The sequence below is a fragment of the Rhopalosiphum padi genome, chromosome 1 (assembly GCF_020882245.1).
Source record: "Rhopalosiphum padi isolate XX-2018 chromosome 1, ASM2088224v1, whole genome shotgun sequence".
Classification (NCBI taxonomy): Eukaryota; Metazoa; Arthropoda; class Insecta; order Hemiptera; family Aphididae; genus Rhopalosiphum; species Rhopalosiphum padi.
In genome coordinates, this window is record NC_083597.1 from 25905670 (window position 1) to 26152479 (window position 246810).

General features: G+C 28.5%; 11 protein-coding genes across 22 annotated transcripts; 5 read left to right on the top strand and 6 right to left on the bottom strand.

The window, feature by feature from the left end:
* The first annotated feature begins 4861 nt into the window (after nucleotides 1-4861).
* Nucleotides 4862-240155, top strand: LOC132917984 (transcription termination factor 3, mitochondrial). Of its 3 annotated transcripts, none has more exons than XM_060979012.1 (3): nucleotides 237206-237361; nucleotides 237706-237823; nucleotides 238966-240155. In XM_060979012.1, the coding sequence occupies exon 3, from the start codon at nucleotides 239085-239087 to the stop codon at nucleotides 240105-240107; it is 1023 nt and encodes a 340-aa protein (XP_060834995.1). In that variant the 5' UTR covers nucleotides 237206-237361; nucleotides 237706-237823; nucleotides 238966-239084; the 3' UTR covers nucleotides 240108-240155. The 3 variants fall into 3 exon arrangements, with proteins under 3 accessions (XP_060834996.1, XP_060834995.1, XP_060834994.1); XM_060979011.1 differs by having other exon boundaries at nucleotides 237706-237819; XM_060979013.1 differs by lacking the exons at nucleotides 237206-237361; nucleotides 237706-237823 and adding an exon at nucleotides 4862-4872.
* On the top strand, nucleotides 35513-36392 carry LOC132917456 (uncharacterized). Its single transcript, XM_060978205.1, has 4 exons — nucleotides 35513-35791; nucleotides 35867-35981; nucleotides 36048-36204; nucleotides 36276-36392. The coding sequence occupies exons 1-4, from the start codon at nucleotides 35513-35515 to the stop codon at nucleotides 36364-36366; spliced, it is 642 nt and encodes a 213-aa protein (XP_060834188.1). The 3' UTR covers nucleotides 36367-36392.
* Nucleotides 36228-41602, bottom strand: LOC132917455 (U3 small nucleolar RNA-associated protein 6 homolog). The gene is made up of 9 exons (XM_060978204.1): nucleotides 41331-41602; nucleotides 41093-41210; nucleotides 40886-41026; nucleotides 39269-39512; nucleotides 38989-39154; nucleotides 37527-37628; nucleotides 37255-37450; nucleotides 36694-37183; nucleotides 36228-36607 (listed from the first exon to the last, which is right to left on the bottom strand). The coding sequence occupies exons 1-9, from the start codon at nucleotides 41414-41416 to the stop codon at nucleotides 36441-36443; spliced, it is 1710 nt and encodes a 569-aa protein (XP_060834187.1). The 5' UTR covers nucleotides 41417-41602; the 3' UTR covers nucleotides 36228-36440.
* On the bottom strand, nucleotides 50827-52870 carry LOC132925208 (uncharacterized). Its single transcript, XM_060989624.1, has 4 exons — nucleotides 52859-52870; nucleotides 52370-52525; nucleotides 52178-52279; nucleotides 50827-51030 (listed from the first exon to the last, which is right to left on the bottom strand). The coding sequence occupies exons 1-4, from the start codon at nucleotides 52868-52870 to the stop codon at nucleotides 50827-50829; spliced, it is 474 nt and encodes a 157-aa protein (XP_060845607.1).
* LOC132932343 (protein giant-lens) lies at nucleotides 78617-104840 on the top strand. The gene is made up of 4 exons (XM_060998665.1): nucleotides 78617-79513; nucleotides 100143-100319; nucleotides 101719-101925; nucleotides 103752-104840. Exons 1-4 carry the CDS (start codon nucleotides 79193-79195, stop codon nucleotides 103968-103970), a joined length of 924 nt encoding a protein of 307 aa, XP_060854648.1. The 5' UTR covers nucleotides 78617-79192; the 3' UTR covers nucleotides 103971-104840.
* On the bottom strand, nucleotides 120468-124977 carry LOC132918041 (uncharacterized). The gene is made up of 6 exons (XM_060979095.1): nucleotides 124204-124977; nucleotides 123756-123837; nucleotides 122262-122361; nucleotides 122072-122188; nucleotides 121176-121334; nucleotides 120468-120539 (listed from the first exon to the last, which is right to left on the bottom strand). The coding sequence occupies exons 1-6, from the start codon at nucleotides 124955-124957 to the stop codon at nucleotides 120468-120470; spliced, it is 1284 nt and encodes a 427-aa protein (XP_060835078.1). The 5' UTR covers nucleotides 124958-124977.
* On the top strand, nucleotides 146582-181833 carry LOC132932049 (uncharacterized). Its single transcript, XM_060998239.1, has 7 exons — nucleotides 146582-146976; nucleotides 160381-160584; nucleotides 171467-171574; nucleotides 172267-172407; nucleotides 179510-179660; nucleotides 180766-180981; nucleotides 181467-181833. Exons 2-7 carry the CDS (start codon nucleotides 160453-160455, stop codon nucleotides 181556-181558), a joined length of 840 nt encoding a protein of 279 aa, XP_060854222.1. The 5' UTR covers nucleotides 146582-146976; nucleotides 160381-160452; the 3' UTR covers nucleotides 181559-181833.
* On the bottom strand, nucleotides 181905-188238 carry LOC132932048 (A-kinase anchor protein 17A-like). Of its 3 annotated transcripts, XM_060998237.1 has the most exons (8): nucleotides 187959-188238; nucleotides 187840-187899; nucleotides 186394-186617; nucleotides 185685-186320; nucleotides 183661-183868; nucleotides 183534-183596; nucleotides 183382-183466; nucleotides 181905-182867 (listed from the first exon to the last, which is right to left on the bottom strand). In XM_060998237.1, the coding sequence occupies exons 2-8, from the start codon at nucleotides 187852-187854 to the stop codon at nucleotides 182311-182313; spliced, it is 1788 nt and encodes a 595-aa protein (XP_060854220.1). In that variant the 5' UTR covers nucleotides 187855-187899; nucleotides 187959-188238; the 3' UTR covers nucleotides 181905-182310. The 3 variants fall into 3 exon arrangements, with proteins under 3 accessions (XP_060854220.1, XP_060854221.1, XP_060854219.1); XM_060998238.1 differs by lacking the exon at nucleotides 187840-187899; XM_060998236.1 differs by having other exon boundaries at nucleotides 187840-188238.
* Nucleotides 194327-222155, top strand: LOC132917715 (uncharacterized). 7 transcript variants are annotated; one of them, XM_060978588.1, is made up of 5 exons: nucleotides 203904-204294; nucleotides 204493-204613; nucleotides 205703-205859; nucleotides 208176-208428; nucleotides 222038-222155. In XM_060978588.1, exons 3-4 carry the CDS (start codon nucleotides 205718-205720, stop codon nucleotides 208421-208423), a joined length of 390 nt encoding a protein of 129 aa, XP_060834571.1. In that variant the 5' UTR covers nucleotides 203904-204294; nucleotides 204493-204613; nucleotides 205703-205717; the 3' UTR covers nucleotides 208424-208428; nucleotides 222038-222155. The 7 variants fall into 7 exon arrangements, with proteins under 7 accessions (XP_060834576.1, XP_060834572.1, XP_060834571.1 ...); XM_060978587.1 differs by having other exon boundaries at nucleotides 203904-204084; nucleotides 204168-204613; XM_060978593.1 differs by lacking the exons at nucleotides 203904-204294; nucleotides 204493-204613 and adding an exon at nucleotides 194327-194447.
* Nucleotides 224130-229672, bottom strand: LOC132932174 (protein ROP-like). Of its 2 annotated transcripts, none has more exons than XM_060998417.1 (10): nucleotides 229490-229672; nucleotides 229249-229398; nucleotides 229016-229171; nucleotides 228226-228329; nucleotides 227740-228104; nucleotides 227567-227668; nucleotides 227032-227494; nucleotides 226768-226955; nucleotides 226306-226460; nucleotides 224130-226223 (listed from the first exon to the last, which is right to left on the bottom strand). In XM_060998417.1, the coding sequence occupies exons 1-10, from the start codon at nucleotides 229515-229517 to the stop codon at nucleotides 226162-226164; spliced, it is 1773 nt and encodes a 590-aa protein (XP_060854400.1). In that variant the 5' UTR covers nucleotides 229518-229672; the 3' UTR covers nucleotides 224130-226161. The 2 variants fall into 2 exon arrangements, with proteins under 2 accessions (XP_060854400.1, XP_060854399.1); XM_060998416.1 differs by lacking the exon at nucleotides 228226-228329 and adding an exon at nucleotides 228738-228841.
* Nucleotides 230971-233059, bottom strand: LOC132917879 (N-glycosylase/DNA lyase). The gene is made up of 5 exons (XM_060978853.1): nucleotides 232688-233059; nucleotides 232214-232513; nucleotides 231884-232157; nucleotides 231404-231598; nucleotides 230971-231192 (listed from the first exon to the last, which is right to left on the bottom strand). Exons 1-5 carry the CDS (start codon nucleotides 232756-232758, stop codon nucleotides 231094-231096), a joined length of 939 nt encoding a protein of 312 aa, XP_060834836.1. The 5' UTR covers nucleotides 232759-233059; the 3' UTR covers nucleotides 230971-231093.
* Nucleotides 240156-246810: the final 6655 nt, after the last annotated feature.

Below are 246810 nucleotides of genomic sequence, written 5' to 3' on the forward strand. Positions count from 1 at the left end.
AGATCACCGCTTCCCGGCAAGTACACAATGGAGTTCGATGAATGTGTAGGAATTCCAATTTTAAGGTTACAATTCGGTTGTAACTGTATTATATATATATACACATAGATTATAGAAGCTAATTAATTCTGGAGGGAAGTCATCGATTTTTTTTTCTTTACCCGGATGCTTAATAATTTAATATGTTATATGCAGTTAACCACAGTTATCTACAATACTTTAGATACGTTCACGTGTACGCGTACCTATACGTTAAACGCTCACGTTCGCCTCGTTATATTGGTTCACGTAATCACGTCGGTATAATATATTTGGTATTAAATGGCTCTAAAATCCGATGATAACCGATATCATTTTGTATGCATATTTTGTTATATTGTTATATATTTTATATGACACGAAATTGTTGAACTATATAGAAAGGAATTCGATAACAAAATTTTAAATTAGGTATAACGAAAACGCCAACGCGTTGTCAACAAACTTTGTATAGTTGAAATTTGATGACGCCCAACAAGTTAAACCATGGTAAGTTAATTATAATAACTTCGATTTAAAATTATGATGATAATTGACACAATCTATAATGACTTTATTATCGCCAAATTAACGACGGTTATGGTTATTGGTACTAAACAGGCCAAACACCACTTCCTGGCGTTTGCAACGTTTTCTATAAGTCTATAACGTTTGGTAAACGATCAGAATGATATTTTTTTCGTTATAAAGTATTGTAAACGTTTTTCGCTATCGGATTCGCTCTGGATCCAACAACACGGTAATATGGTTTATCGTGAGGGAATAACGTATACATACACTGGTAAACCAAAAGCTTACCACGAAAAACCTATTAATTACAGCAAAGTGTTTTTATGCACGTGAACGTGTTGTAGTGCCTACCTACCTTAACCGTTATAATATTATTATCAACATCGATATTATCATCAATATATCCACTATACCACTCGTCGTCGTCATCGTAAGTGTATATGTGTGTGTGTGTGTGAAACAGGGGTGCAGGGTAGATATTATTTATATTGTTTTGTTTTCATGATGGCCCGGCCTACATTTATATTACTATTATTTATAATATATATGCATGCGGCACGAGTGAACATATTATGACGCGAGAGACAATACGCGCCGAGTCACAGAAGGACTACCTAGTAATAATTAATGACAAATCGTCGGAGACTCGCAGAGGGGTAGCGAGTGGGGGTGTGGCTCTCGCGTGTACCTAAATATTTGTACATTATATTCGTCGAGTTCGATTCAATCGTATTATATATACACTATATTATAATATTATCCAGTTATATATGCATGCGGAAAACGCAAACACGGCAGTGCCCGACAACGACGACGCAACCATTGTAATTATTATTATCGTCTGTGCAAGTTTAATCGTGCTCGCGAGACCGGTGAATAATTTATTGTACGCGAGCGCGGACCGGGCGGCGATGACGGCGGCCTCGCGGGCAACGCGATCATTCGCCTAGAGGTCGCACACCCGGCAGAGTATATTCGTAAATAATAATAATAATAGTAATAGTAATACGAATAATATAATATAATATAGTGAGCCCGAGGCGCGCGCGTATCTATTGTTATTGTGTTATTTTCTACTTTTTTCTCCATTTTCATCCCCCTATCGTCCAGCGTCAATCATGTTCGCCATCCGACGTCCTTTATTTACATTTTTTTTTCGTATCTCTCGACTAGCGGTGCAGCTTTACAATAGATTCAAGTCGTTCGTAGCGCATACACTATATATTATATAATATTATACAATATTAATTTAAAAAATAGACAAACATAATTAAAATGTACCCTGCACTGTATACACAATTTGTATTGTAATATTATCATGTTTTCAATAAATATAATAACGTAAGCCATAATCGTATTGCATTATAATTTGGTACAACTTGGAAGAGATACTATTAGTTAGTGTACCTAAAAAACTTGCGGTGCTGTGATTTAATAAGAATGGGAGGCGGCTAAAACAAATTCCTATTACTTTCTATAGAATAAATATATCGTTTTCCCGATATTATAAAGATATACTATATATACTATAATGAATATATATATAATGACAACGTATAATTTTTCGCTTTAATACGATTTATTCTTAAGCAAACAGAACCTTTTAAAAGGCCTTAAGGTGTGTTTGTTTTCAATTAGATATAAAACTTTCGATTAAAGCGAGGTTTTAAAAATACGTTGTATACTTACTATAATGTAATATATTATAAAGTCTGCCACAGTGCCACAGTAGGTTTATGTATATAAAATGGAAACCAATAATAAATTGATATTAAAAAAAACATATACAATATACACATCAAGTCACTTGAACGGCTTTTTATCATTAGAAAACATTTTAGTAGGTAATTACCAACAAAAATAGATATTTTTTTTTATCGATATTTTGTATAATATACAAACAATACATTTTGTTTACTATTATAAATTATATTATATCACTTAGCTGAAATGAAATATGATGTAAAAATAAATATAATTCCACATATCATGCTATAGTTGTCAAATGTCAATATGTATGAACATAAGTATATTACATACATAACTATATTATACTATACATACAATTCTATTATACCAAGTTTCAGGTATGAAAAAACTATTGTTAAACTTGATAGTTGTTTTTACAATATAACTATATAATTTTGATTATTTAATTACTTAAATAGTAGTACATTCTATCATTTATTCCTTCACTCATATTTTATTTTTTATTGCGATAATCACACTGTGTTTGACCAACAAGGTGACAATAACCCACTTGAAAATTAATATTCATTCATCATTGTATAAACTGCATTTAATATTTTTGGAAGGCCACGTTATAAATTCTAGAAGTTTTCGGTGGACATCAACATTGATGTATATAATGTTAAACCAAAGACAGTATAAATATATTATTACAATTTAAAAATAAAAACTTAATTTAATTCACCATAAAATTAAATTCTCCGTGTCCAGTCAAATAAAATTAGCCTATTATTTGCTAATGCTTCTGGTATATGAACTATTAGTGTAAATTACCGTCTTTAACCATCGATTCGTCGATTACATTAAAATATCTACTGTGTACAAAACTTCTGATCTCTAACGTTAACTACTACTAACATTAAATTATAAATAATTTAGTGATTAAAATTATTGAAAACGAAGTACAACGAATTTAATAAAATTAAAAATATAATAGGCAATAGCATTAGAAGAATCTAAATATTATGATCTTATCACTATTTCAAATATAATATGGTGTAGTTTTATGCTATAATACCAAAAAAAAAAATAAAATAGTGATGGGCCTTTATAGTTTATTACTATGTATATAGCTTAATATTAAACCTACATTGTACTAAGATTTTTTTCTACATGCAGTACATTTTAATAAATCAATAAGCAATACTCGAAACTACTTTAAAATATAAATATTTCTATATATTCACTGGTATATTATATTTTGTAGAAATTTTAAAAATTCTTGTCAAATTTTAATTAAAAAAAATATGAACTTACTTGGTACAAATAATCATAGAATCGATCGTATACAATTTTCTATTAGTTTTAGGTTATAAATGTAATTTAACATAATTATATTTTATTGATACTTTTATAGCCTATTTTTTCCTTGTAAATCACTACATGAGGACCGAACGGTTTTCACATTGCTTAGCCCCAGCCCTCAGATACTATTATAGCCTATAACAGGCGTACCCATTACCCAACCTCTTTAAATTTGCGGGCCACATTCAAAATTTATATTTATACTGCGGGCCGTATATACTTCACGGTTTTATTTTGTTCGTTTTGATAAAATATATAATAGATATAATATTATCTTTGTTTAATGATGATGAAAAAATTGTAAGATATTTTGTAATTTTAAAAGCTTATTAAAATAACATTTTTTTTAAACTATAATATTTAATTATTAATTTTATAAAAAAATGTCTAATTTTTATTAAATAGTTACGAGCTAGTAGGAATACTTTTGCGGGCCGCGGGTTGGGCACGCTTGGTTTAGATTCTAAACTATAATGGATTCTACATTTTAATTATGTACCTATTTAGTATTTATGTTGTCCGAGTAATAATTAATTGTGTTTTAGAAAATCGATTCCGTATACGCAGAGAAGAAATGTATTAAATATTTGTAAAGAGGATTTTCGGTTTCCACTTGGCTTAGTCACAATCCAGGCTGGTCGTCGCCATTGTTTTAATCATTTGCAGTTTGAATTCACTTAAAATACCTGTCATCGTTGTTTTTCTTACCACCACCTCTTTTGCACCACGATATAGTTCTCTCTCTCTCTCTGTCACTATCACTGTTTCTGTCATTCATTCATCGGTTGACTATATAATTTCTCGTGTACTTGAATCGAGGGTTCAAAAAAAGTAGGTAGTAATTACAAAAAAAAAAGATACAGAGCGGGGAGAGGAAAAACAGTCTGAATGTTTCTACATGAGGTATTCAGGACTCAGCCGTAAAGGGTACGCGGGGGGACTTAAGTTCTTTAGTCAATGAGCGAACCAGATAATCTAGCTGTAGTCATGGAAACACCAATTTAGCTTTAACGTTTTTATTAACAAACGATCACCCCTTTCACGAGGTCCACGAGCCCGGGAGAAGGGAATTTTCATTTAACTCGAAGAAAAAATTGAATCCACATCCACCGGACCGTGAAATTGAATTTCACAATTTTCGTTAAAAAAACCAACGCACCCGAGAGAAGAAAAAACACTCGAAAAACAACCTAACCAAAAAACGCCAACAAATCGACTTTGCGCGCGAATAGAATAAACCGATTTAATTTAATACCCGGTGTAATAAAAGTTGCTGATTTCATTGTAACCACTCGCGCCTCCACCACTATACCACCGCACGCACATATTAAATTTTATTGTTGTACATTATTCAATATAATTTTATATCGACGTCGTAGTAACGTATGCGTATTATCATTATTATCATATATGTGTGTGTGTTGTCGTTTACTATTTAGTACGAACAAAAATCCGAACATCTCTCTTGGCTAGGCCGCACGCGATTACTGCAGGCGGCCGAGGATTATTTTACGTCGGGCTTAGGGATTAAGGGTGTTTTTACCGCAAGGGTTACGCATTCATTACGTGTATTTCTGCACACTGCGAGGACATCGCCGACTGATCACGCGTGCATAAAATATGTACCTATATAATATGCTGTATAGATACATTAATGTGTACTTATATTAATGACGAACACACGTTGATCATTATTCGTTACATTATAATATAATAGATTTTACGGTACACGCGGATGGTGATGCAGTGTTCTCACTTTGTCTTTCGCCATATAGGCATTCACGTCGACGGGCGATGAAAACTATTTTAACCGACAGCAATAATATATTGTAATAGCTGTGTGTTTACATAAATACATCAAATTTGACGAAAAGATTCTATTATATTACTATGCCTAATCGTATTATAGATTTCATACGGTTTGATATAGAGTGTAGATGAATAATTCGTCTGATAAACTATCGATTTACGATTTTACAAATGACGATTAACGTATTAGAATAAAATAATATTTTGGGATAGAGGACGCAAATCGGTTTTTAAGCATTTTTTGTAATGTTTAATTTTTCTAAACCTGATTATGATACTGGAAATACTGTAGGAAATTCGGGCGTTCTATACACTGTTCACAAATTTTTGGGCAATATAAATAGTAATTTTTTTTTTTAATTTTTAGATCAACTGATTTATTGCAGACAGTGTGAACTTTGAAGCAAATATTTAAAAATGTTATAGATAAACGTATTCCTGCATATAAATTAAACTGCTGAATTAATTTAAAACTTTATTGAAATTACACACGATGAATCACTAATAAAATATGAACTGTCAAAGTAAAAAAGATTGTAAAAGTATAGTCGATAATAATTCTTACATATTCTATATCTTTATTCTTTATTTTTATTATCATGAAATTTCCAAATGTCTAGTATATAAAGTGTTAGTCTGTTACTTTAATTTCGGTTCATATAGTAGTCAACAGCCTACACTGATTACCCGATCATGTTATACATATAACTGAAGGTACCTACCGCAATTAAATATATTGTGTACAATAAAGAATTGTTTTATATCATAAACTATAAGTGCTACGTCCCACGTTGCTAGACGACTTTGTATACCAAAATGTTATGGAATCAATCCAATTTGCATTAAATAATAAAATGTAAAATTATTTTCTTATGAAAAATTGAATTAAACATTAATTTATATAATATAATACTTATAAAATCATTTTTTTTTAGCTTTCATAATTTATATTCTTAGCCTATATTGGATATTCCATATAATATATATTGCATTTTATGAAATTCCTAGTTTTCTACTTTATTCGTAATTTATGTATGTTATTTAGTATTTACGTAGTATTATTTATTGGTACAAAATAAATAAATAAATATGTATATCATGCAAATTTGCTTAACAGGCCGAAAAAAATCATTGCTATGTCTTTATTGTTTGTGTCGTTGCGAATTAAATGAACGACAATATTGTTATTCACTCGAGTTGTATATGCTATGAATATGGGACGGTAGATTTATTCGTAAATCGAGTAGTTTATTCTAAATACACGAGAGTTCTATATGCAATTTAAATATTTAATGTATACCAGTAGGTATCATGTATGTATGTTGTATTGTGTTTTTGGAAACACACACCCTTGACCGTGCATGTGTGGTGGGTAAGATCTCATACTTATACTAAAATACTTATTTCGTTTCCAAAGTAAAACTTTCCAGTGTTATAATCATTTTCCGCCTAAATTGAAAACTGGTAACGCTTCTGTGATCAAATGTATATAATACGTGATCGCAGTTCGCCAAAAAACGCATTATCCCATCAATAACCCAGCGCGTGCACTTTATATTCCCCTAAGACGACTAAACAGCCAAAACTAAATTTATCGATTCGATAAAAGTTCGACTTTGAAAGAATTGATTTTGAACGAAAACCAGCCATTAAGCGCTGTGATCATACTTTTTAAGAAATAAAACGACTTTATTGAAAATATATTACGCTGACCACCGTGGACAATAATATATTACAATATAGGTAATGAATGTAATGACTGTACAGTGCATAGACTACGGTTGACGACCGTCAATAAATATTACAACAATATTGCTATAATATGATATAATATACCAATAGCGAAAGTGACGAAGGCGTCTTATTGGAAATAAAAATATTATTATTTGATATTGCATCGTATGGTTTTGATTTGACATTGTTGTAAATGTATCTATTGGACATAAATATCGTGTCGAGCCCCTCGGTTGATAACGAGCAGTGGCCGTTGTATTATAATGCGATAAATAAGCGGGAGCCGAGAACGGTACCCGGGGGACCAAATTACCAATTTCGGATCGTTATAAACACACCTACCTCCGTATACACTCACAGCAATATTATTTATTATTTCCACTTGCCAGTACAGATTTAAGGGTGTTAATCGTATATTATTTTTGAGAAAAATAAATATACAGCGCTGAAAGAAAACATGCGTTTGGTTATTTTTTTTCACAGTAATTCTGTCAGATTGCAATGACATTGTTTTCGGCGAATCCGAATCCAAACAAATCGTGGCTTACTCGAATAAAAAAAAAAAATAAAAACAATAATATTTTCAAGGGGTGGTTTTTTGTTGTTGTTCGGTTAGTTTTTACTTTTTAGTATATTTTTTTAAAATAAATTAATCATAATAACAAACATTATATACTCGCACACACGAAAACATATCGATGAAACGTATTTCTATAGCATACGAGTAGTTAATGATATTAATATATAAATGAAATCCAAGATATTATCGATGTAATTATATATTATACGTACGTTAAAAATAATCATTTTCAAGTAATCAACAGACACTGTTCAGTATATAAATGTATATACGCATTATACACACATATACGTATATACAGACGGCACGCATACTGTTAAATCCCCGTGACGTATTTGGGGAAACGGACAACGTCCCGAGGGACTGGCCATGTGACACAGATGTTCGTTTTAATTGTAGCGTTCCGTAAGAGAGAAAACCGGTGAAGGACAAAAAAAAGGGTGATGGGAATTACAAAAAGCTCCTTATTCGCAATACTTAAAAGAAGTTGATTACATTCAAACTGCGCACCACGATTCCCAAAACATCGATTGACCAAAAGTTTTAATCGTTGTTTTATTTAAATATCAAATTCATTATATTATTATTATTTTGTTTAAAATTCGTACAGGATAGGCGTGGTATTATACTCGTGTGATTTAAAGTCTCAAGCGAGAAAAAAAAAGACATTTATTGCTAATTTGCGGGTAAACACAATTTTTATGCACTTAAACTTTTATGGAAATCGACAATAATAATAATTCAAGATGTTTGTTTGGAAAACTCGCGTTTTAAATTCAGGAAAGAGATTTTAGATAGGTATACAAGTACAGTACACAGCATGCGGCAAGTATATACACGTTTATGTAAACAGTACCTACATGCATTTTTATATACATTTTTCAAGTCAAAGTTTGTGTTTTTGAAAACAATTATTATTTACAATAATATTATGGTCGTTCAAAGTTTACATCACAACTATATATATATATGTAGAGTGTAACGTGCAAGCTTTATATTGAGTCTGTTTTGAAATTGAAATGTCATAATATTTCGGGGTCTTACTGCAACAGGTGTTTTTATTCTGAAAATAAGTGACTGTGTCAAAATTCTATAATATATAATAGTTAGTAGGTACTAGGTACCTACCCTTTTACATGTACAACTCCATATTTACTATACGATAGTAATACCTATATAATAATATTTTAGTATGTCATAATTGTATAATACAGTATGTATAATGTATATGAATAAGTATACAGGTCCCCTAAATTTGAACATCATTTATAAATAATTAGAAGGGTGGAATTTTCAGTAAAATATAATAATAGATACTTCTTTCGGCCTTGCGCGGAAACGCGAAAGTATTTAGTCTTTGGACACTTAATCGGCGGAAGTCAGGCCTTATCATAGTGACGATCGCGGAACAGTCTCATTCGTGTTTAAATAAGTATATACAATTTATAGTAATAATATTTGAATTTAAATAAATGCATTGCAGGACATTTTATCACTATATGACAATATATTGTAAATTGTATTCAAAAGCTCGCGCGTTAAACGTATTTTATTTATACACGTTGGTTGGCCGGGCGCGTACATTATTAAAGGTTGTTATAAAGGTCCGTGTAAACATCCGATGAAAAACCTATGCGCACAGTCGTTAACAATTAATGCATTAATGGCCTTTGCGCGCCGAAAGGGCGGTGGCAAATACGCGCTCGCACACAATTATGACGAGGTGGCGGCGGGGTCGGGGATTAAATTGATTGTTTTGGCAAGTCAATTACACAAAAGGCTATAATATATTCGTGCCGCCACCGCTTACACAGCGACGAGACGCTCATCGCTCGCGTATTATTACATTATATTATTATTATTATTATTATATGTACATCATTGAAAGGGTCCCTCGTCGGCTTTATATATATATATATATCATATAATATTCGCGTATTATACACACACATAATCGTATATATTATAATAATTGTATATGTGTTTTCAACCCTTTCACTCGGTAAAATTCACTATATACTTCCCGGAAGTTTCCCGTTTATATATAATAGATACCCGAGAGTTCTTTTCCAACACCATTTACGCCACTCCACTACGGGTTAGGCGGTGGTATCGTCGTGATAGCTATATTATTATTTATTATTATATATTTATATGCATTATAATATTACGGGGAAAATCAAATCGACGGGTTCAGATTTTTTTTTTGAGGGTTAATACATGAATCCAAAAATAATTTTAGTTTTTACCACATTATACCAGTTTTACTTTTGTTCAATAATGAACATTTCTAATAAAAATATGGAATTAGGTATGTATATAATGGTACATCATCATAAACGCACCCCAATAAACGAAGTGTGTTAATTGCATATCTATATAATGTAATAATGTACAATATAAATATTCTAATTGTCAGTGTATAAAATAAATTTTATAGAACACCGAGCTATATTCGAATATAGATGAAAATCGAGTAAAATTAATTGTGGGTGGGGACAAAAATAAAAATAAAATAAGTACGTTCATAAGATTAAAAAAAAATTCCACTCCCCCTCAATTTCCACCGGAGTATACGAAGTCGTATTGTTACAAGTCCGCAATCGCAATTAATTATAATATTGTACTAATAAGTATAATAATGTTATATACGATATCGTTTATGGTAACCAACTAATATCCCTACGCCAAATGCGTGCCGGTCCGACCCACAAATACTCGATGATTTCGGGTGCGTAATCTCGGGATCTTTTTAACTAACCGATTGGAAACAAGTGCACGCGTGTCTGTTTGAAGAGGGTGAAAACTCGACGGCAGCTTAACTGTGTACAACGTGTAATGCACTCGCATACAACAATAACGCGTGATGTGGTGTATTTACCGTGTGTTCTATGTATTATGTGTGTGTTGGTGTAATATCGAGTCTATTGAAAAAGGTCTCAAATTTTCGATTACTGCCCCTTACTAGTCGTCGGACAACAGAAATAATCTCCATTGTGAGTGCGGTTAAACAAAAGTCGATTTGCTAATGCATCGACGAAGTAATAAGTATTAACTATACTATATATACACTCTTAATATAGTTACAATCGGTACTTACATATATAGGAATAAAGCACGGTGGATAATTGTCATTTATTAACTATGGCGTCCAATTATTTATTATAGTCTGTCAAAATAACGATATCTATTATCATATCATTCGTATGTGTCTACTTATAATATTGTATATGTATGTGTTTTTCGTTTAGGTACTATATTTAAGTAATAATATGCTCAATGTGTGGAAAAATATCATTTTTTGTGTATCCATATTTTTTTTAACTGTATAATGGATTACTTTAATAAGATTTCGACATTATAAAAATAAGTAAAACTGTTTATTTGGAAAGTTTACTTTGTCATTGAACACCCAATATATACTCAAGAAGGATGAACAAATATTTAGTATTAATATCGTACGGTCTTTTATAACTAGATTAGTTATTCGATATGTTGAGATTAGGTTTTGTAAATGTAAAGGATTATGTATAGATAATATAGCAAGTGGATACTATACTTTGTACCAAGCAGTACCTAAGGGGGTAAAAAAAGTAGATGTATAGTAAACACTTTATAAGCAAAAGGGATCATAAAATATAATAGGTGATAAGTAGGTATTCTAACATTGCAAACATTTGATAAAAAATTTAAAAAATATTTTTGGCTATGGCACTGGTACCCAGCATGCCAGACACGAAATTTCTTATTTAAGAGTAAATTTATATTACTTAAGTAATTATATTTCATTACTATCGATTCAATTTTATTAATATAAGCGCATTGAAGTATTAAATATTTTAGTTTAAGGCATTATTGTATCGCCAATGCGACCACCTGTGTATCAATAGTATCTGCATTCACTGCACTAGAATAAGGGGAGAATGTATGATAGTTTTTTATTAGGAACCACACGCGTAGTGCGTGGAAATAAATAAAAGCTACAATTGACATTTTTTAAAAGTAATTTGTATTACTCGTCTATTTTGGAGTATTGTGGTTGAAATTATAAGTTCGTTATGTTCAGTCTTGCACGCTCCAATAATCGTATTAAATAACAATAACTGTACGCTTCTTGCAACAAATAATATTGTGGTTGAGTAAATCTAATAACGGTAAATTTATTCAATTTTTTATTATGTTTCTCAATTGAGTTATTCATTATGAATAATAAAAGAGTGAAATTAAAAAAAATATTGTTATTGGCAGTTCATTTTTTATGTTTTTAATATAATCTGTAAACTCCTTCGTTTAAAACTTGAAAGTAGAAAGTTATGAATCTGTATATATTTAATTTATGATTTGAATCTTTAGATAACGTTACTATAAGATCTACTGAACTTATAATACTTACTACAGATTATAGATTTTTTTTGGGGGAAAAAAAAGAATTAACCATTTTATAGTACATTATTAGATATACCTATTTATTTGATAGATAAGTTTAATTTAATTAATATACATAGGTATAAAAAAATATTTGAATATATAGTATTTTAATGTTATAATTATTAATATAAGTAAATAATACCAATAATACTTACATAATGTCATAATGATATGATGCAGTGGCGGCTACAGTTAATTTTCCACGTGTATCAAAATTACTAAAATCTGTGGACACCCTATCATCCACCGACAAAAGTAATTTATAACTTTATAAGTAATTACCAAAATCATGTGTATCTGTTGACTAATTTAAATATTTTATTGAATGCAATTATCAATATTGTCTACTGTGATACTAGTCTACATTAGTAGAAATAGGTAATTCCCTAGTTATGGCTGTAAATTTATAGAAAAAATATTTTATTTTTACAACATTGCTTATATTTTCAACTGTTACTGCCTAGCCATTGACGATGTCGTCTACTTATATTATATTAGGCCTTATAGGCAATAATTATGTTGTATAGGCATTTACGTTATTATCTAAATTACGGTAATATAAAGTGACATATTTATAATTATTAAAAACATTTTATTAGTTTAAATTAAAAATGCTTTATTATGTCTTAAAAAATTATCAGCTTTATTTGATTTTCTGCAATTTAATATTATTGATTAGTGATTACGTTACACTAATATTTAGCATGCGTATAAACATAGCGGAGTACAATATATTCTATCCAGAGTTAGAAGTTTGTTTCGAAAAAAATACCTAGTCATCTGTTGATTACAATGTACAATTAGTAGTCATCTACTATCTAAAGTGAAATGGAAACAAAAAAATATGACAGCATAATATTCTTTAATGTATTATTTTATTTTATTTATTTAACGGGCTAACCCTTTGAAATAACATGAGTTCATATAGGTGTCTATATACGGCAACGGTATACTCGAATTTCCGATGATTGAGTTCTTTAAAGTATACAAAGTGACACTTTAATTTACACTTAATGTATTACCTACAAAAAATCGAATTTATTCAAACCTTCATTTATGGCAATTGAAACTTTTTAATATTTTCTTTTATTGAAATTTTAAAACTATGCTATCCAACTCGAACGCGTATGAATATTATGTTGGTCATCCGACCGTTTACTGCTGCAGTTAAAGTACACCTTTCTTTCTTTTTTCGCCACTTATTGCTCCTTCTATTATCGGGAGTCACTTTTTCATAGAAATTCCACAAAGGACATATTTTATAATACATAACCTGTGGACCGTATCGTTTGGTTTGTGTGTTTAAGGTAATCATGTAATGGCCGTGTGCGCGTTCTTTGTTTAGCCAACGCAAACACGAATTTCCCTTTATTATTGTTATTACAAAAGACGGACAATCGATCAAGGACAAAGCAGGGCCCCGAGTATGTCATTATTGTTATTATCGTATTATTTAATATTTATCCAGTGAACTGGCACCTCGTCGCGTATATTGTTTTCCAACATTAATCCAAATTAATGTTACCCTTTCGTAGAGGTAACAACACAGCAATAATGCAATTAAAGGGTATGTACTTGCGACGATACATATTTATATATAACGCGCGGTGTGTTCGGGGTTGAGTGGAGACACCCAGATCGTATTTGTAGGTGGTCGACGAAAGTGTAACGATATAATATTACATCATAATATCATTATTTCTTGTGCATTAGATTTAAGATTTATTTTAATACATTAAAATATGGTTTTATTAATACTTCATCGTTGACAAGAATCGAAATCTGTCTAAGACTAGTAACCACCTTATGACGAAAGAAACGAATACACCAACTATAATATTATCGTTATTATTCATCTATATGACTATATAAAGTATTTAATTTATAATACTTATAAATTTTATATACGACGCGTATTTGTACTTTTGCCATGCGTATATTGCCATCAATTATCATACTGGTGAGTGATGACTGATGACTGATGAGACATATTAAGTGGCAAACTACACAAAAAAGCGTCTTGAGGACGATTTTTTTTTTCGCCACTAAAATAATAAAAATTTCAAATTATACCCTTTGTCACTAAAATACTGCTGTAAGCCCACAAATTGTTTACGCCCCTAGACGTATAGATTCAGGGCAACAGGTAAGATTTTTGTATTTTATACAATCAATGAAATTGTAGTGTATGCTATACGATGTATTTGTTTAGTTTTTAAGTAGGCCTCGAATATCTAGAGCAAAGGTTTTGTAGTCTTAAGTTTACAATTACTGTTATCTGATATAGTATTTGAGACTTTAATAGATCTTCAATTTTTCTTTATTACAGTAGTAAATAATAAATTGTTTACCAAATTATAAGCTATTTATTAATCTGAAATGAATACTTATGGATTTTAAATAGTTGATGTATAAAACATCTTCATGTAGCGACTATATGACAGACATATTTATGAAAATCACCTCTGAGTTTTGACAGTGTAAAAACATACATTGAGATAATAGCCAATAACTATACAATATAGTATTACTTACAATTAATTCAGCGAGAATATAGATTTTCGAACTCGAGGAACTTTCTATAGTGAAAAATAAAAATATCAATAACTATATTGCAATAGAAGAAGTTACCTTATACCCACATCGTATGCGTTATAATAATCATCATCACGCGAATATGCGCGATACACATACGATTTTATGATGTGTATAATACTCCGAATACTCGTACTATATTTCGCACATAATATACATGATATAATATCAGTGCAGCAGCAGCAGCAGCAGCGGACGAGTGGGTAATAATATGGAAAAACTATAAAGAACAGTGTACAACCGGATAAACGCACGCGTAGCGCGTGCCACCCGAAAACAGGAAAATCTCCGCCGTCCGGCCGTAACGATTTATTATATATTATTATCATAATAACAAACACGGCGGAATAACGACGCGAACTCGCGCTCTTTCCCTTCCGGTTCTTCGCCACTATCGTCGAGGCGCATTCGATCAGCCGTGATATTGGGCTTGCTGCATGTATTACACATCACGCGCGTATTGTACACCTATACATATAAATAAACTACAATGTATATATACCTCGTGTGTGTGTACACGCACACGTTAATGGCCAATAACGGACGTGGACCGGGTCCGTAATAAACGCGCCGGCAATGCGAGTATGACGCGGATGTTCGCGTGTATATATATGTGTAAGCAGGGGCGGTGGGTTGGTGGGCGGGTTGGATACTCGGGGGAACGATATAACCGCCGACGCGACCCTCTCGCGCGTCCTTCTTCTTCTTCTTCTTGCCGCGCCGCCGCGATGTTTCCTGCGAAAAAAATAAACCAACTTTTCAATTGATTGTAGTTGTTTATCGCGTAACGAGCGCCGGCGGGAACGACGAATTTGGCGTGTTTTTTCCCCTCCCCTTTGCCCTATCCCATTCCTATCCTTTTCGTCCTCGTACGCCGTATAGTCTCTCATACCGTTAAATTAAGGTTATTATTTATACTGCACCTAAACGCGTATATATATATATATATATTCTCTACGCCCGACCCACGTGCGGCGCCGTGCAACTTATATATATTACACACACATTGCACACACACACACACACACACACACACACACACACACACACATATATGACGCGTACTCGTTTCAAGTAGAGTTTGTGCAGGATAACAGCTGCTACATTATATGGTATTATAAACGGACGTATAACGGATACGTTTAGTGTCTTCGGCCCGGCGGTAATCCGATAAAAAAATTGCACTTGTTTTTTATGCACCGCGGACGCCGCTATTTATAGCGTGTATAGGTAGGTACGCACACTCGTAATAAATCTCGTCATGCCACTCGGTATATGTGGCGACCAACCCTATTACTATTGCTACAATATATGTAACTATATAGGTATAGGCATTCCATCTACACCATTGAAAACGAGGTAAATACTCTACCTATAAGTATTAGCGAATATAACATATTTTCTCTCGTCGGTTATTTATTCAGCTATTTTAATTTTAAAACTAATTGTAAGTACCTAGTATAATCCTATATGTATAGATATTGTAAAACAGTCAATAACGTTTATAAAATACGTATTATATAAAGCTACCTATATATAATACGGGCACTTTAATATTGACATTTATCGAAAAACTCTATGATGATATTTTGTCTATAATTTTAATAATATATAAGCATTCATATCATATTCATCATTTAACATTTTACCTTAATATTAAGACTGGATTGCTATTGAAATCTTAAATTTAGTGTTTTTACTTAATGAGTGTGTAAGAAAAGAATAACGAATTTGTTTCTCTCAATAGTTATAATATAAACATGAAAATTAGTTCCAATAATAAACTATTAGTTGATAATAATCATAGCAATATTACTACTTTCATTAGTTAAAAGTATTGAGTTGTATTAATAACGTTATTAATTATTATATTAATACTAATTCATTAAATTTAATGAATTCGTATAAAATCAGCATAGCAAATTTTTAGGTGTGTATAGAAGTAAAACATAATTTGATTAATGGTACAATGAAATCAATTCAACCGGTTTTTTTTAGTGTAGTAAGTATAGTAAAATAATATATTGTATAATATAGGCTGTAGCTATAATCACTACACTACGTAAGTTGTCACTAAACTGCTGCAGAGAAAATGGTACAGAACTAATGCGCGAGGGATGTATCAACAAAAATAAATTATTAGTAAATTGTGCAGTGATTATGCAACAAGAAACATCAAAGTTTAGCCCTACATTAATAAAGGTGACACTCAATTGAATGAACAGTAACAAAATACTAATCATTTACTTTTTTTTAAAGGTCATATTTTAAAGACTTGTTAGATTTAAAATAATATTGTTTAAAAATAATGCAGAAAATATATTTTGATTTAATCCGGGATTAGGGTTTACCTATAGCTTTATTGGTTGTGTTTATTTGAGTGTAATGATAGCTTTATTGAACGCAAAAACATAAAGGAAAAAATATCTAAAAATGTTTATGTAGCTAAAATCTATCAGTAATGACAATATGATATGATTTGCATACCAATGTTATATAAGTACATATTGTTATATTCAATACTCATATTTTAGGGTTCTACATATTCTGGCATTAAAATGATACGAGAATATTCGGATAAAATATTGATATTAACATTTTAAACAGTCTCTTGAATTTAAAAATAACATAAACTTAGTCTAAAAATTAAGAATTTTTAAAATTGTTAACATGACTTTTTACTAAAAAAAAATTCAATTACCGAACCCCCATAAATGAATTGGTTAGGTATATGGTCTATAGCAGGGGTGGCCAACTTTAATAGACTTGCGATCAACATCCAAGATTTTCTAGGTTATCACGATCGACCAAAAAAAAAAAAAAAGTTGTCAATAAAAAAAAAAATATGTTTATTATATATGCGTGTTACACTTCTTTTATTCGATATCTATGTATAATCTCGTTTTTCATAGTTATTTATTGCATTTTCTAAGTATAATTTTTATATTCGTTGATATAAAGATATACAAATTTACAGAAAAAATTCAAAAATTCAAGAAAATACGAAAGGGAGTCGCGATCGACTGGTTGGCCACCCCTGGTCTATAGTACTAGTACATACTGTATAAACGTATAACAATAGCAGTAAGTATACCAATGTATTTATTATTCGATTGCGTCCGTCCTTGTTACTCGTTAGGTAGGTGCTTGTCTTTTACATAAAAGAAAAATCCGATTTTACACAGTTGTAATATATTATAGTTTTTAAGATTTATATTGAAATAAAATCGATTATCGCGGCTCGTTATATTATAACAATTAAAAAAGTATAACATGGCAACGAATAACGGAATTCGCATTATGTTAACGGATAATGTTGTTAAGTTAATAACAATATAAAAACTTGAAATTTACAAATCATATGATAAATATTTATATTATTAATATTCGAACTTTGACGTCTTCGTCCTTATATTTGTCGACAAAATTCATAGACTTCTTACTTTTTTAATCAATTTTGAAATTATGTAAAAATATCGAGATTTTACTTTCGAAAATGAATGCGATAAAAGCGTTCTTCGTTGTTTTGACGTGCATTTCGATCGGACATCGTTGTTTCACAGCTAAAGTAAATATTCGTAAATGTAAATTGACCCATTCCGGAATCGAGTATCGGGGCAATGTGTTTATCACTAAGTTCAAGTCGTTGTGTCGACCATGGCATTCGATTGGAGTAAGAATATAATATATACATACATATAAATTTTAGACGATTTGATATTTTGTCCTTTTATACATATAAGGTAATAGGTATACTCTCAAAATGTGACTTTGCTAATAATAACGATTATGAATAAATTACATATTAAACTATAATATTACTATAATAAAGTTATGTCCAGTACCTTTGCTCACATATCAGTAGTTTTGTTATGATTAAATAAACGTATATTATATTGTATATTATGTATATTCAAGACTATTATTGGTAAATAATATAGTTATTATAAGTACATCATGGATATGAATGTGTGTCTATTATTTTTTCATATGGAAAACTTAAGTAAATAAATATTAAAAACTTTTTTCATTATTATAAATATTATTTGTGCATTGCAAGATTTTAATTCATTATAATTCTATAAACAACGTTTTTATTTTGAGAGTTAGACAAAACCATTGAATATTCGTGAGCACGCCACATAGTGTTATTCATAAGAAAAACATGGTTTTTCGGATTCTTGTTTTCCTCTTAGGCTTTATTTTATGATTAATGATCATTCTAGAAAAATTTTTTTGTGGGATTGCAGTCTTTTAATTGGAATTAGAAGATTTTCTCCGCTCTTTTTGTGTCACTAATTAATAATTAATAATTGGCCTTACAATATTTCGGTACAAGTGTGTAACTTGTAGTTATTTAATGACATTTTAAGTGCTTACTGCTCGCCATTAAATTTTACAATTGCAGATATTCACAATATTTCATTCCACTTGTAACATAATTTTTCTTTATCGGTATTTTTTAGTAAAGTTGCATTATTCAGCGACAAATTTACATAACCATTCTTTAATTGAGTTTTATTTTAGTTATTTTCGTATTTATATAATGTATTATTAGTTATTACATAGTACGGATAATGATAATATACTTTTAATATAAAAATTACTTATCATTTATCACTAATATCACTTATGTTAATGATAAAATTATTCTGTCAAAATATAAAAATATCAATTTATAATAATTATTAATTATATTGATATATATATATTTTAAATATTTAAAAATAAAAACTTAAACAAAATTGATATCAACATAACTATATGTAACATATATCTTTTATTTAAAGTTATTATAGTAAAAATCGTAACGCATTACACTATGAGGTTACTTGAAAATGATGTAATTGATTACAAATAATTACAAGTTACAAATATTACTTGGTTACGTAAATTTTATAATTGTTACATAGCATAATAATATATGTAACTGATTACTGCTTAACCCTGTAGCCTATATCATGCCTACGCAGGTATAAATAATAATTAAATGTTTATTACTCGATATTATAATATGGTGACGTGTCAATATCAATCGTAGATCGAGTCTGATTCAAATTTCGCAGACGGATCTAGAGTGTCGGCCAAGAATTTTTGTCGCAACCCTAACGGAACCCGAGATGATCTTTGGTGCTACACTTACAACGTGGATAATCCAGTGGAATTATGTGCCGTGCCTTTGTGTTATGCAAAAAGTAAAATACGATGCCACGTTGGTATCATTTTTTAAATTGAGTTTTATAAATTATTGTAATTTTCATGAAAATAAGGCTTACGTATTCTACGCAGTCTATGATTTAATCGGTTTAAATAAAATATTAATACAACACTGACTGCTTTAATTTCTGAATATTTTCACTATTTTCAGTGTGTTTTTAGAACAAAAAATACAGTGGAATGTAAAAATTATAATGTAAATTATATGTTTTTTACATACCTAATTGTGCGTTATGTCTTTTGTTGCCCACTTGAATTTGTACGATCGATTCGAAAATCATGCCAATTTTTGCAAATTAACTGTAAACAATCGCAAATTTATTTTTAAAATGAAGAAACAAGTCATTAAAATATTATAAGTCAAAAACTGTTACAGGAGAAAAATTCCACGCAGTCACTTGACTTGTAAAATTTCCTTTAAAAATATATTGATAAACAAATTTTAAAAATCAATTTGCAATTATTTTGCAATATATTAGCATACTTTTCAAATCGATGGACTATCGGAGGGAGGAAACTTCATGGGCATTTAAACGTTTACAGTTTTGAATGCGATCTTAATATATTTTGTACATAATATTATTATAATCCATACAGAGTGCCGGTTGACTGGCCCGGGTGTGGAGTACGGTGGTAACGCAAACGTGACCAAGTCCGGTTATGCGTGTTCCAAGTGGTCGGATGTGGAAGACTCGTCCGTGGCTGATTCGAAGTTCCCGGATGGTGGCCGATCGGCAGCTGGGAATCGGTGTCGGAATCCAACGGGCGACCCAGGTGGCCCGTGGTGTTACACGTTCGTGGATAGGGTTACAGTTTCGGACTATTGCGATACTCCCGGTTGCGATGACGGCGTTTGCCACTGGACGTTCATTAACGGCGGTTGGTCGTCAGGCCATGGACATTACACTACGATGCCGATCTCAAAGGATGACGACGGCGGCGGCGATGGCGGTCTTGCGAGTTTCGAGCTCAAAACTTGGCATCCGGCAATGGTCCGGACGGATCAACCCTTGTTCCGGGTGTCGCTGACCGCGTACCCGACCGGTTCATCAGGTGACGCGTTTGAAGTGCCGATTCCGATCGACGTGTTCGCCAGGTCCGGAACTGCCGAAATCGCTCGTATGGACGTATCGTGGCGGAATGGATTTGTTGTACTTTCGGCCGGCATTCCAAGTGCTTCCAGAGAGGTGTCCAACCTCGAACTAAACGCCACTCTATCACCGGTGGTATATTTAAGTTTCACCGGTGACTACTCGGCAGCCGGTCCGGTGGCCGTACGATTTGCGCATTGTGATTTGCGAACGGCTGGTATTTACCTTTTTACATTTGTCTTATCGTTCCATATCTATCGCCACAATAGTGGATCCATAACAACTGTTTCTTACTTTTATTAACTATTTTTATTTTTATTTTTTATTTAAATTAATATCAACAGATTAATGGGCCTCACTGAGAAAAAAACTCGTGTGGAGGCCCATGGGTTATCTTAGATTACAAATAATTATTAATGTTTTAAGGTACATGTTACATTTTTAAAATACAGATAATGAGTTTTTCATAAATAAATCACATTAAATCACTAAAATAAGTGGTGAATTAGAATGTTACATACAATTTTTAGTTTTACACACATATTCATATCGTAACCAGTGGTTAATTTTTTTTTTGAATATGGGTAACGGTAATATAACCATATCATTGGGCATCAAGTTAAGTATCTGTTTGCCCAAAAAATAATAAACTTTTCGGCAACTAGTTTTAGAGGGCCAATCTAAGGAAAAATTACTAGCTGCATACCTGGTGTTCACCCCATGGTTTATAGAATCCAATTGATTATGTTTTCTCAGATATATGGTGATTGTTTTTAGGTATAAGAGTTCTATATTGAGGACATTAAAGTCTTCGAATAGTTTTTCGGTTGGAAATCTCCAATTTTTTTTGTATGCGACCCTGAGTATAGTGTTTTGGCATTTCTGGAGCGTTAGAAGGGCGTTGTTGTAGGCACCACCCCATCCGATTATGCCATACGATATTATTGACTCGAATAGTGTTAGGTATATAGTTCTGATGTCTTTGAAAGGCAATATTTCACGTAATTCTTTCATTATGTATATCATTTTTTTTAGTTTATTTGTGACGGATGTAATCTGGTTTATCCATTTCATATCAGAGCACATTTCTATGCCTAAATACTTACAGTTTTTGACAATACTAACCGAGTTACAATCACAGCTATCTAATGTATTACAGTTCGATTCGTGGATTTTTATATTGTGTATGGGTGGTAAAGTTTGCTCAGACAGTGAGTGGAGTAAGATGGTTGATTTATTGAGATTTAGAAATAAACTGTTATCGCTCAACCAATTATGGATAGATTTAAGATCGACTTCAATGTTTTTTAATACTTCATTCCAAGAGCTACCAACACAGATCAGTACGGTGTCGTCTGCATAACACACTATTTTGCTATTTAACTTAAGTAATTTTATATCGTTTAAATGGATGTTAAAGAGAACCGGAGATAGTGTAGTACCTTGAGGTACTCCGCATTTTATAGTATTTTCATTAGAAATAGTACTGTTTATTTTTACCCTCTGTTTTCTGTTTTCTAGATAGGATTTAATGAGAGACAAGGCCGATCCAGTTATGCCTATGTTCTGAGTTTTATTTAGAAGTTTATAGTGATCCACTGTATCGAAGGCTTTAGCCAGATCTAAATAAATTGTAGCACATTTTTTTTTTTCATCGAGTGCAGTATAGATAAGTTTTGTGACATTAGCTATTGCTTGGTCCGTGCTTCTATGAGGTCTAAAACCGAATTGATATTCAAAAAGAAGGTTATTTGATTCTAAGTAGAATATAAATTTTTTTTTTAGAATTTTTTCAAATGTTTTAGCTATGTTTGAGATAACTGATATCGGACGAAAGTTTTCGAGAGCTGAGATAGGACCTTTCTTATGTATGGGGGTTATTATAGCTACTTTAAAGGCATCTGGTACTTTATTTTGTGATATGCATAGATTAAAAATATGACTTAATGGTTTACAAAATGTTAAACTATGTTTTTTTAGTAAATCGGAGGATATCTTATCAAGACCGGGTGAAGATCCGTTTTTTAATTTAGAGATAGCTTCAAAAATTTCAGTATGAGTGATTGGGTCGAATTTATTAAAGCAAACTTTGTTTTGTGAATTGTTGTCGAAGTTTGTAGTGCAATTATAGGTATTTTTACGGTTTTTTAGTGACGTAATTAAATCGGTAGCTACATTTGTAAAATACTTATTAAATTTTTCAGCCAGAATATATTCGGGGTTTTCATCAGTATAATCATTTTTGTTTTTAGAGTTATTTAATAATTCTTTAAGGTTACTTGATTTCTTATTTTTTGCTAAGATATTGTTAATAGTCTGCCATTTAAGTTTTGTGTTATTTCCAGATTTTAATAATTCTGATTTATAGTAAAGGATCTTTGCATTTTTTATTATTTTTGTAATTTTGTTTCTAAATTTTACGTAGTAATCTTTTAATTTTAAATTAAGGGGGTGTTTCTTAACTTGTAAATGGAGACGGTCTCTTTGTCTTATTGAGTTAATAATCGCGGTAGTGGCCCATGGTTTCAGTTTTTTGGTTTTTGAGGGGATGGATATTTCAGCCGAGGCTTGGTTTTTTAGGTTATTTAAAGTGCTAGTGAAATATTCAGTGGCTTTATTTACATCAGTGAATTCAAGTAATTCTGACCAATTGTGATTTTCAATTGAGTTTGATAGTTTTTGATTATCAGTTTTTAATATTTTAAGTGGATTTGGCATATTATTTCTTTTATCTAATATATTGCCTAAGCTAAGTATTGTCGGGTAGTGGTCCGTAATGTTAGAGAGTACAATTATTGGTACTATGTTAGCATGGGACTTTGTTTTAATAAAAATATGATCTATACAGGTATTTGAAATTGGTCTAGTGATGGTATCGATAAGCGATGCAAAACCGAACTGTGCCATTGCTAGTAGGTACTCTTCTCGCATTTTAGAATGCTTGATCAAATCAATATTTAAGTCACCTAATAACATTTTGTAACTAGCTGTTTTTAAAGTGGAATTTAAAAGTAGTATATCATTAAGCTCGAGTAGCGTTACGTCTGTATTACTATTGGGTGATCTATAAATCGCGTAAATCAGGAAATCAATATTTGACATCTTAAAAGAAATCTCTAGTGCTGTTAATGCTTGTGTATTGGTTTCGGTAACAATGATATTACTTAATGTGTCCTTTAGGTAAACTACAACACCATCATTTTGATTTTTATTGTTTGTGGTGGAGTATGTTGTATAGCCGTTTATTGCGAAGTTATTAATTGATATGTTATCTAAACCTAGCCATGCTTCAGTTAAAACGATCACTTCAAATTTGGTTTCAATGTTATCAAGAATAATACATAGTTCATCGAAGTGTTTTTTAATACTACAGATATTTGTTGTCAATATATTGAGTGAGTTTTGTTTGTATACAAAGGTATCCAGACTATCAAAAGAGCAACTAACCGAGTTCACGTTATTTACTCTTTCGTGAACAAATGCGTAATTAGTGTTATCATTCATTATAATATGGTGTAGGGTATAATATACAATTTGTTATTTATAACGTAAAACTGATCGTAGAGCCAATTATTGTTATGGAAACGCAGATAGCGATATCGTTCAAATAATGATTTGAGAGAAAGTAATATAAGCTGGCTAAATGTAATTTGTAATTCTGGAATCGATATGAATATGGTGTTAACAGATAAATCCATTAAAGCTAATATTAAATAATAATAGTTGATAAATTGTTTAACATTAAAATAGCGATTATAAAAGGTTTGATACATGGTAATAATGATAGGTAATTTAGTGAGATAAGAGCAAATTATATGGTATGTTATGAGTATTAGAGTTACAATTTGAGGAGAAAGATATATATAGTAAATCAGTAATAAATATGTAGGATTAGTATTTACGAATTTTTGTTGTAGGAGTTTAAATCTTCATATTGTCCTTTGATGTTTTGAATTGTGTCCTCGCTGTCGACACGTATTATCTTATCTGTTTCGTTTTTGCGTAAGAAGATTATGGCGTTTTTTGTCCACACAAATTGAAAGTTAAGCTGTTTTTTTAGGTCTCTGGCTTCTTTGAATAATTTATTTCCCTTGGTTGTTAAGTTTTCTCTAATATATATGGGTACATCCGGTTGGATGTCAATATATTTACTAGAGAAATTCCTAAATATTTGTCGAGCTTTGAGAAAATCAACTTTAAGTTGGTGGTTACTAAAGCTGACTAGGATTCTTCTAGGGCGCGTATTATTATGGTTAAAACCAATTCTATGACAATCATTAATCATAGAGTCATTTATGTTTACGCTTAGCTGTTTACCAATATTTTTAATAAGTATTGCGCAGTTTTCATTTTTATTTTCGGGGACACCATCAATGATAATGTCGTTGGCGATTTGGCGACGTTCTATGGATTCAATCTGTTTTTCCAATTGAGATATGTGTGTTTTCAGTGCTTGGTTTTCTGTGATAATTTTATCAATAGCGTTGAATTTAGTATTCAGAATTTCAAAATTTTTGGCTGTATCGTCCTTGTGATTTTGAAAGCAATCCCTGAGTTGTAAAATAATTTCTTTGATCTCATGTAGTTCGTTACTTTCTATGTTGGTTGGATTTTCGAGTCTAAAAGAGGCTCTTTTGGCGCTAGCGCATTTGCTGCATCGCCATATGTTATTGGCTTCTTTTAAGTAGTCGATATCCTCTTTAGTGAGTTGTTGGCATTTTGCGTGCCATGTTAAGTCACAATCATTGCATTGTATGGAGGATGCTTTAGTAATATTAACGGAACATTTATTGCATATGGGCATCTTAAATAGACGGAGAAAGAATAAAATAAATATAAAGTACGTAAAAACAAATGATATATCGATATACACTGGAGTATAGGTAATAAATATAGAAAAAGCGATAAGCGACCAACGAAAAATGCAACACGACCGTAGAGGCCAACGAACAGCAGATAACTGGTATAGATTAACACCGGTAATCAGTGATGATGAGTAGCGAGTAAACTAAACGTTTCTATTTAAATTAAACGATAATTGTCATTTTCGACATGCCTTAGGCCCGTTTCACATGGGCGCGTATCATACGTGACGTATCGTACGCGCGCGTTTTTAGCTTACATTGATTGGGTTCATACGCGCCATACCGGCGAGGAAAACGCGCCATCGTCGGAGTGGCGCGTATGTATGTAACTGAAATCGCGCGCGTACAATACGTCGCGTATGATACGCGCTCATGTGAAACGGGCCTTAAAAATGTATACCTTTTAAGTTACGTTTCGCTTTGAACGGTAAATCTTCTATAGATTCGCCACTGAGTGTACCGCACTGCCACGTGCATAATATATTATATGAGACTTAGAATGCATTCCGCGAGCACACTGCACACAATACACATGGTGCATATTTTTGCGGAGTGCATCTTCATTTTGGTTTTGTAGGACAGGAAGAGCACGTGACCAATAGTCAAGACGCCTACAGGATATTCCCGTTGAAGAAATCCGTCGTTTCTACTTCCGAGTTGTCGTTTTCCGTCCGGGCTGTGATATCGGCGGCCGTCACGTATTACACCGCACCAACCAGGCAAACGCCACGTCTAGTAGTTAGTCATGATTTATTATTATAGTAAAATTACTCTTAATTATTTATTATATACTTTCAAGTTATAATTCAATGCATCGACCAACTTTCGCAACATTAAATTATAATTTACATCTATTTTTCTATTTATAATAAAGGTAATTTGATGGTATACCATAATATCTAAATTTCTAATTTAAAATGAATTTTTGTCTGTCGTTGTCTGTACAGTGTTTATACATTCTAAAGTCTATACTGTAAAGTAAATAATATAATAGTTTAACGATAAATTATAAGATCAACTGTTTTAGATTCTGAGCGGAGTGATGAATGTATCGATTTAACAATGATAATAATAGTGGTTTTCTTTTTGTGTTTGAAAACACTTTTCGGAGTAGTAAACATACTTCTTTACTACTACTTTTTTTTAATGCATTTAGAATTCAAACTTAAACGAAATAACTTATTTAAATAATAAATGATAATGTTAATTATTATTTTATAATTTAACAACATATTAACACACACAATGACATTTTTAATTTATCTTAATATATTATTATATATTTATTATTTATACTACGAATTTATTTTTACTGTTTTACATTATTTGAAAAAAGAAAGATGTTAATAAACTTTAAGTTATATAAGTTGATATACTATGTATATGGTATAAATATGTTATTATAATAATTAAATACCAATAAATTTTTAGTAATAATATAATAAATGCTATATTTTTATAAAAAATTATATCAACCTATTGTGATTTGTAATACCCACTAAAATTAAAATAAATAACTTAAATAGCTATATCAAAAAATATATCACGAAATATACTTAGTAATATAGGTTGAGACCGTTTCTACTCAGAATAATTTTTGGTATACAATATGATATAAAATTGAATTCGAATTTAACACATCTGTAATATAAGTATAGTTACCCACTCGACACCTAATGTACCTACAGCAAAGCGGCACCCATTTACCTACCATTTTTTAATTTATTTTTTTTATCTCAGATGGAGTTTGCAGCTCGACCTGTACAGGAAATAAAAATAATTTTTATTGAAAAATCGAATGGCGAAAAACAAATGATTTTTAATCAGACGTACGAAATGGATGTAATATCTTATTGGAGATGGCATCAATATGAGATTACGTATTTAATTTATAATATTATATATTTTTTACATTTTTATAAATCTGAATTTTATAGAATATTTTTTTATTAAAAAAGAATTGATAAATCATTATAATATTATACCACTTTAAACAATTAAATGTATACATAAGTTACCAAAATAATTATAGGCCTAGTTTATCAATTACTATACAGTAAACTTTCATATAATACCAACTTGCAACTCGACCACTAATTTCACAAATCCACTTCGACTAGCCAATTCGAATTTGTCCTTCGAACTTCGAATGACCGATATCATGTATATTTATTAATCAGTTATAATTATACCACTTAGAAAAATACAAAAGTACAGCCAAGTTTGGGTTTTTGCACATTAACTAATTTTTTTTTTTTTTTGTATTACTAATATTTTTATTGAAGCGTTAATGGTTTAACTAAATTATAACGTAGGTTTATTGTATAAAGACTTTTGTTCATAGAATTGTGGACAAAACATTACAAATACAAGCTACAGGCGAACGTAAAAAGAATCCGACGATCATGTTAAAGATAACGGACACCAAATTGAGATTTTTCCATTGGTTTACCATCGGATCAAAAACCGTCGCGCACTGGACGCTGTATTGCAGTGGTCCAGAATGTAGGCATATAACATGTGGCTTTATAAACATTTTGATAACCTGCGATTTTTAATGGGAATTAGGTATTATATATACTAATTTGATTCACTGGTCGATAATAGACTATACTTCATAATTTTAAATAATTCAAAATTTGTCGTTATCACTCATCATGATTCTTTGAGACATGTAAAGCGTAAAGAGTATCGATATCGTTTAAAAACAAATAATATAACAAAATAAATATTAAGAACGCCTAGCTATTACATTATATTTAACTAATTAATTTCAAATCGATAGTTTCATCAATATGTGGCTACTTTCAGCATCTAAACAAAACAGAAATTTTACATATTTTCTTTATTAAATATATACTATTATTAATCATTTATACAGATTAAATGATTAATTTAAAGCATATGACGTTTTACATTTCTATGATATTATGTTAAACAGTAATAATTTTTATACGTTTAGTTTTTATTGTTATGAACTAATAAACTATGCCTATTAATAGATATCTATTAGGTGATCTTATAAGTCCAATTTTATAGATGATCTCCATTTCAAATACAAAATATTTTTAATATTTATATTATAGTTAGGAATTTGTGGTACGATAAATATTACGGGTGAGCTAACTAAAATGTTCTTTGAATTTATGTCTTAAAAATGTCTTTTTATTGGATATTATTTCTTCTTATTCTCCCCCCTCGATAAATCTATCAGCATAAATAATTTTACTTGTTGTAGTTTACCCGCTTCCTGAGGCGACGTTGCCCGAGTGCGTGATATCGGAAACGAGTGAAAACTATCGCGGAACTCAGTGGATCACCGAAAACGGAGATCCATGCGTCCCTTGGAACGTTTCGTCGGTGCGTAAAGTGAGTTAGCAGAAATTCGACTCGAATAAAACGGGCTAATAGAATATATAGAATAAGCAATAACCTAATCGTTGAAATAAAAACGTTATTTTTATCGGTAAGTTGGTTAAGGAGAGAACATTGATAGATCGGAGTTACGTAAAAGCCAAAAACTATTGCCGAAATCCGACTAAAGATCCGAACGGTCCGTATTGTTACGTGTTCGTCGATGGTCGGGAGAACGCGGCAGTCGAAAAACGATCGTGTCGCGTCCGAAAATGTCGAAATACAAGTGAGTGCTTGGCGAACGTAGCGTAAAAAAAAAATTCGGCAAGATAATTCATACCATCAGGTTTGGTCTATCAAGTTGGGCAATAAAAAACTGGTCGTTGTTTTGCTGACTTGTATCATTTTTTCTAAAAGAATGAATACCTCTATAATATTAATAATACAATTGGTACACGGATTATATAAATAGATACCTATATTAACTGCGTTCGATAGGCTTACTAACTACAAAATTTCAAAAATTCAAAAACAGTACACGTCAACGTAAATCAAAAATACATGTTTTTAGACGCAATACAAATTTCAAAAAAATGTTTGATACAATTGATACAATATATAAGCATATAACATTATAGTAACCACCAGCTGTAGATATTAGGTATCTGCATTGATCAGATAATAACATAATAGTATGATATAGCATAATTATATATGTCCGGGGTCACCAGATGGTGACTCGTGGAGAATGAACTTTATCTGGTCCATACACAGATAAGAAATTTATCTTTAAAATTATATGTTTTGACGGTGAATAAAAATAAATAAATAGTATCCCGCAATATATAGTACCGATCCCGTGTATTATAGCATCCCGCATTATAAGGAATATCTTTTATAAAAAAAAAATCTGCGTATTCACGGACGGGGGGGGGAGGTATTGACAAAATTATTTCATATAAAATTCGGTGGCAAATTATTTTTTTCCCCAATTTTAAATTTCCATTAATTTTAGTTTTATTTCATGTCATTGCCTTAATTTTTATTGGATAAACATGTACATTACATTTTTATGGCCCCGAAACTTTTGAAATCCATAAAGCGGCCATCTAAAAATATTAGTTTTATACAATACCTACCTATACTCTATAGGCTATATGTATTGTGTTTTTGCAATTCTTACTTTTGCATAGTGTTCACGCGAACTTTTTGCAATTATAGAAAACATATTATAAAATAATACAAATTATACATAACATAACAATTCTGTATTGTCATGACTCCCCTAACCTATAAATTCCGATAAGTAATCGCAGCAGAAATGCAGAATCCTCATCAAATAGTATTATATCGTATTGACGCTTTGTGGGTATTTACAGGATGCAGCGTGGCCGGGATCGCGACAGACTACGTTGGAAAGCTTAACAAAACCGTGTCCAACCGCACATGCTTGAAATGGGTAAGTGGATAGTCTGGATATTTTATAAAAGGTATTTAGTCGAATTGCGTAGACTATAATCTATAATACTACAATATTATTCCAATATCTATTATAAACTTTAATTCGGTCCTACGACATTCTTCTGTTTTGTATTTAACTTTAGTTCGCCAGTTCACGTTTCAAACCAATCTGTTGCGCTTATTATTTCAATAAATTAGGCTATATTTATTTTGTAATATTGTTAGTAAACCGTGTAAAGACACGTGTAAACTACGAAAAATCAAATAATATATTATAAATAAATAACAATTATTAAAGCACTGCAAACGAGTGGGAAAGGGGTACTACTAGTTAGGTTCGCCCGGTAACTCATAGACGGCGTAGTTAACGCGTTTACCTATTTCCGCGGTTACCGCGTTCTCGTCGCAGGCGTCGCACACGGGTGCGGGTTACGCGTTTCCGGACGGGTCGGCGTCGGCGGCGTCCAACTACTGCCGAAACCCGACCAGAGAACCGACGGGCGCCTGGTGTCGTGTCGGCGGCACCGCCGAAACAGACTCGTGCGACGTGCCCGGGTGTTCGGACGACGGCGGCGATTCCGACACGCTGCTGATCGGCGGCGACAGCGTTCACTGGGTGCACGTGTTGCCGGATTGGAGGGGTCAGCCGGGCCTGCGGATGCGGCTCAAGCGGTGGGCGCCGGGCGTCTACGAGGGCGCGTCGCTACGCTTCCGCCGATCCGGCCACCCGTCGTCGTACGATCTGGTCCAAGTGGGTGCGGACGGCGACGAAAAGATCAAGTTGTACCGGTTGATGAGTCGGAACGAAGAACCACGCCTGGCCACAGCGGCCGCCGACGACGAGGTCGTATACCCGCATCTGTTGATGGCCAGCCGGTGGACGGAGTTGCTTTTCCGATTGGGCGACGACGACCGCGGTGAAGACGGCCTGCAGTCCAGCACGACGGTGACGATGAGCACGACTGCCGGCGGAGAGATATTCAGTTGGACACTCAGCAACAGCACCGGCGGCAGCGGTGGACGCATCGCTTTCGTAGGACTGTCCGCGATAACCGGCCGCGGTTACGTGGCCACTCGATTTCCGACCGAAGAAGGTTCGTTTACGTTCATTATAGGTAGGCGTATAGGCATTACCAAAACGTATAACGTGTAAAAAACTGAAAATTATCGTTTCGATAATATGGTAATTAATAATATAATAATAATTAGTATTAATTATATACGTTCGTAAAATTAAAAACTGTGAGATGTAAAATTAAGTAAAAAAAAAATACAACAATTGCTTGGTTTGTATTGCAATACACGTGGCTATATGTCTATGTATAACAGAACCATTTAAACATTATATAATAATTATAATATTATAATATATTATTGTTATATCGAATTTTAAAAATTCGTAAAATATCGAATAAGTGTACTTACGTATAATAGGTATAATACTTATATGTTTTTTTTTCACTTAACCACAATGCCCATAATATTATTTCGTCATAGATTGTCTCATTCATAGTTCCGAGTCTCAGAATTTTTCCATTTTCTTACCGATAAACGTCCGGTCGAACAGAAGCCTGACGAGTGCCAAGCCCGAAATCGTTTTCCGTGTAAAACATACTGGTAAGTACTTATCGTAATTATCATAATTTAATTAATATTATGTTCGATTTAATTTTAATCGTTCGTCAATTAAATATCTATACTCTATACTTGGATTTTTATATTTTTATAACAGCGCAGCGTGTTGAAAAAAGCAATTAATTTTTTAATTATTAATTTTACAGTGAAACGCTGACCAAACAAAATCGATCACAATTTTTATTTTATATGCAGGCACGCAGCGATAACAAAGTTCAGTACCTACTACCTATATATTCCTACTGTGTGTATAAAATACACAACTATATAAACTAATTTTTTTGTGGAAACTGTTTTGGCTAGTTTTGGTGGCTATATTTAAAAGAATATGGGGAGCTAACACACGTTATGCTTAACTTACTTTAACGTACGTCCAGCCAGAAACACCCATTTAAACATTTTACATTTTTTTTTTAGTATGGAATTGCATGAATTTATCCATTGTGATATCTACTGTAATGATGGAAATATCATTTTATGAGACTTCCAGAGACTAGGACTAAAAGTATTTTATATTTTAATTTAATTTAATGTTTTGGCAAAAAAGTTAAAAATATAACTTTTTATTTAATTATTTTCAAAAAATTGGAGATTGTAGAGCTTATTTTTTTGAAATGTTGACGTTTCAACATTTTATTTTCATTAATCTCGTGATTTTGAATTTTTTTTTTAGTTTTGATAAAAAATGTGAATTGTTTAATACCATACAAGTGCCAGACGCCAGTGATCAAATATATGTGACCCGCGGGCTCGTACCCGTATAATAATACAAAAATATTCTCAAAACTAAAATAATATTAAAAACCACGATGCTATTGAAAATGAAATGTTGAAATTTTCAGAAAAATAAACTCTATAAAATCTTTCTTCGATTAATTAAAAAATTAAATGAAAAATTATCAAAACATTAAATTAAATTTAAATATGAAAATGAATTACTTGTAGTCCTTGTCCCTGGGAGTCTTAAAAAAAAAATCATAATTATGATATCGATATCTCCACATTTGATGATCGCAATTGGTAAATCCTCATGGGACATTATATATAAAAAAAATGTTATGCCAAAATGTAGCAGGTCATTATTACGAACTTTTACAACTATCGCCGGAATTCGTGCGTGTTATATTGACAAACATTGCTGCTCTTTCCAGCAAATATAATTTGTTTAAAAATGGGTGATGCTGTCGAGACTCACGTATCTACCCAGAGCCGAATTTTCATTTAGCAGTTATATAGTTAGGCATTTGCCTAGGGGCCTTTGCCCTTTACCTTCCCAAGGCACAAACCCCCGACCTGTTCAGCATTGTATCGTCTGTATCTACCGTATAGACTTTAATAAAAGCATATATATATATATATTACCTATTTAGATTTACAATGTATTATAACATATACAGTTGTATGCTTTGTTTGTGGTAGGTGTGACATGCATCGCGTTAATGAGCAGGAAACTAAGCGAAATGCACGTGCTGGAAATCGACGGTGATCGGGCGGTATTGTGGAATGAAAGCAAACGATCGAAAAAATCGCTCGGAGATTACGAGTCCAAAACTGGTGCAATTTTCACGGCCGGCAATTGGACTAGACTTCTTTTGAGGTTGGGTTTGATTATTACCCATTAATCATTTGGTCTCGTGTCTTGGACAGTACTAAATCACCATATTACGGGAGAAAGGTTTTTTAAATATTATAATACGAGGAAAACAATTATTTATTCACTCCCTCCTCCCCTTGGTAAATCTTTCTGGGGACAAGTACCTCCTCCCCTCGTAATACATACGCCACTATAATATACATCAATATCAATTTGATCGGTTGAATTATCGTGCAGTTGGAACGAGAGCGTATTGCGAATGGACTGCGGCGGCAATCACGGGCGGCATTGGGCCGTGGGCCGGGAACGGCCACTGCTGGTTCGTTACTTTTCGGTGGCCAACCGGGGCGGCGGTCGAACCGAATGGACGGTGAACTGCGACGAGCCGTGGAGGCGACTGCCGGACGTGGACGGCCCTCCGAGAGACGGTGGCTGGGGTGAGTGGGGTGAGTGGGAGCGGTGCACGAAATCATGCGGCGGTGGGACGGGAGTGCGGAGCAGGCGGTGTGACAGTCCCAGGCCAAACGTGTCGGGCAGGCCGTGCCCCGGGCCGGCCACGGCGGCCGGCGCGTGCAACGAACACGAGTGCGGACAGGTGTCCGGCAAGACGGCGGCCGCAGTGCGACGGTTGTTGGCCAGCCGGACGCACAACGCGGCGGCCACTGTTGGCGACCGGTTGACGATATTGTGCGACCCGACGACGGTGGACGCCATCCGGGCCGATTCGCCGCGCGCCCGGTTTAGTTGGCTGCGAAACGGCAAAATCGTGACGTCGACGATCGCAGACGACAAAACCGACAGATGTGCTTTGGGTAAAAGACATTAATAACAGACCTTCGGGTACTATCGTTATTGTCATTATCTGTGAATCGTATGGCGTACCGTAAGGGGTCTATTCGTTTTTCACTGAAATTCGTTTTCGGTATAAATATTATCTCTGACTACATGCCACGTATCTAATTTTGTGCCTGAACAATATTTTAAAGATTTTCACACAGCGTCCTTTTGAGCTGCGTCTGACGTTCAGACTTCAGAGTAAGCAGCACCAGACACCAGTTGATATTGAAATTCGTATCTGGAAATAAACGTGCATTGCACATGCTGTTTTAAATTGTATATTATAGTTCATTCCCTGAATTCGTGGTCAAGTAGGCAATTCAACGTACGTGCATACACTTTAATAAGACCGTTACAAGTGGATCTGTTTTAAAATAAATAAATTTACAAGAAAAACAATACATTTCAAAAAAATATATCTAGACAATCGTACATTTATACGACAAAGAATAATTTAATTTATTAATGGTAAAAACAGGTAATTACTAATAAATTTTGTACCCCCCTCCCGCAAAAAAATAAAAAATTTTTAAATACGTGACTGGGTAGGTAGGTAGGTAGCTCTTCTATACGACTATACCACATACAATGCAAATTAAAATTAGATAATGTTAATGTGACACAAAACATATTAACAAAGATGTGTTAAGACTTAAGGTGTTAGAAATGTGGTTTATACTTTTACACATATGTTTAGCGACTTAGCGTAATGATTTTTTGTACGTCCATTGCAGTCATAAGGTCGTGCACAATTCATGATTCAGGAGTATATGCATTTGTAGCAGAGCCACCAAAATCTGAAAGAATCGTGTTGAAACTGTTTGCAGTGGCTATTTATGACAAACCTATATCCGTGTACATTGGAGATGTAGTAAGAGTGCAATGTAATGCAGCTACACTTAGTTATTTTTTTAACAGGTTGTCACAAGAATGGCTTGTAAACGATAGTTATGTGATTAAAAATTATGGAATTAATTCCCTTGCATCGGTATTACTACATAGACACATAGTACATACAATAACATAACAAAATCAAAAAAATTTATTTTCATTTAATTTATAGATTGATGTAGATACAATAACTATTGAAAATATACATTTTCAAGGCATTTGGCAATGTGTTGTCAAGAGCACTGAACTTAATAGTACCTGGGTCACTAATGCAATGGAAATTAAGGGTTTGTAAAATCTACTTTATAATAATTGTCTATCAATAAATACAAGCTGTTATTTAAAATTTAAAGTGATTGGACTATCAACCAGATGGACCCAAATAATGCAAGATCCTATCATAAAAATATTATTCCGAAATCGTTCACCAACAACGATCATTTTGATTTGTACAATACTAATTTCAACTTTATGTATTGGCACTTGGTGCTGTGCTTATACATTTAACAGGTAATGAAGTATAAATAAAAACGTAAAGATAATAAAATATATTTGTTGAAAATTAAAATGTAAATTTTCAGATGGCACAAACAAATAACAAATAAAAGTTCCAAAGGAATACAAATTAAAGATTATGGAATTCATAAGAGAGTTCCATATCAACATTTATAAAAATTGTTATTTGAATTGTCTTCAAATCATTATCATATATAAAAATTGTCATTAATGTAAATATTCTTTAATTATCATATTTTACAAATTATATTAAATGTAGAAGCTTTTGATGCATATTCTTCCACAAATTGATCAGACTCCTCATTATTCAAAGTTGTTAACGCTTGATGATATGTATTGGAAACAAGTTTTGGTGACCCATATTTCAGTTCAAAGTAAATTCGTTCCATCCACAAATCTATAGAAAAAGTAATAATAATAATAATATTCATTCAAATACAATAACAATAATAAAACAAGAACAACTAGATAGTGAGAACTAACCGATATCAGTTTTACCAAACTGCATGCACGCTAATGTAAAATGCTGCCTGATTTTTTTGATGTCTACTGTCTGTTGTTCAGTTTCTATAGTAACTAAAGTCTTGCACAGACTTGCATCACAACTGCTGCTCATGATCAATTTGTTGTATGCATTTCGAACATCATTCAACGACTTGTTTTTGTTTAACCACAACAAATACTCATTTCCAAGTTTTTGTACAATTTCTTTAGAACAAACAGATTTATCTCCAAATATCATATAGAAAATATCACTTATTAGTGGTTTATTTGAAAAATGTTCAACAATTGTAAGCCATAAATCAGGAGAAATTTTATTAGCGTTTTGTTTAAATAACTCGTAAGCAATTAGTTCATCTGTATCAGTCAATTTATTTTTTATATTAATTTCTAAGATACTTGTGTCATTTGGATATGCTTCAAGGGCCCAATCTAAAATTTCCATGGTCATAGAACTTTTTGACTTATTTATCTAAAAAAAAAAGATGAAGAAATAGTAAAAAATATGAAAAGTATCATAAAAACATAATTTAAATATCTTACCCATTCAATATAATGTTTTGGTTTTAATTTATTTTTCTTGTGAGCATTATACATAGATTGTCTCAGTAAATTTCTTTTATAAACTTCTGTATTTTTGGTATCAGATGTTATTTTTAATATAGTGGTTAAATACTTGTCCCACATCTCGTCCGTATCAATTACTGATAAAGCAGCATTGTATCTATCAAGGCATTTTCTAAAAAAAAATATATACACAAATAAAAATGAAAATAAATATATTACACTTTAATGATTTATAAATAATTTCATACGTAATTCTGAATTTTTCTGTACTGCTAGTACTGTTCAATAGTTCATTTGTAGCTAAAGTATCCCAATAATTTGGATCCGTGTCAAATGTAGTCAACATAAAACTGTGAGAAAATACAATAATACAAACATTTTATTTTTGTCTGAGAAGGATATCACACACACACGTGTTGTCTCCGTTTTTCAATTATACAACACACGAAATTGATTTTCATTAAAATCAATTATGTGTTTTTACATTTAATATAATAGTGAATTATATATTATTAAAATTGTAAGTAAGAATATTTTTTTGCATTTACCCCTTGGTTTTTACAATATTTAAATTAAGATCTGTTCAAAGGATGTAATATATAACAGTATATTAGTATAAAAATGCTCAACTTGCTTAAAATTTAAAATATCTTAAAAAATTGCACGCCGACACAGAAATTGTTAGGGTAGATAATAGGTTTTAATGAGGATATTAATGTCTTAATGTCAACACCACTAAATTGGTTCTGCTGAACATAAATTTACATGTTGTATTTATAAGACAGAGACAACACATTTAGTGTACCTAGTATTCACTTAAACATATTAATTTATTTATTCAGACAGCTGTTATTCAAATAACAATACAAATTAAATAACAATTGTTTAAAACCATATGTATTAACTATTAATAACAACAATATAATGTTCTTACATCATTGTTTTATATATTTTTTTATATATTTATGGAAATTAAACATTATATAATACAGAATGGGCAACAAATTTAGGAATGTCCCTGAGTAGACCATAAGTGCCATAATATAAGGTTTGTACTTTCGTGATAAATTATTCATAACTCTTAAATCCATATTTTGAAATTGTCTTATTAATTATTTTTAACTTTTTGTAAAAATGTTTTGTTGGCAACAAAATACAAACATCATTATGTGAAACTAGATAGGTAAGAATTTCAAGATTCTATTTTTGAATTTCAAAAATCTTGTTCAGAAATATGCAAAAAAAAAAATTGACCAGTATCTTCAAACTATTCGTAAAGATAACTGACAAAAATATGAAATTGCATAGAAATCCGCACTCTAATTATAACTAATTGAAATTCATAATAAACAAATACTAATAGTTTAAACATTAAAAAAAGCTAAAGTAGAACATTATATTAATACTTCCTAGGTAACTTATTTTGTTATTTATCATGACAATTATATCTAAACTTTGTCTAGTAACAAAACATGGCATAGCTTGACAAAATTCGGGTTTTCTGTGCATCCCCACACAACATCCTGCCAAAGTACAACCAGTCATGGCAATAGGGTATCATGCGAGTTTACACGATCGGTGTGTTCTCTTATTAGGAAAAGTAAACCTAGTTTGAAGGGTTTAACAACAAAATAATATTAAGCTTAAAAATTAATATAATGTTAATGCTTAAATTAATAAAGTTATTTTAATAACAGATGAAATTATTACTTTTTGATTTCTTTTGACAAATTTAATGCAAAATTATATTGAGTGGCTGCTTCATACATTTTAAAGTAAAGATCAGTATCATTTTTCACATTTTCTACGGCCGATTCAAAAACTACTTTGGCTACAGATCCATTTAATGCAGGATCCTCGAGGTTTAACTCCTTTCCTGTTATAGAAAATAGTTATTATTGTTATTACAATTATAATAAATATATATTATACACACATTTTATTGAAGTAATTAATTAAAAATACTATAGTGCATTTAACTAGATATTACCTGATTTTAACAATTTTTGAATAAGTGTTTCTGAATAAGCAAGTTCACATTTAAAGGCTTCAAAATATAATTTTGATGAATTCTTATGTGCATGTAATCCGTCAGTATACATTTCTCTTGCCTTTTGGATACTTTTTAAATCTTCAAATTCTTGTCTTATAGCAAACACATACAGTGAATCTGAAATGTGACCATGTAATAACAAGGCACTGTTTAAAACTGTCCGTAACAATGTTAATCGTTTCTAAAAAATAGAAAATAAAATGTTTCAAGTTAATTACAATTACATATTAATTATTCAAGGGTACTTATCGGTTATCGCGACTACCTAGCGAGACATATTGAATGATGGTTATTATTAGCATTGCTGTGGGGATTTCTTGTAGACAAGTAATATGACATTTTACTTGCTATTTTCCAACGCAGTTAGTGTTAGATCATTGTCGTGTGTCGTGTCATATTATTACAATGCAAATCTGGGATTTACCATCAAACGAACAAGATGCCGTGGCTTTTTTACAAAAACATGGTGTTTTACCTAAAAGACGACTATGTGGGTCTGGTCACGAAGCTAAATTGTACTTCGGAAAACAAATATTTTGGAAATGCAATATTAAATTGTGCCAAAAAAAGGTAAACATGCGTGTCGGTAATTGGTTTGTTGGCAGTTGCATTTCATTTTTATGCGCTTTACGATTTATATATTGTTGGGCAGAAGAAATGACTTCTTTAAAATGGTGTCAAACACAGTTAAATATGTGTTATGATACTACTGTGGACTGGAATAATTATATGCGAGAAATATGTGTTTTAAGCCTAAAAAGTCGTTAAGTGAAAATTGGTGGTCCAGGAAAAATAGTAGAAATCGACGAGTCTTTACAAAACGTAAAAATAATGCTGGTATAGTTTTACCTCAACAATGGATTTTTGGAGGCATTTGTCGGGAAACGACGGAATGTTTTTTAGTTGAAGTCAAAGATCGGTCTGCGTCTACACTGCTACAAGCAATAAAAGATAATATAAACCAAGGTACAACTATTTATTCTGATTGTTGGCATGGTTATAAAAAAGATGAACTACAGAATGCTGGGTTTCAGCATTTAACCGTTAACCACACTTATAATTTTGTGGATCCTCAAACTGGTGTTCACACACAGAATATCGAAAGGTTATGGGGATCCTCTAAATGGCGCAACAAAAAACATAGAGGCACTGCTCGTCAACATTTGGATAGTTATTTGGTTGAATTCATGTGACGTCAAAAGCATGAAAGTCCATTTATAGGAATTTTAAATTGTATGTCTGAGCATTTTCCTCCTAGAGTGAATTATTAATTATTTCTAGTTTTATACAATTTTTCCATTTTATAATAGTTTTTTTTATAATTTTAACGGTAGTCGCGATAACCGATTAGTACCTATTCAAGTAACAAGAAGTATTGTAGATTGATTTATTAAATATCCTCGTTATTATCAAGATAGATGTGAATGAATATTGTTAATTATAGTGTACAGTTTAATAGAATTTTAAATTTAATCATAGAACCGTTAGATATTTATATTTTTTATAGGCAATGTAAACAATAATAATAACTAAATAAAAAATGTTTTTACTCACGCATTTCAATAGGAATTTTATGTATTCTTTCCAGAGAGATACATCATCTTTAAAATATTTAAGAGAAGCACGATAAAGGTCAATGATTCGGTTATTATGCTGATTTATAAGTTTAAGTGTTTCAGTACTTGTTGAACCCATCTAATATAACAAATCACATTACAATAAAAAATGGACAGTAAAATGTTAAAATTATTTGGTTATTACTTTTTGAACTTTCTTAATGACGGTTTTCAAAAATGTTATGTAAATAGTAAAATCTGACTTTTGTTTGTTTCGACGCATCAATCTGTACTCATATTTTTCTCGTTGATTCAATATATTTCTGTAGACAAAGCAAGATAACATAAGTATATATACAATTTACATTCATAATATTTAATATTCATTAAATAATTGTAAATATTTAATTGGCATTAAAGTTTTAAAAAATATTTCTATTTACTTCACAACAGATTTTTTAAAGTGACTATTAAGTACTGGAACTTCAATAATCAATTCCTCTTTGCGTCGTTGTACAAATTCTGCCATTTTGAGATAATAGTTCTGAATATATAAACTATATTCACTTCTTACAAATAATATAATTAAATACAATTTCAAATTTTAAAACGAATCAATCATACTTAAGTAAATTTTAAATTTCAAATTTTAAAACAATTATAATAATATACACTAGCCCGTGACCAACGTACTATTAGTAACTATACCTATCACAAATTCACAACATTCAAAACTCGGTCGCACAATCACACACTGCACGTTTATGTTCCATAACCTCAAATAATTGATATTACTATCGGCTTGTCAGCTAATCTAAAACAATATTGCGCCCGACTTTTTTTTTTAAATCTTTACAAATTAAAGTAAAATAATAATATGCCGGTTGGCTGGAAAAAGGAAACAGTGGTGTGATCATCGTAGAAATAATTAACGGAAGTGCTGAAAAAAAATTCAACGTCCATCCCATAACAAGAAAATAAAAATCGAGTGTTTACTCACTATATTTACATTGATTAAATATACATTAAGTATATTTTGTGTTAGGTAGGTATTCGTATACTTTTTTGTATTTTAAATACTTTTAAAATAGGCATTTGTCGACCAATATATTTTTGAAATACTTAAAAATACTTTTTATTTTTATTCTAAAATACTAAATACTTTTTTCATTCTATTGTTTTACTCCAAAGTCCAAATTCCAATTACCAATGTCGGACCATCCCGAAATTTGTTTTCAGTTACGGCCCTATGACAAATACTGTATAACAGTATAAGTACTTATGACTATCTAATATCTTGTACCTATTAATGTATTATATTTATTAACTCAAATATTTATGAATAAGTTTAAGTACCTTATACCTATCTATTTGCAAATAATGTAATTATATATTAATTATTAATAAAAATAAATATTTTAATATTTAATTTATTGAACTAAAAAAAAGTATTTGTTTAAGTATTTTGAATACTTTTAAAAAGTATTTGTATGTATATTCATATACTTTTAAAAATATGTACTTGAATATGTATTACAATACAAATGACAGTATGACACTAAGTAATTAAATACGTATTCTGAATACATTTGGAAAGTATTCTTAACAAGACTAGATACCTATCCCAATTTCATTTTCCCGTAGGCCGTGGCTAATATTAAAAAATGGCATTATTATATTAGGTACCTTATGCAAAAGATGGATAGATAATAAGAAATAAGAACTATTCGGCAACTTTAGGTGTAACTAATATGTATACATGTGCAATATGCAATTAACTATCAGGTTAAATAATCGGAAATAAAAGGCATAATATTTATCGAGAGAAAATATTATATTGATTGAGATAATACAATATGAAGATAACGATAAGTAAATATTACTGAATATTGTAAATCATTTAGTCATAGTGTGCTTCTAAAAAGTTTAGCAAAACTAGTATTTATAATCAATGATAATAAGTATAGTAAATTAAGAATTTTTCAACACTTTTGATTGAATCTAAAATTTTCCTATGAGCCCAGGCCTAGGGGGCCCCTATCATACGCCACTACTGTTGGTGGTAAACTGTAAGGTAAAAAGGTATTAAAAAAAATTTAAGTACATTTAATAATTTTAAGAAAAAAACAGTGACATGGTAAGTATAATTACGTAGGTAATTTTAAACTGGGAACCGGAACCTACATCATTTATAGGTACTCAGTTATTACGAACTGATGAAATTGAAATAGAATTTTTACATCGAAAGTTACATTTTTAATAATTATAATATGTTATAACCCTTATACAAATTGAAATCGTATAATTTGTTGTAATGTATAATTTGTTGCCTATTTTGTCTCCTTAAAAAACATTATTTTTGATCTAAACTGCAGTAATAAATTTACTGAGTATTTCAGTATTGTAGTAATAAAATTCGTTAATTTATTTGGAATTTTTTATAATTTTTAAATAATTAGTTATAACTTATAATTTTTATAAATTTTAAAGATAGTAACAAATTTATCGTCTTTTTCGTTTTCTAATAACTTTTATGGGTTAAACTTCAGGATTTGATCCGAAAAAAATGATATGCCATCATACAACGATTAAATACTACACACATAAATAGCTAACAGGTAATATTATTAAGATTTGATGACTGTGATATCTCATCAAAAATGTGGGCAAAATTTTCATTCATTTCAGAACGAAGTACTAATTATTGAGAATTGTTTGACGGATTACTTAACTCAAAATTGTATTCCATTCACCCAAGGCCCAAATCTATAATAATTAATTCAAAAAGAATTCTATTGTAAAACGTATAGAAAACAAATAAGCATATGATGTAATTTGAAATTAAGAAAAGCAGTTGAAAAGGAAAAGTTAATTAGTTAAAAAATAAAAAATAAATAAATGACTGTCAAATTGTAAGTTTACATTTTGTGAGAATTTTTTTTGGAAGTGTATAATTACTACATTACTTTTAGATTCTGAGCGATGCAATAAATGTATTAATTTTACTATTATATTACGTGTTTTTTTCATTTTTTGTGTCTATCATCATTGATGACCCTAACCTTTTGAGCAGTAAAAATTTTTTAATTTTCAATTTTAAAGGTAATTTACTAATTTCTGGTTGCAAACTGGATCTATTTGGTACTTTAGTGGTGGTGAGGATGATCAAAAATGGAATTATTTTTAAAATCGCTGGGAAAGATAAACCAAAATGAAAACAGGAAATATTTTGAGAAATAAATTGTTGAGAAAATATATTTCTTTATTGTGTTAAAAAAAAACGATAAGCTGTTATAGCTTGAAATTTTCACTAAATGTTTAAATTATAATTTACTATAGCCTATAGGTACGTGGTGTAATATTCAAAATAAGGTGACTTTTTTTTTGTGCTATTTATAGACAGTTTAAATGTTAGATAAAATGTATCAACATCACTAATAAAATGTACAAACTGAAAGTATATTGTAGTAAAAAAATTATAAAATCTTAAATTTTTATAACTAAGGTTTAAATAATCATATGAACTAAATGTTCATACCTACTAGCACCCAAAAACCTGAAAAATATACAAAAATAATTATTTTTTATAGATATTTTAAGTTAAAATTCGGACGAAATTATATATTTTAACGTTGAATAACGATATTATAATTATTTTATTATAATTCAAAAACATTATTCATGGACACTTAACACGCTTAAAACTTTAAGGTATATTATAATGAATTATATTATTTACAATGACATTTTAAAATGCGCATAGATTAATTTATTTTAATATATTACTTATTTATAGCTTTATGTTAATTACAGATAGTATTGACTCAAAAGATAATAACAATAATATAATATTGTATGAAAATGTGTTATTTTAATAATGAAGAACTATATTTTATTTACTGATGTTATAATAAATGCATTGTTTTCGGAAAAAATTAAATCAACTTTCCATAATACCCATTACCCATTGTAAAATAAATTACTTTAATAGCAATATAAATAAACATATCGTGAAATACACTTTTAGTGATGTAGGTTAACATACCACTTTTGTTCAGAATCGTTATTCGTATACAATGATATATCATTAAATTCAAATTTAACATATCCATTACAGTGAACCACTGTACTATACACCTACTAGTCCTACTGTACAGTACAGCGAAATCCACTTCCCAACCTATTTTATTACTATTTATTTTTATTAACTTCGACTTATTTGATTTTTGTCAAGACTATTATAGTGATATTATAGGACTAGTATATTACTTTTAAGTTACACTTACTTGTGTATAGACTGACAACACATTTACCCGAGGCTGTGGGTGAGTTGCAGCCTGACGTGTTGTTTGCGATGTTGAAGATCTGTAAACTCCGGCCTAATAATATTTTAGCTGTAGGGTAGGCCCGAGTAATTATCATTAACTATGTACCAGTACGGCAGTACCTATACGTCATATACATTATACCGATGGTCTACATTAGCCATCCTAACATATAAACCTAACTTCGTAATTTGTTGATGTGTTAATAGAAGTTCAATCTGAAATTCTGAAACATACATAAAATACAAAAGTAAAGGTGTAAATAAAAAGAAAATACGTGAACAAGAAGCGTTAATTAAAGAACATATGACGAAGCTCGACGACCTAAATAAAATAGAGAATTTTGATTTAAATCATCGAGTTTTAAGTTTTTGACAAAACAATAATTTAAAAAAATCGACAAAACTATTATTTTATTTATACGAATGCTTTTGTTTTTCTAGAACATTATTAATATTTATTGTATTCTAAAAAAAAAAAACAATATTATTTATATTATTAGTTATTACTAGCTGAATAATCTGGCTTCACTCGTGTGTTAAATAATCGATTCGTATATAAATTGGTTTTTTATTATAATTAAACTTTTTAAAGCCTAGCCACGTAATACATAATATGTTTTATAATTTAACTTAATTTATGAAATTTATAACTGAAATGACAAATAAAATTAAATAAAAAAAAGTGATTTACTTGTAGGCTCATTTGGTACACCATTGTGAAAAAAAAATCGTTAAACTATTTAAATAACACGCTAAAAAACTCTTTCTTCCCTCAGGTAAAAAATAATGAAAAATTGGGCGACGTGGTGATATTTAGGAAAGCATTTGGAACTACTCTGTGGAAAAAATTGGAAAAAAATTAAATAGTGTCATCACAAAATTGGAACATAAAAAACGCCTGTTCTTCTTTTATATATATATATATAAGGATTATTAATTTGATTTGAATATTTATTGAAATTTCGGAAAATACTTAATCTTAACAATTTATTTAGTAAATTACTTTAAATAATTTTTTCAATATATATTTTAATATGATGTGTTTTTACTATATAGTATATATATGTAATGTATATTATATTATTACATGTGTGGCCGCAACTCGTATATGTACCTCTAATAAATCCTATCGTTCTTATAAAAAGCCCGGGCCGCGGCATTCGTACTTTATTTAGCGATTGGGCCGCAATTCACCAACACCAATTTAACTATATCTAGGTTTTCTCAACATTCTTAAGTATCTAAAATTGGAAAAAAAAATTGTAGTAAATAGTAATTCGTATTTACAATAATTTTCCAATTTATTATAGTTTTTTATTTTAATGCAATTTAATTGAAACCAATTCGTATGTTACCCATAGACCACCGGAAAAAATTCGTGCCTATTCAGTATTCTTACGTGCAAGTCTACAGCTCTACAGGTACCCGAGTAGTCACTAGGGTACCAATTTGATAGTTGGAATCAACTCGCGCGTTGGTGTCCCTTTTATTGTTGTACTTTTTACATTGAATATTCCGCAGGTCAATATTATTTGTATGCGTGTTCACATTGCATACAATAACGGATTTGAGTTTGTAATCTCCAATTTTATCTCATAAAATCGTATTTATAGTCTCTACAGAACGAATACATATATTATGTATAACATAATGCGACTTGGCATTTTTTTCTCCAACAACAAAGCCCGCTTAAATGTACCTATACGAGTATACTGTATAATAAATAATGTGTATAAGCATACACGTTCTTCGTATGAAATAATGTTCTGAACTATAATACATAAGATTGAAAATAGACATTTTTTTCACCAATATCCGTCCGGATGTTGTATAATGTATACCTGGACACGTTATTCGTGTACCTAAGGATCATCATCCGTAGAAATCGGCATTCAATTGTGAGTATTATATGGTGGGCATTTTTGAAATCACCCTTAATTCTCGGCTGTGGTGCCATCGTATTGTGTATATTCTATTATTGCGTAACATCGCCCCCGTACTGGGTACCTGCTGATGCAGTCAATATAAATGTAGCCATGATCCTACATCAATGGATCCAATTATTACGCAATGACTCGGCCAGAGATCGTTTCTCGACCTTTTCGTCCCGACGTAATAATAATAGGATATTATATTATATCACATATATTATATTATTTATATTGCACTGATGAATAGACGGATTATACTTTGCGTACACGAGGCGAGGTGTAACATATATATTTATTTTATAAATACATGTATCAATGGGTCATCCTAAAGTCGAAATTAAATGAACAGCCATAATATATATAAATGTCTACCTCTAAATTCAGTGAATTCAATGACATTCTATCGTAGAAAATGTACTGTTATAGCTTGTATAGTAGGCACTATATCATTCAAATAATCGAAATGTTCTTAATACAGTCACGAAATGGATCATTAAGCCATACGTTATACCAAAACAGAAAACGATTTATCCAATGCAGTAAAAGTTTTAATCAAAAATATTTTATACAGTCAGTATTAATGGACATTTATCAAAGACAAACGGATAGTCAACACTGATAAAACTTATACGATAGGTACTTACATACAAAGATGTATTCGTACATAACGGTGGATGTCTAATTGCCATTGGTTAAACGTACAATCGTAATTATTTGTAATATGACTTATCACTAAAGATCATAAAAATTGCCGACCAAGCGTCTTATTTATGACATATTTTTGATTTTTATAAATTTGACATTTTAACTTATTTAAAAAATATATTTGCAATTTTTAAGTTAAAATACATTTGACGTTTTTCAGAATGTTATTTTTTACCCTTGTCGTGTTTTACTATGTTATTTTCACATGATATAATATACATTTTTTTCGTGATTTTTTTGGTGTATATGTAGTTGGTTATTTATTGATAATTGATATTATATTTAAATTCAACAACTTATAGGTACTTCCTTAAATAATAATATTAATATATCTTGTCGAATGAACTAGGGACAGGGTAATATGTTGATTTGCTACTGTTACATATTAATATATTATATCAAATATAAATTATATCATAATAGTATAATACAACTAATTGAAATAAAGCTCTATCACATTATTTTTACGATACGAAGAAAATTATATTTAAAATCAGAAACTGAAGAATATATTATGCTAAGGGTTGATATGATCATCCCCATATATGTATATATATTATATATATTATATATGTTGTACAGTATTAAGTAAATATTTTAGAACACACCAATAACGTCCAACAAATATAATAACGTGACTAAACCTGAGTAGTCTTACTTTGTACATAGTAAGTATACGTACCTATACAAGGGTGATCTACTGATAAATTATGCGTGTGAAAAGTTTGATCGTCACGGTTTTTGGTTAGATAAGATAAGATGCAGGAAGTGGCCATTTATAACAATAGGGTTATCCAAACCTAACTTGGCTAAAATTTTTCATACATGATACACCTAACCAACCATGATGTTCACCACTATTTTTGCTTTGATAATTTATTTATAGAAATTTAGATAAATGGCATTATTAAATTTAATATATTTAAAAAAATAAACACTTAAATATTTAAATGTCGTAAACCATTTGAGAATAGTTCTGTAGTAATACAATATACTTATTTTAAATGAAAACCAATATTTTTAATGAACAATTTTAAAAGAAAATCCACGCAAAGTCCATACACTAAAAATTGATAGTTACGTACTTACCTATTTTTTTTATAAGCGGCCGGTCCGAAAACTATACGGACTTGAACTGGTAAAAAGAATCAGATTCGACTGCAAGGTCAATAGCCGCAGACGAAGCAGATGTAAGTTCAATTTGATAAAACTCGCTGATGAGGTATAATGGACGACGCGCAGTATATGAGTCATACGACTTGACATTCTTGTACGGAATAACTTTGTAACTTCAATGTTCTCACAGACTGCACAGGACATTGAAATTAGTCAATCATTGACGTCATGTGCAAAAAAATAGCCATACAATTTATTGTGATATTAACTGGAGTATAGCAAATACGATTATATAGCCCTATAGTGTAACGCGCGAGACTAAACCGTGAAAAATGACGCTCCTACTGCTACAGCTACTTCTCCTAAAAATAAATAAATATTTATTTAAATGTATATATAGCAATGAAAATTGTCGTTATGTACATATTTATTTTTCAATAAGAATAAAAAAAACCAATATTAAACCCTGTGCATAAAAATAGAAATACTAATTGCGAAACCTTTGGTTGGGAAGGTCTGCATTCTTGCAAAGTTCTTAAGGAATTAAAAATAGTTGTAGGTTGAAAACAGCAGTTGCAGTAAATCTATAACTATTTAAATTAAGAAACCATATTCTCTCCATCCTGCTACGATGTAAATATTACCTAAAAATAAAAAATAAAAATTTTATAATTAATATATATATATATATACATATTTACTTTATGTAGAAAAATACTTTTAAATACTGAAAACAATAAATAAGCCTACGTATTTTCCAAACTTTATCAGGTAGTTATTTGGGACACGGGAATGTACGATTATAAAAACTGATTTGAACATCATAGCAAAAAAAAATATTTGTATAATTGTATGTTTTGTTTTGTTGTATAGAGAGTATAGATATTTTTATAGATAAAAACTATAAATGCATGGAAAACCAGTGTAAAGTTTAGAGATAAAGGTAGTATGATACTATGATGTATATATATATTATACGATGTTTATAATTAATTTATATTATAAGATGTAGATAGTTAAAGACCCGGTTTATGGTGAAGGTTGTTACAATTTTTTTTTTTACAAAACGTCAAATGCATAGATTAACAGAATTGATAACAGACAAACCCTTAATATTAAGAATATAATAAGCTGGAATATAGTTAGTAGATATAATATTTTATTTTAAAGATTAAAGATAGATGATAGATGGGTACTTACTACGTGTTTACACACATTATATTTATAAGATATTAAATAAGTAACTCTAATAAATATTTAATTTAATTTATTAAACATTTAAATAATATCATATATTTTTATTTTATTAATAAAGATAAAAAAACGGCATTTTACTTTCAGATATTAAAATATTTCTTAAAAAATAAATTTTCTTTGTAATTTATTTATTAAACAAATCAAAGTTTTTATAACAATGATATTAGCTTAACTAGACTATATTATACGACTATACAAGTATATATAAACTAAACGTAATTATAAATAATGTTTAACATCATAACACAGCTATCTAGTGCCTTAGATATAGATAGCAACTATAATTGAATAATAGTTTTAATAAAATCGTATACCATGTATAATACATATATTTATGGTAGTGCTCAATATCTGATTTAACAAATCATATTTATTTGATGGTTGCTAAAAAAGTAATTCGCATCGTTAATGTCAATAATAAATGTGTGCAAAATGCAAACAATTGAAAATCAAATATTATTTATTGTTTCACATCAACCGATACGGACAATAAACATAAAAAGAGTATAATTAGCACAAAGCGTATGATTGGCACTAAAACCAACCATCGTCATATTCATCTGAATAATAATTATTTTTAATTGTATTTTCGTTTAAGGCATGTTAAATAAATGGCACAATTTGCCTAACATCTACAGTAGAAACAGATAATATAGTCTGATTGAACGGCGAATTGAAGTTTATGGGCATTCCAGAGGGATTGTGCACTGTCCAGAGTTTTGCATTGTTTTTTAGTATTTTTCCACTTGATTTCCAATAGCACATGTATCCATTAGTAATTAATAGATTGAAGGTTAACATTATTATCTAAAATATAATTAAAATTAAATTATTAAAACAAAATATATAGGTATATATTTATACGTATACTTATATTTACTATATGTGCAGTGATAGGAAAAAAAAAAATATAAATATATATATATAAAAGAAAAGGGGGAATGTAGGTAATCGCTCTGCTGTACAATATGTGCCAAGTGTACCTCACCATTGAGTAATTAACTGTAAAGTTATATTATTTTAAATGATACCATATGTCCATATGTAAAAAATGCTAATGTAAACATTTGGTGAGAATTTCAAGTTTTTACGGTTTATTCGTTTTTGAATCAGATACAACAAATTAAGAAAATCGTTTGATGATAAATCGTTATTATTAACGTGTACCTATAAATATCCAATTTCGTAAAAATTTAAACTTCACACGCTAATAAAATATTTTTTGTGGATTTATGCTCAACGTTTCATATAATTCCTGTAAGAAAAATATAAATGAGACTTTTGATTCAATTTTTAAATATTAGGTATAAATATTAAAATGTTTATGAATTTCATTAACTTAAGTTAACTTCAAATTTTTATAAAAAAATATTGTGACTGTTTAATATGATTTTTTTTAATTGATATATGAAAAACTTATGAGAAATTATGTATTATTTTTTTACACAAAACAAAAATTGGAAAATTGAAAAAAAAAATATTAAAAAAAAATAAATAAATAAATTGTAAATCCAATATATTTATCGCTTCAAAATCATCATTATATTTGAAAAATGAAATCACCCCGCATTTAGTTAGACCATAAGAAACCTATATTTGTTGTATTTATAATTTTAAAATTTGTAAGATCGCAATTTGGAAATTTACTACTTTTAATCGCATGGGATTTAATACAAGGATGGATACAGTGATCCATGGGGAGATGGGGCAATTTGTTAGTTATAAACTAAAAAAAAGGTCATCATCTTATTAAAAAAAAACTTTGTTGGAATATATGATACTCTTTTTGTGAACGGGGGGGGAGGGCAATTCGCCCTTGATTTAATAGATCTCAGTGTAATTTTTGTTCTATATAATGAGAGTTTTTACTTATTTTTAAACTAAAATATCTATACTAAGCATCTATATGCCTAATTTAATTTTTAACCAAAATAAACATTAATAATGAACTAACTTTAAGTATTTCGATTTTATTAACGTTGTCGTAGGTATCGTCGAAATATGACACAAACTGATGTTTGAATAGTTCGACATCGTTCAGTACTGTTTTCAATTTCTATACATATATAAATTAAATTTTTTTATATAATTGTACATGTTCAATCTGAAATTATTTACAATCGGTTTTACATTACTATTTTATTACTTTTTTAGAACTATGAAATTTTTCGTTTAATATTTTGTTTTTCTCGATCAACTTTGTAGCTTTTAAAGCATTTATTTTATCAGACAATATATCATCTACCATTAAAGTTTTGCATAATAACTTGTAGTATTCGTCTTCCTTTTCTTTTTCTAATCTCTGGAAATTAGTTCAATTTATTACTTATTATTTGAATAGTTTTTATATACTTATATAGTTATATGTAAACAACTGTCAATGGAAATATAATTTATAACAATTTGATACTTTTAATAATAGTGTAGTTTTTTTGTAGGTACCATTTTCGTTGATAATTTTCATTTGTTTCCCAATAAAATCAGTTTTGTCATCTTTTTCCGCTATCAATAAAAATTAAAGATATGTACAGATCGTTTAAAATTTTTTATAATTATAGTAGTAAAATGTGGATAAAGTGGGATAGTCTAAAACAGTACTTTTATAAATTAATCATTTACATATTGTTATACATACATTTAAATCCATAGTATACTTTCATTCGTATATTTTATAACTCACTTATTAATCTTTGTATTTCTTCAAATTGAATATTAATCTTTGATGCCAGTTTTATATTACTGTAAAGTTTATATTTGAATTCGTCTTCGTATTCTTTTTTGGTTTTATCAATATTATTAATTTCACTCAATAACTTTTTTTTAGTCGAAACTAAAAATTATTAAATATTAGTTTTAGCCTAAAATTGTTTGTGTGTTATGCTTTGGTCAACTTTGTTTTTGTATTTTTGTGTTTAATCTATTAAGACTGATTTTTAATTCCACATTTTCTTTTCTTTTTTTATCAATTATTTTTGAAATTGTCAATGTTTTTAAATTCAAACTTTTTATTGACCTCATGATTTCGGATAATGACATTTAATCTACAATAATGACTTATGTTTTTAATTAATTTTAGAAAAATAAAAATAAATATTATTATACATAATATTATATAGTCTTATAATTTAACACCTCAAGACTTGTCACTGAAAATCTTATGTCGATTTGCTTTTCTTGTTCGTAAATTGTAAATGTAAAAAGTACATAATAATTAAACATAAAATATAAAAATAATTTCATAAAACAATTATTATCATAATATAAATTTTAATTTAATAGATTGAAAAAACAAATATTGGTATGGGAGAATGTTTATCGGACAAAGCGATAAAATGAAATGAATCCATATGAATATAATCATAATATACCTAGCAACACAAAATTATATAAACAATTTCAGGGTTTTCATGGAATAAAAATAGTTTTTATTCTAGAATATTGACATTACTAAATAGGTTATTCCCCAACGGCTTTAAAATTCAAATGATATAATATTAAAAAAATATAAAATAATTTTTAAAAATTTAATTATAAAAAATTTAGATTACTGTTATATTTATAAATAAATATAAATATAAATATTATTTTAACTATTTATTTATGTTACTATTTTATTTAATTATAAAATAGCTGTATGACCTGACTGCCCGGGGAAAAAATTAACAAATATAAAATATGGGATTATATTGGTGTATCTCGGTTTTATAGAACGGGCTACGGGCTACGAGTATTACAATTCACGTGCAAATAATTTGCCGCAAATAAGTGTCGGTGTACTTACCTCGTTTTATGAACTATTTCGAACGAGATGATATTCCGAATGTTTTGGATTGAAGAAAGCATTCGGTATATTTTCGAACATAGTTAAAGATAATAGGTACTCTGAATTTTCCTAATATAGTTATGACATTTTTGAAAAAAAAAACAGTCAAATAGTTTTTGAGACGATAAGCTACAATATTATACAAACAGTAACCAATATTACAAACTTATATACCTATAGATAACTAAAACTATTAGACTTATATTAACCTATAATGGTTATTTTATGTATATAAGCCACAAGGAATATGCGTTCAAAATTTGGTGTCAATTGTTTCAATAGTTTCCAAGTCTATATTAGCTTTATTAAACACACATTTAATTTATAAAAATTATTCATATTATAAATTTTTGTGAGATAGATATATGAATGACTTAACATTTTGTGTATTGTAATATAACGTACAATATTTTTATTTTCATTGAATAAAATGCATTTATATATTATTATATACTTACTAGTTATTACTCTTATTTAATTTAACTAGTTTTATTTTGATAATTATTTTCAATACCTAAGTATACTCGTATATTTAAAATTAATTACGCATAGGAATGGAATATTAAGTCGTAAAGAATCTCCTAGTAAGACTGGTAAGAGTTTCTTAAATTTTGTAAAGAAGTCTGCAAAATCAATCGATGAACAATGTCGGAAAATGTAAAAACTAGTTGGTATAGGTAATAAAAATATTTAAAACTTATTTTTTTTCTTTTTAAGAAATGAATTATTGTGCATTCAACACGAAGATGATAGATGGATGGTCAATTTCACATTGATTATTGACGATTATCATCGTCATAAGTTTTAATAAAATAAAAAGATTCATGTATAATATTTTACCGAGTGTATTTAAGATTTTTGAAAATAATTTATCTATTTTAGCCTTTAAACACATACATGACAACTATAAAAAAAGCTAACCTAACTTGTTGTTATTTTTATTTGTCTGGCTATACATTTATACATAATAGGTACACACCTTATATTATATTATTATAAGATTTGATTATATTCGTATTGTATTATTATGGTGCCGAACTAGGGGTGCGTACCCGTCAAAAAAACTGTCAATTTTTTTTCATGTTTGTTGAATATACCATATATACTTTCTCGAAACTCAAAAAGAATCATTTTTATAGGTAGTTATATTGAATGCAGGCGTATCGAAAATACGTGCCTCCTTATATATTTATGATGGCCCATTTACAAAGCTGAAAACCTTTCATATGGGTTGGGTTGTTGTGGACCTGTGGTCTATGGGTATATTCGCTATAATAACAATAACCAACAATACATACCTAATACTTATACATTCTATAATCTATGTACACATGACGTATGTCTTTTGTATCTGCTGTCACGTTTTGGAGCAGATAATTTGATCCAATTTGGAGTAAAGTTAAGGGATGTTTTTAGTAGGTAATAATAATTTGATCCACATAAAAATTTGTGGTTTTCTTAATACTTGAGAAAAACTAATAAGAAGTAGTGAAAAACAGGAATTTTTAAATATCATTTTTTTGACAAAATCTATTTTTTTTGTTGTTTTTATAATTCAAAGAAGAGTATATATATATATACATAATAATATGTATATAGTATTTTGGTTCTTTTTAAGTTAATTTATTTATATTTATAGATACTTGAAATTTTTAGTATTTTAGTTTCTTAAGTTAAAAAACTTGATTAGATAATATAAACACGTCATAAATTATTCATAAAGAAGTTTAAAATATCAAAAATTAAAGCACATTTTTTTTATGCGTAAAAAAATACATTAATAAAAACCATCAGAATCTTGACAATTTGGAAACTACTTGATTGTCGTAAATTCATTAAATTCAATGAAATTGTAATTTAAAGTTTCTAATAGTACGTTATTTTTATATTAATTTAAAAATATCAACTAACACACTTTTTCATATGCGTTTTATTTTTTCAGATTTAACAAAAATAATTACAACTTTTTTAAATTCATTGATTTTAGTTATTTTATTATAATTTAAAAAATTTAGATTGTAAATATTTGAATTTTTTATTTTTATTATATTTTGTACACAATGAAATTTAAAAAATATTTAGACGATTTTTAAACTAAACATACTAATATGAACCTATTCATACTATTCTGCGGTACGTCATCAGTATCGACTTCTATGAGTTATAACTTTTATGTTTTTTTACGAAAATTAGTTCAACCTACATTGAAAACACTATTATTAATGTAAACATAATATAATAACACATAAACTATCTTTCAGATATGTCTACAAATAGATACTGATAAATATTCAATGAACCACTGGTCTCCTTTTCATTCTTATGCAGAATCGTTTTTTCGTATTATACACAAACTTATCATTATAAATTTAATTTTAAAGTAACTATTAGCTGTCTTATGGCTTACTCAACGTTGAAATATCGTATAATAAAAATCTACTACACGTCTACACATCGAGCCTTCCGATTTATTGTCACAATATTCGTTTTCATTTCCCTGCTACAATGTAGGTAGGTACACGTTGCAAACAATGATTACGCATACTGCTTGACGACTGTATTAATGTTTAATAGTACACACACACACACACATATAAATATATATATATATATATATATATATATATATATACAACTGTTTTTTTGTGGTGCAATGTTGTCACATGGCAATATAATATTTACGTATTACAAGTATAATACCAAATAAGTATAATTGTTTTCTCCATATTATTTTACAGCCAGTAAATACTAAGTAGCATAATATTGTATAACAGCTAGTAAAGGTAAACACACTTATAATTCTTATCTCCCATAATGTCTCGCCGTACGTTAAATTTCACCAAATCGTGTATCTTGTCTGCACACTGACAATACATAATAGTTAAATATAAACGCACCAAAAGCCGTAAAAAATTTGTATTTGTATTGTATTCTAAATCTTGACGCGCAAGAATCAAAATTTAACGTTCTAAAATGTATAATAATATTATAGTGCGCTGTGGTCTGTAAAAACGGATCACCGTATCTCGTGCAGAGAACAGTAGGTAAACGAGTAGGAATTGAAGCTCGGCGGACATTTATTTTATTAGATGTAGTCAATACTTCCTGAAATATTGTCGATATGATATCATATTAATATTAACTGCCAGAAATATACAATTAAACACCATATTATATAGTATATATACATTGATCTAGAATCTAACGGTTACAATGTACACGGGCAGATCATATAATAATTGGTATTACAGCTTAGGTACATACTTATATTATACTCATGTGAATTTGATGAATGATGTACATTTGTATTCGAATAATATGAAAGCAAAGTGAAATAAATATATTATGTTTACGTTTTAGTACTAGATGGTTTTATATTATAGTTTAAATTTGCCTAAAGTTGCTAAAAACATAAAATATCATTGTATATTTCGTATTCATTTTGGTTTGACGGATAGAGGAACTTATCAAATTCTACTCCTCTTTTAACGGCCTCGCCTAATTTTAAACAAATAGGTGAAAATTATAAAACAATATAAATGGTGCTCACCAACAATTATCACATAATTACACCCCTATATTTATTCAAATTATGTTTTTTTTTGAAAATTTTAAGTATACCTAAGTGCCATATTTTTAAATACTAAGGATTTTTAAACCACCTAAGTGAGGTTCTGTGGCAATGCCTGCGACTTATTTTTTAAAAATTACCTTTTTTCTAATGAATTATTAAATAGATGATTTATCTGAAAATATTGATGTATCTAGATCGAAATTTGAGCTTGTCATTCTTGAATTAATTAATTTTGTATACTAAGGATAATAGATAAAGGTCCATGATAACAGCCAATAGGTATGGAAGTTATGGGGGCTATCTCGTTATAATGAATTGAACACTTGAGTCCCTAATTAATATTAATCAATCAACATTTTATAATTTTTAAAAATAGTCGGGAGTATAATAATTAAAAGGTAAATGTTATATCCAAAATTACATCTGTTTTATATTTTTGTAAACCACTTTCAAGGACTATTTTCGTTAGTTTATCGATTAATAACTTAAACAATACTTGTTAGAATCTTGATATACATACATCAATATTAAAAAAAATTACATGCTAACAATCTATAGTAAAAATAAATTGAAAAAAGTGTTTGTATGATCACAAAACACTCTTAAACTGTATAACAAATTTAAATAATAAAAAACATAGTTATAACTTATAACACATCTTTATAAATTCTAAAAATCAGAATTTGATTAAAATTACAAAATATTACGTTGAAGTTAAGTAAAATAAAATGGTCAGAATATATTTTATTATACATATTATTATGATCGAGTTATAATATTTATAATGTAACAACTTAGCAACCACACTAACTTATTATATTTTAAATTATATATATTATTAGTATGGTCAACATAAAAAAAAATGGTAAAAATATAGTATTATATTATACTATATTAATATATTACAATAACATAATAATATTATATGTACCCCTATACCAACCTTAAATACGGGTAACCGTCGAAATCTCAAAGAAACGTAGATGGCTAAGGAATAATAAAATTATTACTATTCAGTAAGTACATTAACAGTTAGCATTTAGTAGTGATAAAAGCCTTTTCATTTATTTATAAAATACGGTAATCCAATACGTGCGCAGGATACCACAAACGACATTTTATTGTTCGTTCTTCTGATTTCTTCGTCACGGCCAACTGGTCAGTTTTTTAAAATTAAAACTCAAATTAGTCATTACACATCCAATTTCAAATCGATAAACCAGTTTCTTCACGATCCTTCAGAATCCATAAAAGTGCCAGGGAAAATTATTTTGTTTGCATACTATGTAAATTGTGCATGATTTGAGTTACATTTAATATAATTTTGATACTTTTAAGTTTTGAGTTATAATGCACGTAAGAAACTTATATTATTATCCCATCCTGTAATGAAATGAACGAAGTATTAAAAATAGTGAATTTTGAAACATAATAAATAAGATTTGAGTGTTTAATAAATATCTACTAATACATTATTATTTTATTTACCAACATCATAATAACATTATTCATAACACAATATAATAAACTTATGATATAATTATTATAAAAGTTATACTAAAATCAATACTTATTGTATGAACTCCTTATAATATTTTGAATTAAAATATTTTAAATATTTAAACAATAAAAGTGTACAAATTTTATAATTATGATAATTAATTTGTCCTTATATGTTATAGTGTTATATGGTATAATGCGCATTCCTAATTTTTCACGGGTTATTAATTTTCTAATAAGTGTAGCTAATGATTAACATTAATGGAATTTGAAAAAAAAATAGTGGCCCATTATTTATCATTCGGCTTAAATAACATCGATGAGTAATAGGAAGTACTTGGAAGTATGTGATAGAGTTAAACAAATCTAAAAATTAATCAATTTTATAACTTATCTGCTTACTCATAAAAAATCCAACTAATTATATTTTATTGTTCTAGGATTTTAAACGAAAATATTTAATCAAATTGTAATTATAGTAGACGCTGTTTTATAATATTCGTGTTCAATAAAAAAAATAATAAATTACTGCTGGTTTCCTAACCTATTTTATTATTAATATCTATAATAAATATATGTATGAAATATTAGGCATATCAATTAGTTCTTAGTCTTGGTTAGACAATGTTAATTGAATATGAGTTAAAAGCATTAAATATATTTACATACAACTGGTTTGTATTGCCAACCCTCTAAGTCTTAATATTTAAATGTATACTTCCATTTTCTGGAATCCTAGGAAACGTAATATTTAAAACGTACTAAATTTTTAGAATTCTATAGCCTATTGGTAGAATGCCAAATTTTAAAATCCCCAAATTGAGACACCAAACATGATTTTTTTTATGTTATGCTTATATGAAAATAAATATATATTCTTTTTTTATTTAAATATTTATTAACTAATACAAAGATACATTAATACGTTATTATTTATTAATTATCGGTAGTATTTTATAGACATTATAGTTATTCAATATTTTAGTAGTTAAGTATAAATAATATAATTTTTATAGTTGTTTATATACTAGATACTTTTCACTTGAATGAATTTTTTCGTAAGATTCATTACAAGTTAAACTAACATTTATTTTACAGACCAGTTTCTATTAACCAGGACAAACTGAATCATAGACCCTGCCACCCTGGACATTGGGACATACTGTTAAAGCTAGGGCGAATGACAAGCCTACCTATTGGTATAGCAATTTGGAGTCCAAATTTTGGACACTAGTGAATAGTGTACCCGAATTGACAGTACCTAGATATTTAATCTAGTATCGGATTCGATACACACATACACACACATACACACTTGCTTATATATACATGCCTACTCACCAAAAAAAGTACACGAATAGAGTAATCTTTGAGAATTCGATTGTAATCATTAATAATACTATTACTGAGACATTATTAGGTGTTATTACAAAAACTAAATTGGTGTTATTTCTATAAGTTAATAAGATATTCAAGTAAATTTTAGTATCAATTATAGTTATAGTTGGCTGCTTATAACATTTTTTCATAATCCACTAGTTGTCGGCGTTGTATAATTTAGCAGCCCGTCATTTTATTAATGTTAGCTAATCACTATGATTAAATATTGTAGTTCTAGTACTTTTTTTTAAATAGCACGCTATTTCAATGAGATATTTTTTAGTTGCTTTTGTTATTTACAAGTGTAATATAATTTATATTTCAGAATAACAATATAAGTGAAAATCTAAACACAATCATGAAAAAATTATTCTAATTAATATAAATATTGGTTATTATAATGTTGTCAATAATATATTTTATTATTTATTATTATACGTTTCTATTGAGTGCAAAAATAAAAATTACTTAAATGTAATCATATTATTCATATTTAATAAGTTTACACCAATTAAAAAAATGTTGAAATATTTGAACACATACGGTATAATTGTTTATTGAATTAAACTTAAATACGTTTACAATATTATATAAAATTATAAAAAAATATATACATTTTAAGAACTCCATATTTCATAATTTTTAAATGTATGTTTTAACTCGTTAAAATATTTTAAAATATATATTATTATAAATTATAAATTAATAATTATAATTATGATTTTATGTATGACGACATTCTTAAAAAAAAATCCGAAGATCGAAAAGCTAGTCTGATTAAAATGTAATCCATTTTTTAGTATGCATCTGGCATCTGTATATTTTGTGTCGATAAATAAATCTAAATTTTATTTATTTTAAATTACCATATCATAAATAAATCATTTAACATTTTTCATGTTAGATTTTATAACGTTTTTTTTAAATAGAAATGTTACGTTCGTGGATATATTTAAATGGAATAAGTACATTAATGGTACCCAATAAAATGGATATTATATAATATTACTCGTACTTATATTATTTAGAAGACACTATACTTGTATACTTGCATTAGATACTATATTTTACTGGGTTCTATTTAATGTTTATTTTTCAACGGTGTCTAAAAGTAATAGGTCCATCAATGGTGAATAGAGAAATCTCTCTCGCAGTTAACAAATAAATATTCGTCCATTAATTTACTCTTATTTAAATATGTGCATTTTTTTTATCATTGCCGTATTTATAACGATTTTATTATTGCGTGTTTTTTTTGTTATTACTTTTTATTGTACTTTTTTTAATTGTTTCGGATGGTATATAAGATATAACGCAAATGGAACTGTGTCCGACAGATTCTGAACTGGAGTCTGAAACACTGACTTTTACAGTGTCTAGACTCTAGAGTCGCCAGTGAAATCCCTTGGTCAACAGACACGTTAATTGGTCATAGTTCGATTATAGAAGATGTCATGTTTAACTGTTTAAGCCTATCGTTTTAATACCACCCGGGATGCACCAAGCATTAAAGCAAAACCATCCCCGTTGCAAAGACGTCTCCAAAAATATGACATAGATGATCTCCCTTATAGATGGATACATTGAATACTTCGCTAGATATGACGTGGATTAACATTTAATCATACATTATATTTGTTATATTTAAATACATTGAATCTAATAGGTATTTAAACTTTAAAGCATAGACAACTATTTTTTTAGTGATGATGGATATTATTATCGACATGTGACAATAATATTTTACTGTCCTCCAATAACCACGATCGGAGAAATATACTTATGTGATATTAAATAAATCGTCGGTTACTGTTTAGTATTTTAATACCTATACTCTTAATAATTTTGTTTTGAAAACTAATATAGAAACATTAACATTTAGAAATATATTAAATTGTTGCTAATGGGTTATCTGGGCAAAATGTTTAAGTTATAGAATATATAGGTAGTTGTGTAGACAATAGATGTTAAAGTTTTAAATTAAAACAATTCTCTATTTAAATAATTGTAATTCTACTGTCGCCTTCAACACAAAATAAAAAATGTGTTTTTAATGTTTGATTTATAGTTGATGTTTATCTGAAGTAAACATTTTTAACAAGTTGATCGTTGCCTATGATTTCTCGGGGCATTAATACCAAATTTCTTGGATTTGATCCAGAAATTACCGATTGATGCGTGGTGGCACGCCGCCCGCACTATATGCGTAGGTACTATAATAGTATATATAGGTAGTAGCTAGGTTTCGTCGATTGTTTGCTCGTACGTTTTTTAATCGTTATCGTATGCTCACGGGCCGTTCAACGCAGGTACTTACAAAAATTTGACGACGTATAGAAATTGTATTAAATCCGTACGTTATGTTTTTATTTGTGAACGCGTGTCGCAGCCACACCTAAAATGGCAGTGAAAAAAAAATAAATGAAAAATAATATTAAATGTTTTAAATTTAATTTACTTCACTTTAAAAGGTTGTACATTTTCATATATATATATTTCTAATTAGAAATTCATTGATAGAAACCACTTTTACTCTATAAAACATACTTACTTAATAATTTCTTGAAATTTCGGGGTGGGAGTGAACTCCTTAAACAGCTTCTTGCATACGCATCTGAAGATTCTTACTGCCATACATTTACCTGGAGATACAAGCTTAACTGCATTAATACGTATTAAAAAGTAGAACTAAATTGAGGCTAAATTTATTTAGATTATGTTTGAGTTAACTTACATTTATGATATAATATGTCCAAGTCTCGCTTACTATATTTGCATCGAGCATTCTAAACAACTACAGTACTTATTAAAATATGCTCAAAACATTAAACATGCAATTATTGTTTTTATATCCACTACAGTAATTCAGTGTCATGTCCAGATCAAAATTTACTCGAAGCTCATCAAATTAAAATAAAGATTTTTAAACAAATTTTCAAATAGGTATATTTTGATAGTTGCAGACATGCAACTGCAATCAAAAGATTCGTCTCTATTATTATAATATTTTATAAAATGAGTACAGATATGTACAAAATGCTAAAATGGTCTCAACCCGTGGTCACCATGATACAGTTAATTTAGTGATGAACATATATTTTGAGTTCCCCGCAAATATTATGTGATGGTAAGCAATTATTTACATTATAATAAAACACGTATCGAAAATAATTTATAATGTTTTGCTAATGTCATATAAATACGGAAATTTAAACGGTTTGATAAATTTTGTGCCTATAGTATATTATTATATCTAGGTGAGGTATTTTAATAAATCGCATTACTACATTAAATATGAAAAGAAATATATTAGGTATTCGAATTAAATTTAAAAAAAAAACAATAAAAATTAATATTTCCCATTCACACTCTAAAAAATATATTTATTTAACCATAACGATGATAATAATAAACGATGAACACAACACGTCTGCTAAAGGCGTGAGCGTGAAGATTGATAAAAATCTATTCATAATGCGTTCGAGTTTCCAATGAATAGTCGCGAAACTCAAATGGCACAATAGGTATATTATATCAATGAAGTTTCGAGGACTATTTCATGGCATACGTAATAATATATACGATTTTGGTGAGTATCTTATATTGTTGGTGCTATTAAAAAACCTACGATAGCTACGTCTCTACAAAGTATCAGTTCGGCAATGACATAATAATATTTTGATTTTAGAAACTTTGAATGTTGAATTATATTTTAGAGGTGGTCAACATTATTTTATCTATGTGTTGAGTATACAATTTAGTGGATAATGGGTGAGGGTTCGGCATAATCCAGTTTTAGCATGTTTGGTCTCTTTTGTTAATAAAAAAATCTGAAGTTGAAAGTGTTTTAGTATAAACCTAACCTTTTGGATCGACTTAATGGGAACATTAAAAAACTTATTAGCAGTCACGAAGAGCGACGGTGATTGAAACCCGAAGACCAGTTGTACCATATGAACAGTATTGTGATATTACTAGGTTAACAATAAACATGACGTACATTATTGTTAAAGACTAAAGACTTTTATGGTAGTATTTTGATATAGAATTTAATAGCTACAGTGTAGAAGGTAATAATTAATAAAATAATAATAATAATTTTAATTACCTATACTATAATAGATAATATATTATAGTATACTTGAGAACGAATTTATTAAAAAAAAAATAATAGATTATAACTTACAACGTAATCGATTTTAAATAAATATAGTAACTACGACACACAGGTACGATTAAAATATATATGCTCACGACAACGCCATACGCTTTTATTAGATCGATGAGCAAAAAACAAAATGTCCTGTGGAAAATACGTCATTTACCAAAAGTATGACAATATTTAATATTTGTACATACGTTCACCTAGATTTTTCCTCTAAAGACTTTTCTCAGAAAATAGACGTTTCCGTAGCGTATCGCTCGTTTTATCTGCAGCATCCGCCCGATGCTACCGTCCCACTTTTCACTGATTTGTGCCCCAATAAAAAAAACGATAGTTATTAAAAAATGGTATTAAAATATATCATTATTATTTAGTTACAACGGCTTGGGCGAACAACTATTGTCTTTAGTGTGTCTATATAAGTAGTTCTGTTAGAAATTCGAAACAAAACTCGTAAAACATATTAATATAATATTATTATAAGTCACCGCGTACAATAATACAATATTATATTATAGTATATTATACATTTTACTCGACCCGGGCGTCCCTTATTCGCGGGCTCGGGATACGGCGCCCCCGGAGCAACTGACCACCGAGTTCACCCTCCCCCGCCACCCACCACCGTCCCAAATACGCCGCCGAGTGTAGAATGTCACAAGTTCCCACGTGTATATCATAATGCGACATATGACACGGGACGCGAAAACTTGAGTGATGCGGACGGACGCGCAATCCATACCTCGGCGCTTATATATCTATACACACGCGCGTATAATGTACGACGCGCTATATATATATAGGACGATACGATGCTGAGCTCGGAGATCGCGGCCAGGAGATTAACGCGCGAGCCTATACACACACACACACACACACGCAGTTATCGCCGTGATTAAGGGTTGTGTGTGTGTGTGTGTGTGTGTGCAGATGGTGTGTGTCCGATTTAATTACGGGGCGGAGGCCATCTGGTGTGGCGGCGGGTAACGAGAAGGGCGAACGATATATAGAGTGTGTGTGTGTGTGTGTGTGTGTGTATTGTATATATAATATATAATATACGCGGCGGCGATGAGCGACGAGCACCGAGGCGGCGGCGGTGAGTGCGAGAGAAGCGTGGGAAAAGCGGGCAGGTGGTGAGAAGAAGAAGAAGAAGAAAAAACCCATCTCTTCTTCCTCCCGTATATATTATATACATATATAGTAGCTGTAGTAATAATAATAATAATAATAATAATATTATATAGTACGACGACGGGTCTCGGGCGACCGCCACCAGCTTCCTCTCCACGCTATAAACACGCAGTGATTCGGATTGCGTAAGACGGGAGCCTTCCGCCTCGTGTATATACGTATATAGTATATATATATATATTTATATAGTTTACACGCATATAGAAACGCGCACCTGTGCAGCCACCTCCACCACAGCCTCCGCCACCACTACTAATACTCAGTTATATTATACATACGAATAGTGTGTGTGTGTGTGTGTGTGTATGAGCGTATACGCGTGAACTGTGAAGGGTTAGGTGCAACACACACACACACACACACACACACGTATATACTATATAGCTGTCGCTGCACCGTCTCGCACATGTCCGCAACGCTTATAATATGTATCACACGCGTTCGAAATGAAAAAAAAAATGGTTTTTACTTTTTTCTCGACGTTATTTGACGCGTATACGCACTGCATAATATTATAATATATAATATACGTATATTATTATGACGTCGGGGACACCGCCGTCGGTTCGCATTTTAAAAACCCTGCGAGAGTATACGAATTGTGTGTGCGTACTTTGCGTGTGGAAAATCTATACATAATATCATCGGTTATATTAAAATATTGTCGCGTCTGCCGATCTCGTTTTTATTTCTTAAGCTTTTCCACGCTGCACGATGAAAGAGATATAAATCATTTCGTCTTGTAGCCTAGATAAATGAATACGGTTTACAGGGCATAACGCATCAGGTAGATCCGGCTTATGACATTTTTTTTTTATCTCACAGATGCGACTGGTAAAAAAATTAAATATTCTCCCACGCCACCGTATCATCAATGATGCAGGTTTCGCGCACTTGCCGCCCAGCCGGTTGAGTATAGAGCGACGATTTTCGTTTTCGATAGAAATCGTATTCATAACAAGATTTCCGGCCACCGATCGGGGTGGTACCTATATGTGCGTAACATAATATATTTATATACATATTATTAAATATCGATGAAAGATATAAATAATTTATACATATTATATTTAACCCGATCCCTGGTGACCTAATTCGAACACTATATATTATTATGTATTCATGTACGTATATTCATAATATTTTATTAAAATAACGTGCGCGTGAAACTGCTACACCGACGACGTACACCCGTTTTTGTTGTGTATTATTATTATTATCATCATCATCATTATTTTCAAAGAGACTACAACGCGCGTACCTATATACATAATAATATGTACCTATACACGCCTATATAATATATGAACTACAGTTGTGTACGCTCGTCTCTCTGTATAATGTATATTATTACAATGTATAATTATTATTGTAATATACCTATATATACATATATATTATATGTATATTGAATTGAAAACCGTTAAGAAAAGACCCAAAAAGACGCGCACGCACCTTTGTTGTTGTTGTGTATTTATATTTCTCGTGCTTCGCCGTACAATAAAGACGCATTATTATTCGGGTTTTTCTTCACTTCTAATCTTTCTCCTCCTCGTCAAAGTTCTTTCGAAATGTCCGTTTCCGAATTGCCACAGCGGAAATAATACATACAAAATATAAACAATAATACGCGGTGGTTCGTGACGATGAAAAAATTAACAGAGACGAAATAAATCTAATTACAATACTACCATTATTTCATTTTTGTTGTTTATACGCAAGATATATATTGTATGTATAATATATATACTATATATATTTTTTCATCAGATACACCGAGCACAACTGGACAACTATAGGGTCCATAGGTACTACACATTTAAATGGTCTATGATATTTATGGTTTTTTTTTGTATATATTATTAACGTCTCTAATAAGTTTCTCGACAACCCTATTTTTTAAATAGGGGTTTCAATCTAATATACTCAAACAAAACTGGAAACGATTAATAACTCGAAAATATTTGCTAATTATTACTATTTGGAGTGCTATAAAACACCTAAAATGTACAATTCCGGTTAAACAGTAGCTTGTTCATATCGCTGTCGAAATTGTATTATATCAAACACAAATAGCTTATTTACTTTTTAAACTGGATACATTTTTTATGTAGTATAATTACTGTGGATTATCGATGTAACAATAAGAATAACAAATATGCTCGGGTTGTGTGTTGACAAGAAATAATAATCGGATGATGTTTAAAACAAGTAAATAATAAAACCCGATTGTCCAGAATAAAAACTTAGATCTCATCACCACCCCCGTTTGAGTGAATGTCGTCCAGTAGGTTAGAAATATCCCATTTATAAACAATATTTGTAATATTACATATTTAATATGGAAACTGCTCGATTATTGTTACTTATAAATTTTATTCCATTAACAATGACAAAACTGCGGGGTTTTCGAGTCTTCAAAAACGCCCAAAAACTATCCGAAACCTGTAAAAACATAAAACATTATTCATTAAAGTTTGAGTTAATAACAATTATTAAAAACGAAATAATAAATAATTTATAGTGATTCCTAACCGTGCAGTTATAATATATTATATACGTACATATGATCGTACACGCAGCATATTATAATATAATTCGAGAAGTACGCCTACCTAATTATCATATAAATTCAAAACTCACACTCGAGACAGTGATGATTTTCAAACTAAGGCACAATACAACACGGTAATAATATTGTTATTATCATTATATATACCATGGTTTTAATAAACATCCGGTCTCTGCAAGTGGCCTTCTCAAAACGGCGGCGCGTACACATATCCAATAATCTGCGTCTGAATTGTTCATAATATATATAATATATATACACACTAGCAGCCTATATGGATGTATAGTCTAAATAATATATATATACGCGGCGGTACACACACACACACACTCACATACATATATATAGATATATAGATATTATATTATATACACTTCGTGCGAATCGTGTTCAGTACTATATGTTTTGACGACATTGTTGAATTTTAACGGACGGACGCCGTTCTCAAGAACTTCTCATTGGAGCGAAAACAAAACGCTTTTCTTCGGGGCATCTTCTTTTATTCGCGGCATATACACACGCAGCCACGCAGGTATAGGTATTATATATGTATATATAATAATTTTACCTGACACAGACATATTATTATATTATTATTATCTCTATCCACCGGCTCGTATTTATATATTATATTGTCGTGAATATAAGAAATGTCGTTTTGTCTGTCCGCATCATCGTTTCTCGGAAACTAATAAAATCTTTCGCTCGACGACGTAAAAAAGATTCTGCACGCCGAGCGGTGATCTGCCACGCTGCAGGTATGACTATTATAGACTATAAACGTACACATTATATATTATATTATATATTTATAAGTGAAGTATACCTGTAAGGAAATCCTTTCGCGCGAATTCTAATCGGACAATAATACATATATAATAACGATACCGCGGCCATTTGTACATAAATATAATATATAGGTAGGTATATTATATTGTAACGCATTTTCTGTTACACTGTTCTCATCTGGTATTTCTGCTCGTTTAAATGATCGGGTTGTGGCTGCCGAGCTTTTTTCGATATCGACGAGGGCTAGGAGATGGTTCTGCAGTTGTACACAGCTCAGCCGTTGATTAAATGGTGCACCGGTTACCGCGTACTCGTACTCGTATGATAACAGTGACTATTCCGTATTCAACTAGTAACAACTACACATATTACAATTTAAAATACATTTTTTGTTTAATTCTTAACTAATACTCGACTCAATTTATTAATTAGTAATTACATTATTATTATTGTTGTTGTTGCAACAATATATATATATATATATTGTATACATTTATGATATTATTTTGTGCACCTGTTTCCATTCGTTTTTGTACGACATGTTCTATACTATAAACGTGCATTATGATGTATATCGTATATATGATATAATTATATATTATATTATTATATGTAAGTGTATACAGTTATGTTGCAGGACAACACACATGTGATATGGTCATGTCGTGCTACACCTATATATCGTTCAACGATTGGCTGAATGCGTAATATATTGTTTTGACTATCCATAACATTGTTGTAATATTTATTTGTCACGTGTTGCATGATAATTAATAACAATGAATATTATTATGTAGATACTAATTAAATAATGTCATCATGAATCATTAATAAGCCTTAATTACGCAAATAATATACCTACGCTGCAGTAACGTTAGTAACTACAACATGTTTTCCAAGCTTATAGATAATTGTCCTATAAATAATACAATTGTTTTCGAAAAACTCTTTTATAATATGATATATTATATTATAATGTAATAATTATGGTACTATATAGTACCATATTATGAAGTATATGTAGTCCACGAAGTATTTGAAATTGTCGCTATCATATAAGTACCATTACGCATTTACGCATCGGTGACTTACAACACATATTTTTATATTATTTTAGTGACAACAACCGTTACGTATTATATATAATTGTACAGCTTAGATTGTTCTCGATTAGGACTATATTTAATATGCAAGTATTTAGTATGCAATATGTAACAAAAACAGAACTAAAAATTCAAATATTTAACTATTTAAAATTAAATATAAGACTGATGGTATGTGGATGACGACGAAATTCACTGTGAATTTTTCGTAGAACTTTAGAGTAGATTTTATATATTAGACTACGACTACACGCGTGAATAAGAAATTATTTTAGAAGAGGGTGAGTTAGTAGTTACGAACTTCAGTGTGTGAAAATTATAAAAACTACCAACTGGTCTAGTGATGGTCTGATTATATATTGTAACAAATACTCCATTCGTATTTTAACTCTTCTATCAGGTACGTACACATAAAACAAATTACGAAGGGGGGAAATCATAAGTCATAAATATCATAAATTATAAATTAAAATGTATAATTTATAACTAAAAAACGTGTCCGAATTACAAAATTATTTTTTTTTTAAAGTTGTACCCCACAAACAACCCTGCATATATACATCATGCCTGCCATATGTCCATATACATCGATATTAAAGAGTTACCTATAGGCTATAACTATATGCAACCAAATTGAGAAATATACACAAAGTAATATATAGTTTGAGCATATAAAAGTCTGAGTTTTTTGTCTAACGTCAAATTACAAAAAAAAAAAGAAATATACGACGCACGTGGACCTAATCCACTGGACTACATCATATTTTTCGGCTACACGTCATATATATATATATTATGCGTCTATAATTCTATATACTACGCGTATACGTATATTCGACAAGACGACAAGACGACAAGACGAGCAATTTCTCGGGCCACAACACCAATATATTAATTTTACGACTTTGAAAAAATGTGTATACACGCACATATTTTAATCCGTTCTCCGACTGTACTTGAACGGATATATATATATACAAGACATATATACCTAACAGATGTTTGACAGGAGTAATAAAACTCCGATTTATAAACGGATAACGACGTGCGGAGGAACCCATTTTGGGAGTCGTATCGTGTACATATATATAAATATATATATACATCACACATACACAAAATTCATTTCGGTTAATGGGCAGATTTTGACGAGGGTTAACATTTTTTTTTCGTTCTCGTACGCGCGTTATATTTTATTTTCCTAATAATAATAAAATAGTAATAATAATAATAATAATAATAATAATTAGTATATCCTACAGGCTACAGCTATATAATACCGAATATATATATATATATATATTATACACATCATGCGCCGCACGCATGCAGTTGTTAACTCTTACGCTTTTAAGTATCACTTAAACCTTTTCCCCCGCTCGGTGCAGTATATATTATAGGTACGCATTATATGGGTGTGTTTTGTGTACCCCGCTGCACTGCAGGGAGAGATTACGCCGGGCGCGCACCTGTTGCTGCCGCTCACGAAAAACAACACATATATTATAATTTATAATATATATATAGGTACGTATTTTACAGTAATATATGCCAATTACTATTATATATATCGTATATATAATTTATCATAAAATTATCATTTTAAGTCGCGTCCGATCGATATCGAGATTTTACGCGCGATAATATTATAGTCAACACGATCTTATAATATGGTTCGCGCGCACATCTACACCGTCAAGTATATACCTATTATGTGTCTATGTGTCACTATATATGCTATATACACAGGAATCGTATCCGAAGGCAGACGAAATATTTAAATCAACTGTGCGGGGTGCATTTCAATAATATAATATCATATTTTAATATAATGTGGTGTACGTCGTACGTATATTATACGCGTTATAATATACACTCGATATTTTCTCCAGAACCGTAACGCGATCCGTCGATCGGTCGTGGGGTTAATAACGAGGTTATTGAGCTGTTTTACGTTTCACGTGTGTCAAAAATCTCAATTTTCCAAACACCGGTTTGCCCGATTTTTTCTCCTCTCCGCACGAGACGTATCGCGTGTACTCGTTACGCACATAATATACGTGTGTATATATAATATTTGGTCGTCTCCGTCTTCATAATCTGCACTCTGTAGCGGACGCAACGCGTTACTACGCGTTCGAGCACCAACATGTAACATGTATCATTATTATTATGTTTTCTATAATTGAGTTTGGATAGGTTCGACCGTGAAAGTGCGTTATTTACATTGTTATGTACGCGTCTGGTATGCGCGCATGTTCTCTGTACCTGTACAATATATATATATATACGTACATCCGTCCTTGCACTCGTAAATATGTAATAATAATAATAATAATAAAAAACGTAACACTTGGTACGGTTCAAGGTGTCGGGATCTTTTTTCTTTTCTATTTATTTATTTTTAATGTTCAATCGAGTTTCCCGTCCAAGGTTAATGCGATTTTTCTGTATATAATATACGATGATGATTTCTAAGTCGCCCGATCTCGGCACCTCATAATAGATAGATAGATATAGGTCTACACGCATCTATACAATATACCACTCGACCTAACTATATGTAAAAAAAAAAAAATAAACGTAAGTAGTTCACATAATAGTATACCTACCTAATAAATATTACATACATTTTATATTTAGGTTTAAGCATATATACGGACGTTACGTGCGAGTTTCTTCCGATAGGATCGTATCAGATATCGAGTGTTCCCGAGATACATATACACACGCCGTTTAGGATTGCCCACAAAATTGATTAATATGTGCAGTAATACACAATATATACATTTTTTTTTAAATAATAGTTTATTGTAATGAGAATAACATGGCATAAAATAATATTATCTATATACAACAATCGGTTGTTCGCTGCGCGTAGATAAACTGTATAGTATACGCGTATACCTTTATCAAGGCGCTCTATGCAGAACTAGACATTTGTAAGAGGCTATGCTGAAATATTTTAAAATTGCCCCACTCTCTTACCAAAAAAATATTAGCAATTCAAATTTGTTTATTTTTTAATCTTATAAAAGAGCTTATACTTATATTTATAGTAAAATATAATACATATTCTTTTGTTGCAATAATTATCTACTTCTTATGAGCAATGCTTGTGGTGGAGGTAGAGGATCATCAGTGAGCATCAAGTATAAGTAAGAACAAAAAAAGTAAATTTAGGAATAATATCATCAAAAAATAACAAATAATATGCATGAAGTAAAATACTAATACTAATTAGGCTAATTAGCTGATTGCAGAATTAATTATTATTGATGACAGAAAAAAAAAGACAAATAATTTAATATATTTCGTTAAAATTTGTATTAAAATGAATCAATTGATGTGAATAACATAGGTACAAATATATGCCATAAGCGCATTATATTTACACGTATACACATTAGTACATTACGTTTTATACTTTAAAAACACCGCAGCTCATCTGTATAGTTACACCGACCGTGTAATTATTATTATTTTCATTTTTTTCTTTCATTTTTCATTCCCCCCGACTCGGCAATTAGCTCGCTGCCGCCCACTCGGCCACGGTAGTTATCGTCGTGATAATATTCACAAACATGCCGCGCACTGCTGTATATATGTATATTGGTACCTCGTGCAGTGGGTGGGTAGTGGGTAGGTCACCTCGCAGTGCATATAGGATAATACACGCGGCAAGTACCTGTATAGTATGGTAAAACTGTGTGCCGCTGCGTGTCAGAGATAAACGCGACGTATAATAATAATTAATAATTATAATACGACCGCGAACGATATTATATTACGATGACGATTGCGCGACGACTGAAGCGAAAAAAATCATAATAATATCGTCCGGCCGGAAGACCGCGTATGATGTGTGCGCGGCGTCGTTATCAATTTATCGCGAATTATGTTGTGCAGATGTATTCGATGCATTTAAAGTACATTTAAACATCATCATATAATACAATAGGTATCGTATATACTACGCTGCGTTCAGCAGTTTCTGACAAGTGCTGCGTTCACAATTTTTACAATATCCACGAAGGCACGAGGTAATAGGTACTCTTATCTGAGAACAATTTCAAATAATATCCAGTAACTGAATAATTCGATTAGAAATTTTAGTTTATTTTACAATATTATAACAATTTAATTTAAAATAATAGTATAACAATCGACAACTACAACCTGCAGTGGAGTGACGAAAGGATAAATCGAGAGGCGGTAACCTCTGAGTTTTGTAAAGGATAGGTGATAAATTATGGGTAATAATAGTCAGTATTGACTAGTATTTTTAGTAATTATTACATCAGGTAGTTAAAAATATGACAGTACTTATATCTAATGCTTTTACCAGGTTTTTAGGCGGGTGGAACATTAGACTATATCCATTGAACAGTTTTAAGTTCATCACGCCACTGAGTCTATGAATATACTATATTGAAATATTGTATAGTGCTACATCGTTGTCGCCTCGTCGGGTTAATCGATTTCTCGATTCAATTCGTATTGTTTTATAAGAAGTTTATTTTGCGCTCCCGATCCCGTCGATCTCCAATCGTATGTTTTAGTCGCGACTTGATTGTACATTGCTATATATATTGGTATTCGCAGAATCGTCTCAAAATTGTTTAGGTCCAGGGTCAATGATTTTAGCAATTGTAGCATCCTAATCATATGTATTATTATCTGACTAACTCACGAACCCATCTGGAACTTTTTAGTTTCCCCCTCTGTATGACCGTATGGCCCTTGATATTCGACATATATACTGTGCACAATATAATACATAGAACTTTCTGTGGAATAATCGTAATTTAAAACGGAACGAACGTTGATATTAATTTCCAGACGTGTGAAACGGTCATAAATATCATTATACTATTTTATAAAGGCGCATAGGTAGGTACGAATAATTTATTATGCGCCCATTGCGCCCGTTATCGCATATGTACCATATAAGCCGTGTACAGAACATTCAAAACGCTCGTGTAATGTGTTGTTTCACTTTTAAATTATACGTCTACGCAATTCAATATGAACGCATTCTGTTTGAATCGATTGATTTCTAAGATTAATAAAATATATTAAAAAAATTATCTACGCGGGCATGCCTACATAGTAGTTCGGCCGATTAGCAATCGCTCTGTGTGTAATAATTAGTACGTACATAATAGTAAACGCAATTAATCAATCTGGTACAGGTTGATATAACCATAGTAAATATATATATATATATAAATGTGTGTAACTGAAAATCATATACATTATAATATTATGTGTAGACGACCGATACCACTGAATGATATAGGTACATATAGCTATACGCTCGTACCAGTCGTACCTATACATATATAGAATATAACAATATGATTTACAGCATAATAAATTAAAAACGGTTTTCTATCGGCGTCCACCTAAATATATACATTAAAATATTATATAATTGTATTATACATTTCACGTCATGACAAGTATGACGGGCGTCAGTACATAATACGGGACGTAATACATTTTTATGACCGAACTGAGAGATCTCGCAACGATAAAGTCTCGACTTAGACGACGTACGAAAAATGTTCGTTTATTTCAACTCTGGCACAGTAAAATTCTATTAATTAGGTACAGTATTCTCGTATTATCAAATATATAGAACGAGTAAATGACTATTAAACAGCAATTATAAGAACTTTTTTTTACTTATTCCAATAAATTATCTTTTCTGACACAATTACGTTAAATCCATATTTAACGCTAGACGTATTATTAAACGAGTTAAAAGTTAACTTTAATTTAAAAATTGAAACTGATATTATTTATCACTCTCAAATCATAGAATTGCTTTTTTACACTGGGAAGTGACGTATTTAAGGTTATATTATGGAGGGAGAGTGTTTAACCTTTAAGTAATATATTCTTACCCAAACTCATAAGTCATAACACTGATAGAGTGATAGATCAATCCGAACTTCACGAATAAACTGTACAAAATGTATGTATATCATAAAATATTGTAGAAAAAAATAAAAATATAAGCAAAAAGTCGATGATTTAAGCGGTTATTATCATTTTTATAAAATTTGAAAGTAGTATAGTGTCTATTGTAAGAATATTCTTAGTAACTTTTTAAAGATTATTTTAAGCTCTCGTTTATCTTTGTTGGTAACATTTTCAAATAGTCACTCGTGCTATATTATAATAAATTGTAATACTTATATTATATCATCATTAATTTGTCAATACGATGCATATGTCATTCTCATTATGATAAGAAAAACATTTCTTTCACAGATATATAATGTTCTGTCAACTTACAATAAAATACAATATCATCCCTCCGGAGCGTTGATTATTGAGCCGTGGATTCAATTCTTTGAGGCTCCTCCATCCACACCTCTGGAATCCTCAAGTGGTTAACGATACGACTATACGAGTTATCTAACGAGTCTTAACGAGTCTAGCGACTATCATAATGCATATTTTTGCTGTACTACAGTTTCTGGATTTTTTACATCAATCTCACAACTATCGTATAATTCACTTGTGCTGGATATACTTGGTCTCAGGCCGTCTTATTTGGCTACGGTAATATTAGTTTTTCTGAAAATTTAACTTTTTTCCTTTGTCAGCTGTAATGTATACGACATTGTATCGATGCAATAAATTTTAAATTTCTGTCTCTTCTCTTAGTTTCCGATAGGCTCTACACAGCCGTTCCGCACCAATTGCACGCTTTCCTACAATCGACCTATTTTCAAAATGAAACTAAAACTAATCTTTCCAAATTCGTGTTTCGTGCAATCGTGGTTGACGTGTTGTTTTCGTATTATTTTTTACAATCCACTTATAATTATAATAATAATAAATAGGCGTTCGAAAAAAGGTGTCGATTCGGAGGACGAAATAATCCTTCCACACACACACACACACACACGCACGCATACACAAATCATGACGTTCAACAGGTCGTCGGCATCGCCGTCGGTGCGTGTCGGAGTCGAGAAGAGACATTATACGGTGCGTGTGCGCGCGTACCGTGCCTTGCCCAGTGTGGAAATAATAACGACATCGAAACTTATACCGCTCAAACTAAACACATTCAATTCGGGGAGACGACAAAGTCATGATATTGCGGTGAGTGTGTGTGTCGAAACAGTATATAATTTCATTTCAGTCACACTCGGGTGTTGGATTTCATTTTTGTACATATATACGTATATATCTATAGTAAATACCTCAGACGGTGGACGGATGGCCGGGCGGATTGGGTTGGACTGGACTGGACTTCATTGGGGTGGGACGGGATGTGCCGGGAGGTGTAGGCTTGGTGGCTTTGCGAGGAGGAGACGCGAGAAATTCTCGCCATACATATTATTATGTGTATATATAAATTACCAAGCGTACATGTCATTGATGTCGTGGCGGTGGTGCTGATGTTTGGAAGGGGCGTAAAACGAGAAGGCGACGAGGATGAGGAGAAAAAAAAATATTAAAACAACAACAACAACAACAACGACGACGACCTAATGTTGTATAATCTCGCAATAGTAATGGATTTTATGCGTAGTAACCGGAGTTCCGTTTCGGTTTAGGCGTGCGGTTGCCGGCGGTCAAAGACGAAGGTGGACCGCCGCACCTGTGTATAAAACACACCGCCACCGCCGCCGCCACCTCCTGCTGCCGCGGTGCTGTTGCTTCTGCAGCTCGGTGCTCCTGCTGCCCGTCCCTCCTCCGCCGCCGTAGCAGCAACGACGAATGCGCGCGCGGAGCGACGGCGGGCGAACAGTGCGACCTCGCCGGTAATTAGTGGACCGGGCAGGATGTGGTCGGAGTCTGGACTCGAGGACCAGGTGCGCGCCGTCAACCGACCCGCGCCGTTCACCCGCCCTCCAATCTTAGTCGTTGCTGTCGTCGTCGTCGTCGTCGGCCGCCGCCGCCGCCTCATTCACCCGTCACTCGACCCCGCGCGCGCACCATCTTCACCCCTCCCCCCCGCCCGTACAGGTCCCGCAAAGCGCGCCGCCCCACCACCACCACGGTCGCTACACCACGCGTCTGTCCGTCCGGTGGCCCGTTCATTCATAAAAACATCCCTACTACTATGCTCCATCCGGATAGGCTGCGGCGGTGCGTGCGTGTCGGAGGCCTCTCCACTCCACACACACGCACACACGTACACACGCGTACACATACACATGTACACACTCACAAACACACACATACACACGGGTTCTCGCTCGCGCGCGCGCGCGCCGCCGCCGCCACACGCGCACATGAGCGCTTGGGTTTCTTGAATGGGGAAAACGCGCGCGGCAACTGCAACAGCAGCAGCAGACGACGACGACGACGACACACACACAGACACACCGACCGCGATCGTCAACGGTCACACACGCGCTTTGGTGTCAGACACGAGTCAGCCGCTCCGCGTCGATCTTTTCTACACACACGTAATTATAGTAATATTATTATTAATATTGTGCGCGATATCGTTTCGCTGTTATTTTTCCGCGACGTCTTTCACGGATGCGTCTTGTGCGTTATCGCGATTTTAACGAAAAGTACACAATAAATTCGTGATTTTCAGTTAATTTTTTTTGGGTGCGTTTTTTTTCGCGCGTTTTGCCGACGCGTTTCATTCGGATTTCAAAATACAATACATTAGACATCTTTCGCCGCGTACGAAATATGCAAAAGATTTGAAAAAAAAAACAACCGTAATAATAATACTGTGTAATATATTATTTGTATACACGTACGTATATAAAATATATATACGGAACACGCGCGCGCACGACGACAAGTGCTCATCGCCGACGGACGTTTACCGGTCGTTTGGGTTCGCGTGAAAATCGTTTTGGGGGGCCGGTGATGCGTGATGGTCGGACCACGCGTGGTAACGGTGATGTTTCGCATGGCGGTTGCGTTGACGTTGGTAGCGACTGCGGTGGCGGCCGCAGAAGCGTTGGAGTCCGTGGAGTCCGGCGTCGCGGCCATGGAGTTCACGATTAACGGCAGCAACAACAACATCGAAAACAGCAGCAGCAACAACAACAACGGCAGCGAGAGCAGCCACGACGACCGGCGGCCAACGACCGGGTTACTCGCGACCGTCGACCAACAACCACCGCAGCAACAGCCGCAGCCCAGGAGGTTCAGACACGAAGCGTCCGCTGTCAGAGTCTTGTACCAGACCGGGGTTAGTATTTTTTTGAATTTTTCAATTGAAATACGCGAATCACGATATTAAATCGGTATATAATAATTATTATAAAAGTATCGTTTACGATATATGTGATAACATTTTAAGCACCACTGGTGTGCAGCCTCAGTAGCGCGCCATAATAATATTAATAATAATAATATATGTATAGCGGCTAACGTGTGTGTGTGTGTGTTCGTGCTAAGACCCGCGGGCCGCAATCGCGGCCAACTAGGCGCCTTTATAACTTTGTCGCGGACAGGCGCCACCATATATATGTGTGTGTGTGTGTATATATATAAAATATATACGCGGCCGAGCAGCCATAGTAGAGATTGTATAGACCGATACGTAAATGCGCGTGTGTGTATGTTTTTTCTTTCTATTATTATTATTATTATTATTATTATTATTGTGCGTATCTACCTGTATATATACATATAACGTATACACGATGTAAACCAGATTGGTGGTAGGCAGTTTGAATAGGAAGCTGGTTTGACCGGATCGCTCTGTAGTGTGTGTTAGTGTACGTACGTGTTTGTGTGTATAAGATATATAACATTAATATAATATATTATTATTATTATTATTATTATTATTATTGTGGTCTCGACGAGGGTTCCCCCGGGACCTCCTCAGATAACGAATGCAAATTTCGTCGGAATAGTATTTAATATTTCCCGGCGGCGGCGTGCGTGAGCGAGCGAAGGCGCGACGACGGTGGCGGCGACTTGACGCGCCGTTCGTTATTCGGTTCTTATAAATACATCCTTCGCCCGCGGTTCCGGCTCCGATAATAATATTATTATTAGGTATATATTATACATACATAACTTGTCGTAAATAATAATATTAATAATTTGTTTAGTAACGAAAAAATAGTACATTATACGGTATATAAATTTAAATAATAATAAATACAAATAAACATTTTTTTAACATAAATAACTAATAAGCATATTGTTTGTGGACCGGGAATTTATAGATTTGTGTAATTTTAATTAAGTATATAACATACTTATAGTTTTATTAGAATGTATTACTAAACTATACATTTTACAATATTTTATAATCTAATGATTTTATAAACGATTTAAATAATTATAAATTATAAAAATTCTATAAGTATATTCTACTTATCAGTTTAAGAGTAGTTACTCCAGGTAATGCAGGTACATATTTATATACATTACAATATGTACGTAGTTGTTATTATAATACATACGTATATAATATATTTATATGTTCTGACTGTCGAGGAACTCGTGCGCGTATAAATGTGATAAATATATATAATATACGCTATACGTATACGAATTAAGCGGCCGTTGGCCTATACGTATACGTTATAATAATATAATACCTTTTTAGAATTTACCCCCCGACGATCCGTCGACGACATGTCGTAGGGTATTGCTCTCGAAGGTCCAACACGTGAGTATATTATAATATAACATGTATATAGGTGAATTCAATTATTATATATATGTATATACTATAATATATATATATATATATATATTACTGTCATGAATAGGAGGGCCTATAGGTATCGATAATTTTAATGATTCAAAAATTAGTACAAGGACCTCAACTGTTAAGCACATACTTTTAATATCATGTTACTGATGCTATGGATCGATTACAATGAAGTTGTAAAGTAGGTATGTTTATCTACTCGGGGAACCAAAATTATAATTTCAGGGTGAATAAAAATAATGTTTTATATTATACCCTTACATACTATATATTATAATCAAGATTTCTCAATGAAAACTGTATTTCAAAATTATCAACAAATTTCAGGAGGAAGTTAGAAATAGAATAACGATATTTATAATAATATATGGTAGCTATGCGTGGGTGAAGACGTATTCGTTAAGCGACTTTGGGTACTTAACTAAATTATAATCATTTAATATTATAAATACCCCAAAGTACTACGTAATTTCAAACTGCTGCAGTGATCAATAATGAAAATCGTTTTTAAAACAATTGTCCCATATACGTGTCATTTATACGCAGCGACATATAGTATTTGACCGTTGCACTATACATAGTCGTCCCGTCATTATATTTGGTCGTGACTCGTGGTTGCGGCCTGGTCATTAGACATTAATGAATGATGACGGCGTAGTACGATGGAATTTTTTTATATTTTTAATTTGTTAACCTAATTGAATTACCGTTAATAAGGCGCCGGGCGTCTCATCTTATTCCTTGTTCGCAATCCTGCCGTTACAATAAAGGCATGGCCAGATAAGGCCTGTTATAGTTCACATTCTAAAATCAACGTTAATGATTGTTAAAATATACGATTTGTAAAAATAACTTTATTTTTTCCTCACATTGTATACTTTTTAAAACTTTTAAATGTTACTCGTGTGTCATTTATTTACCTCAAAAGATTTAGTTTTTATTGAATTAACAAATATTTAAGTTTACCTATAAATACATACATTTTGAGTTATTCAAAACACATTCGCGTTTTTATATATAAACTACCAATATATATATATGCAGGTAAATTGTATAGTTGACGACCCTATTATTATACTGTTTTTCAGTGGTCAACCAGCCTGCTGTCACTTATATATAAATCTAACCGAACTATAAAGTCTACGTTTACGGGTGTTTAATTTCTCATTTTAAATTATAATAAATACATAAAAATTTTAAAATATTTTAACATAACTCCAAAAGACATTTTAATGTAATAAAATTAATGTAAATGTGATTTCTAGTCCATATAAATAGTTTTCGATCGGATATTACTTTTTTTCTAGATAATCATTTCGGGACATATAACAATAATCTTTATAACATAATAAATAATAACTGTAATGTGTACAGTATAGCGTTGGCACAATATGAATAAAATAATTACATTTTTTTTTTTACGAACCTAGTAAAAATAAAACTACGTTGCATTCTTTGCATTCTTACCTATAATTTATCTATAACTAGCATTAAATATATGCTATAATCTAACTAAAACAATATACCTAAATTATTAAATTATATAATATTATGATTAATATTTTTTTTAAAGCATTCACTTCATGTTCTTATATATATTAATTTACTTTTTTATTTTTGTGTTATTTATTTTCCAAGACACACATGTTGCGTATACATTTAATTTATTTAAAAACCACTATTAAACTATGATTCAGTTAAAGACGTTAATGAACAGTGAACACACTTAAGAACAGTCTAAGACTGTAATATAGTTTAATAATCGAATACAAATTTTAAATAAGAGTAAAAATATGTTATAAATACTTATATTTTGACATGAATTCATAAGTATTTTTTTTTATGTAAACGTATATACATATTTAAATATATATTAATTAATTTAAAACTATAAGTATTATAAAAAGAAGAAATATTTATAATTATAATTTTTATTTTAAACGATTAAAAAAAAAATAAGTAGTCTTTATAATATAATAATATTTATACCTATACAAATATTAATTGTTAAACGTTTAATGCATTTTAAATTATCGCATACTGTACCTACCCAAGTTATACATACCAGTTTTACGTATCCACGTACAACGTACTCATATGGTTTGGGATTTATTATTATGTATATCGTATACATCATCTGCAGTTATAAATTTCTTACAGAATCGCAATCGGAATTCGAACATAAACTTTCACATCTACATATAAAATATAAATACACCGCAACGGGTACTACTCGGGTACATTATATATTATATTATACACGCGTTTGAAAATACATTAGTGTGGAATTTCCTTGAAAAACTTCGCAAATATGTACCTACATAATACACGTCTAATATATACGAGTATTATAGTGTGACATGCAATGGTGGCAGCATGTGGGCCGGCCAAATCAATATTGTACAACCGAAAGCCGTTAAACTCGTTGCTGGTCATTATAATATCATTATAATAATATTGTATGATAAATAATTACTGCATACAAATGTAATAGAAATAGATTTTAATTTTCACACCACGCAAACGCCATAAAATTTCCACCCCAGTGTAAAACTTTTACGCCGGCTGCCACCGAGTTGTGCAATATCAACGTATATAATAATAAATAATAATAATAATAATTGTACTACTGCCATAACCACCTGTGCGTTTGCGATGTTATAAATTGTAATACTGTCGATGTGCGGCATTTATTATTTCGCAGTGTCATCGACCAGACGAAATTTTACACCTAAATGGCGACAAGTATAATCGACATGTATATATATTATTTTATATACGATATAAACGTCCGAGTTTCACAACGTTTCAGTTACCTATGTATACTACCTAGTGTATTATATCTAGTGTAAACTTCCTGGTGTGAATTCGACAGGTAATTTTTTTTCTGTTTGTTCCGATTTCGTCGGCATTTATATATATATATATATATACTCGCGCACTTCCTGTCCGAGTGGTAAACGAATTTTCTCTCGAGTCTCTTATAACGCGTAATATGTACATGTATATAATATTATACTCTATTATGTATTCGGTACGCGACATGAACCACCCGCCGAACCGGCCGTCGCCGCCACCGCAGCAGCTACTGTGCGCCGCAATGATTATTATTCTTAGGGACGACGACGGGGTGGCGGGGGCGCTGCGCGTTTGTCCTAATAATGCGGTGCGCGTATAGCTACTGGTTTTCGTCCGAGGGGGTGTAAAAAACCGAAAAAAAGAATAAAAGCATCGGAGGACACAAAAAAAAAAAAAATAATAATAATAATAAATTCTTTGTAATATTATTATAAAAAACACGGAAATTATATCTACCCATGAGATCGGTGCCACGGTGTGTTTTTTGCACCGACTCGGTGCGGTCACTGTTTATTTGATATTTATAATAAATACATACAAAACTGTACTCCGATGTAATATAATAATATCGTGCACACGCACAGCTCCATATTTACGGCAGTGTGTATAGGTACCTAAAGCAAGACGACGCACTACGATAATATTATACACTGCGTCATAATTGTATTTATATATATAGTAATAATATATTGATATTATTATACATACCTACGTCTTACATATATAGTTTCCCATTTTATCGGGAGAAAGAAAAACCCCGTTCCGGTTAATTTACCGGCCAAATCTGGTAGAACGGAAGCAGACGAAAAAATATCGTTAAATAATAATAATAACAATAATATATATATATAAAAAAAAATAATAACATAAGAAAAATAAAACGAAAAATGTAATAAGTTTTTTTTCCGTTGTTCATCCGATGGGCACACATACATTTCGTCCAGTACGGCGTCGTCGTAAGGAATGCGGTTCTAGGATAGGCGTGCGCGATAAGGAACATCCGGTCCTGCGGATAGGGTCAATGGGTTTTTTGTGTATAAGGACGAGCCATGGTCGTGTTGTACACATTTATTTATTATAATATATATATATATATATATATAAATGTATTATATTATATTATATTATGTTCGTTTGTATATTATGTACGCATACATGTGTGTGTATGTGTGTGTCTGCAGTTGGCGACTGCGTTTTTGATCCACGCTTCCGGTACGGGGGGGATCCATTACACAAAAGGATAAATGTCCTTTTCGGCGGAAAGGTCAGCCGAACAAATATAATAGTATTATACTATATATATATATATACATTATATTTATAGCGCGCTTGTCGTACATTATAATACATACTATAATACTTACATCTTATACACGATACCGCACCCACGCCCCCGGGGATTCTTATAGCATCGTATGTGTACACATGCATATCCGCTACTAATACGACCGTCTTATATCCTTCTATATCTCGGAATTTTGACGTCCGAAACATCGTTTTTATCATTTGTCATGTGCGATTATCAGAACCAATTTCTCGCTTTTGTTGGTGACTTTTTTTCATCGTTCGTTTAACAAAAAAAAAAAAAAAACATTTTTATGTCACATGAATGCAAATAGGAGTTCCTTTTATGCATGCATCATGTATCAGCTATATTATAATATAATACGTGAATGCAAACTAATATTTTTATAGATATATGATTTCTTAAGTTTTTGATCGTGATCGATGAAAATGAAACTCAGCTATGTTACGGTTATTAGATATAGAACTAGATTATTACGAATAGTAATAATATATAGTTATTGCTAACTTTTCACATTTTCCAAGCTATGAATATGTATACTCAGATTTTTGTTGGCTTGAAAGTCCATATAGTGTGTATAAGCTGAAATAAAACAACAATCATTTAAAATTTCAATAATACTATGAAATACATATAAACGTATAAGTGTATAACCTTAGCATAATATATGCATATGTATGCCGTATACGTATATATATAGTCATATAGATTATAGGCACTATGAAAAGAAATTATTCAATTACGTTGTTGTTTAAAGTTTTATTTTATATTATACGATTGGGTTGAATTTTGTACATTACATTTATGCTAATAACATTTTCGAACATTAAATTAAAACAAGTACGGAACTTCGAGGAAGCGTTAATGAAAACAGTATTTTATTTTTGCTATAACACACCATTTAGATGTTTGAGATATTTCTCTTCTCTTCAAAATCAAGTTCTCTATTTTGAACTGGTTTTGTTCATCTAGCAATTCGAAATAAATACCAACGTGTACATATACCTCATAACCACAAGCTACGAAATACAATATAATCAAACAAAATGTCCAACCTTACATTCCATCAGTCGTGTGTATGTGGTTAACTTTGGATTGTGTTTTTTTTTTCAGACTCATCACTATAATAATTGTGTGTATATATTTTGTATATACTTTTTTTTCATTAACATTTTTTGAATACTATGTAGTATGTATACTCTATACATAATGTATAATAATATATAATACTGCAGAGCGAATATGGTATATACCGTCCCGATGTTTTATAGTGCCCAGCCAATACGATCGCTTCTGTGTAATGATTTTTAACGTTCTTCTCGAGGTAAATCAACAGGTGCGCGAATCTGGAGTAATATATAATGCATAGTGCATACCATATATATACAGACCTAGCATAAAAAAAATACCTATATATGTATACGGATAATAATATAATACACAAGCGCGTTCGAATCACAATAATAATAATAATAATAATAATAATAAAAAGTATATATATTTTTATTATCACTGTAGCAGTCTAAAGAAGACGAAGAATAATATAATAGTTAATTTCAAATACTTTTTCTTTTTTATTTGGCCGACGGTCGTATATGTATATAGGTATAAAATATATACCTATGTATAGAGGGAGTGATATTGATTTACGAGTAGATTTGAATAACAACGTGTCCGTGCCCCCTCACCTCGGGGGGGCAAGACTATGTATATATATATTTATATATACAACGAAGGATCGTGTGATTATCTTCTCGCACAAAAGGAACACGCCAGACCATCGGAATGCAACGTGTTCGATAATACTGTTGTTTTTCCCTCCTTTTTCATTCCTTGGCACCCTAAAACAAAGCGAATTATATATACACGCATACACGCACGCACGCACACACACAAACTCAGATATTTATGTACAATATATATATATATTATATACGTACACATATATACATAATATAATATACTCATCGTAGTCATAAACATTCACCAACGGTCCTTTGTTGCGGGTTATAATAATTATATGTAGTGGGCCCTTCTCCTCTTTGTGTCCTCAACGTGTCTGTGTAACGAAAAAGAATAAATAAAAACCCATTATGTGTCTATTCATCACGGATGTGTCCTTGAGCAAGGGCATTTGACGATTTTTCTTCGAAGAGAGAGAAATGCCATATAATTTGAAGACGCGTATATTATACAATAGGTACTACGGGCGACGCACTGTCTGCTGCCTGATGAGGTGATGTCGCGTAGGTACTGCAACAGCTACAACATTGATAGGGTGGCAAAAATTAATACCATTCAACACGCTCTAAGTAAATACGACAATAAATAAATAATAATATCGATACGCATGTATAGATTACCACGTGGTACTACTAAAGTGTATAAGTTCTATTCCAACCATAATTGATTAATAAAGCTAAATATCCCACATGTGTGTTGTGGGAGAGAAAGGGTACAGGGAATGTGATGAGTTTCGTAAAAATAATAATTAATTATTATAATTTATAATAATAATGGCAATTCCAATACAATATAATAATCAATACTTTGTAGTACATTGCAATCAATTTATAAAAGAATACGGATAACTAATAACTATATAAGATATCGTGCGTGACATGCTTATTGAAAAAAAATCTTGTTGTTTGTTCTACATAAAAAAATTGTCTAATTGATTTTGATTAATAAAACGACTGCGTTCTCCATAGCTGGCGCAAACAATAATCTTATGTGGACTTGTTGATCATAGACAGTATTACCCTCAACCCTACACCGCAAAATGTAATAAATTAGCATATTAATCAGCTTTTGGTTATACAATTTAATTTTAGTTAAGTATCAATTAATTTCTAGAGTGTACTTCGATCCCTCCACCTCGATACTATAAACTTTTTGAATGATTATTCAAAATATTATATCAATGTAGAATATACAATAATAAACTCAACTATATTGGTTATCGGTTATGATAGGACTTAACAACTATATTAAAAATAATTACCAATTATATTATAAAGCTTATATATTATATCCATTTTATACTTGGCTTACTTTTTAAACACACGACTCGCGACGCTTAGTTGTAGTAGTGCAGTAGTATAGTAGTCCATAACAACCTATATACATGTTGGACTGCGTCACGTCAACAACCATAGTAGTAGTGCACCACCTTGCACACCTGTGGCCTGCACTCTGCAAATTGTATGGATCAACATATAAATGTATATAGTATGTAAAGATTTCATAGTAAGATACTAAATTTTAGAATACGATAGTTGCATACAAGTTTTATAAAAATGTTTCTGTAAAATATATAAAATTATGAATAGAATTATGTGAAAGTGTATACTCGTATGTATGTAACTGCAATGAATTATAATAATTATTACGTCTCTCTCTTAAAGAGTTTAATTTGTAAGTACTATTGATATATAAATTTAACCATTGCAATATATTTTATAAAGCAATGTTAGAAACGTCATATACATATATATAAATGTAGTAAATAATAAAAATTGATGAATGTTACTAACATTTGCGATACAACTGATATAAGTGTGTATATATGTATATATAAAACGTACAATTAAAATTTCTAATAATAAACAAAATTTTAACGAAAGGTATTCATACCATATTTTTTATTTATACCATTTACGTGTCAAGACGTGTCCTGTGGTGATACAAACATTTTTTTAAATTAAAACTACCTGTTTTTACTGTAAATTATTAAGCAAGATTTTTATTTAAATCCTGATGAACATATTATAAATAAAAATTCAAACGAGTATAGTTTCTGAGTTATTAAAATTTAAATAGTATTTATAATAGGTATAGATGATGGAACATGTTACATGGTCATAATAATTTAAAAATAATAGTAGGTAATAATTACTACCAAATTCTTAAAATTTTATAATTTATAAAAAAAAATTATTGTATAATAACAATATATAAGTACTAAAATGAAATGCATATCAGAAGTATTTAATCTAAGAATATTAAGAACCAATAATTATCTTTATTTTATAAAATTTAATAACTCAAAACCTTAAAAACATATTTCCCGTATAAAATGTATAACAAAGTTATTCTCATTATAAATATATAAATATTTTTTTGATTTTAATAATACTTTTATAAAACTAAATGTTTTAAGTCAAATTTTATTGAAGTCTTCCCAAACATTTTCTCTCTTTCTATTCCGAAAACTTATCAATAATATCGTTGAAACTCAGGATTGCTGAGTAAAAAAATTAAATTATAAATATAACTAATTTTCTTTGCCTATTGTCGGAGGGCCCTTTTTCGAATTGACCCAGTGCAAATATCTCAAATGTCCTTGACTAAATATGGCCTTATATCCATATATCGCATGTATAATGTACATATAAAAGTGTATAGTATACAATAATTTACGCGATAAGACGCCAAGTTTATAGAATCGTGATGTAGTCATATGTATATGATCCGTTATTACGGTATAACCGAATTACAATAAATACAATTTAAACATAATATTACGCTCTCGAGAAGAATATTTGCTGTCAGCGATCGAGACAAAGTTCGTCTACCGCAATTTAGGAACCGGCTCTGATGTAATTTCTTACTTCGCGTGTTATAAACACTTTAATCGTGTTTAGTGGTAAGAAATATATATAAAAAAAAAATGGTTTGTTATTACAATTAGAGGGGTAAAAGAGGGTGGACTGCAAATAAAGGATATATTGTTATTACCTATTAAACAGTACAGGGTAGACATAAGGTGTGCCATAATATAATGTATATAATAAATAGCGTTCGGTCGTCCCGGCGCGGCCGATCGGACGTCGTCTTTCGCGATAGGCGCGTCGTATGAATTGCGCACGCACAGCGGTCGAGGCGGACGGCGCGCCGAGCGTGGCGAAACGCGTTCCTCCGACGATGGCGAAGACGGGGGAATATACATATAGACATATTATATATATATATATATATATATATATGCAGGTACGCCGTTTTTCTTGGTTCACGACCGGCGCCAAGCGCGGTTATCCGACGTTATTATTATTATTACGCGGACGTGCCCCGCACGGCGCGGCGTCAGTGCAGACGACGGCGAGTGAGTGCAGGCGACTGCGATATATGTGTGTAGTGGCGACGGACCTCGATTACGCGGCGGCACGGCGGCGGCGACCGTGCAGTATATACATATATAATATATATAATATATATATATATATCTTAACGTGCGATCGAGTGGCGCCCAAATCGCGTCTGAAACCTGTCATTTCCCGTACACGGGGGCGTATATTCCGGTCGCCGTCTCCGCGACGACGACGACGACAGCCCTTCATATTAATATACCTATACGTGTATTATATATGTGTGTAGACAAACGCGCGCGTTTAATAATGTACGGAAAACACGAAATTGTACCGATTTATTATGTAGGTATGCGTAATGCGTTATGTGTGCGTTCGACGCATTATTAAACGTCCGATACGTCAAAATTTTTTTACACGAAAGCATTTCATGGCATTCCGGCTCTTTTTTTCGTATCGCATTCTTGATATTCTCTACGCGGTCGTCGTACGTTCTCTCTCGCCGTTAGAAAACTCGTCAGATTCTCCTACATATATATATATATATATATACTTCCCTATTCTATTACACGCTCGCTGCAATGTAATACGTATCTACATAGCTGCAGTGTATCATATAGTACGTTTCAAAATCACTGTAGGTATACACTGTATATATAATATACATATATATGCTATGTGCAATATGCGTCGCGAACCGTTCAACCCGTTACTTGGTTTGGGCGAGATCTGCACACCCTTCGTTGACTTAAGAATTGAATGTTCGATAGAGTTTTATTTGGTATAATATATAATATGGGTTATAAACGCGCATAATTATTATATTATATTACATGGACAACGATGAATGACTTCACTGCTGCAAGTATGATATGTTAATAATATTTCGATCGGTAAAATAACGGCGAGCCACGTCTGTCGTGTTGCATTCACTGCCTAAATATATTTATGTACGTATAGGTGATACACGTCGACTTTGAAAAAAGGACGCGTTGAAAAACTAGGTTACCGCGGTGTGCATAATACAATGTATATAATATTATATTATATATACACTTGCCACGATCTGTGCCGGGGAGCGATTATATTATATACACGCGCAAGTAACCCCGACAGACAGCTGCAGCGCACCTATATAGCCGGCGGATAAGGACAATCGGTGCACATTCAGTGGCGGCGGACCCTACATACATCATACATATACATATTATACTTACACATATATCATATTCATGTTTGTGCGTGTGTATGAGTGAGTAGAATCACTGCGCGCATATTATTATATTATATATAATATAGGTACATATATACATTCGGCGAGTTCCTCTTCTTCCTTTCCGCGCCATTGTCGCCGTCCCGTTGAATGGCACGCAGTAGTTGTTTTTATTTCGATTGTTTACCGCGAAAAAAAGAGAGAAAAATTCTCCCACGATCGTCGTCGCGCATACAACCGCCGGCGGGTGGCCCCACGTGTTGTGGTTGGGGGTGGTGCGCACTTCCTCGTATCGTTGTCGTATGCAAATAATAATAATCGTTTTCTTTACGGCGAATACGTACACGTGCACAATTATTATATTATTCTGCACAACATCGGTCTGCAGAGGATCATTCGATCAAAATAATTTCCATGATATATACCTATACGGCTATACATATTTCATTTTATTATATTTATATACATTGATATTGATTTTCATCATTTTACGGGGTATGAATACGAGTTGAACTTAAAAAATATATATAAGCCCGTTGTATACCTACTGCCATGCATAAATTTCGCAATGATAATATACTATAATATCCCCATCGATTCATATAACACACGATTTCGATAACATATTATATTTATTCGCGCGAAAACAAACCGAATACTAAACCGGTGCATGCTTATATATACTGTTTGTGTGTATACGACTATACTACTTATATATATATATATATATAAGTTGTCAATCGCCGAGGCGGGCAACAGGTGATTGATGGGTCGCCGCGTCATCGTCATCTCGTCGCGAGCGCGCACGCGGCAAGAGGAAACAGGTGAAGCGGTGTGTCCGACCGTGACGTCGCGTTTCCGGTTATAATTTTTTTGGCGCGCATCGAACGCCGCACACACGCGCGCGCTCACGGAATATAACAATAATAATAATAATATGTACCGCGGCGGCTGTGTGTATAATGGACGGACGTACTCAGCCGTCGTGCAAGCCGGGAGAGCAGAGGAAAACCAGTTCCGAACGCGCGCACGGAAACCCTTCGCCGCCCCGCGAGAAGACGGAACCGGTCGCACGGCATGGATCTCGGGTGGCGGCGGCGCGCGCTTGTCGACCGTTCGTTCCGTGAATGGAATGTCACGTGCGATCCGCTGCGTGCGCGGGCTCTCACAGCGTCTCCGACGTCGCCGCGTGGACCGTGCGGTGGCGATCTCTCTCGTTCGCCTGAGAGCGGTGGCAGCGGCGATTACCCCTACCAAAACGCATCCTCCCTCTGCCAACGACCCACCCCGGCCCGCCCGCGCAGTCTGTTCTAAACAGAATAAAAATAATAATAAATAAAAAAAAAACAAGAATGAAATATATAAAAACCATGTACCCGCCCCGCCACGTCCCGCCCGACGGCTGGAAACCACTACGCTCCCCTAACCCATTCACTACCCCCCCCCACCCTCCCACAAAAACGTCGTGCCCATTCACGATCGCCGACCGATCTTTTTACGCCGCGCCGTCGTCGCATCAATGAAAATCGACTGCGATCGGCGGCGGCGGCAACGACGATTCAATAAAAAAAAACACGCTCGCGCGTGCGCGTTTTTTTACTTCTTCCTGTCGCACGGCGGTCGTTACAGTACATTGTTGCGTATCGTATATATATATATACTATATAAAATATGTATTGAATCATTATTATATATAAGGTATATATGAATGTACATACTCATTTCGTTTTTTTTTTTTACCTCATAGTCTTTGACATTTTTCAACGTTTCTCTGAGTTTTCTGTCGTAACCACCATCTGGTCAATTATTATATTTATATACAAGTGTGTGTATGTGTGTGTGAGTGTTTGTATGAAGTTATTTTTATTATTATTTTTTAGATTGTTTTTTTTTTCGAATTTTATCAACTAGATGGACGGTTTCAAACACGATAATGATAGTTTTTTTATATTTCATATATACTATTACTTACATATTATAGCCTTCTGCGGGATTGCTCCGTGTTAATCTTGTTTTGAATTCTTTGTTTTGACGTCCGAGTAAGAGTATAAAACTGTTTATTAAACATAAAAAGTTTCTACTCGTAGAAACATAAGATTTTGTAAATTATACAGTTTTTGATAATATATTTTATTATATTGCTGTGGAGTCTTTGGACGATTTGTTACAGTCCATAACTATTTATTGTAGCATCAGAAGATCTGGATTAAAATTCAATTTTCGAATTTTTAAATTATTGCCAGTACCTTCAATAGTTTAAAATCAAAATATTACAAAATTATGTTAATTTAATAAAAGTATAATTTAAATTTAAAACCCAAATATATTAACATAATTATGATTATTCACATACAAATATACAATACAATTAGGTATTATATGTATTAACTTTATTAAATGCTGCTTTGATGCAGCTGCGATGTGCACCTAATTAAAAAAAAATATAGCTACAATAATTTAATAATACATCCAATATCCATAAAAAGAATTTAAGAACATTATATATATTAGTACAAATTGTACAATCAAAATGTATATCTCATACAATAAAATATGTCAAGCATTAAAACCCTAAGCATTTACATAAAATAATAAAATATTCTATCATTAATTATACATTTTATATGAATGATACCCGGGAAACATAATACACCGAAAACGTTCATTTTATCTAACCAAAATGTCCTGACTCTGTTGTATTATATTATGTATTACAAGTTTCACAACAATATAAACTTATATTATATGTCCAGTGTATTTCCTGTAGCAACAGATGTTGTATACTCGGAAAGCCGCGTGATATGCGTATTCACAAATGTTATAATACATTATTATAAATTACATGTTCAGTGTCAGTGACGTAGTAACGATGTGAGGGGTGGTGGGTCACAGAAGGGGGTGTTATTGTATTACTTCATTAGTCATTACACACTCTTCCAGAAACTTTATTCAGAGTATATAAACTATTACGTAGAATATTGAAATAATACATTATTATATTTTATATATAACGATATAGTTTGTAAATCGTACGTAACTCTTTGGCATTTTTGCATATTTTATTACGTTAGTTTATAATAAATTAAATGTACTAAGTTTTTCGACAAAAAATCTCAAAACTCCGAAGAAGAAATCAACTACACTCATAATTTAACACAATACCGCATTATGATAAATATATACTTGCGGTATCGCGCGTTATGTGTATACCTTTAGTTATACACGATTGTGTTTATGTTTGTTTGCTAATACATTATATTTATATAGGTATATAGTTATATCTGGAAAAACCGATAGGTAGTAATATCTACAAGAGTAGTTCTTGTACAGATGTATAATATATTATATTATGATGATGTATGTGTATACATTCATGCCATACACTCATATGTAATTTAGTTATTATTAATATTATAAGACGCTTATTGTGTAGTGTGTACTGTAGTCTGCAGAGAAGTATTGAATAGGGTGATAGTATCTTCCTCTTAAAAATTAGATTAAATTTACCTTTTTTCAAATAATTCTATTATTCTATAATTATTTATATGATGGTTCAATGGTTGCAATCTTACATTGTAAAAAGTGTTTGCCGGTAATAGAATTTCACATATATAACAATTCCTTTATAAATATAGTATATTATACCTGCTGATAGGTAAATAATAAACATATTTTTTTAAATCCACCCCTCCCCTTGAACAACCTCTTGATTTGCTAATGGTTGCAGTGTACTCAGATAAAAATATCATAAATTACTATAAATATAAATATAAATTACAATAATGTATAATTTCATATTATACACAAAATACACTGTTATGTTAAATTCGTGTACATTTTTGTATAATAAAATACGAACGTTATGAAGTCCCAGCGCGATGCACGTGCGTACATAAATATAATAAAAAAATTATTTAAAATACATTATATTACATTATAATGTATATTATATCGTGTGTGCGTTTTTTGCGCAACCGATTTGTTTGCGTCTTACGCCGCAGATGTGTCGAATACTTGAGTCGATGCCAACAGGGCCGGTACGATCAATTTTTTTTTAAGGGGGCGGATTAGGTAAAAAATAGTGCCAAATCAATTTTTAATCACCAAATAACGATGCAAACATATACATTTATAAATATATACATATAATATAGTAATAATATATATTATCATGTCACCATCACCGTGTGCAAATGTCGCGTGGGACGATGGAGATTTCGATGTCGAAAAAAAAACGTTACTATAAATGAATAGCGTACATTTCGCAGTTTCGCACAGAAATGTGCATGTGCAATAACAACAAAACACAATGACGTAACACGTTTTGACACTAAATACGACGTCATATAATTATAATATTATTATTTCTATCAATATTTTTTTCATTTAATTGCGACGGAACCGGAATAAGTATTATACGTGACCCCCGTGCAGAGGAGTTCATATTAGACACGTGTATAGACAGCATTATAATAATATGGCGGCTCGCGGTTTCTCGTTAAATATTATTATTATAGGGTTTGACGTGAATCAGTCAGTATATTATCACTGCAGTCTGCAGTTAATTTCTGTTCTTGTAAACTACACGGAATAGGAAGTAAGATTTTTTTTCCTTTAAACAATCCAAATCCGTAAAAATACGATTTTCGGGTAAAGAGAAAGCCTAATTTAAAATTCTTCAAGTATATTCTATAACGTATATAGATAAAGTAATCACCCCATACACGCTTACGAGAATTTATCTTATATATGCGGTGAGACAATTATTTTTGTGATAACGCGAGCAAAACAATAATAACAACGCCTGATTTGTGTTCGGTTATAATTTACATTTTACAATATAAAACTTTTAAATTTTAATAATAAACAATGTGTCAAATAGTGGTAATACTATAATTATTATTGTTTTATGGTAAAGACGTATTTGGTGCAGATGTCCGTTTAAATAATACGCAATTTCTAAATAAACGCGTGCCACCATTGTTTTCCGGTGACAAACGCATATAATTTGAGTCACATATTAATCATAATACATATTAAATTATATCATCTGTATATTGTAATATTTTAATCGTTAAAAAGAGTACGTGTGGTTTTTTTATCTGTATTATCATTTTAACACGGCGTCATAGAAATACATAATATAGTAAACTATATACAACGTAAAAATAACACGAGAAAACAATAAAATAAATACAATCCTTTTACTACAGAATTATTATTATGTATGTTCTTTTAAAATAGAACAAAAAAATAAAAATAATAACAATTACAAATGATTTGTATATATAATCTACATTGTACATATTATATTGCACACACATAATGCACATTATATAACACACAGCGATTGATATATACCTATATATTATTTTTTATTTATGAGAATATATTATAAATTATAGAATTATACTATAACATCGTTTTATTCGCACATACTAAAAATATATGATAAATCACAAATACAATATTGTATTATTATGATTATGTAAATAAGTACTGTTATTGTCTATATTATAATATAATGCTACAATCATTACCTATTTACTATATAAACGCACACGGCAAACATTTTTTAAATGAAATTTAAATTCAGATTTTCTCCACCCCATGTACTCGTCCTCGTGATATCGTTCCATTATAGTATATTGAAAATCCACATGGCCTATTATTCTCTATGAATACACACTACAAACATATGTTTAAATAAACAGCTAATACTTGAAGATACCATTCATATATTTTATCAATGTTTAAATATTTTCAAATATAAATATAGTAAGTTTTATTCTGATTAATATACAATTATTAATTATTATTATACAATCCTGCATATCATGTTGGAATGGAGCTCAGCCGATGTACATTTTATAATCTTGTAGCTTTGTATGATATGTTTAATTATGAATATTTAATATGTCTATCAACGTTGAATGTTTGCGAAAAGACGAGATTTTAGCAGATCTTAGAACATTGCCATCAAGTACATCTTACTATTGAGTATAGATAGTTTAACAATACATATAATATATAATACATACAATAGTATAAAATAGTATAAATACTATATAGTATATAATACTCAATACGGTATTAGGTTTGAGACTACAAGACTTATAAAGAAAACAAATATATATATATATATATTTATTATAAATGTATATATAATATATATACGATGTAAGTATCTACTTTCAATGACAACTTGTTTGTCGTTACCGTTTTGCTTGTTAATAAACATTAAAATATAAATATGTAAATATAGTATTTAGACGTCGTATAGATATATTTTTGACGTATAAATTGTTTTAGTAACTTTACTTAAGTAAATCTTTTTTTTTTTTGGTGTAAACAAATATATACCGCTCATAATTTCTTGAAAATATATCAAGTTTTCTTTAATTTCTGTATCAAATAGGCGCTATATTTACCACAAAAAATGACTTACTAACTGATTTACATCAACTTGTTTTTGTACCATTAAATTACACGACGTGCAGTGAGAGACAGTGAGACATTAAACCTCGAGTGGTATCTTCTTCGTTATCCAAACGACTAAAACCCACGAACGTTCGTTACGAGTTGGGGATTATGAATCAATAAATTATTTTCAGTGTATTATACAAATGGACAAATCTTTTTCACGACAGAGCGATGTTCATCAATCGCAAATAGTTATAATAATATACTCAGATATTTATCTATATATATATCCCTGCGGTTTGGTTAAGAATCAGACTGGAACTTAAAATTTTTAAATAATATATATATATATCAAAACTTTAATCTAAAGTAAATACGCATGGTATATAATAAGCAAGTAATAAATATTAAATGGGTACCGTAATCCGTAGTATACTATTATATTATAGGCAATAGGATAGCCTATAGTAATAAGGTAGTAGTATACCTACAAGGCTACAACAATCTACAATAGTCGATATTGACCACGATACTGATCGGTAATCTCGACTTTTGCTACTATCGGTTACGGATATTAAATATTTTTATAAAAAGATACCTAATAATAATTTTAAATAAATGGCCTAAAATGCAATGGGTCACTACAAAATAAAAAATATTGTATATATGCAATCACGTTGATGTGTGCTGTAGCTTTTAGTAAATAGTATAGTTCTATATTTTATGAAAAAACTAACATTCATTAGTATTATCAAATACACGTGTATAAAATGTTATCATAAACAATAGGTCGTTTTAAACAATACCTAACCTTACTATATGTATCTTGTGAACGACAATCGTATTTCTTAGCACACGTTTTGACATGTTGACATGTTGTAATAGAATAAAATATCTATTGGGGTAGTGTAACCGCCTTGCTTGTAGACTAAATAGGCACCTAAGTTTATCAAGAAATACAAAGAATTACGACGTGGTTATATACATATCATATTCTGATAGTCGTGACGACATTGAAAATAATGACCTACTTAAAAAAAAAAAATGCATTAAGTCATCTTATTTTTTATCTCGTATAAAAAATACATTCTAAATAAATTCATATAGTACTTGATAGTTGCAGTATTATCCATATTATTTACGTCAGTAGTAATATCAATTCATTTCAATAAAAATTAATAAATATACACAATATAGTATAATATATGTATGTCCGTATGTAATGTATATATATATATAACTGCAATTGTAATGCGTAGCAAATTATTATGACACAACATAATATATACATATATATATATATATAAACGATTTCATGTGTAAATGAATCTATTTGTGATAAATAACAAACAGATTGCATTAATATTAATAATTATACTGTGTAAGCGATATTATATAATTCACACGTGACGGTAAATACTAAATAGTGTAATAAATTACTCGACTTGTTTGACGTTTAATATTGCGATCGAATGGGATTTGACTAAAACTTTTTTTTCTATTTTATCTTAAGTTCTTATAGTCGATACAATATGTAGAATATAGATGTATAGCATTTGGTATCTGTATTTGTACAATAAACATGTTAAAGTAATATTTGTTTTGAATTAAATCAAATTATTTAAAAAAAAATTAATTAAACACGAATATTTTGCTTCGATCATATTATCAGCCGATGGTCAATATAAGACTGCAATAAATTATATATTATTTATTAATGCCTATATAATTGGATTGTCAAAACAGTCGAAATCACTAATATAACTATAAAACCAAAATAAATTATCAACTATTGGCCGCACCGAATTAAATCGCTCATATTATAATTTTACAATACATTATTACATATACGTATGCCTTTACTATTTAATATTTTATTATAATAATAATATGGTTCATTAATGATTTCTATTTATTTCGGTGCCAACGCGCGCGTATTTTAACATAACATGGACACACATAATAATATAATATAATGTATTGCAGTATATACCTGTATACGAATTAATACAATTTCATAAGACATTTCTCCAAATGAAGTGGGTGCGACCCTACGCTCGAGCACGCGCTCGTATCATAATAATATTGTTATGATACTGGTTTACTGTAATTTTATTTTCATCGTTGTGTACTATCATTATCGTCGTCGTCGATATTGATTTATATATTATATTCATATACTAATACATTATATAGGTACGCGTTTCGTAAGTTGACATGCGTGTAATAATCGCATCTGTGTTTTTATTATTTCAGAGTTCTGAGGAAGAGTTGCCGGTGTGCGAAAAGTGGGCGGTGTGCAGCAAGGTGGACATGTATCAATGGCCGTGGGTGGAGAGGCAGTGCAGGTGTCCACCGGGCGTGCCGCCGTGCTCGCAAATGCTGTCGCCGGCTGACGGGCACACCATCACCGACAAAACGAGGCAGTTCAAGGTAAAGAAAAAGAAAAAGAAACACAAAAATATGAAAATCCTCCGTGGTTGGGCCTAACGCGCCGAAAGCGCCTTGTACGCCGCGATATCGTACAATATATTGTATAATATAACTAATATTATTGTTATATTATGCATGTATATATAGTATATTCACACACTGCATTATACTAACGAATAAAACCCGTCAGAAGTATCATTCCGTTTGATCGATCGTTTCGATTTCGATAAAATTTCAAAAAAAAAAAAATAATATGTATGCACGTCCCTACCTGTTTTTGTTATCAGCACACAATGACTTCAGTTAACCATTCGTGCGTTTTAATCCACGCGTATGTGAACCCTCAACTGTGAATAATATTATATGTGCAAGATAATTCGCCCCAAGCATAGTCACCTTCACCCATTTCATCCATCAATAATGCATTTATTCAAATTTTAATTTTTAGAATTTTAAAGTATACGACGTTAAAATTACAATTTAAAGTCCATATTTTTATATAATTTTAGGTACTTAATGTTATTTTTTTCTAACTATATTTGTTTCTAAATTGTTAATAATGTATATTTTTTAACATTTTGATGAATCCAAATAAACAATTTAAATTGTAATATTTGAGTTAATAAGTATTGTTTTTATGTGGTAAATATGGTATTTAAGTGAGTATACTTACAAATTTCAAAAATCAGAATTTGAATAAATTAATTATTTAAGGACAAAATAGGGGTAAGCAATATAAAAATAATAATATTGTAATAACCACTCTGCTATAGTAGGCATAATAGGCATAGTTTATATATGGCATAATATTATCTACGAATTACAGGCTTTATAAATAGATACACATCCATTTTTTTTATCCCCTTCGATACTAATTTTTTCTGCATTTATCTAATACACACAGAACACAGAAATGTGGTCGCAATCTTTGCCAAATGTTTAGATTGATCTAGTGAAGTGATAATAAATCTGAAAACAGATTTGATTTTGTCGAAAAATCTACTTGACATCTACTTTTACACATTTTTTATTTTATCACCTTAAATCCAAAAAAAAGTTATATTAAAAAAGTAAAAATTAAAAATTGTCATATTTCAAATTTTGAAGAAGTTCTAAGTAAAAAAAACAGAAATGCGAGAAAGTCGATCTCAAAGTAGACTTAACAACAAATTAAAATCTGTTTTCAAATTTCTTATCGCTTCACTAGATCAATCGGCACGTTTGTCAAAAAATACGTTTTAATTTCTATGTTCTATGTGTGTTAGACAAAGACAAAGACTGGAACGATCTGTATCAAATTCTCTCAACGTATTTACGTATATATCTGAATTATTAGGTATATATTATACAATTGTACCTACTCTAAAACAATATTAATAATATTTTAATTTCTGTACAGCTATGCGAACCCATCAAGATGTTACCCAAATGTCGTTACTTTCGCGACATGGCGTGGACACTCCGAAGCGAGGGTAACGGTACGCTGCAGACGGTTCACTGTCACTGTCCCAAAGGTTCGGTTGCCTACTTACTGAAGCGGCAAGCGTACCAGACCGAGTCCAAACAGATCGGCTATCAGTATTCGTTCGCGTGCTCCCCACAAAGCGTAAGTGCTAGTGATTTATACTATAATTATTACGTGTTAAACCCATTGAAGAGTCCAGTTAAGAATCGATTTTTAAGATGCTTTCAAGAGGCATTGTACTATTGTAGACTATCCTAATTTCCCGAACATGTGAATTAACCCTCCCGATCAGTAGTTGGTATGGTTAGGCTAGGTAACGTTTTTTAGTTTATTTTCAATAAAATATTTATTTTTCATTTCCATATTTTGTTTAAAATGATACCGTATACATAATAATAGTCCTTTTTCACAGGGTTGTGTAATGTTCATAAATTGTATGAGATTTATGCCGAGTCACAAAGACAATCACTAAATATTTTATGAATCAATAATAATGAGTCAATGGTTTTAAGGAACTATTATTATTATGATCTAGTAGCTTATAATTGGTCTATTAAATTAATACATTTTTAATGCAACCTGACCAAAACTCAAATCCTAAATTCATCTATGATGGCTAATACCTATATTATAAATGAGCTTTTGTCGAAGTTTGTCGACAATATTGAGTTAGCCGTATGGTTCACGTATAATGCAATCCATCTCGCATAACAGTAAGGTAGAATGCTATACTCAATTTTTTAGTTCACATGTGCACTTAGCTTTGTTTAAGTTGAATAAGTGTATATAAGCTCCCAGAGTAGTGTTTTACTATGCAAAGCGTACTGGTACTTGCCGGAAAAGCTATATTTATTCGACCCACGGATATTCCATATTAAAAAATATTTCAATATTGTCGTTATATAGTAATAAATAATAATACGCCTTTAGAGCATTACAAAAGATTTTTTTTTATCGAAGGGGAGAATGTCGTTGTTTCATCGAGTGGTCGCTAGTACTCGTGCGGGGACTACATAAAATAATGTAAATATACTATTAATTATTATACAAGAGCGTTATTGATACGAGCCCGCGTGAACGAATATAATATTATCGTTTGTTCTATAGTGTATTCTGTCTGAGCTACAAAACAAAAATAAAAATAATTTAATGGCGTCTAATTTAACTCTCGCAAAGGATCCGGGACTATTGAATCGATGACATGGCGTCATACAAAATTATATAGTCATAAACAAAATCAGTGACTAGGGGACGACGATGATAATGTGAAATAATAATTTAACGCTGTATTAAATTTTCAAAATATTCGCGTAATAAGTATCATTAATTATTATGTCAGTAGGCGGAACTTGTTTTAATGCTTACATCTAGCGTAAATAGATAGTATACCTTTAGTACATTAAATGTTTAGTCAATACCTACTACAATCCAAGGCTCAGCGCATTAAGTGTATAATACTCGTATTTTATAAATGAACATTTTCATTCGTGCAGTATTAATATTATTTTTGTATACGGTATAATATAAAAAATAAGTGGCGTATTTAGGGGGAAAGAGTTTCAGAGGCACAGAATCGTCCTAAAACCAAAAAAATGATTAGCTTATTAAATATACTAAAATACATACTTAGATAATATTATGTAGTTTATAGTTAGGTATACTAAAAATAATATGCAATACCTATCAGCAACAGCCAAAAAGTATAATATAATAAATGTTTATAGTTTAGTGATTCGGCAGAAAAACAATTTAGTTGTGCAAAACTATGCAAAACGTTTTAGTTAGATTTGAAAAATCATTAAAATTATTTTAGTTAATTTTATTCAAACTTACGTAACGTCTTTTCTGTACATAACAATATAATCCTGTGGTTTTTTAACACTGTAATCCCGTGCAAACGTTTTGAATATTATTTTTATTTTTCCGTGATACGTCTTATAATCTGGAATTGCTTTTTCGATTTGCAGAGGCTCCGATGCCAGCGGAAAGAACCTTGTCGGCTATTCACGGTGCGAAAGCGTCAGGAAATGGTGGACGAGGTCAACACTAACACGTTGTGTCAGTGTCCGCCGGAACATGCGTGCCCGTCTCATCACACAGATGCAGGAGTGATACAGAGCAAGAACTATTCGGAAGAGAACATCCGAACTTACAGCGGATATTGTATGCAACCGTCGACCAACTAAACCATTCATGTACCCTCGCTCATGCCCTTCCGCCCGTTAACTATCCAAATACTTGGACAGTGACCGACAAAGGGTCGTTTTTTAAATTATTTTGATTAATTCGTCTATATTTTTTTCATTACGACGATATTATTATTATATATATATATTATATATATTTTTATTATTCTTAAAATTTTTTCCCGGCGGACAAAACGAAATTATACGGAATATCTCTTGGCGATTTTAACTAAGTATTCGATTTCCGGGAGTTATTTTTTTATATTTTTTCTTTGTTTTGTTGTAATAAATCAAAAAAGAAGAGCATTTTTTTCCTACAGAAATTACAAATTATTTATATTTTATTCAACTAAATTATTTTTATACCAAAATCATTATGATAAATATTAACATTAATAATATATGTTTTATCGTGTAAATATTTTACTACATCGATAATGGTTTATTATTATTCTTTTTTTTTTTATACGATGTTCTTGTTATTTAAATGTTTAGAATGTTTTTCTTTTAGACTTTATTAGGACTATTATTATTATTATTATTATTATTTTTTTTTTTTTAATGAAAAACATCATTATTTTTACCTTTATTGTAATCTTGTGTAAATAATTATTATTATTTTATAATTTGAGTGAGTTGTACAATACATTTATTTCTTGTGAAATTTTAAAGACGTTGATTTTCAAAAAAAAAAAAAAAACTATTTATATTAAAACTTACAAGCACATATCAAGTTTATACCTAATGTTGATATACTTTTTATATGTATAAATATTAAATTCGTCATAAATATTGTCCATTTTTTTACAACATCAGACAACAAAATACAAAATATATAACATAATATTATGTTGTGTAGTATCATTTAAATTGTGTTATTTTTTTAAGACTATTATGTATTTCCTTCTATATTATACCACCGCTGAATTTATTAAATGGTAATGTACACGGGTGTTGTCATTTACAAACTAAACTATAAATACAAACTATTTATATTAAAAAAAAATAATAGTTTTATATTGTCTTAATATTATAGTGAGTTTTTTAAAACCTAAAATAATTGCTTATATTTCATGATAATATTTATGTATACAATTTGAATATGTTTGACAATAATATACTACTACATCAAAATAATTCTATATACAATAAGTTTTATTTGTCATTCACTTTAATAAAAAAAAATTAATAAATAATAAGAATAATAATCTATAAAAATTGTGAATAATTCGAGATTAAAATTATACAATTAAATCATCTATAGAATGCAGAAGAGATGCGTTCATAGAGTTTATACACTTAATAGTTAATACTAAAAATATATGTATAGCTTTTATTATATCTAGTTATGTATACAATTTATATATTAAATTCATCCAGACATTACAATATATAGGAACCATTTATATCAAACTAGGTAGGTCCTAGTTTTAATTCCAAAACAGTTAAACGCAGTATTTGTTGAATCCATAAAATTTAAGAGTAAAGTGTCTCAGAAACAAGCATGTTAAAGATATAATATCTGAACCGACTAATTTTTATATTCATAGTCAAAACTTGGTTCATAGAAAAATGTCCACGCCTTGTAAAATAGTCAAATTTTGATAATTTATTTTTATTTGAAAGATAATAATATTATACATGTTGCATTGTACTTTAATTGAAAAAAACTCTATTTTATTTAGAATATTATTAAGTCGTAATAAAATCTGAATAATTACAAATTGTTGTATATTTTAATTGTATTTTTCTGGAGTTATTTAATAATTAAGTTTAAAAATATGAATTCAATGCGACATAAATAAATAATCTCAAATAATTCATAAAAAAAAAAAGAAGATCAAATTCGACTATTCTCGCGTGTGATCATACTTCGTAAAAAAACATTTTTGGTTAACATAGAAGAATGGTTTGATAAACTTTGAGTTAATTTTTCCATACAGCCTGCTGTACTTCTGTACGGCACCAAGCCACGTAACTAAATTTCCTAGATATTTGCTTTTTAAAAAATTACCGGTTTCTATACCTTTAAACTCAATAATGTTTAATTTTAATGCAAGCCATACTGTTGTATTTATTGTGTTGTATGTTTTTTTAAGTTAAATACGATATTAATTGTACCTAACCACTATCCAGTCATATGAAATATAGTAATTAATAGTTTTTTTTAATGTAGATAAGTTATAAAAAAGGGAAAAAATACAATTAAAAATTAGTACATGAATTAATAGAAAAACCTATTAATTACCCAATAATTATAAAAAATTCATAACTCTGATGGTTTCGAATAAAGCATATTAAGTTAAAGATTTTCAAAATATTTTTTTCATAACATTTTTATTTTGTTACATAAATTATTTTATACTGAGCACGGTTAGCTAATTAACTCACTTTGTACAAAGCTTACATTTTTACACATATAACTGATTTTTGTAATGATTAGTATTTGAAAAATTGTCCTGATGAAGTGATAACATTGCTACGCGACTCTATCCAACGCCGGATAGTGACAAGCTGACAAAACTGACAACTGAATAGTGATTGATGGTAAATTGGAGTATTAATTGCTAAGATAGATTTTACATTCGATAAATCATGAATGATATCAACACAACAGTTGAAACTTAAAGTATGTATGACAAAAACATTTGACTAATTAAATATTATTCATTTTGTCGGAATAGGCTATTTATTAAGGAGCAAAGTGTAGACAATTTCTAGATACAACAGACCTTCCGGGGAAACTAAATCAAAATGTTTCAACGATTAAAAATGATTTAACAGGAAAACCGATCTTGTATAATAGTTTGATTTTTAGTTTTGAGGAAAACATTATTCAGGTCACATTAGTCTTCGATTTTTTATTTAACTTTAAATAACACCAGACAAATACTCAATTATTTGTGAATATTTAGTTGTTTATTATAACTTCAAAAATAGAGTTAATAAAATTGGAGCCCAATGTAACCTGATAAAATAATCATATTTTAAATAAAAAATAAACTATAATCTGACTAATTTATGAGGTGTAAGAGTTTGTTTTTTTTATTAATAATGCATTACCTCTGATATCGCGCTAGTTTATATTGTTGTGCCGTAAATGTATGTGTAAACGCAATACATTTTACCTAACCATATAATAATATGCTGTTTTTATACAGCATAAAATATTATGCAAATAGTATAATAAATAATATTCAATCATAACATTATGTCAGAAGTTTTTTTTTTATTTAACTTACATTTTTAAACATCTTAATATTGTAGTTGGTTTTTTTTTAATTTTTTTTAATTTTTTTATTAATCAATAATAAAAAAATAATAACAACTGACTTTTTTAAATATTAAAATATTAAAAGCTTTGGACAAAACATAATGAATTTCTATATATCATGGGATTGAATACACATTTAGTACATCAAATATGATAAACATAGGTTATAGTAGTATATGTTTACCAAATATAATATATATACAGTAGTTAAAGACAATATAATCTATTTATAACAACAAACAACTCACTAGGAATGCAATTTTTAGACTTTTTTTCTTTTTGACAATTTGATGAAGAATTATCAGTTTTGTTATTATCGACTTGTAAGATCATGTGTCCTGTGGTTGTAATTTTTACAAGCGATAACATTGTGTCATATAATAAAATCTTTATATGAAATGCTGACTCAATATCAAATTTAAAACGCATTAAGCGATTTAGTTTTATTTTAGGCAGATTAAAAAAAAAACAGGTGTTAATTCACATTCACTCTCTCAAATAAAGCGTCTGCTTAAGCACATAATAATATTATTGCAAATCATATTATACGTATAACATTTTACTAACTGTATCAATTTTGACGGATTATTTTTAAGGCAGTTTACATGAAGGCTTGTAAGTGTAGTAAATTATCAATAATGAGTATATGAATGTGTGTTCTACAATAATATTATTAACTATATGTTTTACACCAGCAGGTTTTAACTTATTTAATAAAGTTCAAATCCAAATTAAAAACTGTAAATCTTATGTTAAAATTAAATATAAAAACCTATTAAAATACGTGGTTAATATTAATCACCTAAAAACTACTTTTAGTTTTTATATTGTATGTATAATGCGAATCTGATAGTATGATAATTAGTTGTTTGATGTTTCTATTTGTACCATTGTATTACCGTGTATTATATCATATTTAAATATTTTATTAATCGTTATTATATCTATTAATTATTTTTATGTTTTGGTCAAACTTAAAATGTTCTTACTTCTTACTCTGTTAAAAAAAAAACAACTTAAAGATGTTGAAATTTATTAATAAATACTATTATTTCATTGATAAGAGAATAACTTTAGTGGTGATTTTCGCCATAATATTGTATTTTTTAATGCAACGTTACTCAAACTAAGGGTCGCAAGTCAATTTTTGATGGGTCACAAGAATTTTTTTTATTATATAATTTCTAAGATATTTCTATTATTGTATACTAAATAAATATAAATACATAAATTATAACTTATAAGGTGCTATTATCAACCATAGCAGAAAACAATCATATACATCTCATTATAAAAATACATATTTTGTAAAAATTATTTTCATTATAAACACATAAACTTTATATTATAAAGTAGGTAGTAGGCAAATTTTGATTTTTTAAGATTACTTATTGATCCTGTAAAAGTATAATCATATCGGCCGTGATAGATTTTCAGTGGGAAATTCGAGTCGTGGTCTTAGTACCTGTCAATTACTCCCAACTACGATGATAAGTTTAAATCAGTGTAGGTCTCTTATCATTGAAACTCCCTCACACACGATGTCGTCGGTAGGTTAATTCGATAATAAATAGGTCTGTTTGGTGCTAAAAAACGTTCTGTATATAATCTCCTAAATAGGATCTACGGCACCTATGATAAAAAAGTCTTATTTAGGTTAACCAATTCAGTTTATAAATTCCGTTTGTTTATCATTTTATTTTTAGAAAAAACGCTGGCGAATACGATAAAACATTTTTTCTTCGACGTCCTATAGACTATTATGGTGATATGTATTTTTCATAGACTAGACAATCTGGACGGTGGAACGCAATAGACTGCAATAATGCAGAGAACCGTTTTCCATTATCCACTAACAAATATACCAACATGTATAAAAAGTCAAAGTTATAAAAACTGTATAGGTATTTTGTTGCTATGGTTTAGAATACAATATAAACGATCGATTTGCCGTCAACTTAACGTACATAATTTTTTTATATAACTAAAATTATTTCGCTTAACCCATTTTATACTAATATACTAATATACATACCTTATATCTTATATATTAGCCTATGAAATAGGCACACACAAGCTTTATTATTATATTATAATTTATAAATGTTATTTCAATAGTAATTGTATATAAGTACGTATAAAAACATCAAATAGGTACCTACCTAAGAAACGAGAGTAAACAGTAGGTTGATAGACTTTGTGAAATCATTTTTGATTAGGTATCGTTAATTTATTAATAGTCAATCATAAATCAGATTTTATAAAATTGTATTTTTAATACGTGATTGCTAAAGTCAGAAATTGTGGCATTGATATTCGTATGTAAAAATAATAATTATAATGCAATACTTTTGATGTGTTAGCTATGAGTATAAATCAGTTATCTATTACGATTGGCTGTGGCTTGAACTGTGAAATATTTAACTTTTTTGTAAGATATACCAATTATGTAACAAATTATTAATTTGTAAATTACGTACCTAACGTAAATACTTGAAATCATAAGTAATCGTCTTTGTATAATGTAAAAATCATCTTCAAGAATCCATTACCCGTTTGAAACATGTAAAACTGCTTAAATATTTTATAAAACGAACAAAACTAAAAAAAATCTTTAAATTAAACATTTAAAAATTCTTCGTTTAAACATTCTTTCGGAAATAGTTATTCATAATCTCTGTTTCTTCAATCACTTCTGTAGACTGGTAATAGTTCTATTCTTTTGAATACAGAGTATTATTTAAGTTGGTACGCTGTTATTATTATTTTTTATAATTTATAAATGTCGTGAGCGCTTAGACTTGAGCCTTATTAAACTGCACTCTCCGCTCTCCGGTGTTTTCACTGATCCATCGGCCTGTCTCCATTAAAGTCCTACGTCAAGCACTCAAGCGTGACGAGAAAAGAGTATAAAAGTATATTAGGGAAAATCATTGAAGATTATATTATTATTATAATTTTTATTATGTCGTAAGTATTGTTTTGTTTTATACAGGCTTTCGTTTACAATATATGTAAATATCCATCAACTTCTGCCATTTCTTGCAGTCTGCTGTTTGTGACAAATAATCGAATAAGAACCTACATCTTCCAAAGTAAAAATTTAAAAAAGCATTAAAAAAATTATAAAATTCAAGTTTTTTAAAATGAAAACCTAAATATAAATTCAATAATTTAGAAAGTTGAATGTATTACTATATAAAATATCTGTATATTGTATGCATAGCTCAGTCTTGTGTCACGATGAGAAATTTAATTTTATAAATATTAAGTATAATATATTACCTTATAGTCCTTCTATAAGCTAAAGATATACAATTTCATATTATAATGTTACACTTTTAGCAGATTAATTTTATATATGCACAATTTAAAATGCGAATATTACTTACCTATCAGAGAATTCTTTAAAAAAATGTAAGTAATTTTAAAAAACTATTGACATGAAATAAAAAAAAATATAATTAAAATTATAAATAATTACAATAATTTATCGACTTGGGATAAGTAAATAGATATGAAGTAATAAATTGTGTTTATAAAACTAGCGAAATGTTATTATTTAATATTTTAATTATTATTATCGTAGTAAATAGTAATATATATTAACTGTAATAATATTAATGTTAATTTTCATTTTAAAATTGAATTAGAATTATGTTACAGTGTTTGATTTACCTAATTTTGCTAGCTACTTATAGCAATTAAGTAAAAATCTTAAATTGTATTTTTTAAATGATACACATCAGTTGGTATTTATTATTTGTTTTTATTAAGTATAAATATCGGTCAATAATAATTTATGTACGTGATATTATAACCACAAAATTTTCTTTTTTTGCACTTACTCGTGTGGGTATAGTAGACTCGTAAAACTGTGACCAAACTTCTGTGGTCAAATTATTTTCCTAGCAGAACGTAGGTAGATATTTTTAATATTGTGTTAAATATGATACGTGAAAACACTCGTTCGTGCGCAAAATGTATCACATGAAACTGGTACCTATAATAATGATATTAAATTAATAATTAATAATAATTTCGAGCACAAAATGTGTTCAAAACGAGGTAAGTCATGAAAAACTAAACGAAAAACATTTTTGTTAATTAATAAATAAATAATCACTTTTACCATTGTAGAGGAACTATTATTTATTATTTACTAGTTATAATAATATATAGACTATATAGTTTGCAATGTTTGCCATCTTTAAATAATTGTTGAAAAATAATTTATAGAACAACGCTAAATATTTAAAGAAATAGCATTTCATTTTATTTCTATGAAGCGTAATAATCAATAAGTAATATAATGATCACCAATCAGTGATTTGTGTATCATACAAAATATCAAATTGTCATAACACAGTAGACTGGAACACAGCGAAGACAGCATAATTATCTTTAAACTTACCTACTTAAAAGGCTAAAGAGATTACAGGAAAATATAATTCGATTATTAAAACTAAACCAAATACATTGTTGAACTAAGTACGATATTAGTATAACTTAAAAAATCACAGTATCGACAAGGGTTTTTGGGCAAACTTAAATAATAATGTTTCTCAAACAACAAGATTTGGAACTAATATTATCCATATATCTTTAGGCACTCCATAGCAATAATTGTACATAATTCTTAGGAAATCAAACGATCACAATATATCTATTCTATATCCATAGTAAAATATTTTTGTCGATTCAATGATATGATTTTAGTTCCGTATGCAAGAGTACATTCTTAAAAATGTACGACAGTAAATTTGTGTTCAACAGTTTAAATTTAAAATACCTTAAATAATAGAGTGAATTGACCTATTATCAAATTTAAAGGCAAAACATTATCTGTGTTTTGTATGATATTTAAATTTTTAAGCAAGTTATTAGTACTTATGTACAATATTACAAATTCAAAATTTTCGTATAATTCCCTTAAAATGTATAAATCGTATATATGCCGTATAAAAATACAGATAATATTCCTACCTTTAAGTTTGAATTGGTCAATCCGGTTTATTATTAGGTTACTGTACAAAATTGAATCTGTTAAATTCAAATTTATTAATTATATATTTTTAAGACGTAAAAATGTATTAAGTGGATATGACGTTCTCTTTATCAAAAATATTATTTTGCACGTGATACCATGATAGTGTGATATCTATACGCGTTTTATATTTAGTTATAAATGATATTATTATATTTACAAGTACAACTGTCGTATAGCGGCGGTAATTGTCCTGTAATATAGAGGCGAATATATTTTTTTTTTCTGTGAACACATAATTTTTTAGAGACGAACACGTCACCAAAATGTTTAGTATTGCTTCCGTGAATATGGGCCATAACAATAATATGTAATATTTCATGTACACATTTCGAATGGCGTACACTGTTCTATTACAATAAATACCATAAAGCACTGTACGTTAAATATATATAATTTTCCTATGTGTAACACGTTATACACATGTACCGTATCGCGGTATCGCGTGTCTTCACTCGTCATAGAATATCATAACGACGACATCCAGTTATATCATTTTTCACACGAGTATTTCGGGCGGATGAAAACAAACATAAAAAATCTAAATACTTCAATAACTGCAGGTTTTTCGCATATCGCGTAGCGAAGCTATACGTGTATATAGGAACATATTATGAATCTATTATAATACCTATTGGTTTTCAGGAAAGATAAAAATGTTTTAATATAGAAAAGTGTTGAATATATAGGCATTCTATATAATCCCTTTTACTATTTGGTAAAGTATTAAATTGTATTTTTATTTTAAATTATTATTTTTATAGGGATTCTATAGTTCTATACTATTATTTAAAATGCCAATGCTATTATGTTAGGTAAAGTATAAAGATTTGAATCGTGTTTAATCCAATAAAATATTTAATTATATTACTTACATATATTTATTGCAGCTAGCATACAGTTGATACAATGATACATAACATTTTTAACTGCATAAAATATTGTTTTTTCGCAAAATATTATTTTTTTCGACATTTTGTCTTGCATGTGCAATTTACAAACATTTGTCTAGTTTCTGCAAACTTTTGGATTGCAATTGTCCGTAAAAACAAATATATTTTTTATTAATAGATACTTCGAAAATTGTTACTAAATTTTCTTTGTGAATTGAGTTCTATTAAGGCTTGAATAAACAGTTTTAAAAGTCTTTCTATAGTAGGTATCTGGGCGATAATATACCCATTGACTGTTGCCTGAAATATAATATTAAACTGATCATAAATAATAAAATATGAATGACTCAATTACTATAAATGTATTATTTTATGTTTACTTCTGTAACAACAGCTAAAAAATGTCGATCATCTCCGTGATTTTTCTCTAGATCGGATACTGAAAAACTCGTACTGTAGCACCAACTTCTGCCATTTCAAATTTTTTATCTGACCATGTTTGTATAATGTATAATTTTATATCAATTTTATTTGAGGTTCAGTATTCTGCGGAATTCATATAATCATTATTCATTATATATCTTCGTATACCTTTCCTACTAATAAATAGTTGATGTTCTATAAAAGACCTATAGGTATCTTATAAAATTCCTTTAACATATATACGAATTAATCATTATATGCAAAATCTATTATTAATTAATATGTGTCATTGGAATTGACATTAAAGAATAATCATGTATCAATATTATATTATAGTCGTCCGCGGTTCGGTTTTGAACGAAGCTTTGTTCTTAGACCATTTTTCTTGTTATTACAATACTACTTATTTATTAGTTTTAGTCTTATTAGTTGTTAATATTGTTAGATAAAAGAAAAATGTATTATATATAATATGTATAAATAATTATTTTTTTTAGTATCATTGTACCATAATGACAAGTACAATATTATTTTTTAAATAATCAACTATACTTATAATTATAATGTATTGAATTAATTAATGAAGAAATCTCAAATATTTTCGTGGAAACATGAATGTTTTGCTACGATTTTTTGAAATGAATTACCCATAACTTGAATATGATTGTGTAAAATATTATTTTAAGTCACGTTACATTATAATATATTAATAGGCAATAATATCTTTCATACATTATGCAATATAATATTATATTGACTTCTACCTTTTTTTAAGTTAATATGATAATATATTATTTAACTGTTAAAAAAATTAAATCAGTTTTTTAAAATTACATACAACGTAGTTCAAACAGTGATTGTGTAACTGTATTTGTGTAACTTGTTTATTAATGTTTTTGTATAATAATTAAATATTTTTTTAAAAATATAATTTAAACTATTTCTCCTTAATGCCTTACTGCTGTAGTGGTTCAGTTAATATAACAACTTAATTTAATGGTGTAAGATTTTTAATCATATCAAGTAATATTTATTTATTTATTTAAAATCATTGTATGTACCTATATTAATATAAAAATAATAAACTATCTAGGTAATTCATTGTAACTATAGTTACTTATAGACTACAGTTATGTATAAGTATAATCAATATGGTTTAAACTAAATATATTATTATAATGGATGGATACTTTCACTAGGTAGTTAAGTTAATAAGATTATTAGAAAATTAACTAACTATATATAGTTGAGTATACTCAAGTCAATACGTCAAAAATATAAATAACTACAGTAAAACTTTCATATAACGAACTTCCATTTTACGAAATTTTCTGTTTAACAAAATATTTTTAAGAACTATGACCTTCATTTTTAAATAAAATGTAATTCTATTTAACGAATTCCTCCATGTTGCCAATTTTTTTTGTTGCTTATTCGTTGTATGGAAGTTTTATTGTATTTAATTAGTTAATGTCAACCTTTGTGTGTATGATGATTATGGTTACGCATATATAAAATAGGGAATTATAATCATTATAAGACCTAAAACGGCTAGAATCTACTCGTACCAATATCAAATGTTTCTCTTTTTTGAATAAAAATATATATTTATATAATATTATACATAATAAAAAAAATCATAAGTGAGAACTTTCATGACTTATAATTCTGTATAATCGTGACAAAAAGTTGTAATTTCAAAAATAAGTTTGTCATAAAGAATTGAACGAGAAGCTAAAAAATTTTCATTTCAAAAACTCTAAGTATTTTATCGTGAATTCCGCAAATTTGACATACTCTATTGGAGAACCACAATAACAATGTATACACCATACAATATACCTAATAATACAACATATAGTTTGTATAATAGTATATATATATATAATAGCCTAACGTACATCCTAATTTTAAAAAATATATTTTACGTGGAATTTTTGGAGAATGTTTATTGTCTTGAAACAATAGTTTTTACACGAGAAAGTAAAATAATATAATATAGTGAATTCGTGTACCAACATATATATATATATATCTTAATATGTATAACTATAAAGTGTATAACACTATAATATATAAACGTTTATTTCGTTAACTCGATGCGTGGGAGGTGGTGAGGGTGCGAGGAGGCAAGCACGTCCCCGTCGGTGCTCTGTGTCACCTACTCACCTCTCTTCCATTCGTTCGACGAGGAAAAAATAGAACACGTCACGCACACTTGAATCGCTATCGTAGGTATATAGTATATACCTTTTTGATATGTATTTAATATACTATCTATATGCAATATTATAAATAATGAAATTCGACCATACACGAAGACGACACCGCCATATGCCTAAGACAGTTATACGCTGTGTGTAAAAGCGCGCAGTAAATCTGCAAGAGACGTTGTAGGTATAGAATGACGTATCATATTATTATCCGATGTTCATCAAGTCGCGTGTTTACTATATTATACGATACCGCGACGTGCTCATCGGTATAAAACACAAGTACCACGATAATAATATATATAATATTACAATAATTATTATCCCCTGTCGTCCGCGGACCATTTAACCTGTCGCCTAGCGGCAACAACTAGACGCAATCGTTACAATATTATATATTATTATTTATTATTGTTATTCTATATTATTATTCTAGATATTATTGCCTGTTTCGCGTGTACAATAACGGCATGACCACCACAACTTACTGCCGTCGTTTTATATTCGTCCGATACAATTAATTAATCGACTTACGCGAGTGTACCATTATAATATATGAATATGTAAATGTATAGAGTTGATTGAATACATTGAACCGGAGTAGGACGAACCAACATACAAGTATATGTTATATAGTCTTAATCTCTTTTGGGCGATTGATATTTTTATTTTCAGTCTTACACACCCGCGTAGTTCCTCAGATAGCTTCAATATCCAATGCGGAAATTAAACTTCACACAGACATAAGTACTATTTTGAATTAAAATGAAACACATGGATAATTCGTATAATCACGGTAATCCGTGACCTACTCAATGGCGAGGTTTATTTGAAACCTACGAAACAGTAGAGCGAATCACCAATTTTCTTTCTATTTGATATTCCAACGTCATTCAAACATGTCTTTTTAAATTCATGGGTACAAGTCCAACAGCAGAAAAAAATTTCAAGTCCATTCAATATGGTAGCTCCACTTTAAAATTGTTTAAAAAATATAAACTTTTGACAATGCCAAAAAAATAAGAGGTATTTTAGTATTTAATCGGTAACCTCTCGCTTATTCTATACACATATTTTTGTATTAATTTTATATTGATGAATCATCAATGATGATATACTATAGTATAATGTCATAGTGTCAACTTAGTGGATATGCTGATATGCACAATAAGAGGCACGTGAAAGTTGAATGTTGAAGTTATAATTTATGTCAATCTAATGAATTTATTGCGGTTTAATTTTTCTCAAACATAATTTATAGTTTTGTCACGATAGTAATTATTCGACAAAATCTGTTGCTAAAACTAGAGTTAAAAAACATCAAGAAAATAAATACAAATTACAACTCATATTAAACAGAAGATGAGCTGATTTTTATCTATACATGATAAGATACATATAGTAAATTAGTAAATAGTTAATACCATCCGAACTTGGTTGACAAAAAATGTATTGCGTTTTTATGAGGAACTAAACGATAATAGTAAGTATACAAATGGTAAATGTGACATTTTCATTGTGAATAAGCAGTTTATACACATTAAACTATTTTCGTCATCACAATGTTTGATTATACATTATTTTTTTTGTGGTCTCAGACATACTAATAACCAAGTGTTAAGATATATCTTAGTAACAAATTACACTTATACTTTTAAAAAAATGTTTTAACCTTTTATACTTTGTTGTTGAATACAATATAACTATTTACAAGTTCAATATTATTTATGATGTTATACACATATTATAGTTATCTATTGATATCTGTGATTTTCTAAAATACTTCTTCGACATCTTATCCATGGACCGTGGACCACGGTATACACCTTCGCAATATTATATACAGATCAGGTTTTATATGTATGTATAATGTATAATAATATAGTCTCTGACAGTCTGACCAATATTATATTATTTATAAATAGTTATGTAAATATATTGCCGCACGCGACTGGCTGACCGGATGTACAACGATATTTAGGTAATATATTATATGATCAAGAATTATAATTATTATATTTTATGTTATGGTCCTACAATAGAAGACTAATCAATATACTATATTGTTCGTTCTTTTTTTCTGTCTCTCGTTGCGGTGGCAATGATATTGATGATAATGATGATGATGATGAAGACCACTGTTTTCGGTGAAAACTCGCCAGAGCAGCAGCAGCACGTACATACACATCATCATTATTATTATTATTGTGTGGTTAAATAGGTACATAATTTTATAGTATTTTAACCTACACGAGAAGAAAGTTAGCAGAACTATATTATAAACCGCGGCGCGAGGATTATAGAACTATAGGTATTATAGGTACCTAAGTGGTTAAGTATATATATCGGCAGAGACGCGTACCTATAGACTACGTTTTCCCTCTTTGGCCTCTTCTGTGACGCTATTAAAATAACATTATTATTCGAGTGCTCTAAAAAATGTATGGTATAGTTATGTGTGTATGTATTTAAGACGGGAACGACGATTTCCGTCGTTAAGCTCTCGGAACAAGTGTGGCAATTTTCACGGATCACTAACACTTTTGTCAACGTACACACACTAGCGTGTTTATAACATTCGGATAATATGTCGTCCACCATGTGTATTATTATAATTTATTTATAATATTATTTTGTAGTAAGATGTTTACATATGATATGCAATAAGAGTGTACGCACGAAAAAAAGTCATTTAGTAGGTTAGTATATCTACATTCTACATATTAAGGCATATAAATCTATTTTACTAACTATGTGTAATATGTAGGTATAATGTGTTTATTCCTGTTATTATAACATAAATTGTGATATAAAGTTATGATTATGATTTAAAGCTGCTTATTTGAAATTATTCATAAGCATATCTCAGTTAGTACTTGTATCGTTTTCTCTTCGGTTTAACGTAAATTCGATTGTATCTCGTCTATCTCATATTCTCATTTATATCCACAAAGAAATCAAAATGCATTTGAGACATTGTATATTAATATATTATTCACCTGTAAATAATGTTAATAATTATCTTTTCAATTCGACATGTGATATATTTAATATATTTTAAATAGAAATACATTAGATTATTTTCATTGCAGTGTATAAAATAGAAGATTTTTGTCACTTATCGATATGGCTATACAATTTTCGAGAGTTACAATCAAAGAGCAATATTATTACATTTTCTTAAATGTGAAAACTTAGGGAAATTCTTCATTGTCGATATTTCACTAATATTATAATAAAATAAGTATAGCATTAAACATAATGTGTTTTATTATTATTATTATATTCTATACGTACTCTTAGAAAAATCAAGAATAAAATGAATAATACTATTATACTCTCTCCGACTTTATAAACATTACTTTAATTTGTTGGCACAGTAAAAACGAAAGACAACAATAATATATTACCTTATACTACTATGATAATAACAATATACTATAAGTGCTGTCTGTGGATAATATAATATAAATACGAGTAACAATAATAATCCATATTTGTAGCGAATCGCTACTATCGATGTATGCAGTATATACTGCATCATATTATACCTATAGAGTGTAGAATGTAATAAATCCATCAACAACATGGACTGCAATCAAAATGTTTTGATGCGTATTTAAAAATATGTCATAGGTATGCAAACATTTGTATGTTCGTTCATCTGAGTATAGTTCAATCATAATATGCATTTTCATATTATTAATCTTGTCTTAGAGACGAGTGTGATACCTTAAGTAAATAAATAGGCACTCCATATTATGATTTATATTTATGACAGTGTTTTTTAAATGTACTTATACATAGTTATAAAATTTCTCATAAAGCGGTAATCTACCGGTGTACTGAATGTTCACGGTTGTTATTGATACTTTGGGTCAGTGTACTAATTCTTTAAAGGTTTTTTTTTAATAAGAAAAACATTTTTATTTTTATTTTAGAGAATCTATAAATGCTGGTATTTAAATGCCACTCTTTTGACAAATATAGTCTTGATATTATATTATTTTGAAATTGATGTACGAGGCTTGTACACGTGTATATTATTGTTTTCGATACATGAAATTTTCTTGCATGTACTTCCTTTTTATTTCCTTGTTTTTTAATTGTTAATTGATTTTTTTTTTTTATGTTTTCTGGGTAGTGTATAAAATAGGTACCTATCTATTCAACATAATTTGCCAATAATACTGCGGACACATCCGGGCTATGAGAAATATAAAAATTAAAAACGGGACGCACTCAGAATATCCCCACTACCTACATGTAATTTATTCACATAAATTGCTCCAGATTATCTATTATCTATTTTCTATTTTGTACAAGCCCACATCCTGAGCTTATTAGAGTAAAAATTAATTTACACGTTCCAACTTTCAATTTTTAATGTTACATGCATATTCTTATATTGTTCCATTTGTACAGCTAAAAAATAAATTATATTTTCCAAATGGTACAACGAATATTCATAATTTATCAATATTTATATTATTTTCTATCAATATTTTACTGCTATATGTATATACTTGATTTAGATTAAGTTATGTAACTAAACTGTTTTTTAATTTCGTAGCTTATCAATTTACTTCACTATATTAATAACTATGTACTACGTTGCATGTTCAAAGAAAATATTTTTTTTTTTTTTTATAAATTATCTTTTATCTTCAATTGAGAATTGACTAAAACCGAAAAAATTGAATAACACAAATTGATCACCTGGAAAAAAGTGAATATTGTTAGTAATCATAAAATAAGTAATAGCAAATATAGGTACATAACTAGTAACTAAATAAAATAATACATTTTACATTATATTCAATAAATCAAGTATTAGTAGAAATAAGAGGTAAGATACAAAAATATTAGTATTATAAATTATAATAGCATAATTATATACAAACAATGTATATTATTTGAAATTTTAACATTATGTTATTATACGAAGTCAGTAGGTAGTCCGATAATTTACAATCACAATCGGGGACCATAAATAAATTGATTTATAGTTAAATCATTTAAAAATTGTTCTAGAATATTTGAGACTTATTATTATTTATTAAGAATGATTTTATCATGTGGGTACTGAAAAAATTATGAAATTGGACGATTTTGGAAATGATTAATAAAATTATGATAATTAGATATTGGAAATCTTAATGTTTTTAAAAAGCTATCTGATGTTGTAACTTTCAAAATTGCACGAATAAATATTAATATTCAAGAAGAAAGAAGATATTCAACCATACAAAATAATTATTTTTAAATATCTATAATTGTATACAATAGTTAACAATTAAACATAATTTTAAACTATTAATTAGGTAAGTAATATTATAAATATATTACACATACACTAGAAAATAGTTCTAAGTCGATAATCAATTCAGCCGTTAATTTCATGTTTAATTTGTTGGCATCATGCATTTTCATTGCCAATAAAAGTGACTTTTTAAATTGTATATCCATATGTGTCCAGTTACTGGAGTAGAGAGCCAAGTTCATTACGGTTTTCTAGATAAAAAATATATAAATGAGAAAACCGCTTAGAAACTTATAAGTTATAATGAACAAATAAAAAATATTATTAAATACCTACTATAGTATTTATAATTTACTATAGACTACGTTTACTGTTAAAACTTTAATTGTTCAAAAATTATTAGTATATTATACATTAATATTAATCTCCCGTTTTTATTTTTCTGAGATTGGTATAGGTGCTTTAAAATTATCTAATATAATTCTTTAACATAATATGTTAAATATAACATAATCCTTTCAATCAATATCCTCCAAAAATAACCTATGCTCTGTGGTATGTTAGTAAGCTAACCCCTCAAAAATTCCATTATTGAATATTCTTGAATAAGCATCTAAAAATTATACATGATTGCATTACGAAAAAAGAACAACATCGTCATTCAAAACTGTTGATACCAATCTATTCTCTTTTAAACATACAAATATAACCAGCCATCTAAAAATACAATGGTCCAAAAACCATATAATTTAACTATAATAATAAATAAATTATATAGGTATTATAAAATAATAATTTAAAATTATCATAATAATGCAATAAATAAATAAAAATAAATTGAACTTAGATCAATTTCATGTTATTATCATTATTATAAATTTACAATTATTGAATTATATAATATAATCTTAGTATTTTACTTGTACCTATAATTAATTATAATAAAAATAGTACATATACAATCAATTATCAAGAGTAAATAATTTACCTGATTATTTAGATTGCCAAATACGAGACATGTATAATATATTTGAAAGAAAAATATAGGAAAACTCCATATTTTTACCGATTGTATTGACGTTAGTAACATGCCATTAAAATAAATCTAAAAAAAAAAAATTAATAATGAAGGCATACGTTGTGTAAATACAATAACTCATATAGGTTTATTAAATTACCCAAGTTATCATAAATGAAATAAATATGATTATAAATGAAGCCATAGTTAATTGAGGAAGAATAACTGGACGAACAATCTTATAAAAATCATTCATTTTCCTATTAAAAAATATAAGACAATTATTTAGGACATAATTATTTTAATATAAGATAAGGATAACTAGCAGTTTATTGAAATATAAAATAAAGAATTTTATGTCAGTCATTAAAAAGTATCAGCTATATAAAATACATAGAGATGGAGAATTCATAAAAAAATATTGGTATATTTACCAATTAAGAAGACACTACTCCCGTATGTGTTGTCTCCTTCTTACACATGTAAAACATAGCAAAAAAGCTGTTTTGCGCGGGATATAACCACTCAAACTGTAGTGATAGTTAAGATTTCAAATATAGTTGAAAACATTATCTGTGAAATATCGTTTTTATTTTTTTAATATCACTTATACGAAAAAATGACTTATTGTTTCAAAATCCATTATTTCTGAACTTGAATAACATTTTTATAGTTAGGTACGATATCTAAATAAAAAAACGATATTTTACAGCCAAAGTTCCCTTTTTTTGGGATGAAAATTTCGTTTCGTAGTTCTTACTATAGCATAGCCTTCTCGGTTCTTACCCACGCAAAAAAGTTTTTGCTATGTTTTACATTTGTAAGACAGCACAAGCGGGTGTAGCGTCCTCTAAAGTGGTAAAAATGGTAGAACAGCTAAATCTTAGAGCCATAGATTCTATTAGTAAATACGATTTTTTTATTTCTATTTGTGTATACAAGTAAAATTTAGTTTTTTCTTATAATAGTAACAATAAAGAATTACAATTTTTTCTGTATTAGCACAATTTATGAATATTTAATTATCCATGATACAATAAATAAATTATCAACATTAAATACATTAATTCCTTTATTTATTATCTTTTTTTTTTTTTTTTTGTTAAAATAACAAATAATAATAACAAACTATATAAACTATAACAAGTAGGATAAATTATAATATCACAAATCACAACAAGTTCTTTTAGCAGTTTACCTACAAATAGAATATAATATAATTAGTACAATAATTATTTTATTATTATCAGTTGATAAAAACGATATCTCTTTACAATTCTAGGAAGGCGTTTTTGAATGTATTTGATTAGAGAGGCCACACAACATTTTTTTTTTTGGTATAAATTTACTTGGTAAATTTACAGCACACATCTTTAAGAACACAGTTGCTACAAGTAGTACAAGCTCACAATTAAACATTTTACTTATAGTGAATACAAATAATAGCTAATTATTTATAGATATATTAAAATTAAAATTACAACTATAAATATAATTTATAGTTATGAGTGTTTGTAATAATTATTAGTAATTTTAATTGTGTGTATTATATCACTCGAAAATATCTAGATATAATAATGTTCATTTAAATTTTGTTACAATGTTATTATACTTAAATAACGCTTAAAATATATTTATATGTAAAACATATTACCCCAACACTTTTTGATGATGCTTAATAATCAATTTCAAATCTTTTAAATATTCATTATTTGTACTATCTGATTCAATTGCACCTGAAGTAATACATACATTTTAGCATTTCTTCAAAAAATATACATTCATAAATGTTTTTATACACTAATAGGCAATAGCATATAAATTATAATTATGTTTTAAGTAAGCATAGGTATATTAAAACTTAATGAAATACACGAATAAATAATAATAAATGCAATTTAAAATAGTTATAGTTGATGTATTAATTAGTTTTAGAAATAAAAAACAATTATTACTGTGCACTACAAATTTTAATATGTTAATTTGATTTCTGCATTGTTTAGACATATTTGCAGCTACCTATGGTTAAACGAAAAAAACCACTACGAACTAATATAGACAGTTTAGGCTATTTAGGGCATATGTATGTAATATAAACTTACCATTGAAATAGACCTTTGGTGTCGTACAACGATTGTGCCCCAGTCTTTTATAAGCAGCAACGATGCATTTCATTTGATACGTTATTGCGATACACGACGTGATCATGAACGTATCGAAAAGTACCATGAATATTACAAAACATATCCCAAGTATCCATTCGATTAGGTGAAAGATGAGATGCCATTCGTTGTACGTCTCGCTGGACACAAAAAAATACATATTGTACACGCTTAAGTGGTAGTTGCTGATCGATTCGTCGCGATTCTTTATTTCAACCGATTTACCGACGACGAAAAACGGCAGCAGCGTCCACAACAAAAGCAGGAAATGACAGCTTAAGGCCAAAAAACCTGTAAATTTCAACAATATGTTGCGAGACATTCGAAAGAAACGGGCTGAATCGGGATCCGTTATGGCGCTGGACAAGAAATCAAAGCGCGTCACGTCCAGAAATCGTCGAATGTTATCCGAGTGGCGGACAACCGTAAAAGCTTTAAAGCACCCAAACGGAAAGTTGGTGAATATGATGGATTGAATAATGAACTGTATCACATCATTTGACCAGTGGTAAAGACCGAACGGACACATTGATATTATAACTCCCGTATACGCGATCATGACCATTACTGCAATATGAAAAACGTTATGGCCTCCGAGTTTGACGCTCTTCGGATCGATGATGTAGAATAGACCAGAGCATTTGGCCATTACCAAGCTCATGATACAGTCCCCGTCTTCTAACAAATTCAGCATTTCACACGACGATATTATTAAATTACGTACAACTCTGTTAAGACAATCAAACATAATTCAACACAAATATCATATATATATATATATTTTAAAATTGTACAGTTTACAGCACATATATCTATATAATATGTTCTTTATCTTAAATCAATATAAGTCTCCGACAAGCGACGAGTCAGCGAATAATCTTTAAATTATTATGTGTGTATAATGTGTAATAATCAAGAAGCCATAAGAAGCCAATTTTAAACATACTATTGTTTATTCTTTATTGTGTCCCTTTACTTTTCGTTATCTCTAGACTAGATTATTATATAAATTTTACTATATAATTATTTATACTTTTATATCTTTTTAAATATTTTATGAAATAATTAAAATATTATTATAAATTTGCTTAAACCCAATTAATAATATGATGATTAATATTTAGTCATAAACCTAATCCTATTTTTAAATACTTTTAAAGTTACAAATTAATAACGTTGTTACTAATACAATGATAATAATAAAAAAACATTGTTCAACATTTTTTTTTAATTATTTTGTCTAAAATAAAATATAATCAGTACAATTCTAATTTATTACGTCATTTAAAAACGTATCTTAATTATTTTCAATATTATACACAAGTATTGATGACTATAATAAATTAATAATAAATATTAATAAGAATAGTACGTACCTTATAAATAAAGTGATATTTTTTTAGTTTTTACGCACACATAATGTATTCCAGCACAAAATCATTAAAATTAAACAATTTTAAACAAGAACTACTTCATCCAATATCTGTTCAATAATACAAATAAATATTATGTTCTCAAAAGTTTTATAGTTTAACTGAATACCTATTGAATTTATACATAAATAAATCATATACTATTATAAAAATGTAATAAAAAGTTGTAAAACTTTTTCATACTTTTATACTTAATTCCAATATAACAAAAAATACAGTGAAATAAAATAAGATAGTTTGATAGATGTCAATGTCAAAACAATTATATTTCATTTATATTTTATTATAGGTATTATATTTAGATTATAGTATATAATGTCTAGAAACTTTTTAACCTATAAAATCTAAATAAATCACATTAATTATTAACGGAGTATTCTGCAGTCACTATTTATATTTGTTATTTCGTTAAAAATACATCAGCGAATTGTAATAAAAAAAATCATTGATTGTAACTTATATATTGTAAATACATACAATACTACCTCATGATATAGAACTGTACATATTACCATGCTTTGCCTATTTACGTAGGGATTTCTATTTTTAAAAATGTATTATTATTTGATTTCGAATTTCAAAATGTTTGATTTAAGAAAAGGAATAAATAAACATTGTAAATAATCACCTTAAAAACGAAAAACACAATATATAATCATAAATTTAGTAACCTATAATATTCTTATTATATAATGATTATATTATAACATTAAATATTTACGAGTATTCTATATTATGCATGTGTATATAATATTATGTACAGCAATTTAGTATTTTTATCATTTTTTTTTTATAGTTTTATTGGTAACGAAGAACGCAGTAGTTTCTCAGAACTACGAACTATTATTTTATGTTATAATAACGGTCTTTTTTTCAACAATAAGTGAGGTATATTCATCTACAAAATTTAACTTGGTTATTTGAAAATAATAATTGAAAAAAAAATGAATATTTCTCCAAATAAAAAAAAATAATAACTTCACATATACTGAAAAGTGAATTAGTGAGAACATATTTTTTTTATAAAATAATATATTAAAATTATACCTATAACAACTACATGCCAAACATATTATTATTAATCATTATAAGATTTATAAATGATACATATATCAACTCTTTAACAGCACTTATATCTCTTAAAATACTACACTCGACAGTCAACACCTACACTACTCAGTACTTTGTACATTCGATTAGCCAATAAGGTATATAATTATTTACATTCACAATATTCATTATTATGATTACGACTTTTATACGAAATACGATTATTAGTTTTGGAACTAAATAACCTATTTAACCCAAAACCCTAAACTGGGTCACCCTTTAATTCTAAATAAGTAAATCTAAAATATCATATAATATTTTTGAAATATATTTTCTATAATTATAATATAATATATGATTTTATTATATTAATGACCAAACATTTTTAATTATTAGTCACTATTAAGGTTGAGAAGTTATAGAAATTGCATATTATGTCTTTTATTTATAGCTAGGTAAGCTAAAAATTTGTTCTATAACCTGTGAATTCATGTTTGTAGTTTTTTTATTGCATATTTTTCATATTTTGTTATTTTTTTTAAGAATAACATAATGATTATTTTTCATGCATATAAATTTATTTTTAGTAAATCTGTATTTATTTTTAATACAATTTATCCCATAAAACAATAATTGAAGTCAAAACCTGTAGTTTCATATAAATGTGAATGATTGTTTTCAATGAAATAATTGACTGTATATAATTTGAAGGTATGAAAAAAAGTAATAATTAAAACTGAATGTTATAATATTTCCACAAATAAATATACTTTTAAGATTTATAGAAGTTTTTTCCCGTTGTAAAAATATTTATTCGGACAATCGTCGTCATTTAGGCGTTGAAAATGTTCAAGGTCCAATAAATGTAATAAATTGAATTTATTTACATAGATGTATTCATTTTTTGATTGTAAGATAATTTAATAAATAATAATAGTAGTTAAGTAAAAATAGTAAATAATTAAAAGTATAATAATACAGAGCAATCTTTATGTATATTTTTGTTTTCTTTCTGCATGTAAATTTTATCTCCTATAACTTTATCCTTAATCATTATACTTTATTCTCAAAAGCGCCAAATGCCCAGATACATAGGTTATAAATAGTTATGTAGACAATTCATTGGTATTCTATATTATGATTGGGAATTAATAACAGTTAACACATATGTAATACATTATGCACTCATCAAAAATATAATTAAAGAGTGCCTGAATATATAAAACCATACTATAAGTCCTACAATCCTAAAGTCTATAACTGCGGTTCTTTAGGATCTTTGGCCTTTTAAAAAATGGCAGCGCTAAATGCGAAAACTTGGAACAATTTTCTACTTAAAACGTTTATAACTAATTTTTAGTTAAATTTTTAAGTATTTTTTTATTATTTTTATATGTATCTAAAGTTGTATGTATAATCTTACAAATATTACATCATAAATATAAACCTAGTTGGAAAAAATAAATTTACTTATATCGACATAAATCCTCTACTATAGGCGGTCACATTCAATTCCAACAACGGCGTTGTAAAAACCTAACAATTAAAAATGAAAAAAACCGCATAATAGCTAAACTGCAATAATATAATAACATTATATATTATAATTAACTACATTACTGTATACTGTGAGAAAAATTCTAATATATTAACCGTTGTTATTCTGACGATGAAACACACAATAAAGCTATTATAAGTCATCACACATCAACAAACGGCTGCAACATTATCAAATAGGTATATATATTATGTATGAATGTCGAATTGCGGTGAAGATCTTGACAATAATATAATACAATCGTCGAGTTGGTGTACGTATAACTGTTGCACCGACCGCTACCGGTGGCTGCACGAGCACAGAAACAGCCGGCGATAGACATTTAACAGTGAAAAAGACCGCAAATTACGTCGTTTGTCCCAATGTGTCGACCGTGGAAAATGTTAATTGAAAAAAACACAACACTGAAAGGCTATATGGTTTTTTTGGACGTTAACAAAATTGAATACAGACACACACACATATATAGACACTGCATAAGAAACTGCAATAGTAAATAATGCATAACAGGATTTTTTTTTAATTTTTTGACTATGACACAGTCATCAGACAAATGCCGACTGAAACTTCATCTAACATGTATACATTATTCTCTGTATAATAATGTTAATAACAATATAATATCGATTTGGGTGTAATGAGACAAGACCTAAACACGTTCTAAGCGAGCGGTTTAACTGTAAATACGATGAAAAATAACAATGAATTTATTATGTGCACGTCCTGTCGCCAGTGCAAATAATTATTCACAAAAGTATAAATTCTTCGATTCTGTACATTAAACATATCCTGGTACTTCATTTTATTAATTATATTGTTATAAACACTTCTATACATTGGTGACTATACAGCAAACAGAGAAACACGATATTTGGTATACATATACATTATACACTATAGGCAATAATAATAAATATACAATAGGTATGATTGGCTAAACTAATATACCTATTTACAAATATAGGTAAGTAATGTACAAGGTATATCAGTAACTAATAAACAAAATTCGGCCTCATGGGATATTTAAAGAATTTTATTACGTTATCTACATGTTTAAAGTTGTACATTTTAATGAATGATGATAATTGATAATATCTTTAATGTTTAACCCACAGTAATAGTGTCCGTTTAGACAAGAAAAAATATAAAAATTAATTGCAATAAATGATGATTTGAAACCTTTATAAAATCAAATAAATGCGTCAAAAACCCCATAATACACTTTTTTTCTATAAAATATATTTATGTATTCTGTTTTGTTCATTGTAAATATATTTCATAATCTGCAGTAAGCTAAATATTTTATATTAAACGAAAGTGATATGTTAAATAGGTGATTATTTGGACTTCATTAATAGAACTTTATGGCATTATGTGTGTGTATTTAGTCAACTAGAAAACCACCGTTCCATTTTTTATCTAGTCGTCTTCCTGGATCACCTAGAATGACGAGAGCAAATAGTTCAGAGAAGAAATAATTGCAATAGTAATGGAGATTGGATTGAAGTTATCTATAGAACATTTTAGTTACATTATGTAGAATTTGAATTAAGAAGTCTTTGTGCAGAGTGTGATTTGAAACATAAAAGGGTGCTTTAGCAATTTGACAAAGACATTGGGCTGAAACATTTGGATTTTATTTATATTCGAAGGTTGGGCTGAACAACAGAGAATTATATTCCGTAAGTCTATATCGGTTCTAAAAGAAGAGTTATATTTTTCAAGATTCTAGACTTAAGACTCCTGAATACTAAATATCAATTAGAATTCGCAACTTTCGCTTATTGTAAAACAATTATTTAGAGATAGTTTACACACATAAATAAAAGTATAAGGAAATTGATTGTCTGTTATGCGTATGTATACATTATACCCAAATCAATGAGTATACATTAATTAGTATTTACACCTACATAAAAAAATCACATCGTCATACAATCACTATAGGTTCTTCTCAGAACTCTGTAATTACCTATTTATCTTATCAAAATTGTGTTCAACAAACGTTATTTAAAATCAAAACCTTATAAAAAAAATTTTCAAATGTACACCTATATAATAGCTATATATTGTAATCGGTATTCTAGTTAATCGGTGAGTCGGAAAAATGTTTTAACCACTAATACATTCTTATATACCGTGTGGGTTTTTGAATACGGCGAAATAAATTAACCGTTACTGTGAAGGCGACATTATCATCGTTTTTATTTATTTCTTTGACTAACCCGTTAGTCACTAGTATAAACTATACACTAATTGCATACAAAATGTTTACAAAATTTACATGAAAATAGTGTTCCATGATGTACTGATGTACCTACATAGACTAGGTACATATGTTATGCACCGTGCATGTAAGACGCACAATAAAAACATCGTAATTTTGAGTGAGAACAATTTAAATGGTAACAATTTTGGTTCAAGACTATAGTTTATAATGTACACTTTTGTGTACATGCATACATATTATTATGATGTTATATAGCGACATACATAAGTAGTCTCACTAGTCACTACGCGCTTCTCAATATACGTATTTTTAATTAATAAATTTAAATTAAAAATAAATATGTTTATTCTTTCATATTAATTCATAAAATAATTAAATAGTAGCCAATTTCAGGTGAGTTAGATATTTCTAAAATTAATATAATTTAAATACATATTTTATAATAGTAAATCCTCGTATGTATAGTTATAATAATTTTTATTATACACATGCATTTTAAAGTTCAAATAAAATTGTATAGTAGGTGATATTTAATGTGATAGTTAAGGTGATAAAACATGTTCTGCCGAGTGCAACAAGCTTTTAAAAGTTAACGATGTGGAAAATCACTGCTTATGCAGTATAAAATACTATTTTATCTAATGTAACTCTTTAGGAGCAGTAAAATGAATGTTTTAATCATCAACTTTGAAGTTAATTTATTGATATTTGGGAGAGGGCGCGATTTTCATTTGGACAAATTTATCATAGTGCGTCTGGGTGAGTAGTTTTAAAAAATTGTAGTGTGTTTGGAGACGTTTTTTAATATCTTATTATACGTTTGGGCAGTATTTTATCAATCCATTTTTCCTTTCATTATGACATACTCCATATGAATGTCATGGATATAATTAAAAATGTATGTTTTTCTTGAAATAGTTATTAGTTATTTAATTAGTTTATTTTTTGCGTTATTTAATATTAAGTTTTAAAAATGTATTTTTTTTTTATTGTTTTCTTAAAATTTTACATTTTTACCCCTTTTCGTTTTGTGTAATTTAAAATTTTAATTTCACCTGACATATCTGACTTGTCTCAACTTTTTTTCAAAAATTCTTATTTATCTAATTTAATTTTTCATTAAATAATGTAAATATTTTTTTTCTGGTTTTCTGACCATAGTACCAACCAAGCGTTTCATAACCGGTGGACATGGAAAGGGACAGGTCGATAAAAAAGTCATCAAGACTCTTAAAACGTATAGCACCATCACAGTCGATATATTTTTTTTGAACACGTCTCCTCTGTACTATACTCGTTCAAACACAGTATAAGGAGCTCACTAGTCACTCAAACACATTATTTATGTATTATTTTGTTAAACAAAATAGTTCATCTAAACTCATTACACTCAGTTTCTGGTAATACGTTAAAACCAATAAATATTTTAGTGAAGGAAAGAGGGGAGGGTATCCTCTCTAAAAGTAGATTTTAGTCATTTTCAAAATATATGTGAAAAACAAAATGTTTGAAACCTAACAAATAAGTTATAGCCAATACTAATATTTCTAATATTTATTTATTTATATTTTATCTAATGTTTATCTAATTGTATTAATATTTAATAGTATTATTATTCATCCTTCTCTTTGATTGCGATAATCTCGACTACAAATTTGAATATGACGCCAACGTGTTTGCCGTAAGTATATAGATTTTGGATTTATTTATTCGATCAAACTTTTAGTATACCAAGGTAAAAGACAAACTTAATTTTAAATGCATTTGGACAACAGAATACTATTTTTCAATAAGACTGCGAACGCATTCAGACTATGAAAAAAGTAAAAATTAAAAACGGGACACATTCGGGATATTCTCATAAATCCAAATTCATTAAAAACATTTAGATTACAGAACATAAGGTTAATTTAACGTAATTAATAAAATCATTGAAATCAAATACACTCTTTAGTAAAAAATCAGATAGAAAGTTAGAAATATTAGGCATTAGTAGGAAAAGCTATAGGTATACGGACAATAAATAATAAACGACGCGAAAAAGTTGTTTTTTTATACTTCGTTAATAAAATTGTTATATTTTCATCGCGCTTATTTCAGGACTCCAATTATTTAACTAAAATTATTCACTGACCTAAATACACTGTCGAGATCATCCATCAAACGTCTATCAAACGTTTTTTTTGTTGTATAAGACATGGGAAAAATAAAACGTGATGGCGCTTCTGACAAGCCACGCAAGCAGTATTATGGAAACCATAATATTTCTTCTTCGTGTATTATTTCCACTGGCTCCACTTCATCTTGTCGTCTACTACATTAAACTTACAACAATATAATTTATTATTGTATTTGAAGTTCGACAACTCCGTTCATAAGCGATACCTAAAATTCGTGTACGAATAAATTATTGCTGCCGATGAATATATATATGCATATTACGTATAATATACGTTTAGAGTTATTAAAAATAAAAAATAAAAAAAAAAATATGATAACAAAATGAACAGTATCTATATATATACTTATATCTTTTTGCTTCTGAATTCAATGGGAATTCGTCACACGCATCCGTCTAAAAACGGTACACAATTTGATTAGTTAGAACCGTGCCCGTGCATGTATATTAAAGCAAAAAATAAAGTAACAAGTGTAGTGGGCAGTATTGATGGACGTCCATTAAAAATGTTTACGAATTCACAGTCGTAAAATCTCTTATTCTTATTACTATTGAATGTAAAAACTTAAAACATACGTCTATCTATATATGCACATTGTACAGCTATAACTGTGTCTATTTTATATTTGTGTCTAGTCGAAACTATTACTAATGTGAAATGTACACATATTTTCGTAAGAGATACGTCGTCCTTAAAGGATGTTTTTTTATTCAAAATATTAAAATTATATAATATTATATATTGTGTAGGTAAATATTAGTATATTACATATTGAACAGCCTAGTACGTTTTCTTTTATTCGGTAAGGCTGTTCAAATCCAATAATACCTATTTCATTATTTAATTTAGGTGTTTGTATGGATATTTTGATATTTACTGACCAATTCATTATTCTGTCATACATAATAATATACAATAATATAATTAATTATTTTTTGAAATAAATCGAAGGCAATTTTAATATATAATGAAAGTTTGAAACTTTCAAACTAAAATAGTAAAATAAATAATATTAACTATTATTATTCATGTAAAAAGTTCTGAATAGACTATAACTATATAATTTGCTTTAAAATTTATCATAGAAATAGTTAATTACATATAATATTTTTTGTGTAATTGATAGTTGAGGTACGAGAGAAAAAAATAAATCAGAATTCTGCCATTCGTTAAACACTAAAAATAATGCAAATCAACGAAATTATATACATTTTTAGTTACATTACTTGAAAACTGGTTTAAACTTTTTATATTCCGTTTTACTTTTCTTTTAGGAGCAGGAACATCTTGGATGATTCATCACGTATGTATACGCAATAGTTGCATGTCCATTATATGTATATTATTGTCGTCTGCGGCAGTATTCGTCAGCCGTAGTATTTCGGCGCGAGTCTCATATTATAACAATCGACTCGTTCACGATCTGTGAAAATCGGATAAACGCAATCGCCAGTTAATCAATTATTATTATTTCGTTTCGGGGTGACAACCGTCCTCCGTCTGCACGATGTATGGTCGTCTAGCTATTATATTGTTTAAGATATTATATTGGCAATGCGCATCCAGGTCATGGTAAAGCCAATTCTTTTCACGCGTTACAATACAAAATTCCACCATACGTCCGTGCATAGATGACCCGGAAACTTTACATTGATTTTGTTCTCTATATTTAAACGCGTACTACAATAAACTATATAAAAATATAATAATACATTATACGAGTAATATCGCAAACAAATGTCCGAAATCAATAATAATATAATACATAATATTATAAAGAGCTTCGCTGAAAACGCCTCTCTGTCCTCTTTACCGCCAATGTAAAAAAACGGTTTCATAAAATGATTTTTTCTATTTAATCTTTATGTAAATTATGGGTACCCCTGTAGTGATAATAACAAAACACGATCCGATAAACTAAGCGCTATTTCCAACAAACTGAAACTAATTATTATTACCTCTAAGGCTACATTATTAAACGTTTCTATACATAAACACACAACTTTTTGAGACATTGAACGCAATAACACTATTAAGTACCTATATACCTACTATTGATGACTTTGATTTAATTTTTCAACTACCATCTAAGTTAAAATACACTACCTAAGTACCTACCTATACCACTACTAGTGCGAGTACATACTCTCATCACGCGCTGAATAAATTGATCTCCGTAAGCAGGTAAAAGTTTGTAATTATCGAAAATAACATTTTATATAGATATAATATACTTATTTCATATTATGCGACAGCATCATTACATGCTTGTTTATATCCACATTGTTATAAGAAAATTTATACCTATTTAAGTGATCGTAAAATTCAATAAACCACATTTAGTACCTATATACATTAAATTTATATGATGGCATTTTACTGGTTAAAAAATAAACTGAAACTATCAATAAAAAATTAGTAGGTATATATCCACAGATTTCAAACCATTTTAACGCCAACATATAAATTTAGGTATTTGTCTACTATTTGATAACTAATTGAACAAGCTTTTCTCTTATTAAATAAAAGAACTAAATATAATATAATAATAGCTCTTTCTCAAGACACAACCAAATAAACTTTCAAAACAATTTAGTTGTTAATTATTATTATTTATAAAAGTCAATATTTATTGTAGAATAATGTAGATGATGTGTATTTAATTAAAAAATTATATTTTATAACATACTGTATTAATATATTATGTCTTAAAAAATGTATTATGTTTTAGTTTTAAATGTGTAAGACTAATGCCTCGATCCCACGTATATATATATATATTGAAGAAGAAGAAGAAATACAAGATAAATTACTATAACCTCAACCTACTAAGACTCTCAGGTGTAGTTATCCGTCTACGATTTAATAAAACGTAGAGTGGCAATGTAGTACACAAAACACCAAATATAAAATACACGACTAAAGTAAAATTGCATTTAAAATTGCTTATCTCATTTCAATATGATCCAGTCAAGCTTATTTGAACACAATAATGTTTTTTTTTTATAACAATTTTATATATCTTACATAAATTATATATAAATGGGTGCACGTATTTTCAGCTAAGCAGGGATGTATAATAACATGTATGTTGAGTTTTTGTTTAAGTTTGATTAATATAGTCTTAACTATTACTAATTTTACTATATACTAATATTGTAACTGTTTAATTTTTATTATACTGAATAATTATTAGGAAAAAAATTCAACGAAAAGAAATATACACTTTTAAACCATTTTGCTTTGAATTTGTACATGAGACTGTAGAAGGTTATAATAAGTACTTGTATAAGTATATAATATATTATACTGAAGTCAATAAGTAATTGTATATCATCTACCTAATAACAATAGCATAATATTTCCGGAAATAAATCTATCAATTGTCCTAATATGTATTACAAAATACATTTTATCTATATTCTACTTACATGGGGCTAATATTAGTAGAGCAAGATGGCATGTGCTGCAACTGCAGTGCTTTCATATACGATGCAACATATCTTTCCCCGTGACTATTCCGGCACTGATGCTTGTTCAAGTTGTTCGCACTAATTGTTTGTAAAACTGTATTATGAATAATTGGGATCACACACTATTGACCTATGATATTTTCTATTGTTTAATATCAATGCATAATAAACATTTAATTTTCAATTTAAATTTTGCTCGCTGATCGCAGATCAAACGGAAGAGATCGCCTTAATTATGTTTGTAATAATAATAATAATTAACGGCCTAATAGCCAAATGTAGTCCATTTTCTAACACTTTGTCTCTATAGGTCATCTACCTCCGGTCCTGGTTTCCCACATAAAATATAGTTTATCGATGGTTATCGCGTTACACACGTACGAACAGCGTGCCATTTCTTCCGTCGATATCCTTACATGGGTCTCGCTGGATTCGTAAATAATAGCGTGCGGGATCAGATGCGGGCGGCAGAGCGTGGACATGATTATAATATAGACGTATGTAAGGAATGTGTGTATGGTACCCTGCAGCCGGTATTTGGTTAGGTTATTTTAATGGATTTTAAGTAGAAAAAAATATTCAACATAAAACAAACATCATCAAATTAAAAAAAATTTTCCGATTAGTCGAAAAAATATATTAGTTAATTTAACCCACGAAATTCTATTATGGAGCCTTTGCCAAAACCCCATTTCTTAAAATGCAGTTAATTAATTTTATCTTAATTATATTACCCTACATTATTTTTGATTTTTGTAAAAAGCATTATTTACAGATTTTACAAATACGTTCTAAATTAGAAACAAAAACAAATTAAGTTAACTTAATGAACGATCACGTGATTGGCAACAGATTATAGTAAATTGTGAAGAATGTGTAAATGTAATATTATATGTTATATACTATTTTATGTTGGTTGCTAGTGCAAGCATTAATATAATTATTATATCATCTATATGACATTGCGGATATATGGTACGTACCTACAATGTATTATATATTGACGATCGAAACAGTTTTCGCGAATCGAAGAATATATTATGATATAAATTATGTAGACCGAAAAAACATATTGTGGTGGCGTTCCACTAGAGTTTTGCCCGATCTTCTAATTTTCTACTATTCACCAAGACACCAGCATCACCTGCCACCGCGGTTGTGGTATATACCTACGAACAAAATAATACACATATATATATAATAAATAATAGCGAAATCATATCGTCTCGTCGATGTTTATGTATATTGTATATAGACATATAGTTATAAACTTATAAACCTATAATATACACATCGCGCGCGTCCAATAATCCAATTAATCGCGCGCCGCGGTGACCGCTGCCGCCACCGAAAAATATTATTATCAACAGCCGGAACGGATACGCGTCATCATTTCTGAAGAATTCACACACACGCAGGAACGCGGTACGGAAACGTTTGAGGCTGGGGATCGACAAGAAATAAAAAAAAAAATCCGAGAGGTAACAAAATTTGATCGATTTCAGTTTTTATATTTATATTATATGCGAAATATTATTATATTATGCGTATTACGATGTATAACACGCGTATAAAAATGCGGAGAAAGTATAACGCGCGGGTAAATCAATGTAGACCGCAATACTGCATTGTGTGCCGCGTATATACATTTATAGTAGGTGGATGTGGGCGGTGTGGTCGCAAAGAACGTGCTAATGTGGTCCTCATGCATTTTTCATCTAGATTTTTTATTTCCTTTGCCGGTTGACCGGTTGTTTCTTTCGCGTTTAAGTAATTTATTTTCGTTTTTTTTTTCTCGACACCCGTGAGTCTTCTTTTAATCGATGATTGTTTATTTATCGGTCTCGAGTCTTGACTATACACATAGACTACTAGAGTAGATTTAATAATAAATTAAAAAACATAGTATAAATTTAGCAAATCATTATAATTATCGTTATTATAATATTATTATATAGTAATTCTTAGTTATACTTAGACAGCGAGCTCATAATACGCGCATCTCTTTTGCTACACGTATGCAAATGTACTAACTACTATAACATATAAGTATTAACTCTGAAAATTCACGATATTGTGAGGTAACTTTACCTATATAACTATATATATAGTTAAACGAGATTCAAGTAAGCAAGGACAAATTATTTCACAAATATAATAATAACATTGATCTTTTTATTTTATTTAAATAAACGTATTTTTATGTTTGTGTAATATTTTGTATATAATTAAAAAAAAATGTGTTCTGCAGATATAAAAAAAAATTTAAGATTCTGTTTGTCTCACCCTTTGGTGTGAGAAAGACAAAACTAATGCAGTTTATTTTTATCTATTATTTTAGATTTTTATATATTTTATTTAAGTATTATTAGAATAATGCAATTTAATTTTTAAGTACTTTGAAGTAAAAATTTTAACATCTAAGTAAAGAGTTTTCATTTCACCGTATTAATTAGGTACAGGAAGTGAATTATAAGGTGTTTCGTTTTTTCGTCTTACCCCACAATCCCCTCTTATAAACGAGTTATAAATTATAATATTATATACATATTATAACTACACGATCTACCTATACTTTCTGCAGCATGGTAAACTGCCACGGTAAGACGAGATCAAGCACTATGATAATATATCGAACCGACTAGACGTTTCCAATTACCGCATCGACAACTCTATCGGACGACTATGTATATGCGTTACACCTGCACGCCCCTTTGGCGATTTTCAACGCGAATTTCGTCGTGTAACTGACAATAAATAACAGTCGTTAAATTTGCGCGTGATATTTTGGTTGAGGTGTCGTGATTGACGACCGAGATGTGCGATTATTTATTATGGTGCATGATGAGAACCAAATTTGTACACCATATTTTAAATTCGAGAAAGTGCCGATTATATTATATACAACTGCTCAACGTACCTATTTGATCCATATAAAAATGTTATCAAAATAAATATTGAGCAAATATAGATAATATAACATACTTACTTAAAAGCTAAAAATGTAAAAAGCAACTTAATTTTATATTTTTATCATGCAAAATTATATAAAATATGCAATATTTAAATATAACGGAATGAAATGTATCAAGCGGTTAGTGTAAGTACCTATAAAAAAACATTATGGATTATTCTTTTACCGGATATGTTCTGCTTCAGTAACTTTTTTCCACATGTGTAATTTCTAAAATATAAACGATAAGATATTATTTAAATAACTAACTAAACTGTATACTATTTATTTATATAATTGTAAGTTTTTATTATTTTTGATCTTTTTTAGTATAACATTGTTACACTCTCTATCTCTAACTCAAGCTATGCTTAAAAGAAATAGATAAAAAAAAAAAAAAAATTATTATACTAATATTTATTCTTAAATGTCTATTTGAATTTAATGATCCAATTTTAAGATGGATAATACAGGATATAATCAATAGGTACCTACAGTTGTAAAAATTGTTAAATCGAAACAAAAATGAAAAATAAAATACAATATGTATTAAATTATGAAAATTAAATATGAAAAATAATGCTCATAAATATAATAATACATTTAATAATTATTATTTTGAAAAATTAGTTGAAAATATAGCAAACATATATAGAAAGATAGAATATCAATTAATAGAACTATTATAATAATTATAACTATTATAAATGGTATTTATAAATACTAGTAATAATAATAACGGTGAAAACTACGGCAATGGACATAAATTAGAGTATAAATATTTCTCTATAGCATTTCATCAAATTTTTTATAAATTATTCCAAATTTCAGATTACATTTTAAAACAATAATTATGTACCTATTTAGTAAATTTGAGTTTTAAAAAAAGGACATTTCTATAAATATCTAAAAAATCGTTAGTTTCTCCAGAATATTTAAGAGTCAAAATATTGTTTTATTTCGTTAGTTCCAGAAATAGTTAAAATAATAAAAAAATTATCAAAAATTTAACTCAATAAATGTATTATAAATAATAATGGCACAAATGAAAGAAAATGTTGGTTTTAATACATATTGATAATCAAGATGCTATATCGTTTATATTTGCTAATATAATTTACAATTACCTTGATAAAATGTAAAAGAATATATTTAGATATTACAACAGCATTCTACTCAGTTTTATATAAAATATTTTTGAGTAAATTAAAAAAAAAATAGTTTATAAAACTTTCTGGTTTTGGTTTAAATTTTATCTCTGTAATAAGCTATAGGTTATTAAATGAAAATATTAGTGAATTCAAGAGAACAAGTGTTAACAATATTAGCATTGATAATATTGTTAGGTAGATAATGGAAAATTATAATTAAGCTGGTCAGAGGATAGTGGTTAAATACGCTAGAATATTCACTTCATACTCGTTTAATAATTCTGCTCAACATTTAAATTTTTCAGGTGAATAATTTTTGTTTCATTTTATTAGAATATTGAATATACTTCAATAAATAATATATATTTATATTAGAATTACACAACATAAGCTTAAGCTATCCAAATACCTATTACTATTATCTATTTTGTCATTAACATTACGTTATATTAATCAAGTGGAAACAAACTAAAAACATATTATGCATAACTATAATGAATGAAATAAATTTAAATATTTACGAAGTTCCATGAATACACAACAAGTGTCTTTCAATTGAACAAAAAGGTATTTCTTTCTAGTTACATTTGATCTGTGTTTGGCTGATGAGTGATGACATCATTGAATTGAGTATTTAGTGGCTGTATGTTATTGAAACGTTGGTCAAGTCTGCCCATTGTCACTGTGTCAAATTTTTCGTTATTTTATTATCATGTACTTTTTTGTCTAAAGAAGACGATTTTTAATTATATTGTGTACAGGAACAATCGAACATGGTCCTCTGAAACAAACGTCGTCCTAGTTTTGCAATTCCACTACGACTACTATGTCCATTCACAACGGTAATAAAAATTATTGTCCTTTTTTACTTACTAAATATGAAGTTGTTATTATTTTTATGGACACGTTACACTTAACGCCTCAGTAATTTTAGGTTTTTTTTTGTTTTTTAACATTATTTTTAACTTAAATCCGATGTACATGTTATTATTTTTTAAATATGAAATGAAATGATATTTCAGAATATGGTCCATGAATTGCAACAAATAAAAAAACGTATCATCTTGGTCTAGACTTTTTTACGATGAATACAGACCGCGTAGGCGGTAATGTGTACGTGTCGATAAAAACGGCGTTATTAATACTATATCTATACGCATAATATATAATAAACGCTAGTAAAGTTCCGTATTTTATCCATTTTTTTCTGTTGTCAGTGATAAAATATATTTTACATTTTATGTGCATTCCGTTAAATCGAACAAACCGTTATTAGGATAAAAACAAATATACTTCAGCATTGGAATGGACTCATCTGGGCATCTAATGGAGCACGCATAGGCCACCTCGTCGCAACCAAAACTAGTCAACCTCGTTTATTGAAAAATTAACGGAGCTAATTATAATAAAAACTAATAAGTTCGTTAAACTCGCTGGTTTACGGTTTCAAATGTGGTGAGTGATGACATAACAGAATAAAATATTCACGAGAATAAAATATAATTGCGATCGCGGCGATCGATGACGAGTTTCAATCACCGTTCACTCGGTTATAGGCCAGATGACAAGTAGCACGCACACATCGCAAATTACAATAATGGACTCGCGACTCAAGTTCACACGTTTTACTCCCAATACATCATTTTTAAAATATTAAAATGCGAAAACCCCACATGTTGTATATTACAATAGAGCCAGTAATATATATTTTAATATTTATATGCATTGAGATACGAACTATACATAGACGAAAAGTCAAAACCAATTCATCGTCTATATGGACTATAAAATGAATAACAAGGATAGGTATTTAGAGCAAAATTACGAGCAGTGGTGAAATTGAACATATTAGAGATATTGAAGCCTCTTATATTTTCAGTTAATCCACAAATGGCATAAATTATAAGGGACAAGGGTTGTATAATATGATTGCATCCCATGAAATATATCGATAATACATATTTGTTTACGCACAGTATACAATTTTTACACGTAAAAGACACTCGTTTGCGAACAACGAAAAACGTAAAAACCCGTTAATACAAATTTTGACCTGAAAATTTGCGTATAACTCATTCACAATTTAAATTAATATTATAATTTGCAGTACTTAACAGCTAACGCAATATAATAATACAATTTATCTAAAATATCTCGGTAAGATATATTATGACGTATTAATTAAATCGAGTATAATCAAGTTACTTATCATTTTTTCCCGTAATAAATGGCTACATTTTGTGTTATTTTACAAAGTTTAGTTAAACGTGTGATGTTACGATTCACGCGTTGCCTGAAAAAGTGAAAAGAAAAATGTTTGGAAAAATCTTGTAAGGCATTTTTTAAACACGATAATTCTCTTTGTAAGTTTTTTTTTTTAGTTTTTGTAGACTTTTGCTATAGTTGATATATGCAAACGAGTTCACATTTAGGTAATTTAAATACAAGTATTAAAAATTCATATGCGTAATCAAGTTGTATATTAGCACGTAAACTGGTATCGCCAAATATCAGTGTTGATCTTTTAAACAATATGTTTAGTGGAAACATTAACATTTTTAAGTGACAACATCAATTTTAATTTCATATTTTTATCGAAATTCAGACGACTAGCTTATGATTTATAAGTATTCAAAGTTTGGGTAAGCAGAGTAATAGCACAACATTTTACGGAGTGTAATGGTACGATGAATGATGATACTTCGCAAAATGTTGTGTTATTACTATGCTTACCTAAACTTTGAATACTTATAAATCATAAGCTAGCCGTCTGAATTTCGATAAAAATATGATATATATAATTAAAATTGATGTTGTCACTTAAAAAACAAAAAAAAATAACGATAAAAAAATATTTTTAAAAATGTTAATAGATTTCTAAATAATGAGTGTTATTTGATAAAAGAATCGCCCTATATAAAAAATAATATTTGGCCCAATTCACCTCTAAAATACAACCTCGTATTAGTGAAATTGAAGTCTAATCAATTATTTAATAACTTATTATTTAAGCAAACGCAAAAGCAATTAGAAAGAGAAAAAAATGTATAAATATATAAGATAAGGATAACAAAATAGTACACATTACAAAGAATTAGTATTTTATGCTGTAAAAGCCAGGAGGATTAAAGTCATTATAAAGATAAAGTTAATAATTTGCTTTACAAAATTAAAATATCAAAATAAAAGGTAAAATTACATTTCGTGTTGTGAATTTATTATTTTGATTAGATATTAATATTTTATATGATAATAATTTAAAATATTGAGAGAAATTTATTTAAAATATTTACTACTACTTTAGTAAAATATCTACCAGATTTAGTGTTTCAATTGTTGGGATAATTAAAATATTATATAAAAAAAACTATATAAGTACGTAGCTTACATGCAATATTCAGTTATTGTATTATGGTTTATAGGATTGTCGGTTTTGAAAATTGTATGTATTTATTTTATACATATTAGGAAACCCTAATGTTTATTTTGACATCTATCAAGCTTTAAATAGTGTAATGAAAAAGTATTAAAAGGTAAACACTTCTATTTCGTGGAGAGCAATCGTGTTACCTTTTTTTCGTGTAAAAAGGTAAAACAAACGCAATCGTGTAACAGCCTAATTTAAAACTAGTAATCCTAATTAACTCCTTTAAGTTATGCCTACGCTTACAAATTTAAAATAAATAATATTATAAACAGTATTTTTGTTTACAGGTAGTGGTAACAGCATTTATAATTATGTATATTATATAGGACTGGTTAATTAAATTATATAATTATAAATAAATTTTGTTTAAGACATTTTTATGATTTTTCTGGAGTATTCTTTTACGACTAATTCCACCATAAATACCTACTATAATCAGTGAAGAATAAAAATTAAGAGGACCTAGGTGGTTTAAATTAAAATCAAATATTTCCAAGTATTTAGATTAATTGTTTTATTTATATACTAATTATACGTACTCTATGTCTCTATACTAATTAAGAACCCCCCTTTTTTTAATTGAGTCATTTTAACTTAAATAAAATAATTAAAATATAGTTTTATAATATATTATTTAGTTTTTTATTATAAATTATATGCTGTTTTTACTTGTTTCATTTTTTTCTCTTATAAAATAATTATAATTTAAGACATTTAAGGAACAATTTAAATATTCTTGACAAATTTATAAAACTATATACCTATAAATAATTGAGTACCTGTGTATTACCTTATTTTATCCAAATACTGAGACTACTTTAAAAATAAATTTCCTATAACTTGTTCAATTATAAAACATTATACTATGAGTGGTCGTTCACGTTATTACGAATGTTTACAATAATTAAAATTTATCATTATTAAATTACTAAATTTTAAATTATAAAATAAACTTTATGTACTAAGAATAATCATTTGATCATAGATTATTTAAAAACCCATCCACTGCAACTTGCAAATGTTTAAATGTATTTAATTATAATAAAATTTACTTAAATTTTCATATTATTAGTGTTTTATAATTTAAAGCAATATGAGAATATTATATATTTTATAAGCTACATTAAAATATTTTATGGAGATTTATATTTGGTTAAAAAATTATTGACATAAATATAATGTACTCACCATTTTTATTTTCAAAAATTAATTCGTGTAAATATGTAAATATGTGTGAACAAGTACTGATTTATTAGGTTGGATTTTTCGTCTATTGAAAACTAACAAAATTAGTAGGTATGCGTATGCAGACAACAATTATAAAAACGATCATGAAAAAAAGGTAGCCAAGTGGGTATATATTATCACTTAGTATATTTTATATGTTGTTTTTTTTATGTAACTATTAAAGTCATTAATTAAAATAACTAATAGTATTCTAATTCTATGAATAATAATGAAATGTAGACTACTGGTTATATAAAAAAAAATATTAGAAAATTGGTGACCTCAAACTTTTTAAGTATTAAAAAAAATGATTTTCATACAAGTGCGTAAAACAGTATTTGTATATTTGTCTTCTAATTTCTATAGTTGATTAATGTCTTTATTACTCTTAACACGACTTAAAAACGTTAGAACTAGGAGTCAGGTGGAGGGAAGCTGCAGAGGACAGAGACAGATGGAAAGATTTGTATTTAGCGGTATGGTCTTAAAGGCCGAAACTAAAAAAGAAGAAGAAGATTACTCTTATGCTTCAGCAATTAGCTATTACGAACTGTATTTAACTAAGTAAAGATTGAATTTGATAAGTTTTTTAAAGTAATCATAGTTACAATTTTACAAAACAATTATTTCAATAAGAATATTGAATTTACGTAAAAATTCCCGTTTTTCCTAAATTTTTTGTTGGTCTTTTTCGATTAAAAATAAAGTACTAGGAATTTATAACTTTGAACTCTCTTAAGTACAAACTGGTCCAATTTTCTATTCAAAACCATTCTTAACGTAAAAATTGAAGCATTTTATCAACTTCTATTATATAATGTATACAGAGTACAGACACATAAAAAACACATAAATGTAAAATCAATACATTCATCACTCCGCTAAGAATTTGAAAAATAAAATAATGATATTATCTTTTTAAAATCCATTTTATTTCTAAACAGTCGATTATACTTTTATTTCTCAATTTCGTATCGGAAAATGAATCAAAAATGATGTATCTTTCGACAGACAACTTTTTTATAAAGTTTATAATGAATAATATTTATCATTATGAAGTTCAAAAAAAGATTTATTGTAAAGAAATTAAAAAACAAATATGATATTATACACTGTACTATATGACTTAACCACTTTATGTATATAATATACATAAACAGCGACGATAATAATGTAAAGAATTTTGATTTCCAATAACCATCCGACCATCGTATCGATTTGAAATCGTGTGACACGATTCTTTACCACATACTCGAATTCGGTTCAATTAATTCCTCCAATATATATATATATATATGTATATACATCAATATACACACATACGTTAAAATTATATTATTTGACCCAAATAACATATTATATTATATTCAAATTTAAAGGTACCTATATATTATCCACATAGTAATATTATTATTGTCATCGTCGGCGGTGAAGATATGAAAAAAAAATTTCTCCATCCGTCCATAGCTATGGCGGTACACATCGTTAAATTAATATTTATAAAAAGTACTGTAAAAAAAGGTTTGCGGCGCTCACCGCCGATATCATTATACACTCGGAAAACTACAGTGTGTCGATGCGTATTGCGCGGGTGGGGAGGGTCCGTGCGACGACGTTGTTGTAGTGCTTGCCTGGACGATTGTACATTGGCACAGTCGTCCGGTAACGATATCACGTGGAACAATTGCGCGGGAGTTCCGATATACTTGGCCGTAGTTGTTATTACAATTAGTACATACCTGTTTATATTATAGTCCTTCGTCGTCGTCTATACAGTGTATACGCGGTTTTTATTTTTCGTCTTTTGCTCTACGTACTCTGTTAATACAAGCAAGTAAAACAAATCATAATATAGAATTTAATTTTGTTTTTAAATATTTTCCGTAACACAATATAATACATATACGTAAAAACATCAGAGGCAGCCAACAATCGGATTGTTTTAATTCAGTTTTATACTAGATTAATACATTACTGATTACATCGGGCACTTGGATCGCTTCGGTATATTATACACACCGCGCACGAACAGTAAGTACATACGAATTATTGATAATATTGTGCTGTGGTGTATTATTACATATTTAACTTCATCACCCACCATTCAAGTCTAATTCGCATCAATACTTTCCGTTATAATAAGTCATGCGCTGAAATTACACTACACCATAATAATATTTAAAACAACTAACATATCTATTATAAAAGCTTATAATAATATATATCAATAAATAATTTTTCTTCCTTCGGTATGTGATTAGGTAAGATAATTAATTAATTATAAATCAAAAACATAAATAATTTTTTTTTTATGACTTAGTATTAGTTTCTGTATTTAATACATATTTAATATTATTTTTATTCTAGTATCTCCTATTCACCTATTTATAATATATCATCTTATTCAATATTGTCAGTCGTTATTATTCCGTTTTTCATGTTAATATATACATCATATTATTATAGAAACCTTTTCACGAGATTCCAGTTCTTAGATACTATTCATTAATAATTAAGAAACCCAATTATAATTGGTTTTAAAAAGTATATAAGAGTACACTTTTTATTTTTTTTTATAGTTTGAATATCATCAGTATCTACTTATCTAAATTATTTTAAATAGTTGCACGTATAGTTTTTTTTGGCCATTAAAATTACGAGGTGTATTATTTTATTATTTTACAATAATAATAATTAATAATACGTTCCACATAGTATTATGTATTATGTATTATATATAAATCCTTATGCTGCGTAAATATCATTTTAGTTTATGATATAAATATATTTACAAGTAGGCCATTTTTTATGATTATATTAAGTACTCGAAAACTTTCTGTTGTTAAATTGCACATAAAATTCGTGAAAGCAGATGCTTGATTATTTTTCTCCCACATAGAACATAAATCTTAAAAGAATCTTTTTTCAATCTTTGTATAACAAATGTATCATTTCGAATTGGAAATTCAATTACACATTTATACAATACAATGCTATAGTCGAGTATTGGGTTAACTACCTCAGGGGCACTACATTATATACAAATGAGCATCATATTTAACTGCGAGTAGTAAATCGTATTTAGTTTTTATTGTCAAGCATAAGTCGATTAAGTCGTAAAATTGCCCCTAAGCCCATTAACAGTTTCCAACTATACATTTGCAATATATATTTTCATAATAGGTGCCTCTAATAATCAAATGTTAACAATACTTTAGTATACAATATTATTAAGTAGAAGTATAATTTAATTTACCGTTAAAAATTATAAAATCTATTTATAAATATTTTTACGACTACTATGTACTTATTTAATAATATGTACTAATTAAGTATATGTATATTGTATACTTTTTTATTTAAATTTTAAACACTTAAAACACCCATGTAATGAATATACTGTAATAATACTAATACAATATTATTTAAATATTATATATATTTATATATATTATACAAATAAACAACTGTACACGCTGCAGGAAATCGGTAAAACGGCAGAAAAGCAAAAGCATATTAGCGTGAAAATATATACAAAAAATGTAATCTAATTATTATGCTCGTCGTCCACACGTAAAAAGAATGAAAATTACACAGTTTATCGTTTTAAAAACTAGCGTATTTTAAATACAAGCCACCGACATTGAATTCCTGAAAACACAACGAGCCTATGTTATTACTATACATATACACAGACACACAGTATACACACTAAGTAGGTTAAATGAAAAACACAATGTTTTTACTCGCTGAATTGGAATCGTTACGAAGTAGGTTGTCCGCGGCATTGCGGCAGTAGTAAAATACACACAATAATAGTAATTTAATTAAATCGTTTGCTGATCGTTGTCATTTTACACTATAGTTTTTTGGTAGAAACATCGATTGTCTTGTCTAGATCAATGGTCCCTTATTTCAACATGTTCCACAGCCATACAGTTTAATGATAAGATATATATACCGCTCCAAAAATGCCAAAACACTATACTCAGGGTCGCAAACAAAAAAAATTGGAGATATCCAACCGAAAAGCTTTACGAAGACTTTAATGTCCTCAATATAGAACTCTTATACCTAAAAACAATCACCATATATCTGAAAAAACACAATCAGTTAGATTCTATAAACCATGGGGTCAACACCAGATATGCAGCTAGTAAATTTTCCCTAGATTGGCCCTCAAAAACTAGTTGCCGAAAAGTTTACTATTTTTTGGGAACGCAGATAGCTAACTTAATGCCCAATGATATGGTTAATTTACCACTACCCATATTCAAAAAAAAAATTAACCACTGGCTAAGATATGAATATGTGTGTAAAACATAAAATTGTATGTAACATATACTAATTTAACGCTTATAATAGTTACTGGAATTATTTATGTGATTTATTTATGAAAAACTCCTTACTTGTCTCTTAAAAATGTAACATGTACCTTAAAACAATAAGAATTATTTGTAATCTAAGATAACTCATGGGCCTCCACACGAGTTTTCCTCAGTGAGACCCATTAATCTTTCGATATTAATTTAAATAAAAAATAAAAATAAAAATATATACGGTTATACATAATATGATGTTGTGACAGTACTTTACTACCATTGTACCAATATATATTATGTACTTTTTGCATGTTATAGTACGTTAATTATTATATTATATACATCCAATAAGCAGTTAGTATTTCTTGAGGTTAGACGTAAAATATGGAATGCAAAAAAAAAAAAAAAATTATTATGCATTTAATATTGCAGATCAAACGGCAAAATAGAAGTTGAACGACATAGGTATCGCACAATCTGTGCCAGCAACGGTTTTGGCTTTCGAACACGCTATCGATGTAGATATCCCAACGTCGATTCACAATAAAATGGGATACTATATAGGTTTTTGATTTTACTGACCTGAGCAAACGCTGTAGGGTTAGGTATTCTACAAACATTACATTTTGCGTGTACGTGAACGTTTCATATAGATAATAGTTCTAAAGCCTTTAACTAATAGCCGGAAGTGTTCATAACTTGGTTTAAAGCTTGTGACAACGACGTGTCGTTTCATGGCAAATGGGTTAATAAACCGTTCGCAAACCCGAAATGTTAGTCTCTTTACACAACAAATAATAGTCAAACGACGACAACGGTGGCGTAGGAAGCGGTCACGGCAAATCGCGTGTAAACGTAGCATTCGTCCGCCACCAGAATAATTGTTACGCAGTTAATACAATAATACCTACCTAACAAGAATGTTTTCGTTTCGTCCTTTATAGTGTCAAAATTTACCAAGTAAGAATATGAATATTTTTCAAGTAACTACGAGAGAGTTCCAAATTTTTATATATCTATGCGTTTATTACGTTTGTGTAAAATAGATGTTATTATTATTATATAGTGATCGTCCGACGAATAAAAAACGTTCCATCCGTGTAGTGTATATGCCGCTTCGACCGACATTCAAATTCGAGAAAATCCTGAGCACGTACGACCGATTTTGTAATTAATTTCTAACAAGTGTATTAGTGTATATACCTACTGTATATATATATACCTTGGTTTGTATTTTGTTTTGGCAACCGCGATGACGGTAGTGGTGGTGATGGTGGTCAGAAATAACAGGGAAATTTCTCGAAAAAAAAATATGATCCTCGCACTGGGTCAATGTCGTAAAATGTAGTTGGTTCATATTATGTTTATATTATATATTAGTATTACGTATTTTATTGATATACCTACTTAACTATTTGTTACTTTTGGATTTTTTTTTTATAAGTAGTTATATAGGTACAGTAAAAATAGAATGTTTTTTATCCATATTATTGAAATCTGTTTGAGACAATAAATAATAAAATCATAGTCAGTTGTATATGTATTATATACATAATTTTTATGTTTAAACATAATACTGTTAGCCGAACATGGAATAGATATTTATCAAGATTCACATTTGTAATACTAAGTATAATTGATGTATGCGTGTATATATTATAGTGTTTTGTACACACGTTCCGCTTTAAATCCTCTTACAATAATGACCGATGGGCGACAAATGATATAAAAGAAAAGTACCGTTCAATAATTCTTATACGAAAGATTTAATTCTTCGTATTTTTCCTAGTATAAAAATATTTCGAACCCTATATTAAAATTTGAATTCTTGGAAGCAATCGTGTAATACATACAAATATTATATTAGGTATGTATTTATACGTCGACGTTTTACACACGCATTATAAAAGTTATATAGTTAATTTCAACTGCCGGACATTCAAATTTTATCGTCGTTCAAGATATAACAAAATAAACGAATTTATTAAATTTAGTTATACAAAGCAATTAAAAGTTTTTTTTTTTAGAAATGAAAACGTACATACAGTATCAAGTTTATTTTTCAAAGATATTACACTTGTGTTTCTTACACAGTTACACGTCATCATTATAATGTACGAGTGCGAAATAAATAATAAATTTGCATAGAAAAACAAATCGAACAGAATACGCAATATCATTACGTATATAATATCCTATAAGAAAGCTGCATATCTTAGAGTATATTTGCGTGAAAATAAATGTTGACTAATAGGTATGCCACGTTTCAATCCTGTGCGAATTAAGGTGTACCCTACATATATTTATAAATATTTATTTTTGCGGCAAAAAAACCATGCCCGATAATGCGTTTGACAAACAAAGTAAAAAACCCGCATATAAAAAAGATAAACCAACAATGATATTTTAATTGACATGCGTAATAGCGTATTGTTAAGATAGAGAATCTTACTATAACTATAACACTATTACACTCAAATTGTATAATAAAAAATAATAGTGTACTCAAGAACTTACTGATATGTTTAAAGTCCAAGATTCATTCCCAGATCATCATATTGACACTATCAAAATTACATCGAAATAAATAAATAATATTAATTAGTTATTTGATAACTGTAAATATAAGTCCTTAATGGCTTAATTAGACGTATATTTTAATAAGTTTAGACTTGCCAATTTACTAATTTTAGATATTTTAATTTTCAATCTTCTTTTCCTGAAAAACCATATTTATATATATATTGTATACGCAATGCATATTATGCATATAAAGCAGTAAATATTGTGGACTTATAAATTATATTAAAAAAAAAAAAAAACATTGACATTTACATCAAAATAATGGCAGCAATTATTTTTAAACTCTTCAATTATATGCGTATATTGTAAACACCTATACTGATATTAATATTAGCACGATAGATCGATGAAAGTTTGAACATTTAAGTAGTCCATTCAAAGTTCATAATATCATCATGTCGACAATTTCAGAAAAATAAATTGATAATTCAATATTTGTTAATTTAAGTGTTTAACTATATTTTTAGTAATCCTACTACTTCAATAAGAAAAAAAATATTTATCGATATAAGGCTGCGGTAATTGTGTTTATATTAACCCTCAGCTCCTCAAGCTTCAGTGTCCAGTATGTACCTATACCTCATGGTGCAGCTTAAAAATGATGATCGTACCTAACATCAATAAAATATATATAATAAAAAAAATGCATACCCATTATTATTGCGAGTAATCGATGTTTGAAAAACAAAAAAAAATCGAGAAAAAAAAGAACTTATTGGGTTTACAGTTACGCGATTCGCCGAAACAGCGTAAATACGCGCGCGTGCAATCAATTAACGTCACGCGTGCGATGAGAGTGGAAATTTTATCGGACGCATCGCGGGCGCGCGCGCGGTCTAATAATTACTATATTATAGACGGCAGTGGCGGATCTACCCGACATAATAGGAAGGGCGGTGTTTGTCTATAGGTACAAATAAGAGGGTTAGGGCCATGGTATTTACTTTAGGCTTACATACAACGTATACAACTTTTTTTTTTAAGAATGGGGGGGAGCAATCGCCTCCCCCCTGGGTTTGCCATATTACGGTGTAATGTCATCATCATCATAATGACGGTCTCAGGCGTGACACATATATTATAATATAATAATTTTATCTTGTTGTGCAAATCGACAAAAACGATACGCACGTCGAATACGATCCTTATCGTTGCCCCGGTCGCTCGTCATCGCACTGCAATACATAATATTATAATAATATACATCGCCATACTATTAACGTCATCATCGCTACAACTAAGATGTATAAAAATAATGCGCGGAGCACGACATTATGTCGTCACAGTCCGTTGGGTAGCCACCGGTTGTTTTTCGCACACGTGGTATATACGTATATATATAGGTATCTATGTTTAACACCGTGGTTTGTTTGTTTTTGTACTTGGCAAACCTAGTTACGAGTAAACAAGAACAAAAATATCTTACCGTTACGGACACGAGTTTTTTCAAACCATCTTCCACTGTTACAATAATATATGCAAGGAATCGATCCTCCTAATCCAATCTTGAATAAATAAAGACAATATTTTATAGTTCATCTGCAGAAATCGGTAAATGGGATCTATTTAGCCAATCAACTAGCTCTTCTCCTAGAATCTAGATTAAAAACAAAAAGATAATTCAGCTATTAAAATTTATTAAAACATGCAAACCCTCAATTAGTCAATATGGAGCTGTTATAAATTTATAATATACCAAGTGATATTTAAAAACTGTATGAGACTGTCTCAAAACTTTTTCTAAAATTCAAATCATACAAGTCTACCAATTGCATATTTTTTAATTTTATATTTTTGTTTTATGAGATATAATTAAATAAATTTATAATTCAATTAGAAAAAATAATTGTAATTACAAATATTGAGGTTTAATCGTTTTATACGTTACTATAAAACTAAATTTCATGAAATCCAAAGAAAAGGCTCTATACAGTTCACCTATACACCTTTACATCTAAACAATTTTATTGTCATGTATGCCTATAATATTGTAAGTACCTATATATACACTAATATACTGCTGCAGATTGCAATCGGGCTTGTTGCACCGCGACTGAAATAATAAACGACGACCGGTAGGTCGGACGTGATGTTCTTGTAGCAGTTAACGTGCATAAAACGTTGTGCCGTTTGGAACGGATCGCACGATACACATGCGAAGCTAAGCTAATACTGGCAGCGTATGAACTCCGAATCTGATTCGATTTTCACACACTCTTTAATCTAATAATAATAATAATATTATATCATAAAGTATATATTCCTATAATTCCTTCAACTGTTATAGGTATACCTGTTTTTTCAGCCACAGTTTATTGTATCAAAAGTGAACATATATCTTGTATTTCAAATACTTAAAAAAAATAATGTGGTAATTGCTAATATTATAAAATCAATCAATACTATTTTCTATTTCTACATATTACAGATATAGTACTCCTATATAGTAAATACATACTATACATGCATATTGCATATGATTCAAACATTTCAAACAATACCCAATTACCATTTACTCATGTCTCGTATGTTTATATATTGTTTACTAAATATAGTGTATATAATATAATAGAATACCATAAACGCCATACTTATAGAATATACTGATAGAGTTATAAATAATGGTACTTACCCTGAGGAGCTGAGGCCTAGATGCCTATAGTATACCAAAGATAGAAAATCATATTTTTTTTACAAAATAAAAAATAGAATTTAAATAATTATAAACAATTTACAGGGATAAATATTATAATATTAAAGAATTCAGAATATATTAGATATTTAGATACGAGACCATTGCTCAAGATTTTTAAATCGATCAGTGATCAGTGATGACTGATGGTTATAACTTATAACTTTATAAGAAAATCAAAGTTAAAAAAATAAAACTGTAAGAAAATGTATTTAGTATACACAAAATATCAAATTTTAATTTCAGAAGAAAATATATTTAAGTGATTAAATATATAATTTAAAATATAAAATAATGAAAAAAATAAGAAGTAGGTACTTAGAGTTAAAATAATAATCAATTTCCTTTTTGTAATCTCCTTATGTTGGCTTGGTTCTTTTTATATTCGTTTATATTTTACATTATGATATTTATTTAAAATGTAGTCAGTAGACGTTATTTAAATTATAACACAACCAATATGAATGAGTTTAATATATTATGAATGTTAGTTTAATACTAAATGAAAATATAAAATAATTATTACGTGATGCTTTTTTTTAATATAATATAATTTTATACAATTTTTTTTTTATCCAATGATTGTTTAATTTAATCTTTAATAATTTACTTAAAAAGTAAAACTCAATATGTTAAGTCAATACACAGACATAGCAAGTTTCATTGTATTTATTTTAGTTTATTTTTTATAATTTTTTTTTATCACTTCGAAATAATGATCATAAGTGTCAAGTCACGATTTAATTAAAATATAGGTAAATAATTTGTAAATAAGTAAAAGTAACTATAGGATCTATCTTCGATTTTATGAACTACATATGATTAATATATTACCCAATAATTTAAATGTACTTATAAAAAAAGTATAATTTTATTTAGACCCCATTAAAAATCCAAAATAGAATTATATTTGAAAAGTTATAACCCAGATACCTACAAAACAAGAATAATATATGGTGCTTTACACCTTTTTTTCGGAGTCCCCCTTCCAATCATTTTATCATTAATAATTTTTATAACGTAAAGCACAGGTTTGACAAGTAATGTAAATTTATTTTAAAATAAAAAGTGTAGACGTTTGTGTAATGAAATTTCATTTAAATCATTTATATCAAAACCATCAAATTTACTTACTATTGCATACAGAGAAGGTAACAAGCAAGATAGTATAAGATTAAATTGACTAAATTTAATTTACCCCTTTGATTTTTTTTAATAAATGGTATTCTTTTTTTAGAAAGCAATTAATCATCTAAATATGTTTAAACAAAATGAAAATCCTGTAGTAAGTGTAGCAATCATTATTAAAGATCATTATATTATTAGCTCTATATTTTCAAGTTCCCCTATTCTTGAAACTTTAAGTAGCACGCTTTTTCTGAAATTGTACTGCAGGCATAATCAAAAGATGATTTAAATTCCAATTCATTTCTTTCACTTTTTAAAACAGTTGATGTGAAAATGCTATTATAATCGTTGTCAAAATTATAATTTAACATAATTGTATGTTGTACCTGATAATATTTTTATAATGTAATCATTATAATCTAAACAACTAATCATTTAAAAAAAATAGTTACGGCATTGGTGTTTCGTGTATTTATCTAATGTATGTTTATCGTTCAAAATTCAAAAATAAAATAGGCATTTAAAAACTAAAAAAAAATTCTTTATTTTTATTAAAAGTAAATATTTTCTATAAATACTGAATTGTAATTGTGAAATGATTATTTCTTATAAAATAATATTAGCTTATTTGTTATTTTTTTATATACCTATTTGATTTGGATTTCATACTTATTGTTATATATGTACCTATAATGCCTCCCATCGTAGTTATTTTTACATATTATAAAGTAGGAAATGCAGATATTTATCGGTTATTTAATATTCGCATGCACTTATGATAACTATAATATACATTTTCTATGTCAATGGTATTCAATTTAAAAAAAATTAATAATTTTAGGTACATGTGTTTACATGTATTTTATCATCGCGATTAACAACATCACATAGGTACAACGCCCATAAACATAAAACATGTTTATTGATATGTAGTAGGAAGTAGGTATAAATAAAGAATCTAAACTATTTAGAGAATGTGGAACATAAATGGATTTTACATTTTCTCCATGATTTAAATATACAAGTGATGTTAGTTGGTAATAAACGTGTAATGAACGATAAGTAAATTACAAATCACATAATATGTAGGACGTAGGTATATTCGTATCAATGACGTAGTAAAGATAAGATAGAAAAAGTGATGGACACAATATTAAATAAAGTATAATTAGTAAATAGGTTAGTAATAAATTATGAGTATTGAGTAGATAACAGTAAACATAATGTTGTATAATAAATCTAGATGTGATTGTAATATATTATATATATATATAAAATTCTAGCTATTAAATGGAAAATAGTTATTTATAATTCACGTATATGTTTAGACTTCAGATAAATTCTATATAAATTAAAGATTTAACAGACGAAAATGACACAATCATATTTGAATAATGTTTAAAGGTATTATGGTAGTCAGCACTCACAAAAATGATTTCAATGACTATAATCAGTATAATCTGACGATTACTTAGATTTCGCCACGGTCTATGACTTTTACGACCTGACCAATATAAATTAGTGACAAAGAAACTGGCCTAAATAGTTGAAACGTAAAATTAAGAAAATAAATGGACTTAAGCTCTTAAGCTATCAAAAACCAGTGATAAACAAATGTAAATATGTACTAATATTTCGTTATTAAATTGCTTGAATCGTAATAATATCTAATTTTTTAAAAAAAATTTGTACGGAAAATATGAGTGGGAAGTAGAACGACAAAATGAAAAATAGTTCTTAAAAATACTTTAGTAATAGTATTTGATGTTACTATGCTCAAACAAGACACTTTTTTTATTTAAATAACTTATTTCTTCTTGATGGTGAATAATTAATTGTATTTCAAATTTTTATATTTTTATTATAAATTATGATACGTTATCGTGATTCAGAAGTATAATTGTACAAGATAGATACTAGGTATAGTAGAGACATTTTTTTCTATTATTGAATCGTAAATAAATAGATTAATTTAATGATTAACCTGTAACAATAAAACTATGGATATAACTAGGGCTTGGATTTATATGTAAATACATATTTTCACCGTGACTTGACAAATTAATTTAAACGAGTGATAAATTCGTATACACATGACTTTCAATTAAATACATATTTTTTATATATTCATCATAAATTCATGCTTTTATATATTTCATAATATTTCCTAATAATTCTATCTTTTCGTGTATTTAAACAATGTTTACAATAAATATATATATACCAATAGCTACAATGATATAAAATATAATAACAAATATCTAATAAAAGTAATAATTAATTTGTATCATGATTATCCAGAAATTCGACATGAAATTAACCGTAGTACATATTTCGTGGTTTAAGCTACGTTTGTTCGTTATTTGTGTGTATTTAGATATTTCATATTAAGTAATTATATAGATACATTAATGTACTTTTTAATTTTTAAGGTACTATAATATACCTAATATCTATTTTAGAATTTTCAATGTACTACCGTACTATATTTATTATATTTTGAACTGTTATTGCATGTTTGGTTGTATAAATATTTTTTTTGGTAGCAAGTATAAATACTCATACATTAACATCTGAGTCCTAAATAACTTAAGAGAATGGACAGTGATAATGTCAAAGCAAAAATTCAAAGGAATAAAAGTACTGAGATGAGAAAATCACGACAAAATTTACTAACTAAATATATGTACCGCGAAGCGCGAACTCTAATACCATACGAGTATACGACTGTAGATGTTACGGTGAGCAACTCTGATCAAGTTACGTATTATTCTCGTTAACCACAGTTGTTGTCTAAGATCCACGATTAAGATGAGCAATGAACCTTACACCAAAACAAACAAAGGCTCTTGACATAAATATGTATAAAGTAATGTTTATCCCAAGAAATCTAAAAAAAAAATACCATTGAAATACAAAATCACTATAAACATTATTGTAGTTTAGATTGATAGATATACATACACACACTTTTAATTTGTATTTTAAATTATTAAATATTTCAAGTAGGTATATATACTGAAGTATATTTTAGCAATAAACGCAAGCCTATTATTCATGAGTAAACTTAAAATAATATTTTAAAATATTCATTATGTTTTATAAATTACAACATTGATTTCAATAAATTAAAATATTAAATTAAAAGTTAAAAATTAACATATACCTAAAAACATTTAATTGTTGTAAAATATAAATTACCGATGCAATAAAGTATAAATTATACAACAAGTTCTGTCCATACAAATAACTTAACATAATTAAAACTCTTAAGGCAAAATAAGTAAAGATTAAGATAATAATGAAAAGTATACTTCATTAAAATAGTAGATTGTATAATGTTGAATGTTGATGTATTGCTTAACTGGCCATCGAAAGATGTAAAGTGGGATAAGTATTATAGTAATATGATTATTATTAATAACTAATTTTTAAAATGTGTTCAATAGGCATAGACTATTGTTTTTATTTATTAAAACTTTAAGAAGGGATCCACAAATTATATGGAGAATTAGATTACATTTTTATTTAACATTCATAAAGTCATGACAATTTTACGTCCAATGAAACAGAAAAAAGGAGACATCATTTTAGATAACTTAATCACATATTAAATACAATAGTTTTCTTTTAGAATCAATTGGTGTAATAATAATCGAAAAATTAAAGTAGTGTGTATTTTATATTGTATTCAGAGGCGTGTCCAGCGGGTAGGCCTGGTAGGCCCGGGCCTACCCTGATTTTTAACCTTAAAGTATACCCAAAATATGCATTTTAAAATTATATTTATATAAGCACACTGAATACTAAATGTAAAATGTAACAAATTATTTTTATAACCAGGCCTGTCCTAAATTTTGGTCCTAGACATGCCTCTGATTGTATTATATAATAAACTATTAAGTACATACCTATAATTTAGATGTAAAGACTAATTGAAATAACACGTAGACCTGAAGCTTTGTTATATAGATACCAAGTCCGGTATAAGTGGAAATATTATTACATAGGTATCTAATTACATTGAGCTACGCAATTATATCTATCTAAATTGTGAACCCTGTATATTTTTAGTTTATTTAAAATATATTCAAAAAGTATTTATTTCATACTTAATAATTATAAATTATTTATTGTTGATATTTTTTTTTTAAAAAAACCTCATCAAATTGTAAAATTATAATAACTAGACACTATTTTGTTCTTAAATACATTTAATATTTAAACCACAGACCATCATTAAAAGTTACAAACGACGCATTATTTTAAAAATACAAGCATTCCCTTTCTGTTATTTGATATTTGTTCATCAAAGTAACTGAAAATGTGAAAGTTTAAATATTAACACACAAAATAAGAACACTCGCCACTACGTTTCGCAAAGAAAAAAATTAGCTTATAGTGGCCATAAATATAAGTGGTAAATATTATTCACGTCGGATACGACATTTGTCATAAATTCGCTAAGTATTTACCATGTTCACTCGGTCGATAAACATCGCAAAGAAACAGTTTACTAGTAAACGGTAAATAATCAGTTGATGCCGGATGCTGATCCAAATCACAGAAAATATACTACAGATCTCTCTCATCACGAATAAACACTATATTTACAAAATGAATTTAATATTATATTACATGCGTTTTTATTAGCTAATGTAACTACATAGGTATTAAACTACATATTGTGTTGTTGCATTTATTTTTCAGAAACCAGATAACGGAAAAGACCGTCGGATGTCTGTGGAACGGTCGTAAAGCAACGTCGGTGGTTTTGTCGTGATGAGCGTGCGGGCGCTATTGCGCGCCATACTTTTGGCCGTCTTGGTCACCGCAACATGTCAAGCTGACGAAACAACGAGCGATTATTCCACCGTTGACTCTACAGACCGACCAGAGTCGACTGAAGAAGAGGTAAGATCCAATGAAAATATATAATGATATTAAAATAGTTTTTATAAATCAGACACTATCCAAAAACATGTGTAATTAAATTCAATAGTATACATTAAAAAAATGTAATGTATCTTTTAAAAACCATACTAAAACTGTTAAACTATACCTAGTCACTACTCACAATCTATAATCATTAATCATACACTTAGTCAAGTTATAAATAATAATAATACAAATTATTAACACAAAATAAAATTGACATTGGACATACTGATATCAATATAATAGTTATGTAATATGTATTAAAATATAATATATTTGTATATGAAAAACCTATACATACATCGTTCTAATTAAAATCTAAAATTATTAAACAATTAATGTAATATCCATAAATGTATTATAGCTGTTTTATCAAGAAGACATTACACTTGTCTCCGTGTTGTCTCCGTCTTAAACATATAAAACATAGCAAAAGCTGTTTTACGCGGGATAGAACCACTCTGGCTGTAGTGATAGTTGAGACTCCAAATTTATATATAATATAGTTAAGAATATTATTTGTGAAATATCGTTTTTATTTTTTTAATATCACTTATACCAAAAAAAAATTCCTATTGTTTCAAAATCCATTATTTTTGAACTTGAATTAGATTTTTTTTTAATTACATCTAAGAAATAAAAACGATATTTCACAGCCAAAGCTCTCCTTTTTACGTGGTGAAAATTACGTTTCTTAGTTCATACTGTAGCCTTCTCGGTTCTTTCCCGCGCAATACAGTTTTTGCTATGTTTTACATTTGTAAGATCACGTAAGACGGAGACAACACATGCGGATGTAGCGTCCTCTTAATATATTAACTTACATAGACGTCGTTATTATCTAGCGATTTTTATACATGCCATATATCCAAATTCATAGTTTTCTTCTTTTAAAAATAATATTGCTTAGCTAATAATTAATATCTAATTTACAAAATTGTTAAATATTAATACTACCATTAGTACATCATTATACAGATTATACTTACTATGATAATTATGTATACTTATATGTACATTAGATATTAATTATTAGCTAAGCTATACTATTTTTAAAAGAAGAAAACTATGAATTTGGATATATATAATATGTATACATATATGATGGCATACACAGATCGTAAAACAGTTATTGGAACACACCTAAATATTATAAAATTAGTAATTAATACAATTACTGTTAAATAATCATCATTGACTGTTAGTTAAATATTATAATTTAAAAATGTGCATACAATATTATTTTAATAATTAATTATAATTACATTATAAAATATCTCAAAAAAATTATCTATTATTGAATTCATATCGTATTTATTTATTTTATTTACCTAATTGTTTTTTTAGCATGCAATATAATATTGTATATACTTATTACAAATACACTATCGTGATAATAAAATATATAAATTGAATTTCAACATTATTGTGTGATGGCAACGACTCAGCGGGTGACTGACGTGCAATTATACTGGAAAATTATTTTATTTTTCACTTAAAATATTTTTTTATTTTTTTTTTTTATATTAATAAGATATTTGTAATTCTTACAGATAACAAAAAAAAAATCAATTATCAATCCAAATTAAACATCATATAATTGCGATAAAATATTATATTGACAAATCACAAATATATAAAAAATAACATTGAGGTTAAAATATTTTCCAGAGAGCTTTATGCATGCTTAGAACATTCGTTTTATTTTTACTAGACAAGATCACGTATTTTCATACGTAAAAAAGTGACGAACTAGTTGAAATCTATCCTTAAGAACGTGTCACGACTAGCCGGTGTCATTGAGGGAAATTGAATGGCAAATGGGTCAAAAATATAAAAATGAACAATGTAAAAAAACCTCAATAACCGAACAACTATGATAAATTGCAACAAACAACAGCCGATCGGTCTTTTAATTTTTTAGTTATTAATGAATAATTTTTTTAGCAGCTACTCGTATTTATGTTTTATTCATTAAACAAGGAATTTTAACTGATTTTGTGTAATTAAATATACTACAATGAGATAGCGATATTTTTATTATGCTGACTTAAATAATTAGATTTCATAAAATTGATAATATTACAGTTCTAAAAATTGTTTTAACTAAAAACTTGTTTAATAACGACAATTTAAATAATTAATAATGTAACCTAAATATTTATTATATTTTCATCAATGCCCAATCGTCGTAATTTTCAATGGCTCTAACCTCACTTTGTACTCATATGATGTAGAATATTCGATATGTCTAAGTAGTAAGTACCATCGTGTTGTAAACCTTAGCTTTTTAACTAAAACAAATGCATACACGTTATTTCTAATAATCTTGTCTTAGAAAATGACTTAGATCATTGTTTGTAGGTATATACCCTACGTGGTATAGTTTTTTCACTAGCTATGATATAATTGGCATTATGAGTGACAAATAACTAATAAGTTAAGCGAAACATTATTGTTAGTTTTTCTAAGTAAATTTATAATGGATAATAGGTATACTGTTGTAAGACAATTTATTCTCCTTGCGCGAACATAACGCCCACTCTGAAATACATTCACAAACAATGAATCGATAAAAATTGTCAATTTAAAGAGTACAACAAAAATGTTAATACGCCCAATCTATTTAACCGATCAATACACGCACATACACGTCCGCTTGCTCGCCTTTCGTTTAATTTTCTTTTAACGCGGACGCAACTGGGTCACTTGTGGTTTGAATACATTGAACAAAACAGCGATTGTGATTTTACAATCCTTTTACTTGCACATATGTATATCCTCGTATGCTCATAAACTTAAATTATTTATCGTGGCCGGCAATGAACTATGCGTGTACGCATTATTATAAACACAATAATATCGATCGTGGGCGTGAGTTCCTATTTATATATTGCGAATTGCAATTTCGCTTTTTTTCCATCGACCGGGTCCAGCGCGTTTGTTTACGTACAACATTTATAATAATAATACAAAAATATTAAACTCCTTCATGATGCCGTCCATTACAACAAACTCACATTTCCGGCCCCTGACCCCGCTTCCGTTTCTGTTCGATCGCCTTATATCGACTTTATATTTTATAATTTGATTTGGCCGATCACTCGAGTTAATGGTCCATCGTAAATTTATTGGTGCAGTTGATCCACTACGCGTTTTCGTGTAAACACTTCATAATAAAACATTAATACCAAACAATACGAAACGCGTACGCGCACATTTATTACATAATATACACGATAATAATCCCGGAACAAATGCAATTGATCTGCTTCGGATAGCTGATAGGTAATCCGCACACAGTTGTGTGCAATGTCCCATGACACACACAGTCACCACTGTCACGGCGAATATTAAATACAGTGGCGGGTGTGACATTCCCCTAGAGCAACGGGTTTTGCACTGCCACCGTGACGATGCTCCTGATAAGGCTGTGGCACCTATTTATTTGTGTATGTATATATGCGTACGTGGATGTGTGTAGTGATGACAAATATCATTAGGGCTGCAAATACCGTTCCCGAAACGATTTGGAATTTTTTATAATGCTGCAGGTGAACAATTTTAAAGTCACAAATAGTCAAATGTTTTAATATTTTGTAGTAACTTTGTTATCTTATTAAGATATGACTAATTCAAATCCTTCATTAAAATAAGTAGTTATTTCTCAGTGTGACTGTGTATTCGAATCATCAATAAGACTGGAAATACTTTTGTACTTCGTGTTTGTTTCAATTATTTTGATGTTTATTTTTTATTTCTACGTATTAAAGTGTATATTTATATTTTATATTAAAATACACGCATATCATGAATCATGATCAATATTTCGAACAAAAATATGATAAATCGTTTCTCGTTTGTATTATAATTTAAGGTGAAAAGTGATTCATGAATGCAACAATACTTACATAATACGCTGTTGAAAGTAATCCAATATCAAGTATCTTTTTATTTTATATTGCTAATATCAACAGATTTCTAGTATTGTATTTCAATCCGATAACTTAGAAATAGTTTGACATTATGAATGTCTGTCATGTACATTTTAACAAAATCGTATTCTATATAATTATAGTCATGTCGAAATGAAAACAGATCAATTGGATTGGTATATGAACTGTTGAAAAGAAGTCCTATATATTATATATAAATTAATAATATTATACGATTCAAAACATACGACAAAAGAAATTTTGAATTTTATAATTACTACTTACTGGCTTTTTAACAATGTATTTTTAATGAATTCGACTAAAAGATATTCTATTCTGATTAAAAAAGTTTTATAAGTTAATTTTAAATTAAAAGTAAGTATTAGAGACTAAAATATTTTGTTATATTTCAATTAATAAATATTTTAAACAATAAACATTATACTAGTAATAACATTGTATAATTATAGCATTGTCATGATGAACACTTGAATTATGACTTAATAGTTTTTATTTTATAAAATTATAACTCTAATTTATTTAACCAACCCTATCGAGGTCTTACTAGTCACAGTATGTTAGTATAATATTTCGTTTATATCTACTTTTACTTTGTAATATATAACGCCAACTATAACTAAGTTTTATAATAGGTAATGATGTGCACTATTGTTCACTGACGTATTCGATTTTGTGAAGCATATACCTATACCTTCGTGAAAATGACTACCTATTGACACGTTTAGTCATGTTCTAAATAATTTTTGTTTAGAGAACTTTAATTTACTGAATTAAACGGTGTACGAATTGTTAACAAATCGAAAGTCCTTTTACTACTATTGCCTATGTTTTTCTTATTCTAAATCATAATCGAGTGACTAAAATATTTATCAAAACCAGTTTAATATCTGAATTGACATTTTAGTTAAAAAAAAATCAGTAATAATGTAATAATCAATTATTAAAAAATAATTATATTCACATTACTTAATTTTTTATAATAATAACTATAAATAATCATAAGTAATAAATAATATAACACTGATCATAATATCCTACATTTTAATATCCATCTCGAAATCCATATTTCTCATCAGCTTCATACCATAAATACAGCTAATTATTCAAATTAATAAATAAACCATTACATTCAAAACATATAATATCTATAGTTAAAACTCATTGTTTTAAACGTTTTTAAAGAAATCTAAAGTATGTATATAGGTAATAAGTCTATACTGTTTATAGTATATACTAATATACTATAAGAGTATAGTGCGTATGTCTTACTTATTTGCTTTCATGAAATATATTACATTTTAAAGTTTGAAATGTTGAATACGGTATTTATATAATAGTTGACAATAGTCAATAGTACAATATGTAATAATAATAATAATATACATTGATGCTTGTCTTATCGTTTGCAGCGAAATGACGTTAATTTATAGAATACCTATGAGAAATTACATAAACGTTCCGTTACAATTCATAATAACAACCGTAAAATATAAAAACATCTTGATAGATTCTATTTACAGTTTTATTTTCATTTCATTTAGTTCAGAGTTTTTTTCACATTATATTTTTACTACTTAAAATAGTTTATATGGTAGCCGCTACATCGCCAATACTAAATGCATACACGTGCGTATATTTGTATAAATACTTTATATTAGAGAATAACCTATAACAAACGAAACGGCATGCGAAAGATCTCTGATTCCATGAAATCCATTAACCCCTGTGTAACGGTCGCGTACGCCTTCAAATAATCAATGCAATTTCTATTTGGTCGAAAACAATGCGAGGAACAGAAAAATGAAGTGGTAATTTTAAAAAAACAACAAACTAAATTAGCAATCGGTTTCTTCGATTAGGTTTTCTGCGCCAAACTACGTCTATCTATATAGTTGCTGCATCGTGCGAAAGCGAAAACCATCTGATTTAATTACTTAACCGACCTAATTATACGGTCCAGCAGTCATGAGGATTCTGGAAAGTTTTCGTACGTGTAGGCTTCTATGAGTAAGGTACTTACTGATCAATAAAATTCAAACACAGAGAAATCGGTTTTTGGGGTTTACGGTGATGTAAAACATATCGTCCTGTTTCCTGTATCTGGGATATTATTTTGAATCTCTTATGATTAAAAGACATCAATTTGAGTTCACAGAAATTCAAAAACACTATAATAATATATTAATAATATATTATTAAGATAAAGTGTAATTTAATATTTTGTGTGGAAAAACCCCCAAAAATTAAAATTAAAATTAAAATAAAAAAGTGTCAATATACTCACACTTATTATTTAACTCAAATGCATGGCAAATGATAATTTCTGAAGCAATTTCAATCTAAGATTTTATTTAAATTTGGGAGTGCGTAGTGATCGGTAGATCCTCTAATTATAAATGCAATATGATACTCAATAACCTATAACCTAGTCAATACTGATCTCAAATATAATTAGTTGTATTATATTATTAATTATTATACATTTTTATATCAATTTATGTTAGCCACCCATCCCCCTACCCATCGTTGTATGCATCTATAGTGGTGGTCGGATCCTATTGATATATTTTACTTTGCCTCTGGAACATTTTCAGTTCACTACGCAACTGATGTACCATCAAAATATTTTCTAACTATCATGTTAAGCACTAAAAAAAAATAATTTAATAATTTAATCTCTTTTTCTAAAATATAGTAAATATATTAATATACATTCGTACACTGACATTGATAATAATTATAACCATCCTTATTCCTTAAAATATATTAAATATACAATACTTAATACATTTAAAAAAAATGGTATTTTTTTAAACCATACTCTTTACTAGGACGAATTAAAATAAATGTATTACTTTTTAATCAAGAATAAAGGCTGCGTCTAAGTGGATCATTAATCTATAATATTTACGTAACATAATAAAATTAAATATTTTAAAACCAATTATAAGCAATAAGCCTATATTTTATTATATTCATATACTATTCACATGAGCATATAAAATGTAAAGAATATAATTAATAATTATTTAATACCTAGATATGCTTATACATATTATTTATTTTTTATATACTACAATAATAACTTAGGAAATTTAAAATTAGTACTATTATTGATTAATAATAATAATAATAATTCATAGTATATAATAGTTATTACTAAAGTTCGGAAGTTATAGGAGCAAATACAGGAAAAATATGCAAAAAAAATTCATAAATATGAAAAAGATTATTCTATATTCATTATTCAAAAACATATAATGACGTTATTATTATTACTTATTGACTATTGTTATTACTTATGTTATTAATAAACACAAAAAAAATTTTAAAAAAAATTGAATTATTGAACTAAAATATGGCACGTAACCGATTGGTATTATACATTTTATCAAACTGAAAAAAGTTTTAAAAAAATATTTTCATTATTTGTGAAGTTTTTTAGAAAATATTAAATATACATGATATTCGTATACAAATCAAGGAATATACACTTTTTTCTTTAAAATCAACAAAATATGGATTTCTAATTTCAAATTTTTAATCTCATCATTGTATAACCCAGATTTCTAAGTTGGTCTATTATAAATCGAGAGCATAAAGAACAATATGCAACTCCTATAACAAACCGAACCCTAGTTATTAAATACAGTAAATTGTAAATATATATGTAATATACAAAATATAATAATAGTGAATGTGATATAATTCGAAAACTTAATATAAATCAAGAGAGGGTCAGTCAACTGTTAGTAGGTCCCCAAGAATATGATATGTAATATATGTCACATATTACATTAGTTTAAAAATCAAGATACTAATTTTTATCTAAAATTTAATCACTAATAACAAATTAAAATAACATAAAAATACAACGAGAAGTATTACAATAGTTATTTGAAATTTTGAACATAAAAGTGTAAAATGTAAACTAAATTTTTATTTTTTAATAAAAAAATATATATTTTTATCAATGATAAATATATATTTTTATCAATGATAAATATCAGAATAATATACAATTATACATAGTATACTTTATAGTTTATAATATACTATAAAAACACTCGTTGGTAGATATTTGATCAAAAATATGCTGGGAGATTTACACTTTCTATCCCCCCTATATATCTGCCTATATGGGAACTATATTATGTAGGTTTTTTTTATAATAGTATAAAATTTACCAAAGTTAATTGTAATAATATAAATATTTGTATAACAATTTGATTTTCAAAACATCAAGCGCCAACCATATGTGCACGTACTCGTACATACGTCTTATTGCTTCAACATTAACACGTATCGACTAGCGGACGGTTTACGAGCAATTTATTACCCGTACATCAGTGCATGAGAAATTAGTAGTTGACAAAAAATAAACAAGTGTATTATTATATTATAAAATGTATATAGGTATAGTTAAAGATTTATGAAAACAAAGATTCTGGGTTATAATAATAAAATAAAATTAATGTTATATTCTATTAAAAAAAAAAAAAAAAAAAACCGTAGTCTAGAACCATCCCAAAATACTTACTAACTACATAGCACAAACTACTATTTTCTATTATAATCCGAGGTTAATTCTTTTTATTTCAAATATTCATCACCAACTATAATACTAAAAGTAAAATAAATTAATTTAATAGCTATATCAAAAAAACATTTTATGAAATATACTATTGGTAAATGGTAATATAGGCTAATAGACTGTTTCCGCTCAGAATCGTTTTTTTGTATACAATGATATATCATTGAATTCAAATTTAACACACCCATAATAGTGACCAACTCAACACCCAAAGTACAATAGAGCAGTACCCACTAGCCTACCTTTTTTTTGTATCAATATTGCAATACCTAAACATAACAGAATCAACACCTATCTCTTAAATGTTTACTTAAATAATTAAATACTTCATTATTTGTATATAAAAGAAAAATAATGTCACTAAATTCTAAATCACGTTAATTAATAAAGTGATTAAACTTTGTAAAAAGACATATGATTAGATTAAAATAAAAATCTATCAATTGGTTCGGTCAATGGGATGTGAATTGCAAAATATAGGCGCTGAGATACAGTATTAAATTACCGTTTAATAGTATTAGTTTTTATGCTGTAGTCGTTTTATAACAATTCACAAATCTTACACGCCCACTGGATTTAAACATGAAATTTCACACGATGGCATGGTAATTTCACGTGAATTAGATGTGCAATAGGATCTTACGTCGCTGTAGAAGAATTGTTAAGAATTCATTTAATGTGATAAATTCCACAAGTTAGCGGAATTTAACAAATAAAAAAGTAACACTATTCAAACGCTAGTACAATATTCCATGTACCTACGTGATTCTATGTATTAAATAAAAATATATATCTTTATTTACTTCAGCTAGTGAAGTATAAATTAAGAAATCAAAAGTTCAAAGATAAAATATATTATAGAATGCTAAAATAGCAAACATACATATAATAATATAGTATTAACATTAATGTATTTATCGTAATTATATTGGCCATTTTGATGATAATAGAGAAGATTCAGTGGAATTTAAAAAAAAAATCATAACAAAAATGTCAATTTTTCACACATACATATGAAACTTTAATCATTGTTAACATAATATCATAATATATTACTGCAACTTAAATAAAAAAATATACATAAATATATTCACAATAACAACAACAATTCAATGAATATGCGTACAATGAGAAAATTACTTTGGTCATTGAGCCATTTAAATATAATGCCAAAAATCAAAATACCTGTCAATCAATCCATCATTATAAAATTACCATTGACCGCAACTAATTTTGTACCTAATGAAGATGTTCAAGTGTGTCACAGTGATGTTTTAATACTAATATAATAATATTGTATACCAATACTACTATTTGTGTAAGAAAATAAAAATAAAACGTCAATAAAAATAGTATTCAAGAAAACTATGTACGTCTGTTCAAGTCATGTGAGTATTTGTTTATAATCCTATATAATAATATGATTGCATACAAATAAACACAAATTTGTCACATCGTTACGGAATAGAAATTACTATATCATATTTCTAGCATGTCCGGCGAGTTTCTATGTACACTGACAATAAAACTATACGTTTAAGCTTCTAGTGCCGCCCACATAACTGGGCCATAGCGGTATATACTCCAGGGGCAATATTGTTTGTTAGTGTTAAAAAGTCGAATGAATAGCCAAATCAGAAAACGAATCTAATAAAGACAGGTGTAATTGAGTATTGGCATTATAATTGGTAGAATTTTCAAGATATTGTCCTAGATTATCAGAAGGCGTGAGTCAAGTGTCCATTTGGTTGTACAGTATTAGGTTCCAAAATCTATCAATAGCGAAAGTGGTTATATTATAAATACAAAGAACGTATGATTTACTTGTTCGTTCTAATTATCTAAATTATACGATAAGAGTATAAGACTCCCCGAAGACACAATTGATTATATACTTATTATAATATTATAATAAATAAGAATGATAAAAATGTACTTTTTACGTAGTATAATATGTAATAAGAAAAATAAAATGAACTTAAAAGTTTTAAATATAAAAAAAAAAATATTGATTAGATCTTAAATAAGTTTTACGATGATGTAAGCACACTCGTGTTGTGAAATTTAAGTTGTTACATTTATAAAAATGAGTATGCTCTTTTAATAAGTATAGTAGCTAACTAATAAATACTAATTAATCATGTTAATTATTAATATATTAAAAATAAAATAAAAATATGTACGTAAAGTATGTACGTATTATTATATATGTTTAATACAATCTATTAAATTTTTTTATACAAAGATTTTTTACTCTAAAAATAATTATAGACTATAATATTATATAAACGTTATTTTGTTTTGATAGGAAACGAATAAATCTGCAACGCCTAACCAAGGATTAAAACCAACAAAATACCACTATTATCCACACAATCAACACATATATCTACTGCCCGAGTGTGCAGTTCAACAGGTATAGTATTAGATATTTTTTTATTTTTCTTATGAAAAATTATTTAGTTTAATTATTTAAAATCGGGGGCTATCTACCAACTAAATTATTTTGGTATTTTATGCGAACTACTGCATCACATTGTTATTTAATGTTTAATATCTAATTTAATGTCAACATATTTGATAATTTTTAAAAAGACACTAAGACTGTCTAAGACAACTTTTTTATAAGATTATTTAAATATATTAAAAGTATATATAAATGTAATAATAGTCTTAAAATTGACGAGAAACGGTGTTGAATAAAAATATATTTAAATAAAACATTAATTGTTAGTGTTAAATATACATAGCTTAATGGTAGTAGATCGCATACAAAATCACTAGCTAGTTATATTTATTATATTTCTATAAGTACAAATTAAATCAACAATATAACTAATATTTTTATTCGCACAATTGTTTAAAAATTAATTCAAAGTTGCAATAACTACAACCTATCTATGTTTGCAATGTTCTTATTAATTTTAACTAAAGAGTAAAAGGCTAATTTAAGTACTAATTTTAACAAAAATATATAATATATGTAAATTATTAAATTAGTGCTATAAAAATCCATATTTTTTAATCGTTGCTTGTTAAAAAGATTTATTTAACCGTAAAATATTTATATACGGTCAATAAGTGTTCAATTAATACATTTTATTATAGGTGTGTAATGCGGTATATGTTAGACTCAACTACACGCAACCACTATGCGCCTGTCCGTCCAGATACAAAGAGCCATGCTCTGCATCTTTGAACGCTGACGACCTGCACACTACGGAACTGTCTACGGACACAACCGGCAAAGTGAGTAAAAATAAATTGCATTTTATTGGTATTATACATACCTATCTACAATTTACCAATATATTAGACACAATAATTTAAATTATTAGACTTTACTATATCGATCAGTGATAAAGTATTATTTTGGCTAAGTATACTATTAAGAATTTGTATTCAATAATTCACTTAGTTAGAAACCTGGAACAATTATTATCATTATTCATAAGCATTTTGCAATAAATTGAAATATCCTTATTCCTTACATAATTTCGTCCCAGCTGTTAATTATTTTATGTATCCAAAACGCAATACAATAAGAGTATAATATAATATGATGGATGGAGTAAAAATTAAATTAAATTGTTTTAAAAACAATATAATGAAAATAATTGATTATTTTCTAAATATCTAAATTTTAGATTTTAAGGTTATTAATAAAACAATTTTGTAAACGTATAATATCAATGTTATAATTTATTATATATATATAAATAGGTACTTATACAAAAGAGACAAAAGCTGAGCTAAACACTAAATAATAAATATATCTTAATTGTTGTAAACATGCGTTAAATTCTCTTACATTCGTGCCTCGTGGTTTTACTATAGAGTATAGACATATTTTTAAACGCATATTCTATAAGCGTACCACATAACCCCGTTTTGAACTGATTTTACTTACTACTTAAATTTAATTTTTTTATAATAATTATTATTTATTATTTATTGTTGTAACTTGTGATATGTTTATAAGTTATATAGATAGTTTAAATAGTAAAGTACAAATCAAAATACAAATATTCTCAAAATCTTACGACTGTGCTTGAATATTTTTAAAAAATATGTTTTTTGTAAAAATTGATGTATAAATTCTAAAGTATATAATATACATAATATTGATTGTATGTATCTAAATATATCATTTATATTTAAAAAATATATATAATATATACATCTACGACCTAGAAAAATACTATATTTCATATAAGATATACGACTTGTAAAATATGCATATCAGCAAAGAAGCAAAAGGCACAAAAATAAATTATATGAGAACAAAAATAAATAAAATAAAAGAATACTTCGCTTTTCTATTATGAGCCTATAGTGTACCGCATTACCATGCCATGTATCATGTCAATAATGATATTATATAGGTATTAGGTAGTGAAAAAAATGATTATGACTTTATATTCTTTCAATTACCTATGATACGCTGGCAGGCATATCATTAAATTTGCTGAGTCTTGACCAACATATCATTTATACGTTTTGAATGTAGTATAAAAAAAAACAATGAAGTAAATATTATTCAATAATTTGTTAAATTTCCAAATAAGAAGACGTGTGGCAACAAAACAAATCTGAATAATTAATTTTTTTTTTAGTATACTCATCGTATATGCGCAATGAATAATAAGTGTATGTGTCTAGTGCTTACTGTATAGTCAAACTGTCAAGAGAAAACAAGTTAAATATGCAGTTGTTTTACAAGTATTCGCATTTTGGAATCACTGTAAACTTTTCAGGAAAATCATTGTTTTACATAGATACATACGAAAAAAATTCATAATTCAATATTCGCATTTCACATAATATGTGGCACGTGCACAGTAAAAAAAGTGTATTATACTCACACAGTACTCATTTAAAACAATATTAATAACTTAAAGATTGGTACTTTTTGATATAATATGAACAAGAATTTTTATTGTGAAATTGGTTTCTTTTATATTATAAGTAACCAACATTTGGCATTAAACTTATTTGCAAAAATACAAAAAAAAAATGAAATAAAAAATATTGAATATTTTGGTTTATTTTTTTTTTTTGTTCCTTTATAATAAATATGAAAAACTCAATATTCCAGCAATGCTCTCAACACATTATAACTACGGTTATAATGATTATATCTATAATTGTTTAATTTTTCATTCATATGTTTGATGTTTATTTAAAAACTATATTTATTTACTGTAGGTTATTATAAAATATTATATTACTAATGTATAATTTATATTAGATCAGGTTAGAGAATAAAAAATTTACGGATAATATAATATGATTAATATAGCTAAATTTATAATTTTAACACAAATATTTTATATTAAATAATATTATAGCATGTTCGTTTAGCTCATCTTTGTAGGTAGGTACCTATCTTCTAACTTCTAACTATATATTATTTATTCCGTATTTGTATTAATAACGTTTTCTATTTACTGCGTTATATAATATATTTATACAAAAAATACTTATACATAGAAAATAGAAACTCTTTGTTTATGCTCACCGCAATAAGCTATAGGTATATAATAAAATACATATATTTATTATTATATACTTTAAAAATAGCATTAAAAATAATTCTACGTAATATACGACGATATACGCGTGCGCACATAACCCGCTGCTACTTTACCATATATATTACTATACGCACATGCATTAGGTGTAGATAGTGCAGAAAATGTCGTGAAATCGTGCAATTTTGGTCTCGTGCATATAGTAAAGTAAAAAAAAAAATACGCAAAAAAAAGCCACGAGAGTACCGTTTTTTTCTATCGCGCCAGGCTACGACCCACTTATTCTACACACTCCCTCCACCCCCGCGACCATTTGAATTGCTAATACTCGGGCGCGACTACATGTGATACCAACGTTTCCCTGAGTACAGACCGTTTTTATCGCGTCGGCCGAACCTAAACGCGTGCCGAGTAGTACCTCCTAACCTTAACCCGGTATAATATTATTATATTTATAATATTATTTAGTCCACTGTATTATACATATTATAGTCTTTCAGTGGCGATCGAAGGAATAGAAGACCACTCTAGATACGCACTATATATATATATAAACACATACAATAATACACGCAAACGCTCGCTGCCGCTGCTAGGATCGTCACGAATAGTCGTGTACGCGTTATTATTTATTTATTTATTATTATTATTATTACCATATGTACATATATAGGTACATTGAACGTTGTAGACTCACACGCTAGCGTTATTCAAGACCATAAATCTTGTTATATTGCCGCCAAAAAGGTGAAAATGGTATAACATCCGCAACGGTGGCGTCGCCGCTGCCTCGACCCAGACACGTCGGTCGTTATTAACACGACCATTCGACTAGAACTTTTACTCACCCGCAACAAACGGTTACACGCTTAAGTACACGAAATTCCTTTTGTTCTTAATTCTACGGAAAACATACATCTATACACACGCATAATACACCATACTATATTTTTGTATTTGATTCTAATCTAGTCATGAAAAATCATCGAGAAAACGTAAATACACTGTTAAAACATTTCGTTATACCTATATACTACTAAGAACAAACACGAATTACTTATTTAATTTTTATTTTTTTTATGACATCTGTCTGTTTTTAGATGTAATTGTTATTAATTGTTTATTTAATCGTTTTAGTGATAGTTTACTAATCTCTATACATTTATACATTTTTTTTCTTCTATAATTTCTATAAGACTACAGAGTAGATCATGATAAATTATTATGACCATATTTATAAAAAAAAATTATAAAAAAGATTTTGGCTCAACTTTATTTTCTATGATACATTGGACATAATGTTTTCCTGTTATGTGTAATAAAGACTTGAAGGTTTAATAATATTACACAATGCAATGCGCCTGTATAAGACATTTAAGACATTTGTTATACATTTTTACATAATATGTATATATAAATACAGTTTTATTAATTCATATTTAATGAAATTATGTAAATAATGTCAATTATTATATTTTTATACAAATAACTGTAAATTAGATGGACAATTTATCTTCCTATAATACAAACACAATGTATTTTGTAATATTATATCATTGTTTCCCAGCTACTTTTAAAATGTAATTATTAAAAAATTTGTTAAGTTTCATAAAATATAATTTAATTTGTTTTAAATTTATTAGTTCAATTTTGAATATTTTGATATTATATTTTAAAAAAGAGATGCCTATAATCAATTTATACTTAAAAAATACATTTTTACGAGACTACATTTGCATATTATCTTTTAATATTATTAGTATTATTAGAATATATATAAAATGAAAAAAATTAATTCACTATAGACAATATAGGTACACTATGATTTTTAACAACAATTTCTTTTTTTCTACTTATTCGATGTACTATGATATAATCACAAATCATAATTTAACCTTATACATATAAATAAGTTCACCTACCTACTTAAATACAGATAATCAGATAATTTAAATTCCAACAATCTGATAAGGTATCAGTGATAATATTGATAATAATCATGGTTTAGTTCAAGGTTTATAGATTATAGTATAATTTTTAATCTTGGGTTTGGTCGTGTTGTTGCATTTGATAGTAAATAATTTATCATTTATCATTATACAGTTAATTTAATAACGTCAACTTAAATACATTACCTATACTATAATTATGTGATATGTCTATAAACAAACTTACATTTGAATAAAAATATATAGTAGCTTGATAAAAAAAACAACTTAGTACAACCGTTTTAGGATTAAACAAAAAATTAATAACATAAAGTTGTCAGCAAGATATTAAGATGAATAAAAAAAAACCATTATAATAATGCTTTTAATGATACAAATATTTGTAGATATTGTGAATAAGTTAGAAAAATTAAAATTGTTTAATTCCAATTTTCAATACCAACACAATTATTAGTATAGATTATATTATAATTTATAATCAATGCTATTATAGTAATAATCAAATAATAAACACTTCCATATGAAACAGTATATAGAATTTTTCGCTCTTATCATAATATGAATTCAATAATTGGGTTTTATTCAAAGATTTTACGTTTGTTTAAATATTTATCTATTTGATCAATAATAATAATTGATAAAAGTATTTAAACTTCTTAAACAAATAATAATACGCATATTCAGACTTAAAATTTTGACTGTTTTGAGATTTTATAGATGACAAATTAAAAAAAATAAAATAGTAATATAAATAAATAAATAGGTATACCGATAAAAACTTGGTGTAAAATGTACCTTAAGCTAAAATAGTTTATTCAGCGATGAGAGAACCGTAACAAATTTAATTTAAAAATCGAACATGAAATAATCGTTTACTATGATTGTGGCAATTTAAATAATAATATTTCATAACTGGGCTCAATAATATATATAATTCACATTTCCTAATCCAGCATCGAAAAAATATATCATTATTGTATTATATACCTATAATAAACAGGCTATACGAAACTTTGTTTTTCCATATTTATCGTATACTTAAATGAAAAAAATCAATACACGTTAGTAATATATACTGAAAATTATGTATGCTGTTTAACAGGAATAATTTGGATAATCTCTATAATAACATCAAAAATACACTTCTATACATTATATCTTATTTTCTGGTAGTTAAGTGCATTCATACATGTCGAATTACATCGGAGTTTTTGTTTTTTTGCCTTAAATTATTTATGCGGATTATTTTGTAAGTACATTAAAAACAAAAACATATAGCAGTATTTTTGAAGTATACAGTTTAAATTGGAATACAATATCAAAAACCAAATTAGTTCAAATAATGAAAATTAAATAACGAGCCACTAAACCTTAATGTTTTTAAACCAAATACGAAAATGCAGAAAAAATAACTTCAATTATCGGCGTACATTATATTTATATAATATGTATAGATACTCCAGACTTTCGTCATGTTTTTCACTTTCTCAGTCAAGTATAAATACAATTTTATGAAAACTAAAAATATACGTCTCAGAATATATTGGTCGTTGGGTATTTCACACACTCTCAACCGAATATTAATAAACATTGATACCTAATTACTATTATAATAATTATTTATATCATCACATGGACATAATTTTTAAGCATAGGTAATATCCATAATACAAGTATACATAGATAGCATAAATAATGCATCAGTAAAAAAGAATGTATCGCGAATGATAATGAAATAACTGCATTCGTACATTCATTTCATTGCTAGATTTACCAGATCATTTATACCTGTACAAACACGTACAGTGCATAGGTGGACATCGAGGAGACTTAGAGGACCCTCCCCCTCACCAAATATTTCAATAGACCCCCCCAAAAATCGAAATAATATTATGTTATATTTGTGTATAGATAGGGGGTGTGGGGTCACTTTACATTGGAACCTCCCTAAAAATTCAACCAAATGTCCGCTTATGGTACTGTATACCTGCATATTATTTTAATATGGAGATTAAATAGTCTATACGTGACGTACCATATAAGGATAAGGTTGAATTGCACTCATTTTAATTCAATTGCACTTGCAGGGTTAAAAAAAAATACCGAATGGTCGAACTGCATTATATATTTATATAGTGTCCGTTAAAAGAACCAGCTGCACTGCTGTTATTAAAAAAAAATATTATTTAGCCTATATAGGTGATTGGTGGTGGATCTTACTCCCTTACCTTGACACGTTGATCGTCCAAAAACAGTTTTTTTTCGATAAGACTCGTAGTTTCGTCGGAATGTTATCGCTCTGTACTTAATTGTACCATTATTACAGTACATATTATGCACACTCGTAGATTGAAAATAATTTTGAATCCGACGGGATAACTAACGTTTTCCCGAGACTGAGTAGTAAGTAAATGACTGGATGAAAATATAACGGATGCCCGCTCCCAAATGACATATACCTATAACACGTCGACCTGAAGCCAGGTTACCACGGTCGCGCGTCTCTATCGAAGTTCCCACGAGTAAAATATGGCGCCAAAATAAAATAAAAATTTATTAGATAATAATAGGTAGTAGTACGTTTTGTATATACATTTATATATACCTATTGGAAATAAAAATATATTGAGTTCATTATCCACCCCTTCTATATAAATTGTTTAAAGAACGCCACTGGATATGTTTAAGTACCTGCAGGAGTGCAGGACGATGTACTATACACATCATAATATTATCACCAACAATTATTATTAATAAATAATATTATGATGATAAATTAACAGTGATAATATCTATTGAATAATATAGCACAACAAAATATATTATTAACTAATTAACGTGTATTTTTTTTACGCGTACACCATATAGATCCTCACGCTAGTCAAGACATGTGAACCAGTGGCCGAAATGAGGACGTGCCGTTCGCCGAGAGATTGGTCCTTATTGGCTCTACAAAATGTCCGCACCGGCAAGTCGCATTACCTGGTCATCTGCAGATGTCCGCACACCAGTCTGTTGGGTATGATATATGAAAAAATTAATAAATATTAACCAACGTGATTAATGCAAATCATTCAGTGTTCACTCCATTATTTTTTCATTAGGTAATGAATTTATTCAAATTCTGAGTTTTAGAAATTATAAATACCGTACTTATGTATATGAAATATAAATCATAATATAAAAAAATATGAATATGGAATATGAATCATATTTTATACATACTTATATTTTTACTCAACTTTAAAGGAATGACAATGTCCAGGACGATACCAACTTATTTTTTCAAATAATATTCACCCTTTTTATGAGGCCTATGGTGATTTGAATATTGTATTAGATAGGTATAGGTGCCTGTTAATACCTAATTAATATATTGATCTATCTACATTTTAGAATTTGTAAAAAATTTTTAATATAATAAATACTAGATTCAAAATCTCATTTTTAAGGATTTTCTATTATAGGTACGTAGTAGTATGGTACCTTTATATAAAACTTTAAAAACTATCAGAAACTAAACATTCGAATTTTGATTTAGATAGGTAGATGGGTACATCAAGATTTAAAAAAAAATCATTTGATTTACGATTAACAGTAATTGGTTGGTTCACTTGGTTCTCATTTCTCATTTAAATATTATATTAAAAAATTCCAAAAATCAGAATTTTAGTAAGTTCAGTAAGTATGGAAAGAAAAATATGTATGAGCATGCTTGTTAAGTCACCTCGTACGTACGTGTATGCACGAAATACAAAAGATGAAAATAATTTCATTCTAATTTGGCACGTAGACTTTTCATATTATTAAATATTTCTAATTCACCGCAAGTGCTTAGTTCGATGTCCATCGTAAAATTAAAAAAAAAAATTTTATCAAGTTATCTTTTCTATACGTTTTCTAATCTTTATTTTCCGAACTGGAAATATTTCTTGATTGAATGTTCAATATACATATATTGGATAGTCCGATAGTGGGTTCCAACAATTGTAGAACGTGTTAATTTACCAGTTTGTGTTGTACTGTAGGTACTGTGATTTTTTTCTTCGTTCATCAACCTTTTATTATTGTTTACGATTTTTACAATTAACTTATTATTTACATAAAGTCGTCTTTTTTTACAGAAGGTCCGATGAGTCACGACCAACCGACATACGCCAGCGTCCCCGGCATTAGAGTGTACGGCATGATGTGTGTGACAAAAAATGGTGGAGGAGGTGGTCACCAAACTACGTTGGCGCCACCACTCCATTCCAGTCCAGCGCCGATAACCAAGCGACGAGCTAGGCCCCTGAGGACCCCCCGATCGTTAGACTCCTACTACAGGAGGTCTTCAGAAAGTAAGTTATCTACTCTGCTACTCAATTGAAGTTCAATAGTTTTAGTGTGTGTAGAACTTCGCTACCACACTTTAGCCTTTACGTATGAAATACACCTGTCACTTTGGTAAACTTCCCATTCTCCACAGTCCGTCAAACCATAATATAAAACATTCAAGTCCACTAAATTTTATAAGTATTCCCCTTGCTATTTTTTAGTTTTTCGTTATCTATTCAAGCCCCTTAATTATATAAGGATAGGCATCATATAAACAGATTTCGTGCTTTACTGACCCATTCGCTACAACGCATCTCCATTTTATTTTTTTAAGCATACAATATTATTTTTAATGTACCTCAAGCTTTAAGCGCCCAATTACGTTTTTATAACAAGAAAATACAAATTGGAATTAAATATTTATAATGAATATTAAAATGTCAAGTTAGCAATCATTAAAAGTTTTTATAATATTATGATGTTTTCATAGTTTTTAATGTTCTTATAGGCCAATTGTCGCCACCATTCCCTTGGCACAGAGCCATGCAGTTTATCAAATCAGTGCAAATAGAAGAATCGCTGAAAAGTAAACAGTCTTAGACTATTTGTCGTCAATACTGAAAACAGTTGAACAAAATTAAAATTTGATTAGCAAATACATTATATTATTTATTAGTATTCAATATTAAAATAATAAAATGTTATGAAGCCGCTCAACTCTTTTCTTTTACCTAAAAATGATATATAAATTACTTCTTTTTTTTTAATAGATACAAATATACAAGTAGATAATATAATTATAATTATAATTTTTTTTTTGTACAACAAGGTGCTTTGTGCGTTTAAAATGTTCTATTGTACATAGCACACCGGCTACAATTAATTTTATTTATTTATTTACTTTTATTCATTAGATTATTATTTATGTAAATTCATGAAAACATAATATTATTTATTTAAGTATATATATATTTTTTTTAATAAATACAATACAAAAAAAAACTTTTTAATGTGATTTTGAATATATTAGTAATGTTATTACAAAAATCAAAAATAATTTACAGCAACATCTTTAAGTCATTGTGTTACTATATTGTGGTATATCACATCATAATAAATAGGACAAACATTTTACATAATATGCCTATAAAATAGGACATATAATATCCAATTACACCTCTTTAGATATATACCTAATGGAAGTACTGGCTTCAAGACACTTGTAGGAAATAAAAAATAAAAATGTAATTATGTTTACTTTAAAACCAGAAGTATGATAAAATGGTTTTTAAATAAAACATCTAAAATTATAAAGACAAGTTTATTCCTTCTGATATTACTTTACCCAAATATTATTTCTTAGATTTCTTTAGCTTTTTATTCTTCTTATTTTTACTCTTTTTCTTATGTTTATGTTTAGAACTACTTTCTATTGTTTTCTCTGAACTTTTATTTATACTTCTACTTTGACTCTCACTTTTTGAATGACTTTTGTGGGTTTTTTTAGGACTCTTACTTTTTGAACGACTTCTACTTCTAGAATAGCTAGTTTTTGTATGACTCCTACTTCTTGACCTAGTATAACTTTTATTTCGACTTCGGCTACGGCTATAACTCCTAGAGCTTCTACTGGAAAAAGAACGCTTTCGTTTTCGGCTTCGACTACGGCTGCGACTCCGGTCATTATCTGCTTTTTTATTAAGTTTTTGAATATACTTATGATACTTGTGTCCATAATTAATCAACTGCATTGGATCAAACATCGGTGGCATTAGGTATGCTCCACGTCCTAAGTATTGATGTGTACCTTTGCCACGAATACCTCGCCAATTTCCTCGTCCTCGGCCACGATTGTTTTGGTCATTGTTATGAATACGATTTTCAGAATCATTATTGTTATTTGTAGAGTCTGAAAAAAAAAATGTTAACAAATTAAGTATAGTAAAATAAAATAACAACTGAAATAGATATTACATCAATTATATCCAAATAATTTGGGGTATGCATTGCAATGTACAAAAATGTCATATTGTAATTTGAACATTCCATAACAACACAATGTATTATAAGTTACAACAAATTATTATGTACACAAGTATGTTTTATCAGTATAATAAATTGTTTATAGATTTTCTTTCAATTTGATATAATATTAATCACACTAAGTATGGATTTGTTGAAGAGGTGTCAACAAATTAAAATGACATGTCATTTTACACTTAATTTTTAAATACAACAAGTACAATTAAGGAAATACTAATATAACAAAATAGATTTTAAGGATAAGTTACTTTACTTGTCAACCAAATAAAAATGTAATGAAATTACTTTACTTTTCAATAAAAAAAGTTTCCATGTTATTTTTACGTTGAAAAAAATCAGTTAACTTCTTAGTAGATAAACATATTATTAATAAAATTTACTTTTTAATATTTTATTCTGAAATGGTTTCCATTTTTCAATCATTCTTTGTCTGAAAGTAGACTCGATATCTCTACATTGAACATTCTAAAAATTAATTACATTTATATTAAAAATGTACCAATAATGTTATATTTCATAAGTCATAACTTACATTTGAATTAGAATTATTTTTTTCAGATTCTTCTTCCTCATTACTTTTTGAATTAATTTTCAACTAAAATACAAAATTAAATTATAAATCTACTAATAAAAAATTATTTTAAATGTTGTAAATTTACTTTGATCCTGGTAAACAATTCTCCTAGTAAATGAATAGCTTCTAATTTTCTTTGAGTTTTTAACAGAAGTCTTTCTTCAGTTGCAATTTTTTGATTCATTACATCTGCTTCCCGATCAATCAAACGCTTTATACGTTTAGCTTTACGTTTTTCTTCTCGTAATTTACGCCTTTCATTTTTTTTTTCCAGTTCATAAAGTTTTTTTTTACTAGAAAATAAATTTAAAAATAAATACTTATAAATTATATCCAAGATGATTCTTTTATTATTATACAATCGTTATTTCGCCAAGTATTAACTTTTTTTCATAATGCTTTTCTCAAACTGTTTGTAATTTTTATTTTTTTTAACAAAATTCTATATTTAGCCATCTGTTACAATATAGAAAAATAAGCTTAAGTGATAACATAACAAAAAATAAAATAAAATAAAACAGGCAGAAGGGACAGAGGGAAGAGGCCTCCCATTGAAGGTACTTCGACTTGACATTAATTTAAGGTTTTATCTTAGACATAATGATAGTAGTACAGTATATACATAAAAGTTAAAGTTACAATATTATAAGTAATTAAGATCATAACTGAGGTGAAAAACAATTTATTTATTATTTAGATAAGCAAGTCACGACACCATTGTCTTTTTAGCCTTTTGTGGGGATTTCCTAGAATAGTTGCAGATGATAGCTGGGCGATTAGGGGGTTAGGATGATGAGTTAGTTTGTTATTGAATTGCTTGATTGAAGTCGGAGTGAAGGGTATTGTTGGATACATAGTATGGAGCTTTAGAAATGACGCGAAGGACTTTAGATTGAAATCTTTGTATACGGTTAGTGTTTGATACTTTGGCTGAACCCCATAGCTGTAAACCGTAGGACCAGATGGGTCTGAGTAGAAGTTTATATAGCAGTAACTTAGTAGGTAATTTTATATTTTTAGAAGTTAAGAACGGTCGAAGGAGTCGAAAACAATCATTAAGTGTTCTGGTTTTGCTTTTTATATGAGCTGCCCTTGGTAAATGTTGACTCCGAGATAGCGTACGCATTGGTCAGTAGGAAGGGGTTGGTTGTTGAAGAGAAGGGCCCGACATACTCCCTGTCGAAGAGTAAAAGTACAGTGGATCGATTTGCTTTGTTCATTTTAACTCCCCATTCCTTGTACCAGGCTTGGAGAAGGTCGAGGTGGTCCTGAACATAGCTGAAGACTAGGTGGGGATCAGGACTAGAGGCTAGTATAGCTTTATCATCAGCAAAATCACCAACAAGAGTATGGGGCGACGAAGGTTGGTCAGATATATACAAGTTGAATAGGAGCGGAGCTGTATCTGCGCCTTTTATTCATTTTTTTCATTATTTTATTTAATAGTGAAACTATTATCAACTTTTGATTTTCAAATGGTAACCTATATTTAAAATATCATTAAATAGAAGGGCTATTTTTTTTTATAAATTTTAACGTTAAAATCATTATTTTTCATTTAACCTTTAGTGAGTTATAGCTGCTCAAAGTTGGGTGGTTTGAGATTTTTAGGTGTTCATCCTACAGGTTATTACGGCTGTGAGGCGTTGGTATAAATTAAATTTTAGGTAAAAAGTTCATCACTGCGTCAATAGTCGATAACGAGATTATTACATATGAAAATATGTATCTTTTATTATCTATTACCCATGTGACTACTGGAAACAAGTACTAGAAACAAAAAGTATTGTAAAAAACTGAAAATCGCCCAACTATGAAAAGCTATATCTTGTTAAAAAATTAACAAAAAATAATAATTTGAATGTTAAAATTTATTTTAAAAAATAGCTCTATTAATTTATTACATTTTGAATGTAAGTTGCCATTTGAAAATCATAAGTTGATAGTGGTTTCACTATTAAATAAAAAGTAAAAAAAATTTAGTAATTTATGAAATAATGAGTGTGTAATGATAAAAGAATCACTCTGTAAATAATATAATATATAATATCATTAATTTATAAACTTAAATTAATTAAAATTTAATATAATTAGGTATTTTTATCTTACTTTTCTTCTTCTCGTTTTTTTAACTCCTTTACTTTTTCTAGTCTTTCTGTTTCTTCCATTACTTTTTTCCTCATCAGGAAACGATCACGACGCTCATGTCTTTTGGTTATCGCATTTAAAGTCATATGTTTTGTTTTATCAAAGTCCACTTTGATATTAGCTGTTAGTGCTTTTGTATCAGTGATAAAAGCTAATTTATTACCTCTTAATGTATCCATTGCTTTTGCAAAAGCTGAATAATCTCTGAATTGTATGTATGCATCACAGATTCCTACTCCATGAATTACTCTTGATGGATCAGCAGCAGGTAAATCAACCCGAGCTACTTCACCAAATCCACTGAATATTTTTTTTAAAATATTTTCGCTTGGATATTTTTCCCCAGGTTCAGTTAACCATTCCACAGGTAAATTTTCAATATGTAATGTATCAGGACGCTCACCCGGTTTTAGTTCATTCATATCTTTGCTATCACGAAAATATGAATCCCAATTATGACGAGTAGGAAAATCTGGTTTAGATTCAATAGCTCGCACAGTCAATAAATGAGAAAATCCAGGGAATTTTATTCGTCTATCACACAAACGGGATAATACTGTTGATAATCTTGAACGGTCAGCTAGTTCTGCGTCAAACCTAAATTCAAATCAATAAGATTAATTTATAAATATGGTTTTTGAAGATACCAACTTTAAAAATGTCTACTAACCTTATCAATTCCGAAGATGTTTTTGCTACACAAAGATGAGAAAACTTGTCTGGATCTATCCATTCTTTTAAACGCTCCATGATTTGCCAATTAGAAATTGTTGTTTTGCTCTTGCCATCCAGTTGAACAGTGATCAAAATCCGTGCAAAAGGTTTTAGAAATAAATTCAAACGAGGACATAATGGAATTGTGTCTGATTGATCAGCTACCGTTTCAAATATAGCCTGTAATATAATATATCCTTGAGCTATAAGAAACACTTGATAATTTAGTAACTATAAAATTACAATTTAAGAGCACTGTTTACCAATATTTGTTATAACAAAACAGTCAATGAACAAAGTAATAACTAAAACTTAAATTCTAGTTTAGTATATTAGTAATAAATAATAATAGTTAGTATGGTAATTATGTTGATTTTTTGCAATATTTTTATGGTAAAAATCATCAGAAAAATAATGGTTCATAACTATTTTGAATTTCCAAAACTTACTTTGAAATTAAAATATTTAGACAAAAAAGTAAGTACTCAACTAGATACTTGATCTACAGATATCACTACCAGACACAAATTTTAACCCAAACTCAAAAAGAAGAAAATAAAATAAGATTCTGTTATATTATTTATTGGGTGAACTAATGTTAAAAATGAGTATCATGATAAAAATCTTTTACATTTCAGACCAGTCACCAAAAAGTGTACTACCAATTCAAAACAATATTTTGGTAAACTAAAAATATACAAAATTATGTAAATATAATAATTTATAATAGGTACAGTATAAATAGGCGCGGATCTAGAAATTAAATAAGGTTGGGAGCTAAATGAAAAAATTTACTTTAAGCACATAAAAGCATAGGCATTAAGTTTAATTTTAGAAATATTTTAATTAGGTACCTAAGGCCTAAGGGAAAGGCTCAAGCCTCCATAGCCCTCCCCCCTTGTATCCGTGCCTGAGTATAAAAGTTCATAGTTTAAAAAATGTATTTTAGCTATCAATATTATTATTAGTAGTATTTCTATAATTATGATTAATAATATATCTACAATCAATAGATAGTAGGTAGGATAGAATAGGATGTACTTAATCAAAGTAATTTAATATGTTAAAATAATTTTAAAAGAATTGTACTGAATATAAATATGATTAACATGAACTATAAATGTTATTTTATTTTATTTTTTTATACCTACCTGTTTTAACTAGTTTAAATTTAAAATTCTAAGTCTACCTAAACAATATAGGAAAAGATAGGATATTCTTAAAATTTGCATAAATAAATTGCAAACAAATAATTACAGCAAAATCTTTATTTACAGATGTTTATCAACATCAAAAAATCTCTTAATCTAATCAGTCCACCAACTTTTGCAATTCAAAGATTGGAATGTATATTGTTTATTAGTTTTTATAAATATATTGTTATATTAAAAATGTAATTAACCTGTTTTGAGTTCATTTTAACGACTATTACACAGCCAAATTAGGTAGTTGAAATTCTGTTCTAGTTAATGCAAGACTTACAATTATTTTATTACACACATTTCATTAAATAATTCTTACTCTTTAATGACCCTCGATTATAAAAATACACACAAGCACTAATACGTATAAAAACGAAAAGAATTAAGAATAAACGGAAAATTAAAGAAACAGCTAAACTAAAAAATAGTTCTGTAAACGAAAAGTGTGATGTGTAAATAGTAATAGTCAAACAAACTACTACTATTTACACATAGGTACTTTACAGTTTTCATGTACCTACTACTTAGTCAATTAATGGTATATTTATAAAATAAAAATAAATATTATTTTTTTAAGTTGTTTAGTACCTATTTACTATTTAATCAAAATATGCCGAAGTATTTTTTTTGATAAGTTATCATTTATCAATATTACCAACTTAAGATTTACGGTACTCTATTTACGGCTATAGAAAATACTAGGCACAGATAAATATAAATAATAGGTACATTCTATATAATATATATAATATATACACGGCGTTTTCCGGTTTCCGTCGCTTTTTCCAAGTACGAGTCCGGTTTAATCCGTCTCGTAAATATTGATACCTACAATATAGATACCCTACGATTATTATTTAAAATTATGTTATAAACTATCGCATTTCCGTCTCCAATTGTATGTATACCATCCCAATTTGAAGACACGTAATCAAGACTTAATTACATATTTTATTACTTCAGCGTTCATAAATCCACCCGATCACAATAATTACGTATATTTAATCTGACGGAAAACTTTCCGGAATACGTTGTAAATAATATAGAAAACAACCTCGTCGGTGGCTTTTGATAAATTATAGTAGTAAACAGTATAGTATTAAAAAACCTTTGCGGTTATAAAAAAAAAGTAAAATTATTAATTATAAATTTATGACTTGTACATCATAACGAGCTTTTATATTCAGAACAATACATTATAATATCCTGAATCTTGGTGACGTTTTTTCAAATATTGCTTATTATAAATTTCATATATAATTATAAATTTGTTTTAATGCATTTCGTTTGTTTTGAGCAAACATATTTGCATATTTACGTCGTCAGAATTAATTTTCATTGCTATCATGTCCGCGTGCCCAGCACACGATGATAGTTATATGAGTATATGACGCGATAATTGCATCCGTGACAGCCAATATCATGAATTCATGATAGTATATGTATAACAATAAATTAATAACTGTATAAATATAATATGAATTTATGATGCATTGATGCGTATCCTATAAAATATTAAAATATAAATATTTTACCTCCTAATATTTAGTTTTTAAATTTATCATTTAAGTAAAATATATTTGTAATTTTTTATTGCGTGATTAAAGTTTGACTACCTTAAATTCATAATTTCCATTATATACCTATTTATTGAAAGATAAAAAATTTTCTTTTTACTAATGCTTCTAAAAACAACTTATATAACAAGCGTTTTCAAATTACTATTTAACAATTAAATAATATGAAGATCAAAATATGATTTACGAAAAAAAATATTTAGGAACTTGTAACAAATTCGTAATTTTTTTTTTTTTACTTTTGATCATTGGCAACAGCTTGCAAATTTATAGCATATTTTTAAATCAAAATTTCCCACTCCATCCATAGGTTTTATCCATCATGTTTAATGTACCTATAAATTATAATAGGTACATAGATAAAAATATAAAATAATCAAGATATTAAAAATATTCAACATCGAAGAAAAGTATACTAGATTTAAATACAAAAATTTTTTAATCCGGACATCGGGACATGTATTCAGATTTATAATGCATTATTGATTGCATTAATATTATTATTTATTAATGATCAACTTTTTATAACATTCGGCTCCGAGGTCACGAATCATGATTCATTCTTATGATATATAGATATGTATTAAAATATTGTGTTCCAGGTTCCTATGCTAAATATATATTACAATTACATTATAATGTTTAAAGTCGTCTAAACTCTATTCTATTGTATACGATAGAAGTATTTTTTGCACGCTGTATCTACGTAAGTACCTACGCTGTGGTCGCCATCAGTGTCGGTCTGACCCACCCGGCTACCCGGCGATCGCCGGGGGCCCTTCGATATTTTTCAATATTAGGGACCCATATAGCCAATTGTAAACGTAATAAAAAATATGTATGTGTTTAAAATTCTAATCGGATACAACTCTAATAAATATGTAAACATTGAACATAGATAAATGGTAATTATTGTGGTCTGGTGATAAGGATAAACGCAGTATTTAGCTTGATTATTTGTCTACGGGATAAATTCTTTTTGAACTTACAACCAAAACGAGCTTATTCAATACACTGCACATAGCATTAAAATATTTTATTATACTTCCATGCACACGAGTTAAGTGTAAACGAGTGTTTTTAAAACTAAAATTTTTAAAAACTAAACTTAGATCTTCATTAAGCCAACAATATTTGGATCCTTTAACTTGTTTATTTGTTGAAGATGATATCATTCAATTTATAAACAAAGATAAAGTTATTGATATGTTAGGATAATCAAGCAATGAATTAAAAAAATTAATTTTTTAATAATTTAATAATTTAATGTTACTTTTTAATTCAAATTTTGTATTTTATTTGTAAAATTGTTAAGTAACAATGTTGGTTTACATTTTTATATTTATAATTATATTGACAAAGGCATTGAAAAAAACGATCTAATTATTATGTATTTTATTATTAATTATATATAAAATAGTCTTAATATTTTATTAAATGACAGTTATTTTTTTTTTCGTTTAAGTTAAAATTAAGTTTGTAGGGGGCCCATTCGAAATTAGTTAACCAGGGGCTCAGTCATGAGCCAGACGGCTCCATGATGGATATTGCACGCAAGACATTATGTAATAAAAATAATAAATATTTATGTAAATGTGCTTTCTTCCAGAACTGGTCCAGTGAACACAACGTAAACAAAATTGTGCAGCTTACACTTCGTTGGGGAGCCAAATTGACACGAGTTACGGTGGCTAGTGTGATGTCTACTCCGCGATGAGCCGGTCAGGTTGAATCGGTATTAAACAACACAACACGAGGTTTATTATTATTATCCGTTGACACAGTTTATGGTTGTAATCAAAACAAAAAGACAGAAGGAAAAAAAATATATAATAACACATAGTGGTAGTGATTTACACTATGGTGATTGAATGCTCCTCTAACGACAGACCTGCAGAAGCGGTCAGCCAGGCGTCCTCGGAAAACTTTTCTGAGTCCGTATCCTGGTACTCCTGGCTGGTGGACAGAGCCAGCTCCTCGGGCGTAGGAGGAGGTTTTCCAGCGGCTTCCGGCCTTCCGGGTCTGAAGTTAGCTGAGGGTGCTTAGCTAGCTTATATTGCTGGCTTGCTGTAAGCTCCTTAGCCTTCTTCTTCTCCTTCAACTGTTGGAACAGGAAGTTCCTCGTCAGTTGCGCCTTCGTTCTCTCTTTCTCTAGTGGTACGAGAGGTGCCCCTAAAAGCCCGACTCCCTGGATGTCACAGTGCTACACACCTTTTTGGCCGCGATTTGCTGTTGCGGCGACTTTGGTGATGGCGAGTAACTAGCCGGCTTCGACGAGTGCGGTTGCAAAGTTCTGGTTGATGGCTAGAGCTGCAATGCATGCCGGCGGTGCAATCTACCCAGCCCCGGTAATAGATCACCACTCTTACCGGGTCCTGTGAGTGTAACAAGTGACTCGTCAACATCCTATAGCAACCTGAACCGCGGCTGTCCATGGTGTGTCGGATTCTTCAGACATCAACCCAAGTTCATAGAATACCATTGACTTCATTAATAATAAATTATAGTAGTTACCTAATTATAATTATTAAAGTGTGTTACCACTGTTACTAATAGACTATAGTTAAGGAATAAATGTATTTATAATATTTTGTACTTAGACCATAGAGTAATATTACTCAGTACTCTATACTATAAATCCAATGTTCCTTAATACACACACTTTATTATCAATGGCATTTGACACAAGAAATACTCGTTGTCACTTTGTCAGTGTAGCAATGTTATAAAAATAATGCTATTCAGAGGCCGCATAGGGTGATCAGTGATTATTTTTTTTTATTTTGAGTGGAGAGCTATAGTCCCACTATACATTTTTAATATGCATATCTTAATTATCTATGGTTATATACAAACTAGTCAGATCGCACAATTTCACCTGAACAGTAAATTACCTACCCATCGATAAACAAAGGTATCAACACGTCATTATTATTATGTAAATAAAAGGTCTACAATTCTGGAGGAAAGGGGATCACAGCGATTGTTCAATCGAAGAAACATTATAAAAATAGTGTTGTTTCCATTGGGTAAATAGTATTACATACCTAAAACAAAAATATATGAGAAATTCGCTTATTTATAACGACTAAAAAGTATGGCTTGAACAGACTTACATCATGTTACGTAATACGCACAGAATCAAATTTGTATAAAATTAAATCTAATATAGTAATTAGCACTTAGGCGGTCTGTTTATAATAAAAAAAAATATTTCAACGATAGAATACACGTCAGGTTAGTTTGACCGGCCCGGTAAATATACTTAATATAAAACTGGCCTACTGAGCAGATGCACGCAGTAGCACAGCGGCCCAATCCTCCCCTTATATATATATATATAGAGAGAGAGAGAGACAGCGGACGTTATTTTCATTTGATGAAAAACAATAAGCTAATTTATAAGATGTCATTGAAAGATATCAAAATGCGTTATATGGTGGTCGTCATCAATCAGAGTGGTCAACTATACGTCTATATATTATGTTAATAACATATTACGCGTATTCAGTACTTCAGTGTAAAAATAATTGTACGGGTAATTATTTTAATTTCGTATAGTAACTTCTGACGTCAGAACTATTATCGACTGTACCGCGTATGAACTGTTTGACCACGGAGTCCTGTATATATTGTAATATAGCTAGTTGACATGACATTATGAAATAAAAGTATGACCGAAAGTAATTTTATGCTTATGCGTCTATATGTCGCGCGTGTAGAACAAATTGTTGGGAGAATTTAAAACACAATTAATTTATTTCATTAAATTATTATACTTTGTTCTAATCATGAATCCTATATAATATATAATATGCTTAATATAATAAACACGCGATAAAGTCGCGATCGTAATTTATAATAATGCCATTGGATATCTTAATATGACTGTTTCGATTACTTGGTATCGATGTAATCATACACTTATGAAAAAAGTATTCCAGAGATTATGAATACAAATGTAGTATACTATTGTATAGGACATAGGTTAATCAGTTGGACAAACAATGTGTGTGAAATATGACGTATGAATTGTACATTGATTGTTTTGTTAGTTTTCATAAGCAATAAAGTATGTTTGTACACAATAATTTAATATGTGAATTTTACATACTCTTAAATACAGCAGTTTTAATTGCTTATAGTGATAGAATTATATTATTATTTTAATTATTTCAAAAATATAATATTTTAATAAGTAGTGTTCATTTTATAATTTAATATTATACAGAATTTTAATTTAAAAATAATTAGTTCCTACCTATTCAGAGTATTTTCCTACCATTACTATACTAATGGTAACGGAGCTTATCTCAAAAGGGTAACATAAAAAATAAAAATATATATTATAGACAATTATTCCGGAATTACATCAGGTGAGTTTAAAATAAAATTTAAAAAAAAAATCGAATTTATAAGGTCTTATATAATATATTTCATTATATTACACTTTATCTATAAACCTAGTTATATATTTTTGTAAAATTTATCATGATTGTAATTTATAATAATAATATTATGTTGAACTGTTTAAGTATCTACTTATTAAATGTATAATAAATCAAACGGTTATAATATAATATATATGTATTGCAAAACTATATATGACAATTAGCTAACTAATATTTTTAAAGGGGTTTCCAATGTTGCTAACGCTATACAATAGCACCCAGTCATCGAAAAAATGATTCTATTGATATAGCTGCAGTTGTATAATGATTGCAAAATTAAAATATGTGATTACAAATGGTGACAAATAACATAACAACCAATGGGCAATGGTACAATTTTTTTTTATGGGCTTAAATTTGCTGAGGTCTAAAACTCTAAAGTTTCGGTTTCCCTGTAGTGTCTGGACACGGCGTCCAGAACGGACATAATAGGCGTTTAGACGCGCCGTGCTGTTGCAATTTCAAGCTGTTGGACACTGCGGGGAAACTGTACTATGATCGTCTACATAGCATAAACAATATTTTTTCGATTGTAAAATCATGATCGCAAGACGTGAAATAATATGGACTACCAATTATTACTATAGAAACACCATCTTTCCGACCACTGTTTTCCGATATACGCGCGGTAGTCAGTTATTAATAAGGAGTGCATGAGGACGAAGTGCATAGCTCGCACGTCGCACGCATATACATAAGATACGAAATTTGAAAATTATTATATGAATGTCGTATCATAAAAAAATATATTACAAAAATACGGACAGTACGGTCAATACGGTACGTAATTTTAATTTAATAAATTTCCCTCTCCTACCAATTGAAAAATCCTGGGTATGCCAGTTGCTTGGTGGCTTCATGCATTTAACAATTAAAATTAAAATTGAGGACCACGGGCCATAATAAAATAATATAACTATTAAAACACCTAATGGGAAAACGACACAGGTATTGCTAGATATATTATATAATAATTTTACGATTGGATTTTTTTTTCATTAATATAATTATCACAATCGTTAAACAAAAATGGGAAAATTTTGTCGAAAACGTGCACCGAGAACACCTAACCGTCCTAACCATACTGGTCGCCATGGATATAGGTACGTATGGTTTATTATTTTTGAGCATATAATAATACATAAGTACACGTTTTCGTGGCATAGTGACTGTATTGTTGTTGACTACACAACGTGCCCATAGGGCGTTTCCTTCCTCTGAAATCGGTAATTCGACGTTTATCCTAATGTCTAGTGATTTATGTAATGTATAATAATATTATCCTATTCACTATTTTGCGCACACTGCGATTTGAAATTTTTATAGATTGCTATAATGATTTGCATGTAGTAAGACTACTTTTATTTTTTTTTGAAATAAATGTCGAGACGAGTGTGACTTTTATTTTAAAACTATAACTGTAAATCATTATTTAGTCGTTATAGATTTAGATAATAATAATAATATAACAATTTACCTACACGCAGTTGTACAACAATTTAATACAATTCCTACATATGATATTGTCAATATTGAAATATAATATGTGTAATGTATTTATATTTAAATCATAAATATAAAATGTAAGCTGATTGTACTGTTTATAAAATGCGGGAACACTTGCACCTATATTATATAATATATCCTACACGCCACCTTTATTTCGATCGTCGAGTGAGTGCCTATATATTATATGCTCATATCATGATATGTTAATACCGAAAGCTCGATAAATTCTGTACAAACATTAAATGCTTAAACGAATCGAGCGTGTACTAAACGAACGTGTACTTACACGAATCGTAAATACACGCGCGTGCACACACGCACAAACATATATGTATACATTTGGAAATAATTACGTTAGATTATACATAGTTACACGGTAACACACATTGGATCTGCAGTACACGTATAAACGTATTATTTTAGTTTGACACGTGGATTTTGTGAATCGTACACACACTTAACAGGTTTAGCCATAGGTACCTCGTACTTATATGGTAGTGTACCGTTTATGTCATCTTATACAGAGCAGTGAATACCTATAATGTTTTTCCACTGTTAACGTTACCACATTTGTTAAAGTGAAAAATATATTTTAAAAGCACAACTAATTTATACTTTATGTCTATATACACTTATTAATCGGTACATCGTTAGACATTCGATACTTTTATACATTTATTTTTATTCAAATAATCATCGGGAAAAAATTGTATTTTTCTTTTTCATTCAAATCAGAATCACGTAATAAATACCTACTAAATGGGTGCTTATATATAATATAGGTATAAGGTCACAGGTGTTATAGGTGTAGTGCATATCGTAAACATTTTACATTTGATACATAACTGCGTGATTAAACAACCACGCAATCGGTAATTTTTTGGGCGTATAAATCCGATCCCTAAACCACTATAGTAATGTTGTAAGCGCTTATACCTAAGCCACTACGATTTTCGGGTTTTCACCCGAACTGCAAAGTCACACGCACTGGCGCGTGAAACGTCCCGGGCGACACCCTGTGAAAAGCTCTCAAATATTAACCATGACCCATCGGCTTTATTAGCAGGCCCGAGCCCCCCTGGTCGCGTGACTTTTATTTTAATAGGAATCCGCAATTTAAATAGGTACAAAAACAACCCAGCGTTGTACACCACGACTAGACGACCACGACATAATAATATATAGGTATATGAGCGCCATATTGTCCATAGTATATCATATAGGTATTACATAAGTACCTACGAGGACACATAGTTATTAATTTATTATTACACAAAAACAACACTACACACGACGCCACCAAAAGTAGTTAGGTATATATTCATTATTATCGTAATAATATATAATGTACGCGTCATCGGGGCAATTTAAATATTTGAATCGATCGATTTCTAAATAATCAAAGGTTTTCGAAATTTATGTTATTATGGAAGCTACTGCAATAAGTAGTATTTGTAATAAGCATAAAACGATATTATATTTATTAATTTTATATTATTACAACAATGTGTTATCTGTAATATTTTATAAACGATACAATTACATTATACATTATTATTTTATTAGAATATAGGTATAATACCTTTATTAACTTATTATTACTCCGACACCGTAATAATACAATTCAGCGATTCGTATTAACAGTGTAAAACTTATCACAATTCTTTTTATAAGTATTAAAAGTTTAAATATTTCCGAACAAAATCATGATAACGAAATTCACATACCTATTATTTTTTATATGTTTAATATTATTAATTTATATTTTTTATAGGCATGGAAATTTGATACAAATTTAATTTCGTAAATTTTTCTAACAGAAATATAAAAATGTTAAAACTTTAAGTAGTTTAAGTGCATAATTTATTTGTTTAGGCATTTTAAGTTCAAATTTCAACGAAATATTATATAAATGATATTTTGTCGTAATTCCAAGTATATTATTAATAGAGACTTGAAACTTTTTTACACATGTATATTATTATTTATTTTAGTAGGTACTTTGCATAATACTATTATCAAAATATTTAGATTAATTTTTAACTTTTTACCTAACTATAAATGCAAGAAACATTCACACCACTGACACCAATCTACTTAGTTTACAGCACACACACGGTAAAACGGTATTATAAGTTAATATCATTTATTAGTTATTAATAATATATTTTTATGTGCAATAATTTTATAATTATAACCATATAATAATACCTGCAATGTAAAATATTACAATATTATATTTTAATTATTTAATTTATATTAATACTAAAAAGATACAAAAAAAGTACGAATAAAAAATTTTAAAATAAAAATAATAATATACAGTTAGTTTTTTACATGACTTTTGACTAGAAAAATTATTAACAATATTTTCAAAATCTATGTTGTGTACAAGTTCTGATTCAATTGCTAATAAACTTAATGAATTTAATTTTTTTTCCTCCATACTTCCTCTCAAATAATTGTTTATTCGTTTTAAGATAAAAAACTGATCGTTCAATAAAACAATTGGTATTATTACCACGCATAAAAGCACACGTAGGGTGATATCGATGTTTAAAATATAATTTTTAAATGTTATTGACGAAAAAGTAGCGATATCTCTACAATTCCAAGATTATTTTCATTATTTTCAATAATACCCTGAATATATGACCGAAAATGAAGATATTCATAAGAAAACGAGATCTCTAAATCATTACTAAAAACTGATTGGAGTTTATTTACTTTTTGAATAATTTCTTTCATCGAAAGTTTACTTAATTTAGTAATAAAATCATATTTTTCAAATATGTTATTATAAACTGTACCTATATCTTTTTATCCGTTTCATTTTTTACGCCATCTAAAATGGCAAAATATATTTATGCTTTTAATTTTTGTCTTCCATTCATATGAACTTTGTTTTCTCTTCTCTCATCAATTTGAAGTTTATGTTTTTTAGTTCTTATCTTATCAAATTCATATTCTTCATTCTTTATGATATTTTTGCTAAATCTACATATGCCATAAGAACTCGTCATTTCGAATTGATGCTAAAAAATTAACTAATGATTTTTACCAAGTCAATATTTACTTTTTGAAGCTCTTTTAAAGTTTTAAATGTGTTATTTAACTGGTTTGAGTTGTTTGAGATACGTTTAAACTATAACTTATCAGTTATATAAAATAATAAATATATATTTAATAAAAATAGTAATAATACCTACTTTACTAATACAATACTATATTAAGAGAGAAAATTCTACGATAATAATAAAACCTGGAACCCGTATAATACAGAGTGGGGCAGTGGGTTCTGATGATTTATTAAGTACTGCGGTTAGGTACCAAAGTAGATAAGATAAACTAATTTGTCGCTAGATTAAAGTTAACGATGTTTAGTTTTACTTAGCCATACAGCGCGTATTTCATTGGCTGTTCTTAGACAAATGTTTCCGAATCGTGTGATTTCGCGGAATGGTGATATTGCCTGGCCACCACGTTCTCCAGATTTGACTCCACCTGATTTCTTTTTGTGGGGTTATTTGAAATCTAAAGTATTCACTAATAAGCCACATACACTACTAGAGTTAAAAGAAAACATTAGACGGGAAATTACAGCCATCGATGTGCATATCCTACAGAGAGTTATGGACAGTATGAAAAAACGGATAACCGACTGTATACAAAATGGAGGCGGCCACTTAAGTAATGTAATTTTTAAAAATTAAGATTTTTGTGTATAACAATTAAAAATAATCTTTATTTTGAATAAAATACAATTTGTTTCATTACTTTGTTTTTAATACTTTACCAATAAACTACAATTAAAATTCGTCAGAACCCACTGCCCCACCCTGTATAAGGAATTTACTGTTTGACGTTTCATACTAGATTATGTTATTGTCGCGGGCAGATAGAAATATTTTAATATTATTTTCCTTATTCATTTTTGTACATAAACAGTAATTTTTTATTATTTAAAAATGTTTTTAAGAATTTTAATAATAAGTATAAATAAAAATCACCAACAAAATTTAGTTTGTGAATAAAAGAAATTGTAAATATTCAAAATTTGCCGCCTAAAAAAATTTGTCACTGTAAGCAGCTCGTGCTTATAGTGTTTACTAGGAAATACGGCACTGACCTACACATTATGATTTTATTTTCAAAAATTAGCCTAACCTTCTGTTTTTAATAACTACCAATAGGGCAAAACAAAATAAATATATAATAAAATATCCTTAAAAATCATGATATCAGACCGTCTTCGATCAGAATCGTTTCTTGTACAGTATAATTTATCATTGAATTCAAATTTAACGCATTTATTATTTTGATCTACTCGATGACGACATTTACACGACATCTAAAATTATACAACAGAGCAGTTTTCCAATTTTTTTGATTGCAAATTGTATTTATAATTGTTGTAGGCATAGTGACATACATTCTGTATAACGTCATAACTATAGTAACTATTAAGGAACAATAGAAAAAAACAACAAATTTTACAATATAAATTGATAAAGTTCATTTATTACCTTTATTGCGTGTCGTAAATGTCTGATTTTATACTTGCTAAAATATAACAAATATATTATATACCTACTGGAAAGTCAATAATCCAGTGTCCAAAAGTATGTCATTATTTATTGACTAGGAACGATTTACTATACTATTATATATTATATAATATATATACCTATATATTATACCTCACCTATACAAACCACAGACATGTTATCACGGACGAGATATATTTTCATGATCTAAAAATAAACTAAAAACAAATACGTCAAATTCATATTGTGTTAAATTAATGTGAATTTTTTTTTGTGTTTTATTAATGAATAAAATAAATATATATTTCACAAGTCCTATCTCCATGCTCTATACTTAATTTGTTTAATTCTTGTGGTGATAAAATAACAGCATTAGTATAAATTTTAGAATAAAATAATTATGCCAACGTATGACTTCTTTCTATACGTTCATACTTGACGTTAAATAATTTTTGATTCATTATGAAACGGAAAACTAACGACAAACTAAGTATTTAGTAAATTCCTATGATAAAAAAAGTCTGCATAATGCAAAATTTTGAAGTTACTGCTACTTTCTTGTCCATAACATGAGTTCTAAAATAGTTTTTAAATTTTTCATATGCCATTTTGCTGGACCACCTCATTAGCCAAACTTATGTTTAAGTCATTTAGATAAATTTCACAACCATTTAGCTTTAGTACATTAAAAATTAAATTAAATTGAATATTTTTATCTGTATTATAGCTATAGGCTGTATTAAATTGAATACATCAATTCTAAGTTAAAGAACTATATCTCAGACAATCAGAGCAAAATAAATTTAAATATATTTTGATTGATTTTTTAAATAAAACTATCGAAAAGTGGTTCTAGAATAAAATATTTATTAAATAGCCAGTTAAAGACTATTTTGTAACATATACCCCAAATATTTTGTATATCAATATCATACCTATACAAGGTTCACCAGTCATACGACAAGAAGTTATCGTAGGGTATCTATTACTACGATATCTATTAATTAAACGAGTTCTAAGTATACATTTACAGTAAAATATTATTACAAATTTATACATTGTAATATTTTAGAGTTATAATATCTTTTTTTTGTATCTATTACACAAAACTAAATATTAAAATCTTTACATGAATCCACTTCACTCGAAAAGGTAAGGTTCACATTTTGTTTTTAATGAAACATCATAGAGACTTGGTATGTATTCACGTTTGTAATTTAGTTCTTATGTTTTTTTTATTATATGTATTAATATTTCATACATGTTTTAAGTAGGTTGAACATTTCTTTAAAATTTGGATATTCATATGAAAAGAATGCAATGGTGATTTTATATTATGTTCTTAGACAATTACCAACATTATTATTCACTATTAAAATTAATCTATATTTAAATTACATAAAATAACTGATATCTAAAACTATATTAAATAAATATATAATTACCATCAATAAAATTTTATCACTAAAATTAGTCACAAACATAACTATTACTACTATGGTTATTTCACGAGAATCTGTGGCTTGAAAAATGATGTATTATAAAATACATATTACTTATATAAATTACGAATGGTATTTAACACGAATTTCGATAAATATTACGTGATGAATACATAAAATAAATAATATTTATCAAACGATAGTTAATGATGATGCTACTAAGCTACTAAGATGTTTATAGTTTACTATAATATCTTTATTCATGTTTAATATTGTTTGTATTGGTACTTGAGACAACTATTTTTGCCGGTAATACTATCATGATAATTTATTTCCTTTATAATATAATATTATACGCACAATTTATTCTGGTATTAAGTAGTTTGTAAATTGATATTTTAATATTTATAATGGAGAAGATACTTCAAATTCTATCAATGTATGAATTTAAAGCATTCATTAGATAATATAATGACTATTGACTATACAAGTATAGGACATAATAATATACTTTAATATACTAACACATTTGCCATGATAGTGCCTACTCTAGTGTTCAAAATAAGAAAAGAACGATGTGATTGAAAATTATCAAATTGAAAACTAAATTCATAAAGTCACATGTATTATCAGCTAGTAGAAACGCATCACACTGGATAACTGAATAAAATAAAAAACCTTATTTGAAGCAATGGTAGACATATAAATTATTATACATTATGTATCTCAGATCTTCCTTTAATAGCAGTAATAGTATTTCAGAAGAAAAAAAGAAAATAACCATAGTTAGGTAATTTGCTAACAACATTACCTACACTACTTGTCAATTGAAAGCTATTATCAAGAGCTACTAATATGAAGTTGTACAATGCCCTTATTAAACCCATATTTTGTTGTGAAGCAGAAACAATGGCATATCAAAATCATATTTTTAAAAACTATATTTGAAGGAAAACGCTAAGAAAATGTATACATTAGTAAACGAAGAAAGTATATGAAGGAGCTGATACAAAAACGAAATAAAGCAAATCTTATAAAATTAAGGTATTGTGAGATACTAATCCTACAAAATCAGGTGAATGGATCAAGTCCGATGAATGGAGGAGAAAGATTGCTCAAATGTATAATGTATGCAAAAATAGAAGGAATCAAAACTCAAAAGATTGGGAAGTCTATGCCAAAAAAAGTACAGAAATATATTGAGCAGATAGTATAGTTAAGTATACGTATCTAACTGAAGAAATTTAGCAATAGATAGGAGAAAAATTGTATTCGTTTATTGGAAGTCAAGGGTCACTATAACGTATAGCGCATAGAAGTAGTTGTATATTAACATATCATGTTTCATTGTTTTATAATTAATAGTATAAATAAGTATAGTACATAAAAGTGTTACATAAGAACTTTCATATATAATTATGAATTGTATAAAAACTTAATATAAAACATTTTGGTATGTTACAATACATCAATATAGTATTAAAATAATTATAGATTACCAAGTAAAAATTAACATAAATTATATAATAAATATTTTATGATTAGTACCGAATAAGATATTATAGTCTCTAATCTCTATTATACAAACCTATATATATATATATTATACAGCATTACACAACAAATATTTTTCAATTTCCATAATATACGTTATATATATAATTATATTAACTAAATGTTTTGAGCGTTTTTACCAATTTTATTTATTTAGCGAATTGATATTTTTTACATTAATCTTTTTTTAATTAAAGGTTCAAAATAAAAGTTTTTCTTTAAATACTGTTTAATTTACTGAATTTCTTTCCTAAAAATATAATTTGAAAATATGCTAACTTAAAAATATTTAAATACCAGTACCTATCTATTATTTTAATATTTTATTAAACTAAAAATAATTAAAAAATTAATTTTTATTATTTTAACCGTCTTTTAACATGGAAATATCATGTATATAATATATATAATATAATATACACATATATCCTTACTTATATACATACATATATACATACGTTCTAAACACATCATACAAATATATAGTTAATGTTTATCATACAAAACATAGAGAAATATAAGAGATTTTATAAAGTACCTATTTTAAAAGACTAATATTTTGTTTCTCACGGTAAACATATGACATACATATATTGAAATTTCCTTCAATATTTTGACATATATTATTATGTCTTTTCAAACCATTTTACGTACCTAACTAATAAGTGATAACTGATACTTATGTGAATATGGTTTCTTTTTATGATTACAATCATAATACGATACCGTATTTATTTTACCGTTAACGTTTATACGATAATTATCTCCGATCAAACGTATCCCCATCATCGAATAATATGTATATTATGAAACTTCTTCAAGTTTTTTTTATGATACTTCGATTTATTTTATTAGCTTAGGCATAAAAATATAAAATACAACTAATAAGACATTATATTATACATTGATATAATAATATTTAAATTTAATTTGTAAATTTATTTTAATCTATATCATATATTTAAGTATATATTGGATAAATATTTATGAGTATAATCAAGTAAGATTGGTTTTATTTTTTGTTAAATAATAAGTATTTTGGCATTTACATAAATAATAGCTCAATTGATCAATATTATCATAAAATAGATAGACTGTAGGTACAAACGTTTTGATTTCGGATACATACTGGCATGTGTACTTGAGAAGAGAGGGGATATTATGTCGAATTGAAACAAACTCTCAGTCACATTCAAATTCCTATTGATATTTCGTTACACTATATGCATGTAACGAATGTCAATGTTTTGATTTAAACTTTAAAGATACCATAGATTGGTAAAATAGAATTAAATTAATTTAAAAATATATATTATTTATTATGACGGCTCGAGACGAAACGAAAGGAGGACACGTCACGTAAAGGTAAAAAGTAATCATTTTTTGTTTTCTCTCTCACTCCTCTCTGTTGCGCCAGTACTTTTTACGATTATTTATTGTTGTTAAAGGTAGCGCTCTATCGTTTTAAGGTCTCGCTGTTCGCGGTTCGCCCTTTGTTGGGTCAGTCAAAAGTTCGACACGACATCGTCGACAACGCCGTCACCCGTGCATGTATAATAATAGTTACATGCATCTGTAAGACAGTTTTTCCTTTTTTTTGTTAGATATTATTTTTTATTTTCATTAAATTTTATTATTACGTTATATACGATTTTTAATTAAAATATCCATGCACTGTTAAACCGTGAAGCTTATTATTTACCTATTTTAATTAAATTACAATTTTTTTTTGGCCAATTCTTCCAACACCTCAATGTCTGGCTGTCATTTTAGAAATTGCGTCCCAATCGCCAGCAATGGAAGATGATAAAGGAGAAGGCCATAGACGGTTGTTCTTCCATCGGGACCATCGATAGCGAAGTGTTTACGATTGGGAGGACATTTTAAGAGACACGTAATTATAAACGCACTTTAAACCACGTCTAAAAATATTATTTCTTTTTCTTGGCAAAGATAATATCATTCACGCTGCCGACTCTAGATTCACGTGGCAACCATTCAAATCAAATTTCTCATAACGTAATCTAAAAACTTATTTAAAATTCTCATGTGTGTAATAAAAAAAAATAATAATTTAAGTCAAACACGTATAAGTGAAATAATTTTTTTAATACTCATAATTATGCATAGTATTAGTTTCTAAGTTTTATGTATCCCCATAAAACTATACTACATAGATTTAAAAAAAATTAAAATGTCATCAAATAGTGAATATCGAGTTATTTGGATTGTGGAACACAACCTAAAAATAACCAATCGCCAAAAATAGTAGGTGCGCCTCCCTACCCCTGAAAATCATACACCCTAGATAACGTACACGTTATAGAATGTATTACTCAAAACATTTCTATCGATCATTCCTAAGTCACGGCAAGGTAAATTATAAACAATTCCATATAAAGATAAAAATTTATATTTTAAAATTATTCAGAGTTCAGACAACAATTAATCCCCATAATGCATCGTGAATTGTGATGCCATATTTCTAATTTTTCAGTTTTATAAATGCATTTATAACTTTCAAGTTCAAACGCGTTGAGTGGTTAAATGTTTTGCAAAAAAGTTTCAAAACTCTTTCCAAAGCTTACCATGCTAAACATTTATATGTGTATATAATGCAGTTAAATAACAACCAAGGTCGCCGGATATGAAACTACAAGGCTCTTAGAAAAGTTTCTATATACTGTGTAGGTTTTCTAATTATTACATCAAGAAATTTTAATTAATATAATATATATATAATATTATATAAATGCACGATAAACATTTTAAAAGTTAGTGATAGCTTGGGACGCAGTATGAACAATACTGGCATGCAGACGGAAATATGTGTATTAGGAATTGGGTCTTTAGGTTACGAACTGAAGTCTTTTTTTTCAATTACGTCATCAGTACGCATTTTGGATGAAATTTACTTTTGTTCATTTACTATAATTATGATATTAATATACTGATTATTGATGATATTGTTATGTTGTTGCAGTCGAGATGATGGACTATGACGGAAGCGAATATTCTATACTGTTCGGTATCCGTCAGGTACCGTGTGATGAATAACTCGAGCAAAAGTTTCTTCAGATGGATTATTTCAGAAATATTCTGCTGCTGGAAACAACAGAACGAACTTTCCGAAAACTTGGGTAAGACCTGTCGCGGCAACACATTCTAAGGAAATTAGGCAAAAACTCTTAATGACCGTGAAATAATATACGCTTTTAAACATAATTTCGAACATAGCTTTGACCCACATTCCTAAATGCCGTGCGATCATAGTGGTTATTTAATATTTCGCATGTGTTTGGCGAGTTGAACGATCGATTGGTGGCGAGTCCATTCCCAAGGTCACCCGCTGTCTCCCCTCTTTGAAGGTCACTATATTTTTCATTTTACGATTTATTCAACTTAACCCTACGAACATGTGATCGATCACCTTTTTGAATAATTGAATAGGAATCAAACATTATAACTATCAATAACCATAAAAAAAAATTATCAATTGCAATCACTTTTATAATTGTAATCGGATAATCACATTTTTCGTCCTACTCACAATTATCGGATACATCATATACGAGTACATACAGAGAGTTATAGATATATTTTGTATATACGTTACATTGTTATGTTTAGAGTAAAACCTGGGAATTGGTCTGTTACATTGAAAGGAAAGGAAAACAGTGAGAAACCATAAAACTGCCACGAACCAAATTATGAAGGCGACAAAACCGTGTGTGTGTGTGTGTGTGTGTGTGTGTGTGTGTGTGTGTGTGTGTGAATGTACATCGTCTTAATCAATATACGAGTATTTTTTAGGGTTATGCACACATTACCATTTTTCTTCTTGTCCAACAAGGGTATAAATGTCATTGACCTTGTTTACCTCCAGTACCGTAACGTATAAAATGGTTGTAAACTTATAAATAATGATAAACAAATAATCGAGGACATACCATACAACAACAATACGCACATCCAATAGCCGTAACGATTAAACGTTGAATGACCGTTATCCATAAAAATAAAAATCAATGCAGACGCATACGTTTTTCAATAAAGGATCGAGATAGATATAGATCATTTCCGTCTCTAAATTATACTTAATCAAATTTAACAATTATTTTAAAAAATTATTCGTAATTATTTATAACAATTTACTAGCCAAAATTAAAGTGGTAGCTTTTTCATTTTGATATCATACAAGTAAACGAATTAATTATTACAAAATCACACATTTTTTCAGTTTGGCAATGACAATAATGAATTACTTAGGATTAATTATTTTTATATATCTATATAACTATTATACGTTTTGTATAATTTATTTTAAGGCAATAGCTGCTTATAATTATTAAAAATGTTATTATTTTATAAAGTGGTTTGTAAACATCAATTGGCAGTAAAATATGTTGCATCTACTGCAAAATATTTCAATAAAGTTTCTCCTCATTAATTTTTATAAGAAGTATTTATAAAACAATCAAATAGTTTGAATAAAGTAAAAAGGAAACGAGGAAAGAATTAGTTAAACAATATGCAGGTACTTGTTTTTTTCGTATAACACTTTTTAAACTTTCAAACTACAAAATATCAAACCCTCTGTGACTTTAGTCGTTTTATAATATTATATAGAGATCATTTTTAATTACTCAGTAATCTTCTATAAATGATGGAATCTTAAATAAAAACTATCGAATTTAAATCAATAAAACAAAACTTTAAATAATAAATCACTATTCGCGTGATGCGAACGAAATGAAAACTATGTCAATATACTTAGGTAGGTACATAGACATATGGTATGGATATACAATATACATATATAAATATAAGAATCACAGTCCATTTTCTTAAACTGGCAAATATTTGTGATTATACGTAATAAATAATTATCAATAAGTTTCATCACTTTGTCACTTAAAACAATATGTCAAAATACTACATAAACATATATATATTGTAACAATGAATATAAAAACGCAATCTCACTTGCTTCAATTCATGTAAAAAATATGTTATAGTGTAGAAAGAATAAAATCTGAATCATGAAATTTTATTTTGTCTAGAGATTCTATAAAAACGGTTTGTTTCACTATTTATTTCTATCAAAGGAGATGGTCATCCCCGAGCGTGCAGCTCACAATTCTCTGGTACTGACAGTCGATGACGACTTCCCCTCTCCTTACAAACTGTTATTTTATTGTTTTACCTGATAGTAACTCTATTATTCTGATGTCGACATTGTTATCTTCCTTACCGTATTCGACATGTTGTTGATTAGTGATTACCAATATATTACAAATACTATTATTGTTATCATAACTTTAATATTATACGCTATATATATTATAAATATGACATGTATTGTGTATCATACATATACGTACTGCAGTTAATATTATATTAGACGCACCAACATGTTTGTATTCGTATATATGTTTCCGGTGTCAACTATATAGCCGTGAGTTACACGGAGATAACGCACTCAAACACAGCAGACGTACTGGAACTGCAACCACTTACGCTGCGGAACTACGTGAACTCGCTGGAGCCGTACAATCCGGAAGTGCACGGCTGGAGGGACACCACGCCACCCGTTATGCGATCTGTCAAGCACAGCGAGCGGGCTACGCAGTTGGTGACAGCCATCCGTATGTCAGGGCTACAGGACATCGAAATACTAGGCGTGCCCGATGGACACAGCTAACGACGGTCAGTATACATCAATATTTTAGTTATGCCTATATTATTTTTACTATTATTGTGGCTATAAAATTCGTCCTTAATTATGTAACCTATCGATGTGAATTTGTGATTGAATTCGAAAAATCAATATTAGAAGGAGTTATGGTAAAACGGTTGCTATAATTATAGGTGTTTTAGTACTTGTATATAAATTTAAACATGGAAAAAAAGTTTGATTATCCTCCACTAATCAGTTTACATAATTACATGATATTCAGAAAATTCAGTGATCAGCTATTTTATAATCCTTAACAAAAATTGTCATAGGAGAGAAATACTTTAACATTATTATTTAGTATATGGGTAGGAACAGGGCCCGATTTAGGGGAGGGCTGAGTGAGCTGCAACCCAAGGACTCTTACAAACCTAACCTAACCGGGGCTCCACAATTTTATGATATTTAAATTAGGATACAGGAAAAAAATTGTATTTATATTTACACATAAATATATAATTAAATAATATTGAACTTTATTTGGACATTAAAAAATTTTAATTTTACTAACTAATAATAGATGTATAAAATATTAATAAATAAGGAAGTAAAAGACTGTTTTCCTAATGTTAAAATAGTTTTTCGAATTTTTTTGCTTTTATAATTACAAACAGCAGTAGTGAAAAATTATTCTCTAATTTAAAGCACATAAAAAATAGATTGCGTACTTTTATTGGCACAGACAAGCTCAATCAACTAGCGATAATGAACTCTGAGTCTGATATTTTAAGAAAACTTGATTTTCAAAACGTTATTGATAATTTTGTACAAATAAAATTTAAAAAAAGTTCCAGGCATTAAATTTTAATTACTTGACATTATTATTTTTATTATTCTTTATTTAATTACTTACACTAATATTATAAATTATGATGATATTACTTATACTCGATTTGATTGTTTTTATAATTATTTATTATTAAGTATAGTTAATTGTTACTAGGTATAAGTAGACATACGTATTTAATAAATTGAGACAAATTTTTGGAAATGGACAGTGAAAAAATTTAAAGAAAAAGAAGACTTAAAAATAGGTAATCAAAAAGGATATAAAAATGTTCATGGACTATTCTAAAAATAGCAACATTCGAAGGTCAAGCAAAAAAATTAAATTTGTTTTATTAAATATCTTTCATTTTGTTAGACTTTTATTAAAAAGTGTGTAATTGAAATGATTATTATTAATCAATTCTATAATAACATTTCTTTATATGAAGTCATATAATATATGTTATTTAAATAATTAAATGACATTATTTGCTGCCCATCCTCCACTCCTAATAATTTAAAATACTCTAGTCTCTAACTGTAAAATTTGAATTATTTATGATAACTCCAAAACACATTCTCAATAAATTGTGTGGTTTTATTGAAAATGGTTTTAACACTTCTAAGATTATATCACATTAATTGAATTTTGAAAGAAAAATTAAATTGGATTTATTCTTTATACGACCACGGTCAATTGAAGTATTTCTACTGAACAAATCAAATCAATTTAACATTCGTACACAGACCACAAACTATGTAAATATTAAATGAAAAGCGAAGAAAACCTTAGATTGAAATTCAAAAGTATTATTTATAAATAAAATACACTATTTTGGTTTGCATATCAACAATATTCTTCGTTAATAAAGTAATATCTGAAATCAAAGACATATAATTAACTACAATATATAAAATAAAGCACAATAAAATTGTCCAGTTGTCGATCCTATAATGAGCATATGTTTTGCTTTACTTATAACTTATAAGTAAACAGTTATCAACACAAAATAGTGATACCTGTATTATTATTTTGAACGTGACAATTATCGCGTTAAAAAAAATAATTTTGAGTAGTGGAACTAATTTATCATTTTATTTAAAATTGATTTTTTTTTTTTAATAATCACAGACCTTTGTTAGTATGATTACATTTTTAACTATTTTTTTTTAATGAAAACTTAATCATAGTGAATTTAATTTACTAACAAAAAGAAAATTTCTTTGCATTTTCCTCAATTTTTACATTTTTTAAGTACCCACCAAAATTATAACCAAAAAATACAAATTACTAATTGTATAAAACTAAAATAATATACATTTACTATATTTGGAAAGGCCAATAAACGAAAAGTATACACTTATTATTTAAATAACCTCGATACAAAAATTTAAAAATAATAACCTATTTGTCAATATAATATTAAAACCGAAAAACAACATATCCAACAATATTTTTTAAATATAATTATTTAATATTATATATAAATACCTATATTAGATACCTATCTATTATATTAAATAATATTTTATAATATTAAATAACATCAGATTGCTAAATGTGTATTATATATATTTACTATACATAATATAAATACATTATCTACATCAAGTTACTGTAATGCTATGTACAGGAAACATAAATTCAATAAATATAATATTATACTTATGTATTTGAACTATGTCAGTTTTGATTTCTCTAAACGCTAACAAATATACAGTACAATATTATAACACAGTATAAAAGTTTGCTATTATACATAAAAAATATTAGTCATTCACCCTTTCTCTTTCACCTATTCGCCCCTTCTATATCGCTTACCAGTTTCCCCAGAGAGTTATAATAATTTTGCGAGTAGCACGCTGAAAGGTAGGCATTTTATGCACATTTAACATGCAATAAAAACACATTGCAAAGTATTGAACACACACCACCAAGAGTGGTAAATCCGTTTTAGGTTAAATCATGTGCACACAAATGTATACAAAAATTGAACTTTAATAATAAAAACAAAAATATTCATATTCAACCCAACAATATAGAGTTCTTTGTCATTCTTAGTGAATTAAAATCGCAAAACATTCAAAAATCATGGACTAAAACATGGACTAAAACATATGTATGTGGGGGAGACTCAGCATTAATTCTAAGCTAGCGCTTATATGTTACCTATCAGTCCGTTTGGTCGTTTCATGTTTCTATGGAAAATAAAAAATAAATCAATAGATATTACGATTTATTCCTTAAAAACTTTCAAACTAATTTCTTTGTAAGCGATTACAAGCTTACAGTCGATATATACTATGTATCCTTGATACTATACAAATTCTAGGTAAAATACGTAAATTTTAGAGTATGTATCATAGAGTCTTATTTAGTTTGGATTGAAATAAACTGTTATTATAAAATGTATAAGCTATTAAAGTGTTGCTTATTCTTATAAAAGTATGATGTAAAAAATGAGAATAATAAAATTATCTGTAATCTTATATTATAAATCGTATAACCGTTTATATGTATTAATCGTTTACAGAGGAAAAATTGTATGAAAAAAATTATACGTTTATTATATTATATTGATACCTATTATGTTAACATAATATAACAATTTTAGGACATTTTACTATTTTAGTACTTAATTTATAGCCAATTTTAAATTATCAAAATATGCTTCACAGACGTTTTTGTTAACCTAATCAGTATATTGCACACGTCTAATTCTTAACGATAGTTAACTAATGATTTTCTAGTCATTCATTGTGTCTATAATAACTTGATAGTTATCGTTTAGAATTTAAAATATAAATCTAATAAAATAATTCCTAATAATATATTTCAATTATTGATTTTAATGAAATATGTTATTCTCAAATCATAATTAAAAATTTATGTTTACCATTTAGAAAAATGTTATGTTATAAAGATTAAATTAATTTTTTAATAAAAAATAAGAAAAAAAATTATTATTTCAATAATAATTACCTTATAAAGTAAATGAGTTCTTAATTAGAATATTATGGGCATCGCGCTTATTGTAGATAGGTAGTTGATAAATAAAATAGCTGACCTAAATTAAAATGACATAAAAATGTCAAACATCCGGTAATTTATCGTTTTGAAAATGGTAAATATAATTAAAATGACATTTTTTCAAGCGATCAGCACGTTATTTTTTAGCGTACATAATTAATTATAAAAATATTAGCAATAAAAATATTGACAATTAAAACTATTTTGTAGTTTTAATCATCTAATGACCTAAATATTTAAATTAATTTAAACAATATTTCTTTAACGTATTGCCATCTTATTATAAACAAATTTAGTTATTATTTTGTTCAAAACATAAATATACAATATTTTATTTATTATCACTTTTTAATAAAATAAATGAATAATAATTTACTTTATATTTATATATTCAATAAATTAAATTAACATTACACTTATCATAAGATACAAGTTTATAAGCTTACACAATATAATACTTGTATAGTTGTATGTATATAAACACTATAAACATAATTACTCGTATGAGACATAAATACTCTGTATTTTTTAATTTATATACTTAGTTTTCTGGTAATATAAATTATGATATGTACATTTTTAATAGCTAAATACTAATAACTAATAAACAAATAGTATAACTATATTTCAAACATATTTACAAATATTTTTATCTTGATTGTTAGGTATCTATAAAAACTTTGGTTATTCTTGATACAAATATATTCCTAAATTCAAACGCTAAATAATTATATACCTATATATCCATTTTTTTATATTATTTATTTTGAGTAGTAAAATATATTTTTCTTTTGTATAGATACTAAATTCTAAAAAAATCCATATTCTTTTAAAGAAATTTTAAATTTAATATTTTAATTCTAATTGATAAATTCAATAAAAATTTGGTATATGTATAAGATATGAAGTTGCCATGTTTCTTAGAATCTCAGGTGAACACCTCACCGAAATCAAGCAACAAAAAGGTACATATTAATAAACCAGTAACGAACAGAAAATTATGTATCCACTAAGCCACTTATGTTCCAAAATTTCAAATTAAAAACAATATTTTGATTTTTTTTTGATTTTTCGGTTGCCAAAGAATTAAAATAATTTTATTTAAAATATAAAATAAACACGAATTTTACTCTCAGTTACATCCTTATAATTTAACATAATAAATAAATAGTGCATACAATTGTATAAAGAAAATTTTTTATGCATAACCTTGACAAACAGTTACATAGAAGATTGCCTATTATACTCACAAAATGTATTGCCAACAACCGGTGTTATTTAGTTTTAAAAAATAGATTCTTGGCAACCAGGAATTTTAGCCACGTGGAAAATATGGGTAACATACTAACATACCACAAGATTACCAAAGAATTTAAGGGAGATAACTAGATAAATAAAAAAACAACATATTATAAAAAGATAGAATGAGAGGTGAAAAAAGAAGGGTTGACTAGCGTGGTGAAAACATTCATAAAAACCTCATAAACTACTTAGTAAACCGAAACAACCCTTAAGCGCGGGAGGACTTGTGGCAAAAAGCGGCTGTCGGCGGACGGTCATTGGCCGTTATGACGACGGCGGCAAGTACTGAAGTACGGCAACACTCAAAATTACTATCAATATAATCCCTAGGGATGGGCAATGCGTATTATATAGTTTAATGGTTGTCGACGTCATCATCGACATTATAGGTATCAGGGTACAGGGTGTTTGTTGGCAACGTAATATATTATAGGTGTTACATAGGTCACAAAAGACGCGCAAATATACGCTGCTGTGATGTATATTTACAAATTACAATGTAAGGACACGGGGGCAAAATATTAACCGAATATATGTATATAAATAAAACAATCAATAAGCGTAATTTCGTGTAATGGACACGAAAACGACCACACCCTTTAGGTATATTGGCCGTGTTACTTACAGTTCGAAGCAATCAAAAGGCTGTAGTACGCATACCGAAAATAAAACTCATGGACTGCACTCACCCCGACGGTCGTTGTGTGATAAGTAACTGATGTTGCCTTTTAGGCTACGTCTTCCGGATATCACGCGTATATATAATATTATAATAATTTAAAAGTTGTCTTAGAATTTGCAATATCAATATAATAAAAATGTAATAGCTGAAACGCCTGAAACACGCAGTAATGTTCCTACTACTTTCACACTCGATGGCTGTTTGACCCACTGCAGACGCATTCGGATATACAATACGATTCCTACTTATAAGTAATAACACTTAATAATAACACCTATTCATTATATTTTATAATGTAGTATTATAAATTCAGAAAGTTAAGACATGTCCAAACATTTTCAACCTGAACGGTTTCTAACACGTTTTAACTTCTCAAATTTGTATGATACGAAATTAATAGATCTATATACCTACATATTATATAGTAAGAATATATAACTATATAAATGTATTTACTATGATAAAAATTGTGATAGAAAACTAAAGAGTAAACTTTTGAGCTATTCCTATTGTTTTAATAGTAATTGCTAAACACTTATCATCTCGAAAAGAATCATCCCTGAACCTATTATATATTTTACACACCAATATTGCCATTTAAATTGTTAATAAAATAGATTGTTTAAATCGTAACCGGTATCATTTTAAATTAAGTGATAATTAATTTAAATGTCAAAGCTAAAAAGTATAAATTATAAGGATTCTATTTAGACAATTGTCAATATGTTTTATAAAGACAATTATAAATATAATATTTTTCCTTTTACTATATCGTCGAGAATCGAGATGTATTTTACACGATGCGAATATTTTGGCACGACTTTGTACCTTAATGGTATATACAAAATATATAGTTAGTTTTTGAGCTCTACCCCAAAAAATATTCTGGGCACTCCTATAACTATTACTACGTACAATTTACATCATTATTATGGTTGTCATGTCATGTGTTTCATGTCTTATAGACCATAATATACCTATATAAGAAGTATCTAGCATTAGTAGCGTTTATCTTTGTTGTCCTTTCACGTCGAACTATTATGAATATAAACATGTATTCAAGCTATATACTTATTAAACAATTTGGCCAGGCATTAAGGTAATTGTTTACTGGACTCTTAAAAGACGCGGATTTTTTTTTATAGTCACGTTTGCCAAAAAAAAAACCAAAGAACCTTGTGAGGTTAACTTGTGCACAGTTAAGTTAACGTTATAATACATTTTTTATTGTATACTTGACCAGTGACCACCTTATTATGACGGCCAAAACCCGTCAATAATGTTAATAGATTTCACTATTCAAGATGTTCGCCAAATACCAAAATATATTACTACAAATATATAACTATTAACCATCAAACGTCATGTACAATTAAATCATTAACTTTCTTTAAAAAGGAAATAAATTATTCCAATAAATTTACAACAACAAAAAAAATGCAATAATTATAAACTTATAAGTTATAAAATATAGATTTTAATTATTTTGAATGAAAAAAAGTGAAAAAAACATAAACGTTAATAGCATCTGATGATGACGCCTTTATTTTATGTATACATTTACAATGTAATTTATAATTATAATATATCAATATATCATAATGAATAATAACAACATTCGAAAAATATATTGCTTTTTAACAAAATGTTCTTGTTATTAATTTATATTACCTAATAATTATACATATTAAATGTTTACAAAAATTAAATTTACTAAGCAGATTGCTTTGATGTATTCAATAAAATATCACTTTCACAGCAAAAGACAGGGATAGTGGCCGACTCCGATTTATATGTATAAAAATAATAACACTTTAGACAATAAATATAAAACTGTCTCGCCGCCAATTATAGTTGTATAGTAGTCGCATCATTATAATATAATGACTTTGATATATATAGGCTCATCTACACTCTATATCGCCACCTCCGCACAGACGGGGTGTCATTTATAGAACAGAACAATGATACACAAATTTTATAAAACTAAGCCCATTTGTGTATACATACACGTACGATAAAATATATAATGTATAATATATATAATATGCACTGTATGCTATACGAATTATAAAAGTATTTATAGCTGAATAAATATTCATTCAATTTTTTCAAAAAAATTATTTTTACCCACGACCCCAAGTTTGATTAATGTGCATAGAAAGTATGCAATTTCTTTTTTTGAAACAAGATACTGCTTAACCCGACTCTCGAATTTGTTTGCGACGCCAAAACGACCCTTCTTAAATAAAACATAATAATAACAATTGTAGGGTTACAAATAGATTTGAGTCGAAACTTTTTATTGGGTTGTAGCCACGAAATGACATGGTTGTATAGATACCATTTTATATACAGTTTGATAAAAATTATTTCGTGCATATCGAACATTTTTAAAAGTATAGATTTATATTACGATTCATATCCGATATTTCTGGTGACAATCAGGTTATATTCCAATGTTGTACTATACGCACCTAGATATGTTTATTCTATTTTTTTCATTATTTTTGTCATGTTCCGCTCATGCGTCATGCAGCATATTAACTCCAATATTATACTATCATAATAATAATAATTATTATGTTTAATAGAACAACGCGTGCGAGCGTGTATGCCACGACAATCATCTAATTTTAAAATACTTATGATCACTTAATTCAGCGGTGCGACCTTCTCGCACACTTTTGCGTTGCACACGATTAAAACGCTACGCCGCGTGATGGTTTATAGCATCGCGCGCAGCAATGTATGAGAATATGAAATAGGAAATATTTCTCAACAAGTTGATACATAGAATCATAATACTGGTAAGTGGTAATATATCTATAAATCTATTATCTGACGCCTTTGTGTATTAATATTGTATGGTGTTTAGCCATTAGGTATGAAAATTTCCTTGAAATTTTTTATAATTAGATCCCTCGCCTGCACAAGAACATATACGAATATATATCTATCTAAGTATCTAACCGGATTTTGAAGTTTTAAAAATTCAAATATTGACTTTACAGGCTTACAATAAAAATCAGGCTCGCTATAAAAATGCCTAAAATATTTTATTAATCGTTTTCTGTCCGAAAACGTTACGCACTGTATCCGGCCACGTACCCTATACGGGCTACACGATCATTTATTACTCAAAATGTTAAAATAACAGATTGCATAAGTGTACAACAGAATAATTTTATTTATAACATGGTACATATTATAAGAATTTATAATACCTTACGTAAAGCACGTATTGATTGTTTTATTCTGTGTTGATACTCTCATAGATCATACACCATACATAAACCCTACATCCCCAACTATCTTCTGTATTTTTATTTTCTTGTATTATAAACTAATATTAAACTATGAGGCGAGAGCCGAAAATACTCCAACGACAGATATTGTTTTCGTAAATTACATTCAATAATTTATAAAATAAAAATATTCATAAAGCGCGCATTATGTTGGAAAAGAATCGTTATAAATACACACATATACAATCGTCCACTATTTAAGCTAATAAAACTTATATAATTTCGTAGAAATAATAAACATTAATAAGACATCCGAGACTCAAGTGTATTATATACAGCATTCTAACGCCCTTCGTTTAACCATTAATTATTAAGTATTTATTTATAATTCAAATTATATTTTTAAATATTTAACTTACTTATTTTTAAAATACATTTTTTTTAGTGTTGATTATTAACATATATATATAAAATAAAAACTACATGAAAAATCTGAAAAACTTTTAAAAAAATAGTATCTTAAAAAACGAGAAAAATAGAAAACACAGTGAAACACCTACCATTTATACCCAGTTTACAGTTATATACCTATGTATAATGTATATAAACTATTATTTTAAATTTCACTGTTATAACATAATTATGAAACTATGACAATGTAACACTCTAATGAACCAAAATCTAATAAAAAGTCGCCAATAAAATGACAAATATTTTTTACACCAGTCACACAATTTAATAATTATTGCAATATAATTCTAAAAACAACTAGATACGTGTCTACTAATCTAGTATCTACTATTAATTCTAAGTTGTAAGAAAATAATATATATTATACTCGTATTATACACTTTAACCCTCTTTAACCAAAAATCCAATATTATCTTATATATTCAATAATTACTTACAAATATCAAATGCCTACTACAAGTCTACTATCAATAACGACCAGTCGCTTCCGGTGTTTTAATTAATTACGTTTAATCTTTAAATGATCCATTATTTTACTCATAAAATGTTATTATACATTTAACATAGTTATAATCAAAACGCGTGGTACTCTACAAACAATGGCCCTAATGAGAGACAAAAATAAATACATAAAATTAGTTTAAAATACGTAGTCTGCAATATAGTATAAAGCATATATTCTACAGAGATAATTTTCAAAACGAAAAATACATACTTTCGTTTTGAATATGAAACCATAATACGGTGACCAACTTCATTTTTTATTAACATATATACGTCATGTATAATATATACCCGTGTGTGTAATATACAAACAAGGCGATTATGACATGATCTATACGACTATATGAGTGTACGACTATATTATACACAGTGAAGAAAGGGTAGTCGTATTTATGATTTCACTTCCCAAACGACCGTGGACCGTCTCTGAGCATAGAATTTACGGCTACTCGACGATTAGAGTATTATTATTATTATTATTATTATTATTGTACAGCCTCTGATTGCATAGCTGACGGTCCGCCTATGGCCGAGATAGATAAAAAGTCCGACAACACAATATATATTTATGCGTGCATAATATCATACATAGACCGTTAAAAAAGGCTTCGTATAGAAGTCGCGGGCAAAGAAAATTTAAAAGGTGTTCTGCGAGAGAAGTGGTGCTATGGTATATAGTGGCGTGGTCGTCAGTGACGTGGATAAAAAAACGTCGCAATAGCCACTCGTACATCGTCCGCGTCCAATGTATTTTATTATAATATAATATGCACCACAACACTACTGTATATACACCTAATACCTTTATGTACATGACGTGTATAATATGTGTCTACTACATGTGTCGGTAATTGATCGCGTGATGTATATACCTATATATTTTTATATATAACCACATGTGTATTATATACATATCTACCGCCGTATTAATACCCAAACGTGGCGCGGTTGATGAGCTTTATGAATATTTTAACAGAGATGTATAATACACCTGCGCATAAGGTCATCGTATAGCAGTATAGGTGGATCGCTCGAGCGGGAATCTCAGAACCCCTGTCCACCGCGATATACCGTCACATATAATACTGTCGCACTACAATATAATATGTTATATACTAATATACTCGACCCACTTTTTCGGCCTCAATGTAATAGGTTTTATGCACACATATATAGTATATACTTTTTTTTTAATTCATTAATCATTAATTTTCCTCCATTTTTCATCTAGACCGAGAATGTAGTTATCACCGACAAACACGTGTAACACAAATCGTGACATCGAAATTTAACCGGAGACGCCAGTATTCTTAGGGGTGCCAAATTAAAAGATATATTTAAATTTGTTTTGTTACTAATTTGTTAAAAAATATATTTTACTACAATATCAATCTTATCATAACAAAAAAGTTGGATAAAAATATAAAATATCCCCAATACTACTTAACTTGTAAAAAACATCCATTACAACGATAAATTCCACATTTAATACCTGCGACCTACCTATAAATATATGTAAATCGATAAATAATAGATTATGGATATGTAAGTATGTTGGAGACTTGGAGTTCTTGTAGTTTTAAATTCTGAGCAGAGCAATGAATGTATTGATTTTATAATGATGTATGTTTTTCTTGTGTCAGTACTCCGTGTACACGATAAGTAAATAAGAAATCGATAAAATGTTTTAATTTTCACTTTAAGGGTAATTTTAGATAGAAAAGTAGATCTAATTTATACATTAAAAGGGTAAAAATTAAAAATTCCCAGTACTTTTTTTTTATAATCGAGGTAAACAAACAAAATTATATGAAAAGCGGGAATTTCACGCAAATCTGATATTATTATTAAAATAATTGTTTTGTAATCAAAACTATCAAAATGTAGACAGTCTTCGCTCAGAATTGTTTTTGATCGTATATAATGGATTATCATTTAGGTACTTCAAATTTAACAAAAACCATTATAGTGATTTTCTAAACAACAAGTTCCATTTGATATTTAATATACAGCAGAACAGTAACCATTTACCTTACAAAGTTATAATCTACTAGTTTGATTCAAAGAGAATTACACTATTAAATACGAATAAGTAATTACCAATAAAATGAAGCCACTTAAATCTGTATTTTTTTAAACTTTTTTAACGCCTATCATATTAGAAAAAATTTTAAAAAGCCTAAAACTTATTAAATAGCTATTGGTTTTCCATAAAATTCAGAAATATTGTTTCATGAAAAACTTGTTGGTATGGCATATTTTCTAATAAGGAAAAAATTAAAAACAATAGATTTATTTTTATAATATGGTTTCAATTGCCGGTTTCGACATAACATAGAGGTTTAAGTGCTGTATATAAAATCTCATCAGCTTCCCCAGAAATTACACGAAATGTCATGTTGTACAGGTTACAGGTGCTCCAAATATATGGTTGTCCTGGGGTGCTAACGATATTATCAGCACTGCACACCGTACACGGCATATTTTTTAGTAAATACCTACATAAATACATTAAAGATTAAAATATACATTAAACGCGCGCTTATAGAGTACATAATACTTAGATACATATAACAGCGGGTAAAAAAAAAATTGTTTTCATTTCTTCGCGGCGCCTAATAATAATATAATACAATCATGATATTATTTAGCATACTAATATTATATCTAGCCAACCTGCGTCCCACAACGTACTTTACATATACCTTATTACCTATCTACGCTGCAAGTGCGTGTTGCGCGTCGGCGGATTACGTCACTGCTGACGGATACGGACCAAGTGGTCTGAATGGCAATGCCGAAGTTGTCTTAATTTTATCGTCCGCCATATACGTAGCGAATACATATACATATACATACACAGTATATATATACCGCGAGCGAGTATGCAACCGTCGTGCGATCAGCTGCGGTCCTATACCCCGCGCGGACGTAATATTGCTAGAAAAAATGCCACCTACTTACACAATACACATACTACCTACCTATCATTAACGTCTTCGTTATTGTCCATTTGTCCATCATAAATTCATACGGCACGTATAAATATATTCTATAGAAATAATAATGTAGGTATCTACTTACTTATATACATATATTATATTGACACTTATTTCTACCAACGTTACATAGGTACCTACGTTATACGTTTACCGTTTCTGTCTCGTCGAATTTCCGCGCATTCGCGATAGTGATCGACCAGGGTTCCCGAAATCTGCGCGCTTTTCCAAACGAAAAAAACGTCGAACTTGTCGTCGTAAAACAGTTCAACGACCGCACGAAACCGAATCCGTATGAGATATAATACGTACACAAAAAAGTGAAAAAACATTATTAAGCAATAATAATTATTGAGGTAACTAGAAAGCATTATAAATAGGTACCTATTAAATAGCCATATATTATAAGCTGAAATAGTACAAACGACCGAACGAAATAACGCGCCAAATGACGGCCAAGAACTCAAGACTGATGATTTTCTTCTGATTGACTTAATACGTTTCCAGACACTTTTCGCAGAAATGCAAGCCGGTAATTGCGAAAAATAAATTTAATTGCTGCATTTTTTTTTCCAGGCGTTTGCCGACACCGTCCCGTACGTCCAGACGCCGTCGTGAATCTTGTACATACGACAACACCGTACCACGAAGTGTAATATTGTTTATTGATAATAAAAAAATCGTTTTATCTGTTTTTCTGAGTGTACTTTATTTTAGAACAAAATACATAAAAAATTAACACTTCCATGCATAAGCGAACATTTGGTTGAATTTTTAGTGGGGGGCTGGGGGCTATAATAACCAATGTAAAGTGATCCCGCACCCCCCTTTCTATACACAAATATAACATATTACCTTCGATTTTTGGGGAATCTATTGAAATACTTGGGGGGGTTAAGCCCCCCCCCCATATGATGGTAAATAGCCAATAGGTAAATGTCTATATACGTAGCTAGTACCCGCTTGTGATGTCTCCGTCTTATTTACGTACGACAGCAAATTTTCGTTCACCAGTTTCAATTTCAATCGTGTGCTGTTAGTTTTGATATTGGAGTGAATTGACCTACTCGTATTGTACAATTCAAAGGCAAGATACTAAGATTATTATCTATTTATCTAGGGCCCCACGTAGCCTTTTATTGATGTTATTATTTTTAAGTAAGTTATATGATCATTTTAAACTATTCAGTACTAAAAAATAATATAGATTCTATAGTATTTAGTTACAGATACCTGGTAAGTGGTAACATATTATACATATAGACCATAGACATTATTTATATATCTATGATATAGACTAGTGAGTAGTGACTACTATAATAATATATAGGTAAGTAATAATAATTCATTTTTTAATTTGTATAACAAATAATAATACCTAGATACTACGAATTAATAACACTCATACTATATTAAAAATTAAAAAATAGTGTATTGTTGGCCAAATTGAAAATGGTTACTTTTAGTAGGTAATCCGGAGTCCGTTAGAGTGAAATATATTTATATATATATATATATATATGTATGCTATAGCTATATGCTTATATATTCAAAATCGAAATACTAATAAAATAATAAACTATTAGATAGTATTAGTTAAATTGAATATAGATTTCAATTTAATTTTTATAATAATATAAAATCCTAACGTACAACTTTAAAAAAAGTGTAGTATATGTATAAAATTGCACTGTTGCAATAGACTATACCTACGACGGCTATAACCTTGAACTTCTAACATTGTGATCAATTTTGAATAGGTGCCTATTTCTGATAAACTTATAACGTCGATTTTGAGAATTTTCATCTCTTTCAGCCCAGTTTCAGGTAAGCATAATGTTTGGTCCCGGTAAAATAATTACTGCTTTTCAAATACCTACCAGAAAATTTATTACCATCCTGCAGATTTTGCGTTAAGGTATCTACAAGCTACAAACGATACCATTACTAATATAAAAGTTGAATTTTTTAAATGTAAAACATAAATATTAAACATGAAATTAAAATTAAATTCTATTATTGCAATAATAAATGTTTTATACTTAAAGATCAAAGTACCTATAATTAATATAATCAAGAAAAACTAAAAAAATTATTATCAATAATTAAAATATTTACGCAATACCGGTTTTCGACAATACTTCACATTTTCAAAAAATATTTATATTAGCATTTTTAAATATTAAATATTTATATATAAAAATGATTTTCATGTATTCATGATTGATTTAATCAATAACAATAATATATATTATAAAATTATAATATGGTAGGTACCTATGTAATTAATAATTACTACTGAATACGGCATACGCCTATGATAAGTACTACTGCCTATACGGCTATACACGTAGGTATGTCGTACACCATACATTCGAAATGAAATCTAGTATCAATAGTATCATTGATTATAAATACCATTATGTGGCAAAACAACTTCCCGGTTTTTTTTAATTTTTCTAAAAAACAGAAATAAAAAGTATAAGATGGAATAAAACTTTTTAAAAACGACCAAGTTATTTAACATTATTTGAACACTTTTTTATAATGTGAACCACTTATCCAACACCTTGGCAATTTTATTTTATATATTTTTAATTATTCTACTGTAAATTTATTTAAATCAATATTATGTCTGATTTGAAATATTAACATATTGAACACAGCATACATTTTTTTAATCATTCTATCTTTATTTTAAAATAAAATTTAGGGATCATAAAAATTAAACAAATCAAATAATTATCTAGCTAGGAATCATTGAAACATTACACATCTAAGTATATACCAGGAATCATCTATATATTTTTTGAAGGCCACTTTAGGTTAGATTTTGAATTCAGAAAGTATTAGGAGACCATCAAAACGTTATGTTTATGTTATCCAAATGAAGTGAACAAGAAAAAATATTTTTAAAAAAATTTCTAATTTACAGGCTAGATAAAATTTATCTAAGCCATTTGGTGACCCCTGGTATACAAAATAGTAAATGACAGTTGGTACTAAAATATTAAGTATATATTTAATAATTAAAATAGATGGTACGAATTTAACATCAGAACATTTATTATCAATATATTATTATCTATTATAATTTTAATAAATTTATATTAAATTTCAATAAAAACAAACTATTTAATATCACATAAAATATTATTAATTACCTACATTTAACTACTTATGAATCATCTGAAACTATTTTAAATAAAAATAAACTAAAATTAAAATACAGATTCAAGTTGAGTCTTGTTATTAAATTATAAATTGTACATACATTATCATAGATTTTACTATTCAAATGTTTTTAAATTTTAATCAATTTTATGTTATGGAAATAAGTAGTTAAATCCTGTTAAATACATATATTTTAAAGTTCAATAAAATAAGAAATTATTGATTTTAGATTTATATAAATTAATGAATGTAAACAAATTAGGAGCAAAATCAATTATTTCAAACATTTAAATTTTATATACCTAATACAAATTCAATAAAAATGTCTTCTTTTTTCTAATCTGACTAAAAGACAATAAAATAAAATAGAAGACAGATTAACTCGAAAATATTAAGATATTATCTAAAACTTGAGAAATATACATATTATGTACATTCTACATAATATTACATTCTTACTTAGTACAAGATCTGAAATCATTAAAAATAAAAGTAATTTTCCATTGAATTTAAATATCTGTTAATTAAGATTTTAATTATAATTTAATATATATAAAAAAAAGTGTTTTACCTAAACAATAAACAATTACTATAGATTAAATAGATAGATAAATGAATAAAATAACATAATAAAATAAATAGTTTACATTAATAAGAACAAAATATTTTGAATCCGAATGATATTACTAAAACATTTATGCAAATTCCATTAATGAGTGGTATAAATAAGAGAACCCATTGTAATAATATATTAATATATTGTAATGATAAAAGGTTACATTATAAACATCTATAATTCTTTAAAATATTGAGGCTATGTATGTATATATGGTATACACATTTAAAAGCTCGATAAGTAGGTACTAAAAAAAAACAATAGTTTTGACAATAATAAACATTTTTTTAGTAAAAGCTGGAAGTAAAATTAGTAAAAAAAAATTAAATCAAATGAATATGAAATGAATCTAATGTTTTGAATAATTCAAATTACAGAAATTATTCTAATTATCTATATTAATAATATAATGGTTAAAAATGTGATAAAATTCAATAATAATAAGTTAATGTTTATATAAATGCGGAATGTCCGTTAAAAGAAATAATTACGTCTAGAACATACATGATGTATATTTTTAATTGTTTTAAAACTATAATAAGTAAAATATAATAATTATAACAATAATGATGAAAGTTATTCAAATGACTAACTTATTAACAAATACAATTTTAAATTATTAATTTAAATAAATAACAAATAATAACTTATACTATAAAATAGATATAATACGTTATGGTGATAATAAAACTGAATTAATTGCATTAAAAAGCTAGTTTAAAAATGTTAGGAAAAAAAGATTTTTAAACAATGAAAATACTGATAAGTTCTTACAAACCCATAAGTACTAGATTTTTTTTTATTAGTATTTAACTCTAGGCTAAATTTAAAAAATCACGATTTATAAGGCTACATTAAGTAATACTTTGGAAAAACATAACAGTATAATGCTCGGAAGAATTGGACAGATTTATTGACTTAAGGCAGACAAGTTGTTAAGGAAGTCTTCTGGAGTTAGTACATGAGATGAGCCTTCAAAAAAATAAACATGAATAAATATACAAATGTGTGATTATAAGATCATACAATAAATTTTAGTCACACAAAATCTTACCTATTATAACCTCCCAGTTTTTGAAATTATTAGTGACTTCATAGGCACATCTGATTTCAGAAAAACTTACTCCTCCAATCACAAACACTATTACTCTGGGCACGTTCTTTATTAACTGTTGACCTTTATCTTTATGCCAGTGTCCATATCGTGCACTAAAAATAAAACATATTTAAGTGTGAGAAGTGTATAAGCTAGATTATAAACTAATTTCTTGAATATACAACAAAACAAAATCAGAATGAAATTTATTAATTCAAAAAAGTATACACTTTTTTGAAAAATCTAAAATTAATTATTAACTTATTAAGATGATCAAACCATTGCAAACTAAAATAAATACCTAATTACAAATTAGTTCTTGAAATTATTGTGAATTAAACTTTCACTTAAAAGAAAGCCAACATAAGACATATATTGTAAAAAAATGTACTATACTTTTAACAAAAATTTAACACATACCTTGTTGGTGCATGATATCCAGATGAAGCAGCTCTTCCCGCAAGAAAAGGGAAATGTTTAGCATCCAATTTGTCTTCAATACAGTCTTCCATTAAATCTTTGATCACGGGTGTCCAGCGAGACATTTGGTATGTCTGTTCAGTAATACGCTCCTTACGTGGTATTTGATACTGCTTCTTTCTGTTACCCTAAAGTAGTATTTTTAATTACATATTTTAATTAAATATAACATAAAATTAGTAAGTACCAAATAATAATACTTACATCCACAATAGTATTTATACCCAGCAAGTTCAAATTTACAATAGCTTGTTTATCAGCTGGTGATAATTGAGCATGTTGTACCAGTTTGTTAAGATTTTCTTCAGATATTCCATTTTTAGACAAAACATACAATATAATTATCCTCATCTTATCATTGCTGGATGTATTTGGATCCAATAATATAGGCACAATGCATCTCATATGATCTTTGATCTTCTCGCCTTCAGCATCTGTACCCATGGCCAAGTCTTGTTCTACTTTACAAAGTCTGTCCACATTACCTTGATAGCATTTCATGCAATCTTCAGCCAAATGCAAATGAGTCGAATACTTGCTTAACTCTTTTTGGTATTGGGGCATTTTCTTAATCATTGTTGACAAATCACGCATAGAAGATTTACTCTCACCAACAGCTGACATACGCTTAGAATCTATGAATTTTTTTAAATTCTTTGTCACATTCCTAAAGCAAAAGAAAACAAAATTAATGAAGACCAATACTAATCAAATGAGTAAGTTAAATTTTTAAACTTACGTAGATACAACAGCAATATGTTGATGCCTTAACTCTACCCAAAGCTCATCATTTTCATCCAACAATACTTCTTTAAGAGCAGCTCCTGCAGTGGCTTCATATCTTATAAAACAAAATGGATTAAAAATATGAATTATGATTTTATTATTATAATAATCTAAGGATTATCTTACTTATAAACATCATTTTCTATAGGCAGAAGATCATAAGCCATAGCTTGGAATGTGAGTTCATGTAAGACAGGAGATACACAATCAAATCCCCTGTCAAGTATAATTAATTGTGAACGAGCTTTTTCAGGACCTTCTCCCATTGTTGGTTCATCAGCTTTGTAAGCATCTAATTTTTGCTGAACAATCTGTGCTAATTCAGCATTACGTTCAAAGTCACTTCTATATCGTACAGATGGATATTCTCCTAATGTAGCACAAACAGTAGCAATCTGTTCTGCTATGCGTTCCATATTAGGGACACGACTACTCACTAGTAATGGATTATAATAACATTGAAATGTTTCACGAGAATCTAAAGAAAACACCTATGAATTTATACAGAAAAATATTATTAACTATTAATCAAAAATAATAATATACAAGTTTAGTGACACCAAAAGAGAAGAGAACTAAGCAAAAATACTTAAATGTTAAGCAAACACACACCTGACGCTCATAAGGTAGGAAAGCGATGTTAATTTCTCTGAGTGTTTTAATTTTTTTGGCAGCAATTGATTTGCACAGTTCATTAAACAGTTCTTCTTGACATACTTTTGTCAAATTAAGCAATAAAACAATACCAGATTAGTACGTTAAAGCAAAACATAAATAGTTTATTAATGGCAAATAAAGATTAGATTTTAGTGTACCCGTGTTTACACAAGTCATTCAACATATTTTAGTTCACAGCCAACAATATATTCATATATATATATCACCAAAAATATTCCTAATTTGAATTTAATATAACACCAAAACCAAAAACATAAAAAAGTTTAAGATAGCTAACACCTCCATAAAAAAATAAAAATTAAATAGGTTTGATAAGTAAATAGATGAATAAGAATATTTACTAGTTGCAACACATAATTTTGTTAATATAGTATAGCTTATAAGTAATAACCAAAGATTAACTTCCACCATTAATTTAGCAGTTAACAGTCTACATAAAATGTTACCTGTTGTTCATATGCTATGAAGGCTATGTTAACTTCCACTAAAGTTTTAATGAATTTTGCGGCTGGGGACAAACTTAACTTGTTGAATAACTCATCGGGACACGCTATAATTACAATAGTGAAGAAAAATGTAACAATTAGGATAAAGTTGATTATAAAATCTTAAAACATTTTCTTTGAATAACTATAAGTTGTATAAAATGTTGACAATTTAATTAACAAATTAACTTTATAAAAAATTCAAATGGTCAAATCAGAATGCTTTAAAAATATATTACCCTCAGTAAAGTAAACATGAGCAGCTTTGTACATAGATTTTCCTGGACTGGAGAAATCTCTTATAAGAGCAGCAACTGACTTTTCACTAGGAGTAATCAAGTAAACAGCTTCCAATGTAGCCAAAGGCTCTCGTTTTTTTTGCAAATCTTCAACAACTTTAAAACCATAGCAAAGATGTATACATGTTTGTGTTTTGAATATATATAGATAAAAATGAAAAATTAACACTTACTGGTAATTCCTTCAGCCGATATTTCATGCATCTTACAACAGGCGGATATCATTCTCATTGCCAATTGGTCAACCACCATTACACGCCATTCTATACCTTTGTCAACCCCTTTTTTAACACCCTTCTGTTTAATGACCTCATTCATGATCTCTGTAAAAAAATGTATTATTCAATTAATATTGTATCAGAAAAACCATATACAAATATGTAATATAATATATAATTAAAAATAATGTCTTACTTTGTCCAACAACAGCTTTCAGTGCCATGTTTGATTCGAGTCTATCAAATTGTAAACACTAAACAAACAGCCTTTACGCAAGGCAAACAAAACAATAATCTACAAAAGTCAATGAAAATTTAATAACATTACGTCATTAAGAGGGACGAGAGGATTCAAATAACTTGGTCTGAGATAAGAGTAGAAAAATGGTGGAAAATCAATTGGAAAATTGGTCAGATATCAGTGTAGCCAACACAATAACAAGAAAATTACCTAACAATACGTTTTCTATATTGAAGAAATAATTATAACTTGAATTATAAATATTATAATTCATAAAAAAAATATTAAAACTAGATAACTATTTAAGTTTTATTAAAATCCTAAAAATTAAGTTTTCATTTAAATAAATATATTTAAGAAGAATTAAATAAGAATGGAAACGTATGAATAGTATTTATGAATAATTATATATTATATAATTTGTTAAAAAATCATTTTTAAAAGGATATTGAAGAACAAACTATCATTTGTTTATAATGCATGACAAAAGTCTAACACAATTATTTAACGGTTTTAAAATTATTGAAGAAAATTCCTTATAGCATATTCTACAACACCCTTTTTATATTACTATATTAGTGTCGCTTATTAGGTGTGATAATGAATACTCAATTATTTACAAGCTCATAAAAAGTAGCATTAGATTAGGTATTTCATGATTAATTACTGAAATATTTGTTCAGATTAAAGTAATTATGTTTTAATAAATTTAATTACAAACTTAAATTTATTACTAATGATTATATTATATTATAACAGTATTGTTAGCATTATTTATTCATAGATATTCCTTACTCGTGTATATTATTAGTTTTATTTTAAAATTATAGCCAATTTAAATTTAATTTAAAAAATGTATTAATATTATTTTTTTCAACATTGTGAATTAAAAGGTTAAGAACAAACATATTCAATTTAAAAATAATACTAATTGTAATATTATATATTTAATAACTTTTTTTTTTTTGTGATTGAACAATCTGTAAATTTTGGTGTTTACAATAAGATCAAGTAATGTAATTAACATAAAAAAAAAATATAACATAAAATAATAAATGTATTAAGTTAAAATTTTATAGACAATGGACTTAGGAGAAGAAGTCATCCATTGAATGGTCTTCCTGATATGAATATAAAGTGGACTAATTATTTAATAGGTGGGAACAGATAACCCTGACATCAGGGGAATACGGTGGTTTAGTAGATTCAAATGAAAGCGCTTGTAGAAGATTTTGGCAATATTTTAAACAGGTTGAATTAAGAGATCTTGGTGAAGGTTATCATTTGAGACGAAGTATGGGACTTTGATTATTTGACGGAAGCATTTGGACTGGAATGTTTGGATTTCATGGATTTTACGTTTGGCGGCTCCCCATAATTGGATACCATAAGGCATAAGTCCATATTGGTTTAAGGAGCAATTTGTACAAGAAAAGTATATTTATTAATTTTATTTATTCAATAAATTTAAAAATATATATAAATCAACAGAGTGTGAATAATAAAGGTTAGGTTAGGTTGTGTACTACAAACATAATTACAGTAGTATAGACAATAAATTAACACCTTTTTCTCTTCTTTGCAGTAGGTTTACCATCAGATTTATCATTATGTTTTTCAACTTTTTTAAAATTTTTCAAATCGTCCAAGAATAATACCTAAAAATTAAAGTATTTTATTGTATATAACAAAACAGAAAATGTTATATGATTTTACAATTTCATTGCCATTATTGTATAAGAATATTATTTATAATACCAAAAACAAATTTTAAACACAAAAAAAATGATATCCAGTCTATTATAGAGTAGTGATCAAGAAATATTAAGTTACAGGAGCTATAAATACATATATAAAAAAAATTCTTACTGTATGTGCCCAACCAGCATTCTTTTTAAATATCTTCCTAAAACAATCTCCTATTTCATTATAAACTGGCTGAGTAACTGTTTTGTATTTTTTCAAATGAGGTAAATAATTTTCACAAGCAATTTGGAACACATGCGTATCTACTGGAACAGCTTCTAAGTGATCAAGTGACATTAAACAAATACAGTCTGCTACCTATAAATTTAATGTATTATTAAAATGAATATAATAAATAATAAATAATAATATGGTGAAAAAACCAAGTGATATAAGAATAAAGTGAAATTTTTTCAAGAGGACTAAAAGTTTGGTAATTTTATATGGCTTACGGTAAGGTTATGAATCTTATGATTCTTAATTACAAAATGTTTATTTATTAAATTTTAATTGTGAACAGTTTAAATATCAGTTTTATCAGTGTGTGAGTTATATTGCTTAGCCTTTTCATCATCAATTATAAAGCATATGACAAGTTTTTACCTTTGGACCAACTCCAGGCAATAGCATCAATTCTTTTTTAGCACTATCATAATTCATATTTCTTAGCTTATCAATCCATGTATTACTACCTAATTCAAACATTTTTTCAGCAGTTTGCCGTATGAATTTTGCTCTGTACCCAAATTTAGCAACCTTCAAATCTTCTTCAACTTGTGGGCCAATTAATTGTTCAATATTAGGAAAAGCATAATAAGTTGTTCCATCTATTTTTTTACCATATAAAGTACACATTTTTTCAACCATAGATGAAATCCTGTAATGGTATTTTTTTAATTAATAAAGACAACAAATGTATGGAATTTAATTTACCTTGATATATTATTATTTGATGAACATATAAATGATAATATGTTTTCAACTGGTTCTTGTTTTAACATTCTAATTCCTTTAAACCGTTCTGCTGATTTTTTAAAAATTGGATCACATAAACTCCATTCTTTATAGTATGTTTCTAAAGGTTCACCCAGTCTTAGATAATTACTCAATATTTTTTCATCCAAGTTTGTAGCGGGAACTCGTTTATAAGCAATGTGATTATCATTTTGTTTTAATACCCAAAAACCATTAGCAAATACTCCCGAGTATTCATCCGGATTGGTTTCTTTCCACCTTAAAATTATAAAAAAACAATTCAATAAAATATAAACAACTTGTATTTATTAAACAATGATGACATTAACATTTTTATAGTTGCATATTATAAATTAATGGTATATTTAACACTTATACTGAAATTGAGTGAAGTATTTATCTAAATTAAATAGTAAAAACACCAACAATTACCTGAAACTTTGTCCACCAAGTAAAACACATTTTAAATTCACTTTGTCTCTTGAACACAAAATTGTTTTCATTCTTTTTTAATAATGACCAATATGGGTAAATATATATGTGAATATAAATAACTAATAAAACCACAATAAAGCTTTCAAAGGTATTCAAATTTTTTGAAGTAATTAAAACTAATTTAATTAATTAACTTGTCAATTGTCATGCACTATTGTAATCACCACTCAGTATTCAAATATTACTAAATAATAAATATTAATTCAAATCATGCTAAAATTATAATTATTTTGAATTCTTAAAATGCCTCAAGGCTTAAATGCATGACAAATTGACAGTCAACTGGACAGATATCAAAAATAAAATATTTATGGTAAATTGGTAAATAATAATATAAAAATGATAAAAGATTTTACGCGGGTATTAATTTATCAGTATATCAGTGTCATGGAGGAAAAATACTATATCCGTTCAACCTGGAATAAATTATAAATCACGTCATTATCACTAACCGCTGAATTTAATTATTATATTTTTATTTTTGGTTTAAACAGATATAGACATATAGTGATATAGTTATTCTTATTACTGCTTATTAGTTACAATTGCAAAATTAAATGCAATATAATACCAATTAAATATATAATTGCAAACATATTTGATAAATTATTCTGTGTTTTATTTAATTAAATTAATGTTAAGACACAAATGTCAGTATGGTAATTAGATTTTACATTATGAGTCTCGCGTGCATTAACGTGGTAATCTGCTGTATCTACCTGATTTTGATTATTTCTATAACTAAGTCTATATTTCTTAACGTGGTAAACTAGTAAGCACGATAAAATATATATCTTTAGACTTAGATCGTGCTAGTAAGACAAAAAAAAATAACATTAACCATTAATTATTTATAATCATTGCATTAACCTAATTTATAGATCTATTAATATTTAATTTTATATATAGTATATTATAATTTACGGATTTAAATACCTTAAAAAAATGTATTTAATTATATACATTTTTATTCTTAGTTATTAATTATTTGTATCATCTTCTAGTTCTCCTAATATCTACTTTTTAGATAGATACAAGATACATTCGTTATACTTTTACCTTATGTTTCATAGTAGCATTGTATGATTGTGCCGCTTAATTTTTATCGAATAATTTTATCCAGTCATATAAAAATAATAATAATATTTATTGTCGCCAAATTATCAATTAAAAACAATTTATGAGTAACAAAACAAAAAATTACATTTAAATACATTGGTTCTCTTTTCAAAAGCTGAGCTTGTGTTGAAAGGAGAGAGTTGTGACATCGATTTAGATATTATTGATTATGATCGTTATTGACAATTAATAAAGCAAAAAATAGAAAAAATAAATAGAGAATGCACAAGGAAGACGATAAAAAAAGAAAAAGATAATAGAACAATTAATAGTTGCGTTATATAGGCTATAGCCTATATGATATGTATATAATCATAAGTAAATAAAATGTTAAGTTGAGCCTATTCTGTGGATTATAATATACTGATATAATTAGAAGATTAAATGCAATTTAAATTATTTAATAAAAGTGATAAACATAAACACGAATTTAACTATTAACAATGAAAATAAATATAAACTAATGTATACATTAAAGCATAGATTATTGAAACATAGCATTGTTTATATATTTTTTATACATTTTGAAACTCTTAAAGTTATGAATATTAGAATTTTAAATAGTACAAAATTGAATGAACTTATATCTAGGGTTTTGTTGCCCGAATACTGTGTTCATTTTAGGGACGACGACATAATCGATACATTTTTTCATATCATAAAATAGTAAGCAAATGTTCTTTGTATACAGTGATTTTAAAATGTAATATCTGTAGCTCTTTATATAAATTAACTGTAGGAAATAATGTAGGTTTATTGAAAATAAATTTAAGAAGTGAGTTCAAAGTGACTTCAAGATTCGTAAAGTGAGTGTGATATGTTTCTCCCCAAAAAGAAATTCCATAAGAAAGAATTGATTGTATTAATGCATAGTAAGTTAATTTTTTTTAATTTGAAGTTCAAAACGGATTTAAGAGATTTATATACATAGACAAATTTTCTAAGTGAATTATTTATATAGTTTATATGAATATCCATTTTAACTTATCATCAATAAATATTCCAAGATATTTAACATAGTTTACTCTTTTTAATTCACTACATTTGCATACATTATTTTTAGTATTATTGTTGATACAACTTATTAGTATGAGCAATGATTTTATAATTATTTAAATGTATAGATTTTTGAATACCAAAGTGAATGTATTTAGTTTTTTCGCTATTAATCTGTAGTGAATTATTATCTAGCCAGTTATTAACAATACGAAAACTTTTCTCAGTCATTTTATATAAATTATTTATACATGGACTTTTTAATAATATGACGGTATCATCAATAAAACAAATAATGTTTCTAGGAGTATCTTAATTAAGAAATCCATTGATGTATATTATGAATAATATTGGTCCTAACTCCTAATACGGTACCTTGTGGTACTGAGTAATCAATTTTTTCTACGTTACTATAATAATCATCAATTTTAACATTTTGTAGTTTGTACTCGACCATTTAGGTATGACTGAAATAAATTATAAGCAGCACTTCTTATTCCACAGTAATAAAGTTTTTCGAGAAGAATTGTATGATCAACTGAATCAAAAGCTTTCTTAATATCTAAAAAAATTCCAAGAACATGTTGCTTTTTATCTAGATTTTCATATATATATATATATTGAGTGGATTTGAATAGTGCATCATTAATCGAAATATTACTTCGGAAACCAAATTGATTATCGTGAAAAAAATTATGTTTATCTAAAAAGTCTAATAACCTACTTTTAAGGCACTTTTCAAATAATTTAGACAGAGTTAAAGTGAGGGATATAGGCCTGTAATTCGAACATTTACTTTTATCGCCATTTTTGTAAATATGTATAACTATAGATTTTTTAAATGACTTAGGGGATTTCTCATTAGAAATAAAGCAATTAAATATTATAGATAAAGGTATACAGCTATAGAATTAGCCGTTCTTTTAAGAATATAATTAGATAGATATTGAGTTTTTAGAAAAGGAATTTAAATTTTTAGTATTATTTAATAGGTTAAGGACTTCAAGTGTTTCAATTGGTTTTAAAAATATAGTTTCAGAAATATAACAGTTTTTGTTTAGTGTATCAAAACTTATAGGTTGGAAATTGCTAATCTTAATATTATTAGAAATTACGCTGCCGACTTTAGAGAAGAAACTATTAAACTCGTGTGCTATGTTTTACTTTCCAGTTATTTTTTTTATCATCGTTATTTCTTAGATTGCTAACACTCGATTTCTTTGGTTTATTAGTGTATGATACATCTTTAATTAAATTCCATATTTTTTTAGAATCTGAGCCTGCAAGATTTATAAGATTTTGATAGTAAAGGTTCCTGGCTAGCTTAATTGTATTATTTAATATATTCCTATAATTAACGTATTTACATTTAAGAAACGTATTGAATGGTAAAATGACTTAAAAACATAAAAAAATGCACTAAAAATGCTCTAAAAAGAAAAAAAGTTTAAATAGTTAAAAATGCAAAATAAAAGTTACATTTTTTAATTCCTTGGTACATGAAATTAACTGTGCTTGGAAAGTAATGTTTTCGGACATTCAGGAAAAAATGCAATTTGCATTTAAATCCGTTCCCTATATTTATCATATATAGATAAGTGGCTCACCCAAAGGTGATGTTTTGGGGTTTTGGGTGTCTGAACTCTGGACACCCCCCTAGAATGGTTCAAGTTGATCCATAACTTTTGTCCATTGTACACTAACAAATTTGGAAATTTATTAGGGAACTACTGTATACCCTACTGGTGAACCACCCCCTTGAAAAAATCCTGGTTGCGCTACTGATATAACATATAAATAATTACATAAAATATTGTAAAAATATTTAGCTATATGCAGATAGATGTCGATTAGAGTAATAGGTTGTGTTAAACAGATATGATTATTAAATTATTATTCAGTATTTTTCTAATCCAACAGAAACTCAATATAAAATTGATGAAATAGTGTACCGTTAGTGCCGTTAGTGGTATCGTTTCAATTTGTTACGACAGCCTCTTAATAAAGACGAAATATGGTAAATTGGTAATTGAATGTCTAGCTATAAGTATTTTTCATATTAAATTTAATAAATTTATCTAGCAATGATGAATAATATACAAATTACAAATATATTATATATTAATCTTATACCATAATATATTAATATAATATTAAACGAAAAATAAAAAATAAAAATTTAAATAATAAGTATATTACATTGGGCGACCAAATGTGTTGATTATTCCAAGTCGAAAGAATGTAATATTTTTCTTCCACGATAGTGATATAAACCTTTTTTCTTGTGATAGTATCTAAAGCCGTGCTTAAAATGATAAAAATTAAAAATTATCATTATAAAACTACAGAATTTAAATATTAACTTTCAAACTTTAAAATATTTGAATATTATTGGATAGTTTCATAATATTTCATTTCTTTTTTATTGAATTATGCTTTAAATATATAATATAATATCTTGTGATCATAATTCCTGACATTTTTTATTGAAAACAGGTAAATTGATAAGTATTTTTTAATAAATTCTTACAAAAATAAATATGTAATATTATTTATTAATAAATTATACATAGTATTTATTTATAACTGATGTTATACTAGTTAAAATTTAAAATATTTAATTCACTAAAGATTATAAAATAGTTAAACTTAAATAAATATATGAATGAATAAAAATTATTTGGATATCCTACTATTTTTTCGCCAAAAAAAACAAGGAACGGGTGGAAACTGTTAACCACAATACTACCACCCAACCCCATATCGTATTGGATATCCTACTGTCCATATTTAAAACATTTGCATAATTATACTCATGATGGATAATTTATATTTTTCAGCTCCTTAATTATTCAAGTTATTGTTTTCTCATATTTTTATTTGATTACCTTGAAGTACCAATGGATAAGCTGCATTTAACACTTCTATAAGTAATGAAATCAAGAGTAATAAAAGTAAGTAAGTTTTTTAGATTTTAAGAATATTAAGAATTAATAATTGTTATTATCTTCAAAATCCTTAACTTCCAATTCATTCTTTTTCTTATATTAAAGACACAAATATTGATAAAGAACCACATATTTTTCATAATATGATATGTCTGGTTGAAAAGAATACTTTCAGGTTATTTTTTAAATTTACCTTATTTATGTTTTTAATAACATTTAAATATATTCCATCTATTAAGAGAATATTACTACTTCTAGTATTAAACATGTCTTTACCCTAACTACAGATATACATTTTCTGCTCTTTTATCAATAGATTACTCTAATAGATAGGTACTAGATATTGAATCCCCTCAAAAAAAACACGGAAAAAAAAACCAAAATGATTATATAATCAAGCATGAGATAGTGATATACATTCTATGCAATATGACGTAGAGACTAGCGAATTATTGTTATTTGTTACAGAATTATTTAAAAGTAAATTGTAAAAATATAAAATATTAAAGTTTATTTTGCAATATGAATCTTAATAACAATATTTTTATCTAATAAATGTTATGTAGGCGTGCGACAACGGCCAGCAACATCGTGATGGTCACCATTCAATGTTTTAGTTTTATTTTGGTGATTAAAAATGGAAAAAGAAAATAGTTATTGTGAAAAATTTATACAAATGATATGATCACTCTGTAAAAATATAATATAATATATTTATCACTAAGTATATAAAATGCTATTTAGAGAACTTAAATTTTTAAAACTGAACCTTTGATTACAACACCTCATAAGCATCTAGCTGAACCATGGCAAGTAGAAGTGACCATAGCTATTGTTAAGATTAAAATTAAAGCTGCCCATTCAAATGTTGATTATATTATCATTTTGGTTTTTTTTCCGTGTCCCTAGATATTGTTGCAGTACAAAGATGACTCTTTTTAGTTTTTACACACATATACTCTACACTTCTACAGTGTATCAATATCAATAAATTTACCTTTATATGTTTAAACTTAAAATATTAGGTAGTATTCATTAAAATAATTTTAATAATAGGTATAATGTTTCTAAAAAAATTGTTAAATATTTTGTTTATCTTAAAATAAATACTATGAAATAATAGAATAAAATAAATATATTTTTTTTTTACAGATTGATTGTTGAAATATCAACTTATCTTACTTCAAGACTTGAACAAGCTTTTAATTATTATTGAAAATAAAGTTTATAAGTACTTAAATATTCAAGTTTTATTTATAGATTATATTATCATGATTTTATTTAAACGAGTACTATCTTTTAAAATCAATAAACAAAAACAGTTCTTCAGATGCTTTTGTAGCTCTGATAATACTTTAGAAACAATTAAGTCTAATTCGATTCAATGGCCCAAGGACTATAATACTTCTCCATTGGAACCCAATGTCACTAATTTTTCTACTATTAGTCCAGCATTACTCCCTACATTTAATTTGGCTGCATATATTAATGAGTCCTATTCATTACAACAGTTGGTTAAACTTGGTGTAGAAATTTACAAATTTGATAATAATCCCAATTTAATGGAAATGATATTAAAATTAGATTTTGAACGTGATATGAAACCATACATAAGATTTATTCATGATTGCGGAGTACCAATTGAAGAATTAGGAAAATTTTTCACAAAAAATCCTATGATATTTTCTGAGCATATGGATGATTTAATAACCCGAATTAATTATTTAGAACATAAAAAATTCAATAAAGAAATGATAACTACCATTATTCGAAAACACCCAAAATGGTTATCTCAAAATACAATTGATATTGATACCAGTCTTGGATTTTTTCAAACAAACTTCTATCTTTCTGGTGACAATATCCGTAGTATAGTTACTAAATTACCAAAACTTATTACTTGGCCAAAAAAATCAGTAAATTTAATAATGTTTTCAATGATTGAAGAAATGGGTTTTAATAAAAGTGAAAGAAAAAGACTATTACAAATCCATCCTAGATTATTTACAATGTCTAAAAACCATTTATTAGAACGATTCAACTACATTCATCATACTATGGATATAAATCACGACCGCATTGTCCTTGAACCTCAAGTGATGACCAGTCGTTTGTTTAGAATCAAACAGAGACATGAGTATTTAAAATATTTAAACCGAGCCCAATATGACCCAACAAAACCCAATTATGTACCACTCTTAAAATTAGTTTCAGGAGACGATTCAGAATTTTGTATAAATATTGCTAAGACTAGTGTTGAAATGTTTAATAGCTATCTGAAGACTGTTCAGTAATGTTAATAGTTAATTTATAATTAATAAAAAACTGTTTATTTCTTGAAATTCTCTCTCTAAATGTGTTTTTAATTTGTATACCTATTTATTAATACCTATACAATTATGATTATAAATTTAAATATAAGTGTATATACATAAGTGTGAGTAGATATATTATATGTTAGTTAATTATTGATAGTAAATTATATAAACTGTATAAAAATATCTAATATATATATATATATTAAATACCTATATAATATAATTTACTATTTTTAAAATGTTAAATACAACCATATTTAATTTCAAGGGCAAATAATATAAGTTAATCTTCATACAATAAAAGCTGAATAATAGAAAAGGTGCCATATTTTTTTATTAGAATATATTATATATAAACCAAGGTTAAACAAATTTAAATACCTTAGTTGTTATTATTTACAATTTTTTGCCATCAGTTTTATATTTGGCTTTACTGTATAGTTAATTATTCAGATTTTAAAATGATTGATTTAACTTTTATAGTTTATATTAATACATTTAATAAAAAGAAATAAAACCAAGTCTGTCAAAACTCAAAAAAATAAAATCAGCTAATTAATATATTCACTATTCTTGTGAAATCAAACAATTTTGTTAGATAACTTACTTACCTATGCTAAAACTGTTTATATAGGTATTATATGTAAACAATTGTATTAAGTGTCGAATATATAAAACAATAAGTAAAATAGGTACCAAAATGTATCTATTGGCTATTACTATTATTATAGACAGAACCGCGGAACTATGGTTTGGGCATTGGGCGGCTGGGCCAAAAAGACCTTGGCCCAGGCGAAACTCGCACCCTATTCTACCTCTCATCCTTCTGTCCATTTAGTAGGTATTATAGTTATTTCGGTTATAAAAGAAACACAAGAAGAAATATACAGGAAATTACAATCAAATTAACAAATTGGAAAATGCTGATTTAATTCGTATAAAATAAACTATAAAAAAATAAAGTATAAAATTCCTAAAAATATTTTTAACATTTATTTCAAAAGTTAGTTATTTTAAGGTACCAAGGTATAAATTTAAAATTGAATATATTTGATAAAAACTTTGTCTTAACTCTTTATTGATTTTAATTATTGTATTTTAAAAATAAGTTTTTAAAATATATTATATTTATTCTAAACTAAAAAATTTAAATGTGGCAACGGTGCACGGAAAATCATACTCAATCGTTTGAATTTTGGGATAAATGTTGAAGTTAAATAGTTAATTGTTTTACGAAAACGTATGTAATTCTGTTCACGAAAAGGGGCATTGTACGCAATAATTGTATAATACCTACTTGCTGTACCAAATACCAATAACCAATATTCCGTTTTATTTAGATAACATATCTAAATATTATTATATAGGTACTTACTGGCTAACTGACTACGACTACTACCTACCTACTTATGTAGTTATGTTTAATTAATTTTGCAGATATTTAAATTTTCAAATCATAATATGATATGATATTAGATAATAGGTAGGTTTATCACATTATAATATGTATATTATAGTAGTATAGTACATTGGTAGGTAACCTGTACCGGTTGTATCTGCATTGTATATATTATATTGGTATTTAAGTATTTTGTAGCCAAATAGGAAGGTACCGTGTTGACTTATTACAGGCGCAGATCTAGACTAAATTTACGGGGGGGGCATGGCCCCTTGTCCCCCTTGAATCCGCGCCTGACTTATTAACATTTTACTGTTAAAATTCTGTTTTACATAATTTTGTGTTAATCTATTAAAATTTTTGTAACAACTACAGTCTGTAGCTGCAGGCCTGCAGCCATATAATATAGCAAATATACATCCTATAAATATGTAGGATATATACCTACTTGGAGCCTGGAGGTATTCATATTGTATTGAGAAATTATTCAAATAAACATTAACAATTTAAATTGCACTGCTGTCTACCACTTTTATATTATTATATTTTATATAGATAGTTTTTATAGCAAATCCCAGTAAAATCCCTGTATTATATTAATATTTTATCTTTTGACGAAATGAATGCTACAAATTACAATGAATTACCTACTATATACTATGCTAGATAGATTTCTGGGGCTTTCAATTGCGGGTACAACAATTTATGTTATATTGTTATATTTTATACATAATCTACCTTCACAAACTCTCTCAACAGGTGTAAGATGTTGAATGACATTGGCACGTTGCCTACTATATAATAATATACCCTTATTCGAATATTCGGTGATCCAAAATGATGGAGATTTTGCAACAACAAAAAAACTGTACGAGTTATACATATAGATATTATATTATAACCTATAAGTGCAATATATATATATGTGTGTGTGTTACAGATATACTTGTTTCGTATTATGGATAAAATATTATATATCCCTTACACTTCAGTCTACCGCCGTTGCCGCCGCTGCCGTCGCCGTGATCGCCGCGGTGTGTACGAGTCTTTCGGACGCCGATGGCGACAAAAGGGAAAAAAGGTATTTTCGTTCCGATTCTATTCAAATGGAATGCACGCACGCAGATCGGATTCATCACAATGGTCATGAGAACGCTTAGATTATATATATATACATATTTATATTCGTATTCCCCTAAGCACAATGACGAAGAATGCCTTAACATATCCTGTCGGGATCGATATGTATAAGGATTATGTATATATAAATATAAAAATATACACACACAGATACACGCACATATATGTATATATGTACCTATATGTATTATATAATGCACACACACGCGGCATAGTATATATTATTATTATATGTGTAGCAAAGCCGCGTCTGCAGGCGGCCGTTTCGTGCCAGCCTCACACAATACCCCAAATTGGAATTTTGAAGACATAAAAGACATTCCCCGATGAATGAATAACGCATATTTGATGACAGTTTTCAAATACTCCGGAACAGCATCGCTTGCATGTAACTACATAATATAGTATACATATTTCTTATGTATATAATATGTACATATTATATACATTATACTTGCTCTCCTTGGACACACACAGTGGCAAAATTCTAATGAACTTGAACGTTCAGATTGACCCAAATATAGAACTGAAAAAAGAATCACAATTTTTCATATTTTAATATAACCCATGTCCCAAATAGTATATTACATATAGGTACGTATCCAATAACTACATAGCTATTTTGTATGTATACTTATGTATACAATAAGGTACTATTTTGTCGTTTTTTTAGATACGTATTTCATTTTTTTTTTGTTTTTTTTTTTAATACTTATGGCATTAGTTCTATATATACATAATCTAAACAAAAAAAATATGATAAATTATGTATAAAAATGTAGTTTACAAATTTGAATACTTGTACCTATACCGGCTATACCGATTACCTACCTATATAGTATAACCGACATTTAGATATATCATATGGTCCTGGTAGATGTTTGTCATTCATGTACCTAAATACCTATAGGTTATTATAATAAGTAATATTATTCCATTAATGTACAGTTTAATGCTAAATTATGCTTTATATATATATATATATATATATAAAACATAACCATATATAATCTTACTATATATAAGTAAACCTATTGAATAACACTTGTTTTCTAATTCGTAATATTTGGTAGTATTTAATAGCAATTTAAATTTACTCGTATACCATATGCACAGAATTATAACTAGTACATATAAAAATATATCACCTATATCATTATATGTACCTGTAGGCGTTAGCTTTCAGTCGCTGGATATTTAGACCAAATTTTTGTGGTGGTTGATGGAAAGATGAATGCGATTAATGATAATAAATATTCATAATACATTATTAATTATTCATATTATACAATATATTTTATATATTGAATATATACTGGAAAATAACCCTTATCATATAACTCCAATTCGTTTTAGTACGGGAACTAATACAAATATTTGGATGCACGGGCGTAGCTGTCTGTGGATAAATCTTAATAATAAAGTTATACATATAAGGAGTAAGGACAGACTGCAAGAAAGCATAAACCCGTTCGGTCCATCGTGTGCTGCTGACTAATTATACCGTGGTAATCTCCACTGAGGCGATTGATGATCGTTCACATTACTCGTGACGGATAACCACGGTTCTCGATTTCCTTTGGTCGTCGTCGAATCATATTTTCTCCACGTCCATTGTCGCTCCATCCAACTATATCGATCAAACTGTTTTCATATCGCAAGTACGTTTAAATAATTGTATACAGTGCGACGAAATTACATGAAATAAATTCACCTTTTACAGTTTTATCTACGTAATATCTATTTATTATGTAATAATCTCGGAATCGGTACCGACTGCCGGCAAGTGAAGGCATAATACTATCGTACCTGTACGCACCGGGATACTGTAATATCCGTGTATAATATTAATATTATGACCAAGCCTAATAATAACTAATAAGTAATAACTAATAATAATGATATATTTTATTTATTATTATTATAGCGTTATAGATAAACAACCTTTTATATTGGTAATGTATTTAACGTTTTTATTTTTATCTTAAATATCTAAATTCAATCAATTTAATTATTACCATAAACAATCATTTTTGTTTGAATTTTATAATTTTTTAGTATCTTGTTTACTATTATTTACTAAGACATTTTTTGAAAATTAAAAACAAAAATACGAATACGAAACTACCATATACTCATACTTATTGACCGTAAATGAGTAGTAAAGGTAGTCAGTTATTACTTATTATTGATTTTGAATTATAAAATGCGGTTTCCCCACCAAGTTAGTAGTTACAGTCATTATTATACAAATTACGTTTATAATAAAATAGTTTTAAATTTTAACTATCATAGTCAATAATCGGACATATCTTTAAGCCGGTTAGTTCATCATAATAAGAGGTTTTCAGTTGTAGACTGACTGTTGAGAACATGATCAGGATATTCAATATAATTTACCAATAAGACTATATTATAAGCAAACTTGGGCAATGAAAAAGGTAAAAATTAAAAACGGAACTCACTCTGGATATCATCAGTTTTTTCTTTGGATTTTTCTAGGTATTAGGTACTTTTTGGCTTTTACTAATTACTGAACATTTATTATCACCATTTGAATTATTTATGTAGATCATATACATTTAAATTCGTATCAATCTTATTATGTTACTGGTTTACTACGCATATACACAGATTAAATATACTATATATTTAATTTATGGTATATATAAGTACCTAAGTAATATAAGTGTATATATATACTTTATCTGATAATTATACTGGTATGGTATACTTAGTCACCTATAAGGGATTTCAATTTTTTTTAACGTTACCATCGGTACAATAAACAAATTAATTTTGAGCTTGATGTTAAAATTAAAAATGTTGTATATTTTATACATTATACAATAACCTCCTTTCGCTTTATTTTATAAAATATTAAAGTATATAATTTAGACGTGATCATTATAATTCTCTACCGAAAAATTATAATATGTAAGAACATATGCATACCCATTTACTACCCAGGTACTACGTCGTATCCTATCTGTACGATATAAATGAATACTATAAATATAATATATTTATATGCTCTATAATAGTCTATAAACGCAATCTACGCCAGGCGGATGGCTTTCGTTTTTTCTTCGATGCTAGATATAGCATATATAGCTACAAGTTGTTCTTGTTTCAATAAATTAGTCTTTACAAGAAATGAAACATTTTCAATCTATTTTCAATTTAAATCATAATCATTAGATTTCGATCTTTAAATTATTATTATTACGTCACTTTAATAATTAGCAGTTTTAAAGCTAACTATAAACTGTATTCACTACATGTAATGCATTACTATCACTATTGCCTATTACTAGAGAATATTATATTAACGTACTAGGTACGTCTACGTTGTATATACTTATAAGGTATATTTATTATTTATATATCCTATTACTATATTCGGGAATGTATAATACATACTAACTATTACATAATATATTATAGGTATATTTCTATGTATATTTATTTTTATAAAAATCAATTTAAAAACGGTAACGGTTGTTTATATAATTTTTTTAAACATGTCATCCAGCACGTATATATGTATACTTCTTAGGTAGTTACATTTATAAAGACGCCCAAATGTCTACCGTTTCAGTCTTAAAAGGATCATTTTTTACACAACAATAAATCGCATTCTGAAAAGGTAAGGTCTCCTAAAAAAAATTCTACCATTTTTATTTTTTACTCTCATTTGTTCTCTGAATTTGGTTTTACTGTACTGTACCTATTTTTCACGGCACGTATTACACATCGTGCACATAATATATTACATACAAATGTCCGTTATTTGCCTTCATGTATTATTATAATAATGAGTAGGTACTACACTTAATTCCGCAACTATTGTACTTTATTTTACAAAGAAATCGTTCGAAACCTTCGCCTCATATATATAATACATACATATAAGATAGGCATGTATATAATACTGCTTATTAAAAATAGGTATGTAAAATATTAATGTATGATAAATAAAACGGAATATTGTATTGATAAGAATTAAGAACTTGTAACTACAGTAGACGTTCTGTATAGGAACCTAAAAAGTGTACATCATACATATATATATAAATATAATAGGTACATATAAGATATTATATATATTATGTATATTATCTTAACGCAATACACTTT

Bases quoted from the DNA above. Each gene is read 5' to 3' on its own strand.
- LOC132917456 (XM_060978205.1), top strand. From the start codon at position 35,513: ATGATTTTTTGTACGTCCATTGCAGTCATAAGGTCGTGCACAATTCAT. The intron at 35,982-36,047 runs GTTTGTAAAATC...TAAAATTTAAAG, and splicing joins TAATGCAATGGAAATTAAGG to TGATTGGACTATCAACCAGA. The intron at 36,205-36,275 runs GTAATGAAGTAT...GTAAATTTTCAG, and splicing joins TGTGCTTATACATTTAACAG to ATGGCACAAACAAATAACAA.
- LOC132917455 (XM_060978204.1), bottom strand. From the start codon at position 41,416: ATGGCAGAATTTGTACAACGACGCAAAGAGGAATTGATTATTGAAGTT. The intron at 37,629-38,988 runs GTAATAATTTCA...ATTTTCTCACAG, and splicing joins TTGTCAAAAGAAATCAAAAA to TTTTATGTTGACTACATTTG. The intron at 37,451-37,526 runs GTATGAAATTAT...ATTTTTTTTTAG, and splicing joins ACAGAAAAATTCAGAATTAC to AAAATGCCTTGATAGATACA.
- LOC132925208 (XM_060989624.1), bottom strand. The intron at 52,280-52,369 runs GTAATAAAATAG...ATATATGTATAG, and splicing joins AATTTCATAGTTCTAAAAAA to AAATTGAAAACAGTACTGAA. The intron at 51,031-52,177 runs GTTAGTTCATTA...ATTATATTTTAG, and splicing joins ATAAAATCGAAATACTTAAA to ATAATAATGTTAACCTTCAA.
- LOC132932343 (XM_060998665.1), top strand. From the start codon at position 79,193: ATGGTCGGACCACGCGTGGTAACGGTGATGTTTCGCATGGCGGTTGCG. The intron at 79,514-100,142 runs GTTAGTATTTTT...TTATTATTTCAG, and splicing joins GAGTCTTGTACCAGACCGGG to AGTTCTGAGGAAGAGTTGCC. The intron at 101,926-103,751 runs GTAAGTGCTAGT...TTCGATTTGCAG, and splicing joins TCGCGTGCTCCCCACAAAGC to AGGCTCCGATGCCAGCGGAA.
- LOC132918041 (XM_060979095.1), bottom strand. From the start codon at position 124,957: ATGCTGAATTTGTTAGAAGACGGGGACTGTATCATGAGCTTGGTAATG. The intron at 123,838-124,203 runs GTAAGTTTATAT...GTATTACTTCAG, and splicing joins ACCAAAGGTCTATTTCAATG to GTGCAATTGAATCAGATAGT. The intron at 122,189-122,261 runs GTAATTTAATAA...TTTTTTTTTTAG, and splicing joins TTTCATTTATGATAACTTGG to ATTTATTTTAATGGCATGTT.
- LOC132932049 (XM_060998239.1), top strand. From the start codon at position 160,453: ATGAGCGTGCGGGCGCTATTGCGCGCCATACTTTTGGCCGTCTTGGTC. The intron at 160,585-171,466 runs GTAAGATCCAAT...TTGTTTTGATAG, and splicing joins CAGAGTCGACTGAAGAAGAG to GAAACGAATAAATCTGCAAC. The intron at 172,408-179,509 runs GTGAGTAAAAAT...TACACCATATAG, and splicing joins CTACGGACACAACCGGCAAA to ATCCTCACGCTAGTCAAGAC.
- LOC132932048 (XM_060998237.1), bottom strand. The intron at 186,321-186,393 runs GTTAGTAGACAT...ATTTGAATTTAG, and splicing joins ACATCTTCGGAATTGATAAG to GTTTGACGCAGAACTAGCTG. The intron at 183,869-185,684 runs GTAAGATAAAAA...TTTATTTTCTAG, and splicing joins AAAAAACGAGAAGAAGAAAA to TAAAAAAAAACTTTATGAAC.
- LOC132917715 (XM_060978588.1), top strand. From the start codon at position 205,718: ATGACGGAAGCGAATATTCTATACTGTTCGGTATCCGTCAGGTACCGT. The intron at 205,860-208,175 runs GTAAGACCTGTC...TCAACTATATAG, and splicing joins CGAACTTTCCGAAAACTTGG to CCGTGAGTTACACGGAGATA.
- LOC132932174 (XM_060998417.1), bottom strand. From the start codon at position 229,517: ATGGCACTGAAAGCTGTTGTTGGACAAA. The intron at 228,330-229,015 runs GTAATATATTTT...ATTTGACAAAAG, and splicing joins TCATGTTTACTTTACTGAGG to TATGTCAAGAAGAACTGTTT. The intron at 226,461-226,767 runs GTATGTGTTAAA...TTTTATTTTTAG, and splicing joins GGATATCATGCACCAACAAG to TGCACGATATGGACACTGGC.
- LOC132917879 (XM_060978853.1), bottom strand. From the start codon at position 232,758: ATGAAAACAATTTTGTGTTCAAGAGACAAAGTGAATTTAAAATGTGTT. The intron at 231,599-231,883 runs GTAAAAACTTGT...TTAAATTTATAG, and splicing joins TGCCTGGAGTTGGTCCAAAG to GTAGCAGACTGTATTTGTTT. The intron at 231,193-231,403 runs GTAAGAATTTTT...TTTAATTTTTAG, and splicing joins ATGCTGGTTGGGCACATACA to GTATTATTCTTGGACGATTT.
- LOC132917984 (XM_060979013.1), top strand. From the start codon at position 239,085: ATGATTTTATTTAAACGAGTACTATCTTTTAAAATCAATAAACAAAAA.